This window comes from Ranitomeya variabilis, chromosome 2, assembly GCF_051348905.1.
Source record: "Ranitomeya variabilis isolate aRanVar5 chromosome 2, aRanVar5.hap1, whole genome shotgun sequence".
NCBI classification, from domain to species: Eukaryota; Metazoa; Chordata; class Amphibia; order Anura; family Dendrobatidae; genus Ranitomeya; species Ranitomeya variabilis.
This window is the reverse complement of record NC_135233.1, coordinates 242,225,035-242,513,392: the sequence shown is the minus strand read 5'-3', so window position 1 is coordinate 242,513,392 and position 288,358 is coordinate 242,225,035. Positions and strand designations below refer to the sequence as shown.

Here is a 288,358-nt window from a genome sequence, read left to right as displayed (position 1 = left end):
AAAATTGGTGTTTGGGGCCTAATACCTCTGTTTGCCGCTCACTGGTGTTTGTCCTCAACTGTATAAAGCTGAGCTTCAACCTTCTGGCTTTCGGCCTATAGTATCAGATATTAAACAGCATTTGGCCTTCAACTTTGGTTGCGGCCTACTAACGGTGTCTGCCGCTCCCTGGTGTTTGTCCTCAACTGTATAAAGCTGAGCTTCAACCTACTGGCTCTCATTAAGTGCTGTTTTTTAAAAAGCTTGGTGGTTACGGCCTACTAACGGTGTCTACCGCTCCCTGGTGTTCTCCTCAACTGAATAAATCTGAGCTTTAACCTTCTGGCTCTCATTAAGTGCTTTTTTTAAAAAAAAATTGGTGTTTGGGGCCTAATACCTCTGTTTGCCGCTCTCTGGTGTTCTCCTCAACTGAATAAATCTGAGCTTCAACCTTCTGGCTCTGATTTTTTTTTTTTTTTTTTAATTGGTGGTTGGGGCCTAATACCTCTGTTTGCCGCTCACTGGTGTTTGTCCTCAACTGTATAAAGCTGAGCTTCAACCTTCTGGCTCTCATTAAGTGCTTTTTTAAAAAAAATTGGTGTTTGGGGCCTAATACCTCTGTTTGCCGCTCACTGGTGTTCTCCTCAACTGAATAAATCTGAGCTTCAACCTTCTGGCTCTCATTAAGTGCTTTTTTAAAAAAAATTGGTGTTTGGGGCCTAATACCTCTGTTTGCCGCTCCCTGTTGTTTGTCCTCAACTGTATAAAGCTGAGCTTCAACCTTCTGGCTTTCGGCCTATAGTATCAGATATTAAACAGCATTTGGCCTTCAACTTTGGTTGCGGCCTACTAACGGTGTCTGCCGCTCCCTGGTGTTTGTCCTCAACTGTATAGAGCTGAGCTTCAACCTTCTGGCTCTCATTAAGTGCTGTTTTTTAAAAAATTGGTGGTTAGGGCCTACTAACGGTGTCTGCCGCTCCCTGGTGTTTGTCCTCAACTGTATAAAGCTGAGCTTCAACCTTCTGGCTCTCATTAAGTGCTTTTTTAAAAAAAATTGGTGTTTGGGGCCTAATACCTCTGTTTGCCGCTCCCTGTTGTTTGTCCTCAACTGTATAAAGCTGAGCTTCAACCTTCTGGCTTTCGGCCTATAGTATCAGATATTAAACAGCATTTGGCCTTCAACTTTGGTTGCGGCCTACTAACGGTGTCTGCCGCTCCCTGGTGTTTGTCCTCAACTGTATAAAGCTGAGCTTCAACCTTCTGGCTCTCATTAAGTGCTGTTTTTTAAAAAGCTTGGTGGTTACGGCCTACTAACGGGGTCTGCCGCTCCCTGGTGTTGTCCTCCACTGTATAAAGCTGAGCTTTAGTCTTTAGGCTTTTGGCCTATAGTAGCAGATATTAAACTGCATTTGGCCTACTAGTGTGGTTGGGCCCTTAATACAGTGTCTGCTTCTCCTGGGTTTGCTACTCCACTGAACAAAGCAATGCCGCCTGTTTAGTCCTGTTACCAATTTTGAACTGCATTTAGCCTACTTTATTCTTTGGCCCTATATCTGTGTTTCCTCCTCATCCTGCCCATTGCCCAGCCACTGCTAGATGAGTCTGCTGGTACATTGACCTAGACCACTACATTCCCCTTGCACTCTACACAGCCAGAATCTGACCCTGCTGAAAGTAAGGTTCCCCTTCCCGCATGTTATACCACCTTACACAGGGACAAAGAGGAAGGTGCAGATGAAAGTGCAGGTTCCTTCATCAGGTGGGGGGAAGCATACTCGTTGGCGACGTCACTGACACAGGGCCCCTCAGAGTACGCAAAAGTGTCGCTGCTGGTGGGAGGCGCCCCCGCCGTGCAAACACACCGCTGTACTTTGAGGGGCCCTGTGCCAGTGCCAATGACATCGTTGGGCCCCCCCTGCTTGCTTAGGATCACAGCACTTGCAAACTTGACATACTTACCTCTCACTGCTCCACCGCCGTGACGTAGTCCACGTTTACTGGGCCCACTAAAACCTTGAACCAGCCCTACCCCCCACAACTTTTGCCAAATGACCCCCAATTTCCAATGCCCAACTATTATTATAAAGTTAATTAAGATTGACAAGCTTCAGAAACAAGAATGGATGTTTTTGGCATTAAAATGGGCACTGTAGGTGTTTTCCTGGCCTCCACTCACTGTCGACTATGCTTCCCCATTGACTTGCATTGGGTTTCGTGTTTCGATCGATCCCCGACTTTTAGCGATAATCGGCCAACTGCACTCGACTCGACTCTGGACAAAGTCGGGTTTCGCAAAACCCGACTCGATCTTAAAAAAATGAAAGTCGCTCAACCCTACTCCTCACCACATCCCCACAGTCATTTCTAACTCCCATCCATGCTCTATCACAAATTTCCGTAACCACTCTAACCTTATACTCATTTGCCCAGCCACTGCTTCCCCAGTCCCACTAACAGGAGAACGCTCGCTCTGTCTGCAACAAGCTTTCCTACATCCATGATCTTTTCATTACTCACAAACTTTCTTTCCTCGCCATCACTGAAACCTGGCTCACCCCTTCTAACACAGCCTCCACTGCTGCACTTTCATATGGCGAATTCCACCTTTCCCACACACCCTGCCCCAGCAGCAAGCATGGTGGAGGAGTTGATTTTGTCCTGTTAGATAACTGCTCCTTCACCCCAATCCAATTACCACCCTCTTATACCCTCCCTTCCTTTGAGGTGCACTCTGTGCGCATCTACTCCCCCTCCAACCTCCAACTAGCTGTCATTTACCACCCCCCAGGGCCAGCCACCACCTTATTTGACCACTTCACCACCTGGCTACTTCACTTCCTCTCCGCTGACATCCCCACTATCATCTTGGGTGACTTCAACTTCCCCATTGACACTTCCCTCTCAGCTGCCACTAAACTTCTATCTCTCACTTCCTCCTTTGGCCTCACTCAATGGTCTTCTGCATCCCCCACAAAGATGGCCACACACTGGACCTCATCTTCACCCGCCTCTGCTCCCTATCTAACCTCTCTAACTCACCTCTTCCTTTTTCTGACCACAACCTACTCACATTCTCTTCCCTCTCCACTCCTTGTCTACAATCCCCAACCCACAAACTTGCAGACCCTCGCAGAAATCTTAAACACCTTGATCTAAACTCACTCTCTGAATCCCTCTTACAGAAATAAGTTCCCTACACAATGCGCATGCCGCTGCCGCTTTGTATAACACCACAATAGCTGTAGCTCTGGAATCGGTTGCCCCTCTCACACATACCAAAGCTCGCAAAACCACTCAGACAGCCCTGGCACACCAGCTTGACCAAAGAACTGAGGCGAGCTTCCAGGGCTGCTGAGCGGAGATGGAAAAGATCCTACTCCAACGAACACGTCATTGCATTCAAACAGTCCCTCATTACTTTCATGGCCACACTCGCCAAAGCTAAACAAATCTACTCATATCCTCCCTGTCTCACAACCCTAAACAGTTATTCAACACCTTCAATTCTCTCCTCCGTCCCCCAGCACCTCCTCCCTCGACACTCATCTCAGCTGAAGACTTTGCCTAATTTTTCAAGCAGAAGATGATAACATCAGAGACGGTTTTGGTCAACAACCCCCAGAGCCCTTTCTCCTAACTGCCCAGCCCTTCTCTTCCAAAACCAACTTCTCCACCATTACAGAAGATCGACTCTCCACTCTAGTCTCAAGATCGCATCTCACCACCTGTGCACTTCACCCGATCCCATCCCACTTCATCCCAAACCTCGCCACAGTCTTCATCCCAACCCTAACCCATCTCTTCAACCTATCACTAACAACTGGTGTTTTCTCCTCAAGCTTTAATCATGACTCAATCACACCTATCCTCAAAAAGCCCTCTCTTGACCCATCCTCTGTATCTAGCTATCGCCCCATATCACTTCTCCCCTGTGCCTCAAAACTACAGGAACAACACGTCCATCTTGAGCTGTCCTCCCATCTCTCTTCTTTCTCCCTCTTCGACAGCTTCTAATCTGGCTTCCGGTCACACCACTCCACTGAAACTGCCCTAACTTAGGTCACTAGTGATGAGCGAACGTGGTCACCACTATTCTTTACTCGCCCGAGTGTCGGGGTACTCGGGGTACTTGCCAAGCAGCGAGCATTTCCGGGATTATTCGGCAGTAACTGCAGTCTCCTCCCAGCAGTTTTGGCAGACTTTAGAGACCCAATCACGGTGCAGGGATTGTCTGCCAGGCCATGAAACGCTGCAGCGATCTTTGTTGTGCTCGTGCAGTGATTGGCTGGGCCGTACAGCATCATCCCGAGTATAAGAGACCAGGCGCCGCCCTGCTCGCCACATTCTGTTCCTGTTTCAGCGAGAGTAGGGAGAACTGCTTTGGAGATAGGGTCAGAATCGTGGTTTTAGAGTTAGTGTAGATCTGCAACTCTTACATCCACAACTCCTGAGAAGCCAACAGTCCTTTTTAGGGCTAATTCGTGGGTCCCAATATTGCAGCGCTAGGCAGGCAGGGCACAGCATATCCACATCAGTGCAAGGCCTGCAGGCACTGTATGTGCGTCCATTGCTCCCACTGCATCCTTCCCAAAGCTCCATAACTGCTTGCTGCTGCAGCTTATTTACTGTAATTAGCAACAAGAATCCCATATACATATTTAAGGGACAGGGGTAGCGACACAAGTTGTCTGCACCCCCTGTTCAAACAAAATCAGCTCCAATGGACATATATAAGAATAGGAGAAAAAGGGAGCAAACTGATAACATCCAATAAAATTAGTCATATAATTTTATTATTTCATAGAAAAGATAAAACATCGTAACAGTGCATAGAAAGCCATGAACAATGCAGATTGCTATATACCCCACCCCCACCTATCACCACCTAACATGTAAACATGAATCCCTAAGGAAATAACGTAAAGGTCCAAGGACCGTAACCCTGGGGAAGAAGTGCATCCAGAAATGAGCGTCTGGAGGTCAGCATGCATCCAGAAAATGGCTGAAGATAAAATAACACCAGTCTATCTTTCATGTAAAATGCAAAAATAAACAGCCAAAGGTGCAATGCTTACCAGCAGATGGGTGAGGACAAGGGGGGTCGGATGGAGGGTCCCGACGCGCGTTTTGCGGCTGTAAAAGGGTGGTGCTGTTATGGACAGTAAAGAACACGCTGTCACTTTAAGAGGCTGCACCCCTTTGTCTGGCGTGATGGAATGTTCTACTTCTCCCCTGCAATAGTCGGTGTGATAAACTAGTCTGGCAGAGTGCAGGTGTGGAGCTGGAGCAGCGTGTGTGAACTGAGACTGCTGCAGAGAGGACTTTTTGTGCTGATAGCTGAAAGAGAGAAGAACTGTTTCCTGACATAGCTGCAAGAGAGCCACGAAGATACAGAGAAAGGGATTTACAGTTACCAGGAGCATCCCTAGGATCCAGAAGCAAGGAGAAGACCAAGTTTCACAGAGCTGACAGAAACCCATTGCGCACCACCATATTAGACTGCGGGGGGCCCCCCTGGGACTGGAGCTGATTCTCCAACATCACCGTGAGTTTGTTCCTGTTTGGTGCACCTGTTAGGGCCTAGTGTAGGCTTCAGTAGTCAGTACACGGGAGCCATGTGGCCTACTTAGTAAAGGCCAAGGAGGTTATACGTAGAGTAGCATCATCACTTGTTTATTGTTTACATTTGCTGGTTAGACATATTCTGAGTCTGTAATAGTTGGAGCACCGTGCTATTTTACGGGAAAGGTAATGTTTATAACTCTTGTAAATTGTCTTTTACCATTGTATACCCCTGTTTGCATCTTCCTTATTCACTTCGTTACTTGCCTTCCAATAAATCTACCCTTTGTTTGCACCTCATCTTGTGTACAGTAGTCTTCCTGCTCCGTGGTGGTCCCCCGGCCATCACTTCAAGTGGCGCTGCGAGCAGGGTACTGTCACCAAGATGGAGGCAGCAGACAGCAATGGCGGGAATGGAACCCCTGCAAGGACACTCCCTATGGGCACCATATTTAGTGTGCTACCAAAGTTTGACGGCAAGAATATGCCACTGTACGACTAGGTGTCCCGGCTGCAAAGCACCCTGAAGATTTATAACATCAGCCCAGACCTCGAAGTGGACATTGTGTTAACTGCCCTAGAGGGAGAAACCTGTAGAAACATCTGCCTACAACCAGAACTCACCCGCAGTACCCTGAAGGAGCTAGTGAAGTTCCTGGAAGAGATCTACGGCGAGACTGCTAGCGCCGGACACCTTCGCGCCAAATTTTTCTCTAGGCTGCAGCGGGAAGAAGAAGGAATTCCTCAGTATGCAACAGCACTGCAAGAAGTGTTAGCAGAGGTGCAGAGAAAGGAGGTGGATGGATTTGGTGGCATGGGCTCTAAAGACCAGATACTCTGGGAGCAATTCATTCTGGGACTGCACAGCACATCCTTGAGGCGAGCACTGTCAGAACGGGTCCAGGCAGATCCGGCTCTTACGTTTCGTCAAATCCTGGTGGAAACAGTGGCCCGAAGTAAAGAAGAGAGCTATGCGTCTGGAGTGATGCGTGTCCAGGGTGCCAATACCAGAGGGGACCCAAACCATCAGGAGGTGCTGGTCCAGGTGGTGCAGGACTTGCAGTGGTCCCTTGTCAACGTGCAAGAGAAGCTGACCCAGATGGAGCGAAGAGTGGGGGAACTACAACAGTCTGACCCACCGTACTCATGCAACCATTCTTCAGGCCGACTGATAAGGGATCAGTGGGAGCAAGCCCCCTCCCATCAGGCATCGGAGGCACGAGGACAGGCTCAAGGAACCCCCCGGCGAGGAAGAGGCATCCAATGCTGGGAATGTGGAGGACGGGGGCACCTTGCCAGAGACTGTCGGAACTATACTCAAGGTCAGTAGAAGCTGCCGTTAAACTACCAACCCCCCCAGTAGTGCAGCACTCCTGCGGGGGAGGCGAGAAGAGAGGCCGCTCCATATCATAACAAACACTTGATTGCTGGGAGCCCCATCCTACGTGCTGAATTCGAAGGAGTTCTAGTGGATTGCCTGATAGATACCGGGTCACAAGTGACAACGATGCCGGAAGCGTATTTCAAGCAGCATTTCCAGGACCTGGCCAAGCCAGAAAAAGAGACATTGATCCGGTTGTTTGCTGCCAACCAACAACCGATCCCGGTCACAGGGGTTGTGTGGATGAATATTCGAATCTGTGTGCAAGAATTTGGGAGAAAAGGGATCCTGCTAGTCCCTGAGCCTATCAAGGAAGATGTGCCTGTAGTACTGGGAATGAATATCCTACGTGACCTCGATCAGATTATGTTTACCAAACGGGGACCTGGATATTGGAAGAAGGCTACTACACATAAGCCCACTCAAGAAGCCCTTCAACGACAGATCCGCATCTGTGGGACGCATAAGAGTGTGCCATCTTATCAGACGGTAGGGGCCATCAGGGCTCCTGGCAAAGAACCTGTAATCCTACCTCCCGAGCGAGAAACTATAGTATACCTTCTAGAGGGGACTCACCACAACCTTGACGGGTTGGAAGTGGTTGTTCAGCCTGTGATAGGCGGAGGGGTGGACCAAGTCATGATAGCTCATACGATAGCTGTGTACCAGCAAGGACATGTCCCCATAAGAGCTTTGAATGTGGGCCCCGGGGAGGTCACCTTGCCATGAGGGACAGATCTGGCCCTGGTGTACCTACATAAGGGTGAAGTGGTGAGTCTGAAGGAGATGTCTTTATCACTGAAAGAAGGTGCGGGGTGGACCTTAGCAGTTGCTGCAGGGGACGAAGAGACGCCATCCCCGGAGTGGAGTGGACGGGTCATCTTTGATCAAATGGAAGTGGATGTGAAGGCTCTGGGCCCTGAGCGTGTGAAAGCAATGGAAACTACGCTGTGGGATAATCAGGACGCATTCGCCCTTCATGCCGAAGATTTCGGCTGTACTGATGCCATCACGCATGGGATACTGACTGGGGAAGCTCGTCCAATTCGAGAACGATACCGGCAGATCCCGCCCAAGATGTTTCAAGAGGTGAAAACATTATTGAGGCAGATGCTGGATTCAGGAGTGGTGCAGAGTAGTCAGAGCCCTTAGGCAGCCCCGGTGGTGCTATTCAAGAAAAAGGATGGGACCATCCGGTTCTGTGTAGATTACAGGAAACTCAATGCCTGCACTGTTCGAGACTCGTATCCGTTGCCCCGCATCGAGGAATCCTTGACAGCGTTGGGGAAAGCCAAGTACTTCTCCACCCTGGACCTAGCAAGCGGATACTCGCAGGTAGCCGTGGCAGAGAAAGACAAAGAGAAAACCGCCTTCATCCTCTCTATGGGGCTGTTCGAGTTTAACCGGATGCCCTTCGGGCTCTCCAATGCTCCAGGCACATTTCAACGGCTGATGGAAAAGTGTTTGGGAGACTTAAATTTTGAGGCTACCCTGATCTATCTAGATGACATCATTGTGTTTTCAGCCTCATTCGAAGAACACCTTGCCCGGCTTGGACAGGTACTTGGAAGACTGCGGGCTCATAACCTGAAGGTGAAGCCAAAGAAGTGCCACCTCTTCAAGAGAGAGATCGAGTACCTGGGCCACATAGTGTCACAAAAAGTGCCAGAAAAAGTGGCTGCTATCCAGAAGTGGCCAGTCCCTCGAACAGTGAGATAACTCCAGGCCTTCCTGGGACTCTCTGGGTACTACCGCCGGTTTGTTAAAGACTTCGCGAAGGTGGCAGGTCCTCTTAATGAGTTGTTGAGGGGGACCGCTGGAGTGCCGAAGACGCAGCGCATCCCCTGGGCACAGGGACAAGACGAGGCCTTCCAGGCTATAAAGAATGCCCTTACCTCAGCCCCGATTTTGGCCTACGCAGACTTTGATCAACCATTTCTGTTGTACACAGATGGTAGCCTTCATGGACTCAGTGCAGTACTTTCTCAAATACAGGATGGACATGAGAGAGTCATCGGGTATGCTAGCAGGTTCCTGCGAGACAGCGAAAGAAACCCTCACAATTACAGCTCCTTCCGGTTAGAACTCCTGGCCCTGGTGTGGGCCATGACAGAAAGGTTTGCAGGCTTCCTGACAGGTACCAAGGTACAAGTTCGAACAGACAATAATCCCCTGGCCCACCTTGAGAATGCCAAGGCTCGACCAATCAGCGACGGGCACAGTATCGACGTAGATGTCATAATGGTTGCCATGGCGACGATGATGTCATAAAGGTTGCCTCGACCAATCAGCGACGGGCACAGTCTGCCGCGAATTCTGGAATCATCATTGTCCATATACTACGGGGACATGCATATTCTAGAATACCCGATGCGTTAGAATCGGGCCACAATCTAGTATTTTTATAATTCCATTAGGATTACTATTATTGTCATCCCATTAGGATTATTATTACTATTGATATATATACTTTCTTCATTATTATTGTTATGTTGATTAATTTTGTGATACATATTGGATATTGTCATTTATCTGTATTCTATATGGTTTGTATAATACTAAAGCATTGATGACGGGGGCTATATGCTCTGAATGTATATATATATATATATTCCAATACTCTATGTTGCTCTATTGTTATACTTACTGGCCGCTTTGAGTATGTTTTACTCTATTGTTGCCCATATGGTTGTGCCGTATGCATAAATGTGTCGGTCATACATATGTGGGCATGATTTTCCCAAATGTAAAATGGCCGCGGCAGAGTTTTTACGCATGCGCAGATCACTAGTAGGCGGCGCTTTCTGGCTGTCCTCTGGCGTTTTGGTCGCATGGGCCCGTGCGTACAAGCGTCATCGGACAGGTTTGGATTGTGAGCACCGATTGGTATGTATGCAGACCTGTCAACTATAAAAGGAGGGGGATATTTTACTTTGGCACGCCCCCCTTGAGGAAGGATATTCCAAAATGCGCGTCGGGTGGGTGGGAGTCAGTACGGTACATTGCTCTCTGGTATCAGGTATGATAATGTTCTGCCAAAACTCTCGTTATGTTAAGATCTGCTTAGTTACATTGTTTTCTATATGGTAATGGTACGGCTCTTTGATTGTCTTATGCCGGTACCACAGCTGATTTTGGCTCCAATATTAGTGTTATACTTGTGCCGCCCTGTCTCCCTACTGCAGTGTGCAGGCGATTGCTGATTTTATCTTGTGTTGTCATTTTAGGGTACTGTCACACAGTGCAATTTTGATCGCTACGACGGTACGATTCGTGACGTTCTAGCGATATCGTTACGATATCGCAGTGTCTGACACGCAGCAGCGATCAGGGACCCTGCTGAGAATCGTACGTCGTAGCAGATCGTTTGGAACTTTCTTTCGTTGCTTGATCACCCGCTGACATCGCTGGATCGTTGTGTGTGACAGCGATCCAGCGATGTGTTCGCTTGTAACCAGGGTAAACATCGGGTAACTAAGCGCAGGGCCGCGCTTAGTAACCCGATGTTTACCCTGATTACCAGCGTAAACGTAAAAAAAACAAACAGTACATACTCACATTCCGGTGTCTGTCCTCCGGCGTCTCAGCTTCTCTGCACTGTGAGCGCCTGCCGGCCGGAAAGCGAGCACAGCGGTGACGCGGTGACGTCACCGCTCTGCTTTCCGGCTATGGTGCTTACACAGTGGAGAGAAGCAGAACGCCGGGGGACAGACACCGGAATGTAAGTATGTACTGTTTGTTTTTTTTACGTTTACGCTGGTAACCAGGGTAAACATCGGGTTACTAAGCGCGGCCCTGCGCTTAGTAACCCGATGTTTACCCTGGTTACCTGGGGACTTCGGCATCGCTCCAGCGCCGTGATTGCAAAGTGTGACCGCAGTCTACGACGCTGGAGCGATAATCATACGACGCTGCGACGTCACGGATCGTGCTGTCGTAGCGATCAAAATTGCACTGTGTGACAGTACCCTTAGACTGGTTTTTATTCTAATAAAGTTTTGATGGATTTATAAATTGTTTGGACTAGTACACTGTTTTTTCATGTGGTTATCTAGTTTCTATAGTGTGTCCTGCACATCCAGATATTTGGGCTTCGGTAATTGCTATTGTTATTATAATGATCTGCTGTGTACGAAGCCTTGTATGTTTTCTGCTTTTCTAACCAAGGTACAGACTGAGACTGGGGCATCCGCCCCTAGAGTACTTCACAGAAATATGCTGCAGCCTTGCCGGTCTGAGGTCTGTTCTACGCCATTGTCGCCTGAAGGCGCTACTCCACTTCCTGAATCTGTCATGCCTGATGGTGAAATCGATGATGAGTGGTGGACCATCCCTGACACAGGAGGGGGTCCTCAGCCGCACAGAGACGGTAATCCCCTGGATGTACCAGTACCGCCATGCGAGGACGAGACCAGACAAGAGCTCACAATGTCTCCTGCAACAAGTGTTCCTCTGGAAGATAGTCAAGCCTTGCCTGACAGCCAAGAGCTTCAGAGATCCCTGAGGTGCAGGGGTTCCACCAGTCCGATATGTAGAACAGTGTGCTCTGTCTGTTTTTGCAACTTTATTGCCTCCTCTATAGGTGCTGTTTCCGCATTGAACGTTCCTCCATTACACTTTGACCCTGATGCTGTGTGTAATAATTATAGGGGATAACTCAGGAGACTCTTTGCGTGGAACAAGACAACTACAGGACACAGTTTTATAAGTGGTAAAGTCTATATTATCACACGGTGATTCAAACAGGTGCAGAGAGAAACTCAAGTCCACAACACTTGGTGCAAATAATAAACGCAGCTTAGCAGTCTATAGGAAACTTCAGAGGAAATTGCAATCAAACAGAAAGTCTATGAAGCACAATTATTCTTGAGGATACTTGACACGAATAAATCCTTGTCTTGATCCAAGCACAGATAGATATGCTTATTAGGCAGTTCAAATTATATCTTAGCTCAACCAAGGAGGCCTGGTTAATAGTCTCAGGTTATTGCAAAGCAGAAACAGCTTACATGTCCAGCAAATGCAGATGGAAGTAAACACGAACAGCAGATGAAGGAGGATTACTGGAAACTTGTGTATGCAACAGGAACTCAGAGCAGAGTAGCAGGATCACCACACAGGTTCACAGGAGCAGGTGTATAGCCAGGGAGTAATCAGAGGTCAGGAGCTGGATGCAAGGCAGAATACTCTAGCACAGACTGAAGGCTGGGGTGGAGTGTTATAGCAGGAAGACACAGTGCACATGAGGCCAAAGACGCCATCTTGAAAAAGGGCAGTAATGCACAAAAGGTAAAAAATGTTTAGAGTTCTGACATTATTCCCTCTTTAGAAGCGGCCTCAGGATGATCCTGGACCTGGTTTCTCAGGGAAACTCTGATGAAAACGAGAAATCTTCTGTTGGGCATTGATGTTTTCCACAGGTTCCCAAGAGTCTGCCTCAGGGGGATATCCCTGCCATCTTATCAGATATTGGAGCCGAATCCTGGAATAAATAATTTCCTCCACCACAAATTGTTCTTGCCCATCAATCACCACAGGCTGCGGAGGTGGCACGACACGTCCCTGGAAGGTATTAGGAGATACAGGCTTTAGTAAAGATACTTGAAAAACTGGGTGTACCTTCATAGTCCTAGGCAGCTTCAGCCGGCAGGCCACAGAGCTCACAACACCGTTGATCTTGAAAGGGCCAAGGAATTTCTGTCCAAGTTTTTGTGAAGGAACGTTTAACTTCAGATTCTTAGTTGCTATCCACACGGAATCTCCTACCTTGAACATGGGTGCAGGTTTACGGAATCTATCAGCTGATCTCTTATAGCGTTCTTGAGCTGTGGTCAGGGATTCCTTCAGAACCTCCAGATTCTGTCTCATCGCAGTCAGCCTTTCCTCCACTGCCGGAACCGGAGAATTAATTGGAGACCTATGTAAAATACACGGATGATAACCCAGATTGGCAAAGAAAGGTGTAAATTTAGTGGAGGCACTCTAAGAATTATTATATGAAAATTCGGCTAACGGCAACAACTCCAACCAATCATCCTGGAGATGGCTGACATAACATCTTAGATATTGTTCCAGCGTCTGGTTGGTACGCTCTGTCTGACCATTTGTCTGGGGATGGTAAGCAGAAGAGAGACAGACATTAATATTGAGTGCAGAGCAAAACCCCTTCCAGAATCTTGAAGTGAACTGTACTCCACAGTCAGAGATGATCTCATCCGGAACCCCGTGCAACCGAAAGACATTCTGTATAACCAAGTTCACTGTATCTTTAGCTGAGGGGAGGCCAGTGCACGGAAAAAAATGAGCAGCTTTAGTCAGGCAATCAACTACCACCATGATTGTATTCATGCCCCTCGATGTAGGCAGCTCCACAATAAAGTCCATTGATATAGACCCCCAAGGGCGGTACGGAACAGGTAATGGTTGTAGAAGACCCGTAGGTGCCACATGAGGAGTCTTGTAATGGGCACATACCTCGCAAGAGAGAACATAGTCCTTGGTATCCTTCAGGCAAGTTGGGCACCAGAAGAATCGGCTCAGGAACTCTTGTGTATTCTATACCCCCCTGTGACCAGCCAACTTGGAGTCATGTACCAACTTGAGGATCTGTAGACGGACGACCTCCGGGACGTAGATACGTCGATCTCTGAACCACATGGCACCCTTAAAGACAAGATTAATATCCACAGGTGGGTTGGCCAGAAATACATCACCTTCATAGGCCTCCCTGCACTCCTTCCACAAGTCCTGATCGTGGATAACTCCGATGAAATTGGCATCAGATAGAATGGTCTTGGACGGGGCTCCAGGTACAGAATCCGCAGCATGGATTCGGGATAAAGCATCAGCCTTCCCATTACGAGAACCTGGACGGTACGAGATAACAAAGTTAAATTGATTTAAAAATAAGTTTCAACGAGCCTGACGAGGAGAAAGACATCTAGCGGATCTAAGGAACTCTAGATTGCGATGGTCAGTTAGCACTATGATCTGTTGTGCAGCTCCTTGCAGATGGTGCCTCCATTCTTTGAAAGCCGCAATAATAGCCAGCAATTCCTTGTCTCCCACGTCGTAATTCTTCTCTGCTGAGGTTAGTCTACGGGAAAAGAAAGCACAAGGATGTAGCAGACCCTTCTCTCTAGTTCTTTGGGAGAGAATAGCCCCCAAAGCATTATCAGAAGCGTCCACCTCCACAATGAAAGGAAGTGTTGGATCTGGGTGTATCAACAGCGGTGCTGATGTGAAACAGATCTTAAGCCGATCAAAAGCTTCTTGAGCCTGTGATGACCACTTAAAGGGCTTTTCCTTCTTTGTCAAGGAAGTAATGGGACGGACAATATCAGAAAAATTTCGAATGAAGCGTCTGTAGAAATTTTGCAAAACCAATAAAACGTTGGACCTCCTTAACGTTCTTGGGTACCGGCCAGTCAAGGATAGCCTGAATCTTACCAGATTCCATGTTCAGCCCCTGGGGAGAGATGATATAACCTAAGAACTGTATCTCAGAACGATGGAACTCGCATTTCTCTGGCTTAATATACAGATGGTTCTCTTTCAGACGTCTTAAAACAGTTTTGACATGTTCTTCATGTTCCTGTAGAGAGTCAGAAAAGATTAGTATATCGTCCAAATAGATCACTACAAACTGGTCCATCAAATCTCTGAAAATGTCATTAGCAAGGTGTTGAAATGTTGCAGGGGCATTACAAAGCCCGAAGGGCATCACAAGAGATTCAAAGTGTCCATACCGGCATCGGAATGCTGTCTTCCACTCATCCCCGGACGAATACGCACCAAATTATAAGCCCCACGAAGATCCAGTTTACAGAACACCTTAGCATGGCGGACTCTTTCCAGTAATTCGGGAATCAGAGGCAAAGGGTAACGGTTTCGTACGGTTACCTTATTGAGTTCTCGATAGTCAACACAGGGTCTCAGGGTTCCATCCTTCTTCTTTACAAAAAAGATAGGTGCCCCTGCTGGTGAGGAAGAAGGACGTATGAAGCCTTTGGCCAGATTTTCATCAATGTACTCTTTTAAGGCTTGAAGCTCAGGTGCCGCCAAAGGGTATACGTTACCAAAAGGAATGGCTGCCCCGGGACTTGAATGCCCCTCCCTTCACCATGCTGTGATTTTAATTACATCCAAACACAGTTGGTTCTAACCTTCCTATAAATGCAGGCTTTACCATGTTATTAGCCATAGGTAAGTGTTCACACTAGGCAGACAGGTTAGTTACCCATCCGATCTGAGATTAACTTGACGTTTGGTGGATGGGCTCACAATTTTTGCCCAAATCTTGTGCTAAGCATCTCATGTGTTTTTTCATAGATTTCACAAGCCAGTATGCTATTCACATTTCATGTATCGCACATTTCCTTGCTTTAGCACAGTACAATTGAGTGCAGCCATTATCTATTTGCTATGTAAGACTTTTTTGGTTATGCACCAGTTCAGACTATTGCTGTTCAGTCAGTTTTCCTATATTTAATAAGCTCAATGGGACAGTCATAATGCCTGTGTGGAGGAAGCTGATCTGCATTCTTCTTGTCACAGATGTCAGAGAACTCTTTATAAGCTGGAGGTAAAGAAAATACCTGTACATGTGGTTCCGTAGCCGTGGACTCAGGGACAGCTTCTGTTAACGCTGAGTTGCTCCTTGTTGGGAAGATAATCTCCTTGGTCTCCCAGTTGATAATTGGGTTCTGAGAACGCAACCAAGGAATGCCTAAAATCACAGGAAAATGAGGAGAAGAAATTAGCAAGAAAGAAAGTTGCTCCTGATGATTAGGCTCCAACAAAATTTCAAGGGGTACGGTCTTCTGATCCACAGGCCCAGAGATTAAAGGTGACCCATCCACTGTTTCCATGGTAATTGGAGAGGCTCTTTGCTGAATTTTAATACCATGTTCCTTGGCAAATGCGATATCCATGAAATTTCCACCTGCACCAGAGTCAATCATAGCTGAACTGGAAATCCACTGTCCTGAACACAGGATCTTAATAGGGAGAGAACAGTGAGAGTTCTTTTACCTCAGCTCCTTGGGGGGTGAAGTCATAGAAAGTGAATGGAATACAGAGTTTAAAGGCAGGCTACATTCAGAGATGTCAGATTCATCATCACAGTTGTCATACTCCCCTATTGCTGCTAGCACCTTGTTAGGCCGTCTAGGACACTTAGGACAATTGATCAAGAAGTGGTCAGACTGGCCGCAGTAGAAACATAGACTTTCACGAAGGCGATGCTCCCGGCGCTCATTGATCTCGCGCCTCTCAACGGAATCAATTTGCATGGGCACCTCCTCCACCTCTCAAGATGTTTTACCTGCAGGCTCTTTGGAAGGAAGGGAAAAGTTAGAAACACGGTTATATGCAGCAAATTTCTCCTGTCTTCTCAGTAAGGCGAATGTCTATGCGCACACAATGCTGTATAAATGTCTCTAGCTCTTGTGGTGACTCAGAGCGGGCTAGTTCATCTTTTACAATACTAGACAGACCCCTTTTAAAAATAGGCAATTGTGCATAACTGTCCCAATTGGTATCTACCGCCAATCTCCTGAATTCAGTGGCATACTCAATAACAGAACGTTTAGCCTGGCGTAAAGACAACAAAGCAGATTCAGTGGTTGCACGGCGATTAGGGTCATCAAACATTAATGCCATAGCGGCCAAGAAATCATCCAAGTCATTTAACCGTGGGTCACGAGACTCAATCATCGGATTCGCCCAGGCGAGCGCTCGTGAGGTCAGTAGCATTATTACACACAATACTTTGGATCTATCAGTAGGAAAACGGTCAGCATGCACATCAAAATATAGCATACATTGATTCACAAAGCCACGAAATTTGTCGCGATCACCATTAAATCTGAATGGGGGCAACATAGTTGGGCCAGCTGGTGGCGGTTGCCCAGAGGGTAAAGTCACTTGTGCAGCTATTTGCGTGCTTATGTCCTGAAAAGCCCGTCCATACTGGGACTCTATGCCAGCAAGTTTGTTTTCCTGGGCTGCCATGCGGTTGCTCAAGTCCGGCAAAGTTTGTCCAAACACTTGTTGATTGTGTTCAAAGCTTCCAAACTTCTTTTGCAGACCTTCCACATCTTTCTGCAGTGATCTAATTATGGAAAACATGTGCTCTAATTTGCTTTCTGCAGTCATTGTTCCAGCAGTCTCTTTTTTTTTTTTAGGCTAGAGTATCCTGTAATAATTATAGGGGATAACTCAGGAGACTCTTTGCATGGAACAAGACAACTACAGAACACAGTTTTAATAGTGGTAAAGTCTATATTATCACATGGTGATTCAAACAGGTGCAGAGAGAAACTCAAGTCCACAACACTTGGTGCAAATAATAAACGCAGCTTAGCAGTCTATAGGAAACTTCAGAGGAAATTGCAATCAAGCAGAAAGTCTATGAAGCACAATTATTCTTGAGGATACTTGACACGAATAAATCCTTGTCTTAGTCCAGGCACAGATAGATATGCTTATTAGGCAGTTCAAATTATATCTTAGCTCAACCAGGGAGGCCTGGTTAATAGTCTCAGGTTATTGCAAAGCAGAAACAGCTTACATGTCCAGCAAATGCAGATGGAAGTAAACACGAACAGCAGATGAAGGAGGATTACTGGAAACTTGTGTATGCAACAGGAACTCAGAGCAGAGTAGCAGGATCACCACACAGGTTCACAGGAGCAGGTGTATAGCCCGGGAGTAATCAGAGGTCAGGAGCTGGATGCAAGGAAGAATACTCTAGCACAGACTGAAGGCTGGGGTGGAGTTTTATAGCAGGAAGACACAGTGCACATGAGACCAAAGACGCCATCTTGAAAAAGGGCAGTAATGCACAAAAGGTAAAAAATGCTCAGAGTCCTGACACTGTGATGGCCGAGGACGACCATCATTAAGAAGGGAGGCATGTAAGAGGGTGGTGCTGTTATGGACAGTAAGGAACACGCTGTCACTTTAAGAGGCTGCACCCCCTTGTCTGCTGTGATGGAATGTTCTGCTTCTCCCCTGCAATAGTTGGTGTGATGAACTAGTCTGGCAGAGTGCAGGTGTGGAGCTGGAGCAACATGTGTGAACTGAGGCTGCTGCAGAGAGGACTTTTTGTGCTGATAGCTGAAAGAGAGAAGAACTGTGTCCTGACATAGCTGCAAGAGAGCCACAAAGATACAGAGAAAGGGATTTACAGTTTCCAGGAGCATCCCTAGGATCCAGAAGCAAGGAGAAGACCAAGTTTCACAGAGCTGACAGAAAGCGGTGTGCACCACCATATTAAACTGCTGGGGGCCCCCCTGGGACTGGAGCTGATTCTCCAACATCACTGTGAGTTTGTTCCTGTTTGGTGCACCTGTTAGGGCCTAGTGTAGGCTTCAGTAGTCAGTACACGGGAGCTGTGTGGCCTACTTAGTAAAGGCCAGGGAGGTTATACGTAGAGTAGCATCATCACTTGTTTATTGTTTACATTTGCTGGTTAGACATATTCTGAGTCTGTAATAGTTGGAGCACCGTGCTATTTTACAGGAAAGATAACGTTTATAACTCTTGTAAATTGTCTTTTATCATTGTATACCCCTGTTTGCATCTTCCTCATTCACTTCGTTCCTTGCCTTCCAATAAATCTACCCTTTGTTTGCACCTCATCTTGTGTACAGTAGTCTTCCTGCACCGTGGTGGTCCCCTGGCCATCGCATCACGGCTACCTGGGGCCGCTTTCTCAAGGGAGTGTACCTCAGGCCCCTACAGGACCTTCAAATAACCCGGCGAACTGAGTCACATGGCCAAATATAGCCAATCAAGATGGCTTTTTATCGGCGCATGCGCACTGCGGCCGTCAGGTCCTGAACTGCGAATAAGGCATCATGAAAAGTGCGCACACGCCGGGGAGAGAGCCACGGAGCGATGCACACACCATATAGATGCCCACCCGCAGACAGGAAAGAGCAGCTCACAGCGCGATGCGCACAACCATCTAAATATTTAAATAGGCAATAACCTGAATGGTCGGAAATAAGTACATAGCAAAGAAAAGAAGAAGAATTGTTATATATAATGTGGCATTACAAATAACATTAACAAACAGCCAAGTATTCAATTCATCAACAATCTCTGATAACAATCGTTGTGGTAGCTGTACTTTTCCCATATGATGTGGTAACAGTCCGAGATTATTTTCTGGTCCGAAGGAAGGGCCGGGTAGGGAAATATCAGAAAGCGCTAGAGATCAGCAGAGTCATAACCACTAAATAAACAGAAAAATAATATTAAAAAATAAAATTAAAAACACAGAAACACATCCGCGGGGTAAATAGACATGGGATCATGCGGGAACAGGAGGCTTAAAGGGCCAGAAGACGTATATTGGGAACACTAAAAAAAGGGGCGAAACTCAGAGATTCGTTGAGGCCTTTCGGTGTCATAGTATCCAATTGGACGATCCACCTTGTCTCAAATTGTGAGAGTTTTTTATTGTCACCTCCTCTTATACCCAAGTGAAGGGCATCGATCCCCCTCACCTTCAAACTTTTGCGTCACTATTATGGTACAACTTAAAATGGCGAGGAATTGTTTTTAATTCCGAAATGTCGGACACTGTCTTGGCCGCGCCAATGTCCCGCACATGCTCACGCACCCGTATTCTTAATTCTCTTGTGGTAAGACCCACGTATATCTTGGGGCATGAACAGGTAGCGTAGTATATAACATTGAAAGTACCACAAGAGATACGTTGTCTAATTTTGAATTCCTTCGACCCATCTGATGAGACAAAGGAAGAGCAGCGTAGACAGTGCCCGCATGGCAGGAGCTTATTTACTGTCTATATACCTTTTTTTTCCCCACAAATTTCCTCCCCCCAGAAAAAAAAAATACAGTCTGTTCTGTCAGACTGAGGCCTGTTGAAAAGTGATAGTTTGTCAGGCAAATGTAGCGTAGTTGTGTGTGCTACCCTTGTGCCCCTTTTTTTTTTTTTGGTGTTTTAAATTTTTAAATTCACCGAAAAAGGCCTCATATATCTCTGTGCTCCAAGTTTGGTCAATGGAGGCTGGTCTTCTTATTTTGTGGCTGTGTGATACTCAAATTCTATACAGCGCTATTTAGCATAAAAAAAAATTGAAAGGCCACAGATTTGCCAATGTGGTATTTCCGTTACAGCCGTCATATATCTCTGTGCTCTAAGTTTGGGCATTGGAGGCCGGTGTACTTATTTTGTGGCTGTGTGATACTAAAATTATATACAGCGCTATTTAGCATCCAAAAAAATTCAAAGGCCACAGATTTGCCAGTGTGGTATTTCCGTTACAGCCGTCATATATCTCTGTGCTCTAAGTTTGGGCATTGGAGGCCGGTGTACTTATTTTGTGGCTGTGTGATACTAAAATTATATACAGCGCTATTTAGCATCCAAAAAAATTGAAAGGCCACAGATTTGCCAGTGTGGTATTTCCGTTACAGCCGTCAACTGTCATATATCTCTGTGCTCTAAGTTTGGGCATTGGAGGCCGGTGTACTTATTTTTTGGCTCTGTGATACTCTAATTCTATACAGCGCTATTTAGCATAAATTAACTTTAAAAAAAAAAAAAATTGAATACAGTCTGTTAGGTCAGGCTGAGGCCTGCCTGATGTTTGGGTTTGAAAACTCGTAGATTTGTAGGCATACTGATCACATATTATTTCGCTAGTAATAAAGACATTTGTGTTGAGCATTTGAAATAGTGCAGTAGTCCATAAAAAATGGTTAAGGCAAGGGGTAAGGGACGGGGAAGTGGACATGATGCTGATCAGAGGACGAGGCCGTGGGCAAGGCAAAAGTGGCAACGACAAAGACCCACATCTTCTCGCCCGACCTTCCTGTCCCAGTTTCTGGGGGACCGCAGCACACCACTATTGAAGCCAGAGCAGTGTGAAACAGTTGTTGGTTGGATAGCGGATAATGCTTTTAGTCACTTAGCCACCACTACCACCCTGTCTTCCACACGGTCAAGTCTGAGTAGCCGTGAGTGTGGTCAGGATATTCCTCACCCTGATCCTCCTTCCTCCCACCATGCCGAGTGCCCTGAGACAACTGATCCCACACTTGGACACTCTGAAGAGCTGTTCAGCTTTCCATTTCAAGATTCAGAAATCTCTGCCGGTCAACTTGAAGTGGGGAAAGATGAGATCGCATGTAGAGCTGCCCAAAGCTTTGACCAGCCCCGGTCACATGAAGGCGATGGTGGGAAAGTGTCACAAGAGGTAAACGATGAAGAGACATAAGTGCCAGAAAGTCTGGAGGAGGAGCAGGGTGCGGATGTAGAAGACGAGGTGGTGGATGACATAGTGACTGACCCAACCTGGCAGGAGGACATGCATAGCGAGGACAGCAGCACAAATGGGGAAGGAGGCATATCCCCCCAACAGGCAAGAAGAAGCAGTGTGGTGGCCACAGACAGAAGGCGTGCATCCATTCCCCGTAACACCAACATGAGTGAAGTTGCCATTCCACCTGTGAGATCTTCCTGAGTCTGGCTATTTTTTAAAGACTCTGCCGATAACCCCAAACAGGCGATTTGCAGCACCTGCCATGCCCGCATCAGCAGGGGTAGCAAAACAACCAGCCTGACCACCAACAGCATTATCAGGCACATGCAAGCAAAGCATCCGACTTTGAGGGCCGAACCCCATGCTCCAGGACCACTGCCTGCTGGTCACACCACTAGGGTTGAGCGAAACGGGTCGGCAATTTTCAGAAGTCACCGACTTTTGGCAAAGTCGGGTTTCATGAAACCCGACCCGACCCCTGTGTGGGGTCGGCCATGAAGTCGGCGATCTTCTGAATCTGGAATCGGAATTCCGATACCGATTCCCGATATGTATAAGATATCGGGAATTGGTATCGGAATTCAGATTTAAGTGTAAAATAAAGAATTAAAATAAAAAATATCGCTATACTTACCCTCTGACGGGCCCTGGTACTAACCGGGAACCTTCCTTCCTTAGAATCAGCCTTCCAGGACCTCGCGGTGACGTCGCGGTGACGTCGCGGCTTGTGATTGGTGCGCGGCCGCCCATGTGACCGTGACGTCACCGGAGGTCCTGGAAGGGCTGATTCTTAGGAAGGAAGGCTGCCGGAACGACGCAGGGCGTGTCCGAGAGTGAGTATATACCTAATAGGTATATACTCACCCTCGGCTTCGTTCCGGCAGCCTTCCTTCCTAAGAATCAGCCCTTCCAGGACCTCCGGTGACGTCACGGTCACATGGGCGGCCGCGCACCAATCACAAGCCGCGACGTCGCGGCTTGTGATTGGTGCGCGGCCGCCCATGTGACCGTGACGTCACCGGAGGTCCTGGAAGGGCTGATTCTTAGGAAGGAAGGCTGCCGGAACGACGCAGGGCGTGTCCGAGAGTGAGTATATACCTAATAGGTATATACTCACCCTCGGCTTCGTTCCGGCAGCCTTCCTTCCTAAGAATCAGCCCTTCCAGGACCTCCGGTGACGTCACGGTCACATGGGCGGCCGCGCACCAATCACAAGCCGCGACGTCACCGCGACGTCACCGCGAGGTCCTGGAAGGCTGATTCTAAGGAAGGAAGGTTCCCGGTTAGTACCAGGGCCCGTCAGAGTGTAAGTATAGCGATATTTTTTTATTTTAATTCTTTATTTTACACTTAAATATGGATCCCAGGGCCTGAAGGAGAGTTTCCGCTCCTTCAGACTCTGGGAACCATTGGAAACCCAATGCACTGCATTGGGTTTCGAGTTTCGGCCGACCCCGACCCCGACTTTTTTATAGGATCGGCCGATTTCACTCGACCCGACTTTTGAAAAAGTCGGGTTTCGTGAAACCCGACCCGATCCTATAAAAGTAAAGGTCGCTCAACCCTACACACCACTTCTTCTTCCACTGGTTTGCGTAGAAGCCAATCCCCAATACACCGTGCATGTGATGATGCCTCTAGCCCTGCACACAATCTTGATAAATGTTTGTTTATTCACTTCACAAACAGTTCTAAGCCTCTATATGTTTGCTGTTTGTCATTGTAAAACATTAAGGTTTACTGAAACTATGCCGGTGATGGTTTGATCTAAATCCTTGTGGCTTTTATTTTCTAGGGGTTTATGGCCCCTGGTCTGATGACTCCATGATATCTCAGTTTCATCCAACCTTGAAAAGTGGCCACTTGAAGGTGTGGGTGAAACTAGAGTTACTATATGGTGTTATTCACTATATGAGACCAGAGAAACAGGACTAGGACAGATGCCAAAACTGGGGTACCTGTACATGTACAGTGTGCTGATTCCTGCATAATCGGCGACGCCCATGCAGTGTAGGTAATCTCCCAGGGGTTCTCTGTCTTGGTGTTGCTTCTCTGATATTCCAGACGGATGATGTTTAAAAGCCTCTTGGTGATAATCTAACTATACTGTATGTAGTTAATCTTCATATATACGTAATCACTATATTTATTTAATCCTTATATGTACTGTAAGATTGCACTTACTGAGTGTATTGGGGGACACTTGCTTGGCACGGGATTCAGGCACTTAGGCACGGTTTTTCAACTTAAACAGTCCACACGGTTTATCATGGCATCATAAACCTGATTATGCACAGTTCATCATATACACTTCATAGAACACAATAGGCACCAACCGGTGACATTAAGCTTTATCTTTAAACACTTCATATTCGGCTTTATCTCACGGACACTAAACATGCTGGACCTCTCACTTCGTCCAGTTACCATGGGTGTCCGTACGCCAAACAGTTAATCAATGTCCCTAGTCATATAGCGTACATGACATTGGGTTGCGGTCGCTAAACATGCTGATCCTTAACTGACCAGTTGCCATGGGTGACCGCACAGCACCCCATATGCTGGGTTACCTTCTAGGAGCTCCTGCTCCATACACTGACTCCTGTCAGTACTCACTCTCTCAGGGAAGCTGCCGAACTGGGATCACCATCCTGGACAATGCCTTGCTCACCAGGCCTCCTGACAGTCCAGATCCTCAGACGGGCTGTAGCTTCCCCAAACGCAGTGCCATCACGAACTCTGCACACGCGTCCTCTCTGTGCGCTATTCAGGACGTCCATCCCCATCTGGGACCATCCAACACACAGGCCCCCAGGTCCAAGGCCTCCCCCATGTGCTTTTCAGGGATCTAGTCCTACTCCCAGGACCTCCCAACACAGAGGCCCTCGAGGACCTGGCACACAGACCACTCAAGTCCATCCATTCTTTTCCCATGTGACCACATGGTCACATTATATACTTGTAACCACTCCCATAGGTGGGAGGTGTGTGTGGCTAGTTCAACCATTGCAACTACAGATATGCATATCCTGAGGAGCACATGCAGCGCCCCCTAGCTGTAACAGGGGTCACTACATCACAGTATTTATTAGCCTGTGTATGTTAACATGTACAAAAGTGTACGCACTCACACTATTCAATTATACTATTCCTTGAATTTTGTAGTTTGCAATAAAATTGCCTTGTATTGCAAGTATTTGCCTTTTTTAAAGCCGTATCTGAACCTTAGTGTTAAAAACATGTCAAATAAAATTGCAAAATTCTCCTGAAAATAATTGTGCAAAGAGGGAACCATCATGACCGCATATCGCCAATAAAGGATCCTTTCCGTAAGAAATCCTCCGCCCCAACTACCCTGCTCCCTTTAAACCATTCCGTTTAATTACCTAAGAAATTCACACGAACACATTAATTTCTTTTGGATAATTTGGCCACAGCGGCCATTTTATTAACAAACAAATACATGAATAACAACTAGTGTTGAGCGATACCTTCCGATATCGGAAAGTATCGGTATCGGAAAGTATCGGCCGATACCGTCAAAGTATCGGATCTAATCCGATACCGATACCCGATCCCAATGCAAGTCAATGGGACGAAAATATCGGAATTAAAATAAACCCTTTCTTAACTTGTAGGTTCATTCTACATGAAGGAAAACAACTAAGAATAATGTAGGATGTATTGGGGGACGTGGCGGAGACATTAAAGGAACAGAGGTTTAGCCCAATCTAATAGAATAGCAGGATTTTGTTTTGTTTTTTATGACGTTCGGCGTTAGAAAGATTTTGACTATGTTAATTTTTTTTTTATTTTGTCAGATATTGATGTTTCACTACTTCCATGCCCTTCACCTTCTTTTTTACTTCTCCCACACTTTCTTCTTCATTATCCTCATCATCAGCTTCTTTGACATCAACTTCTTCACCTTATTCATCTTCTTCTTCATCTTCTACCTATTATTTTTTTTGTTACATTGTTCATATTCTTTTTATTTTACTATTATCTTCTTCATATTCAACTTCTTCATCATATTCTTATTTGTGACAGGCATTCCCGTAGTTGTTATCTATAAAAGTTTGAAGATTACACCTTCCGTTCTGCCTGTCACAAAACAGTTACATTTGTCCGCGTTCAGTTTGGCCTGCAGCATCAGGCTTTATCCAGGGGCACCACGAGGAGGAACGGACTCACCCCCATACACTGCTTAGTCTTCTTCTGCTTATAATTTAGATAATATCTTTTGCTCTGATATTTAGTCTTATGCTTAATGTTCTTCTGCTCTTTGTTCTGCAGCCTCTTGTTCTTCTGCTTCTCGGTCTTCCAGGTCGTCGTCGTCTCCAGGGTCGTCGTCTCCAGGGTCGTCGTCTCCGGGGTCGTCGTCATCGGGGTGGTCTTCAGGGTCATCGTCTCCAGGGTCGTCGTCATCTCAGTGGTTGTCGTCTCTGGTGTCGTCGTCATCTTAGGGGTGGTGTTCCGGGTCGTCGTCTTTAGCCGAGAAACAGCTGATGGAACTGGAACTCGGATGGCTACCCGAAGGTTCAAGAGCCAATGGAACTACCGAGGACCAGCTGACGTTACTGGAACCCGGTTACTAAGCAGGAGGTACCCGTGCTGAAAGCACTACCAAGGACCACCTGACGTTGGTGGAACTCAGATACCCAGAGGGAGGCACCTAAGCCAAAGGCTCTGCCCGGAACCAGCTGACGGTACTGGAACCAGGATGGGGAGCAGAAGGTACAAGAGCAAAAGACACTGCCGAGAACCAGCTGACGGTACTGGAACCCGGATGGGTAGCCGAAGGTCCAAGAGCCAATGGAACTACCGAGGACCAGCTGACGTTACTGGAACCCGGTTACTAAGCAGGAGGTACCCGTGCTGAAAGCACTACCAAGGACCACCTGACGTTGGTGGAACTCAGATACCCAGAGGGTGGCACCTAAGCCAAAGGCTCTGCCCGGAACCAGCTGACGGTACTGGAACCAGGATGGGGAGCAGAAGGTACAAGAGCAAAAGACACTGCCGAGAACCAGCTGACGGTACTGGAACCCGGATGGGTAGCCGAAGGTCCAAGAGCCAATGGAACTACCGAGGACCAGCTGACGTTACTGGAACCCGGTTACTAAGCAGGAGGTACCCGTGCCTGAAAGCACTACCAAGGACCACCTGACGTTGGTGGAACTCGGATACCCAGAGGGAGGCACCTAAGCCAAAGGCTCTGCCCGGAAACAGCTGACGGTGCTGGAACCAGGATGGGGACCTATTCAAGTTTGTCTTCCTAGAGCCCCAACTAGCGGTGTTGGAGCAAAGGGTCAGCAGGGGGAGCAGAGTGTAGGCCGAAGCCTGCACTGGAGGCATTTGTAGGTCTGTTGTGTCTGCATGGCATTTGCAGGACACGTTGCCAGCTACACAGCAGGGGAACAGCTGGCGGTGCTGAACCCCACTGACACATTGGCTGGTGTTTTTCTCTGTGCAGCTAGCAGTACCGGGCCCCAACTGGCGGTGTTAGAGCCCAGGGTCAGCAGGAGGAGAGGGAGCAGAGTGTACGCCGAAGCCTGCACTGGCGGCAGCTTTGTGTCTGCGTGGCTGTTGCAGGACACGTTGCCGGCTACACAGCAGGGGATCAGCTGGCGGTGCTGAACCCCACTGACACATTGGCTGGTGTTTTTCTCTGTGCAGCTAGCAGTACCGGGCCCCAACTGGCGGTGTTAGAGCCCAGGGTCAGCAGGAGGAGAGGGAGCAGAGTGTAGGCCGAAGCCTGCACTGGCGGCAGCTTTGTGTCTGCGTGGCTGTAGCAGGACACGATGCCGGCTACACAGCAGGGGAACAGCTGGCGGTGCTGAACCCCACTGACACATTGGCTGGTGTTTTTCTCTGTGCAGCTAGCAGTACCGGGCCCCAACTGGCGGTGTTAGAGCCCAGGCTCTGCAGGGGAACAGAGTGTAGGCCGAAGCCTAATTGAACCAATTTTAAAGGTAACCTTTAACCCCCCCTCAGTTGTTACAAACTAGAAGAGCCACAGCTTATGCAGTAGTAGTGCTGCACAAGTCAAAGGTTGCTCTTTTAATTTTTCTCCTTGCACACGCTGAATGAAACACGTATAACATTTAGCCCTTTATACAGTCAAACTGTGTTGGAGGCGAGAGTTCCCTTCATAATGAGACGCAGCACAGATGTCAAGAATCCCACCTTGGTGCTGGGCGCAGCCTCCTGAGCGTTGTTATTTGCTGTACAGGAGTCTGCGCTGTCGTTTTATCCCTTGGCCTTGCGCTGTTAGCACTGCCCATCTTCTGGCATCATTTAATGTCGGCCGTTGCGGTTTGCGATGACCATGAATCCCAGCCCCGCAGTGTCTTTACATAGTTAAAACACTGCGGGGCTGGGATTCATGGCCTGGCGCAGTACATATGTTCGCCTCTCACACTCGGGTCCTTACACCCGCTTCAGACTGTGCGGCGTCAGCTGATCCCTTATCGCATGCCGCGGCCATGAAGCCGCACAGTCTGAAGAAGGCGGAAGGAGATGAGGGACAGGCGAAGATATGCACTGCTCATGCCCATCAATCACACCCTCGCAGTCCAAATAAATAAGACACCGAGGGGCGTTGTGTGGGTCAGGGCGGCCGCAGAGGCGCAGGCAGCCAAACAATGATGCCAGAAGACGGGCAGCGCTACCAAGGGGGTTGCAGCGTGTCATTACAAAGGAAAGTCACACCTCCGGGACGGTTAAATGGTCACAGAGGACACATTTTAGACGTGTTCAGTTCCACATGTGCGAGGAGAATAAGTTTCTGAGCCACCTTGCACACATGCAGCATTACTGTCGTACAAGGTGGCTGTAAAACGTAAAAACGCCTGGGGGAGGGGGGACAGGTTTCCTTCAATTTCAGTTCTTGTGTCTGCGTGGCTGTTGCAGGACACGTTGCCGGCTACACAGCAGGGGAACAGCTGGCGGTGCTGAACCCCACTGACACATTGGCTGGTGTTTTTCTCTGTACAAGTATAGAGACAAAAATGGGGGCGCACTAATATCCTACATGCACATATAAGCTTAGAGGGGTGCAATACCGAGTCTGTATCATAACCAACAGCGAACCAAGAAAAAGACAGACTCATATGGTATGCACGACCACACAAAATCAAAACAGAACACATATATATGTGTATAAATATCATCAAGCCTTTATTACACCTCAAAAAAGACATAAAAACATTTAAAAAGGTATATATCTAAACAAACACCATAACCCAAGGTAAATAGAAAACCTGGTAGAAAATGTCCATAATGATGGATACCCCCAGATGGATCTGTGTATTCTCTATATGTGGGAAACCACAGAGCGAGACCCTAGAGGCCGACCCTAATACCATGTCTATCACACACCACGTCTGGTGTGTATAAACCAACCATCCGTGCAGGGCCCATGCCCTTACTGCCCATGTATATATACCACGTGGTAACAATAATAACAATAACACTGGTACAAGGTCATCCAAGTATATACGACCTGTCAATGATCATGAGCATATACATCAGGCTGGAGAAACAAGGGCAACGTGGATGGTGCGAGGGTGGTCAATCAAAATTAGGTCTCCATGTGGCAAGTGAAGGAGGCGGCAGAATAGCCGGAGGCAATACCAAGGGTGTGGTGGGAGCAGGCCCCACGCGTATCGCTGCCGCAGCAGCTTCGTCAGGGGAAGTGACCAGGGGTGTTTTTAGGCTGCTTTAAATAGAACATGAAATCATAATGAATTACATACCGCTGTGGAGCAGAAGCGGCATCAGGAGGCATGAGGGGCGGTGGCGCCGTGTACGCCGCATCAGATACACAAGCATAGTGCTGGGCGTAATGCAGCGTCCATAGGGTACACTGCGCGTGCGCACACCGCGACTCCTGATAGGATCGCGTTGCGCACGCGCAGTCCCGAGCCGGCCGGACCGAGCCACACAGGGATGATACAAAGTAATGGGTAGTATGGGGCTTGGAATAAGGGAGTACCGCCGTTGGTCCAAATGGAAGTGTGCCAATCAGGGGCAAAAAAGGGGAGAGGCACACTGATGGAAAAAATGGATGGGCACAGAACAGGACATGTCGATATGCGTAATGGCCACAGAGGACAACATGGGAGTTTCCCTATCATCTGGGGAAGAAAAACTGTTAATCGGCAACCAGTATATAAAACAGTATGCCACAATATATAATGTATCATGCAAACAGTACATAATCGAACCCTCTCAAAGTCCATAGTCGGGCCGTGATTAATTATTAATGAACAACAAAGTGAGTTAGTCCATGTGCCATCCCGGAAACGGATGCATCCAACTCTAATGGTCATGTTGTCGAGTTTTATTTCATCTGGGTCCAAAGTACTTCCATTCTCCTAGGTCACCATCCACATCCACCATTTCTTGAAACATTCTGAATCCGTGGTGGCTTCCGGAGTTGTACAATAACACTCAAGATGATAGTATCCCATACACATACATGTCGTAATATTCCACATATCCTCAGTTTCCCTGGAACAAGAGTAATTAGAAAAGATCTGGTCGTAAAAAAGAGAAAACATCCATAGAATCAAGTACGTCCGGGCTCATGCTGATAGTCTATCCAAGAAATCCCGTAAAGAGAAGCTCTTCATTGAGCCCCTGTGGCGTCACCGCCTGAAGGTCAAAAATCCATCTGGACTCCATGCGCAGGAGATGGCTATGTATATTGCCACCCCTTTCGCCACAAGAAACTTTCTGTAACCCCACAGTTTTGATATTAATGGGGGAGCCCCTGTGAGTTGATAAAAAGTGTGTTGCCACGGGGGTGAGTATTTTACCTTTTGCTTGATCTGTGGCTGCCAGACGTATGGTAGAGATATGCTTCTGTACTCTTTTCCGCAGTTCCTGGGACGTTTGCCCCACATAGATCCTGTTGCAAGGACATATAAGAGCATAGATCACGTTCCTGGTTTTACAGTTAATATATGCTTTAAGGTTATGTGTACTGGAGTTGATGGGGTGAATAAAGACATCTTGGGTGGGTACCATAAAGGGACAAACGTTACATTCTCCACAAGGGAACGATCCCTTCAAAATAATGCCCCTATTGAGTCGCACCGTGGGCCGAGAGAAGTGACTTCTGGTCAGCAACTGTCTCAAATTTGGGGCCCTCCTAGATGTTAGAAGTGGCCTGCTGCTGATGATATCCATAGTTTGGTTATCAGTTTGTAGCACCGGCCAGTGTCTGGCCAGGATGGTTCTTACCTGTCCCCAATTGTCGTTAAACTCCGTAATAAATCTTGTTTGTTGTTGCCGAGGACGTATAACCGGGGTCAATAGGGAGGCCTGGTCCCTTTGTCTTGCACGTTGGAAAGCCGTGGAGACCACACGTTTCGGGTAATTTCTCTGTCTGAAACGATCCGTTAATTCCCGTGCTTGTATTAGAAAATCCTGATCCAACGTACAGTTGCGTCTAATCCGCAAGAATTGCCCAGTAGGGACACCCACCTTGGTATGCCGGGGATGGAAGCTGTTATACTCCAAGAGTGCATTTGTCGCGGTTGGTGTTATGACCCCAATGGCGAGGGTCTCAGAGGAACGTGGAAGTCTGCAGAATACAAAAATCCAGCTCATAGGGCAGTGGTAACTGGGTTGACCATATATCTACTCCTAACGCCAACACTAGAAGTAGCCGGGGATCATTCCTACGTTGATTCTAGATGACACGCGCCAGCCGGAGAATCTAGCTACCCCTAGTAGAGGAAAACAAAGACCTTTCTTGCCTCCAGAGAAGGGGACCCCAAAGCTGGATAGAAGCCCCCCACAAATAATAACGGTGAGGTAAGAGGAAATGACAAACACAGAAATGAACCAGGTTTAGCACAGAGAGGCCCGCTTACTGATAGCAGAATAAAGAAAGGTAACTTATATGGTCAACAAAAACCCTATCAAAATCCACACTGGAAATTCAAAAACCCCCGAACCGTCTAACGGTCCGGGGGGAGAACACCAGCCCCCTAGAGCTTCCAGCAAAGGTCAGGATATAGATTTGGAACAAGCTGGACAAAAAATACAAAACCAAAACAAATAGCAAAAAGCAAAAAGCAGACTTAGCTGATATAACTGGAACCAGGATCAGTAGACAAGAGCACAGCAGACTAGCTCTGATAACTACATTGCCAGGCATTGAACTGAAGGTCCAGGGAGCTTATATAGCAACACCCCTAACTAACGACCCAGGTGCGGATAAAAGGAATGACAGAAAAACCAGAGTCAAAAAACTAGTAACCACTAGAGGGAGCAAAAAGCAAATTCACAACAGTACCCCCCCCTTAGTGAGGGGTCACCGAACCCTCACCACGACCACCAGGGCGATCAGGATGAGCGGCATGAAAGGCACGAACTAAATCGGCCGCATGAACATCAGAGGCGACCACCCAGGAATTATCCTCCTGACCATAGCCCTTCCACTTGACCAGGTACTGAAGCCTCCGCCTGGAGAGGCGAGAATCCAAGATCTTCTCCACCACGTACTCCAACTCGCCCTCAACCAACACCGGAGCAGGAGGCTCAGCAGAAGGAACTACAGGCACAATGTACCGCCGCAACAAGGACCTATGAAATACATTGTGAATAGCAAACGACACAGGAAGATCCAGACGAAAAGATACAGGATTAAGGATTTCCAATATCTTGTAAGGCCCAATAAAACGAGGTTTAAATTTGGGAGAGGAGACCTTCATAGGAACAAAGCGGGAAGAAAGCCACACCAAATCCCCAACGCGTAGTCGGGGACCCACACCGCGGCGGCGGTTGGCAAAGCGCTGAGCCCTCTCCTGTGACAACTTCAAGTTGTCCACCACATGATTCCAGATCCGCTGCAACCTATCCACCACAGAATCCACCCCAGGACAGTCAGAAGGCTCCACATGACCCGAAGAAAAGCGAGGATGGAAACCAGAGTTGCAGAAAAAAGGCGAAACCAAGGTGGCGGAACTAGCCCGATTATTAAGGGCAAACTCAGCCAACGGCAAGAATGTCACCCAATCGTCCTGATCAGCAGAGACAAAACACCTCAAATAAGCCTCCAAAGTCTGATTGGTTCGCTCCGTCTGTCCATTAGTCTGAGGATGGAAAGCAGACGAAAACGACAAATCAATGCCCATCCTACTACAAAAGGATCGCCAGAACCTGGAAACGAACTGGGATCCTCTGTCTGACACAATATTCTCAGGGATGCCGTGCAAACGAACCACGTTCTGGAAAAACACAGGAACCAGATCGGAAGAGGAAGGCAGCTTAGGCAAAGGAACCAAATGGACCATCTTGGAGAAGCGATCACATATCACCCAGATAACGGACATGCCCTGAGATAGCGGAAGATCAGAAATGAAATCCATAGAGATATGTGTCCAAGGTCTCTTCGGGACAGGCAAGGGCAAGAGCAAACCGCTGGCACGAGAACAGCAAGGCTTAGCTCGAGCACAAGTCCCACAGGACTGCACAAATGACCGCACATCCCTTGACAAGGAAGGCCACCAAAAGGACCTGGCCACCAGATCTCTGGTGCCAAAAATTCCCGGGTGACCTGCCAACACCGAGGAATGAACCTCGGAAATGACTCTGCTGGTCCACTTATCCGGGACAAACAGTCTGTCAGGTGGACAAGACTCAGGCCTATCAGCCTGAAATCTCTGCAACACACGTCGCAGATCCGGAGAAATAGCTGACAAGATAACTCCATCTTTAAGAATACCAACAGGATCAGCGACTTCAGGAGCATCAGGCACAAAGCTCCTAGAAAGAGCATCGGCCTTCACATTCTTTGAACCTGGTAAATACGAGACAACAAAATCAAAGCGGGAGAAAAACAATGACCAGCGGGCCTGTCTCGGATTAAGGCGTTTAGCAGACTCGAGATACATCAGATTTTTGTGATCAGTCAAGACCACCACACGATGCTTAGCACCCTCGAGCCAATGACGCCACTCCTCAAATGCCCATTTCATGGCCAACAACTCCCGATTGCCCACATCATAATTTCGCTCGGCAGGCGAAAACTTCCTAGAGAAAAAGGCACAAGGTTTCATAACAGAGCAACCAGGGCCTCTCTGCGACAAAACGGCCCCTGCTCCAATCTCTGAAGCATCCACCTCAACCTGAAAGGGAAGTGAGACATCGGGCTGGCACAAAACAGGCGCCGAAGTAAACCGGCGTTTCAACTCCTGGAAAGCCTCCACGGCAGCAGGAGCCCAGTTAGCTACATCGGAGCCCTTCTTGGTCATATCCGTCAAAGGTTTCACAATGCTAGAAAAATTAGCGATAAAACGACGGTAGAAGTTAGCGAAACCCAAGAACTTCTGAAGACTCTTAACTGACGAGGGCTGAGTCCAATCAAGAATAGCTCGGACCTTGACTGGGTCCATCTCCACAGCAGAAGGGGAAAAAATGAACCCCAAAAAGGGAACCTTCTGTACACCAAAGAGACACTTTGAGCCCTTGACAAACAAAGAATTTTCACGCAAAATTTTAAAGACCAACCTGACCTGCTCCACATGCGAATCCCAATTATCAGAAAAAACCAAAATATCATCCAGATAAACAATCAAAAATTTATCCAGATACTTCCGGAAAATGTCATGCTTAAAGGACTGAAAAACTGAAGGCGCGTTGGAGAGCCCAAAAGGCATCACCAAGTACTCAAAATGACCTTCGGGCGTATTGAATGCGGTTTTCCATTCATCACCTTGCTTAATGCGCACAAGGTTGTACGCACCACGAAGGTCTATCTTGGTGAACCACTTGGCACCTTTAATCCGGGCAAACAAGTCAGACAACAGCGGTAAAGGATACTGAAATTTGACAGTGATCTTATTTAAAAGCCGATAATCAATACAAGGCCTCAAAGATCCGTCCTTTTTAGCCACAAAAAAGAATCCCGCACCAAGAGGGGAAGAAGACGGACGAATATGTCCTTTCTCCAGAGACTCCTTGATATATGAACGCATAGCGGTATGTTCAGGTACCGACAGATTAAACAGTCTTCCCTTAGGAAATTTACTGCCTGGGATCAAATCTATAGCACAGTCACAGTCCCTATGAGGAGGCAGTGCACTGGACTCAGACTCACTGAAGACATCCTGATAATCAGACAAATACTCAGGAACTTCCGAAGGCGTAGAAGAAGCAATAGACACAGGCAGGGAATCCCCATGAATACCACGACAGCCCCAACTTGAGACTGACATAGCCTTCCAGTCCAGGACTGGATTATGGGTCTGTAACCATGGCAGCCCTAAAACAACCAAATCATGCATTTTATGTAAAACCAGGAAACGTATCACCTCGCGGTGTTCAGGAGTCATGCACATGGTAACCTGTGTCCAATACTGCGGTTTATTTGCTGCCAATGGCGTAGCATCAATACCCCTAAGAGGAATAGGATTTTCTAATGGTTCCAGAGTAAAACCACAGCGCTTAGCAAATGACAGATTCATAAGACTCAGGGCAGCACCCGAATCTACAAACGCCATGACAGGATAAGACGACAGTGAGCAAATCAAAGTTACAGACAGAATAAATTTAGGTTGCAAATTACCAACGGTGACAGGACTAACAACCTTAGCTATACGTTTAGAGCATGCTGAGATAACATGTGTAGAATCACCACAGTAGTAGCACAAGCCATTCCGGCGTCTATAAATTTTCCGCTCATTTCTAGTCAGGATTCTATCACATTGCATTAAATCAGGTGTCTGTTCAGACAACACCATGAGGGAATTTGCGGTTTTTCTATCACATTGCACCGAATTAGGTGTCTGTTCAGACAACACCATGAGGGAATTTGCGGTTTTGCGCTCCCGCAACCGCCGGTCAATTTGAATAGCCAGTGCCATAGTATCATTCAGACCTGTGGGAATGGGAAAACCCACCATAACATTCTTAATGGCTTCAGAAAGGCCATTTCTAAAATTAGCGGCCAGTGCACACTCGTTCCAATGTGTCAGCACGGACCATTTCCGAAATTTTTGGCAATACACTTCAGCCTCGTCCTGCCCCTGAGACATAGCCAGCAAGGCCTTTTCTGCCTGAATCTCAAGATTGGGTTCCTCATAAAGTAAACCGAGCGCCAGAAAAAACGCATCAATATCAGCCAATGCCGGATCTCCTGGCGCCAGCGAAAAAGCCCAATCCTGAGGGTCGCCCCGTAAGAACGAAATAACAATTTTTACTTGCTGAGCAGAGTCTCCAGATGAACAGGGTCTCAGGGACAAAAACAATTTACAATTATTCATGAAATTCCTAAACTTAAACCTGTCTCCGGAAAACAGTTCAGGAATCGGTATTTTAGGTTCTGACCTAGGATTTCTGATAACATAGTCTTGTATGCCCTGCACACGAGTAGCCAGCTGGTCCACACTTGTAATCAAGGTCTGGACATTCATGTCTGCAGCAAGCATAGCCACTCTGAGGTAAAGGGGAAGAAGAAAAAAAAAAACTCAGAATCTTCTTTCTTATAATCCCTCTTCTGCAATGCATTAAACATTTAATACTGGCCTGGCAAACTGTTATGACCCCAATGGCGAGGGTCTCAGAGGAACGTGGAAGTCTGCAGAATACAAAAATCCAGCTCATAGGGCAGTGGTAACTGGGTTGACCATATATCTACTCCTAACGCCAACACTAGAAGTAGCCGGGGATCATTCCTACGTTGATTCTAGATGACACGCGCCAGCCGGAGAATCTAGCTACCCCTAGTAGAGGAAAACAAAGACCTTTCTTGCCTCCAGAGAAGGGGACCCCAAAGCTGGATAGAAGCCCCCCACAAATAATAACGGTGAGGTAAGAGGAAATGACAAACACAGAAATGAACCAGGTTTAGCACAGAGAGGCCCGCTTACTGATAGCAGAATAAAGAAAGGTAACTTATATGGTCAACAAAAACCCTATCAAAATCCACACTAGTAATTCAAGAACCCCCGAACCGTCTAACGGTCCGGGGGGAGAACACCAGCCCCCTAGAGCTTCCAGCAAAGGTCAGGATATAGATTTGGAACAAGCTGGACAAAAAATACAAAACCAAAACAAATAGCAAAAAGCAAAAAGCAGACTTAGCTGATATAACTGGAACCAGGATCAGTAGACAAGAGCACAGCAGACTAGCTCTGATAACTACGTTGCCAGGCATTGAACTGAAGGTCCAGGGAGCTTATATAGCAACACCCCTAACTAACGACCCAGGTGCGGATAAAAGGAATGACAGAAAAACCAGAGTCAAAAAACTAGTAACCACTAGAGGGAGCAAAAAGCAAATTCACAACAGGTTGGTTTGCGAAACAAGTCCGTCACTATTCGATTATCTCTCACGAGAATCTTCAGATCTAGGAAATTAATCGAACTGTTAGAAATCGAGTAGGTGAGATAAATGTTATGGGGGTTGGAATTAAGCCCATTGATGAATTCAATGCAGTCCTCCCTGGTACCCAGCCACAAGAAGAAGACGTCATCGATATAACGATGCCAACTTCGAACCTGGTTTTGAAAGGTCGTGGATGGGTACACAAACAACTCCTCCCACCAACCCAAAAACAAATTTGCATAGGTTGGTGCACATTTAGCCCCCATTGCCACTCCTGCTATCTGTAAATAGAATGTCCTATCAAATAAGAAAAAGTTGTGATGGAGGACAAATCTAAGGAGGTCCAGAAGGAAGGAGTCGTGTCCCCGATCCGAGTTTGTATTCTTGTCCAGAAAGAAAGCGACTGCATGTAGGCCATCTTCATGCTCAATATTAGAATATAAAGCCTCTACATCACAGGTAACCAAGTAGCATTCCTCCGGTAGTTCGACCTGTCCACACACCTCAATGAAGTGCGCAGAGTCCCTGATGAATGAGGGTAAGGTAGTGACAATCGGTTGAAAGAAAAAATCCAGATACTCACTTGCCCGCTCGCATATACTGCCGATGCTGGAGACGATCGGTCTACCGGGTGGCCTCCTCTCATCCTTATGTATCTTCGGCAACATATAAAATGTTGCCGTGACCGGATTTTCGACCCAAAGATACTTTTTCTCTTGGAGTGAGATAATACCAAAACGCTGTGTCCTGCAAAGTAAAGCGTCAAGTTTAGAGGCAAAAATCTCTGTTGGGTCAGCAGGTAATTTTTGGTAGCACCTCGTATTAGTGAGTTGTCTATGTGCCTCAGTCAGATATGCTTCCACGGACCATAGTACCACATTCCCCCCTTTGTCAGCCTCTTTAATGACAAATTCTTTATTGTTTTGTAGGCCCCGCAATGCTCGTTTTTCCTCACGACTGAGATTAGGGAGCGTACCCACCTGCGTTGTCATGGCCAGTATATCACGTTTGGCTAGTTCGAAGAATATTTTAATGGCGGGTACCAGCGAAAATGAGGGGGTTTTCAAAGATTTATTTCTTCCCGGAAATCTTCTCCTGGTACATCCCGATTCACTTTCCTCCAGTAGTGCTAATAGGTCCTGGAAGGCTTGCCGTTCATCCGGAGGCATAGACTGTAACATATCTGGTTTTTTGTACATAACTTGAAATGTGAGATTCCTACAAAACAAATAGAGGTCTTTAACCAAGGTAAATTTGTCTACCGCATGCGTGGGGGCAAAGGTTAAGCCCCTCTGTAGGACAGCATGTTCAGCAGTGGTTAAAACATGGTTTGAAAGATTTATTACCTGCAGGGTGGGGATGGAAGGTTCTGGGGTCCGTGACGTATGAGGGGAAGCCGTTTCCGAATTCACTTCCGCCTCGTGGGATATTGATGATGAAGAGGTGGATTGCGGCTTTTGTAACGTGCCGTCCGTTTTCTTATGGCTCCTCCGTTTCTTCCCTTGTCTGGTCCATGGTCTATTTCGCTTCCGGTGGAAGATAAAAAATCACTAGAATTTTCTTCACTACGAGATGGTAAAGTGGATGTGATGGTGATTGCTGGAGAACTATTCCCATAGGCTCTAGTCCGGCGTGAGTTACCCCTGTGTGTCCATCTATATACCACATTTTGCTCATAATCCATCTTATCCCTGAGCAATTTTTTACGCTTTCTGTCGGTCACCTCTGCTTCATATTTATCCAGGGTCTCTTTAAGTGTGGTTTTAAAGGTATTGACCTTGGTTCCCTCAAACGTACCCAATTTGGTGTCCAGCTCTTTAATTTGCACTTTGATGGTGGCAAAAAGATCCTTATCATGCTCCAATAATAAGTTCAATAATATGTTTGAGCACCTAGTCAAGCCCTGTTCCCAGACCTGTTTAAATGATGCCGAGGGTTCCCATGCTGGGAAGATGGATACACGTAGACCACGGGGTATTAGGCCTATTTTGATATACTCTTCAAGACTCCTCATATTCCACCATAAACGGATGCCCGTCTTATGTGCCCTCATCAAGTCCGAACAAACTGTAGAGAAACCCGTATCAGACTCTGTAATAGCAGAGCCTGATAGATCAAAAGCATTAAATGGCTTAGCTAACCATGCCGCCTCCCTAGCCTCCCAGTCCATAATGCTCCACACTAATATGATAAACAATATGAGTATCCGTAAATATTGATAACGCTGAAATATGCGTGTGCCGCACCCCAAGAAAGCCCTGGAACACAGGGCCAAAGTGGCTGTACAAGTATAGAGACAAAAATGGGGGCGCACTAATATCCTACATGCACATATAAGCTTAGAGGGGTGCAATACCGAGTCTGTATCATAACCAACAGCGAACCAAGAAAAAGACAGACTCATATGGTATGCACGACCACACAAAATCAAAACAGAACACATATATATGTGTATAAATATCATCAAGCCTTTATTACACCTCAAAAAAGACATAAAAACATTTAAAAAGGTATATATCTAAACAAACACCATAACCCAAGGTAAATAGAAAACCTGGTAGAAAATGTCCATAATGATGGATACCCCCAGATGGATCTGTGTATTCTCTATATGTGGGAAACCACAGAGCGAGACCCTAGAGGCCGACCCTAATACCATGTCTATCACACACCACGTCTGGTGTGTATAAACCAACCATCCGTGCAGGGCCCATGCCGTTACTGCCCATATATATATACCACGTGGTAACAATAATAACAATAACACTGGTACAAGGTCATCCAAGTATATACGACCTGTCAATGATCATGAGCATATACATCAGGCTGGAGAAACAAGGGCAACGTGGATGGTGCGAGGGTGGTCAATCAAAATTAGGTCTCCATGTGGCAAGTGAAGGAGGCGGCAGAATAGCCGGAGGCAATACCAAGGGTGTGGTGGGAGCAGGCCCCACGCGTATCGCTGCCGCAGCAGCTTCGTCAGGGGAAGTGACCAGGGGTGTTTTTAGGCTGCTTTAAATAGAACATGAAATCATAATGAATTACATACCGCTGTGGAGCAGAAGCGGCATCAGGAGGCACGAGGGGCGGTGGCGCCGTGTACGCCGCATCAGATACACAAGCATAGTGCTGGGCGTAATGCAGCGTCCATAGGGTACACTGCGCGTGCGCACACCGCGACTCCTGATAGGATCGCGTTGCGCACGCGCAGTCCCGAGCCGGCCGGACCAAGCCACACAGGGATGATACAAAGTAATGGGTAGTATGGGGCTTGGAATAAGGGAGTACCGCCGTTGGTCCAAATGGAAGTGTGCCAATCAGGGGCAAAAAAGGGGAGAGGCACACTGATGGTGTTTTTCTCTGTGCAGCTAGCAGTACCGGGCCCCAACTGGCGGTGTTAGAGCCCAGGTTCAGCAGGAGGAGAGGGAGCAGTGTAGGCCGAAGCCTGCACTGGCGGCAGCTTTGTGTCTGCGTGGCTGTTGCAGGACACGATGCCGGCTACACAGCAGGGGAACAGTTGGTGGTGCTGAACCCCACTGACACATTGGCTGGTGTTTTTCTCTGTGCAGCTAGCATATCTGGGCCCCAACTGGCGGTGTTAGAGCCCAGGGTCAGCAGGAGGAGCAGGGGGAGCGGAGTGTAGGCCGAAGCCTGCACTGGAGCAAGTTGAAAGGGAACCTTTAACCCCCCCCAGGCGTTTGTAGCTGAAAGAGCCATCGTGTACAGCACTAATGCTGGAAAAGGTAAACTTAGCTCTTTGAATTATGGTCCTTGCACATGCTGAACCTAACACTTATGAAATGTGTCCCCTCACACCGTTAAACCATCCGGTAGGTGGAACTTTCCTTTGTCATGTGACACAGCACAGCCGTCATTCTTACCCCCTTGGCGCCGTGCGCCGCCTCCTCAGCGTTGTTTGAATCTGTCCCGGAGCCTGCGCTGTTAGGTTAGCCCTTGGCCATGCACACATTTTGCGCTGCCCGTCTTCTGACATCATTTGGTGTCAGGCTGGCTGCGCCTGTGCGGCCGCGCTGGCCGAGAGCCCGCCTCGCAGTGTCGTCTAATGTAATCCCACCGCGGGCCTGGGATCCGTGGCCATGCGCAGTGCATATCTTCGCCTCTCACTCCCCTCCCTACGGCTTCTTCAGACTGTGCGGCATCACGGCCGTGGCATGCTATTAGGGATCAGCTGACGGCGCACAGTCTGAAGAAGGCGTAGGGAGATGAGTGAGAGGCGGAGGTTCAGATATGCACTGCGCATATCCATGGATCTCAGGCCCCCAGTGGGATTAAATCAGAAGACAATGCGAGGCGGGCTCTCGGCCAGCGCGGCCGCACAGGCGCAGCCAGCCTGACACCAAATGATGTCAGAAGACGGGCAGCGCAAAATGTGTGCATGGCCAAGGGCTAACCTAACAGCGCAGGCTCCGGGACAGATTCAAACAATGCTGAGGAGGCGGCGCACGGCGCCAAGGGGGTAAGAATGACGGCTGTGCTGCTTCACATGACAAAGGAAAGTTCCACCTACCGGACGGTTTAACGGTGTGAAGGGACACATTTCATAAGTGTTAGGTTCAGCATGTGCAAGGAGCACCACGAAAAGAGGCACTTTTTCCATTTGCATCATTACTGCTGCACAAGGTGGCTCTTTCAGTAACAAACGCTTTGGGGGGGGGGACAGGTTCCCTTAAATTTAAGTTGTTGTGCCTGCGTGGCGGTCGCATGACACGTTGCCGTATACACAGCAGGGGAACAGCTGGCGGTGCTGAACCCCACTAACACATTGGCGAGGTGTTTGGCTCTGTGCGGACAGCACTTCTGGACAGCAACTAGCGGTGTTGGAGCCCAGGGACAGGAGGAGGAGGAGGAGGTGGAGGAGATAGGAGGGATTGCCACACACACAGCTGGGGAACAGCTGACGTTACTGAACCCCAATAACAGAGGAGTGACTGTTGGGACTGTGCGGACAGCACTTCTGGACAGCAACTAGCGGTGTTGGAGCCCAGGGACAGGAGGAGGAGGAGGTGGAGGAGATAGGAGGGATTGCCACACACACAGCTGGGGAACAGCTGACGTTACTGAACCCCAATAACAGAGGAGCGACTGTTGGGACTGTGCGGACAGCACTTCTGGACAGCAACTAGCGGTATTGGAGCCCAGGGACAGGAGGAGGAGGAGGTGGAGGAGATAGGAGGGATTGCCACACACACAGTTGGGGAACAGCTGACGTTACTGAACCCCAATAACAGAGGAGCGACTGTTGGGACTGTGCGGACAGCACTTCTGGACAGCAACTAGCGGTGTTGGAGCCCAGGGACAGGAGGAGGAGGAGGTGGAGGAGATAGGAGGGATTGCCACACACACAGCTGGGGAACAGCTGACGTTACTGAACCCCAATAACAGAGGAGAGACTGTTGGGACTGTGCGGACAGCACTTCTGGACAGCAACTAGCGGTGTTGGAGCCCAGGGACAGGAGGAGGAGGAGGTGGAGGAGATAGGAGGGATTGCCACATACACAGCTGGGGAACAGCTGACGTTACTGAACCCCAATAACAGAGGAGCGACTGTTGGGACTGTGTGGACAGCACTTCTGGACAGCAACTAGCGGTGTTGGAGCCCAGGGACAGGAGGAGGAGGAGGTGGAGGAGATAGGAGGGATTGCCACACACACAGCTGGGGAACAGCTGACGTTGCTGAACCCCAATAACAGAGGAGCGACTGTTGGGACTGTGCGGACAGCACTTCTGGACAGCAACTAGCGGTGTTGGAGCCCAGGGACAGGAGGAGGAGGAGGTGGAGGAGATAGGAGGGATTGCCACACACAGCTGGGGAACAGCTGACGTTACTGAACCCCAATAACAGAGGAGCGACTGTTGGGACTGTGCGGACAGCATTTCTGGACAGCAACTAGCGGTGTTGGAGCCCAGGGACAGGAGGAGGAGGAGGTGGAGGAGATAGGAGGGATTGCCACACACACAGCTGGGGAACAGCTGACGTTACTGAACCCCAAGAACAGAGGAGCGACTGTTGACTGTGCGTACAGCACTACCAGGCAACAACTAGCAGTGTTGGAGTCCCAGAGGAACACAATGTAGGCCGAAGCCTGATTGGAGAAAGTCGAAAGGGAACCTTTAACTCCCCTCCAAGGCGTTTGTAGCTGAAAGAGCCAGCTTGTGCAGCACAAAAGATGCAAAAGGAAAAGGTGGCTCTTTTCATTATGCTCCTTGCAAACACAGAACTAAACACTTATAAAATGTGTCCCCTGAAACCGTGAGACCGTCCCGGAGGTGGGACTTTCCTTCGTAATATGACGCAGCACAGCCGTCATTCTTACCCCCCCGGCGCCGTGCCCCGGCTCCTCAGCGTTGTTTGATTCCGTCCCGGAGCCTGCGCTGTTATGTTATCCCTTGGCCAGGCACACTTAGCGCTGCCCATCTTCTGACATCATTTGGTGTCAGGCTGGCTGTGCCTGTGCGGCCGCGCTGGCCGAGAGCCCACCTCGCAGTGTCGTCTAATGTAATTCCACCGCGGGCCTGGGATCCATGGCCATGCGCAGTGCATATCCTCGCCTCTCACTCCCCTCCCTACGGCTTCTTCAGACTGTGCGGCGTCACGGCCGTGGCATGCTATTAGGGATCAGCTGACGGCACACAGTCTGAAGAAGGCGTAGGGAGATGAGTGAGAGGCGGAGGTTCAGATATGCACTGCGCATGTCCATGGATCTCAGGCCCCCAGTGGGATTAAATCAGAAGACAGTGCGAGGCGGGCTCTCGGCCAGCTGTTATGATCCTTAGTGGCTGAGGATCACGAATAGACCAGCAAGTGAATAAACTAAGGACAAGCTCTAGGGAGATGGTAACTGGACTGATCGCAAATCTGAACCTATCCAAAACAACTAGAGGTAGCCGGTGAACGTGCCTAAAAAATTCCTAGACGTCTCGAGCCAGCCTGAGGAACTAGCTACCCCTAAAGAGAAAGAAAGACCTCGCTTGCCTCCAGAGAAATAATCCCCAAAGATATAGAAGCCCCCAACAAATATTAACGGTGAAGTAAGAAGAAGGCACATACGTAGGGATGAAATCAGATTCAGCAAAAGAGGCCCACTAGTACTAGAAAGCAGAAAATAGAGCAGGGGTCTATGCGATCAATAAAAAAACCCTTACAAAATATCCATCCTGAGATTTCAAGAACCCACGCACCAACTAATGGTGTGTGGGGAGAAACTCAGTCCACTAGAGCATCCAGCAAGCGAGGGGAGTCACATTTTAGCAAGCTGGACAAGAAAACATGATAAACACTGCTGATCAAAAAATGAGCAAACAAAACTTAGCTTGTCCTGGATGGACTGGGAGCAGGGTAGTCAGAAGGAATCTGAGTAGCACTGATTACATCGACAGCCGGCAACAAGTGGAAGTAAAACAGAGCTATATAGGAACCTCCCAGAGGATAACGAACCAGCTGATAGCCAGAGACCAGCAGGATAACAAACAAAGCCACCAGGGGGAGCCCAAAGCAAAAGTCACACCATACCACCAGTGACCACAAGAGGGAGCCCGAAAACAGAGTTCACAACAGTACCCCCCCCCTTAAGGAGGGGTCACCAAACCCTCATGAAAACCCCCAGGGCGATCAGGATGAGCCACATGGAAGGCACGAACCAAATCGGCCGCATGAACATCAGAGGCGACAACCCAAGAATTATCCTCCTGACCATAGCCCTTCCACTTGACCAAATACTGGAGCCTCCGTCTAGAAACACGAGAATCCAAGATCTTCTCCACCACGTATTCCAATTCTCCCTCAACCAGCACCGGGGCAGGAGGCTCAACCGGAGGAACCACAGGTACCACATACCTCCGCAACAACGAGCGATGGAACACATTATGAATAGCAAATGATGCTGGGAGGTCCAGACGGAATGACACAGGGCCAAGGACTTCCAGAATCTTATAAGGACCGATAAACCGAGGCTTGAACTTAGGAGAGGAGACCTTCATAGGAACGAAGCGAGAAGACAACCACACCAAGTCCCCAACGCGAAGTCGGGGACCCACACAGCGACGGCGGTTGGCAAAGAGCTGAGCCTTCTCTTGTGACAACTTCAAATTGTCCACCACATGATTCCAAATCTGATGCAACCTATCCACCACAACATCCACTCCAGGACAGTCAGAAGGCTCCACCTGACCCGAGGAAAAACGAGGATGAAACCCCGAATTACAAAAAAAAGGAGAAACCAAAGTAGCAGAACTAGCCCGATTATTAAGGGCAAACTCGGCCAATGGTAAAAAAGTAACCCAGTCGTCCTGGTCAGCAGAAACAAAACATCTTAAATAAGTCTCCAAGGTCTGATTAGTTTGCTTGGTTTGGCCATTCGTCTGAGGATGGAAGGCCGACGAAAAAGACAATTCAATGCCCAACTTAGCACAAAAGGTCCGCCAAAATCTAGACACAAACTGCGATCCTCTGTCAGAAACAATGTTCTCAGGAATCCCGTGCAAACGAACCACATTTTGAAAAAACAGTGGAACCAACTCGGAGGAGGAAGGCAACTTAGGCAAGGGCACCAAATGGACCATCTTAGAAAAACGATCACACACCACCCAGATGACAGACATTCTCTGAGAGACAGGGAGATCTGAAATAAAATCCATGGAAATGTGCGTCTAAGGCCTCTTCAGGACAGGCAAAGGTAACAGCAAACCACTGGCACGAGAACAGCAAGGCTTCGCCCGAGCACAAATTCCACAAGACTGCACAAAGGAACGCACATCCCGCAACAAGGAAGGCCACCAAAAAGACCTGGCCACCAAGTCTCTGGTACCAAATATTCCAGGATGGCCCGCCAACACCGAAGAATGAACCTCGGAGATGACTCTGTTGGTCCATCTATCCGGGACAAACAGTCTCTCCGGTGGACAGCGGTCAGGTCTATCCACCTGAAACTCTTGCAGCACACGTCGCAAATCTGGGGAGATGGCAGACAAAATCACCCCTTCTCTAAGGATACCAGCCGGCTCTGAATCTCCAGGAGAGTCAGGCACAAAACTCCTAGAAAGAGCATCAGCCTTCACATTCTTCGAACCCGGCAGGTACGAGACCATGAAATCAAAATGAGAGAAAAACAACGACCAACGAGCCTGTCTGGGATTCAGCCGCTTGGCCGACTCGAGATAAATCAAATTCTTGTAGTCAGTCAAGACCACCACACGATGTTTAGCTCCCTCGAGCCAATGTCGCCACTCCTCAAATGCCCACTTCATAGCCAACAGCTCCCGATTACCGACATCATAATTCCGCTCGGCAGGCGAAAACTTTCTTGAAAAGAAAGCACATGGCTTCATCACAGAGCCATCGGGGCTTCTCTGCGACAAAACAGCCCCCGCTCCAATCTCGGAAGCATCAACCTCCACCTGGAAGGGAAGTGAGACATCTGGCTGACAAAGGACCGGAGCCGAAGAAAACCGACGCTTCAGCTCCCGAAAGGCCTCCACAGCCGCAGAAGACCAATTAGTCACATCAGAACCCTTCTTGGTCAAATCCGTCAAAGGCTTAACAACGCCAGAAAAATTAGCTATGAAGCGACGGTAAAAATTAGCAAAACCCAAGAACTTCTGAAGACTCTTAACAGATGTAGGCTGCGTCCAGTCATGAATAGCCTGAACCTTGACTGGGTCCATCTCAATAGTAGAAGGAGAAAAAATGAAACCCAAAAAAGAAATCTTCTGGACTCCAAAAAGACATTTTGAGCCCTTCACAAATAAAGCATTGTCACGTAGGACCTGAAAGACCATCCTGACCTGCTTAACATGAGACTCCCAATCATCTGAAAAAACCAGAATATCATCCAGATACACAATCATAAACTTATCCAGATATTCACGGAAGATGTCATGCATAAAGGACTGAAAGACTGAAGGAGCATTAGAAAGTCCAAAAGGCATCACCAAGTACTCAAAATGGCCTTCAGGCGTATTAAATGCAGTTTTCCATTCATCACCCTGTTTTATACGCACAAGGTTATACGCACCACGAAGATCTATCTTGGTGAACCAACTAGACCCCCTAATGCGAGCAAACAAATTAGTTAACAATGGCAAAGGATACTGAAATTTGACCGTGATTTTATTCAAAAGGCGATAATCAATACAGGGTCTCAGGGAACCATCCTTTTTAGCCACAAAAAAGAATCCTGCACCAAGAGGGGATGAGGACGGGCGAATATGTCCCTTCTCTAAAGACTCCTTTATATAACTCCGCATGGCAGCATGCTCCGGCACAGATAAATTGAAAAGTCGTCCCTTAGGAAACTTACTACCAGGAATCAAATTTATAGCACAATCACAGTCCCTATGAGGAGGTAGAGAATTGAGTTTGGGCTCCTCAAATACATCCTGGTAGTCTGACAAAAACGTAGGGACTTCAGAAGGAGTGGACGAAGCAATTGACACCACAGGAGCGTCACCATGAATTCCCTGACAACCCCAACTTGACACATACATAGCTTTCCAATCCAGGACTGGATTATGAGTCTGCAACCATGGTAGACCCAACACGACGACATCATGCAAATTATGCAGTACAAGAAAGCGAATCACCTCCTGATGAACAGGAGTCATGCACATGGTCACTTGTGTCCAGTACTGAGGTCTATTCGTAGCCAATGGTGTAGAATCAATTCCCCTTAGTGGAATAGGGAATTTTAAAGGCTCCAAATCAAAACCACAGCGCCTGGCAAATGACCAATCCATCAGACTCAGAGCGGCACCTGAATCTACAAAAGCATTAACCGGGTAAGATGACAGGGAACAAATCAGGGTAACAGACAAAATGAACTTAGGCTGTAAAGTACCAATGGTGACAGATTTATCAACCTTTTTTTTGCGCTTAGAGCATGCTGAGATAACATGAGCTGAGTCACCACAGTAAAAGCACAACCCATTTTGCCGTCTATAATTTTGCCGTTCACTTCTGGTCAGAATTCTGTCACATTGCATAGATTCAGGTGTCTGTTCAGAAGACACCGCCAAATGGTGCACAGGTTTGCGCTCCCGCAAACGCCGATCAATCTGAATGGCCAGAGTCATTGACTCATTCAGACCTGCAGGCGTAGGGAACCCCACCATGACATTCTTAATGGCTTCAGAAAGACCTTCTCTGAAATTTGCAGCCAGGGCACACTCATTCCACTGAGTAAGCACCGACCATTTCCGAAATTTCTGGCAGTACACCTCTGCTTCATCTTGCCCCTGCGAGAGGGCCAATTGTTATGACCCCAATGGCAGAGGGTCTCAGAAATAATTACTAAGTCTGCAAACACAAAAAACCAGCTCATAGGGCAGTGGTAACTGAGCTGACCATATATCTAATCCTAGCACCACAAATAGCAGCAGCCGGGGAACGTGCCTACGTTGGTTCTAGACGTCTCGCGCCAGCCGGAGAACTAACTAACCCTAGAAGGGAAAAGAAAGACCTTTCTTGCCTCCAGAGAAAAGACCCCAAAAGTTGGATACAAGCCCCCAACAAATAATAACGGTGAGGTAAGAGGAAAAGACAAACGTAAGAATGAGCTAGGTATTTAGCAAAGAGAGGCCCACTAGCTAATAGCAGAATATAGTAAGATGACTTATATGGTCAGCAAAAACCCTATCAAAACCCATGCTGGATAGTCAAGAACCCCCGAACCGTCTAACGGCCCGGGGGGAGAACACCAGCCCCCTAGAGCTTCCAGCAAAGTCAGGAATCACATTTAGTACAAGCTGGACAAAAATAAGAGCAAAGCAATAACCAAAAAACAAAGAAGCAAGACTTAGCTTAATTTTGCACGAACCAGGACCAGCAGACAGGAGCAAACAGAAAGGATCTGATTACAACGATGCCAGGCACTGGACTAAGGATCCAGAAAGTTTATATAGCAACACCCCTGGACTAACGACCCAGGTGGGTGCCAAACTGAGGAAAGACAATCCCAGGGTCATATCACTAGTAACCACAAGAGGGAGCCAAAAAGTCTAATTCACAACAGCCAATAACGTTTTCAGCCTGGTTCTCAAGATTAGGTTCCTCATAGAGCAATCCAAGGGCTAGAAAAAACGCATCTACACTAAGCAATGCAGGATCCCCTGGCGCCAATGCGAAGGCCCAATCTTGGGGTCACCACGCAAAAAGGAAATTATAATCTTAACTTGCTGAACGGCATCACCAGAGGAACGAGGTTTCAAAGAAAGAAACAACTTACAATTGTTCCTAAAATTCAGGAACCTAGATCTATCTCCAGAAAACAACTCCGGAATAGGTATTCTAGGCTCTGCCATAGGACTATGAACAACAAAATCCTGAATACTTTGAACCCTAGCAGCAAGATGATCCAGACTGGAAGCCAAGCTCTGGACATCCATGTCAACAGCTGAACTCAGAGCCACACCAAGATTAAGAGGAGGAGAGAAGCTAGCCACAGCAGCTAGACACACGGCAAAAAAAAAAAAAAAAAAATGTTCTCAAGGCTTCTTTTCTCCTGCTTCTGCCATGCAATTAACACTTTACTGGGGGTCCGGCTGTACTGTTATGATCCTTAGTGGCTGAGGATCACGAATAGACCAGCAAGTGAATAAACTAAGGACAAGCTCTAGGGAGATGGTAACTGGACTGATCGCAAATCTGAACCTATCCAAAACAACTAGAGGTAGCCGGTGAACGTGCCTAAAAAATTCCTAGACGTCTCGAGCCAGCCTGAGGAACTAGCTACCCCTAAAGAGAAAGAAAGACCTCGCTTGCCTCCAGAGAAATAATCCCCAAAGATATAGAAGCCCCCAACAAATATTAACGGTGAAGTAAGAAGAAGGCACATACGTAGGGATGAAATCAGATTCAGCAAAAGAGGCCCACTAGTACTAGAAAGCAGAAAATAGAGCAGGGGTCTATGCGATCAATAAAAAAACCCTTACAAAATATCCATCCTGAGATTTCAAGAACCCACGCACCAACTAATGGTGTGTGGGGAGAAACTCACTCCACTAGAGCATCCAGCAAGCGAGGGAGTCACATTTTAGCAAGCTGGACAAGAAAACATGATAAACACTGCTGATCAAAAAATGAGCAAACAAAACTTAGCTTGTCCTGGATGGACTGGGAGCAGGGTAGTCAGAAGGAATCTGAGTAGCACTGATTACATCGACAGCTGGCAACAAGTGGAAGTAAAACAGAGCTATATAGGAACCTCCCAGAGGATAACGAACCAGCTGATAGCCAGAGACCAGCAGGATAACAAACAAAGCCACCAGGGGGAGCCCAAAGCAAAAGTCACACCATACCACCAGTGACCACAAGAGGGAACCCGAAAACAGAGTTCACAACAGTCAGCGCGGCCGCACAGGCGCAGCCAGCCTGACACTAAATGATGTCAGAAGATGGGCAGCGCTAAGTGTGCCTGGCCAAGGGATAACATAACAGCGCAGGCTCCGTGACGGAATCAAACAACGCTGAGGAGCCGGGGCATGGTGCCAAGAGGGTAGGAATGACAGCTGTGCTACGTCATATTACGAAGGAAAGTCCCACCTCCGGGACGGTTTTACGGTATCAGTGGACACATTTTATAAGTGTTAAGTTCTGCGTGTGCAAGGAGCTAAACAAAAATAGCTACCTTTTCCTTGTGCAGCATTACTGCTGCACAAGGTGGCTCTTTCAGTAACAAACGCCTTGGGGGGGGGGACAGGTTCCCTTACATTTCAGTTGTTGTGTCAGCGTGGCGGTCGCAGGACACATTGCCGGCTACACAGCTGGGGATCAGCTGACGTTACTGAAACCCAATAACACTGGGTCGTATGTTTTGACTGTGCAGACGGCACTTCTGAGCCTCAACTGGCGGTGTTGGAGCCCAGGAATTTAAGTTCAGGTGGTAGAAAGATGAACACAACAGGAGACCTGGATAACGTAGACAGTCACCTAATTATTTAATCAGGAAGAGGAGTGGCAAATTCCTGCGAGATCCAGGCCTTGTTCATTTTCAGGAAAGTAAGCCGGTCAACGTTATCGGAGGATAGTCGCATGCGACGGTCAGTTAGTACACCACCTGCAGCACTAAAGACGTGTTCCGATAATACACTAGCCGCAGGGCAAGCCAGCACCTCCAATGCATACTGGCTTAGCTCTGGCCATGTATCCAGCTTTGAGACCCAAAACTTGAAAGGTGAAGAGCCGTCTGGGAGTACAGCAAGAGGGCAAGACATGTAGTCTGTCACCATCTGACGGAACCGTTGCCTCCTGCTGACTGGAGCCGTCTGTGATGGTGTAGACTTTTGTGGCGGGCACAGAAAACTGTGCCACAGTTGGGCCATACTGGTCTTGCCTTGGGCAGAGGCACTGCTTCTGCTCCCTCTTTGTGCAGAGCCTCCACCACTGCCTGGACGCACTGAGCTGCTTTGTAATGCACTAGCAGCATAATCAGACATGTTGAGAATGTGGGCGATGCGGCGGTCGTTTCTCAGGCACTGCAGCATGTAATCCACCATGTGCTGCAGACTGCCAACTGCCCAAGAAACGCTGTCCCCTGCTGGAGGCGTGATCTCTGCCCGCTCGTCATCACCCCACCCTCGCTGTACACACTGAGTACTGGACAATTGTGTAACTCCCTCCTCTGGACGGATGTCTTCCTCCTCCATTGACTCCTCCTCATCCTCCTCACAAACTGTCCCCTGCCTACGCGTTTGTGAGGAACCACGTGGCGCTGACTGTCCAGAAGATGATGGAAATGGTGAATCCTCATCCTCCACCTCTTCCACAACTTTCATCCCTTAGCGCTTGCAGTGATTTTTCAAGCAGGCAGATAAGGGGGACAGTCATGCTGACTAGTGCATCATCTGCACTCGCCATCCGCGTGGAATAATCGAAGGGACGCAAAACCTGGCAGACGTCATTCATAGTGGCCCACTCTGTGGTTGTGAAGTCTGAACGGCGCTGAGTGCGACTTCTTTGCGCCTGATGCAGCTGATACTCCATTACAGCTTGCTGCTGCTCACACAACCGCTCCAACATATGTAACGTGGAATTCCACCTGGTAGGTAGGTCACATATGATGCGATGTTCCGGCAGGCGGTGTCGGCGCTGCAGAGCCGCAATGCGCGCTTTTGCCGTGCTGGAACGCCGCAAGTGAGCACACTCTAGGCGGACCTTGTGCAGCAGTGCATCAAGATCCGGATAGTCCCTCAAAAAACTCTGCACGACCAAATTGAGCACATGTGCCAGACATGGGATGTGAGTGAGGTTGCCGAGGCCCAGAGCTGCCACCAGATTTCGGCCATTATCACACACTACCATGCCTGGCTGGAGATTCGCTGGCACAAACCACACATCGCTCTCCTGCTTGATGGCATTCCAGAGCTCCTGCGCTGTGTGGCTTTGATTCCCCAAAGAAATTAATTTCAAGACGGCCTGTTGACGTTTGGCCATGGCTGTGCTCATGTCGGTCGTAACAGGTAAACGTTCATCACGGGTCCATATGGAGGTGGACTGTGACGGCTCCTGCAGCGATGATTCTGAGGAACTGGTGTAAGAGGAGGAGTCAATGCGTACAGAATGGATTCCTGCAATCCTTGGAGTGGGCAGGACACGTCCTGCGCCACTCGCACGATCTGTACCCAGCTCAACGACATTAACCCAATGGGCAGTGAGGGAAAGGTATCGCCCCTGTCCATGTTGACTGGTCCACGCATCGGTGGTGAGGTGGACCTTGCTACTGACGGCATTCAGTAGCGCGTGTTTTATGTGTCCCTCCACATGCTTGTGCAGGGCAGGGACGGCTTGCCTGCTGAAGTAAAAGCGGCTGGGCACATTGTACTGTGGGACTGCCAATGACATCAAGTCACGGAAGCTGTCAGTCTCCACCAGCCTGAATGACAGCATTTCCAGTGACAGAAGTTTGGCAATGCCTGCAGTCAGAGCCTGTGCTCGTGGGTGGTTTGACGAGAAAGGCCACCTTTTCTCCCATGCCTGTACTACCGATGGCTGTACACTGGGCTGGGAGTGTGTGGATGACTGGGAAAGTGGTGCTGCGGGTGGAATTACAGCGGGTCTCTGGACAACAGGGCCAGAGGTTCTTCCACGGCGATCCTGGGAAGAAGCCGAACCAGCTGCGTGTGAGCTGGAGGAAGAGGCAACACGAGCTGAAGAGGTGGTAGCTGCCGCTGTTGGTTGGCCTAGCTCTTCAGTGAGTCTTTCTAACTCCGCCGCGTGCCTGGTGCGCACATGTTTCCACATGTTGGAGGTATTGAGGTTGCTGACATTTCGACCTCTTTTGACTTTGTGATGACACACCTTGCATTTGACATAGCAAATGTCATCTGCAACTGTGTCAAAAAAGGACCAGGCACTGCAAGTCTTGGGAGCGCCCTTTTTGGCTTTTGGAAGAGACATGCTCCTAACGGGTGCCAAAGCGGAGGCTGCAGGATCCGCAGTCTTCCCCCTCCCTCTCCCTCTTTGGGCCGTACGGGGAATCTCTTCCTCAGAGCTGCTCCCACCACCTTCCTGTACCTCAGAGATGGGTCAAGGACCTCATCATCTACACTACCCTCTGCCCCCAACTGCTCCTCCTGGGTAGTCTCAGCAGCAGAGCACGCACCAGAAAGTGGCACCTGAGTGTCATCAGCGGATGCGTCCTGCGATGTGGTGACTGGAGGCACTGGCCCACCCGCCTCTTCAGAGGAAGAGAGAAATAGCGGTTGGGCATCACTGCACCCTGCCTCTTCTTCCATTTTTCCAATGCTGCTTGGCTGGCCCCCTGTTTCCAAGCCAAGAGATTCAGAGAACAGAAGTAGAGACGGCTCCTGTCCTGGGATCTCTGTCTGCCTGGGCAATTTGGCAGGTGGTGAAGAGACAGATGGCTGCTCTCCAGTGCTCTGTGTCTGAGAGGATGTGGCACTAATTGAAGTTGATGCATTAGCTGCCATCCATCCGACAACGGCTTCAATTTGGTCTTCACGCAGCAGCGGTGTACGGCGCTCTGCGACAAAGCTGCGCATGAAGGACTGTTCCCTGGTGAAAGTGGGTGCTGATGAGTCACCGGTGCCCGCAGCAGGCACAGAATCCCCACGTCCTCTCCCTGCTCCGCGCCCACGCCCACGTGCCTTACTCACTGCCTTCTTCATCTTGGTTGACTGATAAAGATAAGCAGAAAAGTACTAACGGCTTTGTGTGCTTATTCCTGAACAACTCCTAACAGGTATAAGAAACACTAATTTTCTAAAGTGTGGACTAGACTTTAATATGAGCTAATGTGGCCTACACAAATGTAAAGTGGTGTCACTGGTGTGTTTGGTGAACTTTATTATTTATTTATTTTTTGGGGGCTGAACTGACAACAGGGCGAGCTACAGTCACACGGAGACCGTGCAGACAGCCGTAAACGGCGCTGCAAGGCCCAAAAACCCTCCTCTACGTTATCCTATGTAGTGTTTTTCCACAAGTTAGCTGGAGACGGGTGGAAAGACACTAATAGGAATTTTTTGAAAAAATGTGCAGCAGCCTGCACTACTTAAAACAAAAGGAAAATTGATTTTACGGTATGACGCAGTGAAGAACCCTGAGATGGAGACAACCAGGCTATGGCTGCTCACAGACTACAGGGCGAGCTGCAGTCACACGGAGACCGTGCAGACAGCCGTAAACGGCGCTGCAAGGCCCAAAAACCCTCCTCTACGTTATCCTATGTAGTGTTTTTCCACAAGTTAGCTGGAGACGGGTGGAAAGACACTAATAGGAATTTTTTGAAAAAATGTGCAGCAGCCTGCACTACTTAAAACTAAAGGAAAATTGATTTTACGGTATGACGCAGTGAAGAACCCTGAGCTGGAGACAACCAGGCTATGGCTGCTCACAGACTACAGGGCAAGCTGCAGTCACACGGAGACCGTGCAGACAGCCGTAAACGGCGCTGCAAGGCCCAAAAACCCTCCTCTACGTTATCCTATGTAGTGTTTTTCCACAAGTTAGCTGGAGACGGGTGGAAAGACACTAATAGGAATTTTTTGAAAAAATGTGCAGCAGACTACACTACTTGAAAAAAAAAAAAAAAAGAACAGTATGAGGCAATGAACCACCCTCCCTGAACTGAATACAACCAGCTATGGATGGCCTATGGCTGCACTCAGACTAGAGAGTGGGCTGCACTCACACACACACACACACAGACCTTGCAGATCGCTGTGAAAACAGCGCTACAAGGCAAAAGCAAGGTGATTAGTAGGTGAACACAGCGGTTGCTAAATTAGCCTTTGAAAAGCACAAAGAAGCAAATCGCTATCTCTAAACTGGCCCTCAGTCAGCAAACAGCGTCCTGTCACTAACTGAATTCACAGCAGAGTGAGCGCAAAATGGCGCCAGCGACTTTTAAACTGCATCATGACATCATTTCAGCAGCCAATCACAGTCTTGCCAGTAGTTTCAGGCCCTCCATGCTGAACAGGATGTGCCCACACTTGGAATCATTCTCATTGGCTGATTTCGTACAAATTTGTGCAGTTTGAATCCTGGGAACTTCCGATTCCGGTATCTGATACGCGGCAAGTATCGGATCTCGGTATCGGAATTCCGATACCGCTAAGTATCGGCCGATACCCGATACTTGCGGTATCGGAATGCTCAACACTAATAACAACATGTAAACATTGTAAATGTAAAAAACCTCGAGGGGAGGGTTCTTGGAGCTAAAAAATCTGGCTCATAATAGGCAGAAAGCCTACCACAAAATTTAACCAAAAAACACGTATTTACCCTCAGCCGTAACCACCAGCTCGAGGGCACCATGTAACCCATTTCGGGCAAACCAACCACAAAGCTCCCGAGGTAAACACCAAAGCCCGTAACAAAAGCCAGATCAACCCTATAAGCATCATCACCAACTCCAAGAACCCAACCCCCCGCCACACACGAACAGCCCTGACCACCTCAGGCTCGTGAGTGCCCCACCACCGCCAAAGCTCTTTATACTCCTTCCTGTAGACGGAGCGCCCATAAATCCATACCTATCTCGTTAAGATGCACCCCATCCACCCTCCAGAAATTACCGATCCCGGCCTCTAGTTCAAAATGTCTCACGGCAATACCACCGTTCCGAGACACAAAGCTCGCCACCGTCCTATTCAGTTTCACCCTGGCCCTATTAATCCCTTTAAGGGAACGGGCCTCCCGCCACGTCCGCCGTGGCACAATGTCCGACAACACCGTCAGTATACCAGGAAAAGATACCCACTGTCTCAACAAGTCAAACCGGATAACCCGAATCAGTTCCCTCACTGGTTTTGCCCCCAAATCGTTACCACCAAGATGTCTGGGGGGCGATCCAAACAGGCGGCGCGGGAGAATTCAGGCAACAAACTACGCCACAACATACCCCGGAAACCCATCCAACGAATGACCACTGCCTCCCGACCAAAACCCAATTGCCTACCATTCAACCTAGCATCAGTGCGGAGGGCACCCCAGTAAACGAAAGAGTGTCCAACAATCCAAGCAAAGAAGGGGGTCCGACCTGGAAAACATAACTACAATTAACAATACGTAAAAGCACGCCCCAGTATCGTTGACTCAATGTCGAACATAAGACAGATAACGATTTGAACTCCGTCTGCCTATTTTCTTAATCACATCCGGACCCAGGCCCAAACCATCGGCCTCAGACGCGGCCCCAATCCTAAAAGAGTACGAACCGAAATTATCCGGGTTGACACCCAGGGATCCCAAGCCTTTCTTCAAAATGGCTACAAATTGGAAACGTGACAGAAAATCCCCTTCTTGGTGTTGTAACAAAGGGCCTGACCTAACCTGGCACAAACTCCAATATGCTTCCAAACAGTGTTGCGGGCACATACCGCTACCAACCACACTTCCCAACACTACCTTCTTTCCCCTGCCCAGCTGATCCGTCTTTGAACGCCTGATCCAAAAAGCGATACCACCATCCCAAAAAACCACATCTTCCGCTAAAAGACCACCAGCCTTGTCTTTGCTCGGGGAAACCAACTCTCCCAAACGCAGAGCACCAAAAAATGCAAAAAGAAAAGGCCAACCGAAACAGTACCGCCTCGAACTGAGAAGAACAAATGAAACCTAATGCCTCACCTAACCGCTGCAACATCCCAAAAGAAATGGGCCTACGCTTATCAAAAGTCACATTACCTTTGCGAAAACCCTTCAACGCCTGCCGTATCACAAAGTCCTTTATAACATCCCTCAACCCTTGCAGCTGAAAACCGAAAGCCAAACCTGCTATAAACTTGTTTAACCTAGACACAGACCACCCCCACTCCACCACCTTACCTATCAGGGCCAATAACGCCATCGTCCTATCGCAATCGGACTCAGCCGAGCCACATTGGGCCACCCAACCTACCCACATAGCCCATGCCGCCGTATAATCTAACCATGTCCTGCTTGACACTGAAGCTTGGATCAATCAGCCTCCCCTTCCATAACAACCTGCCACAGATGCAAAGGACATGCTGCTCCTGTCGCCTCCGAATCTGGAGCCAATTCCCAGAATCGGTCCCACTGCAAACGAGACAAAGCGTCAGCTATAGTGTTTTGAATGCCTGGCACGTGCACCGCCGAAATCCATGCATTCAAATCCAAGCATCTCAACACCAATTCCCTGACGAGCCTGATTACTGGGGGGGGAGGAAGAAGATAAGCTGTTAATCACAGACACCACGCTCGAGTTATCACAATGAAAATGTACTCGCCGGTCCTTAAAAATGTCGCCCCAAATAAACACCGACACCACAATTGGGAACAGTTCTAACAACGCCAAATTCTTGGTAAGCCCATTCTTTCGCCAATTTCAGGCCACACCCCCACACTCCATTTTCCTCCACAATAGGCCCCATAGCCAACTCCACCCGCTGCGTCCATGTAGATCTCGCAGTCAAAGGCATTCAGATCCTCCCGCTGAATAAGCGACCTGCCATTATACTTTTCCAAAAAACGTTGCCAAACAAGAAGGTCGTCCTTATGCTCTCTACCCAAACGGATAAAATGATGGGCCGACCGGACTCCCGCCGTCGCCCTGGACAATCTGCGGCAAAAAATCCTGCCCATCGACATAATGCGGCAAGCAAAATTCAAGCGGCCCAGCAACGACTGCAACTCCTTCAGAGTTGTCTTCCGCAATTTCCCGCTCCTGACCACCTCCTGCTTAAGCAACAACAACTTATGGTCCGGCAACCTACACTCCATTTTTTCAGAATCAATGAGAATCCCTAGAAAACTCAAAAACTTGCAAGGGCCCTCCGTTTTATCCTATAAAAGGTACTGAAAATCTCAAACAATGAACAAGAAATCGAACATCCCATAGGCAAACACCTATCCAAGTAAAAACCACCCTCCCACCAACAACCTAACAAAGGAATGCTCTGCGGGTGTACCGGCAAAAGCCTAAACGCCGACTCGATGTCTGTCTTTGCCAACAAGGCCCCGGCCCCGTACCTTCGCACCCACTGTACAGCCGCATCAAATGACGTGTAAACCACGGAGCACAACTCCTCCGCAATCCCATCATTAACCGAGGATCCCTTAGGATATGACAGGTGCTGAATTAGCCGAAACAACTACACCAGCCATGGGCAACGAACCAAACGGCCCCGCCATTCTTCCCAATTTGACCTCTTTTGCCAACTTAGCCGAAACAACCTCCGAATGCAAACTAGCCGATCTCAAATGTTTTGTAGAAAAGGAGACCACATGCGTGAGGTGAGGGATCTTAAACCCCTCAAGAAAACCATCCCTAATAACCTCCGCCTTTTGAGAGTCCGGGTATCTATTTAGATAAGGGGCCATCTTTTGAAGCCTCACTGGAGTCACCCCCTTGACCATCACCCACTGATGGCTTACCCCTTGATTTTTTGAAACACTTAGCAGCCCCTTGTGAGGCCCCGTTGCAATGGGAGCACACGTGTTTAAACTTACAGGTGGCGCCATACTTACACTGGCCGTCGTTAAACTGCCAGCATGTCCCCGTTCTTTCCTTGTGACCCCTGTCCTCCCCCACCTTGTCCTGACTGCTGACTGCTTCCCCCCCACCGCCCCCCTGAAAGGACTGCCCATATCGCACCGGAGCCATCACCTTCAACCACAATCCAATGTCCTTTTGATCCCATTTTATCTCGGGCCTCACCGCTTTTCGCTGCCTGAACTGTTCATCGTATCGCAGCCAGGCCTGGCCCCCGTAGGTACGATGTGCTTCTCCAATGGCATCAAATTAACAGAACAGGCCCGAGCAATTCTCTGGGGCTTTCTCCCCTATAACACTTGCCAGAATGGCAAAGGCCTGCTGCCAGTTTACGAACGTCTGAGGAATAAGGCGCCAACGCCTCTTTTCTTCCTCCTCTTTTTTGCTATCGTCTTTCTTTCCTTTATCCAAATTAAATTTTTCTAAAGGAAGGAGAGAGAAAATCTCTACGTATTCGTCCTTCCAAATTTTTTCCTTCACTTCTTTCTTCAAATGGGCCCCCAGCGGGCCCTCAAAACACACATAGACCTCGCCTTTCGCCCTATCGTCTAACTTCACCGTATCGCCCTTCCTTGTTTCCGTCTGCACCGACACCGACACCCCCGCCGCTGAAGATGGCGGCTCGCTACCAAAACTCGCAATCACGCTCGAACCCCCTACTCCACAACCACCAACTGGCATCCAAGCCCCTGTGGGTGACGCTCCCACACTATCCACAACTCCACCATCCAATCTCTTCAGAATCTGCGACATACCCGCCAAAAGCTCTCTAACGCTCGGAACCTCACCACCACCCCGCTCAACTAACTCCGACACACCCGGCACCGGAAAAAGACTGGACATATACTCACGGGGCTGCGCACGTGCTGTGTCCCCACCACCTGAATCCTGCCATTCCCTTTCGTCCCGATGCTCGTTCCCGGAGTCGTCGCTGCCACTCATCTGCCCCAGGCCCACGCCCCTGGCCTCCACATCACCAGGGGGGACCGAGACTGGCGAAGGCGACCGGTCCCTCGACCTCCTGCTGGATCTGGACCTGGCAGCCTCCGTGGGTCCTCTGTGTGCTGCAGCCGGACTGGCCCCTCTGGCCGCCGCTCCCGCGGCGCGACCGCGACCCGCTCCCTGCCGCAGTGCTGCCACCAGCCTGCCCGACATCCTGCTCTGCCGACCTGTCCCCGAGCCAGGTGCACCGGGCGGCTGTGATACCGGTGCACCCGCCGCTGTCCGGCTCCTGGATGATGCCGCCGCCGCTGGGCTCCTCCCTTGCCCCGTCGCTGATGCCGCCGCCGCCGCTGGAGCTGCTCCCCGGTGGGTACTAGCTGGAGATCCTGGCACTGCGGCGCCCGCGCGCCCACTGCTAGGCCACACCGGAAGTGCGGCCCTGGCTTCCTGTGCAGCGCTGGTGGTCGGCCGCGCCTGCACCGCTCTCCCAGCACCTCGTCGCCTCGTGCCGGCAGGGCCGCCTGGTGGATTCCTGCCGGAGGGGGGGCGGGCGCGGTGGCTGCGCCGCGTCCCACAGCCCCCGCAGGTTCCCCGGAGGGGCTCCGCGGCCTGCGCCTGCCGCGCGGTGTCACATCGGGGGACAGCCTCTCCGGCGGCCTGGTCCTCCTGGTCCGGCCATGGCTCCCGCTGTCCCCTAGCAGCCCGGTGAGCTGCTCCTCCAGCCATCTGGCCCTCCTGGACCGTGCCTCCCTGCGAAGCTGAGCGACCAAGCTGTCCACTGTGGCCATGGTAAGTAACGCTGTGGCAGCAGGTCCACTCACTTTGCCTGTCTCTGACCAACTGATCCCCTTCCCGCACTTTTCCCAAGCCCCCTCCTCCCATTCCCACAAAATCCCCGCCCCATTCCTATCCTACCAATCCCGGGACCCCTTGTTTAATTTTCAAAAAATACTGCACTGCTCCCCATGGCAACGCAGTCATGTGGGGGCTTCCTTTTAGCTGCACCCCATACAGCCCCCCCTCTTACCATTAAAAAATACGAGTGAATTTTCCTGGACCCATGCAGTATGTGGGTTCCAAGGCCTAATTGGGTGCATATGACTATGCAGCAGGGCTTGCCTTCCTATCAGTGTATAAAACAAAGGAGTATGGAGCACACAATGCATATTGTGAAGTGGATTTTCATGCGTGCATCCACTATGTGGGTTCCAAGGCCTAATGGGGTGCATATGACTGACTATGCAGCAGGGCTCGCCTTCCTGTCAATGTAGAAAACAAAGGAGTATGGAGCACACAATGCATATTGTGAAGTGGATTTTCATGGGCCCATCCAGTATGTGGGTTCCAAGGTCTAATGGGTTGCATATGACTGACTATGCAGCAGGGCTCGCCTTCCTGCTGTTGTAGCTGTTTTCATTCTGACCCAATGTCAGCTGACAGATCACCAGTGAGACCCAAATCAAGTAGTTACGCCCGTTATTTTACAAGCGCGCTTGGAGACAAAAAGACACCTCACAGGATATCCTGTGAGCAAGTCACTTTTATCTGATATATAAAAAGCCAAAGCAATGTTTTATACAATTTACAACAAATGCATTTCAATGTAACTCATGTAGCCCCCACCATCACCCAGGGTCATCCTTTATTTACCATAACCCAGAACATGTTGCTGACTATTAGGGTATGTGCACACGTCCAGATTTCTTGCAGAAATTTCCTGAAGAAAACCGGAAAGGTTCAGGACCTTCCATGACGTCGCGGTCACGTGAGCGGTCACATGACCGGTCTCGCGACCAATCACAAGACTGCGACGTCATTGCAGGTCCTTCACCGCACACCAGCTATAGAAACCGAAGCGGCAGCATGCACCGGAGAGGCGGGAAGACTGCGGGGGGCATCAAAGGTGAGTATATCACTATTTTTTATTTTAAATCTTTTTTTTTGACCAAATATATGGTGCCCAGTCCGTGGAGGAGAGTCTCCTCTCCTCCACCCTGGGTACCAACCGCAAATAATCTGCTTACTTCCCGCATGGTGTGCACAGCCCCGTGCGGGAAGTAAGCAGATCAATGCACTCCTAGGTGTGCGGAATCCCCGCAATTCCGCATTTTAATGAACATGTTGCTTTTTTTTCCGCGATGCGATTTTTTTCGTGGAAAAAAAGGCTACATTTGCACAAAAAATGCGGAATACACTGTAAATAATAGGAGGCATATGTTAGCATTTTTTTCGCGTTTTTATCACGTTTTTATAGCGAAAAAACGCGAAAAAAAACGCGAAAAATACAGAACGTGTGCACATGGCCTTAAGAACATACATTGATAAGAAGTATAGTCTCCTTGAAAGGAGACCATCAGACTACTGAGTCAACAGATTCTAGTAATTCTAACACTTAAAGGCAAGAGGCACTTAAAGGCAAACTATTAACCCTTCTATAACAATTTCCCCCTTTTGTAAATGGTATAACCTTTGCTACGGGGTTAGCTGATGTCCACAAAGGAGCTACTGTCTCATGGGTCTAGTACCCACAAGGGGGCTTTCTACCTGCTTCGCCCATCCACCCTCAGTGTGGACACTCAACTCCCCCGTCAGCAGTGGCCATACGGGGCCTATGATACTCTACAGAAGGTTCAGCCTTAGGTAATACATATATTAGCGCTTTTACGGCTACATAAAACAATAAGCAAAGCAACAAGATTTGCATACAAGTCTGTAAAATACCAAAAATAATCCAATCGGCTGGATTTAAAAAGGAGTCTCTATATTGTATTATAGAAAGTAAATAACTTGGCACTCAACTTGTGTATAGTGATGATTTTAAGAATTAAATATTTATTACTTGGATCGCAGTCCAGCATAAACGTTTCGGTCAAAACAATAAGACCTTCTTCAGTAGACCGACTGCTTGTCAGATGTAGAGGGTCACAGAGTATAGGTGAGATCCTATATATTAATTGTAAATAGACCTCAGATTAATTGGATATGAACGCATAGTTCTTCAAATTGTGGTAAGGTTGGTAACTAAAATAGCCAGGACAGGTATGTATCCCATAGAATGAAAGAGCAGGGTAACTTTCAATGTGCTGGCATATAATAATGAGTTCCTCACCATAAATGTTATTGTATATAATGGCCAATAGTTACTTGTGTAGTGGCACAAAATTCTATTATGCAAGGTCTCCTTGAGAGTCCTGTAGGATAGGTGCCACTGTGTTACTGGCCCCAATAAGTTGTAAACGGATGGTGTGCATCAACGCGGTGTCCGCCGCTGGTTGAATCGCGGACACCGCGTTGATGCACACCATCCGTTTACAACTTATTGGGGCCGGTAACACAGTGGCACCTATCCTACAGGACTCTCAAGGAGACCTTGCATAATAGAATTTTGTGCCACTACACAAGTAACTATTGGCCATTATATACAATAACATTTATGGTGAGGAACTCATTATTATATGCCAGCACATTGAAAGTTACCCTGCTCTTTCATTCTATGGGATACATACCTGTCCTGGCTATTTTAGTTACCAACCTTACCACAATTTGAAGAACTATGCGTTCATATCCAATTAATCTGAGGTCTATTTACAATTAATATATAGGATCTCACCTATACTCTGTGACCCTCTACATCTGACAAGCAGTCGGTCTACTGAAGAAGGTCTTATTGTTTTGACCGAAACGTTTATGCTGGACTGCGATCCAAGTAATAAATATTTAATTCTTAAAATCATCACTATACACAAGTTGAGTGCCAAGTTATTTACTTTCTATAATCTTACTGGTGTGGGCAACCTATCTTGAGCACCAACACAGCTGTGCCACTATATACTTCTCTATATTGTATTAGTCTCATTAAGAACCTTAAGGAACCTAGAAAATCTGAGTCCAAGTCTCATTGTGTATGCGGTGTGGTGTTAATACCTTCCTTGGCTCCAGGGGTAAGGCTAAGTACAGCATAGTCCTTGCAGATACTGGGCTGTGTATACAGATCCAACAGTCCAGCAGTTTTTGTCCTTCTGCGTCTTTTATGAGAAAAGCAAGATGTTGAATAAGTTTGTTGTCCTTTTCAACCCTTAAAAGTTTATCCAGTGTCTCTGTAAGGTGCAAACATCCTACCACTGCCAGCAAGGTGATTAGGAGAACAGTTATTCTGCTGGTGAAAATATCTTTTTGCAGTGACGGGCATGGATCCAGGTGGGCTTTCCCTCAAGTGAATGTGGTGAGCTGGACTTTACAACGGGCCGTCAAACCGTGGATCTAGGCTCCTTCTCACGTGTCTGTGTATGACCACCCAATCACTTGGATTCAGCTGATGTACGTCTGCACTGGCATTAGGATCTGGAATGGATGAAAACACATGTTTATGCACCACATTAAGTCTTTTCTGCAGGCCTGGACATGGGCTGTCATAGCATCGTGTTGCATTTGTAGCACCTGTAGGAAGTACAGACCAGTCTCTGGCAAACTACTAAACAGGACTACAAAAGGAGACGAGCCTGTCTTTCTATTTGGAGTGAGTCTGACTGACAAGAGTGCAAGAGACAAGCACTCTACCCCGCTCTTTCCTGTGTCTGCCATGGCCTTTGAATTTTCAGTTTAAGTGTCCCATTTAGTCTTTCCACTTTCCCACTACTTTGTTGTCTATATGGTGTATGAAATGCTTGCTGTACTCCCAGGGCCTGCATGACTTCCCTCATTTTTTCTCCCGTGAAGTGCGTGTCCCTATTGCTCTCTATGGTTTCTGGGACACCATACCTGCAGATCAGTTCTTTCATCAGTTTGTCTGCAGTCACTTTAGCATTTGCACATTTTACCGGATAGGCTTCCAGCCAACCAGAGAAGAGATCTACACATACTAGGACATTTTTCACACACTCCTACCTTGGGTAGCTGTATGTAGCCAGTCTGCAGTCTCTGAAACCGGTAGAGAGGCCTGTGTGTCGCTTTCTTAGGGATTTTTACTGTTTTACCAGGGTTGTGCTGTGCACAGATGAGGCATGACCGTACGAGCTTTGCTGCTGCGTAACTGAAACCAGGAGCGATCCAGAAGGCATCTACCATGGACACATGTGAGATTTTGAGGTGTGAGTGGGGCCATCTGTTGCTTGCGCCATAATTAGGAACAGGGACCTTGGTATATACAATTCATCCTTATTCTCCCAAAACTCTTTTTGAGTTCAGCTCAGCTCCCATTCTCCCCCGTGTTCCTTCTCTGTTTGGGCAGCTGGAGGGATTTCAGGACATCTAGGCTCAGTGTGGCTGGAATAAGCTGACTCCCCGCCACTGTCCACTGCTCCCTAGGCCACCTTGCTGCTACTTTAGCAGCCTCGTCCGCCCTTCTGTTGCCCTCTACCTCCACAGAGTCACCGTCTGTGTGTGCTTTTACCTTGACGATGCCAACCTGGACTGGTAACGTCAATGCCTCCACTAATTGTTTCACCAGCTCTGCATTTTTAATGGGCTTACCGGCTGATGTAAGAAACGTTCTGCTTCTCCAGATAGGGCAATAATCATGGGATATTCCCCATGCACAATTCGAATCTGTGTAAATATTAGCGACTTTACCTGCAGCAGCTCTACACGCCTCAGTGAGTGCCTTCAACTCTGCCTCCTGCACCGACATGTGAGGAGGGAGTGGTTCAGCTCGGATTACCTCATGTGAGGATACTACTGCATATCCAATGTAGAATCACCCATCCTGGTGGTATCTGGAGCCATCTACAAAATAAAAACCTCAGAATATGCATTAGGAACAGGTTTTTCATGAACATATGTAAAACATACTGTCTCCTGACTCATCAGTTCCTATGCAGTCATGTTTGTGAATCATGTCAACGTACCAGAGTACTTTTTTTTTTTTTCTAATGCTATCACCAATTCCCCCTTTTCTGAATCCACAGGTAGATGAGTGACTGGATTCAGAACATTATGTCTTTTGAGGGTGACGTATTCAGGAATTAGTATTAGAGCACATTCAATTCTGATCTGTCTATCCATAGACAGGTGTTTTGGTTGAACTTGTACGAGTATGGCATTAATGTCATGTGGGGAACAAATTGTCAAAAGAAAAAGTCAGTGTGAGCTCACATGCCTAGCAGTAATACAGCAGCTTTTACAACACGGACACACGTAGGAGACCCTCTAATCACTGGGTCTAATTGTGTTGAGTAGTAAGCTATTGGTCTCTGTTTCTCTCCATGTTGTTGTGTCAGTACTGCTGTAGCATGTCCTCCCTGCTCTGTGCAAAATAAGAAAAATGGCTGATCATAGTTTGGAATGCCTAAGGCCGGGGCTTGACACAATGGGCAGCTTCAGAGAATAGAAGGAATCAATTGCTTCTTGAGTGAGATTGTAAGGGTCTGATGACAACCTGTCATAGAGTGGTTGCATCATTTGTGAAGCAGACCTTATCCAAGGCCTTCCAATAGGTCACCAAACCTAGGAAAATGCGTAGATGCTGGTGTGACCTGGGTAAAGGGAGATTTTGTATTGCCTGTTTTCTGTCTTCAGTCAGGTGTCTTGTACCTTCAGCAATACAATGTCCTAAAAATGTCACCTTTTGTTTGCAATACTGTAATTTGTCACGTGAGACCTTGCAACCCTTCTCTGCCAAAAAACACAGCAAGGGAACTGTAGCTTCCTTGCAGGACATCTGGTCCGGGCAGCAGAGCAAGAGGTCATCCACGTACTGCAATAGTACAGTCTGTGGATGAGGTGGTTGCCACTGCTCAAGAATCCCTGCCATCGCTGTTGAATAGATGGTTGGGGAGTTCTTTCCCCCTTGTGGGAGGACCGTCCAACAGTATTGTTTACCTTCGTGAGTAAAAGAGAAAAGATACTGACAGTCAGAGTGCAGGGGTACAGAGAAGAATGCATTTGCCAAATTAATGACTGTGAAACATTTTGTGACCGTACGGTGTGTGTATTAGGGACAACTGAGATCCCACTCACTGCAACATCATTAATAGCCTGTAAGTCATGAACTATTCTGTAAGTGTCAGGGGAACCCTTGGGTTCTTTTTCTTCTTAATGGGATACAAAGGGGTGTTGCAGGGGGAAGATCTTTGCACCAGAACCCCTGCCTTAACGTACTCTTTAATATCCCTGCTCAGGGCCATTGATTTGACTAGGGTCAAAGGGGTATTTGCTTTAACCAAAGAGGAGTGGTTCCTTCTTTTAATTTATCATGACAGGGGGAATGGTCAGCGGACCCACATCAGATTTTCTCCACCAAGGGTAGATCATGAGTAAGACTTCTTAGTTGAAACGCGTTGATCCTCCTCACTGGTGTGCCAGGTGTTTGCTATGTAAACATTTTTCATTTTGAAGAACTATTTATCGCTTTAGTTGTCTAATAAAGTCTCACAAAGTCTGAACTGCCTCCACTTCCAGCTGGATCATTTCTCTGTTTGTCTTCATTTACTGTCAGCCTACTCCCAAAAGTTAATGTCCCCACTATCCACCAACCACAATCCTGTGTCAGCTTCTTAAGTCACTACATGTGATCTTGTCTGGACAGGATTCAGTGCAATTCTCTTAGGTCGGGTTGCAGCACAGATCATACAAGTATTTCTCCAGTCTGGGTTTGTCTGACCACAGTGTTTAGAAATCCATCTGTCTTGTCTGGGTCTCTGGTTATACAAAGGTATGACCGTAGCAGTAATGTGTCAGTCATAGTCGGACTTTTAAGCATCAAAACATTCATAATACACCTTACTTCCGTCCTGCTGCACTCTCTCAGACGCCATTTATTCACTTGCTATTTTCTTCCCTTGTCTGTGCATTTTTGAACATCCAAACATCCACTCACTGGCATTTTTGCCTTTTTCAATATTGGTTTCACATCTTTCACTGCTTCCTTTTTCAATCTGTATAGCGGATCCCATTGGGGCACTGACTGCACACACAGAACAAGTTGCCCATGGCTTCAACTTATTCCTCAGACAGCTCACCTTTATTCTGCAAATGCCCTTTTTAGTGTGCCTTGCCATCTACGGGCGGCCACACGTAGCAAGTCAGAGCGAGTGTCAAGATTTAGCGGGAAGGCTTTTCTTGCCTCTCACCCGGTAGACCTAAAGGATGTAACGGGAAGGCTAAAACTGCCTCTCACCCGTTAGATCAACTGGCTAGAAAAGGAAGGCCCAGGTGTATTAGGCTTCTAACCTTTCAGCTCAGCTCCATGGAGCGGGAAGGCTTTTCTTGCCTCTCACCCGCAACAAAAACCAGCTGACTGTAGCAAGAAGGCCCAGATGTGTTAGGTGCAGCGCCCCAGAGTCCTGGTCGTTGCAGTACTGTGGCTCCGCCACTATGGGGAGCTACGGTGCGTCCGATGGCACTGAAGGAGTTCATCTGATCAGGTATCACAGACACCAATACATTTCACAGCTGGGCCTCTGGGGGGAGCTAAGGGTGCTATTCATTAGGCCACTCCCCACCATAGTGGGTAAACCGGGGGTCAGGCAGGAAGTTAGATCAGAAAGCTGACTGGATTGGACGAAGCAACACCTGGTGGCAGAGGGTGTTGTGGAGGAAGAGACAGTAGGGTCTCTGTCAGGGGTGGGATCCTGACAGAGGCTTGGCATTGGAAAGGACGTAACGGGTCCGCGCCAGCTCCGGGAAGCGGCGGGGCCCAAGAAAGGACTAGAAGCGAGATAGATTGTGCTGAGTGAGAAACGAGATCAAGCGATAGGAGAATACCAGTAGGGGTCGTGCTGTAAGACCGGAGCAACATCCTACTGAGGCGCACTACCGGTGGCCGGAACGCCGAGGGAGTATCATAACATTCAGCTTCAAGCAATACTCTAAACAGCGGCAGGACAGTCAGTCTAAGGCGGGCTGTCTCACACAAATCACCTATGAAGTCTTGGGGGGCACCTTGTGGAGAGGGGCGACTCTAGGGTCCCGGAAGAGCTCCGAGCCTACCCGTCAAACGGGTGCCGTCCCAACCAGAACAACAGGGAGGGACGGAGGATTAGAAGAACATCATTTAATCGAGTTGTGAGGGAACTTAAGAAACAGACACAACGGTTGTGGGGACTTTCCGTAAGCACAGCAGGGAAGGACCGCAACACATAGCGCTAGAAGGAAGGCACCGATTTCCACCTGTGAAGAGAACTCTGGAGGTGCCATTGGACCGGCCGGACTTGCGCAGCCTGGTGAACTGTATTCTGGATTGAGGACCCAGAGATCTTCAGTAAAGAGGTAAAGAGACTGCAACCTGGTGTCCTCGTTATTTACTGCACCGCACTACCTACATCCACACCTATCATTCACTGTGCGCCCCACGGCAGGGTCACGGACCGGGGCCTAGCCGCCGTGACAACCCCAGAGCAGAGACTCAGAGGCCCGGTACCGGGTAACCCCTCGGCCCTGCGGCGGTGGGGGCGCTACATTAGGCCTCTCACCTACTACATCAGCAGTGCAGTTGGCTACCTCCTCCGTTGATCCTCAATTTGCTATATATCAATCACTCAACTTGAAGCATGTGAATCTTTTTACCAATCTTTCAATCACACAAATTTCCTCTAAAATAGGCACAGTTCTTTTACTTTCAATACATACAGTACTATTGCCTTAAACTCAAATCTTACTTACACTGTACAATACCAAGGACAGAGAAACTTAGAATGCAGCTATGTGCCCCCCTTCCTCTGGCCCACAGCACAGAGGGGAGAAATTACAAGCATTCGCGCAGGGGTTCGACTCCCTCCTCCCATCTGGTATTCAGCACAGATAAGAGCTCGGTATCTTCTACACAGAAACGGATTGCAGCAGTTTTCAGACTTAATCTCTACAAACATTCATCCTCTCGGAATTAAAAACAGTTTCTCTATACAGGCAAATCACTGCATAACTTGAATAAGCTGATTCTGACCGCGTCCGGCCAAAACACACATATAGAAACCTATCCAATACCAAACCATATATAACACAGGTTTCACTGAATCTCAGATGTAAATTAAGTGTACATTAAAAATATCCACAACTCATTCATCCTGGACCCTCAACAACAGTCAGATAAGTAATGATACTTATGTGATCACTCATTCATACATGCTCATTCAGGGATTGTTTTTTCCTTTTTCCTTTCACTTTTTAGTTGATTTTTACAAGCAGAAAATCCCTTATCTCAATCACTCCACCTAATTCAGCTCAAACTGAGTTGAATAATGTCTTCTGTCACATACAGAGGACCACACCTAACGGAACTCCTCATCAATCAGGGATGGATCTCATGGACATACATACATACAAGGTTCACACAGCCTGCCTATTTTGCACTTTGGAATGAACACAACTCCATATAAATAAAACTGCAGCAGTGTCCACTGACACTCTGAAAGCACTTTAAGGCCAAACAACAAAAACCACGTCCTTACACAAAATACAGCTTCATATAATGTACTGCCAATCCAAAATGACCAAAATAACAACACTGCACAGAGCCTATCCCAGCTCTGTATTACACACACACACTAAACAACTACATAACCAATTAGGATATTGACAAATAATACAGATAACAATTATCATCTTATTACTCTATTATTCAACTCTCATACGGACATAAACAAACAAAACACAAAACTCACTGGTGATGTGGATTCTTTGAACCGTGTTGGCAGCCTTTTACCCAGAGGTATGGACAGATCCAGAAGAGAGATTGCAATTGCAAAACAAATTGTAAGAATAACATTTCTCACCTTGCTGCAGCTGGTGTTTTACATGTCCAATCTCTCAGGAAGCTCCCACATATGGATTCCGAATAAGGCTGGTTACCACGGCCCCCGTTCGGGCGCCAAAATTGTTATAGCTGTTTTCATTCTGACCCAATGTCAGCTGACAGATCACCAGTGAGACCCAAATCAAGTAGTTACGTCCGTTATTTTACAAGCGCGCTTGGAGACAAAAAGACACCTCACAGGATATCCTGTGAGCAAGTCACTTTTATCTGATATATAAAAAGCCAAAGCAATGTTTTATACCATTTACAACAAATGCATTTCAATGTAACTCATGTAGCCCCCACCATCACCCAGGGTCATCCTTTATTTACCATAACCCAGAACATGTTGCTGACTATTAAGAACATACATTGATAAGAAGTATAGTCTCCTTGAAAGGAGACCTGTTATGACCCCAGTGGACAGGGTCTCAGAGGAACGTGTAAGTCTGCAAGATACAAAAATCCAGCTCATAGGGCTGTGGTAACTGGGTTGACCAAATAGCTACTCCTAACGCCAACACTAGAAGTAGCCGGGGATCATGCCTACGGTGATCGCTAGATGACTCGCGCCAGCCGGAGAATCTAACTACACCTAGGAGAAGAAAACAAAGACCTCTCTTGCCTCCAGAGAAAGGGACCCCAAAGCAAGATACAAGCCCCCCACAAATAATAACGGTGAGGTAAGAGGAAATGACAAACACAGAAATGAACCAGGTTCAGCAAAGAGAGGCCAGCTTACTAATAGCAGAATAAAGCAAGATAACTTATCTGGTCAACAAAAACCCTATAAAAATCCACGCTGGAGATTCAAGAACCCCCGAACCGTCTAACGGTCCGGGGGGAGAACACCAGCCCCCTAGAGCTTCCAGCAAAGGTCAGGATACAGATAAGAACAAGCTGGACAAAAATACCAAACAAAACAAAAGCAAAAAGCAAAGAAGCAGACTTAGCTTGAAAAACAGGAACCAGGATCAGAGGACAAGAGCACAACAGATTAGCTCTGATTTCAACGATGCCAGGCATAGAACTGAAGGTCCAGAGAGCTTATATAGCAACGCCCCTGAACTAACGGCCCAGGTGAGCATATAGGAGAAGACAGAAGCTCCAGTGTCAAATCACTAATGACCACTAGAGGGAGTAAAACGCAAATTCACAACAGTACCCCCCCCTTAGTGAGGGGTCACCGAACCCTCACCACGACCACCAGGGCGATCAGGATGAGCGGCGTGAAAGTCACGAACTAAATCGGCCGCATGAACATCAGAGGCGACCACCCAGGAATTATCTTCCTGACCATAGCCCTTCCACTTGACCAGGTACTGAAGCCTCCGCCTGGAGAGACGAGAATCCAAGATCTTCTCCACCACGTACTCCAACTCGCCCTCAACCAACACCGGAGCAGGAGGCTCAGCAGAAGGAACTACAGGCACAACGTACCGCCGCAACAAGGACCTATGAAACACGTTGTGGATAGCAAACGACACAGGAAGATCCAGACGAAAGGATACAGGATTAAGGATTTCCAATATCTTGTAAGGACCAATAAAACGAGGTTTAAATTTGGGAGAGGAAACCTTCATTGGAACAAAGCGGGAAGAAAGCCACACCAAATCCCCAACACGTAGTCGGGGACCCACACCGCGGCGGCGGTTGGCAAAGCGCTGAGCCCTCTCCTGTGACAACTTCAAGTTGTCCACCACAAGATTCCAGATCCGCTGCAACCTATCCACCACAGAATCCACCCCAGGACAGTCAGAAGGTTCCACATGACCCGAAGAAAAACGAGGGTGGAAACCAGAGTTGCAGAAAAACGGCGAAACCAAAGTGGCGGAACTAGCCCGATTATTAAGGGCAAACTCAGCCAACGGCAAGAAGGTCACCCAATCGTCCTGATCAGCAGAGACAAAACACCTCAAATAAGCCTCCAAAGTCTGATTAGTTCGCTCCGTCTGTCCATTAGTCTGAGGATGGAAAGCAGACGAAAACGACAAATCAATGCCCATCCTACTACAAAAGGATCGCCAGAATCTGGAAACGAACTGGGATCCTCTGTCTGACACAATATTCTCAGGGATGCCGTGCAAACGAACCACGTTCTGGAAAAACACAGGAACCAGATCGGAAGAGGAAGGCAGCTTAGGCAAAGGAACCAAATGGACCATCTTGGAGAAGCGATCACATATCACCCAGATAACAGACATGCCTTGAGACACCGGAAGATCAGAAATGAAATCCATGGAGATATGTGTCCAAGGTCTCTTAGGGACAGGCAAGGGCAAGAGCAACCCGCTGGCACGAGAACAGCAAGGCTTAGCTCGGGCACAAGTCCCACAGGACTGTACAAATGACCGCACATCCCTTGACAAGGAAGGCCACCAAAAGGATCTGGCCACCAGATCTCTGGTGCCAAAAATTCCTGGGTGACCTGCCAACACCGAGGAATGAACCTCGGAAATGACTCTGCTGGTCCACTTATCAGGCACAAACAGTCGGTCAGGTGGACAAGAATCAGGCCTATCAGCCTGAAATCTCTGCAACACACGTCGCAGATCTGGAGAAATAGCTGACAAGATAACTCCATCCTTAAGAATACCAACAGGTTCAGCGACTCCAGGAGCATCAGGCACAAAGCTCCTGGAAAGAGCATCGGCCTTCACATTCTTTGAACCTGGTAAATACGAGACAACGAAGTCAAAACGGGAGAAAAACAATGACCAGCGGGCCTGTCTAGGATTCAGGCGTTTAGCAGACTCGAGATACATCAGATTTTTGTGATCAGTCAAGACCACCACACGATGCTTAGCACCCTCGAGCCAATGACGCCACTCCTCAAATGCCCATTTCATGGCCAACAACTCCCGATTGCCCACATCATAATTTCGCTCAGCAGGCGAAAACTTCCTAGAGAAAAAGGCGCAAGGTCTCATAACAGAGCAACCAGGGCCTCTCTGCGACAAAACGGCCCCTGCTCCAATCTCTGAAGCATCCACCTCAACCTGAAAGGGAAGCGAGACATCAGGCTGGCACAAAACAGGCGCCGAAGTAAACCGACGTTTCAACTCCTGGAAAGCCTCCACGGCAGCAAGAGCCCAATTAGCCACATCGGAGCCCTTCTTGGTCATATCCGTCAAAGGTTTCACAATGCTAGAAAAATTAGCGATAAAACGACGGTAGAAGTTAGCGAAACCTAAGAACTTCTGAAGACTCTTAACTGACGAGGGCTGAGTCCAATCAAGAATAGCTCGGACCTTGACTGGGTCCATCTCCACAGCAGAAGGGGAAAAAATGAACCCCAAAAAGGGAACCTTCTGTACACCAAAAAGACACTTTGAGCCCTTGACAAACAAAGAATTTTCACGCAAAATTTTAAAGACCATCCTGACCTGCTCCACATGCGAGTCCCAATTATCAGAAAAAAACAGAATATCATCCAGATAAATGATCAAAAATTTATCCAGATAGTTCCGAAAAATGTCATGCATAAAGGACTGAAAAACTGAAGGGGCATTAGAGAGCCCAAAAGGCATCACCAAGTACTCAAAATGACCTTCGGGCGTATTGAATGCGGTTTTCCATTCATCACCTTGCTTAATGCGCACAAGGTTGTACGCACCACGAAGGTCTATCTTGGTGAACCACTTGGCACCTTTAATCCGGGCAAACAAGTCAGACAACAGCGGCAAAGGATACTGAAATTTGACAGTGATCTTATTTAAAAGCCGATAGTCAATACAAGGCCTCAAAGATCCGTCCTTTTTAGCCACAAAAAAGAATCCCGCACCAAGAGGGGAAGAAGACGGACGGATGTGTCCTTTCTCCAGAGACTCCTTGATATATGAACGCATAGCGGTATGTTCAGGTATCGACAGATTAAACAGTCTTCCCTTAGGAAACTTACTGCCTGGAATCAAATCTATTGCACAGTCACATTCCCTATGAGGAGGCAATGCACTAGACCTGGACTCGCTAAAGACATCCTGATAATCAGACAAATACTCCGGAACTTCCGAAGGCGTAGAAGAAGCAATAGACACAGGCAGGGAATCCTCATGAATACCACGACAGCCCCAACTTGACACTGACATAGCCTTCCAGTCCAGGACTGGATTATGGGTCTGTAACCATGGCAGCCCCAAAACAACCACATCATGCATTTTATGCAAAACAAGAAAACGTATCACCTCGCGGTGTTCAGGAGTCATGCACATGGTAACCTGTGTCCAATACTGCGGTTTATTTTCTGCTAATGGCGTAGCATCAATACCCCTAAGAGGTATAGGATTTTCTAATGGTTCAAGAATAAAACCACAGCGCTTAGCAAACGAGAGATCCATAAGACTCAGGGCAGCACCTGAATCTACAAACGCCATGACAGGATAAGATGACAGTGAGCAAATCAAAGTTACAGACAGAATAAACTTAGGATGCAAATTACCAACGGTGACAGGACTAACAACCTTAGATATACGTTTAGAGCATGCTGAGATAACATGTGTAGAATCACCACAGTAGTAGCACAAGCCATTCCGGCGTCTATGAATTTTCCTCTCATTTCTAGTCAGGATTCTATCACATTGCATCAAATCAGGTGTCCGTTCAGACAACACCATGAGGGAATTTGCGGTTTTTCTATCACATTGCATCACATCAGGTGTCTGTTCAGACAACAACATGAGGGAATTTGCGGTTTTGCGCTCCCGCAACCGCCGGTCAATTTGAATAGCCAGGGACATGGTATCATTCAGACCTGTGGGAATGGGAAAACCCACCATAACATTCTTAATGGCCTCAGAAAGGCCATTTCTAAAATTAGCGGCCAGTGCACACTCGTTCCAATGTGTCAGCACGGATCATTTCCGAAATTTTTGGCAATACACCTCTGCCTCGTCCTGGCCCTGAGACATAGCCAGCAAGGCTTTCTCTGCCTGAATCTCAAGATTGGGTTCCTCATAAAGTAAACCGAGCGCCAGAAAAAACGCATCAATATCAGCCAATGCCGGATCTCCTGGCGCCAACGAAAAAGCCCAATCCTGAGGGTCACCCCGTAAGAATGAAATAACAATTTTTACTTGTTGAGCAGAGTCTCCAGACGAACAAGGTTTCAGGGACAAAAATAATTTACAATTATTCCTGAAATTCCTAAACTTAAATCGGTCTCCTGAAAACAGTTCAGGAATCGGAATCTTGGGTTCAGACCTAGGATTTCTGGTAACATAATCTTGTATACCCTGCACACGAGCGGCAAGCTGGTCCACACTTGTAATCAAGGTCTGGACATTCATGTCTGCAGCAAGCTTAAGCCACTCTGAGGTAAAGGGGAAAAGAAAAAAAAAAAAAAATGAGAGAGGGAAAAAAAAACTCAAAATTTTCTTTCTTATAATCCCACTTCTGCAATGCATTAAACATTTAATACTGGCCTGGCATACTGTTATGACCCCAGTGGACAGGGTCTCAGAGGAACGTGTAAGTCTGCAAGATACAAAAATCCAGCTCATAGGGCTGTGGTAACTGGGTTGACCAAATAGCTACTCCTAACGCCAACACTAGAAGTAGCCGGGGATCATGCCTACGGTGATCGCTAGATGACTCGCGCCAGCCGGAGAATCTAACTACCCCTAGGAGAAGAAAACAAAGACCTCTCTTGCCTCCAGAGAAAGGGACCCCAAAGCAAGATACAAGCCCCCCACAAATAATAACGGTGAGGTAAGAGGAAATGACAAACACAGAAATGAACCAGGTTCAGCAAAGAGAGGCCAGCTTACTAATAGCAGAATAAAGCAAGATAACTTATCTGGTCAACAAAAACCCTATAAAAATCCACGCTGGAGATTCAAGAACCCCCGAACCGTCTAACGGTCCGGGGGGAGAACACCAGCCCCCTAGAGCTTCCAGCAAAGGTCAGGATACAGATAAGAACAAGCTGGACAAAAATACCAAACAAAACAAAAGCAAAAAGCAAAGAAGCAGACTTAGCTTGAAAAACAGGAAACAGGATCAGAGGACAAGAGCACAACAGATTAGCTCTGATTTCAACGATGCCAGGCATAGAACTGAAGGTCCAGAGAGCTTATATAGCAACGCCCCTGAACTAACGGCCCAGGTGAGCATATAGGAGAAGACAGAAGCTCCAGTGTCAAATCACTAATGACCACTAGAGGGAGCAAAACGCAAATTCACAACAGAGACCATCAGACTACTGAGTCAACAGATTCTAGTAATTCTAACACTTAAAGGCAAGAGGCACTTAAAGGCAAACTATTAACCCTTCTATAACACTGCCAATGTATAAAACAAAGGAGTATGGAGCACAAAATGCATATTGTCAAGTGGATTTTCATGGGCGCATCCAGTATGTGAGTTCCAAGGCCTAATGGGGTGCATATGACTATGCAGCAGGGCTCGCCTTCCTGCCAATGTATAAAACAAAGGAGTATGGAGCACAAAATGCATATTGTGAAGTGGATTTTCCTGGGCCCATCCAGTATATGGGTTCCAAGGCCTAATGGGGTGCATATGACTTACTATGCAGCAGGGCTCGCCTTCCTGCCAATGTATAAAACAAAGGAGTATGGAGCACAAAATGCATATTGTGAAGTGGATTTTCATGGGCCCATCCACTATGTGGGTTCAAAGGCCTATTGGGGTGCATATGAATTGGTAGCAGGGCAGGCCTTGAATTCAATGCAACACTTTTTCAGGAGTCCCCCCTGGACATCTTATGACAGGGGTATTGTGGTGCATCATAATTCTTGGCTGCCCATCCACTCACAGCATAGGCTACAACAGCTTAAGAGACCCACTGTTTCACAATGGCCCTTTAAGAAGATTAATGCCACCTGATGCACCAGTAGAAATAGGTGCTGTGACTTTAAGAGTCCCTCCTTCGTAAATTAAACAAGATGGGTCTGCTTATGTGTCACATGGCCAGCTAGGGATGTTAAATGTTACAATGACATTTCCCAGTGAATGCATTTGCAGTGGTTGAAAGCAATGTTAAAGTAGAAAAACGCTTCAAAATCGCAGCGTCTGAACTAAACCTAAGTGGGAGAGGAAATTTTCGGTCTGGGGTTAAATATTTGGCCTTACAGGCAAGTTATTAACCTGCAAAGGATGTACCTTGACATATTTCCAAGCAAAACCCGTTTTGGTTTCGTTTTCGTGTGTTTTTTGAGGCACCGGGAAAAATGGCATGAATCTCGGAAAAAAATGATTAAGGTTGTGAACTAGGAGTCAGGAATGCTTCCAGGGGCGATCCCCATGAGGTCCCTGTGTCATTTGAGCAGTGTTTCCATCATTTTCAGACGTTTTTAGACCTTAAAAGGACCCCCGGGGGGATCGCGGTAAAAATACTCGGGTCTCCCATAGACTTACATTGGGCTCGTTGTTCTGGCCGAGTACCCGAGTATTCCAATTTGCTTGACCCAAGCAATGAGAACCCGAGCATTTTAGTGCTTGCCCATCACTAAAGGTCACCAATGACCTATTAACCAAGGCCAAGTGGCACTGCCCTGTCCTCCTCCTCCTGGACCTGTCCTCTGCCTTTGACACAGTGGACCATTCCCTATTATTACAGACCCTCTCATCCCCTGGCATCACAGACTTGGCCCTATCCTGGATCTCTTCATACCTAAGAGACCGGACATTCAGTGCCTCCCACTCACACATCACCTCCTCACCTCACCCCCTATCTGTTGGAGTCCCGCAAGGTTCAGTCCTAGGGCCCCTGCTCTTCTCCATCTACACCTTCGGCCTGGGACAGCTCATAGAATCTCACGGCTTTCAGTATCACCTCTATGCTGATGACACACAGATCTATATCTCTGGACCAGATATAACCAACCACCTTACTAACCAGAATCCCTCAATGTCTGTCCGCCATTTCATCCTTCTTCTCCACTAGATTTCTAAAACTTAATATGGACAAAACAAAACTCATCATCTTTTCCCCATCTCACGCGACCACCCCAACGGACCTATCCATTACAGTAAATGGCTGCCCACTCTCCCCAGTCCCACAAGCTTGCTGCCTCGGGGTAATCCTTGACACTGATCTCTCCGACTTCAACTCAAAAATATTTCACAAATACGTACATTCCTAAACCAAGAATTTGCAAAAACCCTTGCCCATGCCCTTATCATCTCCAGCCTTGACTACTACAACCTCCTGCTCTGTGGCCTCCCCTCAAACACTCTCGCACCCCTCCAATCTATTCTAAACTCTGCTGCCCAACTAATCCACTTCTGCTATTCCCCAGCCTCTCCCTTCTGTCAATCCCTTCACTGGCTCCCCATTGCCCAGAGACTACAGTACAAAACCCTAACCATGACATAAAAAGCCATCCACAACCTGTCTCCTCCATACATCTGTGACCTCATCTCCTGGTATTTACCTGCACACAACATCCGATCCTCACAAGATCTCCTTCTCTACTCCCCTCTTATCTCTCTACCGCAACATATCAGACTCTCGCCTACCATCGAAACCTTCATTAAGAACCTGAAGACCTACCTCTTCCGACAAGCCAACAACCTGCAGTAACCACCGCTCGACCAAGCAACTGCACGACCAGCTCTACCTTCGCCTATTGTATCCTCACCCAACCCTTGTAGATTGTGAGTCCTCGCGGGCAGGGTCCTCACTCCTACTGTACCAATCGTGACTTGCATTGTTTAAGATTATTGTACTTGTTTTTATTATGTATACCCCTCCTCACATGTAAAGCGCCATGGAACAAATGGCGCTATAATAATAAATAATAATAATATATAGTGCAATGGCCCCAGTTCCCACCCTAAATATAATATGATGGCACCAGTTGCCCATATATATATATAGTACTAGATGGTGGCCCGATTCTAACGCATCGGGTATTCTAGAGTATGCATGTCCATGTAGTATATTGCCCATTTACGTAGTATATTGCCCAGTCACGTAGTATATTGCCCAGCGACGTAGTATATTGCCCAGCTACATAGTATACAGCACAGCGACGTAGGATATTGCGCAGCTACGTAGTATATTGCACAGAGCCACATAGTATATTGCACAGCTTTGTAGTATATTGCCCAGCCTTGTAGTATATTGCCCAGCCACGTAGTATATTGCCCAGCCTTGTAGTATACAGCAGAGCCACGTAGGATATTGCCCAGTGACGTAGTATATTACCGAGGCACGTATAGGGCCAAAAAATAAAAAATAAACATACTCACCTAACGATCCAAGGGCCCCTTGTAGTGTATCATACTCACCATTCTTGTCGCTGCTCCTCGGCGTCCCGTGTCTCCTCTTCCTGGGATCCTGTGCAGATGGTAGTGGTCGGCTTCAGGAAAATGGCCGCTGGATGCTGCGCGTGCGCAGATCGAGATCGCGGCGGCCATTTTCCTGAAGCCGAGTTCCATTGCAAGTGCCAGGGCTGGTGGGAGCAGGACCTATGAAGACGTCGCGGTCACATGACCGTGACGTCACGGCAGGTCCTTGCCGCACACCAGCCCTGGGACGGGACCGGACCGCAAGCTGACGCTTGTAATGGAGCGGTCCGGGGAGCGTGGCGAGGAGCGAGAAAGGCGGCGGAGGGTGAGTATAGCAGGTTTTTTTTTTTATTTATTATTTTTAACATTACATTTTGTACTATTGATGCCGCATAGGCAGCGTCAATAGTACAAAGTTGGGGACACACAGGGTTAATAGCAGCGGTAACGGAGTGCGTTACCCGCGGCATAACGCGGTCCGTTACCGCCGGCATTAACCCTGTGTGAGCGGTGTATGCGGGCGCTGGCAGTGAGTGCGGGGAGTAAGCGGCCATTTTTTTCTGGACTGTGCGCGTCGCTGATTGGTCGCGGCAGCCATGACAGGCAGCTGCCGAGACCAATCAGCGAACGAATAACGGTGACAGACAGAAGGACAGACGGAAGTACCCTTAGACAATTATATATATAGATGATGGCCACAGTACTCCCCACATATCTAGTTTGATGGCAACAGTTCTCTGGACTGGCTGTAGCAGCACAGAACACGTTAACCCTAGTGATCTAGTGGCGGAGAATGAGGAGACATAATGATCAATCATACTGAAATCAAACAAATGAATAAATTATGTGTATCCACCTACGAAAGAAAATAACAAAAGGGAGGGGCGAACACAGGTTCATAGGTATGAAGCCAGAATGTGTCCAACGAGATATGTTGGTCCTTAGCAACGGCTCAGAGACAGGGATATAAATAGAAATATAATATAATAGTATTTTAATATTTTCTATATTGGAGAGGTATACACTACACCGTGTTCCAAATTATTATGCTAATTGGATTTAACCCCTTAGTGACAGAGCCAATTTGGTACTTAAAGGGCACCTGTCACCCCGTTTTTTGAAGATGAGCTAAAAATACCGTTAAATAGGGGCAGAGCTGGGCGTTACATTAGTGTCTTTGTGTGCCTTTATAACCTACCTAAGCTGCCTAAATACTTTTGTAAAGTCGCCGTTTTCTGCTGTCACTCACGCTGGTCTGGTCATATGGGTGTGGTGACAGCGCTGTTTCTCCCCCAGAAACCTGCTCATCATTACGTTGGTGGCGTAGTAGTGTGCGCATGTCCAAAGCGAAGATCCACTGCCCAGGAGATTCAAAACAGCGCGGTCTTCGCTATTCGCAGTTTACCGGTGGGCACGGCCATCTTTCCTGTGGCCGCGCGTGCGCAGATGGAGCGCTCTGCTGCCTGGGGCTTCAGGAAAATGGCCGCCGCGATCTCCATCTGCGCACGCGCGGAATCCCGTGGCCATTTTCCTGAAGCCCCGGGCAGCAGAGCGCTCCATCTGGCGATATCCAGCTCAACGATGCAGTGAAAAATCCATAACTTTATTCACTTCCAATAGTATAGTGTAAGGATAAAACATCAGCGTGCAATAGAATAAAATCCAAGATCAACGTGTTTCCGGTGGCACAGCACCCTTAGTCATGATACCTGGTACGTGTCAAATCTCATGCTTTTAATCTTGCTATTTTAAAAGAAGATTCTGATATAGCTGAAATCTTGAAAAATGGATGCAGAATTGTGTCCAGAAAAGCGCCCTCTTTAGGTACTAGTTTATCACCAAGCTCTCTTAAGGCTCCCTCTGCACGGCCCTCTCATTGGCTCAGTACAAAAGGCTTTTACAAATGTGGTGCTGTGGCATGTAAAACCTGTAAATTTTCGCTGAAGTGCTGTAATTTCACCGATGCTGGTGAACAGAATACTTATCCCATCAAAACATTTCTAAATTGCAACACCAAGAATGTAGTGTACATAATAGAGTGCACAGCTTGTCATCTTAAATATGTTGGGAGCACTATACGCTCCTTAAAAACAAGAATTCGTGAACACATCTATGATGTTGAGAATATCAACATCAATAGAAATACATCACAAGCCTCACAGCACTTTATCAACCATCATAAGTCTAACCTTGAGTCATTTAGAATTTATGCTATAGAAAAAATTTATAAACCATTTAGAGGAGGTGATATTGAAGCAACCTTGAGAAACAGAGAAACATGGTGGATTTTCAAGCTTGGGACTAGAATACCACATGGTTTGAATAAAAGGAAGGACATAATGCTTTGTTATTGATATTCTTGCAGTGTATTAATACCAATGCTGTTCCTCCATTAACTTGATTACCAAGCCTGTAGTCCACACCATTCTCATGTTCTCTCTAGTTTATTACCTTTCTAGTCATTCATTTTTTGACTAATTTAGTAATTTTTCTCTAAAAAATAGATGTATTTTTTCTTCTCTTCTTCTTCCCATAGTAGGATATGGAGAATAGAATCATCCTAGCATTACTGATCTTTAAAGCATGCTCATTTATTGCATACTCACCCATATGCTTCACTGTTCCCTCCTTATAGCTGATTCCATTGTTATTGTTAGGGCGTCTGCAGCTGTACTATAGCTTCTCTGGACGCGATAGTTTCTTGACCTGCAATGGTCTGGTTGCTGCTTGTTCTGCTCCCTCACCCGTAGCCGCCTATTAGTTTATGGATACTTCAAAGGCGACCTCCGAACTAAAGGAGCTTGTAGCTCTGCTGTCTATTAGGCTGACATGCATACTATATCTGCGAACACAGAAGGCATTTGCCGACATTTATAAAAGTCCGTGTTCGATCCTGGGCAGTCAGTTCTGTTTTAACCTCTTATTAAGTAAATATATAAAAAAATTCCCCTTTCTTTCTCAATGCTCAAAACATATAATTCCTATTTAGGAGTATGCAGTTTTCTTTGTTATATTGACATTATGCCACATAACATCATACCTTTGATTATGTGCCTTTATGGCACAAATACAAGTCAAATCAGGCATTAATCTTTGCATCACTATTGTATTTCATTTTTATTTTATGAGCTATTAAATTTCTCATTAATTATATTCAATTTTGTACAACTGTAATTACCCAGGTTTTCTCAATCGCTGCACACAGGATTGTATATATGTAGTTCTTGTATTTTTTGTATTTTTTGCTTTGTTCTGTTTTCTCTGCATTCCTATTTAGTGTTAAAATTTGTTTTTATAAACACGTTTAACTTGTGTTCACTCTCATGTGTTTCTACTTTGTTGGATTTACCAACTTAATTGCTATGCCGGTGTGTCCACCGGATCTCAGTATAAAAGCATGAGATTTGACACGTACCAGGTATCATGACTAAGGGTGCTGTGCCACCGGAAACGCGTTGATCTTGGATTTTATTCTATTGCACGCTGAATAAAGTGAATAAAGTTATGGATTTTTCACTGCATCGTTGAGCTGGATATCTTCTCTTTTCCTGTTCGTCCACGCCTTGACACAGCGGTTCCGTGCTCCGAGTCCTTGGGAATGTCAGTATGGTGAGCTGGACTTTGTTTATTTCTAGGTTATAAAGGCACACAAAAGACACTAATGTAACGCCCATCTCTGCCCCTATTTAATGGTATTTTTAGCTCATCTTCAAAAAACGGGGTGACAGGTGCCCTTTAATGACCGAGCCAATTTTTACAATTCTGACCACTGTCACTTTATGAGGTTATAACTGGAACGCTTTAAAAAATCCTGCTGATTCTGAGATTGTTTTTTCATGACATATTGTACTTCATGTTAGTGGTAACATTTCTTCGATATTACTTGCGATTATTTATGAAAAAAATGTAAATATGGCGAAAATTTTTAAAATTTTGCAATTTTCAAACTTTGTATTTTTATGACCTTAAGTCAGAGAGATATGTCACTAAAAATAGTTAATAAATAGCATTTCCCACATGTCTACTTTACATCAGCACAATTTTGGAAACAACATTTTTTCTTGTTAGGGAGTTCTAAGGGTTAAAAGTTGACCAGCAATTTCTCATTTTTACAACACCATTTTTTTTTAGGGACTACATCACATTTGAAGTCATTTTGAGGGGTCTATATGATAGAAAATAACCAAGTGTGACACCATTCTAAAAACTGCACCCCTCAAGGTGCTCAAAACCACATTCAAGAAGTTTATTAACCCTTTACGTGCTTCACAGGAACTGAAACAATGTGGAAGGAAAAAATTAACATTTAACTTTTTTTGCAAACATTTTACTTCAGAACCATTTTTTTTATTTTCACAAGTGTAGAAACAGAAATTTAACCACTGTTTGGGCGCACTGCAGAGCTTGGAAGAGAAGGAGCGCCGTTTGACTTTTTCAATGTAGAATTGGCTGGAATTGAGATTGGACACCATGTCGCGTATGGAGAGCCCCTGATGTGCCTAAACAGTAGAAACCCCCACAAGTGACCCCATTTTGGAAACTAGACCCCTTAAGGAACTTATCTAGATGTGTGGTGAGCACTTTAAACCCCCAAGTGCTTCAGAGAAGTTTATAACGTAGAGCCGTGAAAATAAAAAATCCTTTTTTTTCCCTCAAAAATGGTTTTTTAGCCTGCAATTTTTTATTTTCTCAAGGGTAACAGAAGACATTGGACCCCAAAATCTGTTGACCGGTTTGTCCTGAGTATGCTGATACCCCATATGTGGAGGGGCACTGTTTCGGCACCCATCGGGGCTCGGAAGGGAAGGACCGCCGCTTGGAATTCAGACTTTGATGGCATGGTCTGCGGGCGTCATGTTGCATTTGCAGAGCTCCTGATGTACCTAAACAGTAGAAATCCCCCACAAGTGACCCCATTTTGGAAACTAGACCCCCAAAAGAGCTTATCTAGATGTGTGGTGAGCACTATGAACCCCCAACTGCTTCACAGAAGTTTATAATGTAGAACCATGAAAATAAAAAAAATCATATTTTTTCCACAAAAATGATATTTTCAGCCCCAAATTTTTACTTTCACAAGGGTAACAGGAAAAATTGGACCCCAAAATTTATTGTGCAATTTATGCTGAGTAGGCTGATACCCCATATGTGGGGGTAAACCACTGTTTGGGCGCATGGCAGAGCTCGGAAGGGAAAGAGCGCCATTTTGGAATGCAGACTTTGATAGAATGGTCTGCGGGCGTTATATTGCGTTTGCAGAGCCCCTGATGTACCTAAACAGTAGAAACCCCCACAAGTGACCCTATTTTGGAAACTAGACCCCCCAAGGAACTTATCTAGATGTGTGGTGAGAACTTTGAATGCCCAAGTGCTTCACAGAAGTTTATAATGCAGAATCATGAAAATAAAAAATTTCCACAAGAAAGATATTTTAGCCCCCAAATTTTAATTTTCACAAGGGTAACAAGAGAAATTGGACCCCAAAAGTTGATGTCCAATTTGTGTTGAGTACACTGATACCCCATGTGTGGGGGGACCACTGTTTGGGCGCATGGCAGAGCTCGGAAGGGAAGGAGCGCCGTTTTGGAATGCAGACTTTGATAGACTGGTCTGCGGGTGTTATGTTGCATTTGCAGAGCCCCTGATGTACCTAAACAGTAGAAACCCCCACAAGTGACCCCATTTTGGAAACTAGACCCCACAAGGAACTTATCTAGATGTGTTGTGAGAACTTTGAATGCCCAAGTGCTTCACAGAAGTTTATAATGCAGAGTCATGAAAATAAAAAATATTTTTTTTCCACAAAAAAGATTTTTTAGCCCCCAAGTTTTTATTTTCACAAAGGTAATAGGAGAAATTGGACCCCAAAAGTTGTAGTCCAATTTATCCCGAGTACGATGATGCCCCATATGTGGGGGTAAACCACGGCAGAGCTCAGAAGGGAGGGAGCACCATTTGACTTTTTGAGCGCAAAATTGGCTGTGGCGTTTAGAAACCCCCTGATGTACCTAAACAGTGGAAACTCCCCAATTCTAACTCCAACCCTAACCCCAACACACCCCTAACTCTAATCCCAACCCGATCCATAATCCTACACAAACCTAACCCCAAAACAACCATAACCCTAATCAGAACCCTAAATCCAACACACTCCTAATCCTAATCTCAACCCTAACCTCAAACCTAACCCTAATCCCAATACATCCCTAACCCTAATCCCAACCCTAACCTTAACCCTAATCCCAAACCTAACCCTAATCCCAAACGTAACCCTAATGCCAACCCTAATCCAAACCCTAAACCTAATCCCAACTCTAACCCTAACTTTAGCCGCAACCCTAGTCCTAACTTTAGCCCCAACCCTAACCCTAACTTTAGCCCCAACCCTAACCCTAAATTTAGCCCCAACCCTAACCCTAGCCCTAACTTTAGCCCCAACCCTTACCCTAGCCCTAACTTTAGCCCCAACCCTAGCCCTAACCCTAAATTTAGCCCCAACCCTAACCCTAACTCTAAAATTAGCCCCAACCCTAACCCTAAATTTAGCCCCAACCCTAACCCTAAACCTAAATTTAGCCCCAACCCTAACCCTAACCCTAAATTTAGCCCCAACCCTAACCCTAACTCAAAATTTAGCCCCAACCCTAACCCTAAATTTAGCCCCAACCCTAACCCTAACCCTAAATTTAGCCCCAACCCTAACACTAACCCTAACTTTAGCCCCAACCCTAACCCTAAATTTAGCCCCAACTCCTCTAGCTGCCGGCCGGCAGATCATGGCGGGCGCACTGCGCATGCGCCTGCCATTTTCTCACCGAAGGAAGAAGCTGGCGGCCAGGAGGAGACACAGGAGGACCCAGGGAGACCGGTTAGTATAACAGGGTCCCCGAATCCCCCTATTTCTCTGTCCTCTGATGTGTGATCGATCACATCAGAGGACAGAGAATTACACATCGCTTTTTTTTTTTTGCGGTTGCCGGTAAACAGTTAATTACCGGCGATCGCAAAACAGGGGTCGGTAAAAACCGACCCCGATCATGTTCTTTGGGGTCTCGGCTGCCGGGAGTAGATCTTCCGGGTGCCGGCCGGAAAAAGATGGCGGCGCCCATCGGGAGCCACGAGGAGCACCGGGGGAGACAGGTGAGTATCGGGGGGCGATCGGGGACCCCATTTCTCTGTCCTCTGATGTGCGATCACATCGGAGAACAGAGAAATTAAATGGGAATCGCTTTTTTTTTTTTTTTGCGACCGCCGGTAAACGGTTAATTACCGGCGATCGCAACCCGGGGGGTCAGTAATCATGATTTCTGGGGTCTCGGCTACCCCCAGTAACCGAGACCCCAGAGAAAATCCGACTCTGGGGGGGCGCTATTCACTTTTTCCACAGCGCCGTTAATTAACGGCGCTGTGGTTTAAGTACCCTTAACTGCCGCCGTTAAAAGGCGTGTCGGCGGTCATTAAGGGGTTAAGTGTCATAAAGATTTAATTGTTTTGTTTTTCAAATAAACTCATGGATGTATTGTGTCTCAGTACTCAATAGATCACTGAAGTCAATCTTAAACTTAAAATTAGTTTTCCACATGATTCTAATTAAAGGAAAACTACTTAAAAATGATGTTCCACATTATTAAGCAGGCCACAGTTTTGAAGTAACATGGGAAAGAAAAAGGATTTCTCTGCTGCCGAAAAGCATCAAATAGTGCAATGCCTTGGCCAAGGGATGAAAACATTAGATATTTCCCAAACACTTAAGCATGATTATCAATAATTATAAACAAAAAAAAATATGGCCACAGTGCTCCATACTGTATAATGACCACACATGATGCCCCATACTGTATAATGGCCACACATGACGCTCCATACTGTATAATGGCCACACATGATGCTCCATACTGTATAATGACCGCACATGATGCTCCATATTGTATAATGACCGCACATGATGCTCCATACTGTATACTGGCTGCACATGATGCTCCATATTGTATAATGACTGCACATGATGCTCCATACTGTATAATGGCCGCACATGATGCTCCATACTGTATAATGACCGCACATGATGCTCCATACTGTATAATTGACCGCACATGATGCCCCATACTGTATAATGGCCACACATGACGCTCCATACTGTATAATGAACACACATGACGCTCCATACTGTATAATGACGGCATGCATACCGTATAATGGCCGCACATGATGCTCCATACTGTATAATGGCTGCACATGATGCTCCATACTGTATAATGACTGCACATGATGCTCCATACTGTATAATGGCCGCACATGATGCTCCATACTGTATAATGACGGCATGCATACCGTATAATGGCCGCACATGATGCTCCATACTGTATGACTGCACATGATGCTCCATACCGTATAATGACCACACATGATGCCCCATACTGTATAATGGCCACACATGACGCTCCATACTGTATAATGGCCGCACATGATGCTCCATACTGTATAATGGCCGCACATGATGCTCCATACTGTATAATGACCACACATGATGCTCCATATTGTATAATGACCGCACATGATGCTCCATACTGTATACTGGCTGCACATGATGCTCCATACTGTATAATGGCCACACATGATGCTCCATACTGTATAATGGCCACACATGATGCTCCATACTGTATAATGACCGCACATGATGCTCCATACTGTATAATGACCGCACATGATGCCCCATACTGTATAATGGCCACACATGACGCTCCATACTGTATAATGAACACACATGACGCTCCATACTGTATAATGACGGCATGCATACCGTATAATGGCCGCACATGATGCTCCATACTGTATAATGACTGCACATGATGCTCCATACCGTATAATGACCGCACATGATGCTCCATACTGTAGGATGACCACACATGATGCTCCATACTGTATGCTGGCTGCACATGATGCTTCATACTGTATAATGACCGCACATGATGCTGCATACTGTATAATGACCGCACATGATGCTCCATACTGTATAATGGCCACAGTTCTCCATACTGTATAATGACATACAGGCACGCAGCTCACACACACGCTCACACACATGCACACGCACACAGCTCACACACACGCAGCACACACACAGCTCACACACGCACGCAGCTCACACACATGCAGCATCACACACACAGTATCACACATGCACACGCAGCATCACAAACGCAGCTCACAAACACATGCAGCTTTGACACAAATGCATCACATACGCAGCCATCACACACACACACACAGCCATCACACACACACGCAGTCATCACACACACACGCAGCCATCACACACACACGCAGCCATCACACACACACACGCAGCCATCACACACACACGCAGCCATCACACACACGCAGCCATCACACACACACACACGCAGCCATCACACACACACGCAGCCATCACACACACACGCAGCCATCACACACACACACCCAGCCATCACACACACACACCCAGCCATCACACACACACGCAGCCATCACACACACGCAGCCATCACACACACACACACCCAGCCATCACACACACACACCCAGCCATCACACACACACAGCCATCACACACACCAGATACCTCATACACACATGACACACACACAAATGCAGCATCACACACACACAATGACACACACATGCAGCATCAGACACACACACACATCACACACACACATCACACACACACATCACACACACACACAATCTCCTCTGTGTTGCAGGGGCGGCTGATCTGTCCATGTGCAGCTCTTCAGTTTCTCCGGCTGCTCACAGCTCTGCACTGTCCCGGCACCTCCCCCTTCTCTCCTTCTCTGCCGGGATAGCAGCTAAGAGCAGGAGAAGCCGGAGCTCCGTGCACACACAGGAGGAAGTGAGTCGCTGACCTCTCATCTTGATCGCTGCTGGCTCTCTGCCTCAGCGTGGCAGCGCCGCACACACAGGGGGCGGGGGGGGGGGGCGGGATCGGTCGGGAGGAGACCCAGCATGTATAAGAAAAAAAAACAGCCACAAACCTAAGCTACTCAGGTGCCGCCCCCTGCATTGTCCCCGCCCTAGGCACGTAGTGCGGGACATTAGTGTCCCGCCCGGGATCCCGGGGCTGACTGTCAAAATCAGGACAGTCCCGCGGGATCCGGGACGGTTGGGAGGTATGCTTAACAGACCAAATCAGGAAGCATATACCCATGTGTGGTTGTGAAGGGGTGCATAGACAATATATTTGAAATTATGTTTTGCTGTTTTCATTCGGTGGTGTACAGAAGTCTTGCCCAATCCAGCTCTTGTTCATTTTTATAAGAGTCAGCCTGTCAGCATTGTCAGTTGACAGGCGGATGCGCTTATCTGTTATAATTCCACCAGCAGCACTAAAAACCCGCTCTGACAGAATGCTAGCAGCAATGCAGGCCAGGACCTCCAAGGCGTAGAAAGCCAATTCATACCACGTGTCCAGCTTGGATACCCAATAATTAAAAGGCACAATGGAATCCCGGAGGACGTTTGTAAGATCTGCAAGGTACTCCCTCAGCATCTTCCCAAACATTGCACTTCTTGTGACAGCACCCCTTGCCTCTGTGCCACCACGATGGGAGGGTCTGAGAAAACTGTCCCAGAACTTTGCCATTGTTCCCCTGCCTGAGCTGGAGTGTACTTCTGTCTCTCTCGCTTGGACTTCTTGGTTGTACAACAAAGGCTGACGTCTGCTGCCAGTGTTCTCAGATGGGAATTTTTTAAGTAATTCTGCTACAAGGGCCCTCTGGTACTGCAACATTTTAGTACACCTGTCTGCCTCTGGAAGAAGAGATTGAAAGTTCTCCTTGTAGCGTGGATCTAGAAGTGTCACCAACCAGTAATGAGTGTCACCAAAAATTTTAATAACGCGAGGGTCACGGGAAACGCAGCGCAACAAAAAGTCAGCCATGCGTGCCAGACTGCTAACAGGCAAGACTTCCGTGTCCTCACCAATAGGACGAATGATCATGCTGTCCTCCTCATCCTCCCTGTCCTCAGACCATCCCCGCTGAACAGACCGTATGACAGCTGTACTTGTAGTACCGTCTATAGAAAGTAGCTTCTGTTCTTCCTCCTCCTCCTCATTGTTTACCAATCCACATTGGAATGACATGAGGCTGGGCTTAGTGTAATCACCCTGCTTGGTTCCTTGCTCCATGTCCTCATGCTCTGCGTGCAATGCATCCTCTTTAATTGTGAGCAGAGAGGTTTTCAGAATGCAGGGAAGCGGGATGGTGAGCCTAATTATGGCGTCATCACCACTCACCATCTTGGTGCAGTCCTCAATGTTTTGGAGAATGGTCCATATGTCTGACATCCATGTCCACTCTTGAGGTCTTATATGTGGAGTCTGAACTGAATATCGATGGACTTGTTGATGCTGGTAGTCAACAACTGCCCTCTTCTGCTCACAAATCCTTTCCAACATATGCAGTGTAGAGTTCCAATGCGTGGTGACATCACACACCAGTCAGTGAGCCGAAAGCTGCAAACGCTGCTGAAGCACGGCAAGGGCAGCTGAAGCTGTAGCTGACTTTCTAAAATGGGCAGACAGATGGCGTACTTTCCCTAGCAGATCCGGCAAACATTGAACCACGAGGTTAAGCACATGGGCCAGGCAAGGTACATGTGTGAGCTCACCTTGCCTCAGAGCCGCCACCAGGTTACGGCCATTGTCACACTTCTCATGCCTGGCTGTATGTTCAGCGGTGTCATCCAAATATCTTACTGATCTTTCAGCGCTGTCCACAACTCTTCAGCATTGTGTGATTTGTCACCTAAGCAGATTAGCTTCAGCACAGCCTGTTGCCGCTTGGCTGAGGCAATGCTGCAGTGCTTCCAGCTTCTGACTGATGTGTTCATTTCAGAAATGGAAGCTGAGGAGGAGGAGGTGCAGGAGCTGTAGACTGTGGGGGCAACCCTGATTGACATAGGGCCCGCAAACCTTGGCATGGGGAGGATGTGTTCCATTCCAAGGTCCAACTGGGTCCCGGCTTCCACTATGTTAGCCCACTGTGCCATCAGTGAGATGTACCGTCCCTGCCCAGAAGCACTTGTCCATGTGTCCGTGGTTAGGTGGACTTCCCAGTAATAGCATTGTTGAGGGCACATGTAATGTTGTGGGACACATGCTGGTGTAATGCCGGTACGGCACACCGGGAGAAACAGTAGCGACTGGGGACCGAGTACCTTGGGACGGCCACCGCCATCAGGTTGCGGAAAGCTTCCATCTCAATGAGCCTAAAAGGCAACATTTCGAGCGCAAGCAGATGAGAAATGTTAGCATTTAGTACTGTGGCCTGTGGGGCATTGGCTGGGTATTTCTGCTTGCATTCCAATGACTGGGGTATGGACAACTGAAGGCTGCGCTGGGACAAGGACGTGGATGGACTTGATGATGGTGCTGGTTGACTGTGGGCAATAACAGGTGCAGGGCCTGAGGCATCGTCACAGGCACGGTGAACTGGGGATTGGCTTCTATGCAAAATGGAAGAAGAAGTGGTGACACCTGCAGACAGTGTTCCTGGAGCCTGGGGTTTGGCCCACAAAGTTGGGTGCTTTGCTGCCATGTGCCTAATCATGCTGGTGGTGGTCAGGCAGGTAGTTTTGCTACCCCTGCTGATGCGGGCATGACAGGTGCTGCAAATGGCCTGTTTGGGGTTATCTGCAGAGTCTTTAAAAAATAACCAGACTCGGGAAGATCTAACAGTTGGAATGGCAACTTCTGTCATGTTGGTGTTACGGGGAACTAATGCACACCTTCTGACTGTGGCCACCACACTGCTTCTTCCTTCCTGTTGGGGTGATATGCCTCCTTCCCCATGTGTGCTGCTGTCCTCGCTCTGCATGTCCTCCTGCCAGGTTGGGTCAGTCACTATGACATCCACCACCTTGTCTTCCACATCCGATTCCTGCTCCTCCTCCTGACTTTCTGGCAATTGTGTCTCATCATTGTCCACCTCTTGTGACACTTTCCCACCATCGCCTTTGTGTGACCGTGGCTGTTCAAATCTTTGGGCATCCCTACATGTGATCTCATCTGGCCCCACTTCAAGTTGACCTGCTGAGAGTCCAGAATCTTTAACCCCTTAATCCCATCTGACGTACTATACCGTCGAGGTGGGGTGGGCCTTAATTCCCACCGACGGTATAGTACGTCATACGCGATCGGCCGCGCTCACGGGGGGAGCGCGGCCGATCGCGGCCGGGTGTCGGCTGCATATCGCAGCTGACATCCGGCACTATGTGCCAGGAGCGGTCACGGACCGCCCCCGGCACATTAACCCCCGGCACACCGCGATCAAACATGATCGCGGTGTACCGGCGGTACAGGGAAGCATCGCGCAGGGAGGGGGCTCCCTGCGTGCTTCCCTGAGACGATCGGTACAAGGTGATGTACTCACCTCGTACCGAACGTCTTCTCCCTGCAGGCCCCGGATCCAAAATGGCCGAGGGGCTGTATCCGGGTCCTGCAGGGAGCACTTCCGGGTCGGAGCAGGCTGCAGATGAAAGCTGCAGCCTGCTCCGATGAAAGTATGATCGCGGATCTGATAGAGTGCTGTGCACACTATCAGATCTGCGATCTGTGATGTCCCCCCCTGGGACAAAGTAAAAAAGTAAAAAAAAAAATTTCCACATGTGTAAAAAAAAAAAAAAAAAAATTCCTAAATAAATAATACAAAAAAAAAAAAATATTATTCCCATAAATACATTTCTTTATCTAAAAAAAACAAACAAAAACAATAAAAGTACACATATTTAGTATCGCCGCGTCCGTAACGACCCAACCTATAAAACTGGCCCACTAGTTAACCCCTTCAGTAAACACGGTAAGAAAAAAAAAAAAAAAACGAGGCAAAAAACAACGCTTTATTACCATACCGCCGAACAAAAAGTGGAATAACACGCGATCAAAAAGACGGATATAAATAACCATGTTACCGCTGAAAACGTCATCTTGTCCCGCAAAAAACGAGCCGCCATACAGCATCATCAGCAAAAAAATAAAAAAGTTATAGTCCTCAGAATAAAGCGATGCCAAAATAATTATTTTTTCTATAAAATAGTTTTTATCGTATAAAAGCGTCAAAACATAAAAAAATGATATAAATGAGGTATCGCTGTAATCGTACTGACCCGACGAATAAAACTGCTTTATCAATTTTACCAAGCGCAGAACGGTATAAACGCCTCTCCCAAAAGAAATTCATGAATAGCTGGTTTTTGGTTATTCTGCCTCACAAAAATCGGAATAAAAAGTGATAAAAAATGGTCACGTGTCCGAAAATGTTACCAATAAAAACGTCAACTCGTCCCGCAAAAAACAAGACCTCACATGACTTCTGTGGACCAAAATGTGGAAAAATTATAGGTCTCAAAATGTGGAGACGCAAAAACTTTTTTGCTATAAAAAGCGTCTTTTAGTCTGGTTTCACACTTGCGTTTTTATCTGCATGCGTTTTTTAAAAAAACCGCATGTGTGAAAAAATGCATGTAAACGCGGTAAAACGCATGCGTTTTTATAGAAAAACACAAGAAAACAAGAAAAAAACAAAAAACCCTAACCCCACCCCTAACCTGAAATACGTGGCACTGAAATATACGTTTATATACGTATATACGTATATAAGTGCCACGATATTTCAGTGGCCACGTATATAAGTGCCACGTATTTAAGTGCCACGTATTTAAGTGCCACGTATTTAAGTGCCACGTATTTAAGTGCCACGTATTTAAGTGCCACGTATTTACGTGCCACGTATTTACGTGCCACGTATTTTTCAGTGCCTGAAATACATGGCACTGAAATACGTGGCACTGAAATACGTGGCACTGAAATATCGTGGCACTGAAATATCGTGGCACTGAAGTATTTACGTGCCACGTATTTTTCAGTGCCTGAAATACGTGGCACTGAAATACGTGGCACTGAAATACGTGGCACTGAAATATCGTGGCACTGAAATATCGTGGCACTGAAGTATTTACGTGCCACGTATTTTTCAGTGCCTGAAATACGTGGCACTGAAATATCGTGGGACTGAAATACGTGGCACTGAAATACGTGGCACTGAAATATCGTGGCACTGAAATATCATGGCACTGAAGTATTTACGTGCCACGTATTTTTCAGTGCCTGAAATACGTGGCACTGAAATACGTGGCACTGAAATACGTGGCACTTAAATACGTGGCACTTAAATACGTGGCACTTAAATACGTGGCACTTAAATACGTGGCACTTATATACGTGGCACTTATATACGTGGCACTTATATACGTGGCACTTATATACGTGGCACTTATATACGTGGCACTTATATACGTGGCACTTATATACGTGGCACTTATGACTGTCAGAAAATGTTCAGTAAACGGTTAGGGGTGAGGTTAGGGGTAGGGTTTCAGGTAGAATTGGGGAGTTTCCACTGTTCAGGCACATCAGGGGCTCTCCAAACGCGACATGGCGTCCAATCTCAATTCCAGCCAATTCTGCGTTGAAAAAGTAAAACAGTGCTCCTTCCCTTCCGAGCTCTCCCGTGCGTCCAAAAAGGGGTTTACCCCAACATATGGGGTATCAGCGTACTAGGGACAAATTGAACAACAACTTCTGGGGTCCAAGTTCTCTTGTTATCCTTGGGAAAATAAAAATTTGGGGGGCTAAAAATCATTTTTGTGGGAAAAAAAAATATGTTTTATTTTCACGGCTCTGCGTTGTAAACTGTAGTGAAACACTTGGGGGTTCAAAGTTCTCACAACACATCTAGATAAGTTCCTTGGGAGGTCTAGTTTCCAATATGGGGTCACTTGTGGGGGGTTTGTACTATTTGGGTACATCAGGGGCTCTGCAAATGCAACGTGACGCCTGCAGACCAATCCATTTAAGTCTGCATTCCAAATGGCGCTCCTTCCCTTCCGAGCTCTGTCATGCGCCCAAACAGTGGTTCCCCCCCACATAGGGGGTATCAGCGTACTCAGGACAAATTGGACAACAACTTTTAGGGTCCAATTTATCCTGATACCCTTGTGAAAATACAAAACTGGGGGCTAAAAAATCATTTTTGTGAAAAAAAAAAAAAAAATTTATTTTCACGGCTCTGCGTTATAAACTGTAGTGAAACACTTGGGGGTTCAAAGTTCTCACAACACATCTAGATAAGTTCCTTGGGGGGTCTAGTTTCCAATATGGGGTCACTTGTGGGGGGTTTGTACTGTTTGGGTACATCAGGGGCTCTGCAAATGCAACGTGACGCCTGCAGACCAATCCATTTAAGTCTGCATTCCAAATGGCGCTCCTTCCCTTCCGAGCTCTGTCATGCGCCCAAACAGTGGTTCCCCCCCACATAGGGGGTATCAGCGTACTCAGGACAAATTGGACAACAACTTTTAGGGTCCAATTTATCCTGATACCCTTGTGAAAATACAAAACTGGGGGCTAAAAAATCATTTTTGTGAAAAAAAAAAATAATTTTTATTTTCACGGCTCTGCGTTATAAACTGTAGTGAAACACTTGGGGGTTCAAAGTTCTCACAACACATCTAGATAAGTTCCTTGGGGGGTCTAGTTTCCAATATGGGGTCACTTGTGGGGGGTTTGTACTGTTTGGGTACATCAGGGGCTCTGCAAATGCAACGTGACGCCTGCAGACCAATCCATTTAAGTCTGCATTCCAAATGGCGCTCCTTCCCTTCCGAGCTCTGTCATGCGCCCAAACAGTGGTTCCCCCCCACATAGGGGGTATCAGCGTACTCAGGACAAATTGGACAACAACTTTTAGGGTCCAATTTATCCTGATACCCTTGTGAAAATACAAAACTGGGGGCTAAATTTCATTTTTGTGAAAAAAAAAAATAATTTTTATTTTCACGGCTCTGCGTTATAAACTGTAGTGAAACACTTGGGGGTTCAAAGCTCTCAAAACACATCTAGATAAGTTCCTTAGGGGGTCTACTTTCCAAAATGGTGTCACTTGTGGGGGGGTTTAATGTTTAGGCACATCAGGGGCTCTCCAAACGCAACATGGCATCCCATCTTAATTCCAGTCAATTTTGCATTGAAAAGTAAAATAGCGCTTCTTCCCTTCTGAGCTCTGCTATGCGCCCAAACAATGGTTTACACCCACATATGGGGTATCGTCGTACTCAGGACAAATTGCACAACAACTTTTGTGGTCTAATTTCTTCTCTTACCCTTGGGGAAATAAAAAAATGGGGGTGAAAAGATCATTTTTGTGAAAAAATATGATTTTTTATTTTTACGGCTCTGCATTATAAACTTCTGTGAAGCACTTGTTGGGTCAAAGTGCTCAACACACATCTAGATAAGTTCCTTAGGGGGTCTACTTTCCAAAATGGTGTCACTCGTGGGGGGTTTCAATGTTTAGGCACATTAGGGGCTCTCCAAACGCAACATGGCGTCCCATCTCAATTCCAGTCAATTTTGCATTGAAAAGTCAAATGGCGCTCCTTCCCTTCTGAGCTCTGCCCTGCGCCCAAACAATGGTTTACACCCACATATGGGGTATCAGTGTACTCAGGACAAATTGCACAACAATTTTTGGGGTCCAATTTCTTCTCTTACCCTTGGGAAAATAAAAAATTGGGGGTGAAAAGATCATTTTTGTGAAAAAATATGATTTTTTATTTTTACGGCTCTGCATTATAAACTTCTGTAAAGCACTTGTTGGGTCAAAGTGCTCACCACACATCTAGATAAGTTCCTTAGGGGGTCTACTTTCCAAAATGGTGTCACTTGTTAGGGGTTTCAATGTTTAGGCACATCAAGGGCTCTCTAAATGCAACATGGCGTCCCATCTCAATTCCAGTCAATTTTGCATTGAAAAGTCAAATGGCGCTCCTTCCCTTCCGAGCTCTGCCCTGCGCCCAAACAATGGTTTACACCCACATATGGGGTATCAGCGTACTCAGGACAAATTGCACAACAATTTTTGGGGTCCAATTTCTTCTCTCACCCTTGGGAAAATAAAAAATTGGGGGTGAAAAGATCATTTTTGTGAAAAAATATGATTTTTATTTTTACGGCTCTGCATTATAAACTTCTGTAAAGCACTTGTTGGGTCAAAGTGCTCACCACACATCTAGATAAGTTCCTTAGGGGGTCTACTTTCCAAAATGGTGTCACTTGTTAGGGGTTTCAATGTTTAGGCACATCAGGGGCTCTCCAAATGCAACATGGCGTCCCATCTCAATTCCAGTCAATTTTGCATTGAAAAGTCAAATGGCGCTCCTTTGCTTCCAAGCTCTGCCATGCGCCCAAACTGTGGTTTACCCCCACATATGGGGTATCAGCGTACTCAGGACAAATTGTACAACAACTTTTGGGGTCTATTTTCTCCTGTTACCCTTGGTAAAATAAAACAAATTGGAGCTGAAATAAATTTTGTGTGAAAAAAAGTTAAATGTTCATTTTTATTTAAACATTCCAAAAATTCCTGTGAAACACCTGAAGGGTTAATAAACTTCTTGAAAGTGGTTTTGAGTACCTTGAGGGGTGCAGTTTTTAGAATGGTGTCACACTTGGGTATTTTCTATCATATAGACCCGTCAAAATGACTTCAAATGAGATGTGGTCCCTAAAAAAAAATGGTGTTGTAAAAATGAGAAATTGCTGGTCAACTTTTAACCCTTATAACTCCGTCACAAAAAAAAATTTTGGTTCCAAAATTGTGCTGATGTAAAGTAGACATGTGGGAAATGTTATTTATTAAGTATTTTGTGTGACATATGTCTGTGATTTAAGGGCATAAAAATTCAAAGTTGGAAAATTGCGAAATTTTCAAAATTTTCGCCAAATATTCGTTTTTTTCACAAATAAACGCAAGTTATATCGAAGAAATTTTACCACTAACATGAAGTACAATATGTCACGAGAAAACAATGTCAGAATCGCCAAGATCCGTTGAAGCGTTCCAGAGTTATAACCTCATAAAGGGACAGTGGTCAGAATTGTAAAAATTGGCCTGGTCATTAACGTGCAAACCACCCTCGGGGCTTAAGGGGTTAAAGGGAAAACTGAACAGCTCTTCAGAGTGTCCAAGTGTGGGATCAGTTGTCTCAGGGCACTCGGCACGGTGGGAGGAAGGAGGATCAGGGTGAGTAATATCCGGTCCACACTCACGGCTACTCAGACTTGACCGTGTGGAAGACATGGTGGTGGTGGCTAAGTGTCTGGATGCATTATCTGCTATCCAACCAACAACCATTTCACACTGCTCTGGCTTCAATAGTGGTGTGCTGCAATCCCTAAGAATCGGGGACAGGAAGGTCGAGTGCGAAGATATGTGTCTTTGTTGTGGCCACTTTCAGCTTGGCCATGACCTCGTCCTCTGCATGCACCATCAGCATCACATCCACTTCCCCGTCCATTGCCCCTTGCCTTGCCCATTTTAAATGGACTATGAAATACTTGAAAAGCTCAATATAAATGGATTTATTTGGAGCAAAATTATATGTGATCACTATGCCTGAAAAGCAAGTATCTGGAGACCACATATACACCGAGCATCTGACGGAGATAACAGACAGCTAAATACGTTTTTTTGGTTTTTTAAAATATTTTTTAAACAAAAAATAGTGAGTAGATGGAGCGCCCCCACTGCCGCAGGGCCGATACCGGGCCTCTGGGTCTCTGCTCTGGGGTTGTCACGGTGGCTAGGCCCCGGTCCGTGACCCTGCCGAGGGGCGCGCAGTAGAATGGTAGGGATCGGTGCCGGTCCAATGGCACCTCCAGAGTTCTCCTAGCAGGTGGAAATCTGTGCCTTCCTTCTAGCGCTATGTGTTGCGGTCCTTCCCTGCTGTGTTTACGGAAAGTCCCCACAACTGTTGTGTCTGTTTCTTAAGTTCCCTCACAACTCGATTAGATGATGTTCTGTTAATCCTCCGTCCTTCCCTGATGTTACGGTTGGGACTGCACCCGTTTGACGGGTAGGCTCGGAGCTCTTCCGGGACCCTAGAGTCGCCCCTCTCCACAAGTTGCCCCCCAAGACTGCATAGGTGATTTAAGTGAGACAGCCCGCCTTAGACTGACTGTCCTGCCGCTGTTTGGAGTATCGCTTGAAGCTGGATGTTGTAATACTCCCTCGGCGTTCCGGCCACCGGTAGTGCGCCTCAGCAGGGTGTTGCCTCGGTCTTACGGCACGACCCCTACTGGTATTCTCCTTATTGCTTGATCTCGTTTCTCACTCAGCACAATCTATCTCGCTTCTCGTCCTTCCTTGGGCACCGCCGCTATCCTGAGCAGGCACGGTCCCGTTACGTTCGCTCAAGTTGCCAAGCCTCTGTCAGGATCCCACCCCTGACAGAGACCCTACTGTATCTTCCCCCACAACACCCTCTGCCACAAGGTGTTGCCTGGTTCCAACCCAGTCAGCTTTCTGATCTAACTTCCTGCCTGACCCCCAGTTTACCCACTATGGTGGGGAGTGGCCTAGTGAATAGAACCCTTAGCTCCCCCCGGAGGCCCGACTGTGAAATGTCTTGGTGTCTGTGATACCTGATCAGATGAACTCCTTCAGTGCCATCAGACGTTCCATAGCTCCCCTTAGTGGGGGAGCCACAGTACTGCAACGACCAGGACTCTGGGGCTCTGCACTCCCCCCTGGTTAAACACAGTACTCCGGGACTGAGAAGAAAACAACAATACAAGTTAGCAAAAAGACATACAGTTTTGTTGAGTGCAATAACAGTAAGCATATTTAAACAGAGCTTCCCTTTATGGGAGGTGCGGACACTTGAACGTTACAAACATGGTTAAATATCATAGCAACATGCTATAACTAACTTTCTTTTACCCAACCGGGTATTCTACTAAGTGCAAAATTGTTGAACAATAATTTAACATCGCCTTTAAGGATGTACACTCTGAATCCTCTAAAGACCTTCTTATAATCACATTATAAGGCAATTTAACTTTTACATTCTCCTTCTTTAAATCTGCAGGACCGCCTGTCCTAACGGCACCAGACCTACTGCCTCTCCTTTCCCACAGGACCGCTCCTTTCAGCCCGAGCCTTCTGTCTTTTCAACTACTATACACAGTATAGAACATAACATCACTTTCAGTTTGAGAGCACCGAGCCATCTCTATATGGCTCCTAGGAGGACTCAGGGTTCACCTTCTATCCTCGTTGTCTATCAACATTATCAAACATTTTTTTATAGAACATCAAACCTTCTCATTATTTTCTTACTGACATGTATGCTGGTCACTACGTCTACCCCTACGGGCCTACTGCATCCCTCATCTAGCTCTTACTTTCTTGCAGGGAACATTATCAGCATTTCTTTACAATTAACTAGTTGGATACATATAACTGTCTCATACAAACATTATCATCACTTTCTTTTCGTCAAAATATTATTGCTACCTGTCTTAAAGCAGTATCACCATTTAAGTGCAACAAATGAACATCCCCTTTAAGAGGGGACCAAGTCTCTATGAGGTAGCATATCTTCTCAAACTACCAGTCCGTACTCAGCAAAGGTTCCAGTGTGGTATCTTCACAAAGAGTCCTTTTTGAATTAAAACCAGTAGGGAGCACCTTTAATAAGGTGCAAACTATGTACAAAAAGTTTGTATCATGCACTGTTCATGATTGCGGCAGTTCTGGAAACTTTGTGCAAAAAACTCAGAAAAATAAACAAAACAATAGGGATCCCGGGTCAACAAAGGGATCCCCTTAAGAGTTAACCCTGGACGGGTCTAGCAGCAAACCAAGAAACGAACAAACAATTAAAGAACTATTTACATGTTTAAGAGTAGTATTATCTTACTCATCTTTCGGTACAGGAGGTGGTTCCCCACCCCTGGCTGAGGCAGCACCCATGCTGGTAGTTGATCTCTCAGGCGCCATCAGATCAGCCGGTGTCTGGATTTGAAGGCTAATCCTGCTTGCAAGTTCAGTAGCCGCTACAAGGCGCACGGTGGTGATAGGAACAAGATCTGGCAAATCGGGATCAGTCATAATCGGGGCAACAGGGGGCGCTCTCTCAGGCTCACACCGTCGAACGTTCCGGGCGCACCATCCTTGTGCATTCCGATGACGGGTGTAGGTCACCTGATCCCCCCTTTGTAATGGGTCACCATCTCGACTGCAGCAGGGGGTTTTCACGTTGTAACTAGTAACAAAGACATCAGTTGGTAGTCCCGGTTCCTGTATGGAGCCCCATCCCCTCTTCGGGTGGTAGGACAGCACAGTTCCCCGCTTTACCACGTCTTTCCTGCCATGCGCAGACTTTCTACGTTGTGTATCACGCTGTTCGGCCTCGTCTCGATCCTTCCAGTGGTGGATTAGACATTGCTTACCGTATATACTCGAGTATAAGCCGAGATTTTCAGCCCAAATTTTTGGGCTGAAAGTGCCCCTTCGGCTTATACTCGAGTCATGATCGGTGGTGGGGTCGGCGGGTGAGCACTGTTATATACTCACCTGCTTCCGGGGCTCCTGTCGCCCCCCCTGCACGTCCCACTGTCTCCGGGTGCCGCAGCCTCTTCCCCTGAGCGGTCACGTGGGACCGCTCATTAGAGAAATGAATAGGCTGCTCCACCTCCCATAGGGGCGGAGCCGCCTATTCATTTCTCTAATGAAGCGGTGCCGGTGACCGCTGATAGAGGAAGAGGCTGCGGCACCGAAGACAGGCAGGGGGAAGGAGCGGGACGCCGGGAGCAGGTAAGTATCGCATATTCACCTGTCCGCGTTCCACACGCCGGGCGCTGTCTCCATCTTCCCGGCGTCTCTCTCTCTCTGCACTGACTGTGCAGGTCAGAGGGCGCGATGACGCATATAGTGTGCGCGCCGCCCTCTGCCTGATCAGTCAGTGCAGGGAGACGCCGGGAAGATGGCGCCGAGGAGCTGCAAGACAGGTGAGTATGTGTTTTGTTTTGTTTTTTATTGCAGCAGCAGCAGCAGCACAGATTTATGTGGAGCATCTATGGGGCAATGGTGCAGAGCACTATATGGCAGAGCTATGGGGCAACGGTGCAGAGCACTATATGGCACAGCTATGGGGCAACGGTGCAGAGCACTATATGGCACAGCTATGGGGCAATAATGGTGCAGAGCACTGTATGGCACAGCTATGGGGCAGTAATGGTGCAGAGCACTATATGGCAGAGCTATGGGGCAACGGTGCAGAGCACTATATGGCACAGCTATGGGGCAACAGCGCAGAGCACTATATGGCACAGCTATGGGGCAAAGGTGCAGAGCACTATATGGCACAGCTATGGGGCAACAGCGCAGAGCACTATATGGCACAGCTATGGGGCAACGGTGCAGAGCACTATATGGCACAGCTATGGGGCAACGGTGCAGAGCACTATATGGCACAGCTATGGGGCAACAGCGCAGAGCACTATATGGCACAGCTATGGGGCAACGGTGCAGAGCACTATATGGCACAGCTATGGGGCAATGGTGCAGAGCACTATATGGCACAGCTATGGGGCAACGGTGCAGAGCACTATATGGCACAGCTATGGGGCAATGGTGCAGAGCACTATATGGCACAGCTATGGGGCAACGGTGCAGAGCACTATATGGCACAGCTATGGGGCAATGGTGCAGAGCACTATATGGCACAGCTATGGGGCAACGGTGCAGAGCACTATATGGCACAGCTATGGGACAATGGTGCAGAGCACTATATGGCACAGCTATGGGGCAATGGTGCAGAGCACTATATGGCACAGCTATGGGGCAATGGTGCAGAGCACTATATGGCACAGCTATGGGGCAACGGTGCAGAGCACTATATGGCACAGCTATGGGGCAATGGTGCAGAGCACTATATGGCACAGCTATCTATGGGGCAACGGTGCAGAGCACTATATGGCACAGCTATGGGGCAATAACGGTGCAGAGCACTATATGGCACAGCTATGGGGCAATGGTGCAGAGCACTATATGGCAGAGCTATGGGGCAACGGTGCAGAGCACTATATGGCACAGCTATGGGGCAATGGTGCAGAGCACTATATGGCAGAGCTATGGGGCAACGGTGCAGAGCACTATATGGCACAGCTATGGGGCAATGGTGCAGAGCACTATATGGCAGAGCTATGGGGCAATGGTGCAGAGCACTATATGGCACAGCTATGGGGCAACGGTGCAGAGCACTATATGGCACAGCTATGGTGCAATGGTGCAGAGCACTATATGGCACAGCTATGGGGCAATGGTGCAGAGCACTATATGGCACAGCTATGGGGCAACGGTGCAGAGCATTATATATATGGCACAGCTATCTATGGGGCAACGGTGCAGAGCATTGTATATGGCACAGCTTTCTATGGAGCATCTATGGGGCCATAATGAACGGTGCAGAGCATTATATATGGCACAGCTTTATGTGGAGCATCTATGGGGCCATAATGAATGGTATGGAGTATCTATTTCTAATTTTGAAATTCACCGGTACCTGCCGCATTTTCCACCCTAGGCTTATACTCGAGTCAATAAGTTTTCCCAGTTTTTTGTGGCAAAATTAGGGGGGTCGGCTTATACTCGGGTCGGCTTATACTCGAGTATATACGGTATATTGCTCCCAAGTGAGCACGGCAAGGGTGAGGCCGTCCTCCCGAGCCCCATCCGGCCCGGTCCAGGGGGTGTCCCACCGGAGGATCACTCCGTCTGGGCCCACATCTATGGGTTCTCTCATCTTGGTTGGTAGCGGAGGCACTAGCTTCCCCATCACGTTAGAGGTGAGGATCACCCGCTCCACCAAGAAGGAATGATTATTGCTGGGGAGAGGAGCGGTCACAGGAGCGGGATCGGTCAGGGGAGCCGGATCGGTCGGGAGAGCAGAATCGGCCGGGGGAGTAGGGGTGCCGTCCATACCTGCGCCTGATGTGATTCCACCGATGTCGATCTGTTCCGTTGACAAGGACACTGGAATCGGCTGCAGCCCGGACCGCGGCTCCTCCGGAGTCACCTCTCGATGTGGCTCCGCCCTCCATGGTTCCGTGGCTGGGATAGGTATAGGCTCGGCTCCTCCACTGGCGGCCCCAAGGAGTTCAGGTCCTTCACCGGCGGTGGACGCGAGTCCGCCTCTGATGGGTGAGGGCAAGCCGTGATCACCTCGCCGTTGCTCGGGCACTTGCTGCTCATCGTCGCTGTCTGGCATTCGGCGGCAACGCATGCACCCGGCTCCGCCATTTCTCCGAGGTCGGGCTCCTCCTTCACCTCGTTCCCGCCGTTGCAAATCAGGGGGCGGTTCTTCTCTGCTGCTCAGCAGGTCATCCTCTCGCAGCAGGAGTTGGAGGGGGCGGTCGCTACTTCTGGCGCCGTTCTGGTAGTCTCCTCCCATGGCACGCCCTTCTCCTTCTTCTGCGCTCCCTGTGACGCTGCAATGGCGGCGACTTTTGGCGGGAACTTTTGGCGGCAAATAGCGCAGCACAGTCCTTGCAACAAAGTACAGTTCCAAGCACAACAACAAATCACAGTTCCAAGGCACACATGACCTGATTCTTCAGGCTTAAGTAGATCCTGTTCGTGACGCCAAGTTTGGATCGCCCCCACTGCCGCAGGGCCGAGGGGTACCCGATACCGGGCCTCTGGGTCTCTGCTCTGGGGTTGTCACGGTGGCTAGGCCCCGGTCCGTGACCCTGCCGAGGGGCGCGCAGTAGAATGGTAGGGATCGGTGTAAATGGATGATGATGATAGTGGGTTGTGAGGCTGTGATGGTGCGGTGCAGTTGTGGGGTGCAGGTCGCGGTAAATAACGAGGACACCAGGTTGCAGTCTCTTTACCTCTTTACTGAAGATCTCTGGGTCCTCAGTCCGGATTCCGGATAACCAGGCTGCGCAAGTCCGGCCGGTCCAATGGCACCTCCAGAGTTCTCCTAGCAGGTGGAAATCTGTGCCTTCCTTCTAGCGCTATGTGTTGCGGTCCTTCCCTGCTGTGCTTACGGAAAGTCCCCAAAACTGTTGTGTCTGTTTCTTAAGTTCCCTCACAACTCGATTAGATGATGTTCTGCTAATCCTCCGTCCTTCCCTGATGTTACGGTTGGGACGGCACCCGTTTGACGGGTAGGCTCGGAGCTCTTCCGGGACCCTAGAGTCGCCCCTCTCCACAAGTTGCCCCCCAAGACTGCATAGGTGATTTAAGTGAGACAGCCCGCCTTAGACTGACTGTCCTGCCGCTGTTTGGAGTATCGCTTGAAGCTGGATGTTGTAATACTCCCTCGGCGTTCCGGCCACTGGTAGTGCACCTCAGCAGGGTGTTGCCTCGGTCTTACGGCACGACCCCTACTGGTATTCTCCATATTGCTTGATCTTGTTTCTCACTCAGCACAATCTATCTCGCTTCTCGTCCTTCCTTGGGCACCGCCGCTATCCTGAGCAGGCACGGTCCCGTTACGTTCGCTCAAGTTGCCAAGCCTCTGTCAGGATCCCACCCCTGACAGAGACCCTACTGTATCTTCCCCCACAACACCCTCTGCCACAAGGTGTTGCCTGGTTCCAACCCAGTCAGCTTTCTGATCTAACTTCCTGCCTGACCCCCAGTTTACCCACTATGGTGGGGAGTGGCCTAGTGAATAGAACCCTTAGCTCCCCCCGGAGGCCCGACTGTGAAATGTCTTGGTGTCTGTGATACCTGATCAGATGAACTCCTTCAGTGCCATCAGACGTTCCATAGCTCCCCTTAGTGGCGGAGCCACAGTACTGCAACGACCAGGACTCTGGGGCGCTGCACAGACCAAGGCTGGCAGACAGAAAAATGCAACGTATGCCTGCAAAACAAGGATTTTGACACCACGGATACACCAGGCATCACACTGATCAAAATGTGGCCTTGATTTTTTGGGGGCACACCAAAATTGTGTCAATAAGTTGGCTATCACACTAAAAAAAAAATTGGAGTACTAAAATTGAAAGATATTTAGGGCAATGATATGCGATGCATGTGGCGAACAACTCACAGTGATAAATATAAGAACTGTAGCTACATATTTTTGGGCCAGCTACAGATTTTTGGGGCAGCAAAATGGTGTTGAAAAATGTTGTAAAACACTACAAAATATTAGATAGTACCAAAAAAAGGACAGATTTTTGGCGCACTCACATCTGATGCCTGGGACAAAAATTATTAGTTTTTTAATTCTTAGATTTGCACACTCTTGTATTGCAATGACCTGGCTGTAGTCTGCAGTGTGACCAAGCAGATAAATGTAGAAAAAAGGGCGCTATGGATTGCTTTATAATAAAATGAGCAGGTATAAGCTGCAAAAAAGAAAAAAAAATTGCCACGGATAACTGCCGCTAGGTATATATTTATGCCTTTCTGCCTTTGGACGCACTATCTCATCCTTGTGACCTGGGACTTAATTCCCATGGATGGGATAGTACGTCATAGGCGATCAGTCGTGCTCACGGGGGGAGCGCGGCGGATCGCAGCCGTGTGTCAGCTGATTATCACAGCTGATTATCACAGCTGACATCCGGCACTATGTGCCAGAAGCAGTCACGGACCGCTCTCGGCCCTTTAACCCCCGGAACACTGCGATCAAACATGATTGCAGCATTCCGGTGGCATAGGGAAGCATCGTGTAGGGAGGGGGCTCCCTGCGTGCTTCCCTGAGATCCTCAGAACAACTCGATGTGATCGCGTTGTTACGAGGGTCTCCTTCGTTCTCCTCCCTGCAGGCCCGAATCCAAGATGGCCATGGGGGTCCTTCCGGGTCCTGCAGGGAGGCTGCTTGTCAGTGCCTGCTGAGAGCAAGCGCCAGCAAGCCTCCAGCACTGCCTGTCAGATCACTGATCTGACACAGTGCTCTGCAAAGTGTTAGATCAAAGATCTGACACTGTTTAGGGATGTCCCACCTTGGGACAATGTAAAAAAGTAAAAAAAAAATATTACACTGTGTAAAAGTATTTAAAAAAATCCTAAATAAAGAAAAAAAAAAATATTGTTTTAATAAATACATTTCTTTATGTAAATTTTAAAAAAATAAATAAAAGTACACACAGGGCCGTATTTGCCACTAGGCACTTGAGGGCACGTGCCTAGGGCGGTAAGATGCGGGGGGGGCGGCACCTGAGCAAGGCAAGGTGGTTTTTTTTTGTTTTTTTTTTAAATGGTCCGGGTCCGCCCGCCCTCCTTCCCTCCCTTCTCCCGCCCTCCCTTCGCCCGCCCTCCTAAGTCTTATGGCTGCTGCGGGGGTGTCAGATACAGCGCGCCGCCCTCATGTGTACTGCACAGGGATCCGGAAACAAGTCACAGTGCAAGCCCTACCCCCTTCCTCGCTGAGGCGCCAAGTTCAGTTTCTGCCTCATAGTCCTGTGTCGGGCCGCCCACCCACCTGTCTTCCGGCTGCTGTGGGAGTATCGGATCCCACCAGGGGCAGGCTGGGCTGGGGCGCAGGGCTCAGATGCCCCTGGGACGGTCCCCCAGCTTCTGGCTGCTTGCTGGGTTAAAGGCTGGGTGTCGGCAGCTGCATCCCTGCACTACAGACACGCCCACTCTGTGTGCAGTCAGTGTCTGCCGAACTCACCTGACTGGAAGGAGGAGATCCAGAGTGGCACAGTGCCCCCAGTCCAGATCGCAGCTGGTTAGGAAGGTCCTGGGATCTGACAGGTAGTGGAGAACACTGGGCCAGAGCGAGACCTCGACTTGAAGTGAGGCACTCATGCCGGCACACTGCTGCGGGGTTATCCTGCTGAGGCTCTGCTCTACTGCTCACTGGAGAGTGACTGCTGGGCACTGGTGGCACTGGCTTGTGATGGGTGTGTGCAGTCTGTGTGTGTGCCTACTGTGCCCCCCTGTGCAGTCTGTGTGTGTGCCTACTGTGCCCCCCTGTGCAGTCTGTGTGTGTGTGCCTACTGTGCCCCCCTGTGCAGTCTGTGTATGTGTGCCTACTGTGCCCCCCTGTGCAGTCTGTGTATGTGTGCCTACTGTGCCCCCCTGTGCAGGCTGTGTGTGTGTGCCTACTGTGCCCCCCTGTGCAGTCTGTGTATGTGTGCCGTCTGTGCAGTCTGTGTGCCTACTGTGCCCCCCTGTGCAGGCTGTGTGTGTGTGCCTACTGTGCCCCCCTGTGCAGTCTGTGTATGTGTGCCTACTGTGCCCCCTGTGCAGTCTGTGTGCCTACTGTGCCCCCCTGTGCAGTCTATGTATGTGTGCCTACTGTGCCCCCCCTGTGCAGTCTGTATGTGTGCCCCCTGTGCAGTCTGTGTGTGCATACTGTGTCCCCCTGTGCAGTCTGCGTGTGCATTCTGTGTCCCCCTGTGCAGTCTGTGTGTGTGCCTACTGTGCCCCCCTGTGCAGTCTGTGTGTGCCTACTGTGCCCCCCTGTGCAGTCTATGTATGTGTGCCTACTGTGCCCCCCTGTGCAGTCTATGTATGTGTGCCCCCCTGTGCAGTCTGTGTGTGCCTACTGTGCCCCCCTGTGCAGTCTGTGTGCCTACTGTGCCCCCCTGTGCAGTCTATGTATGTGTGCCTACTGTGCCCCCTGTGCAGTCTGTGTGTGCATACTGTGTCCCCCTGTGCAGTCTGTGTGTGCATACTGTGTCCCCCTGTGCAGTCTGTGTGTGCCTACTGTGTCCCCCTGTGCAGTCTGTGTGTGCATACTGTGTCCCCCTGTGCAGTCTGTGTGTGCCTACTGTGTCCCCCTGTGCAGTCTGTGTGTGCCTACTGTGTCCCCCTGTGCAGTCTGTGTGTGCATACTGTGTCCCCCTGTGCAGTCTGTGTGTGCCTACTGTGTCCCCCTGTGCAGTCTGTGTGTGCATACTGTGTCCCCCTGTGCTGTGTGTGTGTGTGTGTGTGTGTCTGTGTGTGTGTGTGTGTGTACATACATACACATGTCCCTGCCCTGTAATAGCGTCCCCGATCCAGTAATAGCGGTTTCCCGCCTTGTAAACAGGATCACAGGAGGCAGAGTCCCTTCCTCTGGAAGTCTGCAGTGGCAGAAGTGGGACAATGCAGCAGGCCCTGAATGGGAGGAGGGGGTGTCACATCCGTGCAATGCTGCGGGCCCAATGTTGGCGGTAAGAGCTAAGTGAAGCGCATTGCTTTCCTGCCGGCCATATTTCTGAAGCTGTGGGCCACCGAAGGTGGAGATTCGGATCTTGGTCCAGATGCGATCTCAGTCTGCACATGCGCCGCCTGTGGCTGCCGTCTTCCTGAATCCCTCCACAGGGAAAAAATGCACTTACGCCGTAGCCTGGAGCCCTCATTATCGTAGGAATGTCAGTAAATAAATTGTTTTTCTAAGCTTTATAGTGTAGTTTTAGGTCAGAGAGGGATGCTAGGGATGAGCTAGCAAGGTGCAGGGACAGGTAGTGATGTCTACTTGCGGACATATGCGGCACTTGTGGTGATACAAAAACACTGCTAGCAACTTTTCTTTCCATTGCTGCAAGTACCGCATTTTCTGGATCACGGCAAAACCGCAAGTGCTGCACATGTCTGCAAGTCCCATAGGGAATGAATGAGGCCGAACACAGTGTTGCCGTAAGTGATCTGCTATGTGGCAGATGCAGAAAAACTGCCAGATCTTCCGCAAATGGCAAAAATCGCTGATGTGAAAGTAGCCTAAGGCTACTTTCACACTTGCGTCGTGCAATGCACGTCGCTATAAGTCATTGCAGCGCACCGACGCTAGCATTGAAAGCGCCGCACAACGGGGGAAGCGGATGCTGTTTTTCATCGCATCCGCTGGCCAATTGTGAGGTGCGGGGAGGCGGGGGCGGAGTTCCGGCCACGCATGGCCGGTCGGAAAAGACGTTCTCGACGCACCAAAAAACGTTACATGCAACGTTTTTTGGTGGCGACGCAACCGTCGCTAATGCAAGTCAATGGAGAAAAAACGCATCCTGCAAGCACTTTTGCAGGATGCATTTTTTCTGCAAAACGACGCATAGCGACGTGCAGTGCACGGCGCTAGTGTGAAAGTAGCCTTAGTCACTGCCGAGAGGGTCTGCATTAGTCATACTCACCAATGGGGGAGGCACCACGAAAAGTGCCTAGGGCAGCATAAACTCTAAATACGGCCCTGAGTACACATATTTATTATCGCTGTGTCCGCAACTACCCGACCTTTAAAACTGTCCCACTAGTTAACCCCTTCAGTGAACACTTTAAAAAAAAAGGGGGGGGGGCAAAAAACAATGCTTTATCATCATACCGCAATCAAAACAACGGATATAAATAAACATGGTACCGCTGAAAAAGTCATCTTGTCCCTCAAAAAACGAGCCGCTATGCAGCATCATCAGCGAAAAAGTAAAACAGTTATAGCCCTCAGAATAAAGCGATGCAAAAATAATATTTTTTTTCATAAAATAGTTTTTATTGTATAAAAGCGCCAAAACATAAAAAAAATATAAATGAGGTATTGCTGTAATCGTACTAACCCGAAGAATAAAACTGCTTTATCAATTTTACCACACACGGAACGGTATAAACACCCCCCCAAAAGAAATTCATAAATTGCTGGTTTTTGTTCATTCTGCCTAACAAAAATCAGAATAAAAAGCGATCAAAAAATGTCATGTGCCCGTAAATGGTACCAATAAAAACGTCAACTAAAAACAAGACCTCACATGACTCTGTGGACCAAAATATGAAAAAATTATAGCTCTCAAAATGTGGTGACGCTAAAACTATTTTTTGCAATAAAAAGCGTATGTTAGTGTGTGACAGCTGCCAAACATAAAAACCTGCTATAAAAACCAGCTATAAATAGTAAATCAAACCCCCCTTTATCCCTGCCTTAGTTAGGGAAAAATAATAAAATTTAAAAAATGTATTTATTTCCATTTTCCCACTAGGGTTAGGGTTAGGGTTGGGGCTAAATTTAGGGTTACGGTTGGGGCTAAAGTTAGGGTTGGGGCTAAATTAGAGCTAAAGTTAGGGATAGGGTTGGGGCTAAAGTTAGGATTAGGGTTGGGGCTACAGTTGGGGTTAGGGTTTGGTTTACCTTTACAGTTGGGTTAGGGGTATGTCAGGGTTAGGGGTGTGGTTAGGATTATGGTTAGGGTTGGGATTAGGGTTAGGGGGTGTTGGGGTTAGGGGTGTGTTGGGGTTGGGATTAGGAGTGTGTTCGGGTTAGGAGTGTGGTTAGGGTTATGGTTATGGTTGGGATTAGGGTTGGGGGGTGTTGGGGATAGGGGTGTGGTTAGGTTTATGGTTAAAGTTGGGATTAGGGTTAGGGGTGTGTTGGGGTTAGGGTTGGAGTTAGAATTAGGGGGTTTCCAGTGTTAGGCACATCAGGGGCTTTGCAAATGCAACATGACATCCGATCTCATTTCCATCCAATTCTGCGTTGAAAAATTAAAACGGTGCTCCTTCCCTTCCGAGCTCTGCCTTGCTCCCAAACAGTGGTTTACCCCCATATATGGGGTATCAGCGTACTCAGGAAAAATTGGACAACAACTTTTGGCATCCAATTTCTCCTGTTACCCTTTGTAAAATACAAAACTGGGGGCTAAAAAATAATTTTTGTGGAAATAAAGATTTTTTATTTTCACGGCTCTGCATTATAATATTATATAATAATATATAACTGTAGTGAAACACTTGGGGGTTCAAAGTTCTCACAACACATCCAGATAAGTTCTTTGGGGGTCTAGTTTCTAATATGGGGTCACTTGTGGGGGGTTTCTACTGTTTAGGTACATCAGGGGCTCTGCAAATGCAACGTGACGCCTGCCGACCATTCCATCTAAGTCTGCATTCCAAACGGCGCTCCTTACTTTCCAAGCTCTGCCATGCACCCAAAAGGTGGTTTCCCCCACATATGGGGTATCAGCGTACTCAGGACATTTTTGCAACAACTTTTGGGGTCCAATTTCTTCTGTTACCCTTGGTAAAATAAAATTTGGGGACTAAAAATATTTTTTGTGGAAAAAATTTTTTTTTATTTTTACGGCTCTGCGTTATAAACTGTAGTGAAGCAATTGGGGATTCAAAGTTCTCACAGCACATCTAGATAAGTTCCTTAGGGGGTCTACTTTCCAAAATGGTGTCATTTGTAGGGGCTTTCCACTGTTTAGGCACATCAGGGGCTCTCCAAACAAGACATGGCGTTAAACGGTTAAACGGTGCTCCTTCCCTTCGGAGCTCTGCCATGCGCCCAAACAGTGGTTTACCCCCACATTTGGGATATCAGCGTACTCAGGACAAGTTGCACAACAACTTTTGGGGTCCAATTTCTTCTGTTACCCTTGGTAAAATAAAACAAATTGGATCTGAAGTAAATTTTTGATGAAAAAAAGTTAAATGTTTATTTTTTTTAACATTCCAAAAATTCCTGTGAAGCACCTGAAGGGTTAATAGACTTCTTAAAAGTGGTTTTGAGCACCTTGAGGTGTTCCGTTTTTAGAATGGTGTCACACTTGGGTATTTTCTATCATATAGACCCCTTAAAATGACTTCAAATGTGACGTGGCCCCTAAAAAAAATGGTGTAAAAATGAGAAATTGCTGGTCAACTTTAACCCTTATAACTCCCTAACAAAAAAAAAATCGGTTCCAATATTGTGCTGATGTAAAGTAGACATGTGAGAAATGTTACCTAATAAGTATTTAGTGTGACAATTCTCTGTGATTTAAGGGCATGAAATTCAAAGTTGCAAAATTGCAAAATTTTCTAAATTTCTATTTTTTTCACAAATAAATTTAAGTAATATCGAGGAAATTTTACCACTAACATGAAGTACAATAAGTCGCGAGAAAACAATGTCAGAATCACTGGAATTCATGCAAGCGTTCCAGAGTTATAACCTCATAAAGGGACAGTGGTCAGAATTGAAAAAATTGGCCCGGTCATTAACAAACCACCCTTGGGGGTTAAGGGGTTAAATAAGCAGCAGCAGTAGACAGTAATGGAGCTTTTTGAGGTATGCAGTGAGATCTATGTACTCACATACAGTGCCTGCAGGCCTTGCACTGATGTGGATATGTGCACATAGACTCCCCTGCCTACCTAGCGCTGCAATCTATGTACCCCCGAATTAGCCCTAAAAAGGACTGTTGGTTTAACAGGATTTGTGGACTGAACACTAGCAGATCCACACTATTAGGGCTCATACTCACTTGCGAGAAACTCGGATGAGTCTTGCACGGCAATACCCGGCACTGCACCCCGAACTCAGGAGCGGAGCGTGCAGCTGCATGTATTGCTATGCGGCCGCACGCTCCGATCTGAGTGCCGGCAGCAGCGCTGGGTATTAACATGCGAGACTCATCCGAGTTTCTCGCAAGTGAGTATGAGCCCTTAAAAGAACGATTCTGACCGTATCTCAGCAGCAGCTCTCCCTACACTAGCTAAGTCCAGAGCACAATGCGGCAAGCAGGGCGGCGCCAGGTCTCTCATAGACCTGATGACGCTGTGCAGGCAGCCAATCACTGTAAACCCACAACAAAGATGGCTGCGGCATTACAGTGCATGGCAGACAATCCCTGCATGGTCATTGGCGCTCTAAAGAGTGCCAAAATTGCAGGGCGGAGACCCGAGCTCCCGCCGAATAATCCGGAAATGCTCGGTGCTCGCCCAGTACACCGAGCATAGTGATACTTGGGCGAGTACCGAGCAGTGGCGAGCACGTTTGATCATCACTAGTTACTATCAAATAGTTCCCATATAACCCTTACTTTTCCTTGTTCGCGCTTGTATGCGCTTCTGGTGTCACATTCTCAAGGAATACTGTAGCAGAGATCAGTGCAAAATATGGTCTTATCCGAGAAATATAGTGAGCTTTACGCTCAGATTAAATTCACCTGTCTAATCCGAAAAAACAGCATATAGTGCAATATCAGCTGCAGCAGATCCACGGGTCAGCAAGTGACCATCAATAGGTTAGAGGGGTTTGTGGACAGTGTCCGCGTTCCTGCCAGGATTTTAAACATATATCCCAGTGTAGTAAAAGGATTGGTTAATTTTGACGCATTTTGAAGTACAAGTCTTCTTCTTCAGGAAAATACATGTATGATTAGCCAACGGCCTCTAAAAAAAAACATTTTGATTGGTTATTTGGCTTGCAGGGGAGACTTTATCCAAAATATATTATAAGTAGGCTTAAATGAAACTGGTGAAGTTGAGCTGTTCATTTATATCTCCAGGATTCATACTCTCCAACCAAAAGATCCACCTGCACTCCCTTTGCAGGATTTTTATATCCCAATCACCCTGACTGATAGATGGATTCACCACTTCTATGACCCAGAATTAGACACTATTATGGTTACCCCATTCGGAATTTACGTGTCTCGCTAGTGGGGTATCCATATTATTCCTGATGTCACCAAGGTGTTCCCCTATTCTGACACGTAACTGTCTCTTTGTTTTTCCCACATAATCCATGGGGCATGAACAGGTACACAAATACACCACTCCTTCTGTTTTGCAATTATGCTAAACTAGATGGCAGCCCGATTCTAAAGAATCGGGAGTCTAGAATCCATATATACTTTATTTATTCAAATGTCAGAATAATACAATTAATAAATAATAGTAAGAAAGAACAAAAAATGGCTGCACTCACCAGCTCTTGACAATTCTTGTTATTTAAGGTACAGTTACACAGGATCCATGAACATGCTTATGAGGGGAGTGATGAAAGACATCAGACAACAACTTTGCGTGTTGTGGCAAATGCCACAACAACGGATCTTTGCTTAACCCCTTAGTGACAGAGCCAATTTGGTACTTAATGACCGAGCCAATTTTTACAATTCTGACCAGTGTCACTTTATGAGGTTATAACTCTGGAACGCTTTATCGGATCCCGCTGATTCTGAGATTGTTTTTTCGTGACATGTTGTACTTCAAGTTAGTGGTAACATTTCTTCGATATTACTTGTGATTATTTATGAAAAAAATGGAAATATGGCGAAAATTTTTAAAATTTTGCAATTTTCAAACTTTGTATTTTTATGCCCTTAAATCAGAGAGATATGTCACAAAAAATAGTTAATAAATAACATTTCTCACATGTCTACTTTACATCAGCACAATTTTGGAAACAATTTTTTTTTTTGTTAGGGAGTTATAAGGGTTAAAAGTTGACCAGCAATTTCTCATTTTTACAACACCATGTTTTTTTTAGGGACCACATCACCTTTGAAGTGATTTTGAGGGGTCTATATGATAGAAAATAACCAAGTGTGACACCATTCTAAAAACTGCACCCCTCAAGCTGCTCAAAACCACATTCAAGAAGTTTATTAACCCTTTACGTACTTCACAGGAACTAAAACAATGTGGAAGAAAAAAATGAACATTTTACTTTTTTTTGCAAACATTTTACTTCAGAACCATTTTTTTTAATTTTCACAAGTGTAAAAACAGAAATTTAACCACAAATTTTGTTGTGCAATTTTTCCTGAGTACACCGATACCCCATATGTGGAGGTAAACCACTGTTTGGGCGCACCGCAGAGCTTGGAAGTGAAGGAGCACCGTTTGACTGTTTCAATGCAGAATTGGCTGGAATTGAGATCGGACGCCATGTCGCGTTTGGAGAGCCCCTAATGTGCCTAAACAGTGGAAACCCCCCACAAGTGACACCATTTTGGAAACTAGACCCCCCAAGGAACTTATCTAGATGTGTGGTGAGTAGGGTTGAGCGACTTTCATTTTTTTCAGATCGAGTAGGGTTTTGGGAAACCCGATTTTGTCCAGAGTCGAGTCGAGTGCATTCGGCCGATTATCGCTAAAAGTCGGGGATCGACCGAAACACGAAACCCAATGCAAGTCAATGGGGAAGCATAGTCGGCAGTGAGTGGAGGCCAGGAAAACACCTACAGTGCCCATTTTAATGCCAAAAACATCCATTCTTGTTTCTGAAGCTTGCCAATCGTAATTAACTTTATAATAATAGTTGGGCATAGGGAATTGGGGGTCATTTGGCAAAAGTTGTGGGGGGAGTAGGGCTGGCTCAATTTTTTCGTGGGCCCAGGAAATGCGGACTACGTCACGGCGGTGTTGCAGGGAAAGGTAAGTATTTAAACGTTGCAAGTGCTGTGATCCTGAGCAAGCAGGGGGGGGCCCACTCGTTCGCATTGGCACTGGCACAGGGCCCCTCAAAGTACGGCGGTGTGTTTGCATGGCGGGGGCGCCTCCCACCAGCAGCGACACTTTTGCGTACTCTGAGGGGCCCTGTGCCAGTGACGTCGCCAACGAGTATGCCCCCCCCACCTGATGAAGGAACCTGCACTTTCATCTGCACCTTCCTCTTTGTCCCTGTGTAAGGTGGTATAACATGCGAGAAGGGGAACCTTACTTTCAGCAGGGTCAGATTCTGGTTGTGTAGAGTACAAGGGGAATGTAGTGGTCTAGGTCAATGTACCAGCAGACTCATTTAGCAGTGGCTGGGCAATGGGCAGGATGAGGAGGAAACAGATATAGGGCCAAAGAATAAAGTAGGCTAAATGCAGTTCAAAATTGGTAACAGGACTAAACAGGCGGCATTGCTTTGTTCAGTGGAGTAGCAAACCCAAGAGCAGCAGACACTGTTTCAAGGGCCTAACCACACTAGTAGGCCAAATGCAGTTTAATATCTGATAGTATAGGGCGAAAGGCAGAATGTGGAAGCTCAGCTTTGTTCAGTTGAGGACAACACCAGGGAGGGGCAGAAGCCGTTAGTAGGCCCTAACCACCATTTTGTTTTTTCAAAACCACTTAATGAGAGCCGGAAGGTTGAAGCTCAGCTTTATTTAGTTGTGGGCAACACCAGGGAGGGGCAGAAGCCGTTAGTAGGCCCTATCCACCATTTTGTTTTTTCAAAACCACTTAATGAGAGCCGGAAGGTTGAAGCTCAGCTTTATTTAGTTGTGGGCAACACCAGGGAGGGGCAGAAGCCGTTAGTAGGCCCTATCCACCATTTTGTTTTTTCAAAACCACTTAATGAGAGCCGGAAGGTTGAAGCTCAGCTTTATTTAGTTGAGGGCAACACCAGGGAGGGGCAGAAGCCGTTAGTAGGCCCTATCCACCATTTTGTTTTTTCAAAACCACTTAATGAGAGCCGGAAGGTTGAAGCTCAGCTTTATTTAGTTGAGGGCAACACCAGGGAGGGGCAGAAGCCGTTAGTAGGCCCTATCCACCATTTTGTTTTTTCAAAACCACTTAATGAGAGCCGGAAGGTTGAAGCTCAGCTTTATTTAGTTGTGGGCAACACCAGGGAGGGGCAGAAGCCGTTAGTAGGCCCTATCCACCATTTTGTTTTTTCAAAACCACTTAATGAGAGCCGGAAGGTTGAAGCTCAGCTTTATTTAGTTGTGGGCAACACCAGGGAGGGGCAGAAGCCGTTAGTAGGCCCTATCCACCATTTTGTTTTTTCAAAACCACTTAATGAGAGCCGGAAGGTTGAAGCTCAGCTTTATTTAGTTGAGGGCAACACCAGGGAGGGGCAGAAGCCGTTAGTAGGCCCTATCCACCATTTTGTTTTTTCAAAACCACTTAATGAGAGCCGGAAGGTTGAAGCTCAGCTTTATTTAGTTGTGGGCAACACCAGGGAGGGGCAGAAGCCGTTAGTAGGCCCTATCCACCATTTTGTTTTTTCAAAACCACTTAATGAGAGCCGGAAGGTTGAAGCTCAGCTTTATTTAGTTGTGGGCAACACCAGGGAGGGGCAGAAGCCGTTAGTAGGCCCTATCCACCATTTTGTTTTTTCAAAACCACTTAATGAGAGCCGGAAGGTTGAAGCTCAGCTTTATTTAGTTGAGGGCAACACCAGGGAGGGGCAGAAGCCGTTAGTAGGCCCTATCCACCATTTTGTTTTTTCAAAACCACTTAATGAGAGCCGGAAGGTTGAAGCTCAGCTTTATTTAGTTGTGGGCAACACCAGGGAGGGGCAGAAGCCGTTAGTAGGCCCTATCCACCATTTTGTTTTTTCAAAACCACTTAATGAGAGCCGGAAGGTTGAAGCTCAGCTTTATTTAGTTGTGGGCAACACCAGGGAGGGGCAGAAGCCGTTAGTAGGCCCTATCCACCATTTTGTTTTTTCAAAACCACTTAATGAGAGCCGGAAGGTTGAAGCTCAGCTTTATTTAGTTGAGGGCAACACCAGGGAGGGGCAGAAGTCGTTAGTAGGCCCTATCCACCATTTTGTTTTTTCAAAACCACTTAATGAGAGCCGGAAGGTTGAAGCTCAGCTTTATTTAGTTGAGGGCAACACCAGGGAGGGGCAGAAGCCGTTAGTAGGCCCTATCCACCATTTTGTTTTTTCAAAACCACTTAATGAGAGCCGGAAGGTTGAAGCTCAGCTTTATTTAGTTGTGGGCAACACCAGGGAGGGGCAGAAGCCGTTAGTAGGCCCTATCCACCATTTTGTTTTTTCAAAACCACTTAATGAGAGCCGGAAGGTTGAAGCTCAGCTTTATTTAGTTGTGGGCAACACCAGGGAGGGGCAGAAGCCGTTAGTAGGCCCTATCCACCATTTTGTTTTTTCAAAACCACTTAATGAGAGCCGGAAGGTTGAAGCTCAGCTTTATTTAGTTGAGGGCAACACCAGGGAGGGGAAGAAGCCGTTAGTAGGCCCTATCCACCATTTTGTTTTTTCAAAACCACTTAATGATAGCCGGAAGGTTGAAGCTCAGCTTTATTTAGTTGAGGGCAACACCAGGGAGGGGAAGAAGCCGTTAGTAGGCCCTATCCACCATTTTTTTTTTTCAAAACCACTTAATGAGAGCCGGAAGGTTGAAGCTCAGCTTTATTTAGTTGAGGGCAACACCAGGGAGGGGCAGAAGCCGTTAGTAGGCCCTATCCACCATTTTGTTTTTTCAAAACCACTTAATGATAGCCGGAAGGTTGAAGCTCAGCTTTATTTAGTTGAGGGCAACACCAGGGAGGGGAAGAAGCCGTTAGTAGGCCCTATCCACCATTTTGTTTTTTCAAAACCACTTAATGATAGCTGGAAGGTTGAAGCTCAGCTTTATTTAGTTGAGGGCAACACCAGGGAGGGGAAGAAGCCGTTAGTAGGCCCTATCCACCATTTTGTTTTTTCAAAACCACTTAATGATAGCCGGAAGGTTGAAGCTCAGCTTTATTTAGTTGAGGGCAACACCAGGGAGGGGAAGAAGCCGTTAGTAGGCCCTATCCACCATTTTGTTTTTTCAAAACCACTTAATGAGAGCCGGAAGGTTGAAGCTCAGCTTTATTTAGTTGTGGGCAACACCAGGGAGGGGCAGAAGCCGTTAGTAGGCCCTATCCACCATTTTGTTTTTTCAAAACCACTTAATGAGAGCCGGAAGGTTGAAGCTCAGCTTTATTTAGTTGAGGGCAACACCACGGAGGGGCAGAAGCCGTTAGTAGGTCCTATCCACCATTTTGTTTTTTCAAAACCACTTAATGATAGCCGGAAGGTTGAAGCTCAGCTTTATTTAGTTGAGGGCAACACCAGGGAGGGGAAGAAGCCGTTAGTAGGCCCTATCCACCATTTTGTTTTTTCAAAACCACTTAATGATAGCCGGAAGGTTGAAGCTCAGCTTTATTTAGTTGAGGGCAACACCACGGAGGGGCAGAAGCCGTTAGTAGGCCCTATCCACCATTTTGTTTTTTCAAAACCACTTAATGATAGCCGGAAGGTTGAAGCTCAGCTTTATTTAGTTGAGGGCAACACCAGGGAGGGGAAGAAGCCGTTAGTAGGCCCTATCCACCATTTTGTTTTTTCAAAACCACTTAATGATAGCCGGAAGGTTGAAGCTCAGCTTTATTTAGGTGAGGGCAACACCAGGGAGGGGAAGAAGCCGTTAGTAGGCCCTATCCACCATTTTGTTTTTTCAAAACCACTTAATGAGAGCCGGAAGGTTGAAGCTCAGCTTTATTTAGTTGTGGGCAACACCAGGGAGGGGCAGAAGCCGTTAGTAGGCCCTATCCACCATTTTGTTTTTTCAAAACCACTTAATGAGAGCCGGAAGGTTGAAGCTCAGCTTTATTTAGTTGAGGGCAACACCACGGAGGGGCAGAAGCCGTTAGTAGGCCCTATCCACCATTTTGTTTTTTCAAAACCACTTAATGATAGCCGGAAGGTTGAAGCTCAGCTTTATTTAGTTGAGGGCAACACCAGGGAGGGGAAGAAGCCGTTAGTAGGCCCTATCCACCATTTTGTTTTTTCAAAACCACTTAATGATAGCCGGAAGGTTGAAGCTCAGCTTTATTTAGTTGAGGGCAACACCACGGAGGGGCAGAAGCCGTTAGTAGGCCCTATCCACCATTTTGTTTTTTCAAAACCACTTAATGATAGCCGGAAGGTTGAAGCTCAGCTTTATTTAGTTGAGGGCAACACCAGGGAGGGGAAGAAGCCGTTAGTAGGCCCTATCCACCATTTTGTTTTTTCAAAACCACTTAATGATAGCCGGAAGGTTGAAGCTCAGCTTTATTTAGTTGAGGGCAACACCAGGGAGGGGAAGAAGCCGTTAGTAGGCCCTATCCACCATTTTGTTTTTTCAAAACCACTTAATGAGAGCCGGAAGGTTGAAGCTCAGCTTTATTTAGTTGTGGGCAACACCAGGGAGGGGCAGAAGCCGTTAGTAGGCCGTAACCAAAGTTGAAGGCCAAATGCAGTTTAATTTCTGATACTATAGGCCGAAAGCCAGAAGGTGGAAGCTCCGATTTAGACAGTGGAGGACAATTTGAATTATGGACTGCAGACATACTTAGTAGGCTGTCCTCTGTGGACCATGCATCCAACACATTAACCCATTGTGCCGTAATGGACACGTAATCTTCCGTGGCCATGCCTACAGGTCCATGCGTCTGTTGTCAGGTGCACCTTTGTACTCACAGATTGCCAGAGTGCATGGACAATGCGGTCTTCTACAAGCTGGTGGAGGGTTGGGATGGCTTTTCTCGCAAAAGAAGTGTCGACTGGTTAGCTTGTAGCGTGGTACAGCGTAGTCCATCATGGCCTTATTAATAGTAAATAAAATATATAACTAGGCTCTATGAACTTTTAAATAGGTTCCAGGGGTACACGGGCAGCATTGGTGTGGTCAGTGGAGGAGTATTGCAAGTAGGGGCCGCAGACAGGCTCACAAAGGCCTAAAATAACAAACAGTAGGCAGTCATGGCAGTTTGAAATCGGTTACATGGATACACAGGCAGGCACTCCAGGCAGCATTGTGGTCAGTGGAGGAGTATTGCAAGTAGGGGCCGCAGACAGGCTCACAAAGGCCTAAAATAACAAACAGTAGGCAGTCATGGCAGTTTGAAATCGGTTACATGGATACACAGGCAGGCACTCCAGGCAGCATTGTGGTCAGTGGAGGAGTATTGCAAGTAGGGGCCGCAGACAGGCTCACAAAGGCCTAAAATAACAAACAGTAGGCAGTCATGGCAGTTTGAAATCGGTTACATGGATACACGGGCAGGCAGCTTGGTGGTGAGTGGAGGAGTATTTAAAGTAGGGACCGCAGACAGGCTTCAAAGGCCTAACATAATAAAATGGGCTGGCTGTAGGCACTTTATAATTGGTTCCAGGGGTACACGGGCAGCAGTGGTCTGGTCAGTGGAGGACTAGTGGAAGGAGGGAGCGCAGAAAGGCTTCAAAGGCCTAAAATAACAAACAATAGGCTCATGGCAGTTTTACAGCGGTTACATGGATACACGGGCAGGCAGCTTGGTGGTCAGTGGAGGAGTAGGGACCGCAGACAGGCTATCAAAGGCCTAAAATAACAAACAATAGGCTCATGGCAGTTTTACAGCGGTTACATGGATACACGGGCAGGCAGCTTGGTGGTGAGTGGAGGAGTATTTAAAGTATGGACCGCAGACAGGCTTCGAAGGCCTAACACAATAAAATGGGCTGGCTGTAGGCACTTTAAAATTGGTTCCAGGGGTACACGGGCAGCAGTGGTCTGGTCAGTGGAGGCCTAGTGGAAGTATGGACCGCAGACAGGCTTCGAAGGCCTAACACAATAAAATGGGCTTGCTGTAGGCACTTTAAAATTGGTTCCAGGGGTACACGGGCAGCAGTGGTCTGGTCAGTGGAGGACTAGTGGAAGGAGGGAGCGCAGAAAGGCTTCAAAGGCCTAAAATAACAAACAATAGGCTCATGGCAGTTTTACAGCGGTTACATGGATACACGGGCAGGCAGCTTGGTGGTCAGTGGAGGAGTAGGGACCGCAGACAGGCTATCAAAGGCCTAAAATAACAAACAATAGGCTCATGGCAGTTTTACAGCGGTTACATGGATACACGGGCAGGCAGCTTGGTGGTGAGTGGAGGAGTATTTAAAGTATGGACCGCAGACAGGCTTCGAAGGCCTAACACAATAAAATGGGCTGGCTGTAGGCACTTTAAAATTGGTTCCAGGGGTACACGGGCAGCAGTGGTCTGGTCAGTGGAGGCCTAGTGGAAGTATGGACCGCAGACAGGCTTCGAAGGCCTAACACAATAAAATGGGCTTGCTGTAGGCACTTTAAAATTGGTTCCAGGGGTACACGGGCAGCAGTGGTCTGGTCAGTGGAGGACTAGTGGAAGGAGGGAGCGCAGAAAGGCTTCAAAGGCCTAAAATAACAAACAATAGGCTCATGGCAGTTTTACAGCGGTTACATGGATACACGGGCAGGCAGCTTGGTGGTCAGTGGAGGAGTAGGGACCGCAGACAGGCTATCAAAGGCCTAAAATAACAAACAATAGGCTCATGGCAGTTTTACAGCGGTTACATGGATACACGGGCAGGCAGCTTGGTGGTGAGTGGAGGAGTATTTAAAGTATGGACCGCAGACAGGCTTCGAAGGCCTAACACAATAAAATGGGCTGGCTGTAGGCACTTTAAAATTGGTTCCAGGGGTACACGGGCAGCAGTGGTCTGGTCAGTGGAGGCCTAGTGGAAGGAGGGACCGCAGACAGGCTTCGAAGGCCTAACACAATAAAATGGGCTGGCTGTAGGCACTTTAAAATTGGTTCCAGGGGTACACGGGCAGCAGTGGTCTGGTCAGTGGAGGACTAGTGGAAGGAGGGAGCGCAGAAAGGCTTCAAAGGCCTAAAATAACAAACAATAGGCTCATGGCAGTTTTACAGCGGTTACATGGATACACGGGCAGGCAGCTTGGTGCTGAGTGGAGGAGTAGTGCAAGGAGTGTCTGTCCCAGTACTCCCAAAATATAAATAGATGTTAATGTCTCGCAAAACAACCAAAACAAAAAAAAAGGTGGCATACTTAGGTACAGGGGTGGGCTCATCTGCTGTGTTTCTGACATAGTAATTTGGCAGTAACTATTTAATGGTGCCAATATAGGACACAGACACAGACTACTTTAAGTTGCATCATAGATGTCTACAAATTTGTATTGTCAGTGCCAGACATTGAATGATGTCAGCGAATAGACTAAAGATTGGTGGAGCTGTGCGACATAATTTTGCACGTGGTAGAGCCCAGTTTGAGCTGGGGTAGGGGGGAACTCTCTTGAGGCCGGCGGGACCGCCCCAGGGCCACTCATGTTACAACGGTGTGTCTGACGTTGGGTGCGCACCACCACCGCCAGAGACACTACATTGTACTATGAGGGACCCAGTAGCAATGCCGTCAACCAAAAGCGAGCACACCCACCTCTTCAGACAAACAGCAGTCTCACGGGTGCTTGCGCCAAGTCGCGATACCACGGCCCCGTGTGGGGAGTTTGGCCATTTAGGGAGGTGTAAACATGTCGTATGCTGTACAATCTGCAGCAGCAAATTAGACATTAGAAAAGTAATTCACAGGCAAGAGCTTTTCATAGGAAAGCTAGGTGTCGGCCGGGCAAGGTGGGGCAAAAGATTTTGAAATCCAGTTGTGGTTCATTTTAATGAATGTTAGATCGTCAACATTTTGGGTAGCCAGACGAGTCCTTTTTTCGGTTAATATTGACCCTGCAGCACTGAATACTCTTTCTGATAGGACACTTGCTGCCGGGCAAGCAAGCTCCTGCAATGCATATTCTGCCAATTCTGGCCAGGTGTCTAATTTGGAGGCCCAGTAATCAAATGGGAATGACGGTTGAGGGAGAACATCGATAAGGGATGAAAAATAGTTAGTAACCATACTGGACAAATGTTGTCTCCTGTCACTTTCAATTGATGCAGCAGTACCTGTCCTGTCTGCGGTCATAGCAAAATCACTCCACAACCTGGTCAGAAAACCCCTCTGTCCAACGCCACTTCTGATGTGTGCACCCCTAACACTCCTAGTCTGCTGCCCCCTGGAGCTCGTGTGAGAACGATCACGTGCGCTGTGTGCTGGGAATGCCTGAAGCAAACGGTCAACAAGAGTTGATTGTTTGGTTGCTAATATTAGTTCCAAGTTCTCATGTGGCATAATATTTTGCAATTTGCCTTTATAGCGTGGATCAAGGAGGCAGGCCAACCAGTAATCGTCATCGTTCATCATTTTCGTAATGCGTGTGTCCCTTTTTAGGATACGTAAGGCATAATCCGCCATGTGGGCCAAAGTTCCAGTTGTCAAATCTCCGGTTGTGATTGGTTGAGGGGCAGTTGCAGGCAAATCTACGTCACTTGTGTCCCTCAAAAAACCAGAACCCGGCCGTGACACGCAACCAATTTCCTGTGCCCCCGTGAAAGTTTCCGCATTAAAAATATACTCATCCCCATCATCCTCCTCGTCCTCCACCTCCTCTTCGCCCGCTACCTCGTCCTGTACACTGCCCTGACCAGACAATGGCTGACTGTCATCAAGGCTTCCCTCTTCCTCTGGTGCAGACGCCTGCTCCTTTATGTGCGTCAAACTTTGCATCAGCAGACGCATTAGGGGGATGCTCATGCTTATTACGGCGTTGTCTGCACTAACCAGCCGTGTGCATTCCTCAAAACACTGAAGGACTTGACACATGTCTTGTATCTTCGACCACTGCACACCTGACAACTCCATGTCTGCCATCCTACTGCCTGCCCGTGTATCCTCCCACAAATAAATAACAGCACGCCTCTGTTCGCACAGTCTCTGAAGCATGTGCAGTGTTGAGTTCCACCTTGTTGCAACGTCTATGATTAGGCGATGCTGGGGAAGGTTCAAAGACCGCTGATAGGTCTGCATACGGCTGGCGTGTACAGGCGAACGTCGGATATGTGAGCAAAGTGCACGCACTTTGAGGAGCAGGTCGGAGAACCCAGGATAAGTTTTCAATAAGCACTGCACCACCAGGTTTAAGGTGTGAGCCAGGCAAGGAATGTGTTTCAGTTGGGAAAGGGAGATGGCAGCCATGAAATTCCTTCCGTTATCACTCACTACCTTGCCTGCCTCAAGATCTACTGTGCCCAGCCACGACTGCGTTTCTTGTTGCAAGAACTCGGACAGAACTTCCGCGGTGTGTCTGTTGTCGCCCAAACACTTCATAGCCAATACAGCCTGCTGACGCTTGGCAGTAGCTGGCCCATAATGGGACAACTGGTGTGCAACAGTGTCATCTGCCGATGGAGTGGTTGGCCGACTGCGTTCTGTGGAAGAGCTGTAGCTTCTGCAGGAGGACGAGGAGGAGGAGGAGGGGGTGCGAACGCCTACAGCCAACTGTTTCCTAGACCGTGGGCTAGGCACAACTGTCCCTAAATTGATGTCGCCTGTGGACCCTGCATCCACCACATTCACCCAGTGTGCCGTGATGGACACATAACGTCCCTGGCCATGCCTACTGGTCCATGCATCTGTAGTCAGGTGCACCTTTGTACTCACAGATTGCCTAAGTGCATGGACGATGCGCTGTTTAACATGCTGGTGCAGGGCTGGGATGGCTTTTCTGGAAAAAAAGTGTCGACTAGGTAGCTCGTATCGTGGTTCAGCGTACTCCATCAGGGCTTTAAAAGCTTCGCTTTCAACTAAACGGTAGGGCATCATCTCTAACGAGATTAGTCTAGCTATGTGGGCGTTAAAACCCTGTGTACGCGGATGCGAGGATAAGTACTTCCTTTTTCTAACCAGAGTCTCATGTAGGGTGAGCTGGACTGGAGAGCAGGAGATCGTGGAACTTTCGGGTGTGCCGGTGTACATGGCAGACTGAGAGACGGTTGGAGACGGTATTGTTTCCGCCGGTGCCCTAGATGCAATATTTCCTCCTACTAAACTGGTGATTCCCTGACCCTGACTGCTTTTGGCTGGCAAAGAAACCTGCACAGATACTGCCGGTGGTGCGGAAAATGGTGGCCTTACAGTGACGGAAGGGATGTTGCGTTGCTGACTAGCTTCATTGGCCGAGGGTGCTACAACCTTAAGGGACGTTTGGTAGTTAGTCCAGGCTTGAAAATGCATGGTGGTTAAGTGTCTATGCATGCAACTAGTATTTAGACTTTTCAGATTCTGACCTCTGCTTAAGCTAGTTGAACATTTTTGACAGATGACTTTGCGCTGATCAGTTGGATGTTGTTTAAAAAAATGCCAGACTGCACTCTTCCTAGACTCGGATCCCTTTTCAGGGATTGCAGACTGAGCTTTAACCGGATGGCCACGCTGTCCTCCAACAGGTTTTGGCTTTGACACGCGTTTTGGGCCAGATACGGGCCCGGCAGATGGAACCTGTTGCGATGTTGATGCCTGCTGCGGCCCCTCCTCCACCTCCGCTTCTGAACTACTGCCGCCTGCACCCTGTTCCCCCAATGGCTGCCAATCGGGGTCAATAACTGGGTCATCTATTACCTCCTCTTCGAGCTCGTGTGCAACTTCGTCTGTGTCACTGTGTCGGTCGGTGGTATAGCGTTCGTGGCGGGGCAACATAGTCTCATCAGGGTCTGATTGTGGATCTGTACCCTGAGAGGGCAATGTGGTGGTCTGAGTCAAAGGAGCAGCATAGTACTCTGGCTGTGGCTGTGCATCAGTGCACTCCATGTCAGAATCTACTTGTAATGGGCATGGCCTGTTAAATGTTTCACTTTCTAAGCCAGGGACGGTATGTGTAAAGAGCTCCATGGAGTGACCCGTTGTGTCGCCTGCTGCATCCTTCTCTCTTGTTGTAGTTTTTGCTGAGGAGGACAAGGAAGCGACTTGTCCCTGACCGTGAACATCCACAAGCGACGCGCTGCTTTTACATTTACCAGTTTCGGAAGAGGAGGCAAAAGAGCTAGAGGCTGAGTCTGCAATGTAAGCCAAAACTTGCTGTTGCTGCTCCGCCTTTAAAAGCGGTTTTCCTACTCCCAGAAAAGAGAGCGTTCGAGGCCTTGTGTAGCCTGACGACGAAACTGGCTCCACAGCTCCAGACTTAGGTGGAATATTTTTATCCCCACGACCACCTGATGCTCCACTACCACTACCATCATTACCAGCTGACAATGAACGCCCACGACGACCTCTTGCACCAGACTTCCTCATTGTTTAAAAATCGTAACCAAACTAACTTTATTTGTTGCTGTCAAACAACTTACACGGTGAGCTATAACTTCAGTATGATTTCAATATCCCTTAACAGGTTGGTGAGACCACAAGGAAAATCAGGCACAATGTTACACACTCTGTTTTCTGTGACACCAAATCACAGAGATGACACACACGCAGGACTGTCACTCAAGCACTAATGTCAATATTAATCTCCCACCTAATTTATTTATTTTTTTTTCTCTGTGAGACTTTAGAAACCAAATAATATTTAAAAAAAAACAAAAAAACAAGGCTTTCTATGGCCCACTGAATGAGAGATGGCACGCACAGGAGTGGCACACAAGCCCTGACTGAGGCCAATATTTTTCTCCCACTGATTGATGTAGTGTTTTTGTGTTGAGGTTGATTTTAAAACACAAATGAAGGAAAAAAATAAAAAGGCTTTCTATGGCCCACAATTAGAGAGAGAGGTGGCACACCCAGGAGTCAAGACTGGCACACAAGCTGAAATGGCAATATTACTCTCCCACTGTTTTTTTATGTATTTTTTTTTTATTTTCAGGGAGACTTTAGAAACCAAATAATATTAAAAAAAAAAAAAAAAAACAAGGCTTTCTATGGCCCACTGAATGAGAGGGACAGAGGTGGCACACCCAGGAGTCAAGACTGGCACACAAGCTGAAATGGCAATATTACTCTCCCACTGTTTTTTTATGTATTTTTTTTTTATTTTCAGGGAGACTTTAGAAACCAAATAATATTAAAAAAAAAAAAAAAAACAAGGCTTTCTATGGCCCACTGAATGAGAGGGACAGAGGTGGCACACCCAGGAGTCAAGACTGGCACACAAGCTGAAAGGGCAATATTACTCTCCCACTGTTTTTTTATGTTTTTTTTTTTTTTATTTTCAGGGAGACTTTAGAAACCAAATAATATTAAAAAAAAAAAAAAAACAAGGCTTTCTATGGCCCACTGAATGAGAGGGACAGAGGTGGCACACCCAGGAGTCAAGACTGGCACACAAGCTGAAATGGCAATATTACTCTCCCACTGTTTTTTTATGTATTTTTTTTTTATTTTCAGGGAGACTTTAGAAACCAAATAATATTAAAAAAAAAACAAAAAAACAAGGCTTTCTATGGCCCACTGAATGAGAGGGACAGAGGTGGCACACCCAGGAGTCAAGACTGGCACACAAGCTGAAATGGCAATATTACTCTCCCACTGTTTTTTTATGTATTTTTTTTTTTATTTTCAGGGAGACTTTAGAAACCAAATAATATTAAAAAAAAAAAAAAAAAAAAAGGCTTTCTATGGCCCACTGAATGAGAGGGACAGAGGTGGCACACCCAGGAGTCAAGACTGGCACACAAGCTGAAAGGGCAATATTACTCTCCCACTGTTTTTTTAGGTATTTTTTTTGTTTCAGGGAGACTTTAGAAACCAAATAATATTTTAAAAAAAAAAATAAATAAATAGGCTTTCTATAGCCCACTGAATGAGAGATAGCACACACAGCAGTGGCACACAAGCCCTGACTGAGGCCAATATTTTTCTCCCACTGATTGATGTAGTGTTTTTGTGTTGAGGTAGATTTTAGAACACAAATGAAGGAAAAAATAAATAGGCTTTCTATGGCCCACTGAATGAGAGGGACAGAGGTGGCACACCCAGGAGTCAAGACTGGCACACAAGCTGAAATGGCAATATTACTCTCCCACTGTTTTTTTATGTATTTTTTTTTTTATTTTCAGGGAGACTTTAGAAACCAAATAATATAAAAAAAAAACAAAAACAAGGCTTTCTATGGCCCACTGAATGAGAGGGACAGAGGTGGCACACCCAGGAGTGAAGACTGGCACACAAGCTGAAAGGGCAATATTACTCTCCCACTGTTTTTTTATGTATTTTTTTTTTTATTTTCAGGGAGACTTTAGAAACCAAATAATATTAAAAAAAAAAAAAAAAAACAAGGCTTTCTATGGCCCACTGAATGAGAGATGGCACGCACAGGAGTGGCACACAAGCCCTGACTGAGGCCAATATTTTTCTCCCACTGATTGATGTAGTGTTTTTGTGTTGAGGTTGATTTTAAAACACAAATGAAGGAAAAAAATAAAAAGGCTTTCTATGGCCCACAATTAGAGAGAGAGGTGGCACACCCAGGAGTCAAGACTGGCACACAAGCTGAAATGGCAATATTACTCTCCCACTGTTTTTTTATGTATTTTTTTTTTATTTTCAGGGAGACTTTAGAAACCAAATAATATTAAAAAAAAAACAAAAAAACAAGGCTTTCTATGGCCCACTGAATGAGAGGGACAGAGGTGGCACACCCAGGAGTCAAGACTGGCACACAAGCTGAAATGGCAATATTACTCTCCCACTGTTTTTTTATGTATTTTTTTTTTTATTTTCAGGGAGACTTTAGAAACCAAATAATATTAAAAAAAAAAAAAAACAAGGCTTTCTATGGCCCACTGAATGAGAGGGACAGAGGTGGCACACCCAGGAGTGAAGACTGGCACACAAGCTGAAAGGGCAATATTACTCTCCCACTGTTTTTTTATGTATTTTTTTTTTTATTTTCAGGGAGACTTTAGAAACCAAATAATATTAAAAAAAAAAAAAAAAAAAGGCTTTCTATGGCCCACTGAATGAGAGGGACAGAGGTGGCACACCCAGGAGTCAAGACTGGCACACAAGCTGAAAGGGCAATATTACTCTCCCACTGTTTTTTTAGGTATTTTTTTTGTTTCAGGGAGACTTTAGAAACCAAATAATATTTAAAAAAAAAAAATAAATAAATAGGCTTTCTATAGCCCACTGAATGAGAGATAGCACACACAGCAGTGGCACACAAGCCCTGACTGAGGCCAATATTTTTCTCCCACTGATTGATGTAGTGTTTTTGTGTTGAGGTAGATTTTAGAACACAAATGAAGGAAAAAATAAATAGGCTTTCTATGGCCCACTCAGTGAGAGATGGCACACACAGGGATGGCACTGTAGCAGAAATGCCAATCTTAATCTCCCACAAAAAAAAAAAAAAAAAAAAAACAGGGACTGTCCTACAATTACTATCTCCCCTGCAGTAATCTCAGCCAGGTATGGCAGGCAGCAATAGGAGTGGACTGATGCACAAATTAAATAAAAAGTGTGGACAAACAAAAAAGATAGCTGTGCAGAAAGGAAGGAACAAGAGGATATGTGCTTTGATAAAAGCAGTTGGTTTCCACAGTGGCGTACACACAGGAATACAGCTATCAGGGAGCCTTCTAGGGCAGCCCAATGAGCTACAGCGCTGAGGGGAAAAAAAAAAAAAAATAGCTTCCACTGTCCCTGCACACCGAAGGTGGTGTTGGACAGTGGAAATCGCTGCAGCACAAGCGGTTTGGTGGTTAGTGGACCCTGCCTAACGCTCTCCCTGATTCTGACGAAGCGGCAGCAACCTCTCCCTAAGCTCAGATCAGCAGCAGTAAGATGGCGGTCGGCGGGAACGCCCCTTTATAGCCCCTGTGACGCCGCAGACAGCAAGCCAATCACTGCAATGCCCTTCTCTAAGATGGTGGGGACCAGGACCTATGTCATCACGCTGCCCACACTCTGCGTTCACCTTCATTGGCTGAGAAATGGCGCTTTTCGCGTCATTGAAACGCGACTTTGGCGCGAAAGTCGCGTACCGCATGGCCGACAAGCACAGGGGTCGGATCGGGTTTCATGAGACGCCGACTTAGCCAAAAGTCGGCGACTTTTGAAAATGATCGACCCGTTTCGCTCAACCCTAGTGGTGAGCACTTTGAACCCCCAAGTGCTTCACAGAAGTTTATAACGTAGAGCCGTGAAAATAAAAAATCGCATTTGTTTTCACAAAAATGATTTTTTCACCCACAAATTCTTATTTTCACAAGGGTAACAGGAGAAATTAGACCACAAAAGTTGTTGTGCAATTTCTCCTGAGTACGTCGATACCCCATATGTGGAGGTAAACCACTGTTTGGGCGCACCGCAGAGCTTGGAAGTGAAGGAGCACCGTTTGACTTTTTCAATGCAGAATTGGCTGGAATTGAGATCGGATGCCATGTCGCGTTTGGAGAGTCCCTGATGTGCCTAAACAGTGGAAACCCCCCACAAGTGATACCATTTTGGAAACTAGACCCCTTAAGGAACTTATCTAGATGTGTGGTGAGCACTTTGAACCCCCAAGTGCTTCACAGAAGTTTATAACGTAGAGCCGTGAAAATAAAAAATCTCATTTTTTCTACAAAAATGATCTTTTTGCCCCCAAATTTTTATTTTCACAAGGGTAACAGGAGAAATTAGGCCACAAAAGTTGTTGTGCAATTTCTCCTGAGTACGTCGATACCCCATATATGGGGGTAAACCACTGTTTGGGCGCACCGCAGAGCTTGGAAGAGAAGGAGTGTCGTTTTACTTTTTCAATGTAAAATTGGCTGGAATTGAGATCGGACGCCATGTCACGTTTGGAGAGCCGCTGATGTGCCTAAACAGTAGAGACCCCCCACATATGACACCATTTTGGAAACTAGACCCCTTAAGGAACTTATCTAGATGTGTGGTGAGCACTTTAAACCCCCAGGTGCTTCACAGAAGTTTATAACGTAGAGCCGTGAAAATAAAAAAATCGCATTTTTTCTACAAAAATGATCTTTTTGCCTCCAAATTTTTATTTTACCAAGGGTAACAGGAGAAAATGGACCCCAGAAGCTGTTGTACAATTTGTCTTGAGTACGCCGACACCCCATATGTGGGGGTCAACCACTGGTTGGGCGCATGGCTGAGCTCGGAAGCAAAGGAGCGCCATTTGACTTTTCAATGCAAAATTGACTGGAATTGAGATCGGACGCCATGTCGCGTTTGGAGAGCCCCTGATGTGCCTAAACAGCAGAAACCCCCCAAAAGTGACCCCATTTTGGAAACTAGACCCCCCATGGAACTTATCTAGATGTGTAGTGAGAACTTTGAATGCCCAAGTGCATCACAGAAGTTTATAATGCAGAGTCGTGAAAATAAAAAATATATATTTTTTAACAATAAAGATTTTTTAGCCCCCAAGTTTTTATTTTCACAAGGGTAACAAGAGAAATTGGACCCCAAAAGTTGTTGTCCAATTTGTCCTGAGTATGCTGGTACCCCATATGTGGGGGTAAACCACTGTTTGGGCGCACGGCAGAGCTCGGAAGGGAAGGAGTGCCATTTTGGAATGCAGACTTTGATAGAATTGTCTGCGGGCGTTATGTTGCGTTTGCAGACCCCTAATGTACCTAAACAGTAGAAACCCCCACAAGTGACCAAATTTTGGAAACTAGACCCCCTAAGGAACTTATCTAGATATGTGGTGAGAACTTTGAAAGCTCAAGTGCTTCACAGAAATTTATAATGCAGAGTAGTGAAAATAAAAAAATATATTTTTTTCCAACAAAAAAGATTTTTAGCACCCAAGTTTTTATTTTCACAAGGGTAACAAGAGAAATTGGACCCCAAAAGTTGTTGTCCAATTTGTCCTGAGTATGCTGGTACCCCATATGTGGGGGTAAACCACTGTTTGGGCGCACGGCAGAGCTCGGAAGGGAAGGAGCGCCATTTTGGAATGCAGACTTTGATAGAATTGTCTGCGGGCGTTATGTTGCGTTTGCAGACCCCTAATGTACCTAAACAGTAGAAACCCCCACAAGTGACCAAATTTTGGAAACTAGACCCCCTAAGGAACTTATCTAGATATGTGGTGAGAACTTTGAAAGCTCAAGTGCTTCACAGAAATTTATAATGCAGAGTAGTGAAAATAAAAAAATATATTTTTTTCCAACAAAAAAGATTTTTAGCCCCCAAGTTTTTATTTTCACAAGGGTAACAGGAGAAATTGGACCCCAAAAGTTGTTGTCCAATTTATCCCGAGTACGCTGATGCCCAATATGTGGGGGTAAACCACTGTTTGGGCGCACGGCAGAGCTCAGAAGGGAGGGAGTACCATTTGACTTTTTTAGCGCAAAATTGGCTGTCGTGTTTGGAGACCCCCTGATGTACCTAAACAGTGGAAACCCCCCAATTCTAACTCCAACCCTAACCCCAACACAGCCCTAACCCTAATCTCAACCCGATCCATAATCCTAATCACAACCCTAACGATAATCACAACCCTAACCCCAAAACAGCCCTAATCTCAACCCTAACCATAACCCTAATCAAAACCCTAAATCCAACACACCCCTAATCCCAACCCTAACCCTAATCCCAACCCTAATCCCAAACGTAACACTAATCCCAACCCTAATCCAAACCCTAACCCTAATCCCAACTCTAACCCTAACTTTAGCCCCAACCCTAACTTTAGCCCCAACCCTAACCATAACTTTAGCCCCCGTCGTCACAAAAAAAGTTCAATGTAACCTTTTTTTTGTACGTCGCGTCCGCCATTTCCGCGGATGCGTGGCCGTAACTCTGCCCCCTCCTCCCCAGGACATAGACTGGGCAGCGGATGCGTTGAAAAACTGCATCCGCTGCCCACGTTGTGCACAATTTTCACAACGTGCGTCGGTACATCGGGCCGACGCATTGCGACCGCCCCGTACCGACGCAAGTGTGAAAGAAGCCTAAGGCTACTTTCACACTAGCGTCGTACTCGGCCCATCGCAGTGTGTCGGGCCGACGTACCGACGCTAGCGTTGTAAGCGCCGCACAACGGGTGCAGCGGATGCTGTTTTTTCAACGCATCCGCTGCCCCATTGTGAGGTGCGGGGAGGCGGGGGCGGAGTTCCGGCCACGCATGCGCGGTCGGAAATGGCGGACACGTCGCACAAAAAAGTTACATGTAGTTTTTTTTGTGTCGACGGTCCGCCGAAGCACGACGCATCCGTCGCACGACGGATGCGACATGTGGCAATCCGTCGCAATGCGTCGCTAATGCAAGCCAATGGAGAAAAAACGCATCCTGCAAGCACTTTTGCAGGATGCGTTTTTTCGCCAACGACGCATTGCGACGGAAGCCAAAAAACGCTAGTGTGAAAGTAGCCTAACCCTAACCCTAAATTTAGCCCCAACCCTAACCCTAACTCTAACCCTAACTCTAACCCTAACCCTAACCCTAACCCTAACTCTAACCCTAACCCTAACCCTAACCCTAATTTTAGCCCCAACTTGTCTTCTCCTGCCGGCCGGCAGATGGCAGCAGATGGCGGGCGCACTGCGCATGCGCCCGCCATGATGAAAAAGCCGGCTGGCAGGAGAAGACAGAAGAGGACCCAGGGACCCCGGGTGAGTATGATAGGGTCCCCGAATCCCCTATTTCTCTGTCCTCTGATGTGCGATCACATCAGAGGACAGAGAAATAACTGATCGCTTTTTTTTTTTTTTTTTTTTTTGCGGTCGCCGGTAAACTGTTAATTACCGGCGATCGCAAAGCAGGGGTCGGTGCAAACCGACCCCGATCATGTTCTTTTGGGTCTCGGCTACCCCCGGCAGCCGAGACCCCAAAGAACATCCGGGTGCCGGGCGGCGGGCGCACTGCGCGTGCGACCGCCATTTTTTCCCGGAAAAAAGATGGCGGCGCCCATGGGGAGACACGAGGAGCACCGGGGGAGGTAGGTAAGTATTGGGGGGCTATTGGGGGCCATCGGGGACCACATTAGAAATTAAACGGCAAATCGCGTTTTTTTTTTTTTGTTGCGACCGCCGGTAAACGGTTAATTACCGGCGATCGCAACTCGGGGGTCGGTAAAAACCCCCCGAATCATGTTCTCTGGGGTCTCGGCTACCCTCGGCAACCGAGACCCCAGAGAAAATCCGACTCTGGGGGGCGCTATTCACTTTTTCCACAGCGCCGTTAATTAACGGCGCTGTGGATTAAGTACCCTTAGCGGCCGCCGTTAAAAGGCGTATCGGCGGTCGTTAAGGGGTTAAGAACAATAATGTAAATAATATGTATCAATAACTATGTATATTGGTATGTTCTATGACATTTTAAAATATTTCATTATTATGTGGAAAAGCTCTTAGTACCCATACTGGCGCATACTTGTGTGCCCATCAGGTATTTTCACAGTAAAATTTTCACAGGTGGGGCCCGTCGTCCTCCGATTTGGTGGGCGGGGCCCCTCGGCCTCCGCTTTGGTGGGTGGGGCCGCTAGGCCTTCGATTTGGTGGGCGGGGCTCCTCCGCCTCCGATTTGGTTGGCGGGGCCCCTTGGCCTCCGATTTGGTGGGTGGGGACCCTCGGCCTCCGATTTGGTGGGCGGGGCCCCTCGGCCTCCGATGTGGTGGGCGGGGCCCCTCGGCCTCCGCTTTGGTGGGCGGGGCCGGGCCCCTCGGCCTCCGCTTTGGTGGGTGGGGCCGCTCGGCCTTCGATTTGGTGGGCGGGGCTCCTCGGCCTCCGATTTGGTTGGCGGGGCCCCTCGGCCTCCGATTTGGTTGGCGGGGCCCCTCGGCCTCCGATTTGGTGGGCGGGGACTCTCGGCCTCCGATTTGGTGGGCGGGGCCGGGCCCCTTGGCCTCTGCTTTGGTGGGCGGGGCCGCTCGGCCTTCGATTTGGTGGGCGGGGCTCCTCGGCCTCCGATTTGGTTGGCGGGGCCCCTCGGCCTCCGATTTGGTTGGCGGGGCCCCTCGGCCTCCGATTTGGTGGGCGGGGACTCTCGGCCTCCGATTTGGTGGGCGGGGACCCTCGGCCTCCGATTTGGTGGGCGGGGACCCTCGGCCTCCGATTTGGTGGGCAGGACCCTCGGCCTCCGATTTGGTGGTCGGGGACCCTCGGCCTCCGCTTTGGTGGGCGGGGCCCCTTGGCCTCCGCTTTGGTGGGCGAGGCCCCTCGGCCTTCGATTTGGTGGGCGGGGCCCCTCTGCCTCCGATTTGGTTGGTGTGGACCCTCGGCCTCCGATTTGGTGGGCGGGGACCCTCGGCCTCCGATTTGGTGGGCGGGGACCCTCGGCCTCCGATTTGGTGGGCGGGGACCCTCGGCCTCCGATTTGGTGGGCGGGGACTCTCGGCCTCCGATTTGGTGGGCGGGGCCCCTCGGCCTCCGATGTGGTGGGCGGGGCCCCTCGGCCTCCGATTTGGTGGGCGAGGACCCTCGGCCTCCGATTTGGTGGACGGGGACCCTCAGCCTCCGATGTGGTGGGCGGGGCCCCTCGGCCTCCGCTTTGGTGGGCGGGGCCAGGCCCCTCGGCCTCCTCTTTGGTGGGCGGGGCCACTCGGCCTTCGATTTGGTGAATGGGGCTCCTCGGCCTCCGATTTGGTTGGCGAAGCCCCTCGGCCTCCGATTTGGTGGGCGGGGACCCTCGGCCTCCGAATTGGTGGGCGGGGCCCCTCGGCCTCCGATTTGGTAGGCGGGGACCCTAGGCCTCCGATTTGGTGGGCGGGGACCCTCGGCCTCCGATTTGGATGGTGTGGACCCTCGGCCTCCGATTTGGTGGGCGGGGACCCTCGGCCTCCGATTTGGTGGGCGGGGCCCCTCGGCCTCCGATTTGGTGGGCGGGGACCCTCGGCCTCCGATTTGGTGGGCGGGGACCCTCGGCCTCCGATTTGGTGGGCGGAGACCCTCGGCCTCCGATGTGGTGGTCGGGGCCCCTCGGCCTCCGCTTTGGTGGGCGGGGCCCCTCGGCCTCCGCTTTGGTGGGCGGGGCCCCTCGGCCTCCGATTTGGTTGGCGGGGCCCCTCGGCCTCCGATTTGGTGTGTGCTCTGCCTGGGGCCACTGTGCTCTGCCTGGGGCCCCATATGCTGCCTGGGGCCCCTGTGCTCTGCCTGGGGCCCCATATGCTGCCTTGGGCCCCTGTGCTCTGCCTGGGGCCCCTGTGCTCTGCCTGGGGCCCCATGTTCTGCCTGGGGCCCCTGTGCTCTGCCTGGGGCCACTGTGCTCTGCCTGGGGCCCCATGTTATGCCTGGGGCCACTGTGCTCTGCCTGGGGCCCCATAAGCTGCCTGGGGCCCCTGTGCTCTGCCTGGGACCACTGTGCTCTGCCTGGGGCCCCATATGCTGCCTGGGGCCCCTGTGCTCTGCCTGGGGCCACTGTGCTCTGCCTGGGGCCCCATATGCTGCCTGGGGCCCCTGTGCTCTGCCTGGGGCCCCATATGCTGCCTGGGGCCCCTGTGCTCTGCCTGGGGCCCCATATGCTGCCTGGGGCCCCTGTGCTCTGCCTGGGGCCCCTGTGCTCTGCCTGGGGCCCCATGTTCTGCCTGGGGCCCCTGTGCTCTGCCTGGGGCCACTGTGCTCTGCCTGGGGCCCCATATGCTGCCTGGGGCCCCTGTGCTCTGCCTGGGGCCCCATATGCTGCCTGGGGCCCCTGTGCTCTGCCTGGGGCCCCATAGGCTGCCTGGGGCCCCTGTGCTCTACCTGGGACCACTGTGCTCTGCCTGGGGCCCCATATGCTGCCTGGGGCCCCTGTGCTCTGCCTGGGGCCCCTGTGCTCTGCCTGGGGCCCCATGTTCTGCCTGGGGCCACTGTGCTCTGCCTGGGGCCCCTGTGCTCTGCCTGGGACCACTGTGCTCTGCCTGGGGCCCCATATGCTGCCTGGGGCCCCTGTGCTCTGCCTGGGGCCACTGTGCTCTGCCTGGGGCCCCATATGCTGCCTGGGGCCCCTGTGCTCTGCCTGGGGCCCCATATGCTGCCTGGGGCCCCTGTGCTCTGCCTGGGGCCCCATGTTCTGCCTGGGGCCCCTGTGCTCTGCCTGGGGCCACTGTGCTCTGCCTGGGGCCCCATGTTCTGCCTGGGGCCACTGTGCTCTGCCTGGGGCCCCATAAGCTGCCTGGGGCCCCTGTGCTCTGCCTGGGACCACTGTGCTCTGCCTGGGGCCCCATATGCTGCCTGGGGCCCCTGTGCTCTGCCTGGGGCCACTGTGCTCTGCCTGGGGCCCCATATGCTGCCTGGGGCCACTGTGCTCTGCCTGGGGCCACTGTGCTCTGCCTGGGGCCCCATATGCTGCCTGGGGCCACTGTGCTCTGCCTGGGGCCCCATATGCTGCCTGGGGCCCCTGTGCTCTGCCTGGGGCCCCTGTGCTCTGCCTGGGGCCCCATATGCTGCCTGGGGCCACTGTGCTCTGCCTGGGGCCCCTGTGCTCTGCCTGGGGCCCCATGTTCTGCCTGGGGCCCCTGTGCTCTGCCTGGGGCCACTGTGCTCTGCCTGGGGCCCCATATGCTGCCTGGGGCCCCTGTGCTCTGCCTGGGGCCCCATATGCTGCCTGGGGCCCCTGTGCTCTGCCTGAGGCCCCTGTGCTCTGCCTGGGGCCCCATATGCTGCCTGGGGCCACTGTGCTCTGCCTGGGGCCCCTGTGCTCTGCCTGGGGCCCCATGTTCTGCCTGGGGCCCCTGTGCTCTGCCTGGGGCCACTGTGCTCTGCCTGGGGCCCCATATGCTGCCTGGGGCCCCTGTGCTCTGCCTGGGGCCCCATATGCTGCCTGGGGCCCCTGTGTTCTGCCTGGGCCACTGTGCTCTGCCTGGGGCCCCATAGGCTGCCTGGGGCCCCTGTGCTCTGCCTGGGACCACTGTGCTCTGCCTGGGGCCCAATATGCTGCCTGGGGCCCCTGTGCTCTGCCTGGGGCCACTGTGCTCTGCCTGGGGCCCCATATGCTGCATGGGGCCCCTGTGCTCTGCCTAGGTGTCTGGTGACACTGGTGACGTCACTTATCTCCGGACATTAGCTCCGGACATTAGCTCCGGACAATAGCTCCGGACAAAGCCACGGAAGTTGGCACAAATTGCAGGAAGTAGTATTCTAGGCAATTATATATTAGATATTTATTTTTGTATGTCCTCTTGGTCACTGAGCTTTGAAAGGTGTTAGATGGTGTAATACACCTACAGAAGCTACAGTGTCCACATTTGAAGGTGTCCACAGATCTATTCTCTAGCCATGTGTCAATTCTTTTTGGAGGGTCAAAATGGCTATTGACAACTTGATCCTTTATTGATCTCCCTTTTCTATATGTTATTGATGGATATGGGGAAATCCATTTGGCAAGATCAGGGTCTGTTTTAAAAATACCCAAATGTTTTCTGAGGATTCCCATAATTTTCATTTGTTGGTCATCATATGTCCCAATTAGTCTGGTTATGGGATACGCATTATTTCTAGAGCGTGAGTTAAGTAGTGTAGATCGTTCAATGATCTGGGCATCCTGACAGGCTTGGTCTATCAGTGCTCTGGGATAACCACGGTCAAAAAAACCTTTTCTTCAGGTCCTTGGCTTTGTTGTGGTAATCAGTACCCAAGCTACACAAGCCAGTAACCATCTAGAGGCCGGAGTACAGAGACAAAAAAGACGTCACAGCGACACACATTGACCTTTGTGACTGACTAATATATAAGGTGATTCTTCACTGACAGTGAATACCTGCAGTTGCATAAATAGAACGTACAGAGGAGTGATTCCCATGCGCAGCTGGTGAGGAGTGAGCTACTGACAATGTGTCAAACAAGTCCCAACTATGTACACTGCTCAAAACAATAAAGGGAACACTTAAACAACAGAATATAACTCCAAGTAAATCAAACTTCTGTGAAATCAAACTGGCCACTTAGGAAGCAACACTGTTTGACAACCAATTTCACATGCTGTTGTACAAATGGAATAGACAACAGATGCAAATTATTGGCAATTATCAATACACCCTCAATAAAGGAGTGGTTCTTCAGGTGGGAACCACAGACCACATCTCAGTACCAATGCTTTCTGGCTGATGTTTTGGTCACTTTTGAATGTTGGTTGTGCTTTCACACTCGTGGTAGCATGAGACGGACTCTACAACCCGCACAAGTGGCTCAGGTAGTGCAGATCATCCAGGATGGCACATCAATGCAAGCTTTGGCAGGAAGGTTTGCTGTGTCTGTCAGCGTAGTGTCCAGAGGCTAGAAGCACTACCAGGTGAAAGGCCAGTACACCAGGAGACAAATGAGGGGGCCGTAGGAGGGCAGCAACCTAGCAGCAGAACCGCTACCTCAGCCTTTGTTCAAGGAAAAACAGGAGGATCACTGCCAGAGCCCTGCAAAATGACCTCCAGCAGGCCACAAATGTGCATGTGTCTGCACAAATGGTTAGAAACCGACTCCATGAGGATGGTCTGAGTGCCCGACGTCCACAGATGGGGTTTGTGCTCACAAGCCCAACACCGTATAGGATGCTTGGCATTTGCCACAGAACACCAGGATTGGCAAATTCGCCACTGGCACCCTGTGCTCTTCACAGATGAAAGCAGGTTCACACTGAGCACCTGTGACAGACGTGACAAGAGTCTGGAGACGCTATGGAGAGCGATCTGCTGCTTGCAACATCCTTCAGCATGACCGGTTTGGCAGTGAATCAGTAATGGTGTGGGGTGGCATTTCTTTGGAGGGCCGCACAGCCCTCCATGTGCTCGCCAGAGGTAGCATGACTGCCATTAGGTACCGAGATGAGATCCTCAGACCCCTTGTGAGACCATATGCTGGTGAGGTTGGCCCTGGGTTCCTCCTAATGCAGGAAAATGCCAGACCTCATGTGGCTGGAGTGTGTCAGCAGTTCCTGCAAGATGAATCCGATTGAACACAACTGGGACATCATGTCTCGCACCATCCACCAATGTTACATTGCACCACAGACTGTCCAGGAGTTGACGGATGCTTTAGTCCAGGTCAAGGAGGAGATCCTTCAGGAGACCATCCACCGCTTCATCAGGAGCACGCCCAGGAGTTGTAGGGAGGTCATACAGGCACGTGGAGGCCACGCACACTCTACTGGGCATCATTTCCTTCTCTTGAGGCATTTCCACTGAAGTTGTATCAGCCTGTAATTTGATTTTCCACTTTGATTTTGAGTATCGTTCCAAATCCAGGCCTCCAGTGGTTAATAAATTTCCATTAATGATTCTTGTGTGATTTTGTTGTCAGCACATTCAACTTTGTACAAAACAAAGTATTCAATGAGAATATTTCATTCATTCAGATCTAGGATGTGTTATTTGAGTGTTCCCTTTGTTTTTTTGAGCAGTTTACTTATAGATGTCTTAAAATATAACCTTTAATGGATTCTGTTAAAATCAAACAAATGTGTAAAAACAGAATAGAGCCATCATCACCAAAAAAAGGGACAACATATAAAAAAGGAGCAAGGGGGCTGTGCCTTACCCTTGATCATATTGGTATACTCTCCCTGCCCTTCAACGGAGGTTGGAACCTTATAACAAACTAAATTGGGACCCCCAATCCCCAACGGCTAGCCTTTCTAGCCCTATAGAACCCTGATAGGGGAGTCTGAAGGGAAACATATAAATAATGAATATGTAAATTGATGTGTTGCCCACATTAACAGATAGTAGATAATGAGATAGTAGGAATAAGAATTTATTAGAAAGCATAGTTTTACTCAAAAAAAAAAAAATAGTTTATTAAATATTTTTAAAAAACCACAACCCTGTGGCTGTCCCAAAAATCAAACAAAACACACTGTGAAAAAACTGGTGATGGGAAATTAGAGACCCTATCTGCTGTCTGGCGTGTGATCTACCTGTCAGCGGGGGTTGGCACCCTATGGGATATCGTTATGGCGCCCCCGCTCCGCGTCGGCTCGCCCTATATTCCCTATAAGGCCCTGATCCAGCCGTTGGACCCCTCTACCCACACAGTATTGTAATAATGGACCCCTGCGGACTAATACAATAACCAAACTAACGTCTAGGGAAACCTATACCCCACACCATGATTGTAAAAACAATTAGAGCACATGTAGACAAAGGCATATGGCAATTATTATATAAAAAAGAAAATGCAGTTTACTCATAACTGTTTGCTCACACTGTCGTGGCTTGCTGTAGATTTGAATGGACCACAAATAAGTGCCACCGTGTGTTTAAGAAGATACAGCCCACTTTAATCCCATATCATGGGCTAGCGTGGCTTTCTATCGGTTAGTATGAACCATCTGACTTTGAGCAATTCACAGAAAATGTCCAATTGCCACGATGTTAATAGATATAACGCTTATATACTGATCATACCACACATGGTGTTGAAAGGGCTCTACAAATAAAATGAATTAATAGCCCATCAATCTCTGATCTATCCCCTCTGGGATGTCTATCATCAGAACACTGTCAAATGTGCCACATAGAGCATTTGCATATGATACCACTTATGCCCCTTGAGGCCGCAGAAGACCTCCCCATAAAGTTCACAACAGAAATATAGTCCACTAAGAAAACCACCACATTAGATACTCATCGTGGGGTTCATATGCCGTCCGCCTTGTCACTGTGTAGCCTCAACGCGTTTCGCCTCTCTGGCTCATCAGGAGGCTGGATATAGTGCCATGTGTCTCGATAGTTGATAAATCTTAGGAACAATGGTGCCGTTACCTCATTTTAAACAGACCGCCAATAAACCCTGCGCGTGTACTTCCTGTTTGGAGACCGGAGATGACATAGCGCGTGAAATCTCCCTTGCAAAGGCAGGCAGACTCTACTGCGCTTGCTCAGAGGTGGAGCGCTAAATTCATCCCTGCGCTTCACCGTGGCCAAGCTTCCTGTTCAAAGACCGGATGTGACGTATCGCATAAGGTCTCCCTTCCAGATATGGGAAGATTCATCTGCGCTTGCTCACTAGGTGGAACGCTCACTGCGCTCCACCAGGCACATCACGTGCCTACCCATGTGAGACCAGGGAGAGAGTTATCTACACGCCTATTGCCTGCGTACTGCCTGACGTAGAGACAGGAGCTCGAGCAGGCGAGAACCCGCATTTCGGACACCGATAGGTAGTGCGCCTGCTAGGGGTGGGACGATAAATCCATCTTTAGATACAGCCCTAGTATTATTTGCACATACCGCCCGATTGCCTTAGTTGCAATCACCTTACTATAATAGATGCATTTTCTATATATATATCATCCACATTCAAGTCTCCTAAGGCCCACATTGGGGGTAAAGGCAAAATTCAATTCATTGACTTAGATGCTGGGTTAGACGATCTACACCCAATTTTTTAAAATACTTAAATTGGAACAGTGCCCAGAATAGAGGGTATTTATAGTGCACCCCGCAGCAGGAATTGACCATCATATTCTATGAGGATTTCTATCATTCAAATAATACACATACTGATCTATGTATGCCCCTAAATCATGGGGACCAATAAAGGTAGAGAGCAAGGTCAGGTACCTACATATATCTTCCAAGTCCCTATAAACCAACAATAAAAAACATATACAGTTATTAATGTTTTCTATTGCACACATTTTAAGAAACAGGATACTACAAAAAGCAAGTGAATGACTGTTGTTCGTTTATCCCCTTGGGGGACATAGTATCCATTCTAAACGTCCATTCACATTCCCTCTGTAAAATCACTCTGTCCCAGTCACCCCCCCTGGGACTGGGTTTCACTACTTCAATTATGGCGAATTTGATATTCAGCGGATCGACCGCATGTTGTAATCTCATGTGTCGTGCCAGAGATGTGTCTTGTCCATTTTTAATATCCCCTATATGTTCCCCCACCCTCCTGCGAAATTCCCTCTTAGTTTTTCCAATGTAATCTTTGGGGCAGGGGCATGTGGCCATGTAAACGACCCCCACAGATTTGCAATTTGAGAAATCACGTTGATAAAAAATCTTTTGCGTTGAGGAACTCACAAATGATTTATTCGGTTTCATCCACCTACATAACTGGCAACCCCCACATCGATAGAAGCCACATGGTTTTCTCCCCAGCCAGGATGCCTCAGTCGTTGGTTTCATATAGTGGCTATGGACTAGACTGTCTTTAAGAGATTTACCTCTTCTAAAGGTGATGTCCGGGTGTGAGCTTAAGACACCTCTAAGATCCGGATCCATCATTAATATATCCCAGTGTTTATTGATAGCTTCTCTTACCCTTTGATGTTGATGGTCATATGTGCCTATAATTCTAATGGTCTCCTCCTTATTCACTGGGGTTTGCTGTTTGTGTAGGAGCCGCTGTCTATCCATCCTCAGACCCCTTGTGAGACCATATGCTGGTGAGGTTGGCCCTGGGTTCCTCCTAATGCAGGAAAATGCCAGACCTCATGTGGCTGGAGTGTGTCAGCAGTTCCTGCAAGATGAATCCGATTGAACACAACTGGGACATCATGTCTCGCACCATCCACCAATGTTACATTGCACCACAGACTGTCCAGGAGTTGACGGATGCTTTAGTCCAGGTCAAGGAGGAGATTCCTCAGGAGACCATCCGCCGCTTCATCAGGAGCATGCCCAGGAGTTGTAGGGAGGTCATACAGGCACGTGGAGGCCACGCACACTCTACTGGGCATCATTTCCTTCTCTTGAGGCATTTCCACTGAAGTTGTATCAGCCTGTAATTTGATTTTCCACTTTGATTTTGAGTATCGTTCCAAATCCAGGCCTCCAGTGGTTAATAAATTTCCATTAATGATTCTTGTGTGATTTTGTTGTCAGCACATTCAACTTTGTACAAAACAAAGTATTCAATGAGAATATTTCATTCATTCAGATCTAGGAAGTGTTATTTGAGTGTTTCCTTTGTTTTTTTGAGCAGTTTACTTATAGATGTCTTAAAATATAACCTTTAATGGATTCTGTTAAAATCAAACAAATGTGTAAAAACAGAATAGAGCCATCATCACCAAAAAAAGGGACAACATATAAAAAAGGAGCAAGGGGGCTGTGCCTTACCCTTGATCATATTGGTATACTCTCCCTGCCCTTCAATGGAGGTTGGAACCTTATAACAAACTAAATTGGCACCCCCAATCCCCAACGGCTAGCCTTTCTAGCCCTATAGAACCCTGATAGGGGAGTCTGAAGGGAAACATATAAATAATGAATATGTAAATTGATGTGTTGCCCACATTAACAGATAGTAGATAATGAGATAGTAGGAATAAGAATTTGGCTATAGGGCAAAATGGCCATAAAATATCTCTAAATGCACTACAGCCTCAGAATAATAACGTGCAATGTGCCAAAAATAAATTCTTGAATGCAAGTAAGGATAAATTCAATTTAATTTAGGTGTGTGTGTGGGGGGGGGGGGGGGTCACCCTTGCTTATTCCCTGCCTGTCAGAGGAGGTTGACACAATGGATATGCTTAAGTGGTGCCCCGCTCCCTATGGCTTACCCTTTTGTCTCTATTTTTACAATGATTAAACGGATAACAATCTAATTAGATAAGTAGATGTATACAATGGGAGGGGATATAATAGATTGGTCCAAATTGACAATAAATGTACAGTCAAAGTAGCAATGGTCAGTTTGATGACATGGAGTGTCCAGCAATTCAAATACACATAGTGAACCCCAGAACAATGATCTATCTATATAATCGTCTAAGGGTCACTTCCGTCTGTTTGTCTGTCACGGAAATCCCAAGTCGCTGATTGGTCGCGGCCGCGAATTCGCACCTTCCTACTTTCCATCAGTGCCCCCTCCATACTCCCCTCCAGTCAGCGCTCACACAGGGTTAATGGCTGCGCTACACCGCGTTATGCCGCGGTGTAACGCAGTCCGTTAACACTGCTATTAACCCTGTGTGACCAACTTTTTACTATTGATGCTGCCTATGCAGCATTAATAGTAAAAATACCTAATGTTAAAAATAATTTAAAAAATTAAAAATCATTATATTCTCACGAGATGATAACTTAGCGGTCTCGCGAGCCGCTACGTCATCATTTCGCGAGACCACAATGCATTCTTGGGACCGGAGCATCGCTAAACGCCTTGCCTGGATCCGGCGGCCGCCGGAAGGTAAGTATATTACTATTTTTTGTTTTAATTCTTTTTTTTTTTTAACAGGGATATGGTGCCTACATTGCTATATTCTACGTGGGCTGTGTGATATACTACATCTCTGTGCTATATACTACGTGGCTGTGTTATGCACTACGTGGCTGTGCTATGTACTACGTGGCTGTGCAATATATTACATGGCTGAGCAATATACTACGTGGCTGTTATATACTGCGTGGGCTGTGTCATATACTATGTGGGCTGTGCTATATACTACGTGGCTGTGTTATATACTAAGTGGGCTGTGTTATATACTACATGGCCTGTGTTATATACTGCGTGGGCTGTGCTATATACTACGTGGGCTGTGCTATATACTATGTGGGCTGTGCTATAAACTACGTGGATGTGCAATATACTATGTGGCAGTGCTATATACTACGTGGCTGTGCTATATACTATGTGGCTGTGCTATATACTACATGGCTGTGCTGTATACTACATGGCTGTGTTATATACTACGTGGGCTGTGTTATATACTACATGGGCTGTGTTATATACTGCATGGGCTGTGCTATATACTACGTGGGCTGTGCTATATATTATGTGTGCTGTGCTATATACTACATGGCCTGTGCTATATACTACGTAGGCTGTGCTATATACTACATGGGCTGTGCTATAAACTACGTGGATGTGTAATATACTTCGTGGCTGTGCTATATTCTACGTGGCTGTGCTATATACTATGTGGGCTGTGTTATATGCTATGTGGGCTGTTATATACTATGTGGCTGTGCTATATGCTACGTGGCTGTGCTATATGCTATGTGGGCTGTGCTATATGCTATGTGGGCTGTGCTATATGCTACGTGGGGTGTGTTATATACTGCGTGGCTGTGCTATATTTCTCTGCTGTATCTGTGCATGATGAATCGTGGTATGTGTTAAAGAGGGGGCCCACTGAGACTCTTTCGCCTGGGGCCCTCAAAAACCTGGAGCAGGCCCTGGCTTCACTGATTGGTCACACCCGGCCAGCCGCGAGCAATCAGCGACAGGCGCAGTCCGGCCGCGAATTGGAGTGGGATTTGAACCACGCTTCGCTAATTGGTCGCGCCCGGCCGGCCGAATCCTGTGTATAAATTGCATTTTTCTGAAAACTTCATAAATAAACTACATACATATTCTAGAATACCCGAAGCGTTACAATCGGGCCACCATCTAGTAAGAATCTGCCACCTTGGTGCGGCATGTTAACTGCACCCCCAGCTCCATATGGTAACAGTCCTATGGCGATATATTCATATTGTCCTATAACATTATGATATTGAAAACTCTTGTCACCGTTTTGCATCAAAGGTGGTCAATGTGGTAGCAACAGATTTTATCATTTTGGTCATTGATATCAAGAAAAAATTGATAAGCCACTGATCCGCTGAAAAATGAATAAAACATAAATATAGTTGACTAAACACTGCTTATTCACTCAACATGTTTCCCCTATACATTCATGAGTTAAGCAGTTGTATTGTAAATCAACTACTTAGCTGTCACCCCAGCCCTGCCCACTTTCCAAAAAGTGAGAGAAGGTGGCCAGGACTGTCGTAAAATTAATCTGAGTTGCAGAAGAAATTTGCGACATTTCAAGCAGTTTTATACCAAGATTCTGGAGTAAGCTACTTGATACATCTGAGCCAAAGACTGTATACTAAAATAGTGTCTTCCCCCAGTGCTAAACAGTCCATATTACCACCATTAAAGAGTGTTTGATCAAAAATATGCTTCCCTTAAGATCTACTTGAAAGCTTGATATTATCACCTCTGTTATGGGGGTAATCTGAATGCAAGCAGCTTAACAATATTACTCGGCTAGATTTTGTTTAGAAGAAGGTTGCATTGCTGTATATCCTATACATGCTGGTTATTTCAAGGAGACCGGACAATCTAGCATGCATGTAGGTCTCCTCACAATGAGGAAACATTACTTAGTTGTGTTGTATTTCAAAATCAAGACGTGTATAACAGTGACCTATTTCTCTTCCCATTGAAGACAAATATACATATAACCCCTTCATATATTTTTTTTCCATTGGCAGTAAATACAGTATGTCAACTCATTTATTTTCTTGTGGTTAATACAAGAAACACAGCGTAAAAAAATGAGATAGTAACTTGAGCACTAGTGAGATTGTATCACGCAGCATCCCACTATAGAGACATTGCCCTTTATTGATTCCCACTTGGGACTTTCCTCTATTCACTAGAATTGCTGCCAAATGGGTCTCTTGCCCTGAAGAATCACCATTTATTACAGGGTAGCCTATGTATTTAAATAGGCACCAGATAATATAACATTTGTGATTTCCATGGGTTTCAGCAGTTAAAGCTTTCAAGTGATTATGCCTTTTGAAAAGAAATTGTTGGAAAGGGACAATCATCTTATTTATCTTAAGTAATACAAAATAAGGAGTTTAGCAAAAAGATTTGCAGGACCCCCTCAGTAGCCTGTGGCTGCTGAACCAGAGTGCTTGGAACCTCCTACTACCAGTGCTCTTGCGACTGCGAACTATTGATGCGATTGGTGGACCATGGCCCTGCAAAACATTTTGCTCCATTCTATACAAAACATAAAATCTCAAAAGTAAATTGTATAGAACAACAGAACTGTAATCAAAACAGACAACAAATATAAAGTCCACAAACTTTAATTAAAATTGTTGCAAATTAATCAAAGTATAAAGCTTTTCTTCCATCTTTGCTTCATACAAACTCATTTTTCAGGCCCAATGGCATTAGTAGCTTCCAATACGTGTGGTTCATTTCATCACTGGAGAAATATTTCACTCAGAACTTTATTAACATTTCTTATAAGAGAGGCATTATGTTTCCATATAGTCTTGTCTTCTATTAATGAGGTCTTTGGTAAGTCCTTCTGAAGAGGTCCTCTGCAGTGGTAAACCAGGGCTGTTTCCAGTGAGACTTCCACATGGCCACCATAACCTTTTAAAATGGAGTGAACAGACGTTTGGATGACCTTTCGGGGATCCGCAATCATTTTCCGAGCATTGAAATAATTTGGTCTGTCTGGTTCCCGTTGGACATACTGGAGTATGTTATGTCCCGGGATGCCTTTCCATGATGAAATGTTAGAGAAACTTACATTAATGGACGCTGTTTGAGGAAAAATGTGATTTTCAAAAAGAAAAATTCCAACATTCGGCTTTTGTTGTTGAAGGCTTTTCATCATGGTGTCCCAGGACATGTGTGAGAATGGCAAAATGATCTCATCAACATCATTAAGTAGCACAAACCTCGTCCTGTACATATTCCTATAAATACAGTCATTGAGTGTTGCCAGCTGACCATAATAACCTATATCTTTTGGATCGACTGAATAGTGCCATGCTTTGCCAGGCCTAAGATAACGCTCGATTGGCCAATCTACCACCTCAAGGATTCCTCTTGCAATATAATACTGCATAGCTTTTTTTATTTGTGGGCTGCAATGATTAAAGTAGATCATGACCCGTTGTGCTCCCAGGATCAGGTACATCTCCATGGTCTGAATGAACTGTAAGACATTGCTGTAATTACCAAACATGGTGGAAATGCAGACAGTAAAATTGGCGGAAAATGGTTTCTTATCTCGGTTTTGGATTTGGAATAGAGGTAGTTGTGTCATTTCTTCTGAAGGAGTTGTGTGGACAGACAAATACTGAGGATGGCAGCCTGGTGGCTCCTCACATAAAAGGTCTGTTGTGACATAGGGAAAGCCAAAGCGATCACTGTGCATGTCTATGAGCGCCCTGGAAACCTTCACACTTTTGTCTTTGGAGCAGCAGAAATAGCAGTAAAGCTCCTTCACCTCTTGATGGTGGATAATGCTGAGGATCCGCACCATGGACTTGTTATCTCTGTTGTCATAGTAGGGTGATATAATGAACGTCCTGTTGTCTTCCAGGGCTGTAATTGTATCTGTGCTGAGACTGGTATCACAACATGGGCACTTGGCACTGTTTTCCACAGAAGGCGAGATCGATGTTTTGCTCCTCCGTACACCCAGTAAAAAGCTGATTGTCACTAATACCGATATACATAATAAGATCTTCTTTGGATATTTGTACATTGTATCAGTACCTTTAGGAAAAAGAAGGAAAAAAGACAGAATTAATATAAATATTTTAAAAACTAGATTATATTTCCTTATGTGGACCTTTTTTTTGCACTGATGGTTCTTCAACAATAATCACAATTAGTGATGAGCGAATATACTAGTTGCTCGGGTTTTCCCAAGCACGCTCGGGTGGTCTCCAAGTATTTATGACTGCTCAGAGATTTTGTTTTCCTTGCCGCAGATAGATGATTTGCAACTACTAGACAGCTTGATTACATGTGGGGATTGCCTAGCAACCAGGCAACCCCCACATGTACTTAGGCTGGCTAATAGCTGTAAATCAAGCAGCTGAATCAACAAAAATTAAATCTCCGAACACTAACAAATACTCGGAGACCACCCGAGCGTGCTCGGAAAACTAGAGCAACGAGTATACTGACTCATCACTAATCACAATGTGATTTCTGCCAAAAACCCATAGCAATTAGCTGTAATATGTCCTTTTAGCAAATGTTCAATTACCCCTCAGCCCCCCTGAAGGGAAAAGAATGTATTACACCTTTGTTTTTTTATGTGAAATTAAAGGGGTTGTCCAGTCCATATCAATAAGTTTGCAATCACTCTGTGTGACTGCAGACTTATTCCCCCCAGCGTACGCACTGTGCACTGTGGGGATTCGCCAGTTTCGGAGCTGGAACTGGAGGGTATGTATGCAGGGGTGAACCTAGCTTCTATGCTGGCTGAGGCGAACTGCAAAACGGCGCGCCCCCCATAGTAAAATCAGTATAAATAAATCTGGTTTACTCTTTACTTACATTCAATTTACATTACATTTACTCTTTACATGCATTCAGTAGTTTGAAGTCACAAAGAGTGCAGAAATATGTCTACAGCCCTGAACACTCCTTTAATTGCTACGTACTGTAAATCTATATTCAGATGTACGATAAATAATAATGATTGCAGGGGCCTTCACCATTTGACCCCCACTAATCACAGGCTGCAGTGGTCGTACTTTTATGTACAGCAAATGACTGTGAGGTCAGTGATTGGCTGCAGCGGTCATGTAAATAATGCACAGGTCGACATCACTTTTGGTACCAGAGGGGAACACCGAAACGAATGAGAATCACTAAGTAATGTAATACGGGGTTTTTAATTTTATTTTTTAAGACCATCCCTTACTCTTTTGAAAATTTGGCAAAATAAGAGAAAATTAAAGCCCACAACTGTTAGGTGACTGGCACAGGCCCCCCTTCAGAGAAACGTCTAAGGCTATGTGCACACGTTGTGGATCCGCCGCTGTGGGTCCGCCGCTGTGGGTCCGCAGCAGCTTTCCATGCGTTTACAGTACAATGTAAACCTATGGAAAACAGAATCCGCTGTGCACATGTGGATCGCCCCGTCAGGGCAGTGGGGTACTCGGTACCGGGTCCTTCGGTTCACAGGGGGATGTCACGATGGCTGACCCGGTCCGTGGCCCTGGGACGTCCGTGTAAAACGGGGGGAAAGGTCTTTAAAGGGAAATTGTTCGTGACGCCACCTGTGGTATTCGGTCAGGGTGACCGACGCTGCTTTAAAGGGTCCGCTGGGGTGATGTTATTGCAGCTAGATGGTATACCTTCCCACAAGTGAAGTGTATCCCCAGGGCATCCCAATGTGTAGATGGTGGATGGTGAGAGGCACAGTGAAGAAAGAGGTCACAAGGTTGCAGTCTCTTTACCTTTACTGGTGGCTTCAGCATCCACAGTCCAGAGCACCAGACCACAGGGCAGGCAGAGTCCGGCCGGTTTGGAGGCAAGTCCAAAGTCCCCTTATGCAGGTGGAAATCAGTAGCCTTCCTCTAGCGCCATAGTGTTGTAGTCCCTTACTGCTAAGCTTCTCATAAGGTCCTCACAGATGTTGTAGATGTTATGTCTCTCTCTCTCTCTGTCCCCCAGATGGATAGGAGAAACCCGTATGACCGGTGGCTTGAGGCATTTTGCAGGGACTCTATCATGCCCCAGCCTCTAAGGGGTGCCACCTTGCCTCCTGGGTGTAGGGGCGGACAGGTAACGTGAAATTAGCTGTCCTGCCGGTCTCTGGAGCAAGGCATAAAGGATCGTTGCTCCCTCGGTGTTCCGGCTACCGGGATCCTGCGCCTCAGAAGGAGGCAGCCTGTGTAGGGCAGAACTCCTCCTGGTATCCACTCCTTTGCTATGACTTCTTCTCACCCTCTCTGCAATACAGTTTGCTTTCAGTGTCTCTTTCTAGAAGCTGCCGCACTTAGGGCAGGCACAGCTCCGTGTCCTTCTTCCTAGATCTCTGACAGGATCCCACCCCTGTCAGGGACCAACTACCTGAGCAAAGCTCAGCCAGCAACTAACTAACTCCCTCTCCAGGCTACCAGTTTTACCTAAGTGTGAGGAGTGCCCTAGTAAATAGGAGCAGGGCTCCCCCTGGTGGCCTGGAGTATGAAATGTATTGCATATTTGTGATACCTGGATGCAGTTGTCCTTCTTTGCCTCCAAACGTAACATCACTCCCCCTAGAGGAAAATTACATTACTGCAACGACCAGGACCCTGGGGCGCTGCACATGCTGCGGGAAAAAAACGCGTGGAAACGCTGCGGTTTACATTCCACAGCATGTCAATTCTTTGTGCGGTTTCCGCAGCGGTTTACACCTGCTCCATAATAGGAATCTGCAGGTGTCAAACCGCAGGTGGAATCTTGCCAAAATACGCAAAAAAAACCCGGTAAATCCGCGGTAAAACGCAGTGCCTTTTACCTGCGGATTTTGGAAATCAGCTGCGGAAAAATCCGCAGCCCTCAAAAATACATGTGCACATACCCTTACAGTCACCTGACCGCTGCAGTTAATCACAGGTTTTATCTGTTCTTTTACATCCAGATGGTGCAGTCATCACTTCCAGAGCTGCTGTCGACCACCAGAGAGGTCTGTGGCTGAATTCCCGAGGGTGACAGGAGGGCAATATCTCTCTGTATAGAATTTATTTTAAATAAACTAGTATGTATATACTGTATATTTTCCCCATCTCCGATAACCCCATTAATACCAGGCAGGATACAATACAAACATAACACATCCTCTTCTATTTACCTTCATGGTCACACAGTCTCCTGCTGCCTGCGGCTCCTGTGCTTACCTGGTGTATACCAAAGAGGGCACACAGCAGACAGCCAGGGGTGACTGGTACCATTGTCATATTAAGGAAGCAATTTATGACTTGGGATTTACCCTGCTGGCATCACTGCTATATTCTAGTGACAGTGACAAGCGCATAATACCGGGGGCATAGGAGAACAGAGGAGGGCACGAGAGAACGGGGGGAGGCACAAGAGAACAGGGGACACCAGCTCCTCTCACCGGATCCAGGGGCATGTGCAGAGCATTGCTGAGCAGCTGCAGGGCAGTGGAGCCTGTAATATGAGAAGACCTGTTGCCTGGAGCCTCCATCACTTCCTTAGCACTGCCTCACCCCACAGCAGAGCAGACACCAAGCACCTGAGCTCCGCCCACCCAGGAAACCAAGCAGCTATCTGTAGCAGGCAAGCAGCCACAGTCCCCGCCCACAGGCTGTGCTTCAATCACAAGTAGCTCATCTTCCCTGGGTGGGGCCGCTCACCCCTTCCCCACCCCATCCCTTGACTAATAACCGGACGAGTTAGTGTGTGAGGAGGCAGCACCGTGCCCGTCATCCGCGCCACCTCCTGCTGGTGACACAGCCTAATGCTCATGGCTAGTACCCAGCACATCTGACTGCAGGGGGTGGCGCCGCGCTGCCGCCCCTTGTTTTGAGGGACTGGATGCCACTTGAGGCGAAGTGCTCAACTTGCCTCATTATAGCGGCGCCCCTGTATGTATGCATTATACATACTTCAAGTCAGGGGCTGTCTAGCGGGCACAGCCTTGCTTCAAACACTTGAGTAGAGCGAGGCCGCGCCCAGTCTAGTGAAGCAGCCGTCCAGTGGGTGTGGGTGAGTACAGGCACGGCCTCGATCCATACAAGTGTATGGAGCAAGGCCGTGACCACTGGACAGGCTCTGGCTGGAAGTGTGTATAACTCAGATATAACCCCTGGTCTCGACTTAGAAATCGTCGACTCCTCACAGTGCATAGTGCGCGCACTGGGGGGGATTCATAAGTCTGCAGTCGCACACAGTGACTGAAAACTTATTGATTTAGACCGGACAACCCCTTTAACTGACTTTCCATGAATGCAATGACATGCTGTGTCCTCTAGAACAAAATATGTACTTTCTAGTTATTCTCTGCTCTGGCTAATATTTGAAGGTCCTAAATGAAGGATTCTCCTACTACTCAATTAAGAAATAAAGAGTTAATTCCAAACTTTTTGACATCGTTAGCGTTTTTTTTCTAAATGAGAAATCTCATTAATTCGATATTGAGGATGGCTTGCCTGTAGAAACATTGCTGTTCTATCATGTTTTGCTTCAAAATAAAACCTATGGAAGTGGCTGGTGCCCTGGGCTATTTTGCTAATTGGACTTTTGTGTGAATTTATTTGGACCCCATGAAAAAGCATACCACAATTTGCCATAATACATCCTTGGAAACGGCTGCAGAGTCTCAATACACAATTGCAGATGAGGTACAAGTGAGGCCATACTGGGCCACCGGCCCTTTAAGGGGAGGCCGGCATGACAAGGAGACATGGGATATTAAAGGGAACCTGTCACCCCGTTTTTTCCGTATGAGATAAAAATACTGTTAAATAGGGCCTGAGCTGTGCATTACAATAGTGTATTTTGTGGACCCTGATTCCCCACCTATGCTGCCGAAATACGTTACCAAAGTCGCCGTTTTCGCCTGTCAATCAGGCTGTTTCTTCCCCCAGATCTTGCTTATTTTTCCGTTGTGGCGTAGTGGTTTGCGCATGCCCAAGTGCCGAATCCACTGCACAGGTGAGGAAAAAGAGCGCGATCTGCGCTATTCCCCTGGTGATCGGTGGGGGCGGCCATCTTCCTGTGGCCACGCGTGCGCAGCTGGAGCGCTCTGCTGCCCGGGGCTTCAGGAAAATGGCCGCAGGATGCTGCGCGTGCGCAGATGGAGATCGCGGCGGCCATTTTCCTGAAGCCGAGATGCGAACACGGCTTCAGGAAAATGGCCACCGCGATCTCCATCTGCGCACGCGCGGTATCCCGCGGCCATTTTCCTGAAGCCCCGGGCAGCAGAGCGCTCCATCTGCGCACGCGCGGCCACAGGAAGATGGCCGCCCCCACCGATCATCAGGTGAATAGCGCAGATCGCGCTCTTTTCCTTCAGCTGCGCAGTGGATTCGCCTGTTGGACATGCGCAGACCACTACGCCACCAACGGAAAGATAAGCAGGATCTGGGGGAGAAACAGCGATGTCACCACGCCCATATGACCAGACCAGCGTGAGTGACAGCCCAAAACGGTGACTTTACAAAGGTATTTCGGCAGCATAGGTGGGGAATAAAGGCACAAAAAATACACTAATGTAAAGCACAGCTCTGCCCCTATTTAACGCTATTTTTATCTCATCTTGAAAAAACGGGGTGACAGGTTCCCTTTAAGGTGCGATTAGTTTTAAAAGTAAATAAAAGGGTTAATGGGAATGCTGGGGTGATGAGATCACCGTTTGGGAGGGGCAGAGGGATTCAAAAAAGGCGGGTTTATAAATAGTGGCAGCCATATTGGTGGGACAACCAGTCAGGTACCCACCGGCTAGAAGAAGCTCCCACCCATCCTCCCTGTAATTTAGTCAGTGTTTATGTCATGCTTATATGGGGTCAAGATGTCAAAAGACCATTGGGGTGGTTGTTTACTCTTTGCTTGTAAATTTTGATATCATGTCATGGCAGTGTGGCATGGTGGGGAGGTCCTCGAAGTTGGTGGAAATGGAAATGGTGGATTGGTAGGGGGGATCTCACGAGGTCCTGGACTCCCCTAAGGAATTTCGGTTGGACGGGGTCTGTTCAATCCTATGGAAGGGTTAATCAAGGGACCCGTCAATTGTTTAGTGGTTCGGACAGGTAGGTTATCATCTGCCCCCGAGCTGGTGCATAGCGGCTGGGGGTAAGACTTGACCTGGGGCCACGGTGGGCTGTGGATACTTAAGATTAGGTTTTGGGGCTTCGAGGACCACACCCCCTCTTTTGGACTTTATTGTTAAATCGTTTTATTAAATGTTAATAAAAGGCTGCTGTGGCCATTTAATCCAATTTCAGTGTAAAGTTTTTAGTTGGCAATGGTCACCGCAACAGGTACTTGAGCAAGGGTTCGGTAAAAGAGGTGGGTATAGTTGATGGATGGGGAGAAGGTTAACTAACATCTAAGCTACTTTGACTCGCGGATACCATAATGTCTTGTGTCTACTACTTAATAACAGTTGAAAACCAGAATTTCCTGTAAAATATTTCAATCCCTAACTAAGCCTAGTGTGTTTACAGAGTTATGTTGAGTTTGAAACGGAGCTTAAAGAGTAACTAAACATTGGTACATTTAAAAAAATATTTTTAAGGCACTTAAATTGCTATGCAGATGGGTGGCCGTCCAGGTTCCCAAAGAATCGCTCAAAAGGACTGTACTCTTCCCTGTGTAGGTTCTCAGAAAGGACCTTAGGTCCCCTGAGCTGCGCACTTCTGAGCAATCTTTTGAGTGATCGATAGGGGTCCAGTTACAGGTAATTTTAAAATATTTTAAAAAATTCCATACTTGATTAAGGGCTCGCTCACACAATTGTATACATCGGACGAGTGCTATCCCATGTTTTATAAAATAACATTGGGCCTAGTACTATACTATGGAGACAGGGAAGATTTTTTCCCATGCCGATTCGCCATGAGAAAAATAAAATTGCAGCATGCTACAAATGGCTCCACAAATCAGGTAATGAGGTCAGCTACTAGCTCAGTAATGTGATAATGTGTATTCATTAGTGTTGAGCGATACCGTCCGATACTTGAAAGTATCGGTATCGGAAAGTATCGGCCGATACCGGCAAAGTATCGGATCTAATCCGATACCGATACCCGATACCAATACAAGTCAATGGGACTCAAGTATCGGACGGTATCCCTGATGGTTCCCAGGGTCTGAAGGAGAGGAAACTCTCCTTCAGGCCCTGGGATCCATATTAATGTGTAAAAGAAAGAATTAAAATAAAAAATATTGCTATACTCACCTCTCCGACGCAGCCTGGACCTCACCGAGGGAACCGGCAGCGTTCTTTGCTTAAAATGCGCGCGTTTACTTCCTTCCGTGACGTCACGGCTTGTGATTGGTCGCGTGCCGCCCATGTGGCCGCGACGCGACCAATCACAGCAAGCCGTGACGTAATTTTCAGGTCCTCAATGCCTAATTCTAGGCATTAAGTATTTTAAAATTACGATCCGGTTTGTGATTGGTCGCGTCGCGGTCACATGGGCGACGCAACCAATCACAAGCCGTGACGTCACGGGAGGCAGGAAACGCGCGCATTTTAAAATTACGTCACGGCTTGTGATTGGTTGCGTGCCGCCCATGTGACCGCGACGCGACCAATCACAGCAAGCCGTGACGTAATTTTCAGGTCCTCAATGCCTAATTCTAGGCATTCAGGATTTTAAAATTACGATCAATATGGCCATGTGAGGGCTTGTTTTTTGCGGGACGAGTTGTACGTTTGAATGGCACCATTGATTTTACCATATAATGTACTGTAAAAGAGGGAAAAAAGTCCAAATGCGGTGAAATTGCAAAAGAAGTGCAATTCCACAATTGTTTTTGGATTTTTTTTACTATTTTCACTAAATGCTAAAACTGACCTGCCATTATGATTCTCCAGGTCATTATGAGTTCACAGAGACCAAACATGACTAGGTTATTTTTTATTTAAGTGGTGAAAAAAAAATTCCAATGTTTGTAAAAAAAAAATGTTGTCATTTTCCGAGACCCATAGCGTCTCCATTTTTCGGGCTCTGGGTGAGAGCTTATTTTTTGGGCGTCGATCTGACGTTATTGATACCATTTTGTTATGTAGATGATCTATTGATTGCCCGATCTTGCATTTTATTGCTATGTTGCAGCAACCAAAAAAATGTAATTCTGGTGCTTCGATTTTTTTCTCGCTACACTGTTTACCAATTGGATTAATTCTTAGTTTATATTGATAGATCTGAAACACTTGATTCCAAATAAATGTATATTTGATTTTTTTTATTGTTTTATTTAGAATGGGGCGAAGGGGGTGATTTAAACTTTTATTTTTTTTATATTTTTAAAGACTTTTTTTGTTTACTTTTGGCATGCTTCAATAGTTTCCATGGAAGACTAGAAGCTGCTATAGCGCGATTGGCTCTGCTACATGCAGGCGATGATCAGATCAACTGCATGTACAGCTGAAGAATACCTCACTTGCTATGAGCGCCGTCCACTGGGAAGCAAACCCCGGGTTGTCATGCCAACACAACGGCGACCCGCTGTCATGTGACACATGCGCTGATGGGAGGAGGTAATGACGCGCTTCCTGCATGTGCATGTTAAATGCTGCTGTCAGAGTTTGACAGCAGCATTTAACATGTTAACAGCCGCGGGTGAATCGGCGGAGCCCGCATCAAACGGAGGGAGACGTCTAATGACGGACTCTGCCCATCAATGGACGTTAAAGCATCAAAATGTACAATAGCTGGCTGGATTAGGAGGGCCATCAGTTTAGCCTACTCGGTGAGTGGGAATGTTGTTCCAGCAGGGTTAAGAGCAGCGGCTACCTGCCGGGCTAAAAAGTTGGATGTTTCCATTTTAGCAAATTTGTAAGCCAGCAACATGGTCTTCTCACGCAAACTTCTATAAGCACTATAGGTTGGATCTGGCTTCCTCCTCTGATCTCACCATTTGGGAGAAGTGTTCTGCAGGCTGTGGTCCCTCCTCGAATTCAAATTCTCTGTAATTCTCTCCATGGTGTGGTCATGGGTGAGAGAAAAAAACATAATTACTTACCAGTAACGGGATTTTTCACAACCCATGGCAGCACCCTCATACTTCCTCCCGTCACGTATGGGTGAGCACACTTTGTTTTATTTTTTGTGGAAGTCACAAGGTGTCTAAGGAATTATGGTATTGATGATGGAATTGTTGTAGTAACCACATGAGGTCCTCTTGTGCTCTGTAATCCAACTGATGCAAGGGAAAGATACCATCCTTTCATTCTGTAGGTTTCATATGCTTGAAGGTTGAATTCCCTCTCTCCATGGTGATGTCATGGGTTCTGAAAAATCCCATGACCTTAAGTAGTTACATCTTTTGTCATGTTTTGATGTGTCATTCTTTAACCTCTTTGAGACGAAGCCCGTTTTCACCTTCCTGACCAGGCAAATTTGTTACAATTCTGACCACTGTCACTTTATGAGGTCATAACTCTGGAACGCTTCAATGGATCCTGGTGATTCTGAGAATGTTTTCTTGTGACATATATTATACATTTATTCGATATGACTTGCGTTTATTTGTGAAAAATACTGAAATGTGAAGAAATTTTTGAAAGTTTCCCAATTTTAAAATTTTTTATTTTTAGGCCCTTTAATCAGAGAGTCATATCGCACAAAATAGTTAATAAATAACATTTTCCACATGTCTACTTTACATCAGCACAATTTTGGAACCAAATTTTTTTTTTGCTAGGAAGTTATAATGGTTAAAAGTTGACCAGTGATTTTTCATTTTTTTTTCAACAAATTTTACAAAACCTTTCTTTTTAGGGATCACATAACATTTGAAGTCACTTTGAGGGGTCTACATGAAAGAACTGCCTTGTATTTGGCTTTTACAGAACTTGATATACTTAGGTGTGGATTACATGCATTTTTTAATGCCATGGAAACCACTAAAACTGTACATGTGTTTTTTACCTGTGGATTTTTCTGCATTTAAAGGGAACCTGTCACCTGTTTAAAGGGAACCTGTCACCATAGTGCGCCGGCGCACTATGTCCCGGAACACAGCAAAATACTTCCGGGACATAGTGTGCCGGCGCATGCGCACTAATGCTTTTCGGCTTTGCCCGCAGTTGGGCAAAGCATACTGCGCGTGCACACGGCAAGATTGCTTTGCGCAGGCGTGTACTACGGAGGACAGAGAATTAACTTCAATCCAATATTGCGGCCAGCATGCAGCCAGCGGGTAAGGAAAGGGTGAATCAAACACCTGAAAACCCCGCCCATATGACCGAAAACCGGTCCCGCCAAATTCCGGTGACAGGTTCCCTTTAAACGCAAGTCTATGGGGAAAATCTCCACTTAAAATTCAGCGCACTTGCAGGAGAAGTTGAAATGTTGCGGATTTTAAACACACACTGCAGGACAGTTTACACTGAGTAAAGAAGTACAGTGGGCATGAGATTTCTATAAGTCCCATCCACTTTGTTTGAACTGTAAGATGTTACATTTTTGATGCAGCAAAAATACACAGGGTCAAAAACGCACTAAAAGCTCACTGTGGGATCGTAGCTTAAGTTAATTCTTTTACGTAGCCAGGAGACTGAATATCTCCTGTAACTGGGGCTAATATACCAGCAGCAGTCACAGGGAATAAAAATTTTTTTGAATATTGAAATAATCCCTTATCAAAAAAATCAAATAAAATAAGGCATCTAAGTTGTTGTTACAAGCCCAAACCCAGTCGAAAAAAAAATAAACCTGTATCAAAAAATATAATCCTTAGGGCTCTTTCAGACATTCAATTTTTGCAAATGAGTGATTTCCATGATTTTCACAGATAGCACTCGTACTTGCGGTGGTCTATGAGGCCATTCTCATGTCCGTGATTTTTTGCAGACCGTGAGCTGTATGGAAAATCACGGAGGCAAATACAATTTTTATCCAAGGGTCAAAATCTGCATTGCAAGTCAACATGTGAGTGGAAAAATCAGACTGCAAGTGCTGTTCGATTTTCACGGACTGTCAGAATGGAGAAGGTGTAAACTTTTTTTCTTTTTTAATTTCTCCAGGTACAAGAAAATCAGTTGACACTCGATTCAAACTCTGATCAAAGTCTGATCAGAGTCCGATCAAAATAATCAGTCCTATTTTCTCAAAATTCAGTCCTATTTTCTCATAAGCAAGAAATCGGACATCTGAATGAGCACTTATGGAAAGCGGAACAACATATAAGATTAAGGTAAGATGAAAAAAAGGAAAGTATAAGGCTATGTGCACACGTTGCGGATTTGCCTCTGGAATTTTTTGTGCGGATTCTGCATCTCTTGGCAGAAAACGCAGGTGCGGATTTGATGCATTTTTTATGTGGATTTTGTGCGGATTTCATGCGTTTTTACCCCTGTGGATTTCTATAATGGAATGGGTACAAAAACGCTGCAGATCCTCAAAAAAGAAGTGACATGCTCCTTCTTTTAATCCGCAGCGTTTCCTCACAGAATTTTCCACCCCATTAGCACAGCTTTTTTTTTCCCATTGATTTACATTGTACTGTAAATCACTTGCGGATCTGCAGCATTTCTGTGCGGAAAAAAACGCTGCGGATCCGCAGTAAATCCGCAACGTGTGCACATAGCCTAAAAATAACATCTGGGATATCATTTAAAAAAATTATGCAAAAATTGTATGTTTTACAGTCATATACAAAAAAAAATGAAATGTGCTTGGCCATAAAGTGGTTAAGAAATGTTATCCGCATGCTGCAAATTTGAGTGTGAAAATTGACCTGCACTCTGGATTTTTAAATCTGTGTCAACTTTTTTAAGGGTATGTGCACACGCTGCAGATCCGCAGCAGTTTTGACACTGCGGATTCGCAGCTGTTTTCCATGAGTTTACAGCAGGGCCGGACTGGGACTAAAATTCAGCCCTGGCATTTGAAGTTACACAGGCCCACTTGTCACATGGTGACTGTGTAATATCTTTGTACACTTGTAGGCAGGGCCGGTTTTAGGCAAAGTGGGGCCCTAGGCAAAGTTTAAAATGGGTCCCCAAATGCTAACATATTGCACATCACACAAAAGCCTTTCTGTTGTATTTACGTGCGCTGAGTTCAGGCCGCTAAACGAGTTTGATCGACAATACTGAAGTTGTTCAACGCTTGTTTCCCGGCCTCTTTCCACCAGCTGAGGAATAATGATGAGACAGAACGATCACTAATAGATCACCATACAGTATCATGTTTTCAGCAGCACATCTACAGTTTACACTGGCAATGTGCTGCTGACAACAAGGCTTTTTGTTCCAGCAAAAACAATCCGAATATGCAGCATTTTACTTGTTTAGTAAAATACACCCCATAGTCCTCCATATATTATAATGTGCTCCATAGTCCTCCATATAGTATAATACACTCCCTATAGTCCTCCATATATTAAAATACATTGCTCAGTCCTCCACATAGTATAATACACTCCTCATAGTCCTCCATATAGCATAATACAATCCTCATAGTCCTCCATATAGCATAATACAATCCTCATAGTGCTCCATATAGTATAATGCACCGCCACAGTCATCCATGTAGTACAATTCACTTCCCATAGTATAATGCACCCCATAGTTCTTCATATAGTATAACGTATTCCTCATAGTCCTCGATACAGTATAATGCAGCCCACATATAGTATAATGCAGCCACCCCAGAGTATAATGCAACCACCCCAGAGTATAATGCAGCCACCCCAGAGTATAATGCAGCCACCCCAGAGTATAATGCAGCCACCGCACAGAGTATAATGCAGCCACCCCAGAGTATGTAACCCCCATAGAATATAATACAGCCCACCTCCCCATAATATATAATGTAGCCCCCCATAGAATATAATGCAGCCCCCCATAGTATATAACGCAGCCTCCCCCATAGAATATAATATACCCCCACAATAGTATATAACACAGCCACATAGTACATAACATGGCCTCCCCCATAGAATATAATATACTCCCCATAGTATATAGCAAAGCCCGCATATTATATAGCACAAACCGCATAGTATACAGCACAGCCTGCATACTATAGCACAGCTCGCGTAGTAGATAACACAGCCCACACAGCAGTATTCAGCACAGACCACACAGCAGTATACAGCACAGACCACACAGTAGTATACAGCACAGACCACACAGTAGTATACAGCACAGCCCACGTAGAAGTATACAGCACAGTCCACACAGTAGTATACAGCACAGCCCACAGAGTAATATATACAGCACAGCCCACAAAGTAATATATACAGCACAGCCCACAAAGTAATATATACAGCACAGCCCACAGAGAACTATATACAGCACAGCCCACAGAGAACTATATACAGCACAGCCCACAGAGAACTATATAAAGCACAGCCCACAGAGAACTATATAAAGCACAGCCCAGAGTACTATATACAGCACAGCCCAGAGTACTATATAAAGCACAGCCCAGAGAGTACTATATACAGCACAGCCCAGAGAGTACTATATACAGCACAGCCCACAGAGTACTATATACAGCACAGCCCACAGAGTACTATATACAGCACAGCCCACAGAGTACTATACACAGCACAGCCCACAGAGTACTATATACAGCACAGCCCACAGAGTACTATATACAGCACAGCCCACAGAGTACTATATACAGCACAGCCCACAGAGTACTATATACAGCACAGCCCACAGAGAACTATATACAGCACACAGTAGTATACAGCACAGAGCACAGCCCACAGAGAACTATATACAGCCCACAGTAGCATACAGCACAGAGCACAGCCCACAGATAACTATATACAGCCCACAGTAGTATACAGCACAGAGCACAGCCCACAGAGAACTATATACAGCACAGAGCACAGCCCACAGAGAACTATATACAGCCCACAGCAGTATACAGCACAGAGCACAGCCCACAGAGAACTATATATAGCACAGAGCACACAGTAGTATACAGCACAGAGCACAGCCCACAGAGAGCTATATACAGCCCACAGCAGTATACAGCACAGAGCACAGCCCACAGAGAACTATATACAGCCCACAGTAGTATACAGCACAGAGCACAGCCCACAGAGAACTATATACAGCCCACAGTAGTATACAGCACAGAGCACAGCCCACAGAGAGCTATATACAGCCCACAGCAGTATACAGCACAGAGCACAGCCCACAGAGAGCTATATACAGCCCACAGCAGTATACAGCACAGAGCACAGCCCACAGAGAACTATATACAGCCCACAGCAGTATACAGCACAGAGCACAGCCCACAGAGAACTATATACAGCCCACATCTCTTCTCTTCCTCCCCTCACCTCCTCCGAGAATGGCCCCACAGTCCAAAAAAAAAAAAACTCTCCTCACCTCTCCTCGTGCCCAGCGTTGCTTCCTGGTTCCTGCTCCTGTCTCAGCAGCTGCAGTCTGCCCGGGACACAGCAGGTGCGCGATGATATGACGTCATCGCGCACCCGCAGTGTCAGAGGCAGAGCGGGGAATGATGGGAGAGGAGCGTCTGTAGACGCTCTCTCCTCCATCATTGCATTCAACTGTACCGGCGTCTATACGCCGGTATAGTTGAATGCGACGGCGGGGGCGGCGGATTGAGCGGCCCACCACTGGCACCGGCCCTTCTGGCATTTGCCAGAAGTGCCCTATGGCCAGTCCGGCCCTGGTTTACAGTACCATGTAAACCTATGGAAAACAAAATCCGCAGTGCACATGCTGCGGAAAAAAACGCGCAGAAACGCTGCGTGTTTATTCCGCAGCATGTTTATTCTTTGGGCGGATTCCGCAGCAGTTTACACCTGCTCCTCTATAGGAATCCGCAGGTGTAAAACCGCAGTTGGAATCCGCACAAAAAACGCATAAAATCCTCAGTAAATCTGTAGGTAAACGCAGTGCTTTTTACCTGCGAATTTCTAAAAACAGGTGCGGAAAAATCCGCAGAGGTTCCATCCACGTCTGCACATAACCTAAAGAATATTTTCGTTGTGGTTTTTATCAGTTGCAATGAATAGGGTGAACTCTGCAGCAAAATCTGCATTTAGTACATGCATTTAGCACAAAGCTATAGTAACCCATAGCAAAATCAGACCGTCTACACAGATTTTTCTTACAGTCATGCCAATCTCTAAATATTTTTTACATGCAGTTTTCAATTCTGTGTGATTTTCTCCATTGAAGTCAATGGAGATAAGGAAAAGAGAAGCAAAAAAAATAACTGCATAGGGCAAACTGTGGATGATAATCACAGCAGAAAATGTATAATTGCATTTGGAGCAGTTGAACAATCAGAAGAAAAGTATAATAGAAACACATGCACTACTTCTGCATTTTTTACCCACTCCTGGTTTTGGCTTACAAAAAAAAAGCTCATCAAATACTTAATGTGTGTATGTGGCTTTAGGTTATTTTCCCACAATGAGTTTTTGTTAAGTTTTTGATGCTGCATAACTATGTCATGTTCATCATGTTCACCTATATAACCTCCAACCGCATCTTAACTGAAGCAAAAATGCACCGAGAACATGGCACACCTTACTGTATAATTGAATGAATACAATACGTATTACAAGCGTTGCTTTTTTTTCTGTGCACATTTTGTAGAAAAAAAGCACTGTACAAACGTGCCCTTAGATTATGATTACATGTGAATTTTTTGCTGCAGAAAATAAGCAATTTCTGCAGAAAAAAAAGACTATTCAAACATCACCTTGTACTGATTTCAATGTAAAACGTGTAACTTAGAGTTGTTCACAGGGCATGTTTTTCCCAACACGGTTTTAAAAACCATCACCGGTGGTAAGACTCGTACAGCGCACACCTTTTACATGGGGCAGGGGAATCTATTGTATTCATTACTGATAAGATTAAATGACAAATTATGTAGCATTTTCATTACCAAACAGTGGAGAAAAAATTGAGATCTATTTTACAAGATAATGAAGGTAAAGTCTAGAAGGAGAGCGATATCTCCATTACAGCAGGCTCCATGTTGTAATTATACTACTGCTGCACCTGTGAAGAGCCAGGGGATCACATGAGGTTACTTTGCAAAACCTCCAGGACTCTGGATGGGGCTCAGATTCGGATTTGGACAAACCTGCAATATAATATTATACAAGGTGAGTTTATTATTTTTATGCGGTGTGCTTACCTTGTGGCTGCTGATGATACATTTGTAACTTCTAGTATTATATATATACTGTTATATCTTACACCATGTAAGTGAAGCATGGATCAAGCTTGTCATTACTATGGTTAAGGCATTGTTCAAATGAGCTTACAAAAAAAAAATATTTTCATCCAGAAAAAAAAATGTCATCTGTTTTCCATCCGCATGACCGCTGTTTTTAAATATCAGCAGTGAATAAAACTTAGAAGACCTAGCACAGTTTCCTATGCTAAGAATTGCAATGTAGCCTTAAACATCAGATGGTGTACAGAGTTCATCCATATAGGGATTTTATTTTTTCGCAGACCCATGGATTCGAATAGGCGAGCCTCATCTGAATTTTGGAAGAGACTAGTGCATACTGCATTTTTTTTATATACATAGGTTTAATCTCCAAGTGGGGGAAAAAGTACCGTAATCTAAACCTCTCTACTGAATAACATTGGACCAAGTTCTTTCAGGTTTTTTTTTTCCACAGACAGCACTAGAAAAAAAAATACGGTCAGCACATTTTTTTAAGCATTTTTTTTTCTACTTCCTTTTCATTTCAAAGTCATACATGGTGCATTTTCCCATGTCAAGAGTTTGTGTCACTTTTTTTTCCACGTAGAAAAAAATGACTTGAACACAATGTGTTTTTTTTTTCCCCATTGCGGCTGGCTGAGTTTTATAACACTAATTTTGTCTCCAATGTAGTAAAAAAAAAAAGCAAAATAGCTCTGTCTGAACTTACCCATATAACAGAATCACACAAATACTTTCTTTGTGGAAATGGATCAGTGGTAATTTCTCACTACATTTTTTTTGCTGTGAATCAGGTGCACATACCATTAGTGCAACCTGTGCAGCTGCCACTGAGGCCCAAGAGGTAAGGGGCCCATTTCGACATGTAAAGCAGGTGGAGCTTTACTCTTAGGCTACATTTCCACTGGCGAGGAAAACGGACGAGTACAATCCGATAAAAAATCGGATTGCACTCGGACCAATGTTATTCAATAGGTGTCTTTTCATTTGCGATTTTTTTTCTCGGCCGAAATCGGACTGAGAAAAAAATCGCAGCTTGCTGCGATTTGCTGCGAGTCTCGGACGAGACTCGCCAATGCAAGTCAATGGGTGCGAGAAAAAAATCGCACAGCACTCGCACCATGCGAGTTCTGTCCGATTTTTACGCACCGGTGTCCTTTGAAAAGCCGGCAATTCAGCGCGGTGTACAGTAAAATCACACTGACAGGTTAGAATAGAGTAGATATATGCACATAGAATGTGTGTATATACATATATATATGTCAGTGAGACACCTATATATGTATATTTATATTTAATGCAGCGCTAGATAGCATAAAAGCCGCTAATTCAATTGCCGGCTTTTGCTCTCTCCTTCACAAACCCGACATGATATGAGACATGGTTTACATACAGTAAACCATCTCATATCCTCTTTTTTTTTGCATATTCCACACTACTAATGTTAGTAGTGTGTATGTGCAAAATTTGGCCGCTGTAGCTGCTCAAATAAAGGGTTAAATGGCGGAAAAAATTGGCGTGGGCTCCCGCGCAATTTTCTCCGCCAGAATGGTAAAGCCAGTGACTGAGGGCAGATATTAATAGCCAGGAGAGGGTCCATGGTTATTGGCCCCCCCGTGGCTAAAAACATCTGCCCCCAGCCACCCCAGAAAAGGCACATCTGGAAGATGCGCCTATTCTGGCACTTGGCCACTCTCTTCCCACTCCCTGTAGCGGTGGGATATGGGGTAATGAAGGGTTAATGCCACCTTGCTATTGGAAGGTGACATTAAGCCAGATTAATAATGGAGAGGCGTCAATTATGACACCTATCCATTATTAATCCAATTGTTGGAAAGGGTTAAAAAACACACACACACATGATTTAAAAGTAGTTTAATGAAATAAACACAGCGGTTGTTGTAATAATTTATTGTTCTCTCAATCCATCAGGAACACCCTCGCTTGGAAAAATAATAAACGCACAAGATACATACCTTCTGGTGAACCGTCTCGTCCCACGAAGTAATCCATCTGAAGGGGTTAACTAATATTACAGGCACGAGCTGCGATAAACCACTGGCTCGTACCTGTAATCCCCGGGTGCTGAAAGGAAAGCAGGATCTATACTTACATTCAGTCGCGGTGAGGCGCCCTCTGGTGGATGTTCTCATGAACTGCAGCCTGGGAACTTTTTCCCACGCTCCAGGTCATATGAGGACATCCACCAGGGGGCGCATCACCGCGACTGAAGGAAATGTAGGTCAATGACCTACATTTCATTCATTCGCTGGGGAATTACAAGCACGAGCACCGCTGCATTTAGCAGGGCTCCTGCCTGTAATATTAGTTAACCCCTTCAGATGGATTACTTCGTGGGACGAGACGGTTCACCAGAAGGTATGTATCTTGTGCGTTTATTATTTTTCAAAGCGAGGGTTTCCTAATGGATTGAGAGAACAATAAATTATTACAACAACCGCTGTGTTTATTGCATTAAACTACTTTTAAATCATGTGTGTGTGTGTTTTTTAACCCTTTCCAACAATTGGATTAATAATGGATAGGTGTCATAATTGACGCCTCTCCATTATTAATCTGGCTTAATGTCACCTTACAATAGCAAGGTGGCATTAACCCTTCATTACCCCATATCCCACCGCTACAGGGAGTGGGAAGAGAGTGGCCAAGTGCCAGAATAGGCGCATCTTCCAGATGTGCCTTTTCTGGGGTGGCTGGGGGCAGATGTTTTTAGCCACGGGGGGGCCAATAACCATGGACCCTCTCCTGGCTATTAATATCTGCCCTCAGTCACTGGCTTTACCATTCTGGCGGAGAAAATTGCGCGGGAGCCCACGCCAATTTTTTCCGCCATTTAACCCTTTATTTGAGCAGCTACAGCGGCCACATTTTGCACATACACACTACTAACATTAGTAGTGTGGAATATGCAAAAAAAAAGGGGATATGAGATGGTTTACTGTATGTAAACCATGTCTCATATCATGTCGGGTTTGTGAAGGAGAGAGCAAAAGCCGGCAATTGAATTAGCGGCTTTTATGCTATCTAGCGCTGCATTAAATATAAATATACATATATAGGTGTCTCACTGACATATATATATGTATATACACACATTCTATGTGCATATATCTACTCTATTCTAACCTGTCAGTGTGATTTTACTGTACACGGCGCTGATTTGCCGGCTTTTCAAAGGACACTGGTGCGTAAAAATCGGACAGCAATACGGATGTCATACTGATGTCATACGGATGATGCGATTAAAAATCGCATTGCACTCGCATTGCACTTGCATGACAATCGCATACGTTACATCCGTTTTTTCGGTCCAGATTACGGACCGATTTGTCTCTCGGCAGTGGAAATGTACCCTTAGGGTGAGTTTCCACGGTCAGTAAACGCTGCATGTTTGACGCTGTGCAGAGCTGCAGCGTCAAACACGCAGCGTCCAGATGTTCCAGCATAGTGGAGGGGATTTTTGGAAATCCCGTGTCCACTATGCGTGGAAACCCGCATCCGTCTTCCCTGCGACTCCGGACATGCTGCGCGTCTTTTCAGATCGCAGCATGTCCGTACACCTTGCGGGGACGCAGCGTACCCGCAAGGCATATCACAGGGCGCTATGGGAGAGAGCGATGATCCCGGATGTGTACAGTTAACACATCCGGCATCATCGCGTCCCAGAAAGGGGGCGGGGCTTAGCGCCGAGCGGCTTCACCGCTCCAACGATACCGCCGGCCATCCTGACCATGGACACATACCCTAAGGGTACGTGTCCACGTTCAGGATTGCATCAGGATTTGGTCAGGATTTTTCATCAGTATTTGTAAGCCAAAATCAGGAGTGGAACAATTAGAGGAAAAGTATAATAGAAACATATGCTCCACTTCTGCATTTATCACCCACTCCTGGTTTTGGCTTACAAATACTGATGTAAAATCCTGACCAAATCCTGATGCAATCCTGAACGTGGACACATACCCTATGGGTATGTTTCCACGTTCAGGAAACGCTGCGTGTTTGACGCAGCGCTGAGCCGCAGCGTCAAACACGCAGCGTCCAGATGTTACAGCATAGTGGAGGGGATTTCATGAAATCCCGTCTCCACTATACATTAAAAGACGCATGCGGCACACCCGCGAAAACGGACATGCAGCCCGTCTTTTAAGAACACAGCATGTCCTTACAATGAGCAAAACACGCAAGAACACCGCAGGTGACCTGCCAGTGACCTCAGGTGCAGATTTAGTCAGGATTTTACCTGCATAAAATTCTGACCAAATCCTGATGCAATCCTGAACGTGGACACATACCCTTAGGCTATGTGCACACGATGCGGATTAAGTGCGGATCCGCAGCGGATTTTTCCACGCAGAAACGCTGCAGATCCGCACTGTGATTTACAGTACAATGTAAATCAATGGGAAAAAAAAAAGCTGTGCGGAAAAATCTGCACGGAAACGATGCGGATTTAAAAGAAGTGCATGTCACTTCTTTTGTGCGGATCTGCAGAGTTTCTGCACCCTTCCATTTTAGAAATCAGCAGTGGTAAAAAACGCAGAAAATCCGCGGAAAATCTGCACCTGCAGTTTTTGCCAGGAGATGCGGATTTTGCGCAGAAAATTCTGCACCCCATTCCTCAACGTGTGCATATAGTCTTAGGTTATGTGCACACGTGCAGGATTCTGCTTAGGAATTTCTGGTGCGGATTCTGTCTCTCCTGGCAGAAAACGCACCTGCGGTTTTTTGTGCGTTTCCGCAGCGCTTTTTTGTACGTTTTTGCTGCGGTTTTCTGGCGGATTTGCTGCGTTTTTTTACCCCTGCGGTTTTCTATAATGGAATGGGTACAAAAACGCTGCAGATTCACAAAAAAGAAGTGACATGCTACTTCTTTTAAACTGCAGCGTTTCCGCAGCGGATTTTCCGCAAAGTGTGCACAGCATTTTTATTTTTCTCATTGATTTACATTGTACTGTAAATCAATTGCAGATCTGCAGCGTTTCTGCACTGCAAAAAACGCTGCGGATCCGCAGAGAATCCGCAACGTGTGCACATACAATTAGACTGCAAAGGGCCTATATGCTGGTCTTGCAAGGGGCCTCTTCTGTCTGTGTATCTTACCCTTTGCAATGCATGGGTAAGCAAATCTATATAACCCATGTTAATTTTGTTGCTGATCTGGATCCCTATTAGCTTTTTCCTTTAATGTGTGGACGTCTTCTGTAACTAGATTTCCACGTACGGGTTTTTGAAGTCAAAGCCAAGAGTGAATTGGAAAAATTCTCAGTTTTTCTTTAATGCAGATGTGGGTAATCTTTCTTTTTTTTTTTTTTTTTAAACCAAGGGCCATTTGTATATTTATACCATCCTTCGGGGGTCGTACAAACTCCGTCCACAAAGTACATCCTGACTATGGTTTCAGGACGTAATCTTTCATTGCAAGCCCTTCCGTGTTCAGTAGTGAACACTGCATGTGTGTGCTAACAGAGCAAGAAGAAATTAATGAGCTCAATATACAGCCCCCTGCCCAAGAATGCGGTCCCTGAGAATCTGCTCGGGAGCCTGATAAAAGGTCATCGAGGTTATGGCCCTGCGGCCTGAGGTTCCCCATCCTTGCTTTAATGGTATGTGCACAGAGAGTTACTTTTGACATTAGTGACGGATCCCCCAGGGATTACATGGTGTTTTGTCACATGAGCCCTACAGCCAATATAGAGCCTTTAATGTGCTGCTTCACTCTCACTTTTTTTTACGAAGCTACTAACCTGAAAAAGTGAAAGCCACTGCTGCTTTCTGATGTTCTTTGATTTTGTCTGAAGGAAGGGACAATGAAGCAGTCCAGTAGTGACCGATGATTAGCTGCCTGGCTTATGTGTCTTTCCAGCTCCAGGAGACATTTGCTGGAATTGCATCAGCACCAGCAGTATTATGAACCTGTAGAAACACAAAGCAGTTGTTGTCCACCATGTCTGATGTTTCTTTCTGAAATCCCTGCACCTGCATTTGCAATATTATCATGACATTGGTATTGTCGATACCCAGGTAATGAGCATCCTCCCATGTGTCTCTGACCCTCTCCCCAACCCAAAATAACGACATGACTCCAAAATTGGATATAATTGGCCACAGAGGCCTTTATTATACACAAACAAACATATAACAGTAAAATAAGCTAAAAATCTGGTGTTAACCATAGGATAAACTAGTGGACAGAAAACCAACCATAGTTTACTCTCAGCCGTTACCCCACTGGCTCGAGAGCACCAAAGATACCCCGAAGGGTTACCATTGCCACTTCCAACTTAGGAATCTGGTCCACCGTTGCCAAGACTCCCCCAAATCACCAGACCCGAAACCAAAACTTACCACAACTGAAGAATCCATATCCCGATGGATCCCCCAGGCCAATTTAGCACCAACTCCAAGGACCCCTCCCACCGCCACAACGAGAGTACTTGACCCCCCTCAAGTACCCAAGACCCCACCACCCTTAACCGCTATGGCTCTTTCAATTCCGGTCTGCAGCCCCAGGGCCCACAAATCACTGCCCACGGCGTTCAGATGGACACCATCGCCCAGAAGAAATTCGTCACCTCCACGTTCGAACTCAAAATGACGAACTGCCAGGCCCCCATTCCGAACCACAAAACCAGACACAGCCCGATTCACTTTAATGCGGGCCTTATTAGCCTTGTCCGCCGACCTAGCATGCCTCCAAGATTTCCGCGGAACAATCTCCGACCACACTATAGACATCTCCCGAAAAGAAACCCATAATCTAAGTAAATCATGCTTGATGTCTCTAATCAACTCGCGACAAGGGCGAACTCCCAAGTCATTTCCCCCAACATGCAACACCAAGCTATCAGGCGGCCTGTCCAAACGAACTCCGTTATGCACCTCCTGCATAACCCTGTTCCAGCCCAAGCCCCGAAAACCTAACCACCTGATAACGGCCACTTCCCTGGAAAAACCGAGCTGTCTTCCATCCTGTCGGTTGTCTGCCCGCTTCGTGCCCCAATAAACGTAGGAGTGGCGAACAATCCAAACCAACAGCGAGGTTGAACCTGAAAAATACAAACAACTTAAAAATGTGCAAAGAAAACACAAGAGTCAAACGATCAGCCGACGCCTCTCAAGGCCTAACATAACTCCGATAACGGCCAGACTCCCACCGACCTATTCTCTGTGCTACTGCAGGAGCCAAACCACCCAGCACTGCCTCTGTAGCAGTCCCAATACGAAAAGAATGAGAGGCAAGCCTGGAAGAGTCAACACCGATGGCCACCAATGCCTGCCGAAAAACCGCCACAAATTGAAATCTGGAAAGAAAAGACCCGTCCTCGTGACGCAACAAAGGCCCGTCTCTGCTCGGTTGAAAACTATCAAAAACCTGCCAACAACAGATAGGACACATTTTGGAACCCGGAACAACACCCAATACCACCCTTTTACCTCGTCCCTCCTGATCCGTCTTAGACCTCCGAATCCAGAATTGTAAGGACCCCCCGGTAACCAAAACGTCCCCAGCCCAAAGCCCCCCTTGCCGAACTGTAGTAGGTGACACAAGCTCCCCAACTCTCAAAGCTCCGAAAAAGGCAAGGGAAAAAGCTAGACAAAATAAGGCAGCCTCGAAACTGGAAACACAAATATTAGCCAGCCGTGCACCCAACTGCTCTAACATCTCAAACGACACCGGGTGCCTACGATCACCTCGGGTACATGCTCTTCTCAGCCCCTTCGCCGCTTGCTTCACCAAAAAGGACTTTGTCAAATCGTGAAAACCCCTAAGCCGAAAACCAAACGCCAAGGCTGCAATTATCCTGTCGACCTTAGCCGCCGACCATCCTTGATCCGCCCCATGTCTCAACCCTTAGAAGCAAAGCCCCAACTTGATCCTGGCCCGTATTGGCAACCCCGCACGATGCCAACCAACCCTCCCAAGAACTCCATACCGACCAATAAGCCGACCACGTACTGGGAGCCAAGGATGCATGAATTAGAGGTTCCGCAGCCCGGACACCACGCTCCAAAGCTCCCCCGGGCATTCCAGCCCTGTCTCCTCGGCCTCCGGAGCCAGCAACTGGAAACGCTCCCACTGAAAACGAGACAAAGAGTCGGCAATGCAATTTTGAACACCAGGAACATGAGATGCCATAACATAAGCATTCATGGACAAACAAGACAGAACCAGTTGGCGAAGAACCCTAATCACAGGGGGCGAGGATGTAGTCAAACTGTTAATAGCACAAACAACTGCCATATTATCACAATTAAAACGGACCCTTTTGTTCCGGAAATCATTGCTCCATAAATGCACCGCCACCAAAATCAGGAAAATCTCCAGCAAAGTAATGTTCTTCACCAATCCATTTGCAAACCATTCATGCGGCCACCTGGCAGCACACCATCGGCCTCTAAAAAAGGCCCCGAAACCAATACCACCCGATGCGTCAGTGAAAAGATCCAAGTTGGCATTCCCCACTACATCCTCCATTAACAAAGAACGCCCATTGTAACAAGCCAGAAAACTGTCCCAAACCTCCAAATCGGCCTTGTGTTCCGCCGATAAACGAACAAAATGATGAGGGGCGCTAACCCCAGCCGTCGCACTAGCCAACCTGCATGAAAAAACTCTCCCCATTGGGATAATCCTACACGCAAAATTTAGTTTCCCAAGGAGCGACTGCGCCTCACGCAATGGCAATTTCTTCAAGCGTCTGGCCCGTGCCACCTCGCTCCTCAAACCAAGCACCTTGTCAACAGGCAACCTAAACTCCCATTTCACTGAATCGATAACAATGCCAAGGAAGGATAAACTCATACACGGACCCTCAGTTTTCCCCGGCGCTAATGGAACTCTGAACCGCTCAGCTATCCAAACAACCGTCCTCAAAAGGACCTCACAACATTGAGACTGATCCGGCCCTATGCACAGGAAGTCATCCAAATAATGAATCACAGAATCCAAACCAGACACATCCCGTATTGCCCATTCCAGAAAGGAGCTAAAGACCTCAAAATAAGCGCACGACAGCGAGCAGCCCATCGGCAAGCATCTGTCAACATAAAACCCGCTGTCCCAATAGCAGCCTAGCAACCTCATGCTATCAGGGTGAACCAGCAACAAACGGAAAGCAGACTCAATGTCGGTCTTAGCTAACAATGCCCCCCTGCCACAACTCCGCACCCACCTAGCAGCCTCATCAAACGACATATAAACAACGGAACAAAGCTCTGGGTCGATCCCATCATTCACCAACCTCCCTTTCGGATAAGATAAGTGCTGAACAGTGGCACCGCTGTAATGAGGCAAGTTGAGCACTTCACCTCAAGCGGCATCCAGTCCCTCAAAACAGGGGGCGGCAGCGCGGCGCCGCCCCCTGCAGTCAGATGTGCCGCAGGGGGTGCTCTCCTGTGGGGGGGTGCTCTCCTGCGGGGTGGAGGGCACTGTCCTGCGGGGGGGGGGGGGCGCAGCAGTTTTGAATGGCCGGTTTGTTATAATATAGACGGTATGCCTCTATCAAGTGACCTGCCGTCCGATCAGCTGTTTCCGGGTCACAGGTCACTTCCTTTTTCCATCATGGCCGCCTCCATGTGCGACGTGTTCTCCTTTTGTGGGGAGCCGGAGCCGGTGCGGCGGGCGGTGGAGATCCGCTACATCAACAGCGGTAAGGTACCGGGGACTGGAGAAGGGAGCCAGGGGGACCGGGGGGCTCCTCCGATGCACACACTCCATACGTCACCACCTGGCTGCCTCACACCAGCGCAGGACATATATGTGTGGTCTGTGTACATATATATATATATATATATATATACAGTGGGGCAAAAAAGTATTTAGTCATTCAGCAATAGTGCAAGTTCCACCACTTAAAAAGATGAGAGGCGTCTGTAATTTACATCATAGGTAGACCTCAACTATGGGAGACAAACTGAGAAAAAAAAATCCATAAAATCACATTGTCTGTTTTTTTTATCATTTTATTTGCATATTATGGTGGAAAATAAGTATTTGGTCAGAAACAAAATTTCATCTCAATACTTTGTAATATATCCTTTGTTGGCAATGACAGAGGTCAAACGTTTTCTGTAAGTCTTCACAAGGGTGCCACACACTGTTGTTGGTATGTTGGCCCATTCCTCCATGCAGATCTCCTCTAGAGCAGTGATGTTTTTGGCTTTTCGCTTGGCAACACGGACTTTCAACTCCCTCCAAAGGTTTTCTATAGGGTTGAGATCTGGAGACTGGCTAGGCCACTCCAGGACCTTGAAATGCTTCTTACGAAGCCACTCCTTCGTTGCCCTGGCGGTGTGCTCATTGTCATGTTGAAAGACCCAGCCACGTTTCATCTTCAATGCCCTTGCTGATGGAAGGAGGTTTGCACTCAAAATCTCACGATACATGGCCCCATTCATTCTTTCATGTACCCGGATCAGTCGTCCTGGCCCCTTTGCAGAGAAACAGCCCCAAAGCATGATGTTTCCACCACCATGCTTTACAGTAGGTATGGTGTTTGATGGATGCAACTCAGTATTCTTTTTCCTCCAAACACGACCAGTTGTGTTTCTACCAAACAGTTCCAGTTTGGTTTCATCAGACCATAGGACATTCTCCCAAAACTCCTCTGGATCATCCAAATGCTCTCTAGCAAACTTCAGACGGGCCCGGACATGTACTGGCTTAAGCAGTGGGACACGTCTGGCACTGCAGGATCTGAGTCCATGGTGGCGTAGTGTGTTACTTATGGTAGGCCTTGTTACATTGGTCCCAGCTCTCTGCAGTTCATTCACTAGGTCCCCCCGCGTGGTTCTGGGATTTTTGCTCACCGTTCTTGTGATCATTCTGACCCCACGGGGTGGGATTTTGCGTGGAGCCCCAGATCGAGGGAGATTATCAGTGGTCTTGAATGTCTTCCATTTTCTAATTATTGCTCCCACTGTTGATTTCTTCACTCCAAGCTGGTTGACTATTGCATATTCAGTCTTCCCAGCCTGGTGCAGGGCTACAATTTTGTTTCTGGTGTCCTTTGACAGCTCTTTGGTCTTCACCATAGTGGAGTTTGGAGTCAGACTGTTTGAGGGTGTGCACAGGTGTCTTTTTATACTGATAACAAGTTTAAACAGGTACCATTACTACAGGTAATGAGTGGAGGAAAGAGGAGACTCTTAAAGAAGAAGTTACAGGTCTGTTAGAGCCAGAAATCTTGATTGTTTGTTTCTGACCAAATACTTATTTTCCACCATAATATGCAAATAAAATGATCAAAAAACAGACAATGTGATTTTCTGGATTTTTTTTTCTCAGTTTGTCTCCCATAGTTGAGGTCTACCTATGATGTAAATTACAGACGCCTCTCATCTTTTTAAGTGGTGGAACTTGCACTATTGCTGAATGACTACATACTTTTTTGCCCCACTGTATGTGTATATATATATATATATATATGTATATGTATATATATGTATATGTATGTATGTATTTACGATATATATAAAAGAAAAAAATGAGCAGCACCGCCACCAGTTTACTGGGAATTGGGCATAGTCTGTACTTGGTGTTATCAGGAGCCCTCCTGCGGATATTGGATGCTCTCATAGAAAAAAACAATGTATCCATCCATGTGAAAGAAAAAAAGCGGCAGCACTCACCAATCCTTGAGGTAATGTGGTTCCTTTATTCAATCATGATGATAAAAAAAGCTTTTCACGGCTCGGGAGTGTGCATGATGGACAAGAGTGTGCAGGTGCCGACGACGGCCATTTCGCGCTGAGTGTAGCGCTTCTACGAGTCAATGTACGGCATTGACCCGTAGAAGCGCTACACTCAGTGCGAAACGGCCGTCGTCGGCACCTGCACACTCTTGTCCATCATGCACACTCCCGAGCCGTGAAAAGCTTTTTTTATCATGATTGAATAAAGGAACCACATTACCTCAAGGATTGGTGAGTGCTGCCGCATTTTTTCTTTCACATGGATATATATATATATATATATATATATATATATATATAGTATGTGTGTGTATAGTGCTGTATGTATATATAGTGTGTGTGTGTGTGTGTGTGTGTGTGTATTAAGGTGAAAAATAAATCCAAACCTTCATGTCCCGCGCGGCGACTCGAGCATAGTATTCGAGCACACTGAAATGCTTGATTACCACTTGAGCATGCTTAGATAACACCTTATCCGAGCACACTTGCTCCTCATCAGTTATGAAGCCATTTCTAGAGCTTTAGGACTCCAGCGAACCAAAGCGGGAGCCATTATCTATAAATGGCAAAAACATGGAACAGTGGGGAACATTCCCAGGAGTGTCCAGCCGACCAAAATCACCCCAAGAGTGCGGCGACAACTCATCCAAGAGGTCTCAAAAGACCCAGCAACAACATCAAATAACTGCCGGCCTCAGTTAAGGTCAGTGTTCATGACTCCATCATAAGAAAGAGACTGGGCAAAAATGGCCCGCATGGCAGAGTTCCAAGACGAAAACCACTGCTGAGTAGCGTTGAGCATTCCGATACTGCAAGTATCGGGTATCGGCCGATATTTGCTGTATCGGAATTCCGATACCGAGTTCCGATATTTTTGTGATATCGGAAATCAGAATCGGAAGTTCCCAGTGTATGGTTCCCAGGGTCTGGAGGAGAGGAGACTCTCCTTCAGTCCCTGGGATCCATATTCATGTAAAAAATAAAGAATAAAAATAAAAAATATGGATATACTCACCCCTCCGGCGGACCCTGGACCTTAGCGATGTAACCGGCAGCCTCCGTTCCTAAGAATACAGTGAGTGTAGGACCTGCGATGACATCGCGGCTTGTGATTGGTCGCGTGAGCGGTCACATGAGCGGTTACGCGACCAATCACAAGCCGCGATGTCATCGAAGGTCCTTCACTCTGCATTCTTAGGAACGGAGGCAGACGCTTCGACCGGTGAGAGCCAGGGGCCGTCCGAGGGGTGAGTATATCAATATTTTTTATTTTTATTCTTTATTTTATACATGAATATGGATCCCAGGGCCTGAAGGAGAGTTTCCTCTCCTTCAGACCCTGGGAACCATTCCGATATTTTGTGTCCCATTGATATGCATTGGTATCGGGTATCGGTATCGGCGATAACCGATATTTTTTCGGTATCGGCCGATCCAATCCGATACCGATACCTTTGCATATCGGAAGGTATTGCTCAACACTACTGCTGAGCAATAAGAACAGAGGAGAAACTCTTTACAAAAACTACAGAAACACTCTACAGGGCAGCTGCCAGGACACCTTGGCTTCATCAAGAGGGACACAGACTTGACATTCTTCAGGATGCCAACTTAGGAGACCATGGCCCCAGCTAGAAGAATACAAATATGCTATATTGACCATCACAAAACCAATGTAGATGTTCAGAGAAGCCGGATTGACACCCAATGGTCGCCTGAGTCCCATGTACAGTAGATGTTCAGAGAAGTCCGATTGAGACCCACCAGGGGCACTGTTATCATGAAGCAAGTTGAATACTTTACCTCAGGCGGTGGAGTATTTTTAAAGACAGGGAGCGGCAGTCAGAACACATGGTGCTGACTCTCCCTGTATTCCCTGCTCTGACACTTGCTGACAGTGCAGTGTCACAACAACCTAACGTGTGGTGTGCCTGGCAGGTGACTGTTACTTACCCGGGCTAAGGTGCAGAGGCGGTGCCCAGTCTCCTGACCTGCTGGGACACACACATTGCTGGGAGTCGGACTAGTTGCAGAGCTGCTGCACATCCCTGTCATGGATCACAGCTTCCCTCCATGAGACTGAAGTAGATAAGCTATGTGAACCAGCTGGGGTTTTCAGATCTGAAAGCAGTAAGGAAGTGGGATATAGCAGAGTTGGTGTGTGTTACCCTATGTGGATAAGCTGAGGTTGTCAGATATGGTCCTGCTAAGGCCTCTTTCACACTTCCGTTTTTTAGCCATACGTCGCAATCCGTCGTTTTGGCAAAAAAAGGTTCCTGCAAATGTGCCCGCAGGATGCATTTTTTTGCCATTCACTTTTATTGACGATGGATTGCGACGAATGGGCACACGTCGCATCCGTCGTGCAACGGACGCGTCGTGATTTTGCAGCCCGTCGTGACGAAAAAACGTTCAATGTAACGTTTTTTCGTCCGTCGAAACCGTGATTTCCGACCGCGCATGCGCGGGCGGAACTCCGCCCACACCTCCCCGGAACTCATAATGGGCAGCGGATGTGTCTGAAAACTGCATCCGCTGCCCACGTTGTGCACCATTTGCACAACCTCCGTCGGGCCGATGGTTTGCGACGGCCCCGTACCGACGGAAATGTGAAAGAGGCCTTAAACTTATTTGTACTGATTTTACTACGTGGAAGGGGGGGGGGGGGGCCGTTTTGCAGTTCACCTCAGGCAGCAGAGAGGCTAGGTTCACCCCTGGTGCTGAATAAGCCTTTTTGGGAACCACACCCAAAGGCGACACGACCAGGTCGTCCAAAGGAGGAATGGGAAAGGGTCCAGACATCTTACCTAAAGCAACTTCTTTACTCAATTTCTCTGACACAACCGGTGCATGTAACTCGGCCGATCTAAGATTTTTCAAACTCTGGGTTATAACAAAAGGTGGAGCGGGTATCCAAAAACCATCACAAAACCCCGCCCTCAACAACTCCGCCCTTTCCCTATCAGGGAACCTATCTAGATAGGGGACCATCGCGTCCAGCCTCACTGGCGTCACCCCCTTTGGAATTACTATCTGGCTTCCCTTTTTTCTTAAAGCATTTGGCCGCTCCATGGGAAGACCCATTGCAGTGCGAGCACAAGTTACAAGTGGCTCCGAACTTACGCTGGCCCTCGTTGAATTGCCAGCACATGCTGTGTTTTTGACCTCCAGGCTGCACAGACTGACCCCCGGCACCTGAAGAACTGCCTTGTGAAGCGGCCTGGCCAGAAGTTCCGGCCCCGCTTTGAAAGGAATGGCCAAATTTCGTTGGCGCCATAACTCGCAGCCATAACCCTATGTCCTTCTGATCCCACCGAATCGCAGGACGAACCGCCTTCGTTTGTCTAAACTGCTCGTCATAGCGCAACCACGCTTGGCCCCCATAAGTCCTATGCGCCTCCCCTATGGTATCCATGTAGCAAAATAAAGCAGAACAATTCTCAGGAGCCTTCTCTCCAATGACGCTTGCCAGAATCACAAACGCCTGGAGCCAATTCACAAAAGTCTGAGGAATGAGGCGCCATCTCCGTTTTTCCTCATCCTCCTTCTTACTATCCTCCTTCTTGCTCTTATCTAAATTAAATTTCTCCAACGGCAAAAGCGGAAAAATCTCCACGTACTCATCCTTCCAAATCTTTTCGCGCACCTCCGCCTTCAAATGAGCCCCTAACGGACCCGCAGTGTCTGTACGGATACAGATACTGGCTCGGCCGACCTGTCCCGCACCGCCGTACCGCTACTCGACAACTCCTGACCCAAATCGGAAGGTCCTACCCAAGCCAACAAAGGGGACGGCCCAGGCCTAACGCCGCCCAACCGCGATAACAGCTCACGAACATTTAACAAAAGCTCCCCCACCCTGACACCACCCGCATCGGACCACACCCCAACCCCATCACTCTGACCTACGGACCCAGGGGCGGATTATCAGAGGGTCAATATGGGCGGTAGCCCAGGGCCCAGTGGTGTGGGGGGGCCCTGGGCTACCGCACAGATTGACCCTCTGATAATCCACCCGAGTGTGACTGACACTGTGAATGCCCGCCGGCATTTATGTGCCCCCGGACCCCGTGGGCAGAGAGAGGGGGCCCGCATCGGGCCCCTTCTCATCTGCTCACTGGGCCCCTTCCGGCACGGCGGCGGTTTCCTATTGACCCGCACCTATTGACCCGCCCGCACGTCAATAGTTAACAACAGCCGCCAGCCAATTGGAGGCTGGCAGCTGAAGTCGGCCGCAGCGCACACGTCGCCGGCGTCTGACGTCATTGTCAGTCGCCGGCGAGTGTGCACTGCTGGAGGGAGCTCGCCGCCTGGAGCGCTGGTCAGGTGAGGAGACACTGGGGGCAATGCTGGAGGACACACTGGGGCAATGCTGGAGACACTGGGGCAATGCTGGAGACACTGGGGCAATGCTGGAGACACTGGGGCAATGCTGGAGACACTGGGGCAGATTGCTGGAGACACTGGGGCAATGCTGGAGACACTGGGGCAATGCTGGAGACACAGGGGCAGATTGCTGGAGACACTGGGGCAATGCTGGAGACACTGGGGAAGATTGCTGGACACAGGGGCAATGCTGGAGGACACACTGGGGCAGATTGCTGGAGACTCTGGGGCAATGCTGGAGACACTGGGGCAGATTGCTGGACACACTGGGGCAGTGCTGGAGGACACACTGGGGCAGATTGCTGGAGACACTGGGGCAAAGCTGGAGACACTGGGGCAAATTGCTGGAGACACTGGGGCAGATTGCTGGAGACACTGGGGCAGATTGCTGGACACACTGGGGCAATGCTGGAGGACACACTGGGGCAGATTGCTGGAGACACTGGGGCAATGCTGGAGACACTGGGGCAGATTGCTGGACACACTGGGGGCAATGCTAGAGACACTGGGGCAGATTGCTGGAGACACTGGGGCAGATTGCTGGAGACACTGGGGCAGATTGCTGGAGACACTGGGGCAGATTGCTGGAGACACTGGGACAATGCTGGAGACACTGGGGCAGATTGCTGGACACACTGGGGCAATGCTGGAGGACACACTGGGGCAGATTGATGGAAACACTGGGGCAATGCTGGAGACACTGGGGCAGATTGCTGGACACACTGGGGGCAATGCTGGAGGACACACTGGGGCAATGCTGGAGACACTGGGGCAATGCTGGACACACGGGCAGATTGCTGGACACACTGGGGCAATGCTGGAGGACACACTGGGGCAGATTGCTGGAGACACTGGGGCAATGCTGGAGGACACAATGGGGCAATGCTGGAGGACACACTGGGGCAATGCTGGAGGACACACTGGGGAAATGCTGGAGGACACACTGGGGCAGAATGCTGGAGACACTGGGGCAATGCTGGAGACACTGGGGCAGACTGCTGGACACACTGGGGCAATGCTGGAGGACACACTGGGGCAGACTGCTGGACACACTGGGGCAGATGATTGCTGGAGACACTGGGGCAATGCTGGAGACACTGGAGCAATGCTGGAGACACTGGGGCAGATTGCTGGACACACTGGGGGCAATGCTGGATACTCTGGGGCAATATGCTGGACATACTGGGGCATATTGTTGAACACAGTCTGGGGGCAATGCTGGAGACACTGGGGCAATGCTGGTGACACTGGGGCAATGCTGGTGACACTGGGGCAATGCTGGAGACACTGGGGCAATGCTGGACACACTGTGGGCAATGCTGGACAATTGGACATACTGGGGCAGATTGCTGGACCCACTGGTGGTAATATGCTGGACACACTGGGGCAGATTGCTGGACACACTGGTGGTAATATGCTGGACACACTGGGGCAGATTGCTGGACACACTGTCTGGGGGCAATGCTGGACACACTGGGGGCAATATGCTGGAGTCAGACACTGGGGCAGATTGCTGGAGACACTGTCTGAGGGCAATGCTGGACACACTGGGGCAGATTGCTGGACACTGGGGCAATATGCTGGACATACTGGGGCAGATTGCTGGACACAATGGGGGTAATATGCTGGACACACTGGGGGTAATATGCTGGACACACTGGGGCAGATTGCTGGACACACTGGGGGCAGGACTGGAGGCATGAGCAGAATGTAGACACGGGGCATGATTGGAGACACGGGGCAGAATGAAAGACATGGGGCAGGATTGGATCATGGGGCAGGATGGATACGATGGAGACAGATGGGGCAGGATGGGGAGATCATATGGTGTAGAATGGATACTCGTGAGTGCAGGATGGGAGAACATATGGCTGGAGCCAGGAATGAGACACACGGGGCCAGGGTGGGGAATATTATTATCTTAGGGGCTAATTAAGGGATATTATTACTGCAGTGATGTATTTATTTTATTTTTTGAGTATACTGTTTTAAATGGGGGGGCGGTCCTGTTACTGTGCAGAGTGACACTATATCGCCTTTTTTTCTCCATGTGGTGTAAGGTAGAAGTTGTGAAAAATTAAGTAATGTGTTCTGCAAGCAGAGCTCGAGATAACTGTGTTATTTCCTGCAGAAACGAGTCCTGGCTGGAAGAAATGATGGCGGTCTGTGCTGGATGAAAGATGAAGGACTTCACCTAGAGACGTCACTGGTGAGTCAGTGTTACCTATACACTGACACTATACACTGTATACTATATACAGAGGTCCTGTGTACAATGTCACCAGTGATCACTGTATTACCTATACATTATATACAGAGCTCCTGTGTATAATGTCACCAGTGATCTCTGTATTACCTCTACACAGACACTGCATACTAAGTACAGATCTCCTGTGAATACTGGCACTTATGGTGATAGTATTGTGTTTTTTTTTTTTTTTTTATTACTGATCAGTATTGTAGTATTCAGTCACTATGTGGTGGTAATATGTGGTCTGGAAATGGTGTTGTGGTATTTGTCTCTTGAATGTGCTATTTGGTCACCAAGTGGTGGTAATATGTGGTCTTGACATGGTGCGGTGGTATTTGCTCCTTGTATGTGATATTATTCGATCACTGTGGTTGTAATTTGTGGTCTGGTCATGGCGCGGTGGTATTTGTTCCTTGTATGTGATATTATTGGTCAAAATATACCTAAATTGTATTGCAGATTTTAACAAATATTTAATAGGTTACAGTAGAGTAGGGCCCGGCCATTTTTCTGGAATAATCTGGTTTGGGTATCACATGACCCCCGTCACATGACCCCCGTCACATGACCGGGGGGCCCACAGTGTCTAAACAGCCCGGGGCCCTGGCTACCCTTAATCCACCCCTGTACGGACCCCATAACCCGACTACCAACAACCAACGGAGATGTTGAAAACGCCGGTGACAAACAAGACATAGACTCATGCTCACCAGGCTGCAGGGGAGCTGTGATCCCCCCAGCCGCAGATGACATGGTTGTCCAGCTGTCTCCAGATGCCGATGCTGTCCTGGGACCCTCCTGAAGATGAGGTCCCTCTCCTGAAGAAGGTCTCGCCGTCCCAACAACAGCAGAGTGCGCTGCCACGGAGCCGTCCGCCACTAATGCAGCCCGGTGTGGGGGAGCCCCAATACCGTGCCCACCGACTATGCCGCTGCAATCCGATCCCACCGTGGTATACAGTACCGTCCCGGATGCAGGTGGAGTGTGGGGTCAGAGTTCCAAGGCCAGGTCCAGCCTCGCCGCCACAACTGGAGCACTGCCCGCCGCCGCATCAGAGCTCCCCTGCCGTCTCCTGGTGACAGGTGTAACAGGCCACCAGGCCGCCTGGTCATCCCGCCATGCATTGGTGATTCTGGCACGCGCAGGCCCCGCCCCCCAGAGCGAAGGAGAAGGCCTAACCGCCACCGCAGGCCCCAGCGCGGCTGGCGGTTTCCTCCCGGACCGCGGCCTGCTCGGGCGCTTACGAGCAGGCACACGATCCGAAGGGTCCCTTGAGGGGCTCCTGCGCCGTCGCTGAGAAGTCTGAGGGAGGTCGGGGGACAGCCGCTCCGGAGGCCTAACGCGCCGGGAGGGCCGTTCACCGGAACCGCTCGCCGTGGAACCTCCACTGCCGTCGCCCAGGATGGAAGACACCTGGGCCTCTAACCAGCCGGGAGGCTGGTTCACCGCTGCTGCCCGGAGCCGGGACAAAATCTGTTCCACAGAGCTCATGGTGAGTAGCGTGGGCTTCCTGCTTGCTGTCTCCTGAGCGGGAAAGTGACAGGCTCCACCCCCCCACCACCACTATAGCTCCCTTCTCCAAATAGAAAAACCCTCCCCCTTATTGAATTAACCCCCGCCTCACCTATTTCTGGCTCCAAACTACCTGTCATGACGGCTTCCACGTACCCCGCCCGTGGGGGGGGGGCGGCTCGCTCCAGCCTGCACTCTACCGCACTTTGATATTGTCCAGGATGTTAAGAAAATAAAAATGGATTGATTTACCTGCAGACTGGGTGAGTGCTGACATTTTTTCCTCTCCTTGAAAGTCAAATAAATATATAAAATATATATATATATATCTATATCCAAGCGTTCCCATGATTCCAAGAACTTGAAATGCTGGACAGCTCCTGGCCCAGAGATGATCCACACCTACTGGCTAAAGAAATTAACAGCGGTACATGAACGCATGGCAAAAGCAGATGAACCAACTTCTGGAAGTAGGCCATCACCTAGCTTGGCTAACTCAAGGAAGAACAGTGCTGATCATGAAGGATCCTCACAAAGGAACAGCTCCATCCAACTACCGCTCAAAAACCTGCCTTACAACAACATGAAAACTCTTGTCAGGCATCATAGCCACCAAGCTGCAGAACCGTAAGAACCAGTACATTAATCCAGCTCAGTAAGGCATTGGGACCTACACCAGAGGCTTTATGCACCAGCTCCTAGTAGATAGAGCAGTCGCTCAAGACTCAAGGTTAGACAGACCAATCTCAGCACAGCCTGGATAAGTTTTCCTGTAGTCAATGACAGAATGCCACACACATGGATATGTGAATGCGTGGCTCTCTATAATGTCAACAGGAAATTGAGAACCATCCTCAGAACAACATTGGAAGTCAATTCATGACAATTGACACAAGTGACCATCAAATGCGGCATATACCAAGGTGATGCACTGTCCCCATTGCTGTTCTGCATAGGTTTGAACCTCCTCGGTCAGATAATTATAGAGTCTGGCTATGTATACAAGTTCAAGAGTGGAAGCACCATCAACCACCTCCTCTACATGGATGACATCAAGCTGTATGGAAAAAACTAACAAGACATCAATTTACTCATCCATCTGACAAGGATCTACAGTGAAGACATCAGGATGTCCTTCAGACTGGAGAAGTGCGGCCAGTTGGTAGTAAAGAGAGGCAAGGTAGTCAAGACTGATGGAGTGTAATTACCAGCAGGGCACATAGCAGATGTACAGACATGCTTCAAGTACCTCTGTGTGCTATTAGCTAAACTTTTGCATAACTTTCAGCCATTATTGGACATTATCTGATGTATGGTTTAATTCCATTTATTGTATTTGTGACACCCCAGGAGCTCGGCTGTCACAGTGGTATTGCCTTCCTCACGGGGAGGGTGATGCCATGCTTGTAAGCAAGGAAAAGATCCCTTTAACAGGTAACACATACATGCAACACGTTCTGACTCCAGGCCAGAAGGGGGAGCTCTGATCCAGTTTGTGCGTGGCTCCCCTATATATATTCTGGCTGGAGGAAGAGTTAGCGGGTAGTCTGTGAGAGGAGAGTGAAGAGAGAGGAAGCAGACAGAGAGAGTTCAGGAAATTTGGGCTGTGCAGATGGGCAGATCTGCAGCTCTTGGAAAGGAAAGAGAGGAACAAAAGAGTTTGTAGCCAGTGTGAAGGAGGAAGGAGCAAAGGCGAAGTAAAGAGCTGGAGGGAAGCTGCGACTGAGCTTCCTCCATGCTGAAGCGCAGAATACCGGTAGCTGGAAGACCGAGGTTGTGGGGGTAACTCTAATCCCTATGGCAGAAACCAGCGGACAGGAGATTGCAGGTCACCTGTCCACCATTAACACATGAAGGCACAGTAACAGAGCCTGGAGTCATCTGAGAGACCCCCGTAAAAAGGCTCGAGTTACCTGTCATGCAGGTCGTGTCCTACCAACAAGGGGGGCAGAGAGAACGTAAGGACCTTGTGTGAGGCGTAAGGCAGCAAGGAACTACAACACAGTGCTGAAAGGATGGCTTCCAACCCCACCTGGCTAGGGGGATCGCAGAATCGCTTCCAGGCCGGCCAGACTGCACTATCCTCGTGATCCGGTACCCTGGACTGTGGCTGCCTTACACCAGTAAAAAGGTAAATAGACTGCAACCTTGTGTCCTCTAGTTCTTATTGGCACTACATAACCTTTATCTACTACACCGGGAGCCCTGGGGACCCAGCTTCACCGGTGGGAAGCCATACCATCACCCCTGTGGACTCCTTTAAGCAGCGTCTGTCATCCCTGACCAAATTCCACAGGTGGCGTCATGAAAATTTTTTATAAACTTTATTTCCTTTTACTTCAACCCCTTTTATTGGACCAAGGAGTATCCAGGAATACATCAGAAAAATGGCACCAAAAGATGAGATGCTGAGAGAAAGCCTAAGGCTGCAACAATAATAGATCTGGAAGGAAGAACAGGAACATGAAGCGCCATGGCAAGAAACATCGCTGCATGGGATGTACCATCGACAGATAATGGAGGTGGCTGACATGAAGAAATTCTACCCATGGCTGGAGAAAGATGGACTCTGAGACAGCACAGAGGCACTAATCATAGAGGCACAAGAGCAAGCACTAAGTACCAGATACATGGAGGCATGAATCTACCTCACAAGACAAGACCCAAGGTGCAGACTATGCAAAGAAACCTCAGGATAACACATAGTGGCAGGATAAAAATTGCAAGCAGGAACAGCATATACCGAACACCACAACCAAGTAGCGGGAATTGTATTCAGGAACATTTGCACAGCATATGGGCTAAGTCCAGGTGAGAGACTACAGAGAAAGTGGTGGAGAATAAAAGGGCTAAAATCCTGTGGGACTTCAAGATCCAGACAGATAAGCTGGTGTTGGCTAACCAACCAGACATTGTGATAGTAGACAAGGATCAGAAGACAGCAATTATAATAGATGTGGCAATGCCAAGTGACAGCAACATCAGAAAGAAGGAATATGAGAAGCTGGAGAAATACTAGAGCCTCAAAGGAGAACTGGAGAAGATGTGGAAGGTGAAGGCAACAGTGATTCCAGTGGTGATAGGAGCACTTGAAGCAGTGACCCCTAAGTTGGGAAAATGGCTATAACAAATTCCAGGAGCAACACCTGAACTCTGTCCAGAAAAGCGCAGTGCTGGGAGCAACTAAGATCCTGCGCAGAACCCTCAAACTCCCAGGCCTCCGGTAGAGGACCCGAGAATGAGAAAGGACAAAAAAAAGACCACCCCCATTGGGTGGAGAGAAGGCAGTTTGTTTATATATATATATATAACTAGCTGAAGAGCCTGGCGTTGCCTGGGCATAGTAAATATCTGTGGTTAGTTATAGCACCTCACTTCTCTTATTTTCCCATCACGCCTCTCATTTTCCCCATCACATCTTTAATTTTCCCCCTCACACCTCTCATTTTCCCCCTCACTCCTCTTATTTTCCCCCTCACTCCTCTCATTCCCCCCTAACACTTGTCATTTCGACCTCACATCTGTCATTTTCCGATCACTCCACTACTTTCCCTTACTCCTCTCATTTTGCACTCATACCTTTTCATTTTCACCTCACACCTCTCATTTTCACCTCAGTATATACATGTTTGTCATCTCCCTTATATATAGTATACACCTGTATGTCATCTCCTGTATATAGTATATACCTGTATGTCATCTCCCCTGTATATAGTATATACCTGTATGTAATCTCCTCCTGTATATAGTATATACCTGTGTGTCATCTCACCTATATATAGTATATATCTGTGTGTCATCTCCTCCTGTATATAGTATATACCTGTATGTCATCTCCTCCTATACATAGCATATACCTGTATGTCATCTCCTCCTGTATATACTATATACCTGTAGGTAATCTGCTCCTGTATATAGTATATACCTGTGTGTCATCTCCTCCTGTATATAGTATATACCTGTATGTCATCTCCTCCTGTATATAGTATGTACCTGTATGTCATCTCCTCCTCTATATAGTATATACCTGTGTGTCATCTCTCCTGTATACAGTTAGGTCCATATATATTTGGACAGAGACAACATTTTTCTAATTTTGGTTATAGACATTACCACAATGAATTTTAAACAAAACAATTCAGATGCAGTTGAAGTTCAGACTTTCAGCTTTCATTTGAGGGTATCCACATTAAAATTGGATGAAGGGTTTAGGAGTTTCAGCTCCTTAACATGTGCCACCCTGTTTTTAAAGGGACCAAAAGTAATTGGACAATTGACTCCAAGGCTATTTCATGGACAGGTGTGGGTAATCCCTTTGTTATGTAATTCTCAATTAAGTAGATAAAAGGCCTGGAGTTGATTTGAGGTGTGGTGCTTGCATTTGGAAGGTTTTGCTGTGAAGTAAACATGCGGTCAAAGGAGCTCTCCATGCAGGTGAAACAAGCCATCCTTAAGCTGCGAAAACAGAAAAAACCCTTCCGAGAAATTGCTACAGTAATAGGAGTGGCAAAATCTACAGTTTGGTACATCCTGAGAAAGAAAGAAAGCACTGGTGAACTCATCAATGCAAACAGACCTGGGCGCCCACGGAAGACAACAGTGGTGGATGATCGCAGAATAATCTCCATGGTGAAGAGAAACCCCTTCACAACAGCCAACCGAGTGAACACGATCTCCAGGAGGTAGGAGTATCAATATCCAAATCTACCATAAAGAGAAGACTGCATGAAAGTAAATACAGAGGGTTCACTGCACGGTGCAAGCCACTCATAAGCATCAAGAATAAAAAGGCTAGACTGGACTTTGCTAAAAAACATCTAAAAAAGTCAGCACAGTTCTGGAAGAACATTCTTTGGACCGATGAAATCAAGATCAAACTCTACCAGAATGATGGAAATAGAAAAGTATGGTGAAGGCGTGGTACAGCTCATGATCCAAAGCATACCACATCATCTGTAAAACATGGCGGAGGCAGTGTGATGGCTTGGGCATGCATGGCTGCCAGTGGCACTGGGTCACTAGTGTTTATTGATGATGTGACACAGGACAGAAGCAGCCGAATGAATTCTGAGGTATTCAGAGCCATACTGTGTGCTCAGATCCAGCCAAATGCAGCAAAACTGATTGGTCGTCGTTTCATACTACAGATGGACAATGACCCAAAACATAAAGCCAAAGCAACCCAGGAGTTTATTAAAGCAAAGAAGTGGAATATTCTTGAATGGCCAAGTCAGTCACCTGATCTCAACCCAATTGAGCATGCATTTCACTTGTTAAAGACTAAACTTCAGACAGAAAGGCCCACAAACAAACAGCAACTGAAAACCACCGCAGTGAAGGCCTGGCAGAGCATCAAAAAGGAGGAAACACAGCGTCTGGTGATATCCATGAGTTCAAGGCTTCAGGCAGTCATTACCAACAAAGGGTTTTCAACCAAGTACTAAAAATGAACATTTTATTTAAAATTATTGAATCTGTCCAATTACTTTTGGTCCCTTTAAAAACAGGGTGGCACATGTTAAGGAGCTGAAACTCCTAAACCCTTCATCCAATTTTGATGTGGATACCCTCAAATGAAAGCTGAAAGTCTGAACTTCAACTGCATCTGAATTGTTTTGTTTAAAATTCATTGTGGTAATGTCTATAACCAAAATTAGAAAAATGTTGTCTCTGTCCAAATATATATGGACCTAACTGTATAGTATATATCTGTGTGTCATCTCCTGTATATAGTATATACCTGTGTGTCATCTCCCCTGTAAATAGTATATACCTGTGTGTCATCTCCTCCTGTATATAGTATATATCTGTATGTCATCTCCTCCTGTATTAGACCTCGTTTACACGTTATTTGGTCAGTATTTTTACCTCAGTATTTGTAAGCTAAATTGGCAGCCTGATAAATCCCCAGCCAACAGTAAGCCCACCCCCTGGCAGTATATATTAGCTCACACATACACATAATAGACTGGTCATGTGACTGACAGCTGCCGGATTCCTATATGGTACATTTGTTGCTCTTGTAGTTTGTCTGCTTATTAATCAGATTTTTATTTTTGAAGGATAATACCAGACTTGTGTGTGTTTTAGGGCGAGTTTCGTGTGTCAAGTTGTGTGTGTTGAGTTGCGTGTGGCGACATGCATGTAGCGACTTTTGTGAGATGAGTTTTGTGTGGTGACATGCGTGTAGCAACTTTTTGTGTGTCGAGTTGCATGTGACAGGTTAGTGTAGCAAGTTGTGTGCAGCAAGTTTTGCACATGGCGAGTTTTGCGCGTGGCAAGTTTTATGTGTCGTACCTTTTGAGTATGTGCAAGTTTTGTGTGAGGCAACTTTTGCATGTGTTGCAACTTTGGTGCATGTGGCAATTTTTCCGCGTGTGCAAGTTTTGTGTGTGGCGAGTTTTCCATGAGGTGAGTTTTGCACGTGTGGCGAGTTTTGCATGTGGAGAGTTTTGCGCGTGGCGAGTTTTGAGCGGCAACTTTTGTGTTTCGACTTTTATGTGGCGAGGTTGGTGTATGTGTGGTGAAATGTGCGCTGAGGGTGGTATATGTGTTCGAGCACGTGGTAGTGTGTGGCGCATTTTGTGTGTGTGTTCATATCCCCGTGGTGGTGTGGTGATTATCCCATGTCGGGGCCCCGCCTTAGCAACTGTACAGTATATACTCTTTGGCGCCATCGCTCTCATTCTTTAAGTCCCCCTTGTTCACATCTGGCAGCTGTTAATTTGCCTCCAACACTTTTCCTTTCATTTTTTCCCCATTATATAGATAGGGGCAAAATTGTTTGGTGAATTGGAAAGCGCGGGGTTAAAATTTCACCTCACAACATAGCTTTGACGCTCTCGGGGTCCAGACGTGTGACTGTGCAAAATTTTGTGCCTGTAGCTGCGACGCCTCCAACACTTTTCCTTTCCCTTTTTCCCCATTATGTAGATGGGGGCAAAATTGTTTGGTGAATTGGAAAGCACGGGGTTAAAATTTCACCTAACAACATAGCCTATGACGCTCTCGGGGTCCAGACGTGTGACTGTGCAAAATTTTGTGGCTGTAGCTGCGACGGTTCAGATGCCAATCCCGGACATACACACATACACACATACATACACACATTCAGCTTTATATATTAGATTAGTCATTTTATTTTTTTTATGCACCTATAGACTTGAACAGGTGAGACACTCATTAAAAATGGAATAGACCAATGCATTTGTAGACACTGTGATCTGAACAGCTCTATTTGATGATAAAGAACCATGGGCAGTTTTTTTCATAAACTGCAGTTATACCAAAAATATGGTCATGTGAATATACCTTTACTCTTGTAGTTTCACCCAACAACAGATCGAATCTGAGAGATTAGTTTTGGATCTGTAACTAGATCCAATAGCCATGTTGTCATCTGTCCTCAGACTCGGCCAATTAAGACTAGGAGAGTCAGTAAAATGGAGAAGAAAAACAGAAGACAGATTTTGTCATTCAATTTCCATACAAATTTCATCCTATTTATAACCATTCAACGAGTCAATTGATAAAACTAGTTCACACAGCCTACCTGCTTCAGTTTTTTAAAATGGATGAAAAAAAAAATGGAGGCAAAACAGATGACACGAAGCGTTTTACACTGATATAAAAAGAAGACACGGATGTGTAAATGTACCAATAGGGAAGGAAGTCAACTCGCCAGATTAGCTTAAAGGGACCTGTCAGCACGATTGGGCTGAGTAACCTAAGTATCCGATTGGCACCATTATACTGATTAAAATGATACCTGGGTGATGAAATCTGTCTTGTGGTTGTTGTTTAAACTTTTTCAGTATTGAGTTAAAGATCTGACCATGCTCCGGGGCTGCCGGGGGGGGGGGGGAGGGTTGGGTTATCTGGTGCTCTGCTTAGGTTTTCATCAGTATGGCTTTTGACAGGTCACTGATCCCTCACTGACCTGCCTCCTATTTTACATAATGAATAAATATTATAAATATATAATATCTTGTGGTAGATCAACTCATGTAGGCGGTATTCAGAGATAGAAAAATAGGAACATCGTCTCTTTAAATCCTGGGTTGGTTTATTGTTAAGTAGCATAAACCAACACGAGGGGCAATAAACTGTCTTTCCGGCAAAAACAGGAAAAACCACAAAGAAAAAACAAAAATGCATTGCGAGTTGCACCCCGCTCTAGAGCAACATAGGTTCAGTCTATGCTCGACAAGACACAAATCCACTGGAGACTCCTCTCTCCAGTCTTGCTGAACCCAGACTGCCTGTAGAGCCCATTTACTTAAACTCCAGACCATGTGACACTTTCCATCATGTGACTGACTACATGATCATGACATCACACAGGCCCTGGCAGCTCAAATGGAGATAAAGTGGACCTTCTCCAACCCCCTCTATGAAGGTCCACTTGAAACCAGCCCATTATGCAACTTTAAGTTAACTCTCACAACACGTAGTGTGCAGGTTACGGGATGCAGTGACGCAAGGGAGGCAGAGCAGGGGTTAACAGAATAACAATTTAATTGGAACAATAAAGGACCTCCTCGCAGGGAGATAATAGTTAAATTGAGAACAGAAATTACAATGTAACAACAGTCCAGTTGTTAAACTTATCGTGTCTTTAGGTTCCTCACACGCAGGTGATCCGTTGGGGATTGCAGTACTGGCGTAGTGTCCTCCGATGGGGTCCCTCAATTTACGGCCCAACTTCTGGCGGCAGCGGGCGGTCTCCGGTTTTACCTGCTCAGCCCCTAATCCATAAGTATGTGAAGGAAGCTGCAGGAGTTTCTGTATCGGGAGTGGGCTGATGCACGGTGTCCAGCGAAGGGAAGCGCACCTCAGTGCCCTGTGTTGTGTATCTGCTTTTTGGGCTCCCCTGGTGGTTGCTGGTGGTACTGGTGACTTGTTTGCACTTTGCTGCTTCTGTTCACCTGCTTCCATCAGTGTTTGGGAGTTTCCTATTTAGCCTTGCTCTCCAGTCATTTCCTTGCCGGTCATCATTGTAACCAGAGCCTTCGGTTGCATGTTCCTGCTACTAGTCTGCTGATCAGCTAAGTGGACTTTGTCCTTTTGTTTTGTACCTTTTGTCCAGTTTGCAGTTTTTGTAATTCTCTGTAGCTGGAAGCTCTTGCGGACTGAAATTGCCACTCCTGTGTCATGAGTTGACACAGGAGTCTTAAAGTAATTTCAGGATGGTTTTTGAAAGGGTTTTCAGTTGACCGTGAAGTCCTCTTTTGTATCCTTCTGCTATCTAGTAAGTGGACCTCTCTTTGCTAAATCTACTTTCATACTGTGTATGTCTTTTCCTCTTAATTCACCGTTATTACATGTGGGGGGCTGCTATCATCTTTTGGGGTATTTCCCTAGAGGTAAGCCAGGTCTGTTTCTTCCTCTACCAGGCGTAGTTAGTCCTCCGGCTGGCGCGTGGCATATAGGAAGCCGTAGGTATGCTCCCTGGCTACTGTTAGTTGTGTGGTAGATTTAGCTCACGGTCAACTCGAGTTTCCATCACCCGAGAGCTCGTTCGTTACTTATATGTTTCTTACGTTCCCTTGCCATTGGGAACCATGACAGTATGACCGGCCTGTGTTAAACTTATTGGCAGAAGAAAGGAGAGAAAAAAGAAGTCTGTAAAAAAAATTTTTTTCTCCCTTTTTCCTCTATGCTTGCTCCATAGTTGGATCAGTTGTATTTCAGCTTTAATTACAGCCTTTGCCTTTCTCTCCTTATAATCCTTGAATGGCTCTGAGCTCACCTGTTTAAAGATGGATCCTCAGAGTTTGGCTGCAGGTTTAAATAATCTTGCTACGAAGGTTCAAAATTTACAAGATTTTGTTATACATGCTCCTATTTCTGAACCTAAAATCCCTACACCAGAGGTGTTTTCCGGAGATAGATCTCGGTTTTTGAATTTCAAATATAATTGTAAATTATTCCTTTCTCTCAGACCTCACTCCTCAGGAGATCCTGTCCAGCAGGTTAAGATTGTAATCTCTTTGCTGCGAGGTGACCCTCAAAATTGGGCATTTTCATTGGCACCAGGGGATCCTGCGTTGCTCAATGTGGATGCGTTTTTCCTGGCTTTAGGGTTGCTTTATGAGGAACCTAATTTGGAGATTCAAGCTGAAAAAGCTTTGATAGCCCTATCTCAAGGGCAAGATGAAGCGGAGATATACTGCCAAAAATTTCGTAGGTGGTCTGTGCTTACTCAGTGGAATGAGTGCGCCTTAGCGGCAAATTTCAGAGAGGGCCTTTCTGATGCCGTTAAAGATGTTATGGTCGGGTTCCCTGCGCCTACAGGTCTGAATGAGTCCATGACAATGGCAATTCAGATTGATCGGCGTTTGCGGGAGCGCAAACCCGTGCACCATTTGGCGGTATCTTCTGAAGAGACGCCAGAGAAAATGCAATGTGACAGAGTTATGTCCAGAAGCGAGCGGCAGAATTATAGGCGTAAAAATGGGTTATGCTTCTATTGTGGTGATTCTGCTCATGTTATATCGGCATGCTCTAAGCGTACTAGGAAGGTTGACAAGTCCATTTCAATTGGCACTTTACAGTCCAAATTTATTTTGTCTGTAACCTTGATTTGTTCATTATCAGTTATTGCCGTGGATGCCTATGTGGACTCTGGCGCCGCTCTGAGTCTTATGGACTGGTCCTTTGCCAGGCGCTGTGGGTTTGATTTAGAGCCTCTGGAAGTCCCTATACCTCTGAAGGGTATTGATTCTACACCTTTGGCTTGTAATAAACCACAGTTCTGGACGCAAGTGACTATGCGTATGACTCCAGACCATCAGGAGGTGATTCGCTTCCTTGTGTTGTACAATTTACATGATGTTTTGGTGCTTGGATTACCATGGTTACAGTCTCATAACCCAGTCCTTGACTGGAAGGCTATGTCTGTGTTAAGCTGGGGATGTCGGGGGGCTCATGGGGACACTCCTATGGTGTCCATTTCGTCATCTATTCCATCTGAGATTCCGGCATTTTTGTCTGATTATCGTGATATTTTTGAAGAGCCTAAGATTGGTTCACTCCCTCCTCACATTGATTGTGATTGCGCCATAGATCTGATTCCTGGCAGTAAATTTCCAAAGGGTCGTTTGTTTAACCTATCTGTACCTGAACATGCTGCTATGCGCGAGTATATTAAGGAGTCCCTGGAAAAGGGACATATTCGTCCTTCTTCATCACCTTTAGGAGCCGGTTTTTTCTTTGTCTCTAAAAAGAATGGCTCTCTGAGGCCTTGTATTGATTATCGTCTCCTGAATAAAATTACAGTCAAATATCAGTATCCGTTGCCTTTGCTGACTGATTTGTTTGCTCGCATAAGGGGGGCTAAGTGGTTCTCTAAGATTGATCTTCGTGGGGCGGTTTTGTCGCAGAAAAGTTCCGACTGCTCAGTGATGAGACCTTGTGCGTTCTTTTCGCGAAAATTTTCGGCCGCCGAGCGAAACTATGATGTTGGTAATCGGGAGCTTTTGGCCATGAAGTGGGCATTTGAGGAGTGGCGTCATTGGCTTGAGGGTGCCAGACATCAGGTGGTAGTTTTGACTGATCACAAGAATTTAATTTATTTGGAGTCTGCCAGGCGCCTGAATCCTAGACAGGCACGTTGGTCGTTGTTCTTTTCCCGGTTTAATTTTGTGGTCTCGTACTTACCGGGTTCTAGGAATGTGAAAGCAGATGCTCTTTCTAGGAGTTTTGAGCCTGACTCTCCTGGGAATTCTGAACCTGCTGGTGTCCTTAAGGATGGAGTGGTTTTGTCTGCTGTCTCTCCAGATTTGCGACGTGCTTTGCAAGAATTTCAGGCGGATAGACCTGATCGTTGTCCGTCTGGTAGACTGTTTGTTCCTGACGAGTGGACCACTAGAGTCATCTCGGAAGTTCATTCTTCTACTCTGGCAGGTCATCCGGGAATTTTTGGCACCAGAGATTTGGTGGCTAGATCCTTCTGGTGGCCTTCCCTGTCTCGAGATGTGCGTGTTTTTGTGCAGTCTTGCGATGTGTGTGCTCGGGCCAAGCCTTGTTGTTCTAGGGCTAGTGGGTTGTTGTTGCCCTTGCCTATTCCGAAGAGGCCTTGGACGCACATCTCTATGGACTTTATCTCGGATCTCCCTGTTTCTCAGAAGATGTCTGTCATCTGGGTGGTGTGTGACCGTTTTTCTAAAATGGTTCATTTGGTGCCATTGCCTAAGTTGCCTTCCTCATCTGAGTTGGTCCCTCTGTTTTTTCAAAATGTGGTTCGCTTGCATGGTATTCCGGAAAACATCGTTTCTGACAGGGGTACCCAGTTCGTGTCTAGATTTTGGTGGGCAGTCTGTGCCAGGTTGGGCATTGATTTGTCCTTTTCGTCTGCATTCCATCCTCAGACCAATGGCCAGACGGAGCGAACTAATCAAACTTTGGAGACTTATTTGAGGTGTTTTGTGTCTGCGGATCAGGATGATTGGGTTGCCTTTCTGCCGTTGGCGGAGTTTGCTCTTAATAATCGGGCTAGTTCTGCCACTTTGGTTTCTCCTTTCTTTTGCAATTCAGGGTTTCATCCCCGTTTTTCATCTGGTCAGGTTGAATCTTCGGATTGTCCTGGAGTGGATGCGGTGGTGGATCGGTTGCATCGGATTTGGGGACAAGTGGTGGATAATTTGGAATTGTCCCAGGAGAGGACTCAGCAGTTTGCTAACCGTCGTCGTCGTGTTGGTCCCCACCTTCGCGTTGGGGACTTGGTGTGGTTGTCTTCCCGTTTTGTCCCTATGGGGGTTTCTTCTCCCAAATTTAAGCCTCGGTTCATCGGTCCTTATAGGATTTTGGAGATTCTTAACCCTGTTTCCTTTCGTTTGGACCTCCCGGCATCTTTCGCTATCCATAATGTGTTCCATCGGTCGTTGTTGCGGAGATATGAGGTACCGGTGGTTCCTTCTACTGAACCTCCTGCTCCTGTGCTGGTGGAGGGTGAATTGGAGTACGTCGTAGAGAAGATCTTGGACTCCCGTATTTCCAGACGGAGACTTCAATATCTGGTTAAATGGAAAGGCTATGGTCAGGAAGATAATTCTTGGGTAACTGCCTCTGATGTTCATGCCTCGGATTTGGTTCGTGCCTTTCATAGGGCTCATCCAGATCGCCCTGGCGGTTCTTGTGAGGGTTCGGTGCCCCCTCCTTAAGGGGAGGGTACTGTTGTGTATCTGCTTTTTGGGCTCCCCTGGTGGTTGCTGGTGGTACTGGTGACTTGTTTGCACTTTGCTGCTTCTGTTCACCTGCTTCCATCAGTGTTTGGGAGTTTCCTATTTAGCCTTGCTCTCCAGTCATTTCCTTGCCGGTCATCATTGTAACCAGAGCCTTCGGTTGCATGTTCCTGCTACTAGTCTGCTGATCAGCTAAGTGGACTTTGTCCTTTTGTTTTGTACCTTTTGTCCAGTTTGCAGTTTTTGTAATTCTCTGTAGCTGGAAGCTCTTGCGGACTGAAATTGCCACTCCTGTGTCATGAGTTGACACAGGAGTCTTAAAGTAATTTCAGGATGGTTTTTGAAAGGGTTTTCAGTTGACCGTGAAGTCCTCTTTTGTATCCTTCTGCTATCTAGTAAGTGGACCTCTCTTTGCTAAATCTACTTTCATACTGTGTATGTCTTTTCCTCTTAATTCACCGTTATTACATGTGGGGGGCTGCTATCATCTTTTGGGGTATTTCCCTAGAGGTAAGCCAGGTCTGTTTCTTCCTCTACCAGGCGTAGTTAGTCCTCCGGCTGGCGCGTGGCATATAGGAAGCCGTAGGTATGCTCCCTGGCTACTGTTAGTTGTGTGGTAGATTTAGCTCACGGTCAACTCGAGTTTCCATCACCCGAGAGCTCGTTCGTTACTTATATGTTTCTTACGTTCCCTTGCCATTGGGAACCATGACAGCCCTGTAACTGGCCCACACCTCTCCGTACGAGCGCTGCCCGATGTTTATCCGAGCGCCGGAATCTCCTGTCACTGCTCCGCTGGAGCGTTTGAGTAAGCCTAGTCACGACGCATCTCGGCTCTGCTGCGCTGAGTGCAGAGTGTGCTGCACACCCTGCTGCACTCTCTCTGCTGGCGGCAAACTCGCTGTTGCTTCGTGCGCTTTCAGCTCTGTTTCCGGATTAAACACGCCCCCTCTTCCCAGGTCATGGGGCCTGTCCGGTCCTCTATTCCTTCCCCTGGGCAGCATGGGACGCAGCCTCGACATTTCCGGACCCGGCTCAATGCAGGTACCCGCAGCCCGGTCTTCCTCCTTCCTCCTTATAATATCACTGATGCCATTAAGCACAGTGACACATATCTCCCCTCTATTACCTTACCAGTGACTTTGTCACATTGTGTGTGTATGGTAGTGGTGCCTGCGCTGCAGCATGATCGCATATGTAATGTGTATACAATTCATTTCTTTGCTGATATCCTTAAATTCATCAAAAAAAATTTTGGAAAAAAATGGTGACACGATAGCTGCTACTGCGCAGGCGTCGGCAGCGCCATCTTGCTAGAGAAAAAATGTCCTCCTCCAAGATGGTACCGCCTGTGCAGTAGCAGCTTTCAGTGATCGCCGAAAGCTGCTACTGCGCAGGCGACGGCAGTGCCATCTTGGAGGAAGACACTTTTTTTTTTCTCCAGCAAGATGCCACTGCCTATGAAGTAGCAGCTATCAGCACCACTTTCAATTGGATTTTTTTAATGAATTTAAGGATAGCAGAAAAGGAATGAATCACATATAAAATACATATGCGATCATGCTGCAGCGCAGGCGCCACCGCCGGTGCCTGCCTGCAGAAGGGGATTTTTTTTCAAGATATACAGTATATATTAACAGAGATATATTATATACACTGCTCAAAAAAATAAAGGGAACACTAAAATCCCACATCCTAGATATCACTGAATGAAATATTCCAGTTGTAAATCTTTATTCATTACATAGTGGAATGTGTTGAGAACAATAAAACCTAAAACATTATCAACGTGAATCACAACTAATATCCCACCGAAGTCTGGAGTTGGAATGCTGCTCAAAATCAAAGTGGAAGATAAAGTTACAGGCTGATCCAATGCCTCATGTCAAGGAAATGATGCTCAGTAGTGTGTGTGGCCTCCACCTGCCTGTAAGACCTCCCTACAATGCCTGGGCATTTTCCTGATGAGGCAGCGGATGGTCTCCTGAGGGATCTCCTCCCAGACCTGGACTAAAGCATCCGCCAACTCCTGAACAGTCTGTGGTGCAACGTGATGTTGGTGGATAGTAGTTGTGAATTCCGTTCTCGGGCTCCCTCCTGTGGTCATGAGTGGTGTTGTGTGAGTTCTGTTCTTGGGCTCCCTCTGGTGGCCTTTAGTGCTTACTGCGGGTCTGTAGCTGGAATCCAGCTGCCTCGTTTTCTGCTAGTCTGGCCTCTATTTAACTCCACCTGGACCTTCACTTTTTGCCTGCTGTCGTTGTATTCAGTACTGGTTCTGATCTCTCAGTTTGTGTCCAGATTTTGGCAGTCCTTTTGTGCTAAGATGGGCATTGATTTGTCGTTTTCGTCGGCCTTCCATCCTCAGACGAATGGCCAAACTGAACGAACTAATCAGACCTTGGAAACTTATCTGAGATGTTTTGTTTCGGCTGATCAGGATGATTGGGTGTCCTTTTTGCCATTGGCTGAGTTCGCCCTCAATAATCGGGCTAGTTCTGCTACTTTGGTTTCACCTTTTTTTTGCAATTCTGGTTTTCATCCTCGTTTTTCCTCAGGTCAGGTTGAGCCTTCGGACTGTCCTGGGGTGGATTCTGTGGTGGATAGGTTGCAACAGATTTGGAACCACGTAGTGGACAATTTGACGTTGTCACAAGAGAAGGCTCAGCGCTTTGCTAACCGCCATCGCTGTGTGGGTCCCCGACTTCGTGTGGGGGATTTGGTATGGCTGTCTTCTCGTTTCGTTCCTATGAAGGTTTCCTCTCCTAAGTTCAAGCCTCGTTTCATCGGTCCTTATAAGATTTTAGAAATCCTTAACCCTGTGTCATTTCGTTTGGACCTCCCAGCATCGTTTGCCATTCATAATGTGTTCCATAGGTCATTATTGCGGAGGTATGTGGTGCCTGTGGTTCCTTCTGTTGATCCTCCTGCTCCGGTGTTGGTTGAGGGAGAATTGGAGTATGTGGTGGAGAAGATCTTGGATTCTCGTGTTTCAAGACGGAAGCTTCAGTACTTGGTTAAGTGGAAGGGCTATGGTCAGGAGGATAATTCCTGGGTTGTCGCCTCTGATGTCCATGCGGCTGATTTGGTTCGTGCCTTTCATCTGGCTCTTCCGGATCGGCCTGGGGGCTCTGGTGAGGGTTCGGTGACCCCTCCTCAAGGGGGGGGTGCTGTTGTGAATTCCGTTCTCGGGCTCCCTCCTGTGGTCATGAGTGGTGTTGTGTGAGTTCTGTTCTTGGGCTCCCTCTGGTGGCCTTTAGTGCTTACTGCGGGTCTGTAGCTGGAATCCAGCTTCCTCGTTTTCTGCTAGTCTGGCCTCTATTTAACTCCACCTGGACCTTCACTTTTTGCCTGCTGTCGTTGTATTCAGTACTGGTTCTGATCTCTCTGGACTTTCCTTGTGACCTGTCTCCTCCTGAGAAGCTAAGTCTTGCTAGTTCATGTTTGCTCATTATTTCCTTGAAAATGTTTCTCTGTATATGATGAGTTCTGTCCAGCTTGCTTATATGTAAAATTCTCGCTTGCTGGAAGTTCTGGGGTGCAGAGTTGCGCCCCTCACATCGTGAGTCGGTGTGGGGGTTCTTGTAATCTCTGCGTGGGCGTGGATTATTTTTGATAGCATTTTATACTGACCGCACAGATCCCTTGCTGTCTTCTGTCTATTTAGTGTTAGCGGGCCTCATTTGCTAAAAAACCTGTTTTCATTTCTACGTTTGTGTTTTCCCCTTAACTCACCGTTATTATTTGTGGGGGGCTGTCTAAAACTTTGGGGTGATTTCTCCGAGGCAAGTGAGGCTTGCTTTCTCTCTAGGGGTAGCTAGTTTCTCAGGCTGTGACGAGGCGTCTAGGATTTTAGGTAACGCTCCACGGCTGCCTATAGTGTGTATTGATAGAATGAGGGTTGCGGTCAGTATAGCTCCCACATCCCCAGAGCTTGTCCTAAGGATTTCTGTTACTTAGCAGGTCAGTTTGCGATCCTTGCCACCAGGATCATAACAGTACAGCAGTCCATAAAAGAGTTAATGCATCGCAAAAGAGGGATAAGAGAGATCCTGAGTTCATTTTGTTTTTTCCTCTGCAGTGTGGCTAGCCTCTCTCCTCCCCTTAATCTCTGGGTGGTTCAGAATTCAGCTGCAGACATGGACATTCAGAGTCTGTCCTCTAGTCTGGATCATCTCACTGCAAGGGTACAAGGTATCCAGGATTATGTAGTTCACAGTCCTATGTCAGAGCCTAAAATACCAATTCCTGAGTTATTCTCTGGAGATAGATCTAGGTTTTTGAATTTCAAGAATAATTGTAAATTATTCCTTTCTCTGAGACCTCGTTCCTCTGGTGACCCTGTTCAGCAAGTTAAAATTATTATTTCTTTGTTACGTGGTGACCCTCAAGATTGGGCATTCTCTCTGCCGCCAGGAGATCCTGCATTACTAAATGTGGATGCGTTTTTTTTGGCGCTTGGATTGCTTTATGAGGAACCTAATCTAATAGACCAGGCAGAAAAGGTTTTGCTGGCTCTCTCTCAGGGTCTGGATGAAGCAGAGGTTTACTGTCAGAAGTTTAGGAAATGGTCTGTGCTCACTCAGTGGAATGAGTGTGCCCTGGCAGCAATTTTCAGAAAAGGTCTTTCTGAAGCCGTTAAGGATGTTATGGTGGGGTTCCCCACGCCTGCGGGTCTGAATGAGTCTATGTCGTTGGCCATTCAGATTGATCAGCGTTTGCGGGAGCTCAAACCTGTGCACCATCTGGCGGTATTTTCTGAGCAGAAGCCTGACTCTATGCAATGTGACAGGATTCTGACCAGAATTCAATGGCAGAATCACAGACATCAGAATGGGTTGTGCTTTTACTGTGGTGATTCTACTCATGTTATCTCTGATTGCTCTAAGCGCACAAATAGGTTCACTAAATCTGTCACCATTGGTACTGTACAGCCCAAATTCATTTTGTCTGTTACTTTGATTTGCTCCCTGTCATCCTACTCAGTTATGGCTTTTGTGGATTCAGGTGCTGCCCTGAACTTGATGGATTTGTCATTTGCCAGGCGCTGTGGTTTTATCTTGGAGCCTTTGCAATTTCCTATTCCACTAAAGGGAATTGATGCTACGCCATTGGCCAAGAATAAGCCTCAGTACTGGACTCAAGTGACTATGTGCATGACTCCTGCACATCAGGAGGTGATTCGTTTTCTTGTGTTACATAATTTGCATGACGTTGTCGTGTTGGGTCTGCCATGGCTGCAGGCTCATAATCCAGTCCTGGATTGGAAAGCAATGTCTGTGTCAAGTTGGGGTTGCCAGGGGATTCATGGCGATGCTCCTTTGGTGTCAATTGCTGCTTCTACTCCTTCTGAAGTCCCTGAATTTCTGTCGGACTACCAGGATGTATTTGATGAGCCCAAATCCAGTGCCCTACCTCCTCATAGGGATTGTGATTGTGCTATAAATTTGATTCCTGGTAGTAAGTTCCCTAAGGGACGACTTTTCAATTTATCTGTACCAGAACATACCGCTATGCGGAGTTATTTAAATGAGTCTCTGGAGAAGGGGCATATTCACCCGTCCTCGTCCCCTTTGGGTGCGGGGTTCTTTTTTGTGGCCAAGAAGGATGGTTCTCTGAGACCTTGTATAGATTATCGCCTTCTAAATAACATCACGGTCAAATTTCAGTATCCTTTGCCATTGCTGTCTGATCTGTTTGCTCGGATTAAGGGGGCTAGTTGGTTCACCAAGATAGATCTTCGAGGAGCGTATAATCTTGTGCGTATAAAACAGGGCGATGAATGGAAAACGGCATTTAATATGCCCGAAGGCCATTTTGAGTACTTGGTGATGCCTTTTGGGCTCTCTAATGCACCTTCCGTGTTTCAGTCCTTCATGCACGACATCTTCCGAGAGTATCTGGATAGATTTATGATTGTGTACCTGGATGATATTTTGGTATTTTCTGACGATTGGGAATCCCATGTGAAGCAGGTCAGGATGGTATTTCAGATCCTGCGTGCCAATGCCTTATTTGTGAAGGGCTCTAAATGTCTCTTCGGAGTCCAGAAGGTTTCCTTTTTGGGCTTTATTTTTTCTCCTTCCACTATTGAGATGGATCCAGTTAAGGTCCAGGCTATTTATGACTGGACTCAACCTACATCAGTGAAGAGTCTTCAGAAGTTCTTGGGCTTTGCTAATTTTTACCGTCGCTTCATCACTAATTTCTCTAGTGTGGTTAAGCCTTTGACGGATTTGACCAAGAAGGGTTCTGATGTGACCAATTGGTCTCCTGCGGCCGTGGAGGCCTTTCAGGAGCTGAAACGTCGGTTTTCTTCGGCTCCTGTCTTGCATCAGCCGGATGTCTCTCTCCCTTTCCAGGTCGAGGTTGATGCCTCTGAGATAGGAGCAGGGGCTGTCTTGTCGCAGAAAAACTCTGATGGCTCTATGATGAGGCCATGTGCTTTCTTTTCAAGAAAGTTTTCGCCTGCCGAGCGGAATTATGATGTTGGTAATCGGGAGTTGTTGGCAATGAAGTGGGCATTTGAGGAGTGGCGACATTGGCTTGAGGGAGCCAAACATCGTGTGGTGGTCTTGACGGATCACAAGAATTTGACTTATCTCGAGTCTGCCAAACGGTTAAATCCTAGACAGGCTCGATGGTCGCTGTTTTTCTCCCGTTTCAATTTCGTGGTTTCATACCTTCCGGGTTCAAAGAACGTGAAGGCTGATGCCCTTTCTAGGAGTTTTGTGCCTGACTCTCCGGGAGTTTCTGAACCGGCTGGTATCCTCAGAGAGGGGGTGATTCTGTCTGCCATCTCCCCTGATTTGCGGCGGGTGCTGCAGGAATTTCAGGCCAATAAACCTGACCGTTGTCCACCTGAGAGACTGTTTGTCCCGGATAGATGGACCAGTAGAGTTATTTCCGAGGTTCATTCTTCGGTGTTGGTGGGTCACCCTGGAATTTTTGGTACCAGGGATTTGGTGGCTAGGTCCTTTTGGTGGCCTTCCTTGTCGCGGGATGTGCGTTCTTTTGTGCAGTCCTGTGGGATTTGTGCTCAGGCCAAGCCTTGCTGTTCTCGTGCCAGTGGTTTGCTTTTGCCTTTGCCTGTCCCAAAGAGGCCTTGGACGCATATTTCCATGGATTTTATTTTGGATCTTCCAGTCTCTCAGAGGATGTCTGTCATCTGGGTGGTTTGTAATCGTTTTTCTAAAATGGTCCATTTTGTTCCCTTGCCTAAGCTGCCTTCCTCCTCCGATTTGGTGCCGCTGTTTTTTCAGAATGTGGTTCGTTTGCATGGGATTCCGGAGAACATTGTGTCTGACAGAGGATCCCAGTTTGTGTCCAGATTTTGGCAGTCCTTTTGTGCTAAGATGGGCATTGATTTGTCGTTTTCGTCGGCCTTCCATCCTCAGACGAATGGCCAAACTGAACGAACTAATCAGACCTTGGAAACTTATCTGAGATGTTTTGTTTCGGCTGATCAGGATGATTGGGTGTCCTTTTTGCCATTGGCTGAGTTCGCCCTCAATAATCGGGCTAGTTCTGCTACTTTGGTTTCACCTTTTTTTGCAATTCTGGTTTTCATCCTCGTTTTTCCTCAGGTCAGGTTGAGCCTTCGGACTGTCCTGGGGTGGATTCTGTGGTGGATAGGTTGCAACAGATTTGGAACCACGTAGTGGACAATTTGACGTTGTCACAAGAGAAGGCTCAGCGCTTTGCTAACCGCCGTCGCTGTGTGGGTCCCCGACTTCGTGTGGGGGATTTGGTATGGCTGTCTTCTCGTTTCGTTCCTATGAAGGTTTCCTCTCCTAAGTTCAAGCCTCGTTTCATCGGTCCTTATAAGATTTTAGAAATCCTTAACCCTGTGTCATTTCGTTTGGACCTCCCAGCATCGTTTGCCATTCATAATGTGTTCCATAGGTCATTATTGCGGAGGTATGTGGTGCCTGTGGTTCCTTCTGTTGATCCTCCTGCTCCGGTGTTGGTTGAGGGAGAATTGGAGTATGTGGTGGAGAAGATCTTGGATTCTCGTGTTTCAAGACGGAAGCTTCAGTACTTGGTTAAGTGGAAGGGCTATGGTCAGGAGGATAATTCCTGGGTTGTCGCCTCTGATGTCCATGCGGCTGATTTGGTTCGTGCCTTTCATCTGGCTCGTCCGGATCGGCCTGGGGGCTCTGGTGAGGGTTCGGTGACCCCTCCTCAAGGGGGGGGTGCTGTTGTGAATTCCGTTCTCGGGCTCCCTCCTGTGGTCATGAGTGGTGTTGTGTGAGTTCTGTTCTTGGGCTCCCTCTGGTGGCCTTTAGTGCTTACTGCGGGTCTGTAACTGGAATCCAGCTTCCTCGTTTTCTGCTAGTCTGGCCTCTATTTAACTCCACCTGGACCTTCACTTTTTGCCTGCTGTCGTTGTATTCAGTACTGGTTCTGATCTCTCTGGACTTTCCTTGTGACCTGTCTCCTCCTGAGAAGCTAAGTCTTGCTAGTTCATGTTTGCTCATTATTTCCTTGAAAATGTTTCTCTGTATATGATGAGTTCTGTCCAGCTTGCTTATATGTAATATTCTCGCTTGCTGGAAGTTCTGGGGTGCAGAGTTGCGCCCCTCACATCGTGAGTCGGTGTGGGGGTTCTTGTAATCTCTGCGTGGATTATTTTTGATAGCATTTTATACTGACCGCACAGATCCCTTGCTGTCTTCTGTCTATTTAGTGTTAGCGGGCCTCATTTGCTAAAAAACCTGTTTTCATTTCTACGTTTGTGTTTTCCCCTTAACTCACCGTTATTATTTGTGGGGGGCTGTTTAAAACTTTGGGGTGATTTCTCTGAGGCAAGTGAGGCTTGCTTTCTCTCTAGGGGTAGCTAGTTTCTCAGGCTGTGATGAGGCGTCTAGGATTTTAGGTAACGCTCCACGGCTGCCTATAGTGTGTATTGATAGAATCAGGGTTGCGGTCAGTATAGCTCCCACATCCCCAGAGCTTGTCCTAAGGATTTCTGTTACTTAGCAGGTCAGTTTGCGATCCTTGCCACCAGGATCATAACAATAGTGCAAGACATGATATCCCAGATGTGTTCAATCGGATTCAGGTCTGGGGAACAAGCGGGCCAGGTCCATAGCTTCAATGCCTTCATCTTGCAGGAACTGCTGACACACTCCAGCCACATGAGGTCTGGCATTGTCCTGCATTAGAAGGAGCCCAGGGCCAACCGCACCAACATATGGTCTCACAAGGGGTCTGAGGATCTCATCTCCGTACCTAATGGCAGTCAGGCTACCTCTGGCGAGTACATGAAGGGCTGTGCGGCCCTCCAAAGAAATGCCACCCCACACCATTACTGACCCACTGCCATACCGGTCATGCTGAAGGATGTTGCAGGCAGCAGATTGCTCTCCACGGTGTCTCAAAACTCTGTCACGTCTGTCACATGTGCTCAGTGTGAACCTGCTTTCATCTGTGAAGAGCACAGGGTGCCAGTGGCATATTTGCCAATCCTGGTATTCTGTGGCAAATGCCAAGAGTCCTGCACGGTGTTGGGCTGTGAGCACAACCCCCATCTGTGGACATTGGGCACTCAGACCATCCTCATGGAGTCGGTTTCTAACCATTTGTGCAGACACATGAACATTTGTGGCCTGCTGGAGGTCATTTTGCAGGCCTCTGGCAGTGCTCCTTCTGTTCCTCCTTGCACAAAGGCTATGGTAGCAGTCTTGCTCCTGGGTTGTTGCCCTCCTACAGCCCCCTCCACGTCTCCTGGTGTACTGGCCTCTCTCCTCGTAGTGCCTTCAGCCTCTGGACACTACGCTGACAGACACAGCAAATCTTCTTGCCACAGCTTGCATGGATGTGCCATTCTGGATGAGCTGCACCACTTGAGCCACTTGGGTGGGTTGTAGAGTCCGTCTCATGCTACCACTAGTGTGAAAGCACAACCAACATTCAAAAGTGACCAAAACATCAGCCAGAAAGCATTGGTACTGAGATGTGGTCTGTGGTCCCCACCTGCAGAACCACTCCTTTATTGAGTGTACCTTGATAGTTGCCAATAATTTCTATCTGTTGTCTATTCCATTTGCACAACAGCATGTGAAATTGATTGCGAAACAGTGTTGCTTCCTAAGTGGACAGTTTGATTTCACAGAAGTTTGATTCTGTTGTTTAAGTGTTCCATTTATTTTTTTTGAGCAGTGTGTGTGTAATATATATATATATATATATATATATATATATATATATATATATATATATATATATATATATATATATATATATATATATATATATATATATATATATATATATATATATATATATATCTACAGTATGGAGCAAAAGTTTCTACCACCTTCTCATTTAAAGATTTTTCTGTATTTTCATGACTATGAAAATTGTAAATTCACACTGAAGGCATCAAAACTATGAATTGACACGTGGAATTATATACTTAACAAAAAAGTGTGAAACAACTGAAAATATGTCTTATATTCTAGGTTCTTCAAAGTAGCCACCTTTTGCTTTGATGATTGCTTTAAACACTCTTGGCATTCTCTTGATGAGCTTCAAGAGGTAGTCAACGGAAATGGTCTTCCAACAATCTTGAAGGAGTTCCCAGAGATGCTTAGCACTTGTTGGCCCTTTTGCCTTTACTCTGCGGTCCAGCTCACCCCAAACCATCTCGATTGGGTTCAGTCTGGTGACTGTGGAGGCCAGGTCATCTGGCGTAGCACCCCATCACTCTCCTGCTTGGTCAAATAGCCCTTACACAGCCTGGAGGTGTGTTTGGAGTCTTTGTCCTGTTGAAAAATAAATGATGGTCCAACTAAACGCAAACCCGATGGAATAGCATGCTGCTGCAAGATGCTGTGGTAGCCATGCTGGTTCAGTATGCCTTCAATTTTGAATAAATCCCCAACAGTGTCACCAGTAAAGCACCCCCCCACCATCACACCTCCTCCTCCATGCTTCACGGTGGGAACCAGGCATGTAGAGTCCATCCGTTCACATTTTCTGCATCGCACAAAGACACGGTGGTTGGAACCAAAGATCTCAAATTTGGACTCATCAGACCAAAGCACAGATTTTCACTTGTCTAATGTCCATTCCTTGTGTTCTTTATCCCAAACAAGTCTCTTCTGCTTGTTGCCCGTCCTTAGCAGTGGTTTCCTAGCAGCCCTTTTACCATGAAGGCCTGCTGCACTAAGTCTCCTCTTAACAGTTGTTGTAGAGATGTGTCTGCTGCTAGAACTCTGTGTGGCATTGACCTGGTCTCTAATCTGAGCTGCTGTTAACCTGCAATTTCTGAGGCTGGTGACTCAGAAAAACTTATCCTCAGAAGCAGAGGTGACTCTTGGTCTTAATTTCCTTGGGCGGTCCTCATGTGAGCCAGTTTCTTTGTAGCGCTTGATGGTTTTTGAAACTGCACTTGGGGACACTTTCAAATTTTTCCCAACTTTTCTGACTGACTGACCTTAATTTCTTAAAGTAATGATGGCCACTCGTTTTTCTTTACTTACCTGTTTTTTTCTTGCGATAATACAAATTCTAACAGTCTATTATTCAGTAGGACTATCAGCTGTGTATCCACCAGACTTCTGCACAACACAACTGATGGTCCCAACCCCATTTACAAGGCAAGAAATCCCACTTATTAAACCTGACAGGGCACATCGGTGAAGTGAAAACCATTTCCGGTGACTACCTCTTGAAGCTCATCAAGAGAATGCCAAGAGTGTGCAAAGCAGTCATCAAAGCAAAAGGTGGCTACTTTGAAGAACCTAGAATATTAGACATACTTTCAGTTGTTTCACACTTTTTTAAGTATATAATTCCACATGTGTTAATTCATAGTTTTGATGCCTTCAGTGTGAATGTACAATTTTCGTAGTCATGAAAATACAGAAAAATCTTTAAATGAGATGTGTCCAAACTTTTGCTCTGTACTGTGTATATATAATATATACATACCTAATCAGAGCACCACATGAAGATCCCCCACAGGCCACCCTGGAACATGAGCATATCATTAACTCAACACTGAAAGTAAAGATTAAACAACAACTACAAGACGGATTTCATCAGCAAAGGTATCATTTTAATTAGTATAACGGCGCCGACTTGACACTGTAGGCTACCGTGCACAATCCTGCTGACAGGTTCCCTTTAATGCGCTCCAGAATTCAGAAAATCACCCCAGTGTGAATGTAGCCATGTGAGTAACCAGGAGATGTCAACAGCCCAGTGCAGCAGATAACCATTTGGGTGCAGTTTAAACTATTTTAACCCCTTCCCAACATGCGCTGTACATATACTGCTCTGCGGGAGCTGCGTTCCCACAAACGGCATATATGTACGGTGCCACAATTGCTCGGCTTCATGCTGATCGCCGCAGCGATCGGCTCTGTGTGAGACCCTGCAACAATGCCCATAATCGGTGCTAGCACTGATCGTGAGCGTTTAACCCCTCTGCTGCTGTCAATAGTAACAGCGACATAAATGAGATCACAAGCAGGGAGGGGGGCTCCCTGAGTGCTCCCATCAGAAGAATGTGATGTGATCGTGTTGTTCTGATAGTCTCCAAGATGGCCGCGGGGTCCTTTAGGGTCCTGCAGGGAAGGTGGCTTCCCTGCCTGTCAGATGGTGCTCCAATGCTCTGCGGTGCAAAAGCATTGCAGAGTATCAGATCAGCAATCTGTCACTATATAGTGATGTCCCATCCTGAAACAATGTGAAAAAAAAGTGTAAAAATATTTTTTAAAAATCCCCAAATAAAGAACAAAAATAAGAAACACATTTTCCCCTTCTCCCATGACAGCACCACCTGAGAGAGGGCATCCGCCCAGCAAGGACAGGAAACCTACTTAATAAAAGGGCAGTACCTCTCCTCCGCATCAGTTTGGTTTCATGTCCTTGTGGGAACCTGAAAATTGAGCGGTACTTGGACTTACCCAGAATCTGGAGGGTGTCCAGGACGAGATGCCTTCTGGAGGGTGAATTAACACTGGCCAGGAGGTCGTGCGATGCCATGCAGGCAGAGACCTCTTGGGGCAAAATCTCTTGCTGACATGAGGTCCGGGGCTGCGCGCGCTGGGTGTTGCAGGAGCACCCCATTGGAGTGTGCCAGAACTCTCTTCCGTGTCTGCGCATGTGCGGGGTGCACTGGTGGGATTCTGGTGCACCCTTGCAACAAGTGTGCCAGAAGGAAAGGCAGCCGGGTCTGCGCAGGATGTGGAGCGAATATTCAGCATGTACCGATGACATAGTGTAGCGCCCCCACTGCCGCAGGGCCGAGGGGTACCCGGTACCGGGCCTCTGAGTCTCTGCTCTGGGGTTGTCACGGTGGCTAGGCCCGATCCGTGACCCTGCCGAGGGGCATACAGTGAATAATAGATATGGATGGTGGTAGTGGTGGTGGTGGTGCGGTGCAGTAAATAACGAGGACACCAGGTTGCAGTCTCTTTACCTCTTTACTGAAGATCTCTGGGTCCTCAGTCCGGAATCCAGATAACCAGGCTGCGCAAGTCCGGTCGGTCCAATGGCACCTCCAGAGTTCTCTTAACAGGTGGAAATCTGTGCCTTCCTTCTAGCGCTAGGTGTTGCGGTCCTTCCCTGCTGTGCTTACGGAAAGCCCCACAACTGTTGTGTCCGTTTCTTAAGTTCCCTCACAACTCGATTAGATGATGTTCTGCTAATCCTCCGTCCCTCCCTGATGTTGCGGTTAGGACGGCACCCGTATGACGGGTAGGCTCGGAGCTCTTCCGGGACCCTAGAGTCGCCCCTCTCCACAAGTTGCCCCCCAAGACTACATAGGTGATTTGGGTGAGACAGCCCGCCTTAGACTGACTGTCCTGCCATTGGTTTAGAGTATTGCCTGAAGCTGAATATTGTAATACTCCCTCGGCGTTCCGGCCGCCGGTTGTGCACCTCAGTAGGATGTTGCCTCGGTCTCACAGCACGACTCCTACTGGTATTCTCCTTCTTGCTTTGATCTCGTTTCTCACTCAGCACAATCTATCTCGCTTCTAATCCTTCCTTGGGCACCGCCGCTATGCTGAGCAGGCACGGTCCCGTTACATTCCTTCTTGTAGCCAGGCCTCTGTCAGGATCCCACCCCTGACAGGGACCCTACCGAATCTTCTCCCGCAACACCCTCTGCCACGAGGTGTTGCCTGGTTCCAACCCAGTCAGCTTTCTGTCCTAACTTCCTGCCTGACCCCCAATTTACCCACAATGGTGGGGAGTGGCCTAATGAATAGAACCCTTAGCTCCCCCTGGAGGCCCGACTGTGAAATGTATTGGTGTCTGTGATACCTGGTCAGATGAACTCCTTCAGTGCCATCGGACGTACCATAGCTCCCCTTAGTGGCGGAGCCACAGTACTGCAACGACCAGGACTCTGGGGCGCTGCACTTCCCCCCCGGTTAAATCCAGTACTCCTGGACTGGGAAGAAAACAACAATACAGGTTAGCAAAAAGACATACAATTTTGTTGAGTGCAATAACAATAAGTATACTTGAACAGAGCTTCCCTTTATGGGAGGTGAGAACACTTGAACGTTACAAACATGGTTAAATACTTTTAAATAACTTTTCTATAAATAACTCTATTTACCCAACCGGGTATTCTACTAAGTGCAAAAATTTTTAGACATTAATTCAACGTTGCCTTTAAGGATGTACACTCTGAATCCACTAAAGACCTTCTTATAACACACTATAAGGCAATTAACTTCATTCCCCTTCTTTAAATCTGCAGGACCGCCTGTCCTAACGGCTCCAGACCTACTGCCTCTCCTTTCTTTACAGGACCGCCCCTTTCAGCCCGGGCCTACTGCCTTTTCAACTACTATACACAGTATAGAACATAACATTTACCTTCAGTTTGAAATCACTGAGCCATCTCTATCTGGCTCCTAAGAGGACTCACCACTAACCCCTACGGGTTCACTTCCTGTCCTCGTTCTTCCATCAACATTATCAAACACTTTTCACATTTAACTAGTTAGGTACATTTAATGTGTTCATATCAACATTATTACTTTCTCTTTCCAAGACATTATTGCCACCCAACTGTCTTAAGGCAATACGGTTCATCAGCGCAATACGTGAACATCCCCTTTAAGAGGGGACCAAGTCTTTATTAGGTAGCACATCTTCTCAAGCTACCAGTCCATACTCAGCAAAAGCTCCGGTGCGGTATCTTCGCAAAGAGTCTCTCTTTAAGTAAAACCAGTAGGGAGCACCTTTAATAAGGTGCAAACTATTTACAAGCAGTTTGTATCATGCACTGTTCATGATTGCGGCAGTTCTTGATAACAAAGAAGAAAATAGAAAAATAACCAAAAACACAATAGGGATCCCGGGTCAACAAAGGGATCCCTTTAGGAGTTAACCCTAAACGGGTTTTAGCAAAACAGTAGAACAGTAACTATTTACATTTGCAGAGCATTAATATCTTACTTAATCTTGTAGTGTAGGGGGTGGTCTTTGGTTCCCGGCCGATGCAACACCTGTGCTGGTAGTTGGTCTCTCAGATGCCATCAGATCAGCCGGTGTCTGGATTTGAAGGCTAACCCTGCTTGCAAGTTCAGCAGCCGCTACAAGGCGTACGGTGGTGACAGTAACAAGATCTGGCAATTCTGGATCAGTCATGATCGGGGCAACAGGCGACGCTCCCTCAGGCTCACACCGGTGTACGTTCCGAGCGCACCATCCTTGTGCATTCCGGTGGCGAGTGTAAGTCACCTGATCCCCCCTTTGCAATGGGTCACCATCTCGACTGCAGCAGGGAGTTTTCACGTTGTAACTAGTAACAAAGACATCAGTTGGTAGCCCCGGTTCCTGTATGGAGCCCCATCCCCTCTTCGGGTGGTAGGCCAGCACAGTTCCCCTCTTTACCACTTCTTTCCTGCCGTGCGCAGACTTCCTACGTTGTGTGTCATGTTGTTCGGTCTCGTCTCGATCTTTCCAGTGTTGTATTAGACATTGCTTATACTGTTCCCAGGTAAGTACCGCAAGGGTGAGGCTCTCCCTGGAGCTCCATACGGCTCATTCCAGGGGGTGTCCCACCGGAGGATCACCCCGTCCGGGCCTACATCTATGGGTTCCCCCATCTTGGTCGGTAGTGGAGGTAACAGCTTCCCCATCGCTTCGGGGGTGAGGACTACCCGCTCCACTGAGAAGAAACGGTTATTGTTGCTGGGGTGAGGAGCGGTCACAGGAGCGGGATCGGTCAGGGGAGCCAGATCGGTCGGGAGAGCAGAATCGGCCGGGGGAGTAGGGGTGCCGTCCATACCTGCGCCTGTTGTGATTCCACCGATGTCGCTCCGGTCCGTTGACAAGGACACTGGAATCGGCTGCAGCCCGGACCGCGGCTCTTCTGGAGTGGTCTCTGGATGTGGCTCCGCCCTCCATGGCTCCGTGGCTGGGATAGGTAAGCTCGGCTCCTCCACTGGCGGCTCCAAGGAGATCAGGTCCTTCACCGGCGGTGGACGCAAGTCCGTCTCTGATGGGCAGGGGCAGGCCAGGATCACTTCGCTGTGGCTCGGGCACTTGCTGCTCATCGTCGCTGTCGGGCATTCGGCGGCAACGCATGCACCTGGCTCCGCCATTTCTCCGAGGTCGGGCTCCTCCTTCACCTCGTTCCCGCCGTTGCAAGTCAGGGGGCGGTTCTCCTCGGCTGCTGGGTAAGTCGTCCTCTCGCAGCAGGAGTCGGAGGGGGCGGTCGCTACTTCTGGCGCCACTTTGGTAGTCTCCTCCCATGGCACGCCCCTCTTCTTCCTCCGCGCTCCCTGGGACGCTGCAATGGTGGCGACTTTTGGCGGGAACTTTTGGCGGTAAATGGCAACACACAGTCTTTGCAATAAAGTACAGTCCAAGCACAATAAATCACAGTTCCAAAGCACACATGACCTGATTTTTCAGGCTTAAGTAGATCCTGTTCGTGACACCAAGTTGTAGCGCCCCCACTGCCGCAGGGCCGAGGGGTACCCGGTACCGGGCCTCTGAGTCTCTGCTCTGGGGTTGTCACGGTGGCTAGGCCCGGTCCGTGACCCTGCCGAGGGGCGTACAGTGAATAATAGATATGGATGGTGGTAGTGGTGGTGGTGGTGCGGTGCAGTAAATAACGAGGACACCAGGTTGCAGTCTCTTTACCTCTTTACTGAAGATCTCTGGGTCCTCAGTCTGGAATCCAGATAACCAGGCTGCGCAAGTCCGGCCGGTCCAATGGCACCTCCAGAGTTCTCTTAACAGGTGGAAATCTGTGCCTTCCTTCTAGCGCTAGGTGTTGCGGTCCTTCCCTGCTGTGCTTACGGAAAGTCCCCACAACTGTTGTGTCCGTTTCTTAAGTTCCCTCACAACTCGATTAGATGATGTTCTGCTAATCCTCCGTCCCTCCCTGATGTTGCGGTTAGGACGGCACCCGTATGACGGGTAGGCTCGGAGCTCTTCCGGGACCCTAGAGTCGCCCCTCTCCACAAGTTGCCCCCCAAGACTACATAGGTGATTTGGGTGAGACAGCCCGCCTTAGACTGACTGTCCTGCCGTTGGTTTAGAGTATTGCCTGAAGCTGAATATTGTAATACTCCCTCGGCGTTCCGGCCGCCGGTTGTGCGCCTCAATAGGATGTTGCCTCGGTCTCACAGCACGACTCCTACTGGTATTCTCCTTCTTGCTTTGATCTCGTTTCTCACTCAGCACAATCTATCTCGCTTCTAATCCTTCCTTGGGCACCGCCGCTATGCTGAGCAGGCACGGTCCCGTTACATTCCTTCTTGTAGCCAGGCCTCTGTCAGGATCCCACCCCTGACAGGGACCCTACCGAATCTTCTCCCGCAACACCCTCTGCCACGAGGTGTTGCCTGGTTCCAACCCAGTCAGCTTTCTGTCCTAACTTTCTGCCTGACCCCCAGTTTACCCACAATGGTGGGGAGTGGCCTAATGAATAGAACCCTTAGCTCCCCCTGGAGGCCCGACTGTGAAATGTATTGGTGTCTGTGATACCTGGTCAGATGAACTCCTTCAGTGCCATCGGACGTACCATAGCTCCCCTTAGTGGCGGAGCCACAGTACTGCAACGACCAGGACTCTGGGGCGCTGCAATAGCGCGCCAGGATCTACGGTGGCTATTCGAGTTTGCACATGCACAGGGATGATTAAGGCTCCCTGCCCACAGCGCACCAGATTCAACGACCGGAAGTCAGGGGCCAGATGGAGCAGGCCTGGGCCATCCTGGTATAAAAGGGTATTTGCCGAGGATTACGGTGGCATTTTCTGTGGCAGTCCTGAACAGGGATGTTGAGCAGCCACCACAGCAGTAGCTGACATAGCAGCCATTACAGCATCGCCAGGAATGCAGCAGTGGCAGTCAGGCAGGTAGAAGGACCAGCCTGAAGAGCAAGGCAGGTTATGAGCCCACCTCCAGAGAAGAACGTTCTTCTGAGCCGATCCAGCCTCCATCTCCGGTACCCTAGATTGATCAGCTGAATGGTGAGTGATCTACGTTAAAGTTCGCCATATTAAATGGGTCCCGCCTTTCTTTATGTATTTTTTACTTGGAAAGGAGCCTGAAACGTAGCTCAAAGCAGAACAATAAAGAGTGTGCACTGTCCAGGGAAAATTTGCCCAGCAGTTATAGCAAATGACTCTGTCCTGACTGCATACAGCAGACCCGCTCGGAGGAAACCCCCGGGTTTGCTAAGAACCTAAAGTCCATAATTAGATCAGAAGTCCAGAAGTCATTAAAATACCTAATGAAGTATAAAGAGGAGGAAAAATCAAGACTGCAGTCATCTGAGTCTAAGAGATCAGTAACATTAAAGGATAGGGAAGATTCGGATTTATCTGGCTCCTTCTCCTCTGATTACATGGGGGTAGGCCTTGTTTTCCAGCAAAGGACACGGAAAGGCTGGTTAGAGCAATCAGGTCAACTATGGGCATAGCTGATGCCAAGGCCCCTAGAACAGTCCAGGACATCATGTCGGGGGCTTGGAACAGAGGAAACAGAGGAAAAGGCGCTCTTTACAGTCAATGAAAAGATCAAAATGCTGATGAGTAAGGAATGGAAGAGACCAGAGAGGAAAGGTTTGCAACCATCTTCGACAAAAGAAAAGATATCCGTTTGATGAAGAAGAAGCAGGCACATGGGAGAAAACTCCTAAAATTGATGTGGCATTAGCAAAATCAGTAAAAAAGTCTACATTGCCCTTTGAAGACCTAGGGGCCCTTAAGGACCCCCTGGACAAGAAGGTAGAGGTTTATTAGAAGCAGACATGGGAATCATCGGCAGGGTCGTTACAGCCTGCAAAAGCGGCAACCTGCACAGCCAGGTCCATGATGGTGTAGCTACAGCAGCTTGAGGACCAAATCAAGAACAACACCCATATGGAGAAGATCTTGGCAAACCTTTTGCTGATGCAGGGAGTGGCTGCCTTCCTTGCTGATGCCTCGGCAGATTCAGTCAGGTTGGCGGCTAGGTCAGCGAATCTATCAAATTATATTTATTATCCTTTATTAAGTAAATTCATTTTAGTTTATTCAATTTTCGTGTGAGAATTAATTTATTCATCACAATTCTTTGAACCGTAATAAAAAACAGAGCCGAAAGCCCTCTAAGTGATCGGCAGGTAGGAGGAAGGCTTTCCCATGTCCAACCTGCCTGGGAGGAAATCTCTTCCAATAATTGGATCCAGAATATAATAAAATCAGGATTAAAACTAGAATTCAGGTCCACTGCCAGGCACAGCTTCAAGATCTCGTCTCTCAGGACTCTGAAAGAACAACAGGCTCTAGAGGCGGAAGTGTTTAGGTTTGCTGCAGAAACAGTTTCTGGTGGAGGTACCGATTCAGCAGCAGGTGAAGGGTTTTTATTCTCCCCTGTTCATGATAAGGAAACCCGACTGGTCATTCAGGACTATTGTCAACCTATCGAGTCTGAACAAATTTCTGGTCTACAGACCTTTCAAGATGTAGTCAATAAAATCAACTATAAAGATGTTGTTGCCAGGCTGCTATATGAGTGTCCTGGATTTGAAGGACACATACTACCATGTACCAAACCATCAGAGAAACCAGCAGTACCTGAGAGTAGCTGTATTTATAGGCAGACAGCTCAGGCACTTTCATTACAGGGCACTACCCTTCGGTCTATCCATGACCCCAAGGATTTTCACAAAGATACTTCTGGAGGTGACTGCACGTTTCCGAGAATAGAATGTGTTAACAGTGCCATATCTGGATGATTTTTTAGTAATTGTCAGGTCAATGGAGGACTGCATTCGCTAGCTGAGGCAGACCCAAACCACTGTGACTTGGCTAGGATGGATGATAAATATAGAGAAGTCAAGACTGCAGCCTCTAAAGGTTCAGTCTTTCTTAGGACTCATTTTGGACTTGGAGAAACAAACCTGTCTTCTACCGGAAGAAAAGAAAAACAGGATCATAACCCTTGTATCAGCAGCGGTTACCAACCCGGTTATAACTCTGAGGAAGGCTATGCCTTTACTAGGAACAATGACTTCCTGAAATCCAGCGGTCCAGTTGGCCCAGATTCACTCCAGGAGTTTGCAACAGGATGTCCTGGAAGGAGAAAGAAGACTCACACGCCATTTAGAAGGGAAAGCTATACTTTCCCAAAGACAATCGATTCCATGGCTTGGTGGCTGGGTTCGAGGAATCTGTTGCAGGGAATCCTGTGGTCCTACTGGGTAACATACGTGATTGTGACGGATGTGAGCTCGGAAGGATGGGGAGCACATCTCAGAGATTGCATAGTCCAGGGTGTCTGGTCAGAGACAGAAGTCGGCCATTCCTCAAATATGAAAGGGCTACTGGCTTTAAAAAGTGCAGTAGTAGAATTCTTTCCCCATCTAAAGGGACACCACATTCGAGTAGTGTCAGACAACCAGACAACGGTTGCTTATATCAACCATCGGGGGGCACAAGATCTCAGGCCCTGATGCTGCTATCACAGCCAATTCTTCATTTCGTGGAGAGACCTCAATTAAAACTAACCGCACTGTATATAAGAGGGAAGGAAAACGAAGAAGCAGATTTTCTCAGCCAAAATACCCTGAAGCAGGGGAAATTGGAACTGGATCTGCCAGTTTTTCAGCAGATTGTGGATCGATGGGGGCAGCCAGAGATAGACCTGTTTATCAACAAGAAAAACAGGAAATCAAAGATCTTCTGCTCTCAAAGATCTTTGAACCCACGATAAAGACCATATGCTGTGGACCTACTGCAGATTCCTTGGGATTTCGGGCTAGCTTACGCATTTTCCCCATTAGTGTTGATTCTGGCAGTCCTGAGGAAGATTCGGGAAGAGTAAGTGAAGGCCATCCTCATTGCTCCCTTTTGGCCCAAGAGGCCATGTTTTTTATGGATGAGGAGAATGTCCAGATCCCTGGATTCTCCTGAATACTACGGGTCTCCTCAGGCAAGGCCCAGTGTCTCACCCTTAGAGATCAGATCTGCATTTGACAGCCTGGATTATGAGAGGGTGCTATTAATACAAAAGGGCTTCTCCCCAGCCTTAGGGTACCGTCACACAGTGCAATTTTGATCGCTACGACGGCACGATCCGTGACGTCGCAGCGATCGTATGATTATCGCTCCAGCGTCGTAGACTGCGGTCACACGTTGCAATCACGGCGCTGGAGCGATGCCGAAGTCCCCGGGTAACCAGGGTAAACATCGGGTAACTAAGCGCAGGGCCGCGCTTAGTAACCCGATGTTTACCGTGGTTACCAGCGTAAAAGTAAAAAAAAACAAACCGTACATGCTCACCATCTGATGTCCGTCCGGTCCCTTGCCGTCCGCTTCCTGCTCTGACAGATCCGGCCGTACAGTGAGAGCAGAGTGCAGCGGTGACATCACCGCTGTGATCTGCTCTCACTTTCCGGCCGGCAGACAGTCAGAGCGGGAAGCGGACGGCAAGGGACCGGACGGACATCAGATGGTGAGCATGTACGGTTTGTTTTTTTTTACTTTTACGCTGGTAACCACGGTAAACATCGGGTTACTAAGCGCGGCCCTGCGCTTAGTTACCCGATGTTTACCCTGGTTACCAGCGAACGCATCGCTGGATCGCTGTCACACACAACGATCCAGTGATGTCAGCGGGTGATCAAGCGACGAAAGAAAGTTCCAAACGATCTGCTACGACGTACGATTCTCAGCAGGATCCCTGATCGCTGCTGCGTGTCAGACACTGCGATATCGTAACGATATCGCTAGAACGTCACGAATCGTACCGTCGTAGCGATCAAAATTGCACTGTGTGACGGTACCCTTAGTCTCTACCCTGCTGCAGAGTAGGAAGCCGGTAACTACTAGGATATATGGCAGGACATGGGCTAAATGCTTAGCTAGTTCGGGGAATACCGTGGGGGAATAAGGTCCCGATTTAAGGCTATATTGGAATTTCTTCAAACGAGTTTGGAGATGAGCCTATCCACTAGCACTCTTAAGGTGCAGGTGTCTGCTTTGGCAGCTCTATATAATTATAACATAGCAGCGGATAGATGGATAGTTAGGTTCATTAAAGCTTGTCATAGGTCGGGACCAAAACGAACCCCAAAGATGCCTCCTTGGGACTTATACCTAGTTGTTGAGGCACTGACAAAATATACCTCTGAGCCCTTGAATGAGTTACTGGCTACAGTACTAACACAAAGTACTAGGGTGCTTTGATCTATATAATTCTCTCAGGCAGTGCTGTCATGTGAGAAGAAGTGGAAAAAAATCTTAGTTACTTACAGGTAACAGGATTTTACAGAGCCCATGACAGCATCCTTAAAATTCCCTAAAATATTTATATTTTATCACTAGTGGTGCGCACTTTAAGAGTGTTTTAAAAGAATGTTTATTGGTGATGGTTATGTTACTTACTGTCTGGAGGTCCTCTCATGCTCTGAAATCCAAAATGATGGGGAGGAGAGGTACCACCCTTTTATTCAATAGGTTTCCTGTCCTTAATTGGTGAATACCCTCTCTCAGGTGGTGCTGTCATAGGCTCTGTAAAATCCCATTTATTGGTAAGCAACTAAGATTTTTTTTTCCAATAAATACTTTTCTGTAAAAAAAAAACAACAACAGGAAAAAGTACACAAATTTGGTATCGCTGTGACCGTAACGACGCGCTCTATAAAACTGTCCCACTAGTTAACCCCTTCAGTGAACACCGTAAAAAATATAAATAAAAAATGAGGAAAAAAACAATGCTTTATGTAACGGGTTGGGTGGAGGAACTACTGTGCCAAAGCCCAAGGAAAACCTGGAGGGGTGTTATTATGAGCCTCACCCAATCTGACTACGGACATGCAGCTGCTAACAAAACCGAGGTCTATGGAGAGACAAGGGAGGTGATCCAGGTGCTACTCCAGGACTGACCTTGGGTAGCTGACCCCTAGGAACTTGTAGCTGGAGTGCACTGAAGGAATGTCCAACAGATGCAGGCAGGCAGAGAAGATGACAGGAACCGCAGGTGCAGACAGGACAGTCTGACAGAGAGATGAGCACTGGCGGATGCAACAGGCTCAACTGCCATTGAGGTAAGCACTGGTGCATGCAGCTGGCTCGGCTGCCTTTGAGGAAAGCACTGGTGGGTGCAGCTGGCTTGGCTGCCTTTGAAGAAAGCACTGGTGGGTGTAGCAGCCTAAGATACAAGTACTGGGACCTGAGAACTGAAAAGCGTGTTAGGAACAAACTCACAACATTGCACAGGCACCTCCATGTTGGAGGAGACGCTTTAACCCCTTCATGACCCAGCCTATTTTGACCTTAATGACCTTGCCGTTTTTTTGCAATTCTGACCAGTGTCCCTTTATGAGGTAATAACTTAGGAACGTTTCAACGGATCCTTGCGGTTCTGAGACTGTGTTTTCGTGAGATATTGGGCTTCATGTTAGTGGTAAATTTAGGTCGATAATTTTTGCGTTTGTGAAAAAAATGGAAATTTTGGCTAAAATTTAGAAAATTTTGCAATTTTCAAATTTTTAATTTTTATTCTGTTAAACGAGAGTTATGTGACACAAAATAGTTAAGAAATAACATTACCCACATGTCTACTTTACATCAGCACAATTTTGGAAACCAATTTTTTTTTTACTAGGAAGTTATAATGGTTAAAATTTGACCAGCGATTTCTCATTTTTACAACAAAATTTACAAAACCATTTTTTTTAGGGACCACCTCACATTTGAAGTCAATTTGAGGGGTCTATATGGCTGAAAATACCCAAAAGTGACACTATTCTAAAAACTGCACCCCTCAAGGTGTTCAAAACCACATTCAAGAAGTTTATTAACCCTTCAGGGGCTTCACAGCAGCAGAAGCAACATGGAAGGAAAAAATGAACATTTAACTTTTTAGTCACAAAAATGATCTTTTAGCAACAATTTTTTTATTTTCCCAAGGGTAAAAGGAGAAACTGGAAACCAAACGTTAATGTACAAATTTGTCCTGAGTATGCCGATGCCCCATATGTGGGGGGAACCACTGTTTTGGCGCACGACAGGGCTCAGAAGGGAAGGAGCTCCATTTGACTTTTTCAATGAAAAATTTCTCCAATCTTTAGCGGACACTGTCGCGTTTGGAGAGCCCCTGTGTGCCTAAACATTGGAGCTCCCCCACAAGTGACCCCATTTTGGAAACTAGACCCCCCAAGGAGCTTATCTAGATGCATAGTGAGCACTTTGAACCCCCAGGTGCTTTACAAATTGATCCGTAAAAATGAAAAAGTACTTTTTTTTCACAAAAAAATTCTTTTAGTCTCAATTTTTTCATTTTCACATGGGTAACAGGATAAAATAAATCCTAAAATGTGTTGGGCAATTTCTCCTGAGTACACCAATACCTCATATATGGTCATAAACCACTGTTTGCGCACACGGCATGGGAAGGAGACACATTTGACTTTTGAATGAAAAATTAGCTCCAATCATTAGCGGACACCATGTCGCGTTTGGAGAACCCCTGTGTGCCTAAAAATTGGAGCTAGACCCCCAAGGAACTCATCTAGATGCATAGTGAGCACTTTGAACCCCCAGGTGCTTCACAAAATTTTATAACGCAGAGCCGTGAAAATAAAAAATCATTTTTTTCCCAGAAAAATAATTTTTTAGCCCCCATTTTATTTTCTCAAGGGTAACAGGAGAAATTAGACCCCCAAAGTTGTTGTGCAATTTTTCCTAAGTACGCTGACCCCATATGTTTGTGTAACCCACTGTTTGGGCGCACGTCTGGGCTTGGAAGGGAGGGTGCACCATTTGACTTTTTGAACGCAAGATTGGCTGGAATCAATGGTGGTGCCATGTTGCTTTTGGAGACCCCTGATGTGCCCAAACAGTGGAAACCCCATAATTCTAACTCCAACACTAACCCCAACACACCCCTTACCCTAATCCCAACTCTAGCCATAACCCTAATCACAACCCTAACCCCAACACACCCCTAACCACAACCCTAACCCCAACACACCCCTAACCCTAGTCCCAACCCTAACCATAACCCTAACCACAAGCCTAATCTTAACCCTATTTCCAACCCTAACCCTAATTCCAACCCTAATTCTAATTCCAACCCTAAGGCTATGTGCCCACGTTGCAGATTCGTGAGAGATTTTTCTGCACCATTTTTGAAAAATCCGCAGGTAAAAGGCACTGCGTTTTACCTATGGATTTACCACGGATTTCCAGTGTTTTTTGTGCGGATTTCACCTGCGGATTGCTATTCAGGAACAGGTGTATAACGCTGCGGAATCCGCACAAAGAATTTACATGCTGCAGAAAATACAACGCAGCATTTCTGCGCGGTGTTTTCCGCACCATGGGCATAACGGATTTGGTTTTCCATAGGTTTACATGGTACTGTGAATGTGATGGAAAACTGCTACAAATCCGCAGCGGCCAATCCACTGCGGATCCACAGCCAAATCCGCTCCATATTCACATAGCCTAATTCTAGCCCTAACCCTAATTCTAACACTAACCCTAGTTGTAACCCTAACCCTAGTTCTAACACTAACCCTAGTTCTAACCCTAGTTCTAACCCTAACCCTGATTCTAACTCTAGTTCTAACCCTAGTTCTAACCCTAACTCTAACCCTAGTTCTAACCCTAACCCTAGTTCTAACCCTAATTCTAACCCTAGTTCTAACCCTAGTTCTAACCCTAACCCTACTTCTAACCCTAGTTCAAACCCTAACCCTAGTTTTAACCCTAACCCTAATTCTAACCCTAGTTCTAACCCTAACCCTAGTTCTAACCCTAACCCTAGTTCTAACTTTAATCCTAGTTCTAACCCTAACTCTAGTTCTAACCCTAATTCTAACCCTAGTTCTAACCCTAACCCTAGTTTTAACCCTATTTCTAACCCTAGTTCTAACCCTAACCCTAGTTCTAATCCTAGTTCAAACCCTAACCCTAGTTCTAACCCTAACCCTAGTTTTAACCCTAATTCTAACCCTAGTTCTAACCCTAACCCTAGTTCTAACCCTAACCCTAGTTCTAACCCTAACCCTAGTTCTAACCCTAACCCTAGTTCTAATCCTAGTTCAAACCCTAACCCTAGTTCTAACCCTAACCCTAATTCTAACCCTAGTTCTAAACCTAACCCTAGTTCTAACCCTAAACCTAGTTCCAACTCTAACCCTAATTCTAACTTTAGTTCTAACCCTAGTTCTAACCCTAACCCAGTGGAAAAATAAAAGTAAATATATTTTCTTTATTTTATTATTGTCCCTACCTATGGGGGTGATAAAGGGGGGGTCATTTACTATTTTTTTATTTTGATCACTGTGATAGGTTTTATCACAGTGATCAAAATGTACCTGTAATGAATCTGCCGGCCGGCAGATTCGGCGGGTGCCCTGCCCATGTGCCCGTCATTTTGGAAGATGGCGGAGCCCATGGGGAAGACAGACGGACACCAGGAGGGACACCGGAGCTCGGTAAGTATGAGGTTTGGGATCAGAGCATGGAGGGTGGGATTGGAGCATGGGGGAGCGGACAGGAGGACAGAGGGGAGCGGAGGACAGGACGGAGGACTGGGGAGGAGATCGGTGGTGGCGGCGGGGGCAGATCGGGGTTTCCAGCCATGGCCGATGTTATTGCAGCATCGGCCATGGCTGGATTGTAATATTTCACCATGTTTCATAGGTGAAATATTAGAAATTGCTCTGATTGGCTGTTTCACTTTCAACAGCCAATCAGAGCGATCGTAGCCACGGGGGGGCGAAGCCACCCCCTGGGCTGAAGTACCACTCCCCCTGTCCCTGCAGGTCGGGTGAAATTACAGTTAACCCTTTCACCCGACCTGCAGGGACATGATCATTCTGTGACACAGCATATGCGTCACAGGTCGGATTGGCACCAACTTTCATGACGCATACGCTGTGTCACAGCTCGGGAATAGTAAGTGACCTCCAGCTATTGGCTGGGGACACTTTAGAGGAACTTATGTAGTCCCTTTAAGAAAGAGGAAGTGTGCGTGCACGCCCTAAGCACATTGCCTGGAGACCTGCTAGGAGTGCACACACCCCGTGCAACAGCAGACCGAGAAGGAGCAGGGTGGGAGCCTCGGCAGTGAGTTCACTGGTGTCTCTGCAGGGAAAGAGGGACCTGCAGGCAGAGATGGAGGTGCTACACTTTATCATCATACCGCTGAACAGAAAGTACAATAAATTGTGATCAAAAAGATGAATGTAAATCAAAATGGTACCGCTGAAAAAGTCACCTTGTCCTGCAAAAAACAAGCCACCATGCAGCTCTATCAGCAGAAAAATAAAAATAAAGTTATAGCTCTCAGAATAAAGCGATGAAAAAATAATTATTTTTTCTATAAAAGTTTTTGTGTAAAAGCACCAAACCTTAAAAAAATATAAATGGGGTATCGCTGTAATTGTACTGATCCGAAGAGTAAAAATGCCTTATCAATTTTACCACATGCAGAACTAAATATAAAAAAAACGAAAACAAAACAACAATTCCTGAATTGCTGGTTTTTGTTCGTTTTGCCTCCCAAAAATCAGAATACAAAGGGATCAAAAAATGTCATGAACCCGAAAATGGTACCAATAAAAATGTCAAATTGTCCTGCAAAAAACAAGCCCTCACAAGACTCTGTTGACCAAAATATGGAAAAATTACAGCTCTCAAAATATGGGGATGCTAAGGCTAAGTGCACATGTCACAGAATTGCCGCTGAAATTTCCGCGGCAATTCTGCAACTCCTGCGGCGAGTATATCGCATGCGGAAATGGCAAGCATATTCCTGCTAAAAACTAGCGTTTTGCAAGCATAATTAGCTTGCAGAATGCTAGCATTTTCCAAGCGATCTGTAGCATCGCTTGGAAAACTGATTGACAGGTTGGTCACACTTGTCAAACATAGTGTTTGACAAGTGTGACCAACTTTTTACTATTGATAAATACAAATACCACTGATGCATATCAGTAAAGATCTATCACAGGGATACACCCTTATAAAGGACATAGAAAAATTACAGGGCAAAAACTCTACTACTGATTATATCCTACAAAGACCACGGAGTACGGATAAACCCAGAGACATCTTTCACTAAAAAAGTAACAACTTTTATTATAAATATTGAATACACATAAGTACAGACTTAACATACAAGGTACACGTATAGCTTATCTACGGCGGACAAAAAACACAGAGTAACACCCAGGGCAAAAAGCAGACAAAGGCCTGTTATGACCCCAATGGCAGAGGGTCTCAGAAATAATTACTAAGTCTGCAAACACAAAAAACCAGCTCATAGGGCAGTGGTAACTGAGCTGACCATATATCTAATCCTAGCACCACAAATAGCAGCAGCCGGGGAACGTGCCTACGTTGGTTCTAGACGTCTCGCGCCAGCCGGAGAACTAACTAACCCTAGAAGGGAAAAGAAAGACCTTTCTTGCCTCCAGAGAAAAGACCCCAAAAGTTGGATACAAGCCCCCAACAAATAATAACGGTGAGGTAAGAGGAAAAGACAAACGTAAGAATGAGCTAGGTATTTAGCAAAGAGAGGCCCACTAGCTAATAGCAGAATATAGTAAGATGACTTATATGGTCAGCAAAAACCCTATCAAAATATCCACGCTGGATATTCAAGAACCCCCGAACCGTCTAACGGCCCGGGGGGAGACCACCAGCCCCCCAGAGCTTCCAGCAAAGTCAGGAATCACATTTAGTACAAGCTGGACAAAAATAAGAGCAAAGCAAATAACCAAAAAACAAAGAAGCAGGACTTAGCTTAATTTTGCACGAACAAGGAGCAGCAGACAGGAGCAAACAGAAAGGATCTGATTACAACGATGCCAGGCACTGGACTAAGGATCCAGGAAGTTTATATAGCAACACCCCTGGACTAACGACCCAGGTGGGTGCCAAACTGAGGAAAGACAATCCCAGAGTCATATCACTAGTAACCACAAGAGGGAGCCAAAAAGTCTAATTCACAACAGTACCCCCCCCCTTAAGGAGGGGTCACCGAACCCTAACCAAGACCACCAGGGCGATCAGGATGAGCAGCGTGAAAGGCACGAACTAAATCGGCCGCATGCACATCAGAAGCAACCACCCAGGAATTATCCTCCTGACCATAGCCCTTCCACTTGACCAGATACTGAAGCCTCCATCTGGAGAGACGAGAATCCAAGATCTTCTCCACCACGTACTCCAACTCGCCCTCAACCAACACCGGAGCAGGAGGCTCAACAGAAGGAACCACAGGTACAACGTACCGCCGCAACAAAGACCTATGGAACACGTTGTGAATGGCAAACGACACCGGAAGATCCAAGCGAAAGGACACAGGATTAAGGATTTCCAATATCTTGTAAGGACCGATGAAGCGAGGCTTAAATTTAGGAGAGGAGACCTTCATAGGAACAAATCGAGAAGACAGCCATACCAAATCCCCAACACGAAGTCGGGGACCCACACCGCGGCGGCGGTTGGCAAAACGCTGAGCCTTCTCCTGTGACAACTTTAAGTTGTCCACCACATGATTCCAGATCTGCTGCAACCTATCCACCACAGAATCTACCCCAGGACAGTCAGAAGGCTCCACATGTCCCGAGGAAAAACGAGGATGGAAACCAGAGTTGCAGAAAAATGGCGAAACCAAAGTAGCGGAACTAGCCCGATTATTAAGGGCAAACTCAGCCAACGGCAAGAAGGTCACCCAATCATCCTGATCTGCAGAAACAAAACACCTCAAATAAGCCTCCAGAGTCTGATATCGCTCCGTTTGTCCATTAGTCTGAGGATGAAAGGCAGACGAAAACGACAAATCAATGCCCATCCTAGCACAAAAGGATCGCCAGAACCTGGAAACAAACTGGGATCCTCTGTCAGACACAATATTCTCAGGAATGCCGTGTAAACGAACCACATTCTGAAAGAACACCGGAACCAGATCGGAAGAGGAAGGCAGCTTAGGCAAAGGCACCAAATGGACCATTTTAGAAAAGCGATCACATACCACCCAGATGACATGCCCTGAGACACCGGGAGATCAGAAATGAAATCCATGGAAATGTGTGTCCAAGGCCTCTTCAGGACAGGCAAGGGCAAGAGCAACCCGCTGGCACGAGAACAGCAAGGCTTAGCTCGAGCACAAGTCCCACAGGACTGCACAAATGACCGCACATCCCGTGACAAGGAAGGCCACCAAAAGGACCTAGCCACCAGATCTCTGGTGCCAAAAATTCCCAGATGCCCTGCCAACACCGAGGAATGAACCTCGGAAATGACTCTGCTGGTCCACTTATCAGGAACAAACAGTCTGTCAGGTGGACAAGAGTCAGGTCTACCAGCCTGAAATCTCTGCAACACACGTTGCAAATCAGGAGAAATGGCCGACAAGATAACTCCCTCTTTAAGAATACCAACTGGTTCTGCGACTCCAGGAGAGTCAGGCACAAAGCTCCTTGAAAGAGCATCAGCCTTCACATTCTTTGAACCTGGTAAATACGAGACCAAAAAGTCAAAACGGGAGAAAAACAATGACCAGCGGGCCTGTCTAGGATTCAGGCGTTTAGCAGACTCGAGATACATCAAATTTTTGTGATCAGTCAAGACCACCACACGATGCTTAGCACCCTCGAGCCAATGACGCCACTCCTCAAATGCCCACTTCATGGCCAGCAGCTCCCGATTGCCAACATCATAATTCCGCTCAGCAGGCGAAAACTTCCTAGAGAAGAAAGCACATGGTCTCATTACCGAGCAACCAGGGCCTCTCTGCGACAAAACGGCCCCTGTCCCAATCTCAGAAGCATCCACTTCGACCTGAAAGGGAAGTGAGACATCAGGCTGGTACAAAACAGGCGCCGAAGTAAACCGGCGCTTCAACTCTTGGAACGCCTCCACGGCTGCAGGAGCCCAGTTAGCAACATCAGAACCTTTCTTGGTCATATCCGTCAAAGGTTTAACAACGCTAAAAAAATTAGCGATAAAACGACGGTAGAAGTTAGCAAAACCCAAGAACTTCTGAAGACTCTTAACTGACGTGGGTTGAGACCAATCATGAATAGCTCGGACCTTGACTGGGTCCATCTCCACAGCAGAAGGGGAAAAAATAAACCCCAAAAAGGGAACCTTCTGTACTCCAAAGAGACACTTTGAGCCCTTAACAAACAAAGCATTCTCACGCAAAACCTGAAACACCATCCTGACCTGCTCCACATGTGAGTCCCAATCTTCAGAGAAAACCAGAATATCATCCAGATAAACAATCATAAATTTATCCAGATACTTCCGGAAAATATCATGCATAAAGGACTGAAACACTGAGGGAGCATTAGAGAACCCAAAAGGCATCACCAAGTACTCAAAATGACCTTCGGGCGTATTAAATGCTGTCTTCCATTCATCTCCTTGCTTAATGCGCACAAGGTTGTACGCACCACGAAGATCTATCTTGGTGAAGCACTTGGCACCTTTAATCCGGGCAAACAAGTCCGACAACAGAGGCAAAGGATACTGAAATTTAACAGTGATTTTATTCAGAAGCCGATAGTCAATACAAGGTCTCAAAGATCCGTCCTTCTTGGCCACAAAAAAGAATCCCGCACCAAGAGGGGAAGAGGATGGACGGATATGCCCCTTCTCCAGAGACTCCTTGATGTACGAACGCATTGCGGCATGCTCAGGTACAGACAGATTAAATAGTCTTCCCTTAGGAAATTTACTACCTGGAATCAAATCTATGGCGCAGTCACAGTCCCTATGAGGAGGCAGAGCACTGGACCTGGACTCGCTGAATACATCCTGATAATCAGACAAACACTCAGGAACTTCCGAAGGAGTAGAGGAAGCAATAGACACCGGCGGGGAATCAGCATGAATTCCCTGACAGCCCCAACTTGACACAGACATTGCCTTCCAATCCAAGACTGGATTGTGGGTCTGTAACCATGGCAGACCCAAAACGACCAAATCATGCATTTTATGCAGAACAAGAAAACGAATCACCTCCCGATGTTCAGGAGTCATGCACATGGTTACCTGCGTCCAAAACTGCGGTTTATTTTCCGCCAATGGCGTAGCATCAATACCTCTAAGAGGAATAGGATTTACCAACGGTTCAAGAACAAAACCACAGCGCTTGGCAAATGACAGATCCATAAGACTCAGGGCAGCACCTGAATCCACAAACGCCATAACAGGGTAAGAAGACAATGAGCAAATTAAGGTCACAGACAAAATAAATTTAGGTTGCAAATTACCAATGGCGACAGGACTAACAACCCTTGTTAGGCGTTTAGAGCATGCTGATATAACATGTGTAGAATCACCACAGTAAAAACACAACCCATTCTGACGTCTATGATTTTTCCGCTCATTTCTAGTCTGAATTCTATCACATTGCATTAAATCAGGTGTTTGTTCAGACAACACCACCAGAGGATTAGCGGTTTTGCGCTCCCGCCAACGCCGGTCAATTTGAATAGCCAGCGCCATGGAATCATTCAGACTTGTAGGAATGGGGAAACCCACCATCACATTCTTAATGGCTTCCGAAAGGCCCTTTCTGAAATTTGCGGCCAGAGCACACTCATTCCACTGAGTAAGCACGGACCATTTCCGAAATTTTTGGCAATACACTTCAGCTTCATCCTGGCCCTGAGAAATAGCCAGCAAGGCTTTTTCTGCCTGAACTTCAAGATTGGGTTCCTTGTAAAGCAATCCAAGCGCCAGAAAAAACGCATCAATATTTGCCAATGCCGGATCTCCTGGCGCTAGCGAGAAAGCCCAATCCTGAGGGTCGCCCCGTAAAAAAGAGATAATAATTTTAACTTGCTGAGCTGAATCTCCAGATGACCGGGGTCTCAGAGATAGAAACAATTTACAATTATTCCTGAAATTCCTAAACTTAAATCGGTCTCCAGAAAACAGTTCAGGAATAGGTATTTTAGGTTCAGACATTGGACTACTGGTAACAAAATCTTGTATGCCCTGCACACGAGCAGCAAGCTGGTCTACACTTGTAATCAAGGTCTGGACATTCATGTCTGCAGCAAGCACAAGCCACTCAGAGGTAAAGGGGAGGAAGAGAGGAAAAAAAAAAAAAAAAACTCAGAATTTCCTTTCATAGTTACATAGTTATTAAGGTTGAAGGAAGACTGTAAGTCCATCTAGTTCAACCCATAGCCTAACCTAACATGCCCTAACATGTTGATCCAGGGGAAGGCAAAAAAACCCCATGTGGCAAAGAGTAACTCCACCATGGGGAAAAAAATTCCTTCCCGACTCCACATACGGCAATCAGACTAGTTCCCTGGATCAACGCCTTATCAAGGAATCTAGTGTATATACCCTGTAACATTATACTTTTCCAGAAAGGTATCCAGTCCCCTCTTAAATTTAATTAATGAATCACTCATTACAACATCATACGGCAGAGAGTTCCATAGTCTCACTGCTCTTACAGTAAAGAATCCGCGTCTGTTATTATGCTTAAACCTTCTTTCCTCCAGACGTAGAGGATGCCCCCTTGTCCCTGTCTCAGGTCTATGATTAAAAAGATCACCAGAAAGGTCTTTGTACTGTCCCCTCATTTTATACATTAAAATAAGATCACCCCTTAGTCTTCGTTTTTCCAAACTAAATAGCCCCAAGTGTAATAACCTATCTTGGTATTGCAGACCCCCCAGTCCTCTAATAACCTTGGTCGCTCTTCTCTGCACCCGCTCCAGTTCAGCTATGTCTTTCTTATACACCGGAGACCAGAACTGTGCACAGTATTCTAAGTGTGGTCGAACTAGTGACTTGTATAGAGGTAAAATTATGTTCTCCTCATGAGTAGTGTTGAGCATTCCGATGCTGCAAGTATCGGGTATCGGCCGATACTTGCTGTATCGGAATTCCGATACCGGGATTCCGATACTCTTGTGGTATCGGATATCGGGTATCGCAACAACATTAATGTTAAAATGTGTAAAAGAGAGAATTAAAATAAAAAATATCGCTATACTCACCTGTCCGACGCAGCCGGGACCTCAGCGCAGGAACCGGCAGCGTTGTTTGTTTAAAATTCCCGCTTTTACATGGTTACGCGAAGTCCCGGCTTGTGATTGGTCAGGGCGGCCATGTTGCCGGGCCGCGGACCAATCACAGCAAGCCGTGACGAAAATACGTCACGGCTTGCTGTGATTGGTCCGCGTCCCGGCAACATGGCCGCCATTAACCAATCACAAGCCGTGACGTCACGGGAGGCTGGACACGCGCTCATTTTAAAAAGGGCGCGTGTCCAGCCTCCCGTGACGTCACGGCTTGTGATTGGTTGCGTCGCGGTCAACCAATCACAAGCCGGGAGGCTGGACACGCGCCCATTTCAAAATGAGCGCGTCCAGCCTCCCGGCTTGTGATTGGTTGATCGCGGCGCAACCAATCACAAGCCGTGACGTCACGGGAGGCTGGACACGCGCCCATTTCAAAATGAGCGCGTCCAGCCTCCCGGCTTGTGATTGGTTGATCGCGGCGCAACCAATCACAAGCCGTGACGTCACGGGAGGCTGGACACGCGCCCATTTCAAAATGAGCGCGTCCAGCCTCCCGGCTTGTGATTGGTTGATCGCGGCGCAACCAATCACAAGCCGTGACGTCACGGGAGGCTGGACACGCGCCCTTTTTAAAATGAGCGCGTGTCCAGCCTCCCGTGACGTCACGGCTTGTGATTGGTTAATGGCGGCCATGTTGCCGGGACGCGGACCAATCACAGCAAGCCGTGACGTATTTTCGTCACGGCTTGCTGTGATTGGTCCGCGGCCCGGCAACATGGCCGCCCTGACCAATCACAAGCCGGGACTTCGCGTAACCATGTAAAAGCGGGAATTTTAAACAAACAACGCTGCCGGTTCCTGCGCTGAAGTCCCGGCTGCGTCGGAGAGGTAAAGTATAGCGATATTTTTTATTTTAATTCTTTCTTTTACACATTTATATGGTTCCCAGGGCCTGAAGGAGAGTTTCCTCTCCTTCAGACCCTGAGAACCATCAGGAATACCGTCCGATACCTGAGTCCCATTGACTTGTATTGGTATCGGGTATCGGTATCGGATTGGATCCGATATTTTGCCGGTATCGGCCGATACTTTCCGATACCGATACTTTCAAGTATCGGACGGTATCGCTCAACACTACTCATGAGCATCTATGCCTCTTTTAATACATTCCATTATTTTATTTGCCTTTGTAGCAGCTGCCTGACACTGGCCACTGAATATGAGTTTGTCATCCACCCATACACCCAGGTCTTTTTCATTGACGGTTTTGCCCAGAGTTTTAGAATTAAGCACATAGTTATACATCTTATTACTTCTACCCAAGTGCATGACCTTACATTTATCCCCATTAAAGCTCATTTGCCATTTATCAGCCCAAGCTTCTAGTTTACATAAATCATCCTGTAATATAAAATTGTCCTCCCCTGTATTGATTACCCTGCAGAGTTTAGTGTCATCTGCAAATATTGAAATTCTACTCTGAATGCCCCCTACAAGGTCATTAATAAATATGTTAAAAAGAAGAGGGCCCAATACTGACCCCTGTGGTACCCCACTGCTAACCGTGACCCAGTCCGAGTGTGCTCCATTAATAACCACCCTTTGTTTCCTATCCCTGAGCCAGCTCTCGACCCACTTACACATATTTTCCCCTATCCCCATTACTCTCATTTTATGTAACAACCTTTTGTGTGGCACCGTATCAAAAGCTTTGGAAAAGTCCATATATACTACGTCCACTGGGTTCCCTTGGTCCAGTCCGGAACTTACCTCTTCATAGAAGCTGATCAAATTAGTCTGACATGAACGGTCCCTAGTAAACCCGTGCTGATACTGGGTCATGAGGTTATTCCTCTTCAGATACTCCAGCATAGCATCCCTTAGAATGCCCTCCAGGATTTTACCCACAGTAGAGGTTAAGCTTACTGGCCTATAATTACCGAGTTCAGTTTTTGCCCCTTTTTTGAATATTGGCACCACATTTGCTATACGCCAGTCCTGTGGTACAGACCCTGTTATTATGGAGTCTTTAAAGATTAAAAATAATGGTCTATCAATGACTGTACTTAGTTCCTGCAGTACATGCGATTCCGCAAATTAATGAACATGCTACGTTTTTTTCTGGAATGCGTTTCCGCTTAGGAAAACAACGCAGCATGTGCACAAAAAATGCGGATTGCATTCTATTAAATAGGATGCTTAATGTGAGCATTTTTTTCGCGGTTTTATAGCGTTTTTATAGCGAAAAAAACGCGACGTGTGCACACAGGCTAAAACTAGTTTTTGCAGTAAAAAGCATCTTTTAGGGTATGTGCACACATAGAATGGTCCACTGAGGATTTTTCCGCAGCAGATTTGATAAATCTGCAGGGCAAAAACGCTGCGTTTTTGCTGCAGATTTATTGCGGATTTACCGCGTTTTTTTGCGATTTCACTGCGGTTTTAAACCTGCGGTTTTCTATTGGAGCAGGTGTAAAACCGCTGCGGAATCCGCAGAAAGAAGTGACATGCTGCGGAATGTAAAACAGCTGCGTTTCCGCACGTTTTTTTCCACTGCATGGGCACAGCGTTTTCTGTTTCCCATAGGTTTACATTGTAATGTAAACTCAGGGAAACTGCTGCAGACCCGCAGCTGCGGAAACGCTGCGGATCCGCAGCAAAATCCGCATCGTGTGCACATAGCCTTAGTGTGTGACAGCAGCCAAACATAAAAACCCAAAATAAATCTGGCATCACTGTAATCACACCAACCCCAAGAATAAAGTCACCTAGTAACTTATACCGCATGAGGAACGGAGTAAAAAATAAAACAAATTCTTCACCTGCTGTTGATTTGTTCATTCTGCGTCCCAAAGATCACAGTAAGACTCAGCGCACATTTATCCTGCGCTCTGCGCTGAGTGCTTAAACCAGGGTTTCCGTGTAAATCTCTGAAATACTTGATTCAGATGGAACCCCTTGAGGAAGATTACCTATAATGAATCATATGGAGGCACTCTGGACGCCATAGGACCTGTGATCCGGCTGTGTCCGTCTTTTTAGGATTGCATAAAAGTGCCGTTGGCCACAGTTTTATGCACTTATGGAAAGAAGGGCACCACTAAACAGAGGTCAGATGGAGTCCAGAGTAACTGTGCTGCCTCATAAATGGATCCCTCGGGGTTTCATCTGAATCATGACACTCAGAGATTTAGATGGAAACCCCGAAGTAAGTGGTCAGTGTAGAGCTCCAGATAAATGTGATCCCAAATGTTATGTAAAATGTTCCCAATAAAAGTCTCAACACAACCCACAAAAAAAACAAGTCCCCACTCAGGTCCGTCATCTGTTAACAGAAATATAGGGGGCTTCCACATTGCTGGTAGTAAAAAGGCTCTGGAAAAGTGAAATAGCTCCTCACCCTCCAAAAGAAATTCAGCAAATTCTGCACTCTCAAATTCAAATGCCCCCTCCCTTCTGAGACCCAGTGTACGTAAACCACATATAGTGCCCACGTGTTTGGCATTTCTGTAGTGATGAGAGCTCGTCTAATTTACAGGCGCGTGTCTCCAGTAACACGGGCTGCGCATAACATACTGGTCACTGCAACCTACTGGTCACTACAGCGTACTGGTCACTTGTCACTACAACAGCAGTTTGCAATTTTCAGTCAGCAACATCCTCTGCTGCTTGTTTCTGGAAAACACCCATGGAGTCAAAATCATCACTATACCTGTAGATAAATTCCCAAATGGGTATAATTTCCAAAATGGTATCACTTGAGCGGGGATTCTGCTTTTCAAGCACTTAAGGGCTCTGTATACGTAGTCTGCAAACTATTCTAGGAAAATCTGCACTCCAGGAGGCAAATAGTGCTCCCGAATCACACTGTGTGGCTAAGCAGTACTTTACATCCACATATGGGTTATTTCTACATTCTACAGAAATTGTAGGACTCATTTTGGTGCCATTTTAACCATTTCCCAGTATGAAAATGTAGATAAGTTCCCAAAGGGGTCTAGTTTCCAAAATGGTGTCACTTGTGGGGGGTTTCCACGATTTAGGCACATCAGGGGATCTTCAAATGCAACATGGCAACCGCTAATTATTCCAGCAAACTTTGCATTCAAAAAGTCAAATGGCTGTCCTTCCCTTTCAAGCCCTGCCGTGCACCCAAACAGTAGTTTTCCCCACTAGTTGGGTATCTGTGTACTCAGGAGAAATTACACAACAAATTGTATGGTTAATTTTCTGTTGTTACTCTTGTGAAAGTTAAAAAAAATTAGATCTAAAGGAACATTTTTGTAAAAGAAAAGTAAATGTTAATTTTTTCCTTCCACATTCCAAAAATTTCTGTGAAGCACTTGGAGAGTTAATAAAGTTTTTGAATGTGGTTTTGAGCACCTGGAGGTTTTTTTTGAATGGTGTCACTTTTGGGTACTTTCTGTCATATAGGTCACTCAAACTCACTTCAAATGTGAGGTTGTCCTAAAGAGAAAAAAAAAAAAAAAAGATTTTGAAAATTTTGTTGTAGAAAAAAGAGAAGTTGCTGGTCAATTTTAACCCATATAACGTCCTAACAGAAAATAAAACATATGTTTCGAAAATTGTGATGATGTAAAGTAGACATGTGGGAAATGTTATTTATTAACTATTTTGTGTGATACGACTCTCTGATTTAAGGGCTGTAGCGATTCTCCACTATCTGTGGATGGGGAGTATTTACCTCGCTGGTCGTTGAGGAATGTACCGGGACATTCAGGGTTAAAAAGTCCATTCGATTTATTAGTACACAGCATAAACCTCTCTTCAGGAACTTGGTAACACACAGCAACCCATGCATCATACGGCAGCCAATCGGCTTCATAGAACCCACGGTCATCACTGAGCCCCAGTATGCCTGATACGGATTAGTGTCCATTAACTGTCCGCACAGGTGCCTGGATACCTCTTACTCTGAGTGATCCTTCCAACATGTCTCACCTGGCTCACACTAGCCAGCATTACCACCCATGCACAAACACACAGACTCCATCATGGGTCTCTAGACACACCCCATTGGTTGGGGTATGTACGTGATTGGACCCACCCATCTCTCCAAGTCACTTAGAAGCCTTCCCAATATATAGCAAACCCTCAGCAGTAGATCTGAGAAAACAAGCTCAGGCTTCCATCAAAAGGCCATCCACCTCTGTGATACATACCACCCAATTAACCACATGACCAGTCGCCATACCACATACCTCCCCCTCTGCCTAAAGCCATGGGGCTTGGCACTTTCTATTAACTGATCAGAGACCCTTCTCGGTCACCTCTGAAAGTCACACTGTCTGTCACAATCGGGCCCTGTCACTGCCTTTCTGCAGCCGTCATGTCCCCGGCAACGAGAGGAAGACTTGCCATTTGTACCCAGCTCTACATTACCGAACTCTCTTTCCCTAGCATTAGAGTCACAGTCTGAATGGGAGTCACCACTACTCACCCTGTCACCCTGGCACAATAAGTCCCCACTTAAGCAGGTGTTGGACCCCTTTTCTGGAGCTACCCCGTTTTCAACGGTCACTGTGTTGATCGACTCTGCTAAGTCCCAGAGTTGGTCAGACCCACACTTTCTTCTGGTCACCCATAACTCTAGACTATCGACCTCAGGAGATGCTAGCTCCACCCCTTTACACAGCAAAAGTATGAACAGGAACTCCTTCAGCCACTTGCTGTGGTGGGGTTCTCTTATGAGCGTTCCGGCTCTTCTCTGAGCAACCAAACACTACATCAATTTCCCATAAGTCCTTAAATAACTCAAAGTCCTGGCCCCTCGCAAAGGGGTTCAGCAAATTCGGTATTACACCGACATCTTGGTACTCAAAACTTTTGAACATTTCAATGGTTGCTCTTTCCATCGCAGAATCCACAGTGACCCTATGGATGCAGCGAACCTTGACCTTTTTCTCGATCAGACTGTCCTATGGGATTTGGGATGCTCCACCCCTTTTGTGGGTACCCACCCCATTTGGGACACTGCACCCTTTTGGGCAACCATCCCTCCCTGGGATTCTGCCTCCCTTTGGGCAACCACCCCTCTTTGGGACACCACCCCTATTTGGGTCACCGACCCCTTTTGGGATTCCACCCCTTTCTGGGCAACTATCCCTGTTTGGGTTACTGCCCCTTTTTGGACTCCACTCCCTTTCGGGCAACCATCCCTCCTTGGGGTGTACGCCATCGACTCCCCATGTCCTCTCAGACCCCTCACCGCCTGTGCATGGCAGTTTATTTGCCCCAACAGTACCTCACAGCAAGGCTATGCACTGTTCTACAAGGCTCCGTCATCTCCGCAAGACACTGCACAGTTCTGTACAGCGAGGCTCTGCACTGGTCTGCAAGGCTCTGCATGGCTACCCAAGGCTCTGCACCTCTCTGCATGGGCCCTGCATGGCTCCGCACCTCTCCGCATGGCTCTGCGGACCTCTGGACGGCTCTGCTGTCAATCTTGGTCCTGGCACGCTCCTTTGAACCACTGCAAATCTTCATAACCACGCTGAGTTACCACCAGAAGCTTGTAATCTTCATGGACCTGCCGATCCACAGCAAATACCTGCTGTAGTCCTCCCAGGTACCTCCTGGACAGATCCCTGCAGTCTAGCACCAAATGTAGCAATTCTCCACTATCTGTGGACGGGGATTACTCACTTGGCTGGTCGTTGAGGAACATACCAGGACACTCAGGGTTACAAAGTCCATTCGGTTTGTTAGTACACAGCATAAACCTCTCTTCAGGAACTTGGTAACACACAGCAACCCGTGCACCATCCAGCAGCCATTCAGCTTCATAGAAACCACGGTCCTCGCTGAGCCCCAGTATGCCTGATACGGATTAGTGCCTGTTAACTGTCAGCGATACCACACAGGTGCCTGGATACCTCTTACTCTCAGAGGCATCCTTCCAACATGTCTTACTCTGGCTCACATTAGCCAGCACTGCCGCCCATGCACAAACACACAGACACCATCACAGACACACCCCCTTGGGTGGGGTATGTAGGTGACTGGACCCACCCATCTCTCCAAGTTACCTAGACGCCTTCCCAATGAATAGTAAATCCTCAGCAGATCGCCTGAGAAAACAAGCTCAGGCTTCCATCACAGGGCCATGCATCTCTGAGATACATACTGCCCATTAACCACATGACCAGATGCCATACCACGAGGCATAAAAAAATTGCAAAAATTTTCACCAAATTTGTTTTTTTCACAAATAAATGCAATTCATATCAAAGAAATGTTACCACTATTATGAAGTACAATATGTCATGAGAAAACAGTCTCGGAATCAGTGGGATCCATTGAAGCATTCCCAAGTTATAACCTTATAAATTGACTGGTCAGAATTTTAAAAATTGGCCTAGACAGGAAGGTGAAAACAGGCTTCAGGGAGAAGGGATTAAGCTTCAAATTTTACGTGCGTGTAGTAAAGGTAGTCATGTTTTGCCTGCATCCCAGATGTTAAGTCTCCTTTACTGAATAAATAGTTGTCTTTTATACAGTCAGCATCCAGCATTCCACACATCAAGCATTCCACACATCAAGCATTACTGAGTGATGAGAGGTGCTTCCTAAGGCTGGAGTCACACATAACGTATAAAAAATCAGCCCGTTTTTCACGGCCGAGAATTGCATCAATGTTCCCTGAATGAACAGTGATCTGTATATCACCCATGTGCAATGTGAGGATGCGATTTTCTCGCATCTATGCATCCGTGTGACATCCGTATGCTGAGATTTTCTCGCCGGCTTGCAAAATGGACATATAGTGGATCCCGGGCCAGAAAATATGAATAAATAATGTGAAAGCCTATTTATTGGCTCCACAAGTTCCATCCTACAAGTGAAAAAAATTGTGTTGTCTCATGCACAATTTTCTTCGCCAGAGAGGGAAAGCCGGGGACGGAATTTGTAGCCTGGGAAGGGGTTGATACCCATGGATCTTCCCAGGCTAGGAATATCAGCCCGCAGCTGTATATTTAGCCTTTACTGGCTATTCTAATAGGGGTACCCTAAAAAAAAATGTGGGGTCTCCCTATAATTAATAGCCTGAAAGGCTAAGCAGACAGCTGCGGCGTGATATTCATAGCCTAGGAAGGGGCCATGGATATGGCCCCCCCGGCTAAAAATACCAGCACCCAGCCACCTCAGAAAAGGCGCGTGTGTAAGATGCGCCAATTCTGGCACTTAGCCTCTCTCTTCCCATTGCCCTGTAGCGGTGGCATATGGGGTAATAAGTCATTAATGTCACCTTGCTATTGTAAGGTGACATTAAGCCCGGTTAATAATGGAGAGGGGTCAATAAGACACCTATCCATTTTTAATCCAATATTATGCAAGGGTTACAAAAATACACACACATTAAGAATAAAGTCTTTTAGTGAAATAATTAAACACACAGGTTTTCCATTTTTATTACACCCTCAATCCAAGCGAAGCCCAAGTTCTCCTGTAATCCAAAATAAAAAAGCGTCGGTCATACAGTCAAGTCCCACGCTGCAATCCATCTCAAGGGGCTAAATAGTTTACAACCAGGAGCGGTGCTAATGCTATCGGCCCAGCTGTAAACCACTGTGTAATGATTAGCTGCCTGCGCAGCCTCCCCACCTGATCAGACATGAAATCTGTAGCATGGGAACGTTTCTGAACTTTTTCCCATGCTGCTACATTCACTTCAGGTCAGGCGGGGCCGCTGCTCGGCCTCAGTGACTACCGCTGACGTCACTGAGCATGCACAGACTCACAGCCTGACCTGAGGTGAACTCAGCAGCGTGGGAAAAAGTTCAGAAACTTTCCCACACTACAGAGTTCATGTCCGGTCAGAAGGGGAGGCTGTGCAATTTTTTTCCATTAACAAATTCGCTAATTTAACACCTACATCTCCAAAATTTAACACACACATAGTACTAACATTATTAGTCAGGGACTTATATAAATATAACTGATATGCAATGGTTTACTATATGTAAACCAAGTGTCATATCCTGTTGGCTTCTGCAATGATTTAACAGAAGCCGACAATTGAATTATCGGCCATTCTACTACCTAACGCTCTATGAAATATACAGGGTGGGCTATTTATATGGATACACCTAAATAAAATGGGAATGGTTAGTGATATCAACTTCCTGTTTGTGGCACATTAGTATATGGGAGGGGGAAACTTTTCAAGATGGGTAATGACCATGGCGGCCATTTTGAAGTCAGCCATTTTGGATCCAACTTTATTTTTTCCTATTGGAAGAGGATCATGTGACTTATTATTATTATTGTTATTATTATTATTATTTATTGTTATAGCGCCATTTATTCCATGGCGCTTTACAAGTGAGGAGGGGTATACATAATAAAAACAAGTACAATAATCTTGAACAATACAAGTCATAACTGGTACAGTAGGAGAGAGGACCCTGCCCGTGAAGGCTCACAATCTACAATCAAACTTATTGACATTTTCACAAGAAAAACAATGGTTTGCTTGGTTTTAACATACCTTTATTCTTTCATGAGTTATTTATAAGTTTATGACCACTTATAAAATGTGTTCACAGTGCTGCCCATTGTGTTGGATTGTCAATGCAACCCTCTTCTCCCACTCTTGACACACTGATAGCAACACCACAGAAGAAATGCTAGCACAAGCTTCACCGCATACACAATTGCCTTCAGATGACCCCAAAGATAAGAGTCTAAGGGGGTCAGATCGGGAGACCTTGGTGGCCATTCAACTGGCCCATGATGACCAATCCACTTTCCAGGAAACTGTTCATGTAGGAATGCTCGGACCTGACACCCATAATGTGGTTTTTCTGAACCCTGCTTTGGTGTATGCTGATGTTAATAAACCAGCAGGTGTTTTAGCACCAAAAAGTTCCTGTGTCTACCTGAAGAAGCAGCTAAGTGTGTCAACCCCTCACAACAGTAACTTTTTTTCTATCTTTGCGTGCACATTGCGGCTAGCCAATCAGGGTGCAGGAAACATCCACAGTGTCCTGACACAACGGCTTGTGTCATTGGCTGCTGAAATAATAATAATAATAATTTTTATTTATATAGCGCCAACATATTCCGCAGCGCTTTACAACTTATAGAGGGGACTTGTACAGACAATAGACATTACAGCATAACAGAAATCACAGTTCAAAACAGATACCAGGAGGAATGAGGGCCCTGCTTGCAAGCTTACAAACTATGAGGAAAAGGGGAGAAATCACATGTCCCCCTCCATATGAAGAGCGGACATCTTGTTTTAGCACCATTTTGACACCGTAACAACGCAGAGAGGCTGCTCCTGATGCTGGCACTGCTAGCAGCTAGATATCATGTAGTTAGCTATGCGGTTGATTCTTACTCAGATAGTTTAGCTAGGTAGTGTCCTGTGTGGTTGTGAAATCGACCTACCAGCAACATTTTTTTTTTCCTTTTATTTGCTATTACTAATGTCCACAGACAGACCGCAGGGTACATGTCATATAATTGTGTTGTGCACTGCTTCTGTTGTGCTCCATGCACGAGTATACCGTTCTAAATCGTATTTTTTCACTAGCTAAATGTGAAACAACATGCCATATGCCACCTTGTCATTTCATGCTCTGGTGACTTTGTTCTGTGATTTGAGCTGTTGTGCATGAAGAAATTTAGGTGGGGGCAGTTGCTACAGTGATTTACCGTGCCATATCTCACCTTGCTATTTAGTGGCTGTGAAATTCCACAGAGTGGATACCTCATGCACATTAAAAAAATAATATTTTTTTTCTGTTGCTAGACGTGATACAGACCGCCATACCCCACGTTGTATTTTCGTGGCGGTGAAATTGTAGTGTGTGCAGAGCTGTTGCACATAAAAAAACAAATTTTTTTTTTAGTTTTACAGATGTGATACAGCAGGGTAAATCCGATTTTGAAATTGTTTGGAGCATATCTTATAGGTTGCCCACAGTAAAAAAAAAAAAAAAAAAAAAGTTCACTTACTAACGTCATACAGTAGGGAACATCTCAATTTTCATATTGTTTATAGCAACTACCCTATGTTATAGAGACCTCATCCACAGGATTAAAAAAAAAATCTTGTGTCACTAATGTCGTACAGTAGGGGAGATCTAATTTTAAAATTGTTTTGAGCTTATCTTCTTTGTCATAAAGGCATCATCCACACTCAAACTTTCTTCTGTGACTACTGTAATGCGATTCAGCAGGCCTTTTTTCACCTTGTCAATTACTGGCACTGAAATTCAGCTGTTTGCAGAGCTAGTGCAGAGTTGAACATTTAGTTTTTTGTTGCTAATACTGTGCTCCTACCACAGTATCTGAGCAACATGACTGGAAAAAAGTGAGGTTGTGGTGGAAGGGAGATTAGGCTTGGTGTTCAAGGTGTACATGGGGAAGGTGGTAAAGTTTATGAAAGCACTAGTGAACCAACAAGTCACGTCCTGTACATAGATAACTGACAACTGTTACTGGTTGGGCTACTTCACTACCTTTCTTTGGCAGACGTACAGCATAACAACTCTCCAACCGTACAACTGATTGTAGGGAACCACAGATGTTTGCATCTGAAAAGCTGTTCACACGTTCTATGCCATGCGCAGCAGAAGTGTACTCAAAAGCTTCACAGACTCAAGAGGAGGAAATCTGCATCAATGCCAATTTTTTAAGCTTGTTTTCGGAGCAGGGCGAAGTAGGGTCTGAGCAGCATCATGAACCAGACGTTAACCCTGGGGGTGGGTGGGGTTGTGTTCCTACTGAGACACAGATATCTGAGGCTCATGCAGACTGTACTGTGCTGTGAGGGCAGGAAGAGGAGGAGGAGGGCGCCTCCAAAGGTGAGGAATATGATAACAGAGGATAATGACAATGAGGTGTTAGATCTCAGTTGGCTTGAACACAGAGGCACACAGCTGAGTAGGTCATCTGAGGAGGAAGACGAGGAGTTCACGTTGCACCATACATCGCAGACACGTAGTGATGCAGCCACAATGAGCAATGCATCCTCAACCACAACTGTGGCTGTGGCCAGCTGCGTTCATGGGTCTGCAGCTCGCAGGGGTGGCAAGAGTTGCCTAGCATGGGCCTTTTTTTAATACCACAAAGGATGAGCCAAATCACATAATCTGCCAACTTTGCAAAATAAATGCAGTAGAGGGAAAAGTGCAATAATTTGGCTACTTCATGTGTGAACCTTCACATGCGCAATCAAGATGCGTTACTCTGGGAATCCCACTGCACCAAAATGCAAACCTCAACAACCATCAACTGCCCCATCAATAGCTGCTGCTGCTGCTTCTTCCTCCTCCTCTGTTACCGTGCCAAATATTGTGAGGCAGGTCTCTGACCGCAGAACCTCAGGTTCTTTACCCACTCCAGTCACGCTGACTGAGAGCCTGCCATCAACTGCAACAGAATCGGACTTGCCTACTAGTTTTGACCGATCTCCAAGAACGAGCACACCACAAATTTCTCAATCCACCGTAACCTCTTTGCCTGCTCTTCCCTCATGGTCCAGCAGTTTGTCCAGTTCACCATACTCTGCCCTCTCTCAGCACTGCAGCCAGCCCACGGTCCTGCAGTTGTGGTCACGTAGAAGATTCTTTCCTCCTAAGCATGACAAAGTTAAGAGGTTGAACTCCACCATCTCCAATCTGTTGGCCACAGAAATGCTGCCTTTCCGCCTGGTAGATACAGAAGGTTTCCAAAAGCTGATGGCCATCACAGTCCCCCAGTACCAGATGCTAAGTCGCCATTACTTTTCTAAGAAAGCTGTGCCTGCGCTACACTAGCATGTCGCAGACAACATCACCTGTTCCTTGACTAAATCTATGTCTGGTAGGGTGCATTTCACCACAGACACTTGGACCAGTAAACATGGCCAAGGGCGTTACATCTTGCTGACTTGGCACTTGGTGACTTTGGTGGCTGTGGAGACAGGCGCTGCTCCACAAGTCTTGGAATCCCCAAGGCTTTGCAGGACAAACTTCTATATTTCACACTTCCTCCACTGCTTCTGCCGCCTCCTCTACCTCCTCTAGGGCCTTCACCTGTGCCCTCATCCTCTGAGTTAATGAGACACGAGTTCCAACAGTGCAGAGCAAACCCCCAACAACTCCATACCGCATGGCCAGGGCTCCCCACAATCAGGCAGTGTTAACATTGATATGCCTTGGAGATCATAGACATATAGCTGAAGAGTTGTGGACAGCTCTCCAGCCTGAGTTTGAGCAATGGCTGTCTTTACTGAACCTGCATCTATGGAAGGTCGTGTCTGATAACTGTGCGAACCTGGTGGCGGCCCTACGCCCAGGCAAGCTCCCATACATGCCTTGCATGGCTCACATCCACAACCTGGTGGTACAGCATTTCCTCCACCACTATCCTGGCCTGGATGAGCTGCTGCAGAAAGCACGGAAGCTGTGTTCTCCCTTCCGCTGTTCGCACCTCTCAGGTCATCGACTTCCATCGATACAAAGGTTTTTGTAGTTGTCAGTTAACAGGTTGATATGCGATGTACCGACAGAGTGAAGTTCTTCTCTGCACATGTTGCAGCGACTGTGGCAGCGGCAATGAGCTTTGACACAGTACGTCATGTAGTATAGCCTGGGCCAACGCAGTACGAACGTGTTGCATATCATGTTTGCGGAGTGGGCACAGATTAAGGACCTCTGCACCCTTCTGCACAGTTTAGAAATGGCTACAAAGATGGATAGTGCTGAGGATGCTGTCATCAGCCTCACTATTCCGGTCATCTAAATGCTGGAGCAGATTTTGAATAGCCTGTGGGAGGAGGTGGTAGTCCCAGAGGAAGAGCAGGAAGCAGAGGATTAAGCAGAAAGTTCAAAGTTCCAGACTGTCTTCACACAGGCGGGTGTTAAGGGAGGGTGGATTACTCCTATGGAGATGGGCTGGTGATAACAGACAAACTGTTAGTGAAGGTGCATGAGCCAAGGAACAAATGAAGGAGGAAGAGCTGATGGGCGAGTAACTGTCAAGAGATGAAGAAGATAATCATCCCTTCTCTGTTGTTCATGATTGGCGGGAGGGGATGGAGGAAACAAGCAACCGTGTTGCCCATCCACCAATACAGCATAGGCTTGGTTCTCATGGAAGAGATCAATATATGAGTGACTTCTTGCTGCACTATCTGCAATATGATCCCTGTATAGTTATGATTCGAAATAATGCTGATTACTGGGTTAGATCCACTTTATAAAACCACATTTTGCCAGATGCTTCCCGCCCTGGAAAGGGACACGCAAATGCTGCAGTATCAAAACACTCTTTTACACAACATTAAGAGAGATTTTCCCCAAGACAGCAGTGAGGCACACTGTGCATAGCAGCTCTAGACTTCCATCCTCTGGCACGTCAATTAGTCAATGCCAAAACATGACTTTTGGATATGAGATGGACCCCACTCCATCTTAAAACCACCATAACTACTGTAAACCTAGGTACTAAAATAAATACACAAAACACATTATTTTGGTTGTCAAAATGGCCACAGCTTTTATTCAAATCACAGGATTAAATAATCACAGTAGGAGTCAGGTGGAGTGCTAGTACATTGGGATTCACAAGTACTGCGATATCCCCAGCTGTCTGACATACAGCACCAGGACAGACAGCCATAAAGGGTCGGCACGCACTGGCTTGCCATTCAAGCAGAGCCAGTAAACTTTCAGGGCACCAATGACCCTATTATCCTCACTCCTGTGCTTAACCACTGTGCCCGCCCCTGATTGATGTTACTATTACAACGTCCTTGAGGCTGGCCACCAAAGCCGAGCCTGCTCACCACCATGAGGTTTTACATCCTCTATTAGTTAAAATGTGTCCACCTTAACTTGTCTGCATCTTCCACCTGACTCCTAAACCACCACCAGCGAGGCCATTTGACACCTTGAATGGCTAAACATCCTACAATGAGGATCCTATAATGGGGAATGCGGAAACTAAACCATAATAAAGGGGTAGCCACAGTCTGACCACCTGTATAATGACATCTGTCATGCCCCAAAAACTATTATACCGCATGTATTGTAGCCAGCTCTAATAACTCACCAATTCACAGATTTTAGTTCTAGAAACCACCATTACATACAGTAGCTGGGATGCAGTAACCAATTCTTAAACCCACTTACTATTACTACCCAAAAAGTGATGAGTGTATATAAAGAGAAAGATACTATAAACAAGGAGTAATTAAAAGCCATACACAATATAATATCGACAGTATAACCGATCATTAAATAATTTAAATAATTTCTGTAATATTTGGACATAGTAAATGAAATAAGCCTATAGCAGAAAAGTCTACAAAGGCATTATTAATAACCTTGCCATGCCATTGTTAATTGCTTTACAGGCACTTGATAACATATACCATTAACCCTCTCCAACTGGGACAAAGGCATTGGGAATAGGCACATTGCCCTTCATGTTAATGCGCTTGATTACTTCACTCTTAGCCGCTCCCACTGGCTCAAGGGCATCGGGATGCACTTTATTACTTTTCCCTTAGTCACTCTCACTGACTCCAGGGCACCCATATTAGGCACCTTGCTCTTCAGTTTAATGTCCCATATTACTGCATTGTCCAGATGACAACCTTGAAAGAAACAGGAGTTGGTCAATATAAACAGTCAAAATCTGTGCATCAGCATTCTCAAGTCACATGAAAAAAGAGAGCGTCCTTGAAGCTACCGATTGTATTGAAATTTTTTTTTTTGTTCCAGCTATTGTTCCTAGCTCATAGGACCCAATTTAATTTGTAGGCATGTAAAATATGATTGCCTTGACCACAGAGACTTTACCCTAACAGGGTCTTGTAAGATATAAATGCTTCTGGAGACCAGGGGGGCCATACCACGATGGTCACTCCTCCACACCAGGGGGCCATACCGAAGATGGTTACCCCTCCATACCAGGGGGTCACACTATGATGTACACCCCTCCATCCAGGGGCCATACCCGAGATGTTTACTCCTCCACACAAGGGGTCATACTATGATATGATATGTATGATCCATACCTGAGATGGTTACCCCTACTGACCAAATTATAATTGGCTTCAAGGGCCCACTAAAAAAGAAACAAATAAGTGCTTTTCTTTTAAATAGACACCTTTATTAAAACAAACATACAATAACCCAACAAAGCATAAATAACCTTAGCTCGCTGGCAGGAGTCCTTGAAGCTCATTAGATCTGGCGATTACCAAACATAAAGTGAACATAAAATGTACCAATTACTCCCAGCCGTTATTACCCCATTGGCTCGGGAGCATCATAACCACAGGGTTCCAATGTTCACTTGAACTTCCTGAGGATCCGACAAACCCTTGCCAAAACTCCCCTACACATTGCACCAGATCCAGAACCATACTTAATACCAAAAGGAGGAACCATATCCCAATGGATCCCCCAGACCAATTTGTAACCAACTTCAAGGACCCCCCCAACTGCCCAGCTCCAGGTAATCCACTCAGTCTGTGCTATCCACCATCTTAGGTAATATAAAATGAAGCACTCGGTGGGTATACACCATTGCTGCAAATATATGAAGGGGACAATATAAAAATTAAAAAAAACATACCATAAAACATCAAAACATAAAGAACATTAACATGCTGGGAGGAGCCCTTGAAGCTCATAAGATCTGGTGATTACCAAACAAAAAGTGAATATAAAATGTACCAACAATTACTCCCAGCCGTTACCCCACTAGCTCGGGAGCACCACAACCACAGGGTTCCAATGTTCACTTGAACTTCCCGAGGATTCAACAAACCCTTGCTGAAAATCCCCTCTACCATTCACCAGATCAAGAACCAAATTCAATTCCAAAAAGAGGAATCCATATCCCAATGGATCCCCCAGACCAATTTATAACCAACTTCAAGGACCCCCCCCCCCCAACGGCACAAGATGTGGGATAAGTGAAGATGAAAACACCATGTAAGTTTACAACCAAGGTATATTACAGGTTGATACTGGAAAATGTCCCATCATAAGGTCAGATAAATTCGATCATGGGCAATGCTGTGTAACTGTAACAATAAAGACGCCGCCTGCTCCTCTACAGCAGTTACAGACAGGCTCTCTAATCACCAGCTGCACATATATCGTAAGAAAATATAATATGTGCGTCTAGTATAAGCTGCCTGCAGCTATAAGTGTATGTGCAGAAAACTGCAAGGTCTGTGTCCCCAGTCAGTCACACCACCTACATACAATAGACAGGGCTGAAAACTGGGCCCATGATGTGTTCTCCAGAGCAAGGTGCAGCATCACACTAGGAGTGCCCACTCGCTGCCCGCCATGACTGCGTTAGTAGTGCCCACTCACTGCATGCCATATGCTGCCTTATTAGTGCCCCACTCACAACCCCATGCGCTGAATTACTCCCCGAATAATTATTGACACCTGATAAAGTATATATAGTAAGGCTCCAGGTAATCCACTCAGGCTTGTGCTATCCACCATCTAAAGGCCCCGTCTCACTAAGCGATTTACCAACGATCACGACCAGCGATATAACCTGGCCGTGATCGTTGGTAAGTCGCTGTGTGGTCGCTGGGGAGCTGTCACACAGACCGCTCTCCCCAGCGACCAACGATCAGGGGAACGACTTCGGCATCGTTGAAACTGTCTTCAACGATGCCGAAGTCCCCCTGCAGCACCCGGGTAACCAGGGTAAACATCGGGTTACTAAGCGCAGGGCCGCGCTTAGTAACCCGATGTTTACCCTGGTTACAAAAAAAAACAAACACTACATACTCGCCTTTCGGTGTCCAGGTCCCTTGCCGTCTGCTTCCTGCTCTGACTGAGCCGCCGTACTGTGAGAGCAGAGCGCAGCGGTGACGTCACTGCTGCGCTCTCACTTCTCACTGTACGGCCGGGAGTCAGTGAGAGCAGGAAGCAGACGGCAAGGGACACCGAAAGGCGAGTATGTACTGTTTGTTTTTTTTGGTAACCAGGGTAAACATCGGGTTACTAAGCGCGGCCCTGCGCTTAGTAACCCGATGTTTACCCTGGTTACCAGTGAAGACATCGCTGGATCGGTGTCACACACACCGATTCAGCGATGTCAGCGGGGCCTCAACGACCAAAAAAAGGTCCAGGCCATTCTGACACGACCAGCGATCTCGCAGCAGGGGCCTGATCGCTGGTACGTGTCACACATAGCGAGATCGCTATGGAGGTCGCTGTTGCGTCACAAAACTTGTGACTCAGCAGCGATCTCGCTAGCGATCTCGCTATGTGAGACGGGGCCTTAAGGTAATATAAATAAGCGCTCAGTGGGTATAACCCGATCTTGCAAACATATGAAGGGGACAATATACAAAGAAAGGGGTGGATCTATCAGGCAGGACAGCATGCAACATAATAGGACTAAAGGCTGCCATATCTCCAGAAATAAAGCACGGATTTGGAAGTCATGCACAGATTATATGTGCAGCATGGAAAATAACCTGGAGACTCAGGATCTAACATGTACTCAAAGTCTGTATACATGATAAGCATGCTGCGCAGAGATGGAGCCTTTACTCATATATCACATATATAGTGAGAGTAACCTGTTATGGAACTGTACACCCAGCATCATCAGACTGTACTGTAGCAGAGATGAGATCACATACAGGTCACCAGACTCCATAAATGGGAAGGGGGGGGAATCAGCACACTGCAGCATGCAATGCACAGACATGAAGTGCAGCCTCTTGCCCTCATATACATACAGTGTATACACTCACCGGCCACTTTATTAGGTACACCTGTCCAACTTCTTGTTAACACTTAATTTCTAATCAGCCAATCACATGGCGGCAACTCAGTGCATTTAGGCATGTAGACATGGTCAAGACAATCTCCTGCAGTTCAAACCGAGCATCAGTATGGGGAAGAAAGGTGATTTGAGTGCCTTTGAACGTGGCATGGTTGTTGGTGCCAGAAGGGCTGGTCTGAGTATTTCAGAAACTGCTGATCTACTGGGATTTTCACGCACAACCATCTCTAGGGTTTACAGAGAATGGTCCGAAAAAGAAAAAAAATCCAGTGAGCGGCAGTTCTGTGGGCGGAAATGCCTTGTTGATGCCAGAGGTCAGAGGAGAATGGGCAGACTGGTTCGAGCTGATAGAAAGGCAACAGTGACTCAAATCGCCACCCGTTACAACCAAGGTAGGCCTAAGAGCATCTCTGAACGCACAGTGCGTCGAACTTTGAGGCAGATGGGCTACAGCAGCAGAAGACCACACCGGGTACCACACCTTTCACCTAAGAACAGGAAACTGAGGCTACAATTTGTACAAGCTCATCGAAATTGGACAGTAGAAGATTGGAAAAACGTTGCTTGGTCTGATGAGTCTCGATTTCTGCTGCGACATTCGGATGGTAGGGTCAGAATTTGGCGTAAACAGCATGAAAGCATGGATCCATCCTGCCTTGTATGGAGCATCTTTGGGATGTGCAGCCGACAAATCTGCGGCAACTGTGTGATGCCATCATGTCAATATGGACCAAAATCTCTGAGGAATGCTTCCAGCACCTTGTTGAATCTATGCCACGAAGAATTGAAGCAGTTCTGAAGGCAAAAGGGGGTCCAACCCGTTACTAGCATGGTGTACCTAATAAAGTGGCCGGTGAGTGTATATATATACCATCCCCTGTTACTGCTCCCCCTCACCAGTGACTAGGACCTGTAACTGCCCAGCTCCGCGCTAGCAATAGCAGACACTGTATGTGTCAATGCTCTGACCTATCATACAGATACCCAAAACTCATGAAGACTCTGCATAATACAGCAGAAATGTGATACAACAGCCATGTCAGTAATGAGATCACACAGTAGCTGTCTCTGCAGTGTGTGAGGCAACTTGTAACAGACCCATGAAGGAACATGGCGGCTACATGAATCTCTGAGGTAATATTGCTCCCAAATAAGATGTAAGAGCCGATACCACACTAATACATGATGAATGTGGAGTAGTATATCAGCCATGTCTGCAGGAAGGAACTCATGAGGGAACATGGCGGCTACATGAATTTCTGAGCTAAAATTGATCCCATATATGATGTAGGAGCTGATACTACACTAATACATGATGTGTGAGGTGAATGTACTCCTATCAGCTATAATGTGAGGTGATAACCCCAGTATTATACTCCCTGACACTGCAGACATGTTTCCTCCTGTCCATCCTGTGAGAGAAAGAGGGAGAGCCAGAGTTGCCTCCCCTATATAAGCCCCACCCTCCTCACAGTACTACACCAGGCACAAACATCTAAACTCCTTCCTCTTAAAGCAACAACACTCTTGTTTAAAATCTACACCGCAATAGAAACAAAAGCTGCAGGAGTTCTCGGTCCACCCATCCCCAAGTCATGTCCACCTCCGTCTAGTGTCCGGTGGTTTTCATTAGCAGCAGCAGCTGCAGTAGTGTAAGTGGAAGAAGCAATTTTTGTGAGTCCTTTTGACACTTTTTTTAGACCAGCTCGTGCACCAGCTCAACAGAGCTCAAGTCTCACACGTAGTGAATGAATGGAGAGGATGATGCTGGAGTTTCTAGAACTGAATATGAATACCATCAGGGAAGGTTTGAACCCTTTCACATTTTGGTTTTCAAAAATGGATGAGTGGCCTCACACGCCTTGGAGGTTATCATGCCTGGCAGCGAGTGTTCTCCCAGAATGTGTCTTCAGCGCTGCTGGTGGTATCCTGATGGATAAGCATAGCCGACTGTCCCCTGAATGTGTATCTCCAAGGACTTTTGCACTCCAATCACAGACTGTACAGACTAAGTAATGTTGCATTTTTTAGTGTGCTGCATTATTCTCCTGTAACTGCAGTCTGTGATATCTTTAGTGTGGCTTGTGTGCCTGCTGTTCATGCTGCTACTGCTACAGATGTCAGCACAAACTTGTGGAAATGTGAAGTCATGGTTGGTCTACATTTGCCTGGTTGGCTGTAGTGAAAGAAGTGTCGGTCCCTGTTATACTATTTCTACTCTTGTGAAATTTATGCCACTTTGGTGGTGTCAGTCTCTCATTTTTTGAAATTTAACGACTCCTGATTGAGTCGACAACTGCTAGGTAGACTGTAGTGAAAGGTGTGTCGGTCCCTATTATACTATTTCTACTCTGGTGAAATTGATGCCACTTCAGTGGTGTCAGGCCCTAATTTTTGGAAATGTGAACACTTCTGGTTGGGTGTGGTGGAAGACCTGTCAGTCCCTATTATACTATTTCTACTGTGGTGAAATTGATGCCACTTAGTTGGTGTCTGTCAATAATTTTGGCATATGTGTAGACTCCTGGTTGGGTCTCCTTCATGCGTGTTGCCTGTAGTAGTAGGCCTACGAGACCATCAGGCCTCCACTTCCTTTGAGTCATCTACCCTTGTCACTATCTTTCTTTAGAGTTTTCTGATAATAATAGTCTACAAAACTGATATTTGTGCCACCTAAGTGTGGCTGAGCATGAAAGCAGGTTGAGCAACAGCATGTGGTATCAATGCTCTCAGCACAGCAGGCCTACACCCAGGGTTGGCGTTTGGCACAGGCAGACCAGGCAGACGCCAGGGGCCCCCACCTACAAGGGGGCCCCTGCATCTGCAACCCCTGTATGAAGTGCCCAGAGAGTGTTCAGCAGTGAATAATGCTGTGCATTGCTTTGTAGTCTCAGAGCGTCTCCCAAACCCCCCTTGAGACCCCCTCAGTGCAGTGATTTACTCATGTGGTCCGGAGATCTGTGCTGATTGCTGTAGGATCAGGTTTCACAGTCACATACAACAGGGATCAGCATGGGCTCTGACCACAGTCACTGAATCATTGCTTGTAATCTGACAGGGCGACCTGCTGTCACTACTGTCTGGATGACACAAGACAGGAATATTGTCTGCTGAATCAGGGCATTTATTATATAGAAATAAATGAATTCCCACGTGAAACAATAAGGGTAAACTATACACATATAGTACAGGTGTGCATAGGAATCAGCGTTTTTGGTGCATTTTTTTGCAGCCAAAACCTGCTCTCTTGGCAGTAAAAACACTGCTTTCAAAATGCCCATTTTGTAGGGTATGTGCAGAGGATTCGGAAATGGCAGCCCTTTGGATGCAGTGGATATTTGCTGTATCCAAAGTGCTGCCATCTTTTGAACACAGGTGATTCCGCATGTGTTCATTGATCTGTGCTGAATCCCTGTGTCCTATACATTGCAGGGGTGAGATTTCTCTGGTGGAGACTCGCGTCTACGCCATGTAAATTGGCATGCTGGGGTCTGGAGAGATGTGTCCCATGTCCGTCTCTGCGGGTGAGGTGCAGGTGTCAGTGCACGCACAGTAGAGATGGAGTTTCTTGAAATCCCATCCACTGTACTGTACCATGTGGCCGCTGCGGGTCGGATGCTGCACAAGTACACAGCAGCGTTTACTGACTGTGTGCACACATCCTTAGAGATTTTGCTGTTTGTTTTTTACAGTATGCATTTTGTCTACAGTACATGTTTAATAAAGTTAGTTTTATTCACCAAAAACGCAGTGAAAAACAACGTTGCAACATTTGCAGCATTTTCTAAACTTTTTCATTGCTTTCTACGGGTGAAAAAAATTGCTGAAAGTGACACGCTGCAGATTTAAAAAAGGCTGCAGTTGTGAAATTCAGTCAGGAGAATTTTAGCTTGTGCTGTAAAATGCTGTAAACTTCTTATTTGCAGAAGAAAAAGCTGCAAAAATTCTGCATATGAACATGGTGAAAAGCTGCTTTTCAAAGTGCCAGCAAAGATATGAAATTTCCGAAATCTCCTGCAGGCGCTTGTTTGTTTTCTGACTGGATTTCAGAACTGTAGCGCTTTTTAAATCTGTAGCGTGTCACTTCTTTCAGTGCGTTTTCACCCGTAGAAAGCAATGAAAGAATAAAAAAGCTGCAGATATTCCACTGGCATTTTTCACTGCAATTTTTTAAGTGGTTTTGGTGAATTAAACTATAGGTTTCGTTCACATGTTCAGTATTTCACATCAGTACTTGTAATGCAGAAACAGCAGTGGAACAATGAGGCTATGTACACACATTGCGGAATCTGCTGCGGATATTTCCACGCAGATTCCTAAAAATCTGCAGGTAAAACGCAGAATTATCGAGTTTTTTGTGCGGATTTCACCTGCGTTTTTACACCTGCGGATTCCTATTATGGAGCAGGTGTAAACCGCTGCGGAATCCGCACAAAGAATTGACATCCTGCAGAAAATACAACGCAGCGTTTCCGTGCTGTATTTTCCACAGCATGTGCACTGCGGATTTTGTTTTCCATAGGTTTACATGGTGCTGTACAACGCATGGAAAACTGCTGCAGATTCACAGCAAAATCCGCAGCGCGTGCACATAGCCTGAGAAACACGTCACTACTTCTGTATTTATCACCCTCCTGGTTTTGGCTTACACATACTGATGTGAAATACTGACCAAATACTGATCGTATGAATGTGGTCTGAGGCTATGTGCACACGGTGCGGATTAGGCTTAGGAATTTCTGGTGCGGATTCTGTCTCTCCTGGCAGAAAACGCACCTGCGTTTTTTTGTGCGGTTCCGCAGCGTTTGCTGCGGTTTTCTTGCGGATTTGCTGCGTTTTTTACCCCTGCGGTTTTCTATAATGGAATGGGTACAAAAACACTGCAGATTCACAAAAAAGAAGTGACATTCTACTTCTTTTAAACCACAGCGTTTCCGCAGCGGATTTTCCGCAAAATGTGCACAGCATTTTTTTTTTCTCATTGATTTACATTGTACTGTAAATCAATTGTGGATCTGCAGCGTTTCTGCACTGCAAAAAACGCTGCGGATCCGCAGAGAATCCGCAACGTGTGCACATACCCTGAAACATACTGTACACAAAGCAAACATCCTCACTCCAAAAAAAGGCTGAAAAAAGTGTGAAGAACACCACAAAACAAGCTGAAAAACAGGTGTTTACAACGCAACATTTTTACTGCTAATAGAAAAGGTTTTGGCTACTGAAAAAAAATGCTGCATGTGAACATAGTTTTACTCTGAAACGCTATGTCTGTCTGTGGTGTTACATAGGACTGCATGTGATATATACTAAATTATCTGTACTCAGAGAGTTATCACTGCATTATCTGCGGTGTTAAAAAAAATTAAGAGGGGGTTGGGGGCAATTCTTTGTCTTGGGGCTTGGGCCCCCAATCTTTTCTGACCCTAGCAACGCCCCTGCATACAGCTAATAGTGGCAGACCTGTTGGCCGATTTAAGGCCCCTAAAAATGGGGGCCACAGTGTGAGCACTGGCTCCAGGCCCCTCCACCAACTGTATCCCCATCCTGCTCATGTAGTGTTACCTAAATGTTTGTGTGATTTTACAATGTTAGCATTTGGGGCCCAACTTTAAATTTTTGCCTAGGGCCCCACTTTGTCTAAAACCGGCCCTGCCTACACCGATCCATCACCCACCTTGTCTTACTTCAACATTCAATTGAAAGCGGTAAATGCTCCCCCAGACCCGATACCTCATGCATGGCTGATTGCTGTCATGCCATGCTACAATTTGTACTCTGGGTGAATTGAGGCCACTTTCCTGGTGGCTCCCCCTATTTTCATATGTTTTGGCAGCTTTTGGGGCAGTTTGAAGGTGTTATGCATGCATTTCTTTTTGCCTCCCATTGACTGTAATGGCGTTAGTTATGTTTGATGAATTAATACTGCTAATTCGGCGATCCTAATCCCTACCAAACATTGAAATATTCGCTTATCTCTAGATCTCAACAAATTATACAATGTATCAGTAAAGATTTTCAACTTGAATCTTTTTTTTTTCATTGATATCTGATGTGAGATTGAAATGTTTTCTTAATATTTTTAATTTTAATTTCATTCTTTTACAGCTGAGCAGTGTTAATCCCAGATATGTTTGAAGCCATGGGTCTGATCTAGAATTTGGTCTGATTCAGGCATTTCTCAGGTTCCATCTTTCAAATTGCAGATTTCTAGTTGCATTACTCTGAATTAGACTTGAATTCTAGAATGCATTTGGGCAATCATCACTGCTACAATATTATCAGCATCACCATCTGTACCATCTAACTCGAGCTATTCTCCTCTTCTCACAGGTATGAACTGAATGTCCACAGCTCTCCCTAGCTCCTGAATGTCTCTCTATATTTCATTGATTTTCTATAGTATGAACTGAATGTCCACATCTCTCCCTAGCTGCTGAATGTCTCTGTATATTGCATTGATTTTCTATGATATGCTGTGCTTACCCCATCACTCTGTGTCAGTGCCGTAACTATAAACTTCGGGGCCCCAGGGCAAAACTTCATAGTGGGGCCCCTCAACATTTCAATCACTAGAGGTTGTGCGGAACGTGGTGAAGCCTGCTACGCATTGTTGTATACAACACACAGGCCTCGCAGCAGTATAGACCTATAGCAGGGCTTCTCACAGTTTGTCACAGAGATATTTGTGTCTGCTGAGACTGCCTCCTCTCAATGATGCTGAGAGTTTGTTACAGTCAGTGTGCACTGTGCCTGCCTTGCCAACTCTCTGTGATCTCCAGACTAACATATTGTTACAAATCTTGTGCTATGACATTCTCCAGGCCAGTGCAGGTTTCCATTCATTGACAGCTGGCAGAGCTCCTGGAAATTATTGAAACGATTGTCACCCGGAGGACAGGAGAGACTTTGTCTGACAGGAATATAGGAGCTGGGTATTTTATGAGAAATTAAAGTATTAAAATACAATTTTTTGCCATCAGTTTGGGGCCTCTTAGGTGGTTGGGGCCCCGGGGCAGTGCCCCGGCTGCCCCGGTTGTAGTTACGGCCCTGCTCTGTGTCCACAATATATATTTCACTGCCCCTGTGTTTGCAGGCATAGCTAAGTGGTCAGTGTAACCCCTCGCCCCTGCTTTTATGACCTTAGCTTAACTGTGAACATGTGTTCTGGGCCCACTCACCCACATCCTCTCACAGCTGAGCAGTGTTAATCCCAGATATTCGAAGCCATGGGTCTGATCCAGATTTTGGTCTGATTCAGGCGTCTTTTGGGTTCCATCTTTCGAATTGCCGATTTCTAGTTACATTACTCTGAATTAGACTTGAATTGGACTGGAATTTGAATGTAAGGTAACAGAATATCAAACCACTACAATGTTTTGGTTTCTTTTCTCTTTCACACCTATACTACTCTATTTTTCCTTACTTCCTGTAATTCCCGACCTAGTAAGGAATTAGTAATTTCCCTCTCCATCCACCCCTGCCATCTCACCTCCTCCTCACAGCTGTTCCTCCACATACAATCCTCTTTCTCAGACACACATGGCCCCATCATGTCCTATCCTGCTCCCACCTTCTAACGCTCTCTCTGCTACTCCTCATTGCTGGTTATGTATACCGAAATCATGGCCCTCCTCGAACCCATCTCCACACTCATTTCTACCCCCCTGCCACGATCCTTTACATGTTTTCCCAACTATGATAACCTCATACCCATTCATCCAGCCCCCACTCCCCCGGTCCCCCTACCTGGAGAACTATGGAACGCACGCTCCGTCTGCAACAAACTGCCATTTATCCATGACTTTTTCATCACCAACAAACTCTCCTTCCTCGGTATCACTGAAACCTGGCTCACCCCCTCTGACTCAGCCTCTCCGGCTGCACTTTCCTATGGCGGAGTCCACCTCTCTCACACCCCTCGCTCCAGCACCAAACGTGGTGGAGGAGTTGGCTTGCTCCTGTCCTACACCTGCTCCTTTACTCCAATTCCGCTACCACCCTCCGCTACTCTTCCCTCGTTTGAGGTGCACTCTGTCCTCATCTATTCCCTCTCCAACCTCCAGCTGGCTGTCATCTACCGCCCCACAGAACTAGCCATCTCCACCTTTCTTGACCACTTCACCACCTGGCTACTTCATTTCCTCTCTGCTGACATCCCCACTATCATCATGGGTGACTTCAATATCCCCATTGATACTTCCACCTCAGCTGCCTCTAAAGTTTTATCGCTCACTGCCTCCTTTGGCCTCACTCAATGTCCTCTGCAGCCACTCACAAAGATGGTCACACACTAGACATTATCTTTATCTGCTTCTGCTCCCTTACTAATCTCACTAACTCACCCCTCTCCCTGTCTGACCACAACCTACTGACATTCTCTTCCCTCTCCTCTCCTAGTGCGCAACCCCCACTCCACAAACTCACTCTCCCTCGCAGAAATCTCAAACAACTCAATTTACAATCTCTCTCTGAGTCCCTTCTCCCTCTTAGAGACATAGCTTCCCTTCATGACACAGATGCTGCTGTCTCTTTTCATAACAGCACAATAACAGTAACACTCGATTCGGCCGCCCCACTTATGCATAGCAAAACTCATACAATCAACAGGCAGCCCTGGCTGACCAGTCTGACCAAAGAACTGAGACGGGCTTCCAGGTTCGCTGAGCGGAGATGAAGGCGATCCGGCTTTGCCGACCACTTCATTGCATACAAGGAGACCCTCCCCACTTTCAGTCCACACTCACTGCCGCAAAACAAGCTTACTTCTCATCTCTCATATCCTCCCTGTCTCACAACCCTAAACAGCTTTTCAACACGTTCAATTCACAACTCCGTCCCCCAGCACCTCCTCCCTCCCCTCTCATTTCTTCTGAAGACTTTGCATCTTTCTTTAAACAGAAGATCGATACGATCAGAGAAAGCTTTGGCCCACAACACCCAATGCCCCTCTTAGCTGCTCAACCCTGTTCCTCCAAAACCAGCTTCTCCACCATGACAGAAGATCAGCTTTCCACCCTCTTGTCAAGATCACACCTCACCACTTGCACGCTTGACCCGCTTCCGTCCCACCTTATCCCCAACCTCGCCACAGTCTTCATTCCATCCCTAACACACCTCTTTAACCTCTCACTCACAACTGGTGCCTTCCCCTCATCCTTCAAACATGCCAGGATCACATCCATCCTCAAAAAGCCCTCCCTCGACCCATCCTCTGTGTCTTGCTATCACCTGATATCTCTTCTCCCTTATGCCTCAAAACTACTGGAACAACATGTCCATCTTGAACTGTCTTCCCACCTCTCCTGCTGCTCCCTCTTTGACCGGCTACAATTTGGCTTCCGACCCCATCACTCAACTGAAACTGCCCTAACTAAGGTCACCAATGACCTACTAACCGCCAACAGCAAGTGACACTACTCTCTCCTCCTTCTCCTGGACCTGTCTTCTGCCTTTGACACTGTGGACCACTCCCCCCTGTTACAGATTCTCTCATCTCTTGGCATCACAGACTTAGCCCTATCCTGGATCTTGTCATATCTAACACACCGAACATTCAGTGTCTCCCTCTCCCACACCAACTCCTCACCTCGCCCCTTGTCTGTCGGTGTTCCTCAAGGCTCAGTTCTAGGACCCCTACTCTTCTCCATCTACACCTTCGGCCTGGGACAGCTCATAGAATCCCATGGTTTGCAGTATCATCTCTACACTGATGACACACAGATCTACCTATCTGGACCTGACCTCACCTCCTTACTCACCAAAATCCCACACAGTCTATCTGCTATCTCGGCCTTCTTTTCTGCTCGCTTTCTAAAACTAAACATGAGCAAAACAGAATTCATCATCTTTCTCCCATCTCATTCTACCCCTCCACCAGACCTATCCATCAATGTCAATGGCTGCTCACTTTCCCCAGTCCTGCGTGCTCGGTGTCTTGGGGTGATCGTTGACTCTGCCATCTCTTTCAAGCCACATATCCAAGCCCTTGCCTCTGTCATGTTGGACGCTGTTCAGACGAGGTCGTTCGACAGACAGCGGTAATTCCGCTTTTGACCACTATTTGCTCATTGGGGTCGGCTAGATTTTATCTAGCTGTTCCGGGGTTAGTTTACCTGATCCTCGGATTGGAAGCTGGGCCATGCCCATTGCCTTTAAATAGCTCTCCTGATCATTGGGCGTCGCCGATTATAGCTTCTGTCTTGTGCGTTGTTATCTCGGTCTGGAGTGGAGAGCTGGTTGTTGGAGATTCGTTGCTGGTGGTGTATTTTCCTTTGTCTCATCAGTGTAAGCTTCAGGTAGAGGGTCAGCCAGGATTTCCCTAGTGTGAGGGAAATTGCAGGGGCCCGGGTTATTAGCTCTCGCTCACCTAGTCTCCCCGTGACAGCCTCCTCCTGCCGTCTCAAACTCAAAAATATTTCCCGGATCCACGCATTCCTTGACCACAAAAGCACAAAAACACTAGTGCACACCTTTATCATCTCCCGCCTTGAATACTGCAACCTACTCTCTGGCCGCCCCTCTACCACTCTGGCACCACTCCAATCCATCCTACACTCTGCTACCCAACAAATCACCTGTCTTCCCGTTATTCCCCAGCCTTTCCCTTATGCCAAGCGCTTCACTGGCTTCCTATCGTCCAGAGACTCCAGTTCAAAACCCTTACTATGACATACAAAGCCATCCACACCCTGTCTCCTCCATACATCTGTGACATGGTCCCCTGGTACTAACCTACACGCAACCTACGATCCTCACAAGATCTCCCTCTCTACTCCCCTCTCATCTCTTCTTCCCACAACCGCATCCAAGACTTCTCCCGTACTTCCCCCATACTCTGGAACTCTCTACCCCAACACATCAGACTCTCGCCTACCAAAGAAACCTTCAAAAAGAACCTGAAGACTCACCTCTTCTGACAAGCCTAAAGCCTGCAGTGATCCTCAACATACTGAACCGCCACACAACCAGATCTACCCTCTCCTAGTGTATCCTCACCCATCCCCTGCAGACTGTGAGCCCTCGCGGGCAGGGTCCTCCCTCCTTCTGTACCTGTAAGTGCCTTGTTTTTTGCTCATGTTTATTGTATTTGTCTATATTTGCCCCTTTTTCATATGTAAAGCGTCATGGAATAAATGGCGCTATAACAATGTATAATAACATAATAATAATTTTAAAAATTTGGAGCGGTAACATTAAGTAGGAAAAATAAGTATTTGCTACGTTGCCAATTTTGAAAGTTTTCCCACTTACAAATAATTAGAGGTTTGTAATTTTTATAATAGATACACTTCAACTGTGAGAGACAGAATCTCAACATAAAAAAAAAAAAAAAACAGAAAATCACACTGTATGATTTTTAAATAATCAAGTTGCATTTTATTGCATGAAGTCAGTATTTGATCACCTACCAACCAGCAAGAATTCTGGCACTCACAGACCTGTTCGTTTTTTTTGTAAGAAGCCCTACTACTCTGCACCTGTTTGAACTCATTACCTGTATAAAAGACACCTGTCAATACACTCAATCACCCTTCAACCTCTCCACCATGGCCAAGACCAAATAGCTGTCTAAGGACACTAGGGACAAAATTGTAGACGTGCACAAAACTGGGATGGACTACAGAACAATAGGCAAACAGCTTGGTGGGAAGGCTACAACTGTTAGCACAATTATTAGAAAATGGAAGAAGCACAAGATGATAGTCAATCTTCCTCAGTCAGGGGCTCCTTGCAAGATATCGCCTCGTGGGGTAAGGATGATTCTGAGAAAGATCAGGAATCGGCCAAAAACTACACAGTAGGACCAGGTCAATGACTTGAAAAAAGCTGGGACCACAGTCTCAAACATTACTGTTAGTAGCACACTATGCCATCATGGATTAAAATCCTTTAGGGCACACAAGGTCCCCCTGCTCATGCCAGCACATGTTCAGGCCTATTTGAAGTTTGCCATTGACCATCTGGATGATCCAGAGGAGGCATGGGAGGAGGTCATGTGGTCAGATGAGACCTAAATAGAACTTTTCGGTATCCACTCCACTCGCCGTGTTTGGAGGAAGACGGATGAGTACAACCCCAAGAACACCATCCCAACCGTGATAAATGGTGGGGGAAACCTCATACTTTGGGGGTGCTTTTCTGCAAGGGACAGGACGACTGCACCATATTTAAGGGAAAATGGATGGGGTCATGTATCGTGAGATTTTGTCCAACAACCTCCTTCCTACAGTAATAGCACTGAAGATGGGTCGTGACTGGGTCTTCTACCATGACAACAACTCAAAACACACAGACAGGGGAACTTAATGAGTGGCTCCTTAATAAGCACTTGAAGGTCTGGAGTGGTTTAGCAAGTCTCCAGACCTGAAACCAATGGAAATTCTTTGGAGGGAGCTGAAACTCAATTTTGCCCAGTGACAGCCTCGAAACCTGAAAGATCTGGAGAAGATCTGTATGGAACACTGGGCCTGCTGCAGTGTGGGCAAACTTGGTCAAGAACTACAGGAAATGTTTGACCTCTGTAATTGCAAACAAAGATTTCTGTACCAAATATTAAGTTCTGCTTTTCTATTGTATCAAATACTTATTTCATGAAATAATATGCAAATTCTGTAAAAATTCTAAAATGTGATTTTCTTTATTTTTTTTCTTAGATTTTGTCTCTCACATTTGAAGTATACCTACAATATAAATTACAGACCTCTACATTCTTTGATGGTGGGAAAATTTGCAATATCGACAGTGTAGCAAATACTTATTTTCCCCACTGCATTTTTTAAATTTAAAATAGGTCAAACACCTCCATGCTGAAATGATGTTAAAGTGACCATCCAATACGGACATATGAAAGCAATAATAATAATAATTTTATTTATATAGCGCCAACATATTCCGCAGCGCTTTACAAATTATAGAGGGGACTTGTGAAAGTATTGAATAACAAGAGAGGAATGATAAAATATACTAAAAATATTATATGATGTCCGTCACCGTACCTCAGTGTTGCTGCCAATGACAACAATAAAGAAGAATGTACTGAATGCAGGATTAGAATAACCAAGAGTTTGGAGCACAGAATAAGCTCAGCAATTAGGATGTGAAAAATATAAAGGTAATTATTTAAGATACCAAACGTATAAAAAAAAATCTAATGATTGTATTATATAAGCACAAACGGCTGAGCTAAAGGAAGCTGCCAGTCAACTGTAACAACATACACTCACCGGCCACTTTATTAGGTACACCATGCTAGTAACGGGTTGGACCCCCTTTTGCCTTCAGAACTGCCTCAATTCTTCGTGGCATAGATTCAACAAGGTGCTGGAAGCATTCCTCAGAGATTTTGGTCCATATTGACATGATGGCATCACACAGTTGCCGCAGATTTGTCGGCTGCACATCCCAAAGATGCTCCATACAAGGCAGGATGGATCCATGCTTTCATGTTGTTTACGCCAAATTCTGACCCTACCATCCGAATGTCGCAGCAGAAATCGAGACTCATCAGACCAAGCAACGTTTTTCCAATCTTCTACTGTCCAATTTCGATGAGCTTGTACAAATTGTAGCCTCAGTTTCCTGTTCTTAGCTGAAAGGAGTGGTACCCGGTGTGGTCTTCTGCTGCTGTAGCCCATCTGCCTCAAAGTTCGACGCACTGTGCGTTCAGAGATGCTCTTAGGCCTACCTTGGTTGTAACGGGTGGCGATTTGAGTCACTGTTGCCTTTCTATCAGCTCGAACCAGTCTGCCCATTCTCCTCTGACCTCTGGCATCAACAAGGCATTTCCGCCCACAGAGCTGCCGCTCACTGGATTTTTTTTCTTTTTCGGACCATTCTCTGTAAACCCTAGAGATGGTTGTGCGTGAAAATCCCAGTAGATCAGCAGTTTCTGAAATACTCAGACCAGCCCTTCTGGCACCAACAACCATGCCACGTTCAAAGGCACTCAAATCACCTTTCTTCCCCATACTGATGCTCGGTTTGAACTGCAGGAGATTGTCTTGACCATGTCTACATGCCTAAATGCACTGAGTTGCCGCCATGTGATTGGCTGATTAGAAATTAAGTGTTAACAAGAAGTTGGACAGGTGTACCTAATAAAGTGGCCAGTGAGTGTATATCTCCAGAAAGAGCATAAAAATATCAGAGCAATGTGTAGATAACAATCTCAATATTATAATAATATGCAATACATAAGTAATAACATAGTGGAGCTGGAGATATGAGCCCGACTCACTGCTGCTGATACAAGTCCAAAAGAACCTAGAAGAAAATCGTTTAAGTACTAAATCCCTCGACGATGACACAGACTGCTCAAGCTGAACAGAAGTGTGCTGCAACTGTTTGGGCAGTCAGACCAGCATGGGTCGAGATGCAGAGAGCCCCGGCCGGTGGCATCACCTGAGGGGGATTACAGAACGAGGATGGCGAATGGCGCTGACATCACAAAGTTTGATATGGGATCCGTAATAAGCGTGCTTCCATACGAGTTTCAGAAACAACTGATTCAGTGATCAGAGGATCGCACGCCACCCGCGATCATTCTCTAACAAGCATAGGGAATATAATATACACCTGTTTATGTGGGATATGTGTTAAATTCCCTATTATCTTCAAATATTCCATGTTTTTTCTTTGTCTAACATGCCAAAGAAACCTATTATGCCTCTCAGAAATTTTGACAAGTTCTGTTTTTTTTTTTCATTTATTTATTTTCTTCATTCCTTTTTACTACGTCCAGATATTTACATTCTGCAGGTTTAGAATTTACAATTTGTGTTTTGTGCTAGCTTTAGAATTTACAGCAAATAGTAACTTATTCCACATAATTCACTGGTTATAATTCACAGCAGATGATAACTCATCCTATAAATGTTGATCTTTCTATTACAACGTGCATGAATTCATTTGATACTTTGTGAAATGTATAATTAACAGCAGATATCTTATAAGCAGGAACGTACCCAGCGGAGAGCAGGTCCCATAGCAAATATTAAATTCGCAGGTCGGCCAGCAATATATAAAGTGACTTAATATTATATGGAAAACAACTTTAATATAGACTCCATTCCGGTGATATTTAACCCTTACCACCCCATCTCCTTTCCATCATCTTTTGATTTAATATTCTATATCTCTGCATAAAGAACCTGTCGAGAGGGGAACCCTGAATATTCATTAGGACAAGGGATGCAGAATATGTGATTGTGGCCCCAAATGCTCTTGTTCATCCCATCGATTTTACTGATGCCTATAAATCACAGTAGATTATAACTTTAATATTTTTCCTATATTTCAGGGTCGGAGGAGCCATCTCAACAAAATCCATAACAGGACAGGCATATATTGTCATACACGGTGAGTAATTGCAGAATAATTTTTAAATTCAAGTAGTATACTTGACAGGGGAGAGAGGATTGAAATTAGATGAAAAAACTCAGGAAAAAAAACATGAACGATATTATTCAAACGACTATAAAAATCCATGATTTATATTATAGCATCAACACAATAACTGAACAAACTACCACAAGGAGGGAAATGAAACTGAAGGGATTCAACGTCCACAATGTGTAATAATCCAAAACCTCCTAGGATGTAGGATAAAGTAATCACATCGTCTACTGTAGATATAATATAGAATCCATAGACTGTTACCTCGTCAGACGAGCACGCTCCGCCGTGTCTTCTTTCATCTAGTATTATTAGGATTGTGTCTCGTGGTCTAACGTAGCAGTAAAACTTGTATCCCTGGAACTGAAATTTCTTGTTTGTCCAGTGCAGAGAGGCTGGGAAATGCCATGTAGACCTGACTCCATTCAACTCCCACAATTTAAGTGTAAAAAGTTGAGGTAGATTGTGAAATCATTCACTTTGCAACTTTGCACCAATTTTGACTTATTTCACTCAGTCTTCTTGTTTGTTTGTTTTCTGATTAAATTTGTACCAGTTTAGCATTCTTATGTAGGGCAATTTGAAGTTTCTTTTTTCTTTTTTTGACCCCACCCTCCCCCATAAACTTACTAATTATTTTAAATATTTAAACAATGAAAACGTACATTAAGCAGTCTAAAAAGAAAGTCAGATCTATCACAGTGGCTCTCGCTGAAGCATTTAGTTCACCTTTAATCACATTTGTCAAAAGACATGGGGATCGGTAAAGATAGCTGCTCAACCTCATAGCTAAGGGAATATTGCCACAAGCCTGCATAAGCAATCACTGACCGACCAATCGCAGAAACTGTACATTAAAAGCCCTATCCTGGTGCCTTATTCACAATGGTGATGATGAATGGCACAACACTACTTAAGGAGCGGGCCACTGACTGCAGTGCCCCGCTCCCCCATCCTATTAGATTGTTCTCCCCACCTCCCCATCTCTTCTGTTTTGTTGAGTGGTCTGCCCCAATTTAATATGGCCAGTGGAAACCTGTTGGGGCTAAGTTCAACCCCATCCCCTGTATATAGAGGCATTGGGAACTCTTCTTCTTCTTTTCCCCTTGTGGGTTTCATTATTGTTAGATGGGATGTTCAGAAGGAAAGGTGGGGGATTATCTGGGAGCATTCGCACAGATCGCTGCAGTCTTGCTGCTTGTGGTTGTACCACAATCATTTGATGCTCTGCTGCTGCTGTTGCCATACTGTCCTGTTTCACAGCTGAAGACCTCCTTTGCCCTGCCCTTTGCTCCAAGCCCTAATCCCTAATTCCCCCTTACCATCCCTCACCCATGTGCTTCCTGCTGCTGCTGTGCGTTGATCAGTGACGCAAGTTGCTGATCACCATTTGCACATAATTTTTTGCCACAGAGAGATTTTTCTTTGTTTATATCCATATGTTTTATTATTTCTACTACCTCTGTCCTAAGGCCACTGAGTGCTTATCAATGACACACATCACTGATCGGAGTCTGTTCTCAATTTTTGTCCAGGACGTTTTTCCTCTTGTCAGGATTTACTGCTCTGATCAGTACTGCAACCTACTGATCAGAGTCCGCAGCAGTCTTTTTTTTTTTTTCTCCAAAATTTTAAAATCATACACATATATAATATAATAGAAATATATTTAAATTATATTTAGGGACAGCATAATCTGCAGTAAAGCTTTACTGCAGTAATTCGCTTATGCTACAGTATTTGTTTATTAAAACGTAGAATTACAGTTTGAGTCACTTTCAGGCGCTGAGTACCGTAATTATTTACTGATGTCCACCTAGTAAAACTAATTTGGTTTAGTTTCAGAAATTTACTAGAACATTTTTATAGGACAAGTTTTTTTCTGCTAAAATATTTTAGTTGCGTGTCCAGTTTTTTTTTTTTGTTTATTTCTTTTACTGACGTCCATTGTCTGTGGTTTTTATTTATTGTAGCTTCAAAAAACTTATTGGAAAATAACTTTAGTAATTATTTTGCTACTAGATGGTAGCCCGTTTCTAATGCATCGGGTATTCTAGAATATGTATGTAGTTTATTTATGAAGATTTTAGAATAATGCAATTTATACACAGGATTCGGCCAGCCGCGACCTATTAGGGAAGCGTGGTTCAAATCCCGTGCCAATTCGGACTGCGCCTGTCGCTGATTGTTCGTGGCCGGCCACGTAGTATATAGCACAGCCACGTAGTATATAGCACAGCTACATAGTATATAGCACAGCCATGTAGTATATAACACAGCCCACAGAGTGTATAACAGCCCACATAGCATATAACACAGCCACTTAGTATATAACAGCCCACGTAGCATATAACACAGCTCACGTAGTATATAACAGCCCACGCACACAGTGTATAACACAGCCCATGTAGTGTATAACACAGCCCACGTAGTGTATAACACAGCCCACGTAGTATATATCAGCCCACGTAGTGTATAACACAGCCCACTTAGTATATAGCACAGCCCACATAGTATATTGCACAGCCCACGTAGTATATTGCACAGCCCACGTAGTATATGGCACAGCCCACTTAGTACATTGCACAGCCCACTGTTGTGAATTCCGTTCTTGGGCTCCCTCCGGTGGTTGTAAATGGCACTTTTGTGAGTTCTGCTCTTGGGCTCCCTCCGGTGGTTTTGAGTGGAACTGCTGCTCCTTGGGTTTAGCATTGCAGCTGCTTCCACTTATCATCTCTCCTGGCTCTGCTATTTAGCCTGGCTCTAGTCTTCAGCCAGTGCCAGCTGTCAATGTTTCTTGGTTGGATTCAGATCTCTCCTTGGATTTCTCTGATAGCCTGTCCATTTCAGCAAAGATAAGTCATTGCTTTTCTTTTGGTTGTCCACTTGCTGTGGACTTAATCGTTCAGCTCATGTTGTGTTTTTTCTTGTCCAGCTTGTCTGTATGATATATTCTGCTTAGCTGGAAGCTCTGGGGAAGCAGATTTGCCCCTCCACACCGTGAGTCGGTGTGGAGATTTTTTGTAAAATCTGTGTGGATTTTTAGCTTTTAATACTGACCGCACAGTATCCTTTTCTATCCTGTCTATTTAGTTAGAATTGGCCTCCTTTGCTAAATCTTGTTTTCATTCTGTGTATGTCATTTCCCTCTCCACTCACAGTCAATATTTGTGGGGGGCTATCTTTCCTTTGGGGTTTTCTCTGAGGCAAGATAGCTTTCTGTTTCCATCTTTAGGGGTAGTTAGTTCTCAGGCTGTGACGAGGTGTCTAGGGAGTGACAGGAACATCCCACGGCAACTTCTAGTGTTGGTGTTAGGATTAGGAACTGCGGTCAGTACAGATACCACCTCCTCAGAGCTCGTCCCATGTTGCTCCTTAACCACCAGGTCATAACAGTACAGCTGGCCAGCAATGTGTTGAATGCATCTCAAAAGAGGGGAAAAAAAAGTTCTGAGCCATTTTTTTTTCTTTGCAGCCTGTTTTGTCTTTTTTTTCCCCTTACCTCTGGGTGGCTCAGTGGTTAGGTGCTAGCATGGATATTCAGGGATTGACGTCTCGTGTGGATCATCTTGCTGCTAGAGTACAGGGTATTTCGGATTATATCATTCAGACTCCTGTTTTAGAGCCTAGAATTCCTACTCCTGATTTGTTTTTTGGGGATAGATGCAAATTTTTGAACTTTAAAAATAACTGCAGATTGTTTTTTGCTTTGAGACCCCGTTCCTCTGGAGACCCCATTCAGCAGGTGAAGATTGTCATTTCTCTGCTGCGTGGAGACCCTCAGGACTGGGCATTCTCCCTTGAGTCAGGGGATCCTGCATTACTCAATGTAGACGCATTTTTTCAAGCGCTTGGTTTGCTGTATGACGAACCTAATTCTGTGGATCAGGCAGAAAAAACCTTGCTGGCTCTGTGTCAGGGTCAGGAAGCGGCAGAAGTGTACTGCCAGAAATTTAGAAAGTGGTCTGTGCTCACAAAATGGAATGAGTATGCCCTGGCAGCAATTTTCAGAAAGGGTCTTTCTGAAGCCCTTAAAGATGTTATGGTGGGGTTCCCCACGCCTGCTGGTTTGAACGAATCAATGTCTCTGGCCAATCAGATTGATCGGCGCCTGCGCAAGCGCAAGGTGGTGCACCATATGGCAGTGTCCTCTGAGCAGAGTCCTGAGCCTATGCAATGTGATAGGATTTTGACTAGAGCAGAACGGCAGGAATTCAGACGTCAGAATAGGCTTTGTTTTTACTGTGGTGATTCTGCTCATGCTATTTCTGAGTGCCCTAAGCGTACTAAGAGGGTCGCTAGGTCTGTTACCATTAATACTGTACAGCCTAAATTTCTCTTGTCTGTTACCCTGATTTGCTCATTATCATCCTTTTCTGTTATGGCATTTGTGGATTCAGGCGCTGCCCTGAACTTAATGGACTTAGAGTTCGCCAGACCCTGTGGTTTTTCCTTGCAGCCTTTGCAGAGCCCTATTCCCTTAAGGGGGATTGATGCTACACCATTGGCCAAGAATAAACCTCAGTACTGGACACAGTTGACCATGTACATGGCTCCAGCACATCAGGAAGATTGTCGTTTTCTGGTGTTGCATAATTTGCATGATGTTGTTGTGCTGGGTTTTCCATGGTTACAGGTGCATAATCCGGTGCTGGATTGGAAATCTATGTCTGTGACTAGTTGGGGTTGTCAAGGGATACATAGTGATGTTCCTTTAATGTCAATTTCCTCTTCCCCCTCTTCTGAAGTTCCTGAGTTTTTGTCGGATTTCCAGGATGTATTTGATGAGCCCAAGTCCAGCTCCCTTCCTCCTCATAGGGACTGCGATTGTGCTATTAACTTGATTCCTGGCTGTAAGTTCCCTAAGGGACGACTTTTCAATCTGTCTGTGCCAGAGCATGCAGCCATGCGGAGTTATGTAAAGGAGTCTTTGGAGAAGGGGCATATTCGCCCGTCTTCGTCACCGTTGGGAGCTGGATTCTTCTTTGTTGCCAAGAAGGATGGCTCCTTGAGACCCTGTATAGATTATCGCCTTCTCAATAAGATCACGGTCAAATTCCAATACCCTTTACCTTTGCTTTCTGATTTGTTTGCTCGGATTAAGGGGTCTAGTTGGTTTGCTAAGATTGACCTTCGAGGGGCGCATAATCTTGTTCGTATTAAACAGGGTGACGAATGGAAAACAGCATTTAATACGCCCGAAGGCCATTTTGAATACCTTGTGATGCCATTCGGACTCTCTAATGCTCCATCTGTGTTTCAGTCCTTTATGCATGATATCTTCCGGAATTATCTTGATAAATTCATGATTGTATATTTGGATGATATTTTGTTTTTTTCCGATGATTGGGAGTCTCATGTGAAGCAGGTCAGGATGGTATTTCAGATCCTTCGTGCTAATGCTTTGTTTGTGAAGGGGTCTAAGTGCCTTTTTGGAGTTCAGAAGGTTTCTTTTTTGGGTTTCATTTTTTCTCCCTCAGCTATAGAAATGGATCCTGTTAAGGTCCAGGCCATTCATGATTGGATTCAACCCACATCTGTGAAGAGCCTTCAGAAATTTTTGGGCTTTGCTAATTTTTATCGCGGTTTCATTGCTAACTTTTCCAGTGTGGTTAATCCCCTGACCGATTGAACGAAGAAAGGCGCTGATGTGATGAATTGGTCCTCTGCGGCTGTTGAGGCCTTTCAGGAGCTTAAACGTCGTTTTACTTCTGCCCCTGTATTGCGTCAGCCGGATGTTTCTCTTCCTTTTCAGTTTGAGGTTGACGCTTCTGAGATTGGGGCAGGGGCCGTTTTGTCTCAGAGAAGTTCTGATGGTTCTTTGATGAAACCGTGTGCCTTCTTCTCCAGAAAGTTTTCGCCTGCTGAGCGTAATTATGATGTCGGCAATCGGGAGTTGTTGGCTATGAAGTGGGCATTCGAGGAGTGGCGACATTGGCTTGAGGGAGCCAAACATCGCGTTGTGGTCTTGACCGATCATAACAATCTGATTTACCTCGAGTCTGCCAAGCGGTTGAACCCTAGACAAGCTCGATGGTCCCTGTTTTTCTCCCGTTTTGATTTTGTGGTCTCGTATCTTCCGGGATCTAAGAATGTGAAGGCTGATGCCCTCTCTAGGAGTTTTTTGCCTGATTCTCCGGGAGTCCTTGAGCCGGTTGATATTCTCAAGGAGGGGGTGATTCTTTCTGCCATCTCCCCTGATTTATGGCGGGTGCTTCAGGAGTTTCAGGCTGATAAACCTGATCGCTGTCCAGTGGGGAAACTGTTCCTGATAGATGGACTAGTAAGGTAATTTCTGAGGTTCATTGTTCGGTGTTGGCTGGTCATGCTGGGATTTTTGGTACCAGAGATTTGGTTGCTAGGTCCTTTTGGTGGCCTTCCTTGTCGCGGGATGTGCGTTCTTTTGTGCAGTCCTGTGGGACTTGTGCCCGGGCCAAGCCTTGCTGTTCCCGTGCTAGTGGGTTGCTTTTGCTTTTGCCGGTCCCTGAGAGGCCCTGGACGCATATTTCCATGGATTTTATTTTGGATCTTCCTGTTTCCCAGAAGATGTCTGTTATCTGGGTGGTTTGTGACCGGTTTTCTAAGATGGTCCATTTGGTACCTTTGCCTAAGTTGCCTTCCTCCTCTGATTTGGTTCCATTGTTTTTTCAGCATGTGGTTCATTTGCATGGCATTCCGGAGAATATTGTGTCTGACAGAGGTTCCCAGTTTGTTTCTAGGTTTTGGCGGTCCTTTTGTGCTAGAATGGGCATTGATTTGTCTTTTTCTTCAGCATTTCATCCTCAGACAAATGGCCAAACTGAGCGAACCAATCAGACCTTGGAAACCTATTTGAGATGCTTTGTGTCTGCTGATCAGGGTGATTGGGTGACCTTCTTGCCGTTGGCCGAGTTTGCCCTTAATAATCGGGCTAGTTCGGCTACCTTGGTTTCGCCTTTTTTTTGTAATTTTGGTTTTCATCCTCATTTTTCTTCAGGGCAGGTTGAGCCTTCTGACTGTCCTGGTGTGGATTCTGTGGTGGACAGGTTACAGCAGATTTGGACTCATGTGGTGGACAATTTGACGTTGTCTCAGGAAAAGGCTCAACGTTTTGCTAACCGTCGTCGGTGTGTTGGTCCCCGGCTTCGTGTTGGGAATTTAGTCTGGTTATCTTCTCGTCATGTTCCTATGAAGGTTTCTTCCCCTAAGTTCAAGCCTCGCTTTATTGGTCCTTATAAGATTTCTGAAATTATCAATCCGGTATCTTTTCGTTTGGCCCTTCCAGCTTCTTTTTCCATCCATAATGTTTTCCATAGATCTTTGTTGCGGAGATATGTGGTGCCCGTGGTTCCCTCTGTTGATCCTCCTGCTCCGGTGTTGGTTGAGGGGGAGTTATAATATGTGGTGGAGAAGATATTGGATTCTCGTTTTTCGAGGCGGAAGCTTCAGTATCTGGTCAAGTGGAAGGGTTACGGCCAGGAGGATAATTCTTGGGTTGTTGCCTCCGATGTCCATGCTGCCGATTTGGTTCGTGCTTTTCACTTGGCTCATCCTGATCGGCCTGGGGGCTCTGGTGAGGGTTCGGTGACCCCTCCTCAAGGGGGGGGTACTGTTGTGAATTCCGTTCTTGGGCTCCCTCCGGTGGTTGTAAATGGTACTTTTGTGAGTTCTGCCCTTGGGCTCCCTCCGGTGGTTTTGAGTGGAACTGCTGCTCCTTGGGTTTAGCATTGCAGCTGCTTCCACTTATCATCTCTCCTGGCTCTGCTATTTAGCCTGGCTCTAGTCTTCAGCCAGTGCCAGCTGTCAATGTTTCTTGGTTGGATTCAGATCTCTCCTTGGATTTCTCTGATAGCCTGTCCATTTCAGCAAAGATAAGTCATTGCTTTTCTTTTGGTTGTCCACTTGCTGTGGACTTAATCGTTCAGCTCATGTTGTGTTTTTTCTTGTCCAGCTTGTCTGTATGATATATTCTGCTTAGCTGGAAGCTCTGGGGAAGCAGATTTGCCCCTCCACACCGTGAGTCGGTGTGGAGATTTTTTGTAAACTCTGTGTGGATTTTTAGCTTTTAATACTGACCGCACAGTATCCTTTTCTATCCTGTCTATTTAGTTAGAATTGGCCTCCTTTGCTAAATCTTGTTTTCATTCTGTGTATGTCATTTCCCTCTCCACTCACAGTCAATATTTTTGGGGGGCTATCTTTCCTTTGGGGTTTTCTCTGAGGCAAGATAGCTTTCTGTTTCCATCTTTAGAGGTAGTTAGTTCTCAGGTTGTGATGAGGTGTCTAGGGAGTGACAGGAACATCCCACGGCTACTTCTAGTGTTGGTGTTAGGATTAGGAACTGCGGTCAGTACAGATACCACCTCCTCAGAGCTCATCCCATGTTGCTCCTTAACCACCAGGTCATAACAGCCCACATAGTACATTGCACAGCCCACATTGTATATTGCACAGCCCACGTAGTATATTGCACAGCCCACGTAGTATATTGCACAGCCCCCATAGTACATTGCACAGCCCATGTAGTACATTGCACAGCCCATGTAGTACATTGCACAGCCCACGTAGTACATTGCACAGCCCACGTAGTACATTGCACAGCCCACGTAGTACATTGCACAGCTCACGTAGTATATTGCACAGCCCACGCAGTATATTGCACAGCCTACGGGGTACATTGCACAGCCCACGCAGTATATTGCACAGCCCACGTAGTATATTGCACAGCCCATGCAGTATATTGCACAGCCCACGTAGTATATTGCACAGCCCACGTAGTACATTGCACAGCCCACGTAGTACATTGCACAGCCCACACAGTATATTGCACAGCCCACGTAGTACATTGCACAGCCCACGTAGTATATTGCACAGCCCACGTAGTATATTGCACAGCCCACATAGTACATTGCACAGCCCACGTAGTACATTGCACAGCCCACGTAGTACATTGCACAGCCCACGTAGTACATTGCACAGCCCACGTAGTACATTGCACAGCTCACGCAGTATATTGCACAGCCCACATAGTACATTGCACAGCCCACGTAGTACATTGCACAGCCCACATAGTACATTGCACAGCCCACGTAGTATATTGCACAGCCCACGCAGTATATTGCACAGCCCACATAGTACATTGCACAGCCCACGTAGTATATAGCAATGTGGGCATCATATCCCTGTTAAAAAAAGAATTAAAATAAATAATAGTTATATACTCCCCTTCCGTTGGCCCCCGGATGCAGGCGAAGCGTTTACCGATGCTCCTCGCCTGCTCCGGTCTCAAGAGTGCATTGTGGTCTCGTGAGTAGTGTTGAGCATTCCGATACTGCAAGTATCGGGTATCGGCCGATATTTGCTGTATCGGAATTTCCGATACCGAGATCCGATACTTTTGTGGTATCGGGTATCGGGTATCGCAACAACATTAATGTAATAATGTGTAAAAGAGAGAATTAAAATAAAAAATATTGCTCACCTCTCCGACGCAGCCTGGACCTCAGCGAGGGAACCGGCAGCGTTGTTTGTTTAAATTTCGCGCTTTTACTTGGTTACGTGAAGTCCCGGCTTGTGATTGGTCAGGGCGGCCATGTTGCCGGGACGCGGACCAATCACAGCAAGCCGTGACGAAATTACATCACGGCTTGCTGTGATTGGTCCGCGTCCCGGCAACATGGCCGCCATTAACCAATCACAAGCCGTGACGTCACGGGAGGCTGGACATGCGCGTATTTTAAAAAGCGCGCGTGTCCAGCCTCCAGTGACGTCCCGGCTTATGATTGGTCACGGCGCCATGTTGCCGGGACGCGGACCAATCACAGCAAGCCGTGACGAAATTACGTCACGGCTTGCTGTGATTAGTCCGCGTCCCGGCAACATGGCCGCCATTAACCAATCACAAGCCGTGACGTCACAGGAGGCTGGACATGCGCGTATTTTAAAAAGCGGGGTCGACGGACGGTGAGTATATAACTATTTTTTTTTTTATTATTATTTTTAACATTAGATCTTTTTACTATTGATGCTGCATAGGCAGCATCAATAGTAAAAAGTTGGTCACACAGGGTTAATAGCAGCGTTAACGGAGTGCGTTACAACGCGGCATAACGCGGTCCGCTAACCCTGCCATTAACCGTGTGTGAGCGCTGACTGCGGGGAGTATGGAGCGGGCACTGACTGCGGGGAGTATGGAGCTGGCGCTGACTGCGGGGAGTAAGGAGAGGCCATTTTGCCGCCGGACTGTGCCCGTCGCTGATTGGTCGTGGCTGTTTTGCCGCGACCAATCAGCGACTTGGGATTTCCGTTACAGACAGACAGACAGAAAGACGGAAGTGACCCTTAGACAATTATATAGTAGACAGTTTTTCTCTAGTATTCCATAGTATTAGTGCGTGCGTCCAGTAACTTTATTTTTACTGATGTTGGTTCACTGTGGTTGCTTCCCTGAGGAAGCCCGTGTGAAAGGTGCATAGGAGTGTGAAGTAAGGGAGGTGTGCATCACCATGAACAAAGGTCAGTGCCTTTCCATGTTCATTTCTGTTCATCATTTTTGTTAATTCTACTCTTTGCTGTTTGCTATTTTATCTGGCGTTATTTGTACCCATGTGAACAATATGGGTTTATATAATTTATGTATGCTACTTCTTGGTGCCTATATACTCACTTGAGTATACCTTTTTTACTTGCCCTCACTACCTACTTGTCATTTAAGACAATTTATTTTTGTCCAGGCACATTTACTTCACACATCTAATTTGTACAATAGTTATCACTTGATTTTTTTACATTTTGATTATTCCTTGAATCGGTTGTCAATTACTTTGTGTGTTCAGATCCATCACTATTTTTTATTGCCTCATTTATTTTTTGTACTGTTTCAGTTTTCATGGTGTGCACTGCCCCCCACCTCCTTTCCAGTTTTGACATTTTTTTGTTTCCTATACGTTTTTAATACATCATTGTTTGTCAATTGGGTCTTTGTTATAAAGAACGATGTTTTATAATTTAAGTTGTGACACCTTTAATTCAATGCAGGTATTTAGGTTATTTTAAATTCTGACCATAATTGTCCAGTAAGAGGGCAGGGTGCCGAATCAAATTGTGCGAGAATACATCAGGATATACCCACAGATTTCAGAGTTGTCAAGGGAGGGACTCACAGATTGAATGCCCCTCTATCCTGGGAGTGAATGGAGAAAATATTGAGTGAGTGGGGAATGGTGTCCCACTGTTCAATTCCCTCTCTGCCAGACCTACATGCGGTACTTTGCACAAAAATCAGAGAGAACTCCCTAGTTCGCTAATTAGGCAACTGCTGATAAAGAGCGAAAGCAGAGTCCAGTGTAGCGACAACATGCTGGTGGTCAAGTTCAAGGACAAAAGGCTATCCTTATCTTGACCACAGTACATGGAAATAGCAGCACTCCCACCGCTGAGCAAGGTACCTGTCATGACCCTGTTGTCATGTGTGGCACCCCAGGAGTTCGGGTAACACAGTAGCGCTATACCTGGAGACAAGTGAGATTCCCTTTGATAGGTTATTGCACACGCAACACCTTCCAAATCCAGGCCAGGAGGGGGAGCTCAAAACCCTGTTTTAGGGCAACTTCCCTGGATAAAGATCCTGGTTTGGAGGAGGAGTCAGTTCAGTTTGTACAGACAGTCTGTGAGCGAGGACAGACTGGAAAGGAGCAGAGAAGAGATTCAGGGCTCAAGGAAGCTGAAGATAGGCCTCCGAGGAGCCAGTGCGCAGAGACCAGGTACCGGGAGCCCGAGGCTAGAGTGGAACTACAAGACACTTGGCAGAACCGGAGGGCATAAGATCATACAGACAATGCCCAAATTTACACCTGTGGTACAGCAGCATCTTGGAGCCTGGGGTCACCGTGTAAAGACCCCTGTAGGCACGGCTCAAGGTGCCTACCATACAGGTACCTGTTCCAGGACAGGAGGAAGAATTAGGACCTTTCTTGGAGCACTTCAGGCAGCAGAGACTTTAGCAAGTGCAAAATGGAAGGCTCCCAACCTGACTTGCCAAGGGGATTCCACTTGTTTCGGGGCTGCCTGGACTCCTATGTACCTGTTGCCGGTGCCCTGGACTGTGGCCTTCCAACTACAGTAAACCAGGTAAAGACTTACAACTTGTGTCCTTTACTAATTTACTGACAACCGTCATCACCTTAAGACCCCTGGGGACCCCGCTTCACCTGTCGGAAGTGTACATCAGTCCTGCAATAACATCCCCCAGAGGACCCCTTTAATGCAGTGTCGGTCCCACTATTGACCGAACACCACAGGTGGCGTCACGACAGACTTATAAACATTTTTCCCTTAAAAGACCGTTCAGTGAGCACCCAGGGCACGGACCGGGTTGCAGCCACCGTGACATCCCCTTTAAGCGACCAGACCCGGTGCCGAGTACCCCAGGCCCTGGTAGGGCGACTCACATGTGTCACAGAACAAGGGGCTCCTTCCCTGTTAACAGATGCATATCTAGGGGGGATCAGCTGGGGCATGTACCCCAGACGCAGCCGGCAGGGGTGCGCGGTCAGGCCACCTAATGCAGCGGTCCAAAGTGTCTTCCCCAGCAGCTGCATTCTGCTGCCCCCCACCCCCCCCCCCCCCCGTCGGCAGCTCTCTGAGACTGCTGTCAGGGTGACATCCGGGAGAGAGAAGCTGCAGCGCGATGGCTCCAAGAGATCACAATTGAGGCTCTGACTGCCTGGTCAGAGCGACGCCAGCAGCATGATCAGGTCATGTGATCATTCTGCTGACGTCACTTGCAGTGTGCAGAAGATTGAAGAGGTCGGTCATGAGTGCTTCTGTGGCTGAGAAGCTGAAGACGCCGAAGATTCAGGGTGGGGGATTTATTGTGTGTGTGTGTGTGTGTGTTTATTGTGTGTCCGTGTAGATTTATTGTGTGTGTTTTATTCAGTGTGTGGGGGGCAGGGATTTATTGCGTGTGTGTATGTGTGTGGTTTGGGATTTATTCAGTGTGTGAGGGGGATTTATTCAGTGTGTGGTGGGGTGGATTTATTCATTGTGTGTGGGGGTGGGGTGGATTTATTCAGTATTTCGGGGAGATTTATTCAGTGTGTGTGTGGGGGGGATTTACTCAGTGTGCGTGGGAGAGATTTATTTATTCAGTGTGTGTGGGGTGGGTGAATTTGTTCAGTGTGTGTGGGGGTGATTTATTCACTCTGTGTGTATGTGTGGGGGGGTGGATTTATTCAGTGTGCGTGTGTGTGGGGGGGATTTATTCATTGTGTGTGGGGGGGTGGATTTATTCATTGTGTGTGGGGGGATTTATTCAGTGTGTGGGAGGTGGATTTGTTCAGTGTGTGTGTGGGGGGGATTTATTCAATGTGTGTTGTGGGATTTATTCAGTGTGTGCGTGGGGGGGATTTATTCAGTATGTGTGGGGGAGTTTGTGTGTGGGGGTGGATTTATTCTGTGTGTGTTTGGGGGGATTTATTCAGTATGTGTGAGGATTTATTCAGTGTGTGTGGGGATTGATGCAGTGTGAATTTGAGTCGCCCACCTGGGCCGTGGGGTAAGAACTGTAAGAACTTTCAGCAAACATTGTTCTTGTTAATTGAAGTCTTACCATTTGGATCACCTTTTTTGAATAAAACCTATTCGCATAATTTTCAGCGTGCCAGAGTTTATCTATTTCTCTTGGGCCGTGGGGTACTCGGTACTGGGTCCGGTACTTAAAGGGGATGTCACGGTGGCTGCGACCCAGTCCGTGGCCCTGGGCGCCCAAATAAAGAGGAATGTCTTTAAAGTGGATTTGAGAATAAAGTTTGTTTGTGACGCCACATGTGGTATTTGGTCAGTAGGGACCAACGCTGCTTAATGGGTTTCCCTGGGGTGATAGTATGGCAGGCAGGTGAAGTAGGTCCCCAGGGCTCCCGTGTATGTAGATGGAGATGGTGAATGATGCAGTAAAGAACGAGGACACTGGTTTGCAGTCTTTTATCTAGTTTACTGAAGCTTCAGGCAATCGTAGTCCAGGGCACCAGATCACAGGTACAGGCAGGGTCCGGCCGGCTTGGAAGCGAATCCAGAGTCCCCTTCATCAGGTGGAGATGAAAGCTTTCCTCAAAGTTGTTCTAGTCTCTTACTGCCTATGGCTACTGATAAGGTCCTCACAGTTCCTCTCTGTCCCCTATATAGGTTAGGACACAAACCCATATGACAGGTGACTCAAGCCTTTTTATAAGGTCTCTATCATGACCAGGGCCCTATATGTCACTGTGCCTCCTGGGTATAAAGGCGGACAGGTAACTTAAAGTTCAGCTGTCCTGCCGGTTTCCGCTATGTCCCTTAGGCTGAGTTCACACTACGTTATGGGCGTCCGTTAGATAGACTACGTTACACCGCGGTATAAACACGGTGTAACGTAGTCCTTAACTGCCGCCATTAATTCCTATGTCGGACGCATCACTAGCGCACGCCCACAATGGGGCCCACAATGGGGCCCACAATGGGCATGCGCTAGGGATGTGCCATCATTGAATGACGGACCTCGAGACGCAGGCTGCAGCGTTTCCGGGTCTGTCACTGCTAGCGCAGATAGAGCTAGAAGGTGCTCTGTCTGCCCTAGCGTGCTGCCATACCGGCACTTACGTTTACAGCAGCCCGTTACCGTATGTGTTGAATGGGCTGCTGTAAACGTAATGTGAACCCAGCCTTAGAGTCCGACATGGCATCGGTCTTCCAGCTACCGGAATCTGCGCTTGCCAGGGAGGTAGCCAAATCACAAAGACACTGGCACCGGTGAGACAGGTATGCAAACTGCCCTGGTATCAGGTAGTTAACACAGCTATTACCTGGGACCGCATTACAGACTATGGGGATAAGTTAGCTGATCCTATAGTACCCGTACAAACTCCCCTGAAGTCATGCAGGCCAAAACGTTGGAAGCACCCACAGACAGACCTTATGGGATGCCTAGTAGAGGCCCTATAAGCAGCTAATGGTGTACAACTGATCGATAAGGAGGAGAACTGCAGACAGCAGATATTAAAACTTGAAGCAGAGAAGAAAACACGTAGAGCTAGATGGGAAGCTATGGAACAAAGGAACCTGCTAGCTAAAGCCCAGTCCCGTACAGCTAGATCAATCAATAGTGGACATATCAGAATAGGAACTGTTGTTTCCTTCAACTTGGACAAAGGATGGGGATTTATCAGGGAACAAGTAGGACACAGGGAATTTATTTGTCAACCGCAGAGACGTGGAATCACACCTCTTAAGGGGACACCCTGACCGTGACTTATACCCTGGAGACACAGTGACCTATACCCAGCACCATGTAGAAAGAGGATACTAAGCTCTTCTTGTTAAATGTTGCCTAGGACAGCATGCCTATACCCGTGTAGCCACTGCGTTTGGACAGAAAACCCAGGCTACACAGACCTCTTATGAACACTTTTCTAAGGAGTCACCTGTTGACCTCTGTGTTAAAGAACTTCCCCAGTCAGGAAGCTGTACACGCCAGGACCAGCCCTGGAAAAGGAACAAGTAAAGAGACATTCACCTGCGTGAAAGCAATGTTGATTATGTTTGATTATGTTTTGCTGATATTTTTCATTACAGTTTAAAAAGGACAGTATTATAAATAGATTGGCACCTGTTCCGGTGCCCCTCATTGATATTGCCACGTGCTGGTAGTGTGAGCAGGACTGTATGTTTACCTGTTTTGCTTTTCAGACCTGGAGCAGAACTGCATGGCGTAGCGGAGACCAGGATTGGTCAATGCGCCTTTGTGTATATATATATGTTTGCACTTTCTTCACCTGTGTGCACTTATGATAAATATTATGGTTATGTAAAGTTTTGTTATGCAACATTCAAGAACCACACCTCCTATTAACCCCTTAGTGACAGAGCCAATTTGGTACTTAATGACCAAGCCACTTTATACAATTCTGACCACTGTCCCTTTATGAGGTTATAACTCTGGAACGCTTTAACGGATCCCGCTGATTCTGAGATTGTTTTTTTCATGACATATTGTACTTCATGTTAGTGGTAACATTTCTTCGATATCACTTACGATTATTTATGGAAAAAATGTAAATATGGTGAAAATTTTTAAAATTTTGCAATTTTCAAACTTTGAATTTTTATGCCCTTAAATCACAGAGATACAGTACAGACCAAATGTATGGACACACCTTCTCATTTAAAGATTTTTCTGTATGTTCATGACTATGAAAATTGTAAATTCACACTGAAGGCATCAGAACTATGAATGAACACATGTGGAATTACAGTGGGGCAAAAAAGTATTTAGTCAGTCAGCAATAGTGCAAGTTCCACCACTTAAAAAGATGAGAGGCGTCTGTAATTTACATCATAGGTAGACCTCAACTATGGGAGGCAAACTGAGAAAAAAAAATCCAGAAAATCACATTGTCTGTTTTTTTATCATTTTATTTGCATATTATGGTGGAAAATAAGTATTTGGTCAGAAACAAAATTTCATCTCAATACTTTGTAATATATCCTTTGTTGGCAATGACAGAGGTCAAACGTTTTCTGTAAGTCTTCACAAGGTTGCCACACACTGTTGTTGGTATGTTGGCCCATTCCTCCATGCAGATCTCCTCTAGAGCAGTGATGTTTTTGGCTTTTCGCTTGGCAACACAGACTTTCAACTCCCTCCAAAGGTTTTCTATAGGGTTGAGATCTGGAGACTGGCTAGGCCACTCCAGGACCTTGAAATGCTTCTTACGAAGCCACTCCTTCGTTGCCCTGGCGGTGTGCTTTGGATCATTGTCATGTTGAAAGACCCAGCCACGTTTCATCTTCAATGCCCTTGCTGATGGAAGGAGGTTTGCACTCAAAATCTCACGATACATGGCCCCATTCATTCTTTCATGTACCCGGATCAGTTGTCCTGGCCCCTTTGCAGAGAAACAGCCCCAAAGCATGATGTTTCCACCACCATGCTTTACAGTAGGTATGGTGTTTGATGGATGCAACTCAGTATTCTTTTTCCTCCAAACACGACAAGTTGTGTTTCTATCAAACAGTTCCAGTTTGGTTTCATCAGACCATAGGACATTCTCCCAAAACTCCTCTGGATCATCCAAATGCTCTCTAGCAAACTTCAGACGGGCCCGGACATGTACTGGCTTAAGCAGTGGGACACGTCTGGCACTGCAGGATCTGAGTCCATGGTAGCGTAGTGTGTTACTTATGGTAGGCCTTGTTACATTGGTCCCAGCTCTCTGCAGTTCATTCACTAGGCCCCCCCGCGTGGTTCTGGGATTTTTGCTCACCGTTCTTGTGATCATTCTGACCCCACGGGGTTGGATTTTGCGTGGAGCCCCAGATCGAGGGAGATTATCAGTGGTCTTGAATGTCTTCCATTTTCTAATTATTGCTCCCACTGTTGATTTCTTCACTCCAAGCTGGTTGGCTATTGCAGATTCAGTCTTCCCAGCCTGGTGCAGGGCTACAATTTTGTTTCTGGTGTCCTTTGACAGCTCTTTGGTCTTCACTATAGTGGAGTTTGGAGTCAGACTGTTTGAGGGTGTGCACAGGTGTCTTTTTATACTGATAACAAGTTTAAACAGATGCCATTACTACAGGTAATGAGTGGAGGAAAGAGGAGACTCTTAAAGAAGAAGTTACAGGTCTGTGAGAGCCAGAAATCTTGATTGTTTGTTTCTGACCAAATACTTATTTTCCTCCATAATATGCAAATAAAATGATAAAAAAACAGACAATGTGATTTTCTGGATTTTTTTTTGTCAGTTTGTCTCCCATAGTTGAGGTCTACCTATGATGTAAATTACAGACACCTCTCATCTTTTTAAGTGGTGGAACTTGCACTATTGCTTGAATGACTAAATACTTTTTTGCCCCACTGTATATACTTAACAAAAAAGTGTGAAACAACTGAAAATATGTCTTGTATTCTAGGTTTTTCAAAGTAGCCACCTTTTGCTTTGACTGCTTTGCACACTCTTGGCATTCTCTTGATGAGCTTCAAGAGGTAGTCAACGGAAACGGTCTTCCAACAATCTTGAAGGAGTTCCCAGAGATGCTTAGCACTTGTTGGCCCTTTTGCCATCACTCTGCGATCCAGCTCACCCCAAACCATCTCGATTGGGTTCAGGTCTGGTGACTGTGGAGGCCAGGTCATCTGGCGTAGCACCCCATCACTCTCCTTCTTGGTGAAATAGGCCTTACACAGATTGGAGGTGTGTTTGGGGTAATTGTCCTGTTGAAAAATAAATGATGGTCCAACTAAACGCAAACTGGATGGAATAGCATGCCGCTACAAGATGCTGTGGTAGCCATGCTGGTTCAGTATGGCTTCAATTTTGAATTAGTCCCCAACAGTGTCACCAGGAAAGCACCACCACACCATCACACCTCCTGCTCCATGCTTCACGGTGGGAACCAGGCATGTAGAGTCCATCCGTTCACCTTTTCTGCATCGCACAAAGACACGGTGGTTGGAACCAAAGATCTCAAATTTGGACTCATCAGACCAAAGCACAGATTTCCACTGGTCTAATGTCCATTCCTTGTGTTCTTTAGCCCAAACAAGTCTCTTCTGCTTGTTGCCTGTCCTTAGCAGTGGTTTCCTAGCAGCTATTTTACCATGAAGACCTGCTGCACAAAGTCTCCTCTTGACAGTTGTTGTAGAGATGTGTCTGCTGCTAGAACTCTATGTGGCATTGCTCTGGTCTCTAATCTGAGCTGCTGTTAACCTGCGATTTCTGAGGCTGGTGACTCAGATAAACTTATCCTCAGAAGCAGAGGTGACTCTTGGTCTTCCTTTCCTGAGGCGGTCCTCATGTGAGCCAGTTTCTTTGTAGCGCTTGATGGTTTTTGCAACTGCACTTGGGGACACTTTCAAAGTTTTCCCAATTTTTTGGACTGACTGACCTTCTTTTCTTAAAGTAATGATGGCCACTCGTTTTTCTTTACTTAGCTGCTTTTTCCTTGCCATAATACAAATTCTAACAGTCTATTCAGTAGGACTATCAGCTGTGCATCCACCAGACTTCTGCTCAACACAACTGATGGTCCCAACCCCATTTATAAGGCAAGAAATCCCACTTATTAAACCTGACAGGGCACACCTGTGAAGTGAAAACTATTTCCGGTGACTACCTCTTGAAGCTCATCAAGAGAATGCCAAGAGTGTGCAAAGCAGTCATCAAAGCAAAAGGTGGCTACTTTGAAGAACCTAGAATATAAGACATATTTTCAGTTGTTTCACACTTTTTTGTTAAGTATATAATTCCACGTGTTATTTCATAGTTTTGATGCCTTCAGTGTGAATTTACAATTTTCATAGTCATGAAAATACAGAAAAATCTTTGTGACGGAGTGTGCTGCCTTATTTATTTTCCTGGTTTGGGATGGCGGGAAGAAGAAGAAGAACTGCCCTTTAAAGGCAGGCGTGGTGGCGTGAAACCGCGAGAAACCAGACCGAGAAGGAAGTGTCAGAAAGCAGCATGGCGGAGGGAGGTGAGTGAGCACCAGAGCATGGGGTGGAGCAGGAGGACTCCCCCAGCTGGGACCCACAAGAACTGTACCAGCCACCGACGTTGGATCTGGACCTCCTGTGGAAGGAAGTGGAGGAACTTATGCGACAGCTCATGCAGCTGCAGCTGGAGGCTGTGGCCGGATGGAAAGAGGCCTTCCTTGGACACCTTACCGGGCGACCGCCAGCAACCTTATCCGGCCTGGAGAGAGAACCCAGTGCTCCGGAAGAAAAGGTAAGGGGTGCGACCCTGACCCCGACGGCGGAAGGTCCAACGGTGAGGCCCGAATCACTTCCACCACTGTACATACTTGACCAGGGTTTTGGGTTAAATGTCACCATACACTGAGGGTACCCTGGCCTCAAGTCCCACTGCAACCCCTGCGCCAGACTACAC

The 288,358-nt window shown here is 46.8% G+C and overlaps 1 protein-coding gene and 1 long non-coding RNA gene across 10 annotated transcripts; both read right to left on the bottom strand.

The window, feature by feature from the left end:
- Positions 1–30,044: 30,044 nt before the first annotated feature.
- Positions 30,045–30,742, bottom strand: LOC143809298 (uncharacterized). Its single transcript, XR_013222203.1, has 3 exons — positions 30,721–30,742; positions 30,478–30,622; positions 30,045–30,142 (listed from the first exon to the last, which is right to left on the bottom strand). It is a non-coding gene; the product is annotated as an uncharacterized LOC143809298 (long non-coding RNA).
- Positions 30,743–149,162: 118,420 nt separating this feature from the next.
- Positions 149,163–269,213, bottom strand: LOC143805244 (uncharacterized). Of its 9 annotated transcripts, none has more exons than XM_077284309.1 (4): positions 268,725–269,213; positions 172,491–172,659; positions 166,542–166,626; positions 149,163–150,610 (listed from the first exon to the last, which is right to left on the bottom strand). In XM_077284309.1, exon 4 carries the CDS (start codon positions 150,597–150,599, stop codon positions 149,298–149,300), a length of 1,302 nt encoding a protein of 433 aa, XP_077140424.1. In that variant the 5' UTR covers positions 150,600–150,610; positions 166,542–166,626; positions 172,491–172,659; positions 268,725–269,213; the 3' UTR covers positions 149,163–149,297. The 9 variants fall into 9 exon arrangements, with proteins under 9 accessions (XP_077140424.1, XP_077140425.1, XP_077140426.1 ...); XM_077284310.1 differs by lacking the exon at positions 268,725–269,213 and adding an exon at positions 193,901–193,917; XM_077284311.1 differs by lacking the exon at positions 166,542–166,626 and having other exon boundaries at positions 268,725–268,887.
- Between the last annotated feature and the right edge of the window lie 19,145 nt (positions 269,214–288,358).

Excerpts from the sequence above, each read along its gene's own strand:
- LOC143805244 (XM_077284306.1), bottom strand. The coding sequence starts at position 159,593 with ATGAGGGTGCTGCCATGGGTTGTGAAAAATCCCGTTACTG. Across the intron at positions 150,611-159,553 it reads TGTGAAAAATCCCGTTACTG|GTACTGATACAATGTACAAA; the intron begins GTAAGTAATTAT and ends TTTTTCCTAAAG.